This window comes from Coenobita brevimanus, chromosome 94, assembly GCF_032717465.1.
Source record: "Coenobita brevimanus isolate Jiangsu-jjx chromosome 94, ASM3271746v2, whole genome shotgun sequence".
Lineage (NCBI taxonomy): Eukaryota > Metazoa > Arthropoda > Malacostraca > Decapoda > Coenobitidae > Coenobita > Coenobita brevimanus.
Genome location: NC_137047.1, coordinates 24,003,294 through 24,291,651, shown reverse-complemented (window position 1 = coordinate 24,291,651; position 288,358 = coordinate 24,003,294). Strand labels below are relative to the sequence as shown.

Below are 288,358 nucleotides of genomic sequence, written 5' to 3'. Positions count from 1 at the left end.
TAAGGTAAGAACACAGAGAGAGAGAGAGAGAGAGAGAGAGAGAAAGAGAGAGTGGGGGGAAGGGGGAAGGACAGACACACTGTATCAAGGTGAGAGTGACTATATCTATTATCGAAAAAGTTTCCTGTGGGTAGGATGATATGAAAGGGTAGTTTGTATCATTAAGGTCATTTTCTAATGACGGCCAGCCAATACCCGCATATCTATCCATACTGCCAAGTGGCTAATCTCATAGGTCATCTAGAGGGACTACAGCAGTAACACATTCAAACCTCTTTATCACAAAACATCACCACTCCAGTACTGATTAGCCCCTTCAGTCCAGTGATGTATTTTACACTCGCACTTGTGAAACGAGAGCAAGGTTTTGTTCGATTTGTGTGTGTGTGTGTGTGTGTGTGTGTGTGTGTGTGTGGAGACTGCGCGTAGAAATAATCCGTATCTATATGACAGGCACCTACTGTCAAAGACAAGGAAAACCAAGAGGAAATCTAACATCTGATTTATCATCCCCCCCTCCTTTTAACCCGCCCCGTCCTGTCGACTTATGGGTATGTTGCAACATTTTGCATTTGCCAGTCCCGACGACGCACTGGTACGTCGTGCAATTGCAAGGTCCCTAATTTGCACAATTTTCAATTTTTGCACGTGATTTTTTGTACGTATACACGGGACACCTTCCTCTATTCCTCTACAAGATGCCAAGCAGGTACAATGCCTTACACCGTATAACTTCCCCCCCCCATTGTCTTGGCAGTTCACCTGTTACCAGTGACCTGGCCAATAAAGATATTCAGGGCCAGAGTGATTCCCCAATCAAAGACAATGTGGAGGACAAAGTTTACATAGCATTATAGGAAGAAACAGTCAGAAATGATGATCAGGTAATGTGGCAAAAGAAAGTCAGGAATGGTGATGAGTTAGTGAGTGGAACAATGCTTATAGTGCCAATATTACTGTTTGAAAACCAATATACTCTCGTACTACATATAAATTCGTACCAAATAAATAAATAAATACCGTTTATGAATGGTGTAGAATAGTTATCCTCCCATAGAACTCGTTTTCTTTGCAGCCAGCCTGATAGAAAACCCTGTAAGGTAAGGAGGTACTCCTGCCTGTATCGAGTATTTTAAACCTCAGGTGAGCGATTTCTCTATGAATTTTCAATGTTTCTCACCAAAAGTGGAGGTTTTAACCAAAAAAAATTTTTTCCAAAAATGCTCAGGACTGGGGGGTGTCGGAGGTGCGAAAGTGCTCGGGACGTGACGGGTTAATGGGACTACACCGCTAGTGTGTGTGTGTGTGTGTGTGTGTGTGTGTGTGTGTGTATGATAGAGAGAGAGAGAGAGAGAGAGAGAGAGTTTATCCAATTTTAACAGTTTGGTGACGAGGTTAAGGTACAGCCAAGGAGTTGACCTATTATTTAAAAAAAGTATCTTAGAGGTTGGGTCTGGTTAGTACTTGGATGGGTGACCGCCTGGGAACACCAGATGCTGTTGGCATCCCTACGTGTCAAGTGAGGTTGGTGGAGGATTAGTGCCCCTCCCTGTAAAACAATTAACTCTAAGCCTTGGCCACCCCATTTGGGATATATGGCGTCTGGCAATGAATGAAAAATGAATCTTAGAGGTCAAGGTCACAGGGCTAAGTCAAATGTTGACCTGTCTATGCCACCTTAACCAGTTTTTATCTGACTTAAATCAAACTTGGTGGAAGAGTTGAGGGTAACGCAATAACAAAGGGATTTGATTTTGAGGATAATAGTCAAAGATCAAGGCCACAGGGCAAGGTCAAAGCTCTTTACGTGTGTTTTCGTGTGAACAAAATAATTAAAAGAGTCTTCATCTGATTTGGACCAAGCTTGGTGGAAAGGCTGAGAATCAGTCAAGCAGCTGACCTACTTTTTTTTTTTTTTTTTTTTTCTTAAGAACAACAGTTCAGAGGTCAGAATCACATGGTGAGGTCAGCTTAAACTATTTTGATCCGATTGGCACCACATTTTGTTGAGTTCAGGGTAAGGTATAGAAATGGGGATTCAGTTTTGACAACAGTCATTCCGAAGTCACGGTCACAGGGCAAGATCAACACAAACAGTTTTGAGCTGATCTGGACCAGGCTTGGTGGAAGGGTTAGCGGTTGGGCAAGACTGAAACAGGTGTTTTGAAAGCATACAGTTGAAGGTCAGGGGTCAGGGTCACAGGGCAAGATTAAATGTTCGATCTTTCGACCAGGTGGGGGTGGTGGTGATTCATTCTCTGAATGCTCCTTGATGTCTTATATATATATATATATATATATATATATATATATATATATACTCTATTCATGATATTTCCATGCGATTTTATTCAACTTGAGCTAGACATTTCTGAGTGGAGGAGTTCGATATAGTCCAAATAAACCTTGTCGTTACCAGTAGCTCTCAAGCTGAAAAAAATCAACTGGTAGGTTCATGAATAAACTGCAAAAATAAGCTGTCATAATGAATGTGTTATACTGACGAAATAAGAGAAACAGTATTTGAGTTTCACCTGAACACACTTGCTCCTGTATGCACCCACCTGTAGCAGAGGTCCTCCTGGGTGAGGTTCCGACCGTGCCTGTGCGTCACCTGGATGGCTCGCAGCTTCTTCTTCAAGCGGTACATCTAGAGGAATAGACTGATATTATTACTGTAGCTACAGTACATGATCAGCTGTCAAAGCTCTGTTACCTTTAATCATATGCTACATCTGCTGTGTGGCAGTGTAAATCGGTGGCATTGTCGCTGTTCACATTTTCTGAAAAATTTCTGATCTTTTTTTTCCTCACTGATATACTTAAACCTTCAGTAAACAGCAAATTGTGGCAAGGGATAATATCCATCTGAAACAGAGTGGTCGGTCTAATTAAAATGCAGTATAGTGCCACAGAGGGCGATCTGGCACCCCCAGAAGGAGCCCACCAAGGAGCACCGACAGTGCGCCAGGCCTCAGGGCGAGAACAACATAAGTCCGCCTGGGCCGTGCACCCTTATGACCTGGAGCTCGCCCACCGCCACCATAGCAGGAATACAAGACTACCATCCAGGCGAGCTGTCCCCAACCAACCTCGGGGTGGAGCTGTAACTCCAGCTCCAGTCAGCACCCCTGAGACAGCCGGTCGCCACTCAGCCCTCCTACAGGAGACGGCCTGTAGCCACTCTCGCCTTTGTCAGGAGACGGCCTGTAGCCGCTCTGAATGTGCCCCTAACGAAACGCCCTGTAGCCGCTCGACCCTCTTGTAGGAGACGGCCTGTAGCCACTCCAGAGGGAATCAGGAGACGGCCTGTAGCCGCTCCCGCCTTCATCAGGAGATGGCTTGTAGCCGCTCCCACCTTCGTCAGGAGATGGCCTGTAGCCACTCTGAAGGTGCCCCTAACGAGACGGCCTGTAGCTGCTCGAACCTCCTACAGGAGACGGCCAGCAGCCACTCCGGAGGCAAACAGGCGATGGCCGGTAGCTGCTCCCGCCTTCGTCAGGAGACGGTCTGTAGCCGCTCTGAAGGTGCCCCTGAGTCGGCCTGTAGCCGCTCCTTCCCCAGGCCATGGCCAGTAGCCGGGCCTTAGCAACGGCCTGCAGCCATGTCCCCAGACGGCCACGGCCAGTAGCCGGGCCCTACAACAGGAAACAGCCGGTAGCCACTCCTCTGTCAGGTTCTGACTCCTATTCACCAACCTATGACCCAGAGGGAGCCCCCAGCCTGAAGGCGTACTGGAGAGGCCCCGTGACTTCCATCGGGCTCTTCTTCTTGCAGCCAGATCTGGAGAAGACTCGTCTGACGGACCCCGACGAAGGCCGATGCCGCAGCCCCCTCCTGATGGTGTCTCCGAACACTGGGGACCGCAGCCCTCGGGACCTCCAGACCACCCCCAGGACCCCCGGGTGGGACCTCCCTACACCCAGACGCCGGAGATCGTTGGCCTCCGTCAGGCACCTGAGTGAGAAGCTCAGGCAGCTATTCGGCCCCAGCCCCAAGGGCTGGACTCCCGCCCCAAGCCCCGAAAGTACGGGACCCTTCGCCACCAGGAGCCCCGGACGAGAGAGGACACCCCTACGCATGATCCCGTGGCCCCTGAACACAGAGGCCCCCGGTGGAACTCAGCCCCGTCAGTAGGGAGGCTGGGTCACCTCGGCCACCCTTGTACCTGACCGCCATGATGCCCAGACCCGAAAGGAGTGACAGTGAAAGCACAGTGTCCATGACTTAGTGACGTGAAGGCAGAGCAGTGAATTAACCATATAAAGGAAGTCAGTGAGAGAAACACCAGTGCCAATAGAAAAGTGGTGGAGTGAATAAAAGTAACAGTGAAACCGTGAATACGGCCAAGCAGTGAAATGCGGGTCTATTACAGTGAATACGCTACCATCTAGTAACTCCGCATCATCCTGAAATCCTACACAGACCCCAGTGTTAAAGTTATAATTACCAGCAGTGAAATAGTACCACCCACTCCCCAAACATATAACTTGGACTTCCTGCAACAATAGTATATAAACCTCTGCCCTAAGTGCTATTCAACTTACCCGACCTTGACCTGAGTAGTATCCTGCGCGATACTAATAACCCATATCTAGGCCTAAGAATTATAATTGCCTAGTGTATCTGTATTCGTGACATCTACCCATTCCTCTGTAGAATTCAGTAATACACATGTAACGTTGTTGCCTTGAGTTTTTGTGTCCTGCCTCTCTTCTATTTGTCTAAGCTCCGGTCTAGAAAGAGAACCCAGCTACACACTAGGCGTTAGAGAGACGGGAAGCCGCTCCTAAAACACCTAGCATTACACTAATAACTGAACATCACAGTCTGACTGATGGAATGCATTTCAAGAGAGAATGGCACTCGATAAGTAAGTAATCAGAAGTAGTATAAAAGGGGGAAGGGAGGAATGCAGCACATATTCGGTTCAACTCACCTCTTGGACATACTCGGCCTTCAGCACGTTGTTAGCCTCATACAGAATCATTTGGATTCGCTGGTCGTTGGGAAAGTTTTCCTTCTGCCAGTCAATAGTCTTCACGTAGTCTGAGTCCTGAAGTGTGAGAGGGAGAGATTAAATAAAAAACAAAACAAAACAAAACAAAAAATCAAGTGATTGGAGGAGGAAGGTCAGATGATGAGAGGGAAGAAGATATAGGTGAGTGTAAGGGGGAAAAAAACGAGGATAATGTGAGGAAGCAAGAGGAAGAATGAAAACAGAGAAGAGAGGAGATTAACGAGGAGGGAAGGTGAAGAGACCACTGAAGAGGGGGGGGGGGAAGAGCTAGTGTTTGAACGTAAAAAGGGAGGGTGATAGATAAAAAAGGATTAGAAAACGGGAGAAGCTGGGTAAGATGAAGACCAAGAAATAGAAAGAGGAGGTCAACCCAGTTATGGCAAAAGGAAGGTTGGCACACGTGGGGAAGGATAATGGATTGTAGGAACAGTAGAAGAAAAGAATAACAGATTAGGAAAATTGAACAATATGAAAACAGTGCAGGAGGGCATATCGATGATTGTGGCACTATGAAGGGAATCCAGATTCGTTAAAAGGATAGCAGCAAGTAAAGATGGGGGGTAGGGAAAAATTTGAATGGAAAGAAAAATGACACTTCTGAAGAAAGAGTAGGGTTAGAACGGGGAAGAGCAAGGAGTGCATATCAGGAAACGGTAAGCAGTGCAGCAGTAAAGGGAATTTATGGAATAAGCTGATAAAATTATCAGTGTGTGCAAGAGGTGGACAAAACTTCTTTTTAAAATATCTATTCTCTTCCACTGCTTCGTCTGTTACCGCCCAGTTCTTCATTATATGAATTGCCGGGTTGTAGAACAAAATCTTTTCGGTCGTACAAAAGATATGGTGCCCTGAACATTTTTCAGTTATATAGGATTGTGAACTCTGTGCGAACCTTGTTCCTTATAGTCTCACCCTCAAAAAAGGTTTCATGAATGAATAATAGTTAATGGAGCCAGTTTCGGTGGACTATAATTTTGCAGAGCATAATTTGTAGCGTAATTATTTCTTATGCTTTCTTCAGTAAGCTGAAAAATTCTTTCTCTGTGTTTCTATAATGAACCTATTTAATCCATCAGATTATTAACCTCGAACTTGGTGCAGAGTACTGCCGCGGTCGCTCTTCATGTGGCCTCAGGATCAGAATATCTTTCCGTGCTTTCACACTTTTGTGCACACGCTGGTGTAGATAGTGGAGTTCTGCACGTTGAACACACTGTCTGAAGCTATGAACATAATCACCTCCTTGCCGCCCTGTCCTCTGCCATTTAGTTGTCCTCCCTCCAATTCACACTTCTCTCTCTCGAATCTCTCCATTCCATTCCTCCACCTCATCTTTGTTCTCCCCATCCCCCTCTCCCCCTCCACCTCACTCACACACAATCTCTTAGTCTCTCATTCTTAATCCTCTCTACATGGCCACACCATCTCAGAGTATTTCTCTTAACGATTTCAGTCACAGCCTCATCAGTACGACAACTCTCCTTTATATCTTCATTTGTTTGTCTCTTTGCCCATGTAATTACACATCCTCCTTTCAGATTATTAATTTCCACTGTGGCCACTCTAGACTTGTGTCCTTTCAACGGAGTCCAAGCTTGGCATCCATACAGCAGAGTGAGGATCACAATACTGTCATGCAACGACCTTTTTTTTTTTTTTTTTTTTTCCAATTCCGATCTTACTGCCGTCTTCCTTTTCACTACTTTTAGTGAACCAGTAACTTTTCTTCCCTGCTATACCCTTTCAAGTACTTTATCCACCAAACTTCCAATCTTACTCATCAAACTACCTAAGTACTTGAATACACTCGCAGTCTCCACTTCCTAACCATCCAGCCTCACTATGCAGTATGTAACTATTAATCTCATATAATAATAATAATAATAATAATTCATCCATCCATCCATCCATCATCCAATCCTAAGCTACCCCATGAGGAACGTAGGAGCCCGGGGCTAGGCAAGTTGGTCCTGACATTTAAGATGAGAGTGACCAGCCTTACTCATCCCTGAGTGGCATTACATGGGCAATGAACCCCAGCCACCCCTTGGGTATATATAAACCTGCACAGGCTCAATCCAGCGGGAGCGTCTTAATTACCCACCAAACCACGAGGCGCCATAATCTGGTTGTATGGTTACCACTCATTGTAGTAACTGGTTTCCTGGTGTACAGGAGCCATTTGCCATGTCGCTCAGTGCAGAGTCACCCGTAAACAGAACGAAGAGGAAGGAATGAAGGAAAAAAAGACAGAAGAGGAAAGAAGGAAGAGAGGAAAAGGCAGTCACTCGAGAGCAGCATTAGCTCGAGTGAGTGGTTGGTGAGCCCCCCCACCTACCACTAATAATAATAATAATAATAATAATAATAATAATAATAATAAAGTAAATGTGCAGTTTATTCTTGTACATTCGGAGAAAACATGGAAACTATATGCCCAGTCGTGCGATATATGTGCCGATTTCTTTGAAACCCATGAGCAGACAATTCCGTATATCTGATTTTTTTTTTTTTTTTTTTGAGAGGGGGGCTGACCCCCTCTAGAATCACTGGGGGGGCGGGGTCATGCTCCCCAAATATCGCATTATGGATGAGTTCATTGTACAACATTTACTAAGATATCAAAGTCATATCTGCCCTCATTTCACTATTTCTGAGAATGTTAAATTTGATGTGGGGGGTTGACATCCCTAAAAGTCATGGTTGGAAAACTGTGTATGGTGGAAGATCTTCGGAGTAACCAGACGAACTAACATGGGGTTTCACTCAAATCTTTCTCATATTTCTGTTTTTTTTTTTTTTTTTTTTTTTTTTTTTTTTTAGGGGGCTGACTCCCCAAGAATCATTGAGGGAGGGATTACACTTCCATGCATCGCATTACGGATGAGTGTCCATTGTACAACTTTTACTAAGAAATCAGAGCCATATCTGCCGTCCACTACTGAGAATTTCAATTTGGTGAGGGAGGCTGAACTCCTTAAAAATAATGGTGAAAAGTTTTATATACTGTAGTAGGAGGCATGATCAAGGAACCAGGCGGACTGACCTGGGATATTTCGTTGAAATCCGTTTTCTAACTTTCCTCCTATTTCTGATCGTTGTTTATTTTTGGGAGGGAGGCTGACCCCCAAGAATCATTAAGAGAGTCACTCTTCCCAAATATCGCATTGTGGATATGAGGATGAGAGTCCATTGTATAACATGTGCTAAGGTAACATTGCCATATCTTTGCTCCTTTCACTGTTTCTGGTGGGGAGCGTGGTAGCTCAGTGGTAAGGTGTAGGGCTCAAGACCGTGAGGTCGAGTTCGCTCCCCGCCCGAGTGGCTGCTGTGCTGGGACGGGTAGCGCTCTCCCGTCACCCTGGTAGGGCTATATGATCTAATAAGGTCTAGCTCGGGGGATTATTCCTCTTTCCTCACTATTTCTGAGAATTTTTAATCTGGTGAAAGGGGCTGATCCCACCTAAAAATCATGGTTGCAAAACTCTATATACTGGAAAATCTTCCCGGTAACCAGCCTAACTCACCGAGGAAGTTTCATTCAGGTGCCTCTAGCAAAAGCGCGCACACACACACACACACACACACACACACACACACACACACACACACACACACACACACACACACACACACACACACACACACACACACACACACACACACACACATTGGATCTAGCGCAACGGTATAGGGCGCGTTGCCGAAAATTATACCGTCCTGCAAAACAGGATGCATCGCTGGATTGATATTAATAATAATGATAATAATAATAATAATAAAAATAATAATAATAATAATTATAATAATAATAATAATAATAATAATAATAATAATAATAATTATAACGCACCATTTTCCTTCAGTACCTGTGGGATCCAGAGCCTCTCCGGGCGACTTTCCATGTAGAAGTTGGCAAATCCAAGGCAGCATGAAGCAGTCACCAAGAGGCACACCAGGATGTATTTCCAGGGGTGGGTGGCCAAACTTACACCATACCTGAGGGAGGAAGAAAATGTTCCCATACGAGTGAACAGCGTATGTAGCAGAGTATTTCATCTTCGTTAGAGTTGTAACGTGAAAATTAGCACCTAGCGGCGAGTTAGACTGTGATACCTTACGGAGCAGTGCTAACAGAAAAAAAAATAGTTTTTAAAAAGAACACTTCTTAATCCCAGGTAGTCATATTCTCTGCCGAGTAGCCTTATGCGGAATTAATATTTGACTAACTGTTTTCATCTCATCCAGATTACGGAGGGTACATCAATAGCAAAATATTGTTTTGGCACAGATAATGGTATGTTTCCCGTACAGATAGTTATATTCCATCTGTGTATATATTCCATTTGTCCTTTCCTATGACATTTCAAAGACAGTTCGTCAATGTTGCGTCGCGGTTCTCACTTTTTCCTTCTGGCTTCTAATAGAGGTGTCTGATAGTGGAGCTGGTGGCCTCTTTGTAGCAAACAGCCTTGAAAGGATCTGTAAGTTTTCTGTCGTGTGCTATACTTGTACCCTTTTGTACAGTCACGCACACTTTGAAGTGTATTTTCACTGTTAATCGAAACAGCGCCAGTTCTTAGTGAAATACCACAATTCCATTAGTGCAAAAAACTTTCACCTGCGCCATTCTATATGACTGTTTCACATGAGATTTCTGACCAGTGTCCAGTAATTTTACATTGACTGTGGAAAAAATTCCACTATGTTGTAGAAATCACTGACCAAAACTATCGTGTCCTGTATTCTTTCAAGCTTACAGAAATTAGACATCAAGAAATACAGTTTCCCCTAGCATTCCTGCATCCCTGTGTTATGTGGTGCGTCTTTGAGCCAGAGCCAAGTGACATGGGATGTCAATGGTTAAAACCCCACTGAGAGACGCCGTATCATAATGGGCAGAGTCACTCACACTTTTTGTCAGTCCGATGTATAGCTAAGAAATCAAGGGACCACGGTTCAGCTCCCCAGGAAGGCATTTTTTTTTTTTTTTCTCTCTCTCTCTCTCATTCTCTCCCAGTGATATGAAGACCACAAAATACAATAAGTCTTTGTCTGTTTAGCGAGATGTAAAGATAGGTAGACAGACAGATAAAGCGGAACAATAGAAGGGAACTGCATTCATGGATGTGTACCTGCATCATCTGAGCATAACTGTCATAAGAACAGCATTCGAAACGGTCAGTGGCCTTCCTTCTTTTTTTTTTTTTCTTTTTGTCAGTTTAGTCCAACCAGGCCAGTTCTGGTCAGTAAAGGTTCATTCAAGCCCAGTTAGATCCAGTCTGAACAAATTTGGCTCGTTAATCTCTACTTCCCAAGAATGTCTCACCCAGCAGCAGAGTAAAGCCATTCGGCACTTATCAAAATAAAACAAACTCGATGTACCCAGAATAAAAGGGTTAAAATCATTTCTGGCCATTTAGGACCAGTTAAGTTTATTCAGGTTCGTGAAACCCTCTCTGTGTCAAGTTAGGACCATCACGTTTATTATACGAGTAGTATTGCTAATTTCTGATCTATACAGGACAGTCAGGTTTATTTAGACCCATTCAAGACCATTCAGGTCTATACAGTTCAGTTTTGGTCCACCAATATCCTTCACATACAGAACAGCTCAGGGAGATCTATTTAGGGATGTTCAGGTCAATCCAGGTTGATCAGTAGCCTTGCACTTCGGATCCATATAGACCCGTCACATCCATTTTGGCCTAGTCGGGTAATTCCAGGTCCATTTAGATCATTAAGATCCAGTCAGCCTCAGTCATGTGAGTTCAGGTCCATTCATGGTTTTTCAGGTCTTTTCAGGTCCAGTCATGGCCTTGGCATCTAATCAGATCCAGCCATGGCCTTGACATCTAATCAGGTCCAGTCATGGTTTTGACTTCTAATCATATCCAATCATGGTCTTGAAATCTAATCAGGTCCAGTCATGACCTTGACATCTAATCAGATCGTCATGACCTTGACATCTAATCAGATCCAGTCGTGAATTGACGGAGCTGAACTGAATCAATGAAAATATGATATGGCGGCGCAACAACAGAGGTCATATGCCGCGATCCAGTCGTGACTTTGACTTCTAATCAGAGTCATTCAAGGCCTTGGCATCTGATCAGATCAGTGACATTAATTCAGGTCCTCTTACATCCATTCAGGTCGGCTTATATCCATTTTCGCCATTCTCATTAATTATAGTTATGCTCAGATCCCTCATGTTCAAAGTATTTCAGTCAATTATGATCTTTTCAGCTCACTTGAGGTCCATTCGGTTGATCTTGGTAAGTTAATATCAGTATAAGTCATGTCTAAGAAATGTGTGGCAAAAACGTTGCCCCATCAGTGCAATAGTTTTTGTGATATGGCTTTCAAGTCCGACTCAAGCGTCGTTCTAGCATTTGAGCTTTAATGTCTTTCAAGGCCTTTTATGTCCCTTGAGGTCCCTTGAGGTCCATTCGGTCGATTGAGGTCGAGTATTGAGACGTGCCATAAATCAACCCATTCATACTTTTTTTTTTTTTTTTTTTTTTTTAATAAGGTGTCAGTGTAGGTCTTTCATGTCCGGGGTTTTCAGAACTATGTGTTTCATGATGATGGGCGTGTTGGATGAAGGAGGGACCTAGAACTTTGAAAAGTTATAGGCTTCACCTTTACAGTAACAGTTGTGTCTGTGCAATCTGCGCATTAAATCCATTAGATCCATATGAAAACTTTACAAGCTAAAGAGATTTTATATTTTAGATCCGAGTACGAGCTGTTTCGATAATTTTCGAAGCCGGTTTGTTCTCCGAACTTAAGTTTTGCTGATGAAAATGGGTTCTACACTACCGAGTTTCTAAATTCAACGTAGTTACTGTATATCACGTGATTATGATGCATGAAGTTCTAAAACGCATGGAGGAAAAAACATAGTCGATGATCGCTTCCTTGGCGTATTTCTTACCTATTAGAAAACAGATTCCTATAACCAAACGAAAGTTTATCGATCACAAGCTTTGGTATGTGGATGTCAGGGTCGGATGAGGAGCTAGGAACGCTGATGCCGAGTATATTTTACTCTGGCATCAGAGCAGGGATTGTGAGTGTGATGAGGAGGGATAGACTGAGGTGGTTTGGGCATGTTGAGAGGCTGGAAGATGACAGTTGGGTGCGGCAGGTGAGAAGTGTGAACGTCGGGGATAGGGTTGCGAGGGGCAAACTAAAAAAAAGACGTGAAACGAGGTCATAGAGTGTGACCTCAAGGATAAGGGACTGAATAGAGAGGCTGCCAGAAATCGTATAGCGTAGAGAGCCGCCACTGAGTGACCAAGGCCGACGCATGCAAGCATGTTGGAGCCTTTATAAACGATACGACGAACTTCACCAAGGCTTGGAATTAAGGAGGTACAGAATCTTGTATGTCTCTTGTTCTGAATAAAAAATAAATAAGAAAAAGGAAAGAAAGGAACGAAAAACAGATAGTCAACTGAACGTTTGTGAATCTGTCCAGATCGGGGGAAGGGCAGTAATGGCAATAATAATATAAAAAAAAAAAATGCCTCCAACTGTCATTGCGGCAATCTCCAAAACTGACGAGTGGTTCAGGACAGAGCCTAAGTAGGAAAGAGGTTTATCTGTGACTGAAATATAGTGGTTCCCCAGTTAGATACATTTGGTGACAAATTAAAAAAGGTTGCTGCTTGCTGTTCCCTGGAGTATATGGTAAGACCACATTCTTCCATGTAACTTTCATGGGACTGCATAACTCACCTTGCCGAGCAACAGCTCATAGCACTGTCATACTGTAATAACATACATACACTGCATGCATACACTTGCTTGCTCCTGGAGTAGGCTACATATTAACACAGCAGAGGTACATAAGTACTGATAAAAGCGGCAGATATTGTCAAAGTAATCTGATGTGTACTGAATTAAACCTTAGAATTATCTATCTATCTATCTATCTATCTATATCTATATCTATCTATCTATCTATCTATCTATCTATCTATCTATCTATCTATATATATATATATATATATATATATATATATATATTTTTTTTAATGGAATCAAGAATGTGAACGTGTGTTTCTCTACAAGTGCCCGTAGTAAGTTGGTTTGAATGAAGTTCTGTTTTGCATAAAGACGTACTGTGATATTCAGTCATTCATATGATCACTGGACTTTGACTGTTGTATTCCGTGACACATTTTTGTCACTCCCGCAAGCCAAGCATCAGGCACATACTCATTATTATTTATTCTGTCAAGTGTGTAGGTTGAAATCTCGTTAAGCTACCATCACGTATACACTCGTCACGCCTTCATTTCTTTATTCAAAGGCGAATCTGTTTAATTCAATCATTCACTATACCCGGATTCACCTGTAATTTGTCCTTTGTATGCCAGACATTCATTTCCAAATTTTATCCACGGTGGCGACAACAAATGAAGCTTTAAGTTTCAGTAACCATCCATATCCCTCATGTACAGTACTCTACTATTCCATTCTTCCATCTAATTTTTATTATCAGAATCTATATATAAGGAAAATTTTGCCCTCATCAAATCTCCTCCATCTCGCTCCCCCACTCCCAACTAACCGAATACTCCCTGACCCCCTCCTGTACTGTACATCCCTAACAGTTTACCCCACCTGGCTGCCTCCCTATTTTCCTCCCCCACCCTCAGCAAACTACTCTTGCCTCTCACTGCCATCTCTACTTCGTCCCCGCCTACACACCTCAGAGTTTGGGAACAGGAACTGCTGTCAATGGGGTGGAGAGAGAGAGAGAGAGAGAGAGAGAGAGAGAGAGAGAGAGAGAGAGAGAGAGAGAGAGATTAGGTAGAATATTGCAGATCCAAGGTCTGTCTATCTTTCTGCCTGTTTACCTCTCTCGCTATCTCTCTATCTATAGCCAGACGCCTTAATTCCTAAAGGGGTGGCCGCAATCAAATCAGCTTCATGTCACCTTGTCCTCCGCCATCAAACCTCCCCTCCTTTGGCTTACACTACTCTCATTCATATACCTCACAACCCCAACTCTCCAACTCATCCTCGTTTTCCTCCCCTCCCCTTCTCCATTCCACCTCACTTGCATACACAATCTTGGTCGATCTCCCATTTACCATTCTCCTCACATGACCAAACCGTTTATAGATACTTCTAACACTTTTCAGGATGTGCACATTAATACCCCAACACTGTAACTTCTTCATTTGTTTATCTCTCTACGTAACTCCACATGTTTCGCACAAATAACATTTCTACTTCTCTCACGCTTGATTTGTGTCCTGACAGAGTTCAAGCTTCGCTTCCATGCGTTACAGTGGGGATTACAGTGCGGTCATGCAATGACTATTTCTATTCTCTTGGCTTGTATAACTTATCTACCTGATGCGATTATTTTAATTTGATTTGCACGATGCCAGGTATATGAGAGCGAAGCGTGGTTTTCATCTTCTTGGAGGAAGCTATGCCCATATTGCCCAGTCTACAAGGCCTAACTTCACAAATAATGCCTTATCCTCGCTGTCTCTCCACCAGTATCCCAGCCAGTCCCACATACCTCCCCTCCTCTCACACCACTCTTTTTCGGTTTTTCTCATTAATTTTATTAGAGAATTCTGTTACTGACCCATCCCACAACTGACACCGTCGAAGATAACCATTCGACTTCTTAGGGCGTAAGAATCTCGTGCCGTTCCATCATTAGGACTTGCAACCACCATTCCATTTCTTCCCGTTTCATTTCTCTTTGCCCACCCCACCCACTTTTCACCACCAGTATAAAAGTGCTAAAAAGTAACACTGGACTTGGTTGTAAATCTTATAAATCCCCCTGCAGTGTTATTTAACAGTAACTCCCTACCACCTATCGCTGTCCAAGCATGTCCTTCCCATTGCTTACTTTTGACCTCCACCTCCACCCCCCCCCCCTTACCACACGCACTGTCGTATCTATAAAATTATCTTTTCGATATGTTTGATTCTTACGCCAGGGCGCGGTAGAACTGGGTAGTATCGTTTCAGTCGTGTGTGTGTGTGTGTGTGTGTGTGTGTGTTTTAATCTATATTGTTCCCAACCCATGAACAACTAGAAAGCACTCAAAGAGCGCATACCTCCGCCAATGCCATTGGCATTATAAAGGATCCGGGCCCGGATCCGTGGATATATTGTGTGGAATACATAGGATCTGAATCCGCCCCCAGATTTAATCTATTGTTCCTTGACTTATGGCCCATTCGTCCCCACAAAATTTTATTGAAATTCATGGAGAAATTTTGGAGATATTTTGCGGGATACATAGGATCCGGATCTGCCCCAAAATGTAATCAATTATTTTTTGGCCCATGGCCCACCGTTCCACAAAATTTCATTGAAATTCATTGAGAACTTTTGGAGATATCGTGTGGACAAACAAACTAACAAACATGAAACTTCCATAGACAGAGCTCTTGCTGGATGGATTGGATTGGAATCTGGATATAGACCAGGAATGGAATTGAAGATGATAGCCTCCCATATTATGTACTGCTTTTGTTCATAATACACATATCTAGTCATTTCAAACCATTTCACCACCACTGAACTTTTGTGTGGGGGGGTTAAAATATGGATATTTCTTAGTGTTATATGTTTTTTCACGCCTCAGTTTGGTTTTCGTAGGCGTGTAGGCCGTCATTTGACGAAATTTTTTAGCCTCATTGCGAAGCATAGGATGGGTTCAGGAAGCTGAAAATTTCATTGCCGTGCGTCAGGCATTTTCCTTCGGTTTAAGAAAAAAAATCATTTATCGAAAAAGAGAAAAATGGTGCCGGGGCCGGTCACTGGGTCCCAGTGATTTCTGGACCCACGTCCATTGAGGGGTTTCAGCCCCCCACCCATCTCAGGTCCTTTGACCGATTTTGATGAAAAACAATAACCCTCCAGGCTTTATGGATATCTACTTTTTTTTTTTTTTTTTTTTTTTTCCCCCAGAACGATTGGCACAGAATTGTGACCTGTAGAGAGCAGACAAACAAACAGACAGACAGACACACATACGTAAGTGGCCAACATGCTTGCCGAATCGAAAGATTCCGGCAAGCAACAAACATAGGTGAATACATAACCTCCACTAGCTTCGCTCATGGCGGAGGTCACAATGTCTGGACTGGACATGACTGAGATGACTGTGATGAAACAGTGACTTGCGGGATGCTTAGCGCAAACCATGTTAATCATTGCATACTATGCTGGATCAGTCATAATTTTTTGAATGTGGATGACGTTTGCTTTAGGTTATTCTTGATGCTGCCAGACGATTTTGTTCAGCTTGGGAAAAGCTTTTCCTATTGAAGGGGTGTAGTTAGACTATGTCTAACCTCTCCAGTTTCAAGAGTCCGTCATAGGCAACTTAAGATCGTTAGGATGTGGCAAGAGCAAAATGAAAAAGATGACCCAAGGCTCGGTGGATTAATGAGAAAAATATAAGCTGAGTGGATTAGAGAAAATCGTAACGGGAGAAAAAAAAAAAAAACAATGAACCCCCTTCGAAGTCTTTCCTCTCTAAATAGAGTCGTCTGGCGGTAACAAAGCCAAAATATTAAAGTCTCATCGTACTGAAAGGGATCAAAGAAGTTGTTATTAATTATTTCTGACACTGAATTTTATCTTCCTTTGCCACGTGAAATCGTTTAGAAGTGGAAGGAAAAGTAGATTTTTGTTGTGATGGAATAAAAGATATACTTCATTGTAGTGAAGTGGTTAAATTGGAATGAGAAGGAGACAAAACTGTTTCACGATTGCTTAATTATGAAACCATTGTGCTATTGTATATGTTCCTTTTTTAAGCTTAGTCTCTTAGTGATTAGTGTACTTAGTGCATAGTTTTCCCTCTTTTGCTTTTCCTATAAAAATTTCCATACTTATTCGTTCCAATAAGCACAGGGTTTTCCTGCCTTTTTCCTGTTTTTTTTTTTTTTTTTTTTTTTTTTTTTTTTTTTTTTTTGCCGGATAGTGAAGTTGGTGATTGAGAAAATTCTTCTTTTCTATCTTTTTTATTTCACACGTTGGTTAGATCCTTGTAGAATTATTTTGTTTTTCCAGGGGATAACTTCGTTAAGGGCCAATAGGTCTCCTGTTATCTGTACTTCCAATGCACTCATATGTTCTGCAGTGTACCTCCACCCGACTGGAATAAATATACAAAAAGCCAGAATAAAATATAAAAAGACAACATCGTTATGAAATGGTTACATTGGAATGAAGATACAAAACTGTTTCACCTTTAACACGACAGGGATAATATATTCATATTATACAAGCCATTTGCATAAGACGGATGTTATTCCTAGGATGAGGTAATCCTTTTATGAAGTACTGTACACTTCTTATCTGCTGCTACTGCATTACAACACCAGAACATGGTACAGAAGGGATCCAGCATTTCGTAAAAGGGCAAGTCTAGTTCTTGTTTACCAACTGATAACAAAGCCTGACAGATAAGGGTACAGTACCTTCGTACATATAATCTGGAATATATGCATTACTTGCTCCTTTCAGTAATGCTTACTTATTACATGTTTAATGTTACATGTCTGCTTAAACAGTAGGTAATCCATTTTCTCTCATGGCGACCTAGAATACACAGAGCATAACTTAAGAATAAAATGAGGGGAGGTAGGAGTTCGGACTCTCAGGACCCACCCCAGTCAAGATATCCTCGTAAGGTGAGAGGGATCAAGAGGTAAATCCAGTATTACGGTATCAGCAGAGGTACGGTCGTCTCTGAGCCACATCTTGCCATATTATTTCAGCTTGTGCAATTTGATATTATGATTTTTCATTTTTGCCTGCAAAATTCAGGTTTTCATCAGTTTAGGGAAGATTTATGGAACTGAAAGGATTAGATACAATCTTCATTAACTTCGACGATGATGGGGATTCTTCGGATTTAAGCAAAATCGTGTGTAGGTAGATGTCAACGTATGGAAGGGCTTCAGTTTCGCCATTCTACCCCCGTCTTTCTTATTTTTCTTTGTTTTCTCTATTACTCCCGTATTCTTTTGATCTCTTTTTCATTCTAGTTTCCTTCCGTATCTGTTCTAGATTGCTTTACCTCTACTCATTAACACACGTTTCTGTCTGTTAACGTGTTTGCTGCTCTTGTCTTTACCTAGGTCTTTGTTAACAATCTCGAACCTATATCTATATATCTGCCATACTGATCTTTGTGTTATAGGATATAGAATACAACCAAAGTATTTCACGCTTATAAAATAAAAAGACCAAAAGAAGGAAACTTATGGACCTGTAAACTTTCTCTGCTTCCTGGCGCAGGGATGTAGTGAACTCACAGCCAGTACTCTGTCCATTTTAACTTGGTCTAAAATTGACGTCTTTCCATCTTAAGTGATAAACTGTAACAAGAGTTTGACGCTAGAATATGGTGGGAGTCACACAGAAATGCCAAGGAGAGGATGTTGAACCGTAATATTGCCTTATTTTGAAAAAAAAAAAAAAAAAAAAAAAAAAAAAAAAAAAACGAGAAATATGCTGCAAAAAGACGAGCTGTAGCAGTTGTGTTTTAAGCATGCTTCTGCAACACAAGAGGGGGAAGATTGTATGTCTGGAGCTTCCTATATCCTCTAAGTCTTGTTTCCAGTGATATCAGTGAGCTGGGCTATGGAACTCCCTGTTTTGTGTTAAGTGAGAAGTCGATTTAGCTAATATGATGAAGTTGACCGCTTTATCCTCAAATTCATTCCAGTTTCCTCAGCAATCAAATTTCCATTAGTGCTGTCCTTAAACAAGAGAGAGAGAGAGAGGGGGGGGGGGGCATTTCCTTCGGCTCTGACTTAACTCTTGTTTTCAGCAGCATCGTTTGTGAGGCAGTCAGCAATCTTGGAACAAACTCGAAAGCAGTGTATGTAAACTATGGTGTCAACAGTTCAATTAATACTGCCGAGATGTAGAGAACGAATTGTCGAAATTTCTCAGTCCTAGTAAAATCGGAGACACACACACACACACACACACACACACACACACACACACACACACACACACACACACACACACACACACACACACACACACACACACACACACACACACACACACACACACAGAGGGAGAGAGAGAGAGAGTCAAGCAAAACATAGCACCCTCTTACACTTTGCGAGCGCAGCTGTAAAAAAAAAAAAATCACAACAGTTCCCCTGATTAGTGCTCCTATCAGTTTACCACTGGACCCTCTTGAGCTCACATACACGTAGGGGTTATCAAAATGCCATCATAATTACTACTCGCAAAATATAAAGCAGAAACGTACACTGAAACATAGATTCAAAAAATAGTCACAAGGGTGATGTAGGTCAGTACCCCTGGCTGTTTACCGCTGAACCCCCACTTGGACTCAAACATGTATGCCTGCTCAGCAACAGGCCAATATGATGACAGTGTCTTATCCGTCTATGGCCCACATACTTATTTGACATGGACAGCTGTAAGGAAGAAATTTAAAATTTTGGACGTATGTGGAAAAGTTTCATGTTTGACTGAACATACCAATGAAAGAATTGCGGAATTAGAACTATATAGATTTGTCAACAAACACATTCCTGCAATACAAGGACGTACTTTGTATTTTATTAATTCTGACTAAAGCCAAGCGCTTTTATTCAAATAAAGATAGGGCCCTTTAAGCAAAGACGTGAGAAACAGTCTCAGTTAATCCTTTCAGTTCGAGGATATGCTTTATAAATTATTCTGACTAACGCCAGCCAATTTTATTCACCTAAGGAGAGACCCCGGGGGGTGATGGGATTGATAATGATTATAGTAATCACAATAGGTGTGGTATTGATACAATACACCAGTTGCATAAATTGACCTTCAGCCAACTTAGACTGGTGATGTTTTGTAACCGGTAATTTCCGCGTTTTTATTATGAAGCATTTTTATCCATTGTTTTGTGCCCTTTCATTGGCTAAAGCTGATAAGAATGAAGTCATATACCTTTAGGCCAAATCAGCAGCCTTAGTGTGCGTTAAACAGTAAAAGTAAATATTTCCTGAAAATAAAGCAGGATATACAGTAATTCGCTTCTATGGTTCTACAGTTTCATACGTTATATATTAAAGAAGCCGACATAATTACAGAAGTTTCTTTATATGGCATATCTGTTTCTGTGCTATCAAAAAATATAGCAATAAACATAAAATCTAAATGTCAGGTCTGTACCTTGATTTTTGTATGATGCATCAAATAGATAGTATTAAAGCATAAGAATAATTATCTCTTTAATTCATCATCATCATCATCATCAGTTCACAACAGCTCTTCCATCACATTTAGTGCCACCACAACCAGCGTAGCCCCACCAAACCAAGCAACACAACAGTGACTACAATCACTCCATCACCACCACAGTCACCACCACAACAGCACCAAGATCAGCTACCAACACAACATTCATCACCACTGCTCTAAATACCCTCGCCTACATACGGTATACAGCTAACGATCATACCTAACACCACCATACCATCAGCAGCACATTCGTCATCATCACACGTAACACAATTCACCACATCAGTCATCATCAAATCCAACACCACCACCACTTTCACCACACATTCACATCCAGCACCACCACCATCATCATCATCACTCAAACAACTGTTACCTCGCTGAACACCATATATTTATTCCCTTTTACCAACACACTCGGTAGCTTCATCATAAAAATTACCACCATCAAATACACTATCATACCCAACACACACGATCACATTTAAAACAGTCTGCCCTCAAAAACTCTATTTACGTTTCCACCACATTCACACTGGCAGTTTCTCTCTCTCTCTCTCTCTCTCTCTCTCTCTCTCTCACACACACACACACACACACACACACACACACACACACACACACACACACACACACACACACACACACACACACACACACACACACACACACACACACACACACACACACACACAATTCGCTTTCAACACACTCACCTTATATCCAACATCCATATTCATCACACCTCCATTCTGATCATATACAACACATTCATCTCAACACAAATAACACTTCCCTTATCCAGCATGCACTTCACCTGCAACACAAGCATCACATCCTTTATCCAACACTCGCTTCACTCACAACACATATCGCTTCCGTTATCCAACACCCTCTTCGAGTAAAAGACATATCACTTCCAACATCCACACTCTTCACATCACCACATCTAGCCCCAACTCTCTAACACATTTTTCACCTTCATTTACATCACCTTCAACACATTATCCACTCTTTATTCAGCACCCACACTCATCCCACCTCCGTCCACATTAACGCATCCACCACCCTTGCCTAACACCAATTTCTTCAGTACATCCACCTCACATATCCAACATCCACGCCTATCACACCACCAACTGCATCTCAGTCAAGACACCCATCACTGTCCTTCCCTAACATCCACTTCACTCTCATCGCCTAGCGTCTACACTCATCACATCTCCCGTAACATTCAACACGTCAGTCACCTCTTTTACACTCATGACACTTTCATCTACATTGCTCTGAGCAGTCCATCACCATCTTTCAAGATGCTATTTACTTTCGCCACCCAACGCCCACTTTCATGACACTTCAATCCACATCACCTTCAATACATCCGCACCTTCAACACACCCACCACCTTACTCCAACATTTACGCTCATCACACCTCAGCCCCTCATCACCTTTAACACACCCATCACCTCTTGCATCCCACACCCACAACACCTAACAAAACACGAGGAAAACCCACCTGTAGAAGAAACGCTCCAGGGAACCAGCTATGAAGTCGCTCACCTTCCCAAGACACCCCGGCTCACCCTTCTCCATTGCCAAGGTGATTTAAGGTGGTGTAGGGTGATAAATATGGTCCTGGGTACTGCAAACGATGGTAGGGACGGTACAATATTAGGTTAGGGGGATGTTCGAATTGGTTGGAATGAAGTTGAAGAAGGTCATTTGTGAGAAGGGTATGGCTGGCGAATAGTGAATGTAAATATATACCATATGTCTCTGAACGGCTTTGTCTGGCGGGAAATAGGTAGCCAAGTGTATACAGTATATTGGATAACCATGTAGGATAGGTTAAGATAGAACAGATAGAGAAATAAGATAAAGTTGGCTTTAAAAAATGCATTAGATAACCTGAGATGAGTGAGATCTAATATACTAGGACCCGATATCCGTTAGGGTCAGATATATTCAACAAATGTGGAGTTAGTAACGATACAACGTTAGAAGTACAACTGGTTCAGTTAAGAGATGGATAAGAAAATATTACATTACAGTCGACAAAACTAGAGGGGCATTCAGTGACGCGTAACTCTCCGACAAGGACATCGTAACTGCCAAACCACTCTTCATAATGGGTTAGGTTTTTTCATTTTTATTAGGGTTTCACAAAGAAATGTTTCCCGGATCCAGAATCTTTTAATACGATCCGGATCGGTCCCAAAAGCTAATCGATTATTCCCTGGGACATAGGCTATTTACCCACTAAATTTGACCCAAATCTCACTTACAGCTTTTGAGTAATCCTGCTAACAAACAAACAAACACAAACAAACAAACAAACTGGGGTGAAAACATACTCTCCTTGTCGGAGAGAATTTGGCAAGAGCTCTAACAGTCTGTTACGAGAAATGCTTGGCCGGTTAATTTAATGTGGTATGAAGCTATTTGGAATAAATTAATAAATATTTTAGACACTAGATGTAGGATGGTTAATTAACAGAGTTGGTATATACCTAAAGCCGCGAAGTAGGCCTTTGTTGTTTTGTCTGGCAGTGGATGAATATGGAACAAACCTATTAGTTTCGCCCAGCGATAAGTTCTGTACTGTCAAAAAGCACTTTACACTTTTTAAAAAGCACCAAGACACTATCCTGTCTCTCTTTCGGGAGCCAAAGGAAAATGTGTTAAGGCTGCTTCTGTTTTTCCGCAATGATTCAGTAAATGATTAACTTGTTTCCTGTGGTAGTGTGTGCGTGCGTGTGTGGTGCCAGCGAGTATCGTCTACGAGGAACACCTTGCTTTCCCACGCTCTAATGCCACAGTGAGTGCACAGTATGTTGTCAGGCCCACACCTTCCCTCTTGCCCCCCCCCTCTCTCGCTCTCTCTACCCCCCCACACCTCCCTTCTCCCTCTCTAGCCCCACACCTCCCGTACATGCTATCCCTCCCTTTGCGCCTCATCACTCCTCCCTTCTCAAGCTTTCCCTTCCTTCTTTATCCCCTCACCTCCTCTTCCTCACTTTAACCCACATCTCCCATTCCACGCCTCCTGTTCTGCCCTTTATTCCACACCTCTCCTTCCTCTGTTTACCACCACACCTCCCATTTCTCTCTGTTTATACCCACACCTCCCTTTCGTCCTTCTTCTCCCTTTTCCCTTCATCACTGCCTCTCATCTCACTCCCTTCTGTATTTTTGCCTTCACACCTCCCTTCACCGTCCTTACCCCCACCCTTCCTCTTTTTGTCTTTACCCTCACACCTCCCTCTTACCCGTCCCTCCGTCCTCCATACCCCTGCATATTCCGTTCTCTTGGTTGAGCCGATGATGTAATAATTAACACATCCTGTTTGCGACTAGAAAAATCTGAGTTCAGTTCCCGGGCCGGTCAGTTTCTTGGACACAGTTTGTTTTGCTGTTCACTAGGTAGTGCAATTAAGGACCTAGATGGAAATCTGATTCTTGCGCATCATATTCTAGGAGCAATATGGTGACTCGGTAAACACGGTTTGTCTGCTTTAAGGGCCCCGTGCAGTCGATAGGCATATATCCTAAACCTTCTTACCTTCCTAGTCCCCTTACATTTTCCCTTATCTTCTCTCTCTTCACCACCACATATTACCCTCCTCTCTTCCCGCCTGCACCCCTTGTTCTCACCTCTCCATGCCCTCTTCTTATCTCCATAATATTCTCATTCCTCCCGTCCCTCTTATTATTCCTACACCTCTCCTCTCCTCACCTTTGCTTCCAACCCTCCCCTTCCTTCCCTCTTTATATCTCACACCTCCCGTTTCCTCTCCTCACTCCCTCTTCCCTCTTTATGCCTCCACACCTATCTCTCCTTCTCTTCTCATCCTTACTCCTGCCATTTATTCCTTCTCTCCTTTTCACTGTACCATTCTTTCCTCTCTATCACTCTGCATCTTCACCTTTCTCTTCGCTTCATTTCCCTCCATACCCACTTCTACCCCTCCCTCATGTCAGTCTTCTTTGTAACAAACAGCTTCGAAAGGATCATTAAGCCTGTTGTTTACTTTCATTTCACTCCCTTGTCTCCTTCCCCCCACCTGCTCTTTCCTCACACTCATACCTCTCCTCCCTTTTTCTTACCCTTACTTCTCACCTCCAACACACACACACACACACACACACATATATATATATATATATATATATATATATATATATATATATATATATATATATATATATATATATATATATATATATATATATGTGTGTGTGTGTGTGTGTGTGTGTGTGTGTGTGTGTGTGTGTGTACAGTAAAATGTATGTATGTATAACGGATTTCTCCACATTTCTTTCTCCCATCTTTTATGCAGTGCTATATTGCGCCACTTTTATTATTTCACATTACTTTTTCATCCCCGTCCCTACCACGGACACTCACACCTTCCCACTTAACCTTCCCATTCCTAAACTCTCATTCTGCTTCCCTCCTTCCCTCCCCACCACCAACCTTGTTTATGTATTGCCGTCCTTCACATTCTCCCTCCACGACTACAGTAGCACTGAGTTTAAAAGGGTCAAAATCCTACTCCGTAACTAAATAATACCTTCCACAGTACTGTTCTCTCCCCGCCAATCTCTCTAATCTTATCGGTCCCCTCATCCAACTCTCCACCTCCGCCGGTCTGGTGTCTCAACAGATTATCTGTTAAACCTGTACCTGACCAATAAATATTTTTAGTAATTGGTTGTATAAGAGGGAAATGAGAACACGTAACCTGTAACGTAACAGTACTGGTGGGTGAGAGAGGGTGCAAGTAATCCACATTTGTTGATTCATTTGTACTGACTCACCTTAATTTCACTAACTTGCTGACTCAGAAACTGTAATGTCGTCGTCTGGCTGGTTTCATTTGGCCTTGGTGACTGAAGATTATTAGTGGTAATGGTAGAAGTTCTCACAAGGTGAAGCTAGTGATAAATGATGATGTGGAAACTTTGAAATATGGTGTATGCAGGTGATGCTTAGTTGACTGGTGGAATATTCACCATGCATTTAACAGTATGGAGAAAACACTAAGTACAGAGAAGGAACCCAAGTTTATTCGATGCTTAGTCTAGCAGGTTTCTTCAAGAATGAGTCTGCTTGGTGAAATGTCGAATAAACTTCAATCTCCCCTCGATGCTCTGTCCGTAGACTTTTCAGAGTTTCGTATATATACTGTATGTTTGCGAGACGAGGTTTGAAAGTTAATGATGAATAAAGTAAATAAATTGTTTGTTACGAGAGAGGATGATTCACAGTGTAATTTGTTGGTGAGTGGAGAGAAACTGGAAGTGGTGAAAGAGTTGAAGTGCATTGATACAATAACAGATAAGAAAGGCAGATGTGTAATGGAAGTGGAGGGTTAAGTGACCCAAAGACTGTGTATATTATTACCCTATATTAACGTGCGAGTGTGAGACCTAGGAAATTTTTATGCCGTAAAGAAAGAACCCAAAGACAGAGCCTGCAAAGCTTGTCACTTCTAAAGGAAATTAAATAAAAAATTAGGGATGAAAGTAAGACAGAGCCTGCAAAGCTTGTCACTTATAGAGGAAATTGAAAAAGTCAGGGATGAGAGTAAGAGAAACAGGACATGGTGTAAGTCCAGGGAGGAGGTTGATTGATATGAGTTACTGTGAATATGCGAGGCATGGAAATATGTCAACAACACGAACTTAGTTGAATCTTGTGAACTATGACTAGTCAGATACATTTTCCTTCAATTTGACAACAGGTTAAAGGATGGCATCTCACTGGCATTTGAAAGAATTTTTTTTCTTTTTTATAAGTGGGCTTCTGATGTTTAGCCGAGAAGTTCGAAAGCTTGATCGATTAATGAAATAATATATAGACCAAGCCACGGGTCAATGTGTGAGGTGTGTTGGTACTGGTGTGATTTCCTCAGCTTCCTATTTCTGAATTTTCAAACTGCCGTCATAATGTTTCTATCCTTCTGTCTGTGCCTTCATCTCGAGCTTTCTTTCTGGTCGTTCTGTAGTTGCTGTTGTAGACGGTCATTGTTCTTCTAGAGCTATTGGTACCGGTGCTCCCTAGAGTGCTGTCCAGTCACCAACTCCCTTCTTTTCATCAACAGTCTTCGAAACTGCACTGCACATCTAACCCTGTCCACTCATACGCTGATGACTCCACTCTTCATCTTTCCATCCCCTAGACACAGCGTCCATCACAGCAGTAACTTCATCATTCGTAAGGCTATGACACATATTTTTTTACTGGACATATTTTTGACTGGGATAAAACAATTCTTGTTATGTTAAATTTGTCAAAAACTCACTTCCTACGTCCTTTGACCCGCCATAATCTCCCGGAGGAGTATCTTTTAAAATTCAGCAATATATAACTCAATCCCTCATCATCTCTCAGAATTCTTGGGATTAGGGTTTTCATTTCCTCGGGATCTGTCGTGGAAAGATCACATTACATCTCTTGCAAAATCTGCTTCCAAGAGATTGGGTGTGCTAAGCCAATTTGGTGAACTTCTTTACCCTTTCACTGCTGTTGACTACATACAGGGGTTTTATTCGTTCCTGTGTGGAATACAACTACAGTATCACGTGTCCAGAGACTCCAACACACATGTCTTCTAAACAGGTGGAATCAGTGACTTTTTGTTTCATTTCCTTCCTTCCTCTTACTGATTCCCTTTAGCCCATCTCTCTCTCTCTCTCTCTCTCTCTCTGACTGTTGCATCTTTACATCTTGATTATCTCTTAAGTTGCTACTGCATTATATTTGTCTAGCAGCAGACTCCCACACCTTTTCGCCTCCAACTTCCTCATGCAAGAGTTAACCGATACTCTCAGGCGTTTATGTATGCAAAGTATCAGCTCTGGGACTGTCCTCCTCAGTCTGTATTTCCCTCTGCCTATGGCCTCCAGTATTTTAAGCGCAATGTGTCCAGAATTAACGGATCTTGAATTTGGCCTGTTGGAGGGAACAATTTTCGGGCTTCTTCTCCTTGATGCCTTCATTCCATAAGATTATATATATCCCACTGGATCCCAGGGGTGCTGGGCGAGGCATCGCACTGGGAGGGTACTAAGCGTACCGCCCTCCGCCTATCGGCTCATGGTCGCGAAGCTCATAGGTCCCTACCCGGGGATTCTCTGCTCTATAAAGACTTGAGAAATCCCAGTTCTGTCCAATACTCGGGACACTTATATATATATATATATATATATATATATATATATATATATATATATAGATATTTGTGTGTGTGTGTGTGTGTGTGTGTGTGTGTGTGTGTACGTACGTACGTATTGTTCAAGTAGCTGTTGGTGTGTGTTTAAGTGGAGTTTAGTTCTCTCGAAATACGTAAGTCTTTCATGCAAAATTTGTGGCTAATTTTACGACGGAGATATACATGATCAGAGTGAAATATTACCTGGTATACAGAAATTATTGTTACATTGAACTTACCGTAGGCTCTTCTTCTCCTCTTTCTTTTTTGTTGATTGTTCTGTAATAACCGTAATTTCCTTGGAAACTCAGGCAGAGGCAATCATTCTCACACCACCGCCACCCAGTGCCATAGTCTTTATCATCATCAACAAAATAAACCTCGCCCGAACAGGGACTCGAACCCTGGACCCTTAGGTTAAAAGCCTAATGCTCTACCGACTGAGCTATCCGGGCTTCTGAATAGGTAGGACAGGTAGTAGGAAAACACCTGTCCGATCGCTGTCACAGGTGTGTTGATTCATTTGTTCCCTTAGGTATGTTTCTCTCTCTCTCATGTATATATATATATATATATATATATATATATATATATATATATATATATATATATATATCCCATTGGAGCCCAGTGTCCGGAATATTGGACAGAACTGGGATTCTTCAAGTCTTTGTAAAGTAGGGAACCCCCGGGTAGGGACCTATGAGCTTCGCGACTATGAGCCGATAGGCGGAGGGCGGTGCGCTTGGTACCCACCCAGTTCCATGCCTCGCCCGGCACCCCTGGGATCCAATGGGATATATATATTTGTGCTCAGTGCATCAAAGTTGATCTGTAAGTTATGCTCCCTCGATATGCGACAATATAACAACGTTACAACTTCACATCTGTGTAGTGTTTATAGATCTTCATGTTGCTCTTCTTCCGCCTCCCCTCACCGTAATTTTTTCCTTTCTTTAACAGTTATTCTCAACCTAGTGGCGCCTCTCGGGGGGGGGGGAGCGTAAGCAATATCCAAAGCGGGCGTAATGACGAAAAGTACTGAAAGTTTTGTAAAGTACAAGTGTGTGTGTGTGTGTGTGTGTGTGTGTGTGTGTGTGTGTGTGTATCTACGTGTGTATGTGTGTGTGTGTGTGTGTGTGTGTGTGTGTGTGTGTGTGTGTGTGTGTGTGTTTATGACAATGAAGTATTGATTTGTATTCAGTGTTCATACTTTGCTTGTTTCAGCCTTCATAACGCATTATTCTTTGTACTCGTCTTTCCATCATGTATTTCGCCTGATCATCGCCATGTTTTTTTTTTTTTAATCTCATCTGGTCGTTTGGAGAGAAAATTAAGTATGCCAGAAAGTCTTAAACTGCAAGGCAGATCAATTCCAATTAAAATGTACACGTCCCTCAACTTCCCCCCATCCCTCTGAAAGGGAGAATGTGAATTGCAGGAGAGGGGTTAATGCAGTCTTTATACAAGTGGGTTAACGTCCACTTGAACCTGCAGCAAAAATATTAATAATTCTGGAATACTATTTCAGATGCTGGCAAGTCTAAGGGGGTCGCGTGAATATGTGAACCAAAGTTAGGGGACCTCAACCACCCTCCCGGAAAAAGAAAAAAAATTGAAAACCGCTGCTTTGACACATTCTCTCCTACGCTACCATTACTTTCAGCAAACAGCAGATTATATAGCATCTCTTTTCTGTTATCGCTCTTAATTTGTCTCATATACAGTACATGTTTCTCGTTGTGTTATATATCCTTTCACTCTTGTCTTCTCTTTCCATGTCATTTCTGTCTTCTTCATTCCCTACCCACATTTCCCTCTGCATCCCACTCCACTACACCCAATTCACGCTCAAAGCAACATTCCCTCCCTTGCTTCCACGTATCTGCGCAGTTCTTCTGTCTGTTCAACTTCTGTATCAAACCACTCATTTTAAGCCTTCGCGCCTCTCCCTCTCATTAACACATTTTTTTTTTTTTTATCCTCATCTCATCTTATCTTTCCGAATGGCCCTTACAGTTTTTTTTTTTTTATATATATAACATTAACTCTTTCAGTCCGAGGACTTTTTCACGTTTCAGTCTCGCATTCTCCTGATGATTTTATTCCGGTTAGGGAACACTTTTGCGAACTGGAGGATTAAATAACCTTAATGAACCCTTCCCTTACTTGGTATAAAGAAGTTCGAATAAAAGCGCTTGATGATAGTTTCATTAACATGTACGTATGTAATAGTAAGATGTTATGAGTTGTTCTAAGCTAATGTTTCAGTGGATGACGTAAAAAAATTATACATGCTCATTTATTTGAACTTATTGTTACGAAAGAAATTTTATTAGTTCCGCCAACAAAGTTGGACGGAGGTTATGTTTTCACCCATTTCTGTCTGTTTGTCTGCTCGTGTACAAGCTGTCTCACAAAGTTGTGATTGGATTTCAACGAAATCTAGTGAACAGGTGCGCAATGGGCTGATTAGATTTTAAAGTGGATCCGGATCAGAATGGAGGAATGAATAATAAATTGTCTTGGTGCTGACGGACTTATGCGCTCCCTGATGCAGTGTAACAGAGCAGACTAAAGCCGTAGAATTAATTGATTTTGTGACACCGTAAAAAATTTCGTCTGGTAGGAAGGAGGGGTTACATCAGTAATTCAAATTTTATTTGTCTTGGCGGAGAAATGCGCTCTCTGTGTGCTTCCTAGTTTTGGCATGTGTTTACTCGGGTTAAGTCTTTAAGCAACCTCATAATACTGAGCCGATATAGACAACTCATGTTTAGGAACAACAATAAGAGCAAAAATAGGGACATCATTTGGGCTTATTTATATCAAGGAGCGTTGACTGGATGGGTGACGTCTCGAATTAACCTTACCTATCCATACTCCGATAACCCAGGTAAAAAAAAAAAAAAAAATTATCTTCTGTTTTATCTTGTTGCCGGAAGATAAGGCAACACAGATATCGTTATCTGGTCGTTGGGGTAGCCTATTGGGTATAAGATAAAGTACTTAGTGGCGCTGTTTTTTACCCACCACATTTTTTCAGACTTTCTTTAAAATAACATCTAGACGATTTCTTTTAACAAAGCACATTTTCAGTCTTTCTTTAGGTTACCATAACATCTGGTGCTGGAGAGGGACGACTTCATGTAGTTGCGTCGATTAACCGGGTGGCTCAGATGCCTGGTTACATAAACGTCCCTCAACTGCTTCCCTGTCTCTCGAAAGAAGGAAGGTGGACTGCATGAGAAGAGCATCTTAAACCTGTAATCCACTGTGTTCACGTTTCAGATGAGCTTGGGGCCACAACAGCAACATAATATCACGACGACCGTTTTTTAATATTGGCTCAATCTCAACTGCATAAAACCGTTTGACGTTAGCTGGAACAGATCGCAAGAACTGCCACGACCACAAGAGAATTGGTTTTGCTTAACCCCAGTCTGTTTGGCCGAACAAACCCACTGACAACAGGTAAGCAACTGCGTCTGTGGTGCCGCCCTACAAACACATGTACAGCACAGTGCATACACGGCATAAGGAACCAGTGCCCCCTTGTGGTAAGGAGCGCCTCACCAGGGTCGAGCCAAGGTCCATCCCAAGGCGAGGTGCAGGGAAATAGGAGGATGTTTGGCTCTGAGATGAACGACACGGGTGCGTCCCTCCACTTAGGATATACAGCGCCACCACGTGTAGGCTCGTCGTCAGTGCCACCACTGGTGTTGATGTTAACGCTCTCAGGACTTACTCAGCCAAATCATAGTTATGCATCATCTAGAACGCGGTATTAGAATTGTCTCGACATTCATCTTGATGACCCATTTAATCGTTTTTTTTTTTATTACCGTCTCCTCATTGCTTTCATCTTTCACTTCTTTTTCCAAGTCTCCTTTAAACTATTCAATTCATTTATTTTTCTGGCTAATGAACAGACAATTGTATTCAACTTAACAATGGTTTCTAGTACTTATGGGTTAGAGTACGCTATACCTAACCTCTTCAGTTCGAGAAAACCCTTATGAGCTGAAGAAAATAGGCTGGAGATCGTAACAATATAATGAAGAAAGACGTCATCATGGTCCAGCGGTTAACCTATATACTGCCTGTATTTTTATCTCCATTAGGGTCCTCCAGTCACAGCCGCTTTTTCGTAGTCTGTTCCACTTAGATTTCATCCCCTCAAACAATGAGGTCTGTGGAATATTAGCACCGTAGATCGAAAGGTGATGCGGATACTGCGGTTTAATTTTACAAGAAATGAAAACACTCACAGCATGCAAAGATTATCATAAGTCATTCTTGTAGGCATGAAAGCATGAGGAGACACACACACACACACACACACACACACACACACACACACACACACACACACACACACACACACACACACACACACACACACACACACACACACACACACACACACACACATTTAGTTTACGTACATTTACTCAGATACTATGCACAACATGGTGGTGAATTTCAAAATGTAGGTAGGGGCGCAAGTCATCCGTTCATTTCATACAGTGCTACCGTCGTATGGCTCCACACTGAGTGACAAAGCAAATGGTTTCTAGTTCACAGTGAAGCTGTTTACCATGTAGGGTAAGAACAACCTTTAATGTACCCTTGGTGTTCTAGTAGGTTTAGTCGTTGTACCTGGATGTGGCCGATAAGGATCAGAGAGCAAGAAATGGAATATTTATGTTCGCATACCTGTAATATCACTTAGGGGAATGACTATTGGCCCTCAGTTTCAATGTAAGGAATAAATAGCCAAGCACCGGTTCCCAACATGCGTGTGATTTCATGGGTAGTCCAGGACCGTATTGTAAGAGGATGAGTGTGACAAACTTTACTCTGAATCCCACGGACTTCACGTTTTGGCCAAAATCATGCAAAATGTATACTTTGCCCTCCAGCGATTTTTTTTTTTTTTTTCCTTCCAAGTATAATGAGCTTTGTAACTCTGACTCTGCGACGTTCTCTATCACTTAGCCAAATGCTCTCAGTGGAACGAGGGAATGCGAGGCAGCAATGAAAGAGAGAGGAAAGTGAGTGTGGCATTAAGGCAGGGGGTGAACATCAGAGGCAGCACCACTGACCATAGGTAACTTATAAACCATGAGGGATAACATGCCGTCTAGGCAGATCTAAAGTTAACATCAAAAGCTCGCCCGAACAGGGACTTGAACCCTGAACCCTTAGGTTAAAAGCCTAATGCTCTACCGACTGAGCTATCCGGGCTCTGGCTTTGCGGTAATCATACGTACTGTAATCTGACCAGGTGTGTACCGTACGCACGTGTCAAGCGGTAATTCTTGCGTTACACACCAGGTTTTGACTTACGATTTCACTTTGTATCTCATTTGCTCCAGAGAAATACCTGTAAATTACTGTACGCTTTTCTGCCTTATTTCTCATTAATTTCATTTCCCACACTGTTAAAGCCAGGGCACTGAATATATATATATATATATATATATATATATATATATATATATATATATATATATATATATATATATATATATGTATATATATATATGTATATATATATATATATATATATGTATGTATATATATATATATGTATATATATATATATATATATATATATATATATATATATATATATATATATATATATATATATACGCCTTCATTCGCCACCCATGTGATTGAGTAGAAACTATCATTCCTAAACAATTTCCCATCGAGTTGCTGCATTTAAAATACACAGAGTTTCCTATGAAATTCAGAACAACAACCAAATATCAAGAACAGAAGAAGGAATGATAGCTTGCTTTTGCTGACCGACATGATTATAGACACAAACGGGCTAAACAGAAGAAAGGAAGCTAACTTTCATTTTCTTCTCTGACACAACAACGTACTCAGTAAAAACTGTTATTTGCATTTTTCAGGAAGGACAAGAAAGAGAGAATGCAGAATCCTCCCATGTCTCTTGTACATCAGGTTTATTCTTTGCAAGAAGAACTAGGGTACGAGAAAGATCGGAACTCATTGGTCATCCTGCAAAACCACATCTGTAAAGTCATGAGTGAGCTGATTTAAGTTTGTTCAGGAATTTCAGTCTCATTAAAGGACTTGTTCCCGTCATATCGTGCTTGGAAAAATTAAAAAATCATTTCTAGTAGGTGAGGTATGGGTGTGAAGTTCTGTTCGACAGCGCATGTTATAAAAAAATGAATGCAAGTCATTTTGCTTGTTTTATGAATAAGTTAACCTAGAAACGTTAACAGAGGAAGTTTTGTAGAAGAGATGGGAATATGGCAGGAGGACAGGAAACAGTATACACTGATCCATAAGTGTTTTCTTCTCTTAAGAATAGATGAAGCAGTATGAGAGAAGAGGAATAATACTACTTAAGGAAGAGGAATAAACGCTTAAGAAACTGGGAGGAAAACTAATATTGAGGGGAAAGAAAAATAGGCAAGGAGTGGAGGAAGAAAAAGGGAGGGAGGGGACAGCATTGGAAGAAGGAGAGAGAAAGGAAAGGGGAGATGCAGCAAGGAAGGAGGAAGGAGGAAGAGAGAGAAAAGGGGAAGGGGTGCAGCAAGGAAAAAGGGATGGAGGGAAGAGAGCGACATTGTGGGAAGGAGGGACAGAAGGAGGGAGGCAGCAATGAAAGAGGGGAGGGGGGTGCAGCACTGAAGGAAGGATCGGGATATAGCACCGAGAGAGAGAGAGAGAGAGAGAGAGAGAGAGAGAGAGAGGGGCACAGCACTGAGGGAACGAGGGAGGGGGTAGAGGGAGACTCTACACTAAGGGATCGAGGAAGGAAGCAAGATGAAAACACGAATTTCTCATCTGGTTCCCCCGAAGCCTCAAAGCACTTAAAGCACTCCACAAATACACGGATATACGGACCAGTCAACAATATTTAGCTTAGCTTTAGCTACATATAACAACACAGGCACCATTTACTGTACACACACACACACACACACACACACACACACACACACACACACACACACACACACACACACACACACACACACACACACACACACACACACACACACACTAGGGATATATAATTAAGTGCCATAGAAATAATCCGATTGCCATCACACACACACACACACACAAAAAAACAGTTAACCCTCCCCCAACGCGTATACTCTAACTTTGAATTTTTGTTTAACCCCACTGGCCCTTCTTACTGCACAACATCCTGTTTCTCTTCCTACTAAATCTATGATTAAGAGGGAGGGAGGGAGAGAGAGAGAGAGAGAGAGAGAGAGAGAGAGAGAGAGAGAGACAGACAGACAGACAGACAGACAGACGGACGGAAGGGCAACACTAATGGAAATGGGGAGGGAGGAGGAGCAGCACTGAGGGAGAAAGGAAGGATGGGAGGGAGGGAGGGAGGGAGGGAGGGAGATAGGGACAGGACTGATGGAGAGAGGAAGGGTGGTAGTGAGGGATGGGCGGGCAGGGCTGAGGGAGGGAGGAAGGAGGGGCCAGCGCTGAGCGAAGGGCAGCGCTGGGGGAGGATGGGAAGGGCTGAGCTGAGGGAGGGAGGGGCAGCACCGAGGAAGGGAGGGAGGGGCAACGCTGATGAAAGAAGGGAGGGATGGAAGGGCTGCTTTGAGGGAGAGAAGGATGGAGGGAGGTGCAGTGCCAAAGCAGGGAGGGATAGCACCAACACTAAGAAGAATGGGGCAGGCCGAGTACAGCAGCAGAGGCAGCACACATGGCTGTACAGTACGTGTACCATGGAGCAATCATACCCATCATACCTCCATGGGGTGCACAACTCTTGAATCTACAGTGCCGTCCATGCTGATCAGAAATTAACATCAAAAGCTCGCCAGAACAGGAACTTGAACCCTGGACCTTTAAGTTAAAAGCCTGATGCCCTACCGAGTGAGCTATCCTGGCACTGAGTTATTATAAACAATACCTACTGTAGTCTGACCTTGTGTGTACGCAGGTGTCCAGTGGTAATTCCGCCTTTAATATCATAGGTTTGAGCTTGCAGTTCTACTCCATATGAAAGTCTAGAGATAGTTAGACCTTCCTCCGTATTATATTGTATCTCATATATTCTTAAGAGTTACATGTATATGTTCGTACGATTTTCTCGAGAAGTTTGTGTTATGCACTAATAAAGCTGCAGTGTGAAGAAATTGAATTATATGTGTGTCCGTGCTTTTCATATTTAACAGTGTGATATGGCAGAAACTGTTTACATTAACATCAGTTTAAAACATTAAAATTGCAGAAAATATCCTGTAAACTTACGTGAATTGGCCAGATATAGTTAAAATTGACGTACGGTATTTAACGACTGCACAACGGCCCCTTAGGAAAATCAGCAGTACGAATTCAAAATTTGAGGAGGGGAGGTTCTGTAGCCTTTACCTCCCATCCCTTTGGCTAGACATCAGAATGAAAAAAAAAGGTTCGTTGCTACTGCCTATTGTTCGAGGCAGAACGCTGACTATACAGCGAGGAAGGCACATTAATCATAATATTACAAATGATAAACAAATTTGGTATCTGGGATCCTGTAACCATATTATGACCGATTGCTCTGATATTGCTTGGGTTATAAGCCTATGGCTAATCCACAGTTGGTCAGATAAGTATCTGATGCATTTTATAAGCATTTATTTATTTATCCCCAGTTCTGTTAGGAGTGACACTTCGTTCAAAATATGAGTACATCTTCATAGGTGTTTCTTTAGTTCTCCACCTACTTCTTTGTTGATTATCCTCAGTTTCATATCACCTCTCCTTCATGCCGCGTTTTAGTTCTTGATTGTATCGACTTAAACCTATAGCATCACTGTCGTCAGCGTCGTATGCATGGCCTACCCGGTACTTCATGACGTTTCAGACTCTTCATTATGTACTGTTGTTTCTCTTCTGAATTAGGACTATTTTGTGGTTACTGTAGTTTCTAAATTAGAATTCTCTTTTCGCTCTTGGTTCTCGGGATTAGTCGTTTGTTGCTCTTGTATGTTCTTCATTCTAATTCCCAAGACGCTGCCCGTTTTGCACTCACTATTATGATAGTTGTGGTCCTGTGTCAGTCCCAACTGCTTTTTATAAACCCCAAAACTTAGAAGAAATATGAGAAATCACCCAAGCTGCTCTGTTGGTCAGGTTCTTGTAATCATTATCCTCATTTTGTCCTTTTTTTGGTTTGATGTTTATTTGTTTCGTGTGTGTGTGTGTGTGTGTGTGTGTGTGTGTGTGTGTGTGTGTGTGTGTGTGTGTGTGTGTGTGTGTGTTTTTCTTCCCCCATTCCTCTTTCACAGCGTAGCCGTCCTGGTTATCTGGCAGACTACCTCTCATTGTCTTTTCTAGTTGTGCTTGTGTACTTCTGTTTTGTAGATTTTTAACTAAAGTACTGCCGTCTCTACTGCTTCTTCCAGCTTATGTTGAATCCTCCTCATAATCTCAAGGCATCCGTGATGCCAGATACTGTGCTTATCGTCGTAGTTGGGAAGTTTTCCAGTGGTTTGTCTTTCATTCTGTATGATGGTGTGTACCTGGTTTTGTGTACCCCTAAGACACAACAGCCTTCCTGAGTGGTAGCCTACAGTTGGCCTAGTGGTATCCAAATGATTTGCATCCTGGTTCTGGGACGGATGTCCTCATTTTCCCTCAAAACTCCCAGGTCGAGCAATGTTAGACGTAGTCTCAGCTGGATAATGACTCCTGTCCTTGCTTGGTGTCCTGATTATCTCGCTGCATTCACAACTCTTGGCAGTTTGAATAGCAGATCCAGTACTTGCTTTAAAGGCTTACGTAAAACTACTCCCATGAACTCATGGGAACGAAAGTTTCCAGGTTCCACATTTTTCTGCCCTTTCACTAGCATTTCTTAACTTTTTTTTACTTGGGTAAGGGAGGGGGCTCTGTAGTTTTTTCGTTCTTCTTCCTCTTGTCAGTGGTCAAGCGTTGGAGATCGAGTACAGAAGCGAAGCCAACTCCCCTATCCTTAGGTATCTTCCTCATTAAACCAAAGAGACCACAGTGCTATCTTATCTAAAGTTAATATCAAAAGCTCGCCCGAATGTGGACTTGAACTGTGGACCTTCAGATTTAAAAGTCTATGCTCTACCGACTGAACTATCTGAGCTCTGACTCAACGGTATTTGTATTGTGCTGTACTACGTATTGCTGTCTGACCGAGAGTGTACGCAGGTGTGAACTGATAATTCCACCTCGCTCACCAGGTTTTTCGTTTGTGGTTCCACTCTTTGTTGTACAACATGTTTTTGTATTTTGTGTACGACTAAAAGAGAGAAAAAGATAGAGTATCAGGAGAAATTGAAAGATGAGTGGAACGCAGTGAAAGATCGGGAAAATGGCAGTGTGGAGGAGGAATGGCAGTTGTTTAAGAGTGCTGTGGTGGGGCATGCAGAAGAGGTGTGTGGTGTGAGATGTGTGGGTGGTGGTGTAAGAAAGGGAAGTGAATGGTGGTGCGAGGAAGTAAGTATGGCTGTGGCTGAGAAGAGACGTGCATATGAAGTGTGGCTGCAGAGGAAGGATGAGATGTCATATGAAAGGTATAAGGAAAGAGGAATAGGGCGAGAAGGGCTGTGCGTGATGCTAAAGTGGCAGCAGATGAGAGGTGGGGTAGGTGGCTGACAGAGAATTTTCAACAGAATAAGAAAATGTTTTGGAAGGAGGTGAAAAGGGTGCGAAAGGGAGAGTCTGGGAAGGAAGAACGAGTAAAAGCAGAGGATGGAAGAATGTTAATTGAGATGGATGCAGTAAGGAAGAGGTGGGCAGAGTATTTTGAAAGATTGTTAAATGTAGAGGAGGAAAGGGTGGCTGAGATTGTGGCGGATGGAAGGGTGCAAGGAATAAATGTGTTGGGAGAGTTGAATGATTCTTTGATCACGAAGGAGGAAGTGGAGAAGGCAGTAAAGGAGATGAAAACAGGGAAAGCTGCAGGTATGGATGGGTGTGCTGTGGAATGCCTGAAGGGTGGCGGAATGACTATTGTTGACTGGTTAGTAAGATTGTTGAATGTGTGCTTTGTGAAAGGTATGGTGCCAATTGACTGGGCAAGTGCTTGTGTGGTCCCGTTGTATAAAGGCAAGGGTGATAAGTATGAATGTACTAGCTTTAGGGGTATAAGTCTGTTGAGTGTTGTAGGTAAGGTGTATAGTAGAGTGTTAATTATGAGAGTTAGAGAGGGTACAGAGGGAGTGATTGGTGATGAGCAGTGTGGCTTTAGGAGAGGGAGGGTATGCGTGGATCAGGTGTTTGCTGTGAGTCAAGTGTGTGAAAAGTATTTAGCGAAAGGCAAGGATGTGTTTTGGGCATTTATGGATTTAGAGAAAGCGTATGATAGAATTGATAGGGAGGCTTTGTGGACTGTTTTAAGATTGTATGGACTTGATGGTAGGTTATTAAAAGGAGTGAAAAGTTTTTATGTAAATAGTAAAGCGTGTGTAAGAGTTGGAAATGCTGTGAGTGATTGGTTTCCCGTGAGAGTGGGGCTGCGACAGGGATGTGTGATGTCGCCTTGGTTGTTTAATATTTACATGGATGGTGTTGTAAGGGAGGTGAATGCAAGAGTTTTAGGTGGAGGTCTGAGTCTGGTGAATGTTGATGGTGGAGAGTGGAATCTGAAGCAGCTGCTGTTTGCAGATGATACTGCACTGGTGGCTGATTCAGAGGAGAGATTGAGACAGTTGGTAGAGGAGTTTGGAAGGGTGTGTGAAAGGAGGAAATTGAAAGTAAATGAGAATAAGAGTAAAGTGATGAAGTGTACGAGGTTGGTAGATGGTAGGGGGATGAATATAGTTTTGAATGGCGAGTTGCTTGAGGAGGTAGAGTGTTTTAAATATCTAGGGTCACATGTTGCTGTGGATGGAAGAATAGATGCAGAAGTGACGTTTAGAATAAATGAAGTAGGAAAGGTGCTGGAAGGAATGAAAAAAGTGTTTAGATGTCGTTCACTTAGAATGGATGTAAAGAGAAGGCTGTATGAGAGTGTTGTGGTACCGACTGCGTTATATGGGGCTGAAACATGGAATATAGGTGTAGCAGAGAGGAAAAGTTTGAATGTAATGGAGATGAGGTGTCTGAGGAGTATGTGTGGAATGACGCGTATGGATCGAGTGCGAAATGATGAAATGAGGAGAACTGGAGTTGTTCGGGAATGGTTGGTAGAGTTGAGCAGAGGGTGTTGCGATGGTTTGGGCATATGGAGAGAATGGATAATGAGCGATTGGTGAAAAATATAACTAGATCTGATGTGAGAGGTGTAAGGCTGAGAGGAAGACCACGAATAGGATGGATGGACAGTGTGAAGAGAGCGCTGGATGCGAGAGGGATGTCTGTTGAGCAAGGAAGAGTGGCTGTGCGTGACAGAAATAAATGGAGAGAAATTGTGAATGAATAAGTGATGACGCAGCCCTGAGGGGATATTCTCCCGCATTTGGTCTGATCAGCTAGTCAGGTCAGGTGCGGGTAAGGGGATGGGTCTGTTATGATGTGGCAGGGGTAAACCAGTTCTGCTGTCTGGCCCTGCTGCGGATGTCACTGATTGCATTGCGCAGTTGACCCTTGTGCAGTGTGGTGCGGTGAGGATCTGTCCGTTCTCCCCTTTGGGGCTAAGGTGTGAATGAATGTGTTTGAATGGATGAGTAAATGAGGAGTGTGTCGTCCTATCTCGGCTACCTCCCTTTCCTTGGGGGAAGCAGCCTAGGTATATTGATAGATAGATAGTGTACGAATCTTGCATTTGACATACGGTAAATGCAATTTTGTATCTCTCCGTTTCCTTTTGTTCTTACCAACGCGTGTTTCAACTGCCTTATGACTTAGTCTCAGAGCCGATTGGCCTGAAAATTACTGTGTACTCTTGCCCATTTTTTCGAGACAACTTGCTCAGATTTTTTCTTTTGGTCTCTAAAAGGGATTCTATGAGCATATTGTGTAAAAAGAAGGGCGTGGAGACACCAGACGTCCGAACATCCCAATAAAGACATGTATTCTATTCGGCGTCGCACGCAGTTATAGTAAGGAACGAGTTCGATTCAAACGTGCCCTTTAGCCTGTTGTTTTGTGATTCTTTACTTATGAGTTACAGATACAAGCAAACCCATATATTGGGCATTTACATTTTAAGAAGTAGACTTTGGGAAATGTTGTGTATTTGCTCGCAGATGTTGCCTATCTAGCTCATCTTCAAATTTATATCCCACTGTACACTGACTTAGCTGTGGCGCGGATCTTGTCTATACTTCTTGTTTCCATTCGTTTCATGTTTATCCGCTTGATATTACTGTAAAACTGACTGATTTTTCGTTAATTCATTCTCTATAATAGCGCCTTTTTCATTTAGTGCCCGCTATCTGCAGATGACTGTATTCTGCTTAGGAGAGACCTTTGAAACACTAGGCGTTAGGTACGGCCATCACTAACCTCTTCATTTTCAGGGTGTTCTAAGCTCAGTATAATAGTCTGATATTAACACTGTAAAAAATATATGTTGAGGTCCTTTTGCTGAAGGCGATAAAATATCATCCCTCCATGAAGCTAAACATGTACAGTACTTTAGAGCAGAAAAATATTGAGCAGATGATATATCTAAATATCAGGGTCTAATAATTAAATGGTCATTATGGATTAACACACATGGGTCAATTTACCCATGAGTCACGTACACCATACGCTTGTCTGTGGAATAGATGTAAACATTTTCTTCACCTTGCCGTAAACAACCTTGTCCGTTTTATGTGCAGTGACCATTTTCTCTCTCCGTGATCTTTCCGGTAGCCTACTGAGACAAAACCTCATTAGTAACTGCACTTCTTCCTCTTTCCCTTCTTCCCCACTCCCCTTCCCACTCAGATGCCTCGGGTGTAAACATATCTTTCCATGACGAAGATCACTTATGTCTGTATCTCCGTCCTAGACATCTGCTGAGCATTTCCTCTGTCTCGTCACATATCTTGTCATTGTTGTCATCTGAGGATTTTAATCAGAGGGTGACGTTATATACAATCTTCTTTAAGCCCCTTCATTACGAGGGGCAGAAAATGGTGTTTTCTGCCCCTAGTGTTAGGTGGTGGCAACCATCATCTACTCACTTGATGTGGTGTTGTCTACTTCTTCACCTTTATCATTCTTTTTGTGTGTGTACCCTCCTTTCTTCCTATTTCTGCCATCATTCTGGTCACCTTTTATTCTTAATGGTTTAATGTAACCTAGGGAGCTTTTACAACGCCGAGTGGTAACCATATAACCAAATAACGGGGTGATGGAAGCCTGCCATGGTGCCCCTGTTAACGAACTGGAGAGATGCAAATGCGGCGTCCATCCAAGAAGCAAGCCTCCATACTCTTCCCCGTACCTCGCTGTGGCGAGGTGCTGTCCACCACAAGGGAACATCGGTTTAGTGCATGGAACAGCTCTGCAGGGGCAATTGCTTGCCTGTGGATGATAGGTTTGCCCAGCCAGACAGATTGGGGTTACTCGGCAACAATAATGAGAGGTCTTTTCTAAGTAGAATAAAGTAGTCTGTCGTCAACTAAAAAAAATCTTTAAAATAATATCCTCGGACTACAAGGGTCAAAAATAGGGCATAAACTTTTATTGGGGTCCCTCTCGATGTACTCAAAAACTGTACTGCAATGCTGACACCATCTCTGAATAAATTCTTTCGTTTTCGTCTGTATTAACTTGGATATCCTTCTTGCTGGAGGTTTTTCTTCTCATTCAACCCCTTGGGAAGAAAAATGACCGTTGCACCCAATAGCTTTTTTCCCATCTATTTCCGGTCTTGTGTGTATATATATATATATATATATATATATATATATATATATATATATATATATATATATATATATATATATTGTGGTATGTGGGGGCGCTCACCATCCACTCACTCGATGTAGTGATGCTCTCGGGTGTCTGCCCTTTCCTCTCCTGTCTCCATTCCTTCCTTCCTCTTCTGTCTTTCTTTACTTCATTCTTTCCTTTCTGCCTACGGTTGATTTTACACTCCCTCTTTTGTCTTTCTTTCCTTCATTCTTTCCTCTTCCTTCTGCCTATGGGTGACTCTACACTGAGTGACAAGCCTAATGGTTTCTTGTACACCAGGAAACCATTTACTACGCTGGGTGGTAACCATATAACCAAATTATGGCGCCTGGTGGTTTAGTAGGTAATTACAGCTCTCCAACCGGATTGAGCCTGTGAAGGTTTATATCCAAGGGGTGGTTGGGGTTATTGCTCATGTAATGCCACTCAGGGATGAGTGAGGCTGGTCACTCATTTTAAATGTCAGGACCAAATTGCCTTGCCCCGGGCTTCTACGCTCCACAAGGGGCAATGTAGAATTGGATGATGGATATATATATATATTTATATATATATATATATATATATATATATATATATATATATATATATATATATATATATATATATATATATATATATATATATATATATATATATATATATGAACAGGAAGGTTTTAAAGTACCTTTCTTCTCATAACCTTCTCTCTGATCATTTTGATTGTTGAGTGTTGCGTGTTGTATTATGGGGGAGATCACTTAAACAAAAATTGTTTATTTGCCCTAATGAGCCTTCGTGCAGTCAGTCAGCATTAATCCTAAGCCTTCTTTCTATTCCATTCAGATCCAATCAGGTCAGTTAAGAGACAGCTTTAAGCTCGGTTAAGCCCATTCACATCTGTTTAAGCGTTCCAGGTCTAGTTAGTTCCACCGTGGTCACTTAGGTATAATCAGGTTTGATTGGATCCCTTCATATCCAATTAGATCTATTCAGTCTCGTCCCATCCAATCCGGCCACATAGATAAAATTAAGTTTACTCAAGCATTTCATATCCATGTAAGTCCGGGCAGGACAATTCAGGACCAGTTTTAAGTAATTCCTATGAGATCCAGTCACGTTCATCATTGGTATTTCAGGTCCATTCAGGTCAATCACATTCAGTTTGATTCAGTCTGACCAATCCCGGTCAGTGGATGGATATTTGCGTCCCCAGCACACAGACTCCTCTCTTCTTCACAGATGCCGCAGCCACTTGCATTTCGTCTTGCACAGAAGCGATTGCAAAGGCACATTGGCGTCAGGCACCACCGGCCCACACACACACACTCACACACACACTGTCCAGGGACAAAACAAGAAGACACGATTTATAAGGATCCTGAACCACTTTACCACGAAAACACGATTCATAAAGATCCTGAACCACTTTACCAAGACTGTCTGTAACATGATGGCATAGTGGTCGAGAAGTGCAAACCCACATACCAGGCGGTCATGGCCATCAGGGACCACACAATGGAGTAAGGTAAGTTGGAGGACATGAAGACAGAAATCACTGTTCACACGTTATTATAGGGACGTAGTTAAGACATCGGTAAGGAGGGAATGAGCATAGTTTTAACACGCGCAACTGTGCCAGTTAAGATACACCTTCGTACTAACACTGATACTTAGTTTAAATATATATATATACACACACACACACACACACACACACACACACACACACACACACACACACAGTATATACAAGGTATGTGCTGTGAAAATATATTCTTGGACTGGATATGTATCTACACACATTCATTGCATGTATGTAAAATAGTGCACGTAATAAGTGTGCATACGTACGCTCATGTCAATATATGTACTCATATACTTCTATGAATTCAATTTGTGTGCTTGCATGCATATTCCTTAATTAATTTATGTATGTAAACGTAAAGTCACGTATCGGTATGCAACGAACATGCCTATGCTTATACGTACGTACCCTATGTATGGATGTAATAGATTCAGATATACTGTACACAGGCATGCCTTGTGGATATGCAGAGTTTCCCATGAAAAACGCCAGACATCAAAACAGGACCCACACATGCCAAAGCAATTACGGCTCCAGTCTTCAGCAACAAGAGCCTCATCGACTCTTGCTAGTTACCCACAAATGTGGTCCACCAGACCACCACCTACTGCAAGATTCACTTTCTCCCGCCCCATCACCGTAGGCAAGCGTCGAGACCCAGTACTTGATGGCATTGCAAATGTCCTCACCCACGGTGCTCCCTCGTCCCGTCCACAACAACATTGTGAGACACCTGTATCCTGACAGACCAAAAGATTGCCATATGGCCTCATCATTTCGGCAAGAAACTGGGATACATACCTGTAGAGAGCCTCGGGATAGTCTTATTAGAAGTAAAGAGGGCATCAGAGATTTTCCACAGCGTGCCTTTATCCAGCACCTGTGTGGGGACCCTTCAGACAGTCATTTTCAGCAGCCGGTCCCAGGAAGAAAATGCATCTGTGCTTTACCAGCCTTGCAAGTACAATATTGTTTTTTTCCCCATTGTTTCTCTTTCCCTTCCTCCTTACCGAACCTCACACCCCAATAATTGTGAAACCCTTCTCAACATTCCATTATTGCTAAGTTCGTCAGGTAGATGATGTATTCGTTAATTGTTTTCCTCCTGTCTCGAGACTAACGTTTATATTAGGGATTAAATATAACTTTCATTGATCCCTTCTTTACAGAAGGTCTCCCCTAAGATAAAGCAGATAATTTAGAGGCAGCAGTAATAAACAGTAGATTGCATTACCTGATTCAAGGGGTTAACATGAGTTGCGTTCTGAAGTCTTGAAATTACTTCTTCACCTCTGATTTCCCGAACTGTTATTTAAAACAGAGTTAGAATTAGTTTTCCCTCCTGCGAAAAACCGTACCCCTCTGAATTCTTTTTATTTTATTTTATTATTTAATAATATATTAATATATTTAGTTATGTGTTTATTGCTCCTCACACAAGTCATTGTAAAATTGTAATCTTATCCTCGGTCAGGAGCCAGCTCATACAGCTACTGATAATCCAATGCACTCTACATGACAAAGACATTCTCTCGGAGATTTGCTCCCAGAGCTCATGGATTTCCTTTGACTGTTGTAATCCTGAATCCCTAGTCTGGAAGCTGAGTTTCCTCTTCCAATTTTGTAACAGTGTCCCCCCCTCCCCACACACACACACCTTAATGTTCTTTTCTGATCTACCACCTCAGCTCTTTGGACTTTCTGCTTGAAGATACCATACTTTTTAACATAGTCCCACGAGACTACTCCTTTCATTAATTGTCTGGCAGCGGAAGGTGGTGATGGGTTAGGTCGTGTGGCGCTAGTAAAATAGATGAGTCGTTTATCAAGTGTTTAATAGCTAACCTGCAGAGTGCGCTGACAAATTTCTTCCATTCTTCCTACTGCCGAACAATTTTACTGAGCTCAGGAAAGACGTCGTATTAAATGGGTTCGTTTTTAGTCGCTCGTCATCATCATCATCATCATCATCATCATCATCGGCACCATCACCGACGCCTTGCTCCTACCTGGGATCCAGCCAACAGGGGATTGCCATGGCATCCTCCTCATGTCCTCATATTCCTCCTGCTCCCAGTCTCTCAAGTCTCAGACTCTGCTCCCCGTCCTCCCCGTCTTCCCCGCCCCAGAGGGGCTCGGGGACTGGTATTGTTTTCACTCGGTTTGTCTGTTTGTTTGTTTGTCAGTCTGTGGACAACTTTACGCAAATACTACTGGTGCAATTTTGACTAAAATTACAGGGATGATGGGCTATGACCTTGTGATCACCTTATTAAATTTTGGGCCTAATTGGGCCTAGGCTATAGGCCCAGAAAATGTAAAAAAAAAAAATCTTTTTTTGTCACAACTCAATTCAGATTCGTTATATTGACATGAAACTAAAGCCTAAAGGTGCATCTTTCAAATCTGCATCCTATAACATGTCTCATTACATCAGGGGGGTCACCCCCCAGTTAGCGGTAGGGGGGTAAGTGTCAGGTTGATCAGACCTAAAATTTCAAACGGGCATAAAATCGTCAATTTTCACCCGATTTACTCCAAATTTGATATGAAACGTTTTTGACTCGATATCCTGTTTTGTTTATACGTCAGCACTAAAATGTCCACCGGGAACGGGTTTGCTGTGCCTTGGCACCGTTTCTTGTTCCACGCTTTTCTTCCATATCATATAAGGAGTGACTTGGCTAACATCACCGGCAGTCTATCTGTCTGTCTATCTGTCTGTCTATAGCCAGACGCCATAAGCCCATAAGGGGTAGCCATTTGACTTTGAGTTAGTTGTTTCGGGGAGGGGCACAACCCACACGTGCCCCCTGTGTGTCACCAAGTGGCCACTGGATGACACACAGGGGACACGTGATGCCACGGTTTGAGATGGCCATGGTGTTGCCCCCTCATACCCTAACCTAACCAGACCACAAGTAGTCTAAATTGTACTATTTTAAGCATTAGTCCTCGTGCATTTGTGTTAAAACAAATCTCTCGTGAAAAAACTTAAACATTGGACTGTTTTGTGCGCACGCGTGAAGGGAGTGAGCAAAATGTTGAGTCCCAGTAGGCTATTTACTCAACATTAAATTTCTGCCCACATAGAGATTGAATGAGTCAAGATACCTACTAGGCGTAATTTACAGTCTGAACAAACTACATATTAAGAACCTAACTCGTACTAATTGTAGCAGAAATTAAATAATATAGGACCACTGAAATGGCGTGTTGCCATCACATGCCATCATTGATATTTTAGTTTCCATTTATGATAAATATAAACAATTCACACTACGTTATATATACGTGTTCTGTTTGTATTATTTATATTACGGTATATGACATTACTATGATTCACAGTTTCACACAACAGTGTAGGTATTTAACAAAGAAAAATATGCATTTTAAACAGCGCGGGGAATGTGTTTGTCCCAACGGTGGTTTCATCTACTGGAATACTAGCTTTGAAAGCATCCCATAGGGTGCCAGTGAGTGTGATAGATGTTGGTGTGGACAGTCAGCGAGGGGGACAGTGGGTGTGAAGGGGGACAGTGAGTGTGAAGGAGGACAGTACGTGAGTGTGAGGGGAGACAGTGAATGTGAAGGGGGACAGTGGGTGTGAAGGGGGACAGGTAGCGTGAAGGACAGTGAGTGTGAACGGGGACAGTGAGCGTGAACGGAGACAGTGAGTGTGAAGGGGGAAAGTGAGTGTAGAGAGGGACAGTGAGTGTGAAAGGGGAAAGTGTGTTTAAAGGGGACAGTGAGTGTGAGGGGGGACAGTGAGCGTGAAGGGGGACAGTGAGTGTGAGGGGTGACAGTAAGTGTGAAGGGGACAGTGAGTGTAAGAGGTGAGAGTGAGTGTGAAGGGTGTGAGGGGTGACAGTGAGTGTGAGGGGTGAGAGAGGAGGCAGTGAGTGTGAGGAGTGTGAGGGGAGACAGTGAGGGTGAGGGATATGAGGGGAGACAGTGAGGGTGAGGGATGTGAGGAGAGACAGTGAGGGTGAGGGGGTGTGAGGTGTGACAGTGAGGGTGAGAGATGTGAAGGGTGACAGTGAAGGTGAGGGATGACAGTGAGGGGTGACAGTGAGGGTGAGGGGTGACAGTGAGGGTGAGGGGAGACAGTGAAGGTGAGGGATGACAGTGAGGGTGAGGGGTGACAGTGAGGGTGAGGGGTGACAGTGAGGGTGAGGGGTGTGAGGGGTGACCGTGAAGGTGAGGGGAGACAGTGAAGGTGAGGGATGACAGTGAGGGTGAGGGGTGACAGTGAGGGTGAGGGGTGTGAGGAGGGAGAGTGAGTGTGAGGGTCGATAATGAGTGTGAAGGGTGACAGTTAGTGTGATAGGTATGAGGGGGGGGGGTTATTGAGTGTGAAAGGTGTTAGAGGGGACAGTGAGTGTGAGGGGTGTTAGTGGGGACAGTGAATGTGAGCAGTGTTAGTGGCGACAGTGAATGTAATGGGTTTGGGGGGACTGAAAATTAAGGGCGTTAGAAGGGACAGTGAATGTGAAGGGGGACAGTGTGAAAGGTGGGGTGATGGCAGGGCCCCAGGGTACGCGTGGAGGGGATGGGATGGTTGGCAAGGTCCGGGGATGGGAGAGGAGATGGGGGAGGGCAAGGATGGAGAAGGGTAGTGGTGGAGTTGGCTGGTGTCCACGTGGTTGGTGGCGTCAATATCAGTGACGTCATGGAAGCCACACACTTACGTTAGATGCCAGTGAGGCCACAGGTCACTCACACTTCCACACTTGTACTCATCCATAGAATTTCAATATATTTTATATAAATTAATTGTATAGTTGCAGTGTCACGCCATTGTTAAAATATCTCCGCTAGTAAGGTATAAAAGAAATGTTCACTAAAGTAATAAACCTCTTTTAAGCATAGTTACATTTGAAATTTCGGATTCAATGAAAATAAATTTTATATCACATTAGTAGACTACTAATACATTCATTAAACTGAAGTTCATTTTCTAATTCTCCTTTGCTGTGATATATTGCAGTACATAACTGCAATAACCACCCTCAGATATTACGCTCGGATTCAACTCTACTGTAGATGCTAGATCTGGCATCGCGACAGGGCTTTTCTTATACATCCATTCCCTGTGCTCACCTAGCAAAAGCTCCGCCCGAACAGGGACTCGAACCCTGGACCCTTAGGTTAAAAGCCTAATGCTCTACCGACTGAGCTATCCGGGCTCTATCGTAAGTAGGGGTTAAGGACAATATATACAAGGTGATTCATAAGTCCGTGAAACATTTTAGAAATTCACCGCATAGATATCTGCCGCATCAGCAAAGGTGGACACATTGAGCATTTGTAAGGTATGTAAAAAAAAACTTGGAGAGTTTACCTATACTTCCGTGTAATAAAATGTCTATCTGTTGCGTCTTTTATTGTTAACGGTGAATTGTTAAAATGTTTCACGGACTTATGAATCACCCTGTATATTTCATTTAAATCTCTTTTCCTTCGTGTCTTGTATTTCCCATTTGAAGCTATTATACCTTAATTTTCAGTTTCCTCTATTATGCTTAGTTGATATTACCCACTATACTATATCATGTATCACCATCTCATTCGTCTTATGTCCAGGTTCACTGTGTGTGTGTGTGTGTGTGTGTGTCTATCACCATTTCATTCATCTGTTATGTCTAGATTCAGAGAGAGAGAAAGTGTGTGTGTGTGTGTGTGTGTGTGTGTGTGTGTGTGTGTGTGTGTGTGTGTGTGTGTGTGTGTGTGTGCCTAGTTGCATTTACCTAATTAAAGTATGCAGAAATTGACCTTGACTCATGTTGTCGTGTCTCATATACTTTTACCCAGTCTGTTTTATCTATCTATCTATCTGTCTATCTGTATATCTATCTATCTATATATACATATAGATAGATAGATAGACAGACTGTGTATGTTTAGGAGATGGGGGATAGCGGTGTGGGTGTGGATGTGTAACACTACGTGTGGAAGAATGTTTTCAGAGTGGCAGCGTGACTGGTTCACAGAGGAGCAAAAACGACAGGTGACATTGCTACAGTCTCCCATAGTTTTATCTACGTACATCGCAACAGTTCACATTCAGTCACAGTTACAGCTGATCAATATCTTTACAACCTAGCCCTACAGCACACCCAGCCTCTACTCCGTGTGTACTGTACTTTTATATTTACTTTTTGGAGGCTGTGGCAGCACATGGCATTTTTTTTTTTTTTACTACGATGGCAATTTACGTGTTTTTCATCTCATTTGAATATTGTCTTTTCACAGACATCCACACTTATATACAATCGATCTGTTTATCTACCTATGGCCAGACGCCGTAATCCCAAACAAGGCATAGCCACAAACGAACTGCCTTCGTGTCATCCTGTCCTCCGCCTTCATGCTGCCCTGTCTCCAGTTCATACCTTCTCATTCATATTGCTCTCCACCCCACCCCTCTGTCTTATCTCTGATCTTCTTCTCCACCTTACCTACACTTTCCTAATCAGTTTCTCATTTATTATTCACTCCACATTGCCATATCATGTGAAAATTTTCTTTTGATGTTTTCCAGAACATTTACAGTCACCCATACATATACCCCAGTTTACTGCCATATGTATGCTTGCCTCTACGACTCCACACTTGAAAAAAAAAAAAAAAAAAAAAAAAATCCATACTTTGTGCCAGCCCAATCGGATCCACACCTGGGTCACAATGATTTGCACCTGTTCGCATACTCTTAATCATATTTATTCCAGCCAGTCCATACACAGTCACCCACGCCAGTCCACTCTCGTCCAGATCTGTTAAATATACACACATCCACACCAGTAACAATCACCCAGTCTTATTCACGCTCTTTCACATCCATCCACAACCACTCACCATAACTACACTCATCTTAATATTTACACTTATTCTGATAATCATTTACACCCATCCAGTAATTACAAGAAGTAAATGGACGACAGCCAACAAAAATCATCCCTTCCAAAGAAAATTGGATAAGAGTAATCAAACTCCTTTAAGTTTAATAATACCTGAACACATTGTATTTGGCAGAAGAAAATACAGACTGGAGAAAACTGTTGCAGACTTACCAAATTGTGAACCGTATATGAACGACCCAGGATACCGGTTAACTCGTGTATTAGACCTTCAGTTTGTAATCGACTTGCTCCCAAATTCCTTGCATACTCTGGCTCCACTTTCTCACTCTTGCTACACATTTAGTCACTTCCCCCCCCCCCCCAAGTAGCCTACGCGACCCTTACTCTTCGTTTACCACCTGATCAGTTGTTCCTCTTAATAATTTTTGTGTAAGATCTATTCTCTGGAGTTATTACTTCTTGCACTTCATTTCACCATGTTCTAGCTTTTGTTCCAATCATCCTCATTCCAATTCGACACACCTCTTACTCTGGTCACGAACTCGAATTTTCTGATATCTTGTTTGTATAATTTTCATGCAGCTTTCCTCTCAGCTGCACTTATTTGACGTATTTTTTTTTCTTTTACTTTATGGTCGAAGTCACTTCGTAATGACCGAAAGATCTATTTCATCTTTATTTTTTTTTTTTTTTAAACAAGGAACGGGTTAAGGACCTTGTACAAGGTCTAATGATAGAAAAACTAAGATCTGCTCCAGGGTCCAATGCTAGACCTTGAATTCACGTAGTTCAGCGGCAGAGTAAGACAGTACTATGGCTCCTTGTCCTTTCCATTGCAACCTACATTGCGATTAGCATCATATTCTGATTTTAACTTCTCGTTACATCTCGGCATTCAAGATGGAGGGATGTCAAGTTTAGCTGTAGTTAAAATGCCCAGAGTATAGCCACAATAGAGCAGGATCCACTCAGACTCAGTATCATATTTTTTGCCAAGGAGTGAGTAGACAGATTCGCAAGGTGCTAAAGATCAACTCCCTGTTGGAACTTGGTTTTCCCAGGAATTACAAAGAGGAGACAGTGCAATGTGTTCCTACATCTCTTGTTTCTCCACCAAAAACAAATTTTGATTATCAGGGGAAAATTATCTCAGGTTTGTACTTTAGTTTTAACAGGACGAACAAGGAACATAGACTGTAGAATTTGCAGTGCCTCTAGTTATCCTCGAAAAGCAAATCTAAGTTGGGACAGGGAATCCATCGTAAATATGTTTATGTTCGAGAGTCCCGTCGCAGAGGGACTCCGGCATGGATCTATTTAACCCTTTTAATCCAACTGCGTATTATTAACTTTATCCTAACTACTCCAGACGATTATATTCAGCTGAGGAGCCCACCTGGCTACTGAAGGTGTTAATGAAGGTTGTATCTGACCCCTCCAGTTCAGAAAATATCTCCTTGACTAAGTAAAGCAGACTGAAAGTAGCAAGAATAAAATGAGGTATATCATCGTATTGAAGTGGTTAATTTAAAAATATTGTGCCCTAAGCTCTTATCCGTGACGTCATTTCGACTTTATTATTAGTTCCGGATTAAAGGGAGGCCCACTGGAGATTATTATGACACTTATCCCCTCCCCCCGCACATAAAAGGGGCTTCCATAAGGGAAAGTGAGCTGATAATAGAAATTTTACGTTCCCCCCAAAGAAGGAACAGCAGACACTGCTATGTTTACGGTGTAGGCTAGATATAGCTTTAAAATGCAGTGGTTGTCTGTGGAGAAAGAGGTGTACAAATTAAGGATAGTTCTATACTGAACCTGTCCAAACAGACTCCAAATTCATCACTGAAATACCATATTCATCTGTGGACGAACAGAGCCGTGGACCCAAACGCGAGGAGTTTCCGCATGCCCCTGGGCCCCTAGTCTTTTGCCTCACATCTTCGGTGCCTGGCTTATCAGGGAGCCTTCACAAGATTCTGTGCACCAGGGCACCCACGTACTTTAATCCGGCTCAGTTTATTATTGCCATCTCCAGATAATTTCATTCACAGTAGGAGTGACGTATGGAAACCTAATGATTTGGGTAGGAACAAACTCTGCCTTTGCTTCGAGGGGTCTCTCCGAAGCTAAATTAAATCATCTGAAGATACCAAGAATCCAAGAATAAAATGAAAAAGACGTTCTTGGGCTGAAGGAAATGTTTTTTAACCCTAATCTGTCTGGGCGAGCATATCCGTCGACCACAGTTAAGCAACTGCTTCTTTTGGGACGTCTTAACGGTCTTAGGTTGCGGCCACACTTTCTCCAAATATGTCATCGACATGAGGAAACGAGGCCCAGGGGTGCGTCCAACGTTCAGACTCTGATGTTGCGCGGCTCTAAGGGCACGTCCACATGTGTGATGGAACAAGTGCTTGCAACATGTAAACAATACAATAACGAACAAGCTGCAAACATGCTGGGAATCGCAGCGTCCAGATCATGTTGGTAACACTATGGTGAAGTCTCAGCTGCCTCGTATGGATACACTTATCCTATCACCTCTGCTGCCAGGAAGTTCGGAGCTGCATTGAAACATGTTTACATACATCTGTCCATATACTGGTGCCTACAAGTATCCGAACATGTTGCCAGCTGTGTTGTCAACACATGTTCGAGGAGGCTTGACATCCAGGTGGACTCAGTAGCTCCTTCGCTCCATCCCAGGGCTCACTATACTCTCTACATCACGTGCAGGCTCTTCATCAGCGCCGGGCTGGAGGAGTGAGTTGTGGAAGGGGAATGAAATGTGAAAATTTAGTGATATGTGGAAACTAAATACGCAGACCATTATATCCTTCACGCCCAACACAAGATCCAGAGAGAGAGGGGGGGGGGAGAGATCCTTGCTTGAGATAATGGAATTTACTGTCTTTGTAGACTAGTTGAGGTGTTGCACTCATTTCCCCCAAAATAGGAGCGTGGGAAAAAAAAAAAAAAGGGACCTTTACCAGAGTCTACGGTTTCTTTGGCTGATGTAAAGGAAGTTTAAAATAAGCCTGTTCAGATTAGGTAAATAAGACTAATTTTGCTTAATTTTACTTAAGCAACAGAAATACACTACCAACAGACATTTTTTCCTAATTGTTCTACTTGTTTTTCTTTTTTCTTTTTGTTTTTTTTTGTTTTTAGGTGGATTTCGGAAGTCCCGAGAGAGAGAGAGAGAGAGAGAGAGAGAGAGAGAGAGAGAGAGAGAGAGAGAGATCCTTGCTTAAGACAATGGAATTTACTGGTTTTGTAGACTACCTGAGATGTTACACGGCATTTCCCCAAAGACAGGCGCGTGGGAAAAAAAAAAAAAAAATACTTTACCAGAGTCAACGGTGTCGTAGACTGATGTAAAGACAGTTTACAATAAGCCTATTCAGAATAGGGAAAAAAGAATTTTACTTACGTAGCAGAAATACACTACCAACAGACAATGTGTTCTGCTTGTTTTTCTTTCTTCTTTGTGTCCCGCCACCCCTTGTGGCGGGGGGGAGGGACAATCTGGCCACACTATAGGGTGGTATTACCACTCTGCGGCAGTTGTTAGGAAGAATCCTGCCACCATATTCCCCTCGTGCCATAAAAGGCGACTAAAAGGGGCGGGGTGAGGGGACTAGGGGCCCCCTCCTCTGTTTCGTTAGTTCTTACAAGAAGACAGGGAACAGAAAGGGATGGGAGATTGAGTTTTCCTCGTACCCAGAAGATGAGTCAATGAATGAGCGCGGATGTAGTACGATTGAGGCTAAAAGGGAGGAGACTGGGGGAATGTTTGTGAGAAGAAAGTTGGATGTGTCAGCTTTGAGTGAAACAAAGATGAAATGGAAAGGTGAGTCTAAGTTTGGAAGTGTGAATGGATATCAGGTGTTGACAGAGGAAGGGCGAGAGAAGGTGTTAGTGAGCCCGGAAGTGCAGCAGTGTGTGATTGAATGAAAGGAGGTGTCATCGAGACTGATGTGGGTGAATGCGAGATTTGAACGTGAGTTGTGGGTATTTGTGAGTGTATATGGGTCTGGTAGCGAAAGGGATGCGGAAGAGACGCAGTCTTTCTCGAATTTTGTTGATGAGTGTCTGCAGAGTTTTGGAGCGAATGTGAATGTGGTAATGATGGGAGATCTGAATGCTACGGTGAGAAATGTAGCAGTTGAAGGTGTAGTTGGTATGCATGGTGTGCCTGGAAGAAATGAAGATTGGGAACGAATGATAGGGATGTGTCTTGAGCGAGATATGGTGATTGGAAATACCTTGTTTGAGAAGAAAGATATTTATAAGCATACATGGATGAGACAGGAGGGTGGAAGGGTTGTTGATAGAGCATTGGTGGACTATGTGGTTGTGTCCTGGAATGTAATAGGAAGATTGTTGGATGTGAGAGTTTTGAGAGGGGAAGTGGAGATATGTCTGACCACTACCTGGTGGAGGGAAGTTGAGAGTAGGTGAGAGATGGGTGAGAGGTATGAGAGTTAGGTGTGGCAGGGAAATTTTGAAAGTGAGTGAGTTGGATATAAGAGAGAAAATGGCAGAGTATCAGAAGTTGAAAGATGAGTGGTACACAGTGAAATATCAGGAAAATAGCAGTGTGGAGGAGGAATGGCAGTTGTTTAGGAGTGCTGTGGTGGGGCTTGCGGAAGAGGTGTGTGGAGTGAGACGAGTGCATGGGTGGTGGTGTAAGAAAAGGAAGCGAATGGTATGCAAGAAAGTAAGTATGGCTGTGGCTGAGAAGAGTCATGCATATGAAGTGTGACTGCAGAGGAAGGATGAGGTAACATATGAGAGGTATAAGGAAAAGAGGAATAGGGCGCGAAGGACTGTGCGTGATGCTAAAGTTGCAGCAGATGAGAGGTGGGGTAGGCAGTTGACTGAGAATTTTCAACAGAATAAGAAAATGTTTTGGAAGGAGGTGAAAAGGGTGTGAAAGGGAGAGTCTGAGAAGAATAAGAGCGAGTAAGTGTTAACTGAGATGGATGCAGTAAGGATGAGGTGGGCGAAGGACTGTGCGTGATGCTAAAGTGGCAGCAGATGAGAGGTGGGATAGGCAGTTGACTGAGAATTTTCAAAAGAATAAGAAAATGTTTTGGAAGGTGAAAAAGGCGCGAAAGGGAGAGTCTGAGAAGAATAAGAGCAAGTAAATGTTAACTGAGATGGATGCAGTAAGGATGAGGTGGAAGAAGTATTTTGAAAGATCGTTAAATGTAGAGGAGGAAAGGGAGGCTGAGATTGTGGCAGATGGAAGGGTGCAAGAAATAAATTTGTTGGGAGAGTTGAATGATTCTTTGATCACGATGGAGGAAGTGCAGGAGGCAGGAATGGAGATGAAAGCAGGTAAAGTTGTAGGCACGGATGGGTGTGCTGTGGAATGCCTGAAAGGTGATGGAGCGACTATTGTTGAGTGGTTAGTAAGATTGGTGAATGTGTGTTTTGTGAGAGGTATGGTGCCAGTTGACAGGGCAAGTCCTTGTGTGGCTCCGTTGTTTAAAGGTAAGAGTGATAAGTATGAATGTACTAGCTTTAAGGGTATAAGTCTGTTGAGTGTTGTAGGTAAGATGTATATATGGTAAAGTGTTGATTAAGATAGTTGGAGAGGGTACAGAGGGAGTGATTGCTGATGAGCAGTGTGGCTTTAGGAGAGGAAGGGGATGCGTGGTTCAGATGTTTGCTATGAGACAGGTGTGTGAAAAGTATTTAGCGAAAGGTAAGGATGTGTTTTGGACGTTCATGGATTTAGAGAAAGCGTATGATAGAACTGATAGGAAGCTTTTGTGGACTGTTTTGAGATTGTATGGACTTGATGATAGGCTGCTAAAAAGAGTGAAAAGTTTTTATGTAAATAGTAGAGCATGTGTATGAGTGGGAAATACTGCGAGTGATTGCTTTCCCGTGAGAGTGGGGCTGCGGCATGGATGTGTAATGTCGCCTTGGTTGTTCAATATTTATATGGATGGTGTCGTAAGGGAGGTAAATGCGAGAGTGTCAGGTGGAGGTTTGAGTCAGGTGAATACTGATGGTAGAGAGTGGAATCTGAATCAGCTGCTGTTTGCGGATGATACCACAATGGTGGCTGATTTGGATGATTGAGACAGTGGGTAGAGGAGTTTGGATGGGTGTGTGAAAGGAGGAAATTGAGTAAATGAGAATAAGAGTAGAGTGATGAAGAGTACGAGCTTGGTAGATGGTAGAGTGATGAATATAGTGTTGAATGGTGAGTCGCTTGAAGAGGTAGTGTTTTAAGTATTTAGGGTCACATGTTGCTGTGAATGGAAGAATAAATGTAGAAGTGAAGTTTGGAATGAATGAAGTAGGAAAGGTTCTGGTAGGAATGAAAAAAGTATTTAAATATTGTTCACTTAGAATGGATGCAAAGAGAAGGCTGTATGAGGGTGTAGTGGTACTGTACCAACTGCATTATGTGGGGCTGAAACATGAAATATGGGTGTAGCAGAGAGGAAAAGTTTGAATGGAATGGAGATAGGTGTTGAAGAGTGTGTGTGGAGTGATGAGTACGGATCGAGTGAGAAATGATAAATTGAGGAGGAGAACTGGAGTTATGTGGAAGATGCCTGATCGAGTTGAGCAGAGAGTGTTGCGATGGTCTGGGCATATGGAGAGAATGGATGATGAGTCGTTGGTGGAAAAGATAACTGGATCAGACGTGAGAGGTGTAAGGCTGAGAGGAAGACCACGAATAGGATGGATGGACAGTGTGAAGAGAGCATTAGATGCAAGAGCGATGCCTGTTGAGCAAGGAAGAGTGGATGCGCATGATAGGAATGACTGGAGAGAAATTGTGAATGAATAAATGGTGACGGGGCCCCGAGGGGATATTCTTCCGCATTTGGTCTGATCAGCTGATCACGTCAGATGCAGGTAAGGGGATGGGTCCATTATACTGTGGCAGGGGTAAACCAGCTCTGCTGTCGGACCCTGCTGCGGATGTTGCTGATTGCACTGCGCAGTTGACCCTCGTGCGGTGTGGTGCTGTGAAGATCTGTCCCTTCTCCCCATACGAATGAATGTGCGTGAGTAAATTGGGAGTGTGTCATCCTGTCTCGGCTACCTCCTTTTCTTTGGAGGAAACAGCCTAGGTATATATGATAGATAGATAGATACATAGACAGGATTTCGGAATTCCCAAGAGAGAGAGAGAGAGAGAGAGAGAGAGAGAGAGAGGAAGGGAGGGAGAGAGAGAGATCCTTGCTTGAGATAATGGTTTTGTGGACTGGTTGAGATGTTGCACTCATTTCCCCCAAAATAGGCACGTGGGAGGGAAAAAAAAAGTACTTTTACCAGAGTCAGCGGTTTCGTTGATTAATGTAAAGGCATAATTTATATCTCTACTATAAGCCTGTTCAGAATAGGTAAATAAGAATTTTATTTAAGCGACAGAAATACATTACCAACAGACTTTTTTTTTCTTAATTGTTCTGCTTGTTTTTCTTTTTTCTTGGGGGAGAGGGTATTTTTTACATATCCATTAACATAGCAAGGCCAATAAGTCTTATTGGCCTTGCGTGATAGGACACGCAAAGTTTGTAAATTATTTCTGCTTGATCAAGTAAAAATCATAATATACCTCAGAATGTATATGGTAGCTAAAATATGTCAAATAATATGTAACAAGACTTTACATTTGTGGCATCTTGAGAACATGTGTTTGTTTATTTTGTAATACTCTTTAGCCTCCGAGTCTGAACGGACCAATCAGAGGTCGGGATCAGTGGGCGGCCGAGCCAATGAACGAGAGCGAGTATGAAGGAATGGCGGTTCGTAGGATGGTAGGGAGGGGTTGATTTGAAACTTTAAAATTGTCTGCATCAAGATTTTCGGCGCATTTCAGCAACCATGGCTCAGTCGCCTACCGGTAAGACTACATAGAACTTTCTGTCACAAGTTTACTTGGGATTATTTGCTCTCAATCTTGTTCCGGCACAATGAAATTACTTTCCCTACCGTAGGATCATCAGCTGATCGCAAGGGATACATTCCGAATTTCCATGTTTCTAAAGTTTCTCTTATAATTTCATTTTTAGACATCGTAAAAAATGGATGAGGGTGTAATTTCCGAATGTTTAAAACTACATACGGTAGTACTTCAGACCTGCAAGGTAAATCGAATCGAACCAAACTCTAAGAGTATTGCGATAGACTAAGTAGTTGTGGAGCATAAAAGTAACGTTGTATTTTAGGATTAAAAAAAAAAAAAGAAATTTTTGGCCTAGCAATGCCTAGATGCTCGCAAGGTTATATGGTTTTAGTTCAGTTATAAAACCCAAATGTTTTTTTTATTGTTGAGATCTCATGATCATCTTAAAAATTAGCCTGGTGGCTTATTGGCAGAAGTTTCCATTCTGCAGGCCACCATCCTCCTCTTTAGTTAGGAGATAAGGGAAAGTTGAGGGACATTTATATATATAACCCAGGAGCTTATCTGAAATTCAGGGTATAGATATTTGTCATGCTAATATTTGTGTTATCAGAAGTACTGTACATGCAGCTATACCTTGGAAAGTTTGATATTACAGTATTTTGGTCTTACACCCAGCCACTGGAGGATGAAAATATTACACTCACTGTTTAGTATATGCAATTTCTCTTATATATACATATCTTTCTATCTATTTATATACCTAGGCTGCTTCCCCCAAGGAAAGGGACGTAGCCGAGACAGGACGACATACTCCCAATTTGCTCATTCACTCAAACACATTCATTCATCTCTTAGCCCCAAGGGGAGAAGGGACAGATCCTCAACGCACCACACTGCACAAGGGTCAACTGCTCAGTGCAGTCAGTGACATCTGCAGCAGGGCCCAACAGCAGAGCTAGTTTGCCCCTTCCACATTATAATGGACCCATCCCCTTACCTGCACCTGACGTGATCAGCTGATCAGACCAAATGCGGGAGAATATCCTCTCATGGCTGTGCCATCATTTATTCATTCACAATTTCTCTCCAGTCATATCTGTCACACACAGCCACTCTTCCTTGCTCAGCAGACATCCCTCTCGCATCTAATGCTCTCTTCACACTGTCCATCCATCCTGTTTGTGGTCTTCCTCTCAGCCTTACATCTCTCACATCAGATCTAATTATCTTTTTCACCAGTCGCTTGTTATCCATTCTCTCCATATGCCTAAACCATCACAACACCCACTGCTCAACTCGATCAGCCATCTCCCACACAACTCCAGTTCTCCTTCGCACTTCATCATTTCTCACTTGGTCCATACTCATCACTCCATGCACACTCCTCATACACCTCATCTCCATTCCATTCAAACTTTTCCTTTCTGCTACACCCATATTCCATGTTTCAGCCCCATATAATGCAGTCGGTACAACAGCATCCTCATACAGCCTTCTCTTTGCATCCATTCTAAGCGAACGACCTCTAAACACATTTTTCATTCCTCCCAGCAGCTTTCCTACTTCATTCATTCTAAACTTCACTTCTGCATGTATTCTTCCATCCACTGCAACATGTGACCCTAAATACTTGAAACACTTTACCTCCTTATGCAACTCACCATTCAAAACTATGTTCATCCTCATACCATCTACCAACCTCATACGTTTCATCACTTTACTCTTATTCTCATTACTTTCAATTTCCTCTCTCTCTCTCTCTCTCTCTCTCTCTCTCTCTCTCTATGTATATGTATATACTGTTTATACATACATACATACATCACAAATTCACTTTTTATACTTATTAACAGAGAGTTGGTGGCCTAGCTCATTGCTCTATCCATTATCACATTATATTTAGATTAGATAAGGTTAAGTTAGGGTAGATTGGGTTGAATTAGGTTAAGTTAGTTCATTTTACTATAATGTACATACAATTATAGGAGCTGGAGAATACCCCTTCCCCCACCTTCTTATTTAAGTTCTAGTATGTAAAAAAGCATTTATGATGGATGCTTATAGAAAAGAAAGTGCTTAGACGTACCGTACTTAAGTTCAGTAAGGAGCATATTAATTTCATTGTATTAGTCAGGTGTAGCTATTTGTGAAAATTTACCAAAAGTTTTACACTCTTACAAAAGGCTATTAGTCCATGTACCCAATGCATGCTTTACATATGCTGCTGATGTTAACAACAGACTCTTAAGAAGATGTTCAAAATTATCTGTAACTCCTCTCTTTATGGTACCATATGTGCTTCATTTGAGCTTGAGTTAGCTTTGCAATATGCATCATCGCACCAAGCAAGGCAGTACATGCAAGATTGGAAGCACTAACTTGCCTACCAGTACTTAATTTGTTAGGGTGGGGTTCTTGGTGCATCCTGATTAGGAAATGCATCATATAATGCTCAGTTTAAATGGGTTTATAAGAGCCAGTGGAAGGGTGCCATGTCATGTGATAAACTGGCAGGAAGAAGCAGTGTAGGCTACCCTCGATTCAGCTTTCAACCACTGAGTTGATTCATCCTGTCAGCATTTATAATGCCAAGATGGAGTTATACGATGGTGATTTTTTTTTTTTTAAACTTAAAAACAAAGTACAGTAGGCTCGCCCAGTGCGCATCACCACAGTGCTCGAATCGCACTGTGCGTGAGTGACCAAAAAGCATAACGAAAAACCTTGAATGCGCGAGTTTACCCCACAAAACATGAGGTAGAGGCAAGAAGTGACTTAAAAACGCCATTTTCCATCCGTATGCAACCCTCCCCTCACACACCATATGCCAATAGTGACCTAGAGGCTCATGGGGAAGGTGCTCAAGAGGAGTCTACAGTAAGATATCACCAATTACAGCTTCAATAATAACGTTTTCGGCAATAACAGTAAGTTAGAATAGATACCCAGTTTCTATAATAATGATGTTTATTTCGTGAATACCAAGTTGTTATACTGCCAATATGTCCATAACAAGATGAGGAATGAAACAAACAAGCAAGAAGAGATGAAGGAAATTCCCGAAAATGTGAGCAGTAGCGAGGAGGAGAGGGAGGATCCTCCTCTCACCACCTCCCCTGACTCGCCCACCGCCGTCCTCCACTGCCCCACCTGACTCACCAGCCGCTTCCTCTCCACCTTCACAGCCCCACCTGACTCACCTGCTTCACCTGGCATACCTGCAACCCCTACCATAATGACTGTTGCTGCATTCTGGAAGAAGTGTAACATTCAACAGGCCGTAAATTTCTTCGTCAAAGCCTGGAATAATACAACATTGGCAACCGTTAAACAAGCGTGGTGTGGCCGGGGTGGTGGTGGGGGCACTGTAAGTGCATTGCCGCGCCTCAGAACTCTTGTTGTTTAAATCCATCAGGCCTGTTGTCTACTGTTGTTAAGGTGACTGCCCATATTTTTGTTATTGCAGCTATATCTGTAGTACAACGTCTGAAAAATTTGACCTTTTTTATGTCTCTAAGGGCCAAAAAATGTCCAGGTATTAGGGGGTACCACCCATATGTAATTTTTCCCATAAGATTATGTATTCTCAGTGCATGAATTCCCAGTGTGTGAGGTCGTGGACCGCCCAATCTCTCGCGCACTGTGCGAGCCTACTGTACATCCATCCACCATCCAATCCCACACTGCCCCATGAGGAGTGCAGGAGCCCGGGGCCAGGTAGTTGGTCCCGACATTTAAGATGAGAGTGACCAGCCTCGCTCAGTCCGATTGGAGCGCAATAATTACCCACTAAACCACCAGGGGCCAAAATTTGGTTATATGATTACCACCCAGCGTAGTAAATGGTTTCCTGGTGCACAGGAAACCATCTGGCTTGTCACTTAGTGTAGAGTCACCCACAGGCTGAAGGAAGTGGAAAGAATGAAGGAAAGAAAGACAGAAGAGGGAGTGTAAAGTCACCCATAGGCAGAAGGACAAGGAAAGACAGAAGAGAATGGAAGGAAAGAAGGATGGAGAGGAAAGGGTAAACACCTGAGAGCAGCACTACATCCAGTGAGTGGATGGTGAGCACCCCCACCTACCACAAAAAAACAAAGTACCGGTAAGAATTCTTTGTTTTGATTTTCACGTTTTTTCTGCTGGTTTTCATGTTTCAAATGCTTTTGACGCAATCATGTGAGAAATGTCCGATTTTGCCATTTATCCCTCTCCTCCACCTACCATCGTGGCAATATGAAGCTTTTTTTTTTTTTTTTTTTATATATATATATATATATATATATACAAAAAATGATTGTAAAAAATGAATCTGAATGAAAAAATAAATTACAAAGGCCAAATTTGTTAGAGGTAGACCGTGAAATAATGCTGATTTTGCGTGTGCGGTGTGTTGGGGAGATCACGTAGAGAGACTCTTGAGTGTGTGGAGGAGTTCCGTTATATGCTTGAGAGAGAGCTAGCTAGCCATTTTAAAATAATTTTCTTCCACGTTTGTTTCTAAGATTTTGTTTAGTTGAATGTATCTTAGCAATATGGCAAGGCTTTGTTTATGTTTTTGCAACTGTTATGGTTCTTAACGGTGTTGTCTCATGATGAAACCTTTCAGAATTCTTTGGGGGAAATGTTATGTGCTGCAAGTGGGGCTGGTGGTAGCTCTGTGGCTAGGGTAAGGAGTGCTTGGTGGAAGTTCAGGGAGCTGTTGCCTCTCCTAATGCTGAGAGGGCTTTCCCTTGTGCTAAGGTATCCTTGTATGTGGCATGTATTAAGAGTGCAATGCTATATGGTAGTTAAACCTGAGCAGTAAAGGAAGGGGATATTCATAGACTCAAACATACAGAAATGACAGTGATTAGATGAATGTGTAGTGCATTCATGAATGAGAGTTTGGGGGAGGGGGATTAGGATTGTGAAGGAAGAGTTAAGAGGAAGGATAGGACTTGAATATATTAGTGTTGTGATGAGGAGGGCTAGACTGAGATGGTTAGGGCATGTGGAGAGAAATGAAAGATGACAACTGGGTGCAGAGGGTGAGAGGTGTGAATGTTGAGGGTTAGGAAATTGAGAGACACACTAAAGAAGACCCTAAACGAAATCATAGAATGTGACCTCTGGAATAAGGTACTGAAGAGGGAGGCAGCTAGAATTCGAGCAATGTGGACAGCTACCATTTGGTGACGAAGGCCAATGCATGGAAGCATGCTGGAGCCTTTATAAACGAAATTTAGTATATAATGCTCTGTTAGATTTTGCATTTTATTTATTTGTCACATATGATTGGCATAGAAGTATGTCTGAAAAACATTAGAAGTTTGTTAAATTTTCTTTTATGAAGTTTTAATAAGTTTGTAATTTTCACACAATGCTGGACGTTTTACCTCAGGGTCGTCACAAGATGGGAGCCTCAGCATTCAGGAGATGGATGAGCAGCGACGTAAGAACATTTCCTACCAGTACCTCTGTCATCTTGAGGAGGCAAAGAAGTAAGACAGCATGTTATCTTATGTATTAAGACCTCTTTGTTTGGAGGGATGCTAACTAGAATTGTGACTTGCATATGGTAATTTGTGGGGTATTCTTTTCATTCCATACTTGTAAACCACGAGAAGTTGAGTCAGTTCTGAGCCCGTTGTCGTTCATGGTACTTGAAGCCGTCTCGTATGACTTCAGAAATGGACTCCTTTGGGAGATGTTGTATAATGATGATTTGGTGATGATTGCAGATAATAAAAAGGAGGTGGAGGAAAGATTTAGGAAGTGGAGAGATGGTACAGGGCACTAGGGCTTAAGGGTAAATGCAGATAAAACAAAAGTACAGTAAACTCCCCTGGAACACGTTCTCATCGAACGCGCTCGCAATTATACGCGGTTAGCTCCTGTCTTCCTATATCTCCCATCTCTCCTGTCACTTCTTATTGCTCTTCTTTCCTTTACAGGTGGCTTTACATTGAGTGACAAGCCAAATGGTTTCCTGTAAGCCAGGAAACCATTTACAACGCTGGGTGGTAACCATATAACCAACCCATACCTGCTCCCTTGGTGTCAGCAAGTGGGTTGGTGGAGAGTTAGTGCCCCTCCCCGTTACACCAATAACTCAAAGTCAAATGACCACCCCTTACGGGATTATGGAGTCTGGCAATAGATAGATAGATAGATAATGCTGGGATACGTACAAGACAACGTAAGATTAAAGAATCATAACGAAAACTATAAATTTACGCAAGAGAGGCCTTTGAAAGGCCAAATCCTCAAACATCAACTCAGCACGCGCGGTTTGTTTTGATCACGTGATGTGATTTGCTGTACTGCTTTTCCACAGTACTGTATTTGTAAGTTAAATATTTACTGTACTGTTCTGGTAAGTTTATGTGCAAGTTGAAGTACAAGTACTATTAAATAACGTTCAAGCAAGAAATAGTCTTATAACCAGTTTATCTGATAGGCGTCGGAATATTACCTTTTTTATTTGTTTGTTAAATATTTGCTGTTCTTCTTTTCTACAGGACAGTATTTGTAAGTTAAATGCACTTGTAAGTTCAAGCTCTTAAAGAAAGTTAAAGTATTAAATAAAGCCTTGTAACCAGTTAACCTGATTTATATGACTACCCACGATCAGTGGGTTCCGAGACAATTTGCCGTCATGTAAATTCCCCGTCAAAACATGGACTTTTCCCCGTCAGGACAATTCGCACCCTGGATTATTCCCCGTCATTCTATAAATATATTAATTAATCAATCTATCTATCTATCTATTGCCAGACGCCTCAGTCCCGTTTGGGGTGGCCACAAACAAATCGCCTCCAAGTCGCCCTGTCCCCCGCCATTTCACTCCCCTGCTCCCAACTCACACCCCCCTCTCTCATATACCTCTCAATCAATACTTTTATAAATATACTTATTATTAATTAATCAATACTTTAATAACTATAATTCAGGGGGATCCATCAAAGTCTATGTTATTATTGTTGTGACGGCGAACTGGCTTGACAGCGAATAGTCCTGAAACCAATTTGCTCCCTAGATCCCCTAAACGTGGTATTTTGCTGTTATCTGCCATTGGTAATCAATATGAAGCACTTTAAGTGGTTAGAAGGTTTATTTAATGTTATGACTTACAATACTGCACAGCAAAACTTCAACATACAAATACGTAAACACAAGGCAACATTCCGACGCCGATTGGTTTTGGCATCGGAATGTTGCCTTGTGTTTACGTATTTGTATGTTGAAGTTTTGCTATGAAGTACTGTACTGTATTTGTAAGTCATAACACTAAATAAGCCTTCTAACCACTTAAAGTGCTTCATGTTGATTACCAATGGCAGATAACAGCAAAAGACCACGTTTAGGGGATCTAGGGAGCAAAATATGGAGTAGTTAAAACTTACGTGGTTTCGCGCCGAACGCGCCATGTTAGGAGCTAAACCCACGCATTGGGGGCAAGCTTGCTGTATTCTGATATACTATAGCACTAGCTGTGTGTGTGTGTTTGTGTGTGTGTGTGTGTGTGTGTGTGTGTGTGTATTTTGGGCAGCCGAAACTACACTTTCAAATCGCACCAAAATTGGCACAAAAATCACAAAAAATTCGCTGATGTGAAAAAACTTCGTCCCATCACAATTGAAAAACTTTTACTATACCGGTATTTAATGAGTGATCACATTTTGACCCAAAAATGCTGCTCTCAGTGCCTGGCATAGGATCTCCGTAGAATTTTTCGCCCGCAGCTGTAACTAAAATAAATTATAGCAGTGCGAGAGCCCTCCGCAGGAGCAAGTGCGAGGGGCCCGAAAGGCCCACGAGCACATGTGGTATCTAGGGCTGGTGGCAGTACTGTCAAAGAAGAGGGAGAGTGGTCATGTGTGATGTGCCCCAAGGGTGTGGAAAGTAATTCTGTCTTGTGCAGTATCTGTGATAAGTGGGTGCATAAGAGATAACGCAGATTTCATGCGTGTGGTGTGTGTGGGAGAGCAGGTGGAGATTGTCAGGCGTGCAAGGATTGAACTTGCTGGTGAGTCTCTTGAATGTGTGGAAGAGTTTTGATATTTTGGAGACATGTTATGGCTTGGGGTGGGGCTGGAGTTAGCTCTGCGGCTAGAGTGAGGAGTGGTTGGAAGAAGTTTGGGGAGCTGTTGCCTCTCCTAACATTGAGAGGGCTCTCCCTCCCTGCTAGGGGATCTTTGTAGCCTATGCAGCATCTGTTAGGAGTGTAATGTTATTTGGTAGTGAGCCTTGCGCAGTAAAGGAAGAGGATATTCGTAGGTTCAAAAGTACAGAAATGATAATGATTAGGTGGATGTACAGTACGTCCCTGAGTGTGAGGCCTTGGGGGGGGGCTAGGTTTATGATGGAAGAATAGAGAAGTAGGAAGGGACTGGATTGTATTGGTGTTGTGATGAGGAGAGGCAGATTGAGATCGTGTGGGCATATGGAGGATAATAATTGGATGCAGAAAATGAAAAGCGTTAATGTTAGGGGTAGGGTTGTGAGAGGTAGATTGAAAAAGGTCTGGGACAAGGTCATTGAGTGTGACCTTAGGGATAAGGGACTGGATAGGGAAGCTGCCAGAGATCGAGCAGCATGGAGAGCCACCATTAGGTGACCAAGGCTGACCCATGCAAGCATGTTGGAGCTTTAAAATGTGAATGAACAAACAATGACATGTTGTTAGTGTTTATCACCTCCTGAACCTAAGCTCGTCATTTACAGTACGAGTAAGCCTTGTTCACCTGATGGCAGCTGTCCATACCACATGATCACTGGCAGCATCACTTTTCAGTCTCCTAAGACTGAGGTAATTTTGTATGTCATCCCAAGTCTTTTTGCAGGTGCCTCTTGATGCTCTACCTTCCACATTCACCTACAGATCTTTTCACCTAAAGTCTTTCTCTTTTCATTACATTACAGTTCCTGGCTGCTCAGTCATAATTCTACCATTTGCAATTATATCATTCAGGGAGGCACTACAATAACCTTATCTCTATACACTCCAGCCTACACATGTCCTTCCCTGGACAGATGCACATCCTTACAGCATTAAACTTCTCACACAAAGTGTAAAGGGAAAGTCCCTCATTGCTGAGAGATGTAACAATTATCTTTCTTGACATTTAGGGAACTTACGCTTTACATTAAAAGAAAATTATATGCTGCATGTATGAAAAATGTGATGCATTAGGGTAAAATGTATGCAGTAAAGGGGGAGGATGTATGTAGTTTTGAGTCATTGTTTAACCTGTCATCAGTCTGTTATTCTAATTACCACCCTCTCTTCCTTCCCTTCTTATCCTGCAGCTAGAAGCTACACTTCACACTTTTGATGTGCTACTGCCAGATGTTCTAAAATAGGCTGACCCCCATGCTGCTTATAAAAAGAAGTAAATTAAAAAAATAGTAAAACATAGTGTACCTTTTATATTTCTGTAATAAAAGTGCAGCACACTACTGTACAGTATTCTTATACCATTCCAGGTGGATGGAGGCATGCATTTGTGAGGAACTACCTGAAGTGGGACAGCTGGAGGAGGAACTGCGTCACGGAGTCTACCTAGCTAAGCTGGCCCACTTCTTTGCTCCAGATACTGTGCCTTTACGACGAATTTATGATCCAGACCTCATACGTTATAGAGCCACTGGCTTAACGTTTAGGCATACAGACAACATCAATTATTTCCTCAAGGCTCTTGAGAAAATAAAATTGCCTAGTGTGAGTGTTGCTGTAACAGCTGCTACTTTGTGTAGATGTAGATATGATATGATGTATATATCTTACAACCTACCAAATCCTATTCAGCCCTATCAGAGAAGAGTAGAGCCTAAGCTTTTGGAAGCTGGCATCTGATTGGTTGTCTAAGGCCATTCATTAACAACGATGTATTTTAGATTTTTATTCTTAGTGTTACAATAACCATTTCTGACAGTAAGATTGCTTCTATATAAATATATATATATACATATATTTACCCCTGGGGGTAGGGGGGGTTTTCAAGAATACTCCCCCAGTATCCCTGCTTGTCGTAAAAGGCGACTAAAAGGGTTGGCGGAGGGTTAGTCCCCCTCCCCGGAAAACAACTAACTAAAAAAACAAACAAGAAGCCTCGGACAAGGACTGACCAAACGATGATGACCCTGGACCGGACAAAGGACTTGGTAATGGCTACGTGGAATGTAAGAGGAGCGAATGATGAGGTGAAAGAGAGAGAGATTGTTCACGTGCAGGAGGGTGCAAAAGTGGATGTATGTGGAATGACTGAAACAAAATGAAGAGGAGAAAGTGTGAGAGAATGGGAGTATGGATGGGGTATATGTGCAGGAGTAGGTGAGAATGAGAGGGCAAAGGAAGGAGTATGTATAGTTGTGAGTAAAAGATGGAAGAAGAGCATAAGACAGTATGGATCAGTTGGGTCAAGGATTGTATGGGTAAAGTTGAAAGTTGGAATACAAATGTGGGCGATTGTGTGTGTGTATGCGCCAACGCAAGATCGTGCTAGCAGAGTGAGAGAAGAGTTCTGGACAAATGTGGAAGTGTGCATGGAAAAGTTTGGAAGGAATGAGGGAGTGTTTTTGATCGGTGATATGAATGGTAAAGTAGGGAATGTGAAGGTGGATTGAATAGTTGGTGAGTGGGGTGTGCCTGCTGTGATAGATGAGAATGGCAGTGCGTTAGTGAACATTTGTGCTGGGAGGGGGTTGGTGATAGCCAATACCCTCTTCAGGCATAAAATGATCCACAGGTATACATGGCAAGTGATGAGAAGGGTGGGTGGTGAACTGAATGAAAGGAAGGCAATGATTGATTATGTGTGTGTGGATGAAAGGATGCGAAGAAGTGTAATGGATGCAAGAGCTTATAGAGGTTGAGGGAGTGGACTTTCTGACCACTACTTGGTGGTGGCCAGAATTAGGATACAAGTAAGATGGAGGAATAGAAGAAGGGAAAGACGAGAGGAAGGAGTAGTTGCAAGGAGAGTGGAAAGGTTACAAGAGGATGAGAAAAAGGCAGAGTATAAGAGAGAAGTGGAGGAACAATTGGGCAAATATGAATTGGAGCAGATGGGGGACGTGGAAGGTGTGTGCAGGATATTTACAGAAGAAATATGTGCAGCATGTGATGTGGTGTGTGGGAGGAAGAGAAGACGGAGGGGGGTGCAAGGAACAGCATGGTGGACTGAAGAGGTGAGACAAGCTGTGGCACAAAAGAAGAAAGCATACAATGAATGAATGAGAAATAGGGGCGTGGAAGGAGTTGAGAGGCGGAAGAGAGAGTTATAAGTAGAAAGAAAGAGAGAGGTGAAAAGATTAGTAAGAGAGAGTAAGAAGAGAGTGGATGAGGAATTTGGAAGGAATTTGAGTGTAAAGTGGAGGGACTGTAAGAAAATGTTCTGGAAAGAGGTGAAGAGAGTAAGACAGGGTGGAAGTGAGGTTAGCAGGGGAGTGAAAGATAAAAATGGTAGATTACTAGTGGAGAAGGGAGAAAAAGTGAGCAGATGGAGAGAACACTTTAAGGAATTGTTGAACATAGAGGATGGAAGTAATGCGAGTGTAAGTGGCTGGGGAATGGCTGGGAGAAGGAGGGAGGTGAGAAGACTGGAAGAAATCAGTAGGATAGAAGTTGTGGAAGCAATGAAGAAAGTTAAATTGGGGAAAGCCCCAGGAATTGATGGAGTGTGTGGTGAAATGCTGAAGCATGGGGGAGAGATAGTAGTAGAATGGATGTGGAAGATGTGCAGATTGGCCTGGGAGGTAGGTAGAGTCCCGGAGGATTGGAAGTCAGGTATAATTATTCCCATGTACAAAGGAAAGGGGGAAAAAGAATTGTGTGGTAATCATAGGGGTTTTTGTCTTCTTAGTATAATAGGAAAAGTGTATGGTAGGATACTTATTGACAGAGAGAAAAAACAGAGGAATTAGTTGGAGAAGAACAGAGAGGCATTAGGAAGGGAAGAGGTTGTGTAGATCAGATATTCATTCTTAGATCTTTAGTGGAAAAGTTTCTAGAGAAGGGAAAGAAGTTGTACGCGGCTTTCATGGATTTGGAGAAAGCATATGACATGGTGGATAGACAAGGATTGTGGAAAGTATTAAGAATACATGAAGTAGATGGAAAGTTTTTGAATGCTGTGAAGAGTATGTATGATGGTGCTAAGGCTGCAGTGCGTGTGGATGGTGAACTAAGTGAATTTTTCTCTTTTGGAAGTTGGGTTGAAACAGGGATGTGTCATGTCTCCATGGTTGTTCAATCTGTTCATGGATGGGGTAATAAAAGAGGTACAAGGTAGGGTAGTGGATGTTGGAGTGGCCCTGGTGAGAGAGGATAGTGTTTGGAAACTCCCTGTACTGTTGTTTGCAGATGATACTGTGTTGTTGAGTGAAGATGAAAGGGAGCTGCAAAGCTTAGTGGATGAGTCTGGGAGAGTGTGTAAGAAACAGAATCTAAAGGTGAATGTAGGGAAGAGTAAAGTGATGGTCTTTGAGAGAGGTGAAGTCAGTGAATGTACAGCGAGGTTGGATGGTGAGGAATTGGAAAATGTGAGTACGTTTAAGTACTTGGGTAGTGTGATGAGTAAGGATGGAGGTTTGGAGGGTGAAGTGCTTGAAAGGGTACAGCAGGGAAGAAAGGTTGCTGGTTCTTTGAAAGCAGTGATAAGAAACAGGGAAGTGAGCATGGAAGTGAAAAAGTTACTACATGACAGTATTGTGATACCAACTCTAACGTATGGAAGTGAAGCTTGGACGTTGTTGGAAGGACACAAGTCAAGCGTGAGAGCAGTGGAAATGAGTTATTTAAGAGGAGCCTGTGGAGTCACATGGAGAGACAGGCTGATGAATGAGGATATAAAGGAGCGTTGTGTTGTGGATGTGGATGTGATAGGAAGTGTTATGAGGAACACACTGAGGTGGTTTGGCCATGTGGAGAGGATGGAGGGTGCAAGACTGATGAAGAGAGTGTATGTGAGTGAGGTGGAGGGGGGAAGAGGGAGGGGGAGGCTGAGGATGAGATGGAGGGATGGGGTGGAGAGGTATATGAGAGAGGGGAGTGTGAGTTGGGAGCAGGGCAGTGAAATGGCGGGGGACAGGACGACGTGGAGGCGATTTGTTTGTGGCCACCCCAAACGGGATTGAGGCGTCTGGCAATAGATAGATAGATAGACATATATTTACTGTACATATATACAGTAATCCCTCCAATATCCGACGTAATAGGGCCATAGGCAGGTCCGGATAGTGGTCCTGTCCGGATATTGGGCCCCAGCTTATGGACTTGTACTTATGGACCCTAACTCAGAGAAACACCTATACAACTCCCTCTGGACATGCATAGCACCTATTTAAGACCCAAATTACACCAATAAGGGACATAAAAGACTGAAATAAATGCAAAAGAACCATAAAATGAGGTTTTAGAGGTGAGTTTATACTATATTAAACATTCTGGGTACTTACAAGTCCCTGGCTTCTGGACTGGTTTGAACTGCCAGTTTGCAGTCCACAGTTAATCCTCTGCACTCTAAATTCTAATTTCTTAACACTGCACAACACTGTAAATTCCTGTGTGTTCTAGTGGCGAGGTATTGCAGTTTATTCACTGTTTATTCACAAAAAACAAGCACTTGTGGCTTGCACTTCTGTGAGCATCTGCTCTCGATCGGAGTTAAGCTGTGACTGTTGATGATGGCGGGGTAACAGAGTTGCCATATCGCAATGGCCACATTACCAATCTCTTCAACTTTCATTACCAAATTTAACTTTTCATTACCAAATTCATAAAGCTAGCATTTATTCCTCATTAATTATATATTCAAGGGGAAATACATGTAATCACTCTCCTTATAATTAACACCATGTTGATTATTTTCACGCTATGTAGGGTTTCAGATTAATCAGAGAGAGCAAACAATCCACCATCTTCATCCTGTGTATCCTCATGCATGTGAAAAATCCATTTGGTAATGCATTATTCTGATTCATTACCAAACGAATTTTTCATTACCAAATTGGCCCACACTTGGTAATGAAAAATACCAAATGGCAACCTTGACAGGGAAGGGGGGAGGAAGGAAGGGGTGAAGGGACCATGGTGTAACAGCTGTTCGGCGCCAGGCGGCAGTTTCAAATTACAGGTGGGAAAAAAGTCAGATTTTTTTCGATTTTTTTGTGGTTTTTGGCCCATTTTGGGAATATTGGATCCCAGGATGATTATGTCCGGTTAGTGGGGATGTTCGGATATTGGGCGTTTGGATATTAGAGGGATTACTATATTATACGACATATATACTCGAACACACACGCACTCACGCACAGTAGTCCCTCATTTATCCAGACGCTCAGTATCTGGATGTGTTCATTATCTGGATGCTGGACCTTGGCTCTATTAAACCATTATCCGAATTTACTTGCTATTATCCATACTTAGAAGTCCCTGAGAACTTCAACCAGCCAGCTGACATGTTTAAATTTTTGGTATCGTGGCCGCTGGGCTTGAGCCATGAGTGGGAATTAGTCTGTAAATGCTAAAATGTCCGTCCGCCCCTGTACTGAATGGTCAAAGTTGCGCACTCATCCTATCACTCCCAACAAACCTCCAGCACCTGAGTAATACAGCTGTAACCTGCAAGCAGTGTCAAAACTCCCGTACGCAGCCCTACAGAATGCCCAATATTGCGTGGCGTACAGGCGAAGTCTTTCCTAGCCATCACCACCATCAAACAGAGACCACAAGCCACAAGTACATGTTTGCTGACGGCGGTCGTCCACCTCTCTACCGAACGTTGAAAGTCACTCAGTCACAATGAGTTGTGTTTCTGCATGCCACTCGGCGTCTAACAGACTGCAAGTCAACTGCCACCACCATCGAACACAGACCACAAACCACAAGTACGTGTTTGCCGATAACGGTTGTCCACCTCTCTACTGAACGTTGAAAGTCTCTCGGTCATGGTGAGCTGTGTTTCTGTATGGCCACTCAGCGTCTAACACACTGCAAGTCACGAGTAAATGTGCGATAATAGCACCCGTCCACCTGTTGACAGAATGGGAAGAATCCTGCCCACAGCCTGGCTTCTTCCCCCCTTTTGTCCCTCCTCCATGCCTTCCTGACTCCCCCCTCACTCCCTCAGTCCCTACCCACCTCTCTGGTAATAACACTGACTCATGAGTTTTCAAAGTTTTTTGCGATTTATTCGACTACTATTGATCGTATCGATATTCCATAGCGATCACAAGAAAGCTCATGAAATTCTGCATCTAGACATACTCAACTCTTGGAAGATGCCAGAAAATTTTACAGTAGGATAGTGGGACGTTATATGAAGGTAAGTTTTACTCGTGAATACTTTATTCTTATTACATTTCTGTACATTTACTTAAAAGTTTTGTGTGTTGTTGTTAGCTTATATTGTATGAACACTGACGAAGATGTTGATATACCATTTATACCAATATAACCAATTTCCAATGGCATATTTGGCCATTGAATTATTTTTGAGCCCCAGAAGCAATCACTTATCACAGACAACAGATTTTCAAACCGTCGTCAAGCTTTTTGTGAATTTTTTATGTTTATGCATTGTTTTCTTGATGTTTAGCATAAATATGGATAATCCTGTATGTGTTTTGATGTCTGAGTATGGCAAAATGACTGGAAAACATTGCCAAAGATAGTAGGGGTACTGTACTTACAGTAGTGTATAGGTCGGGATTTTTTTTTACTTTCAATAGTTTTTTTTTTTTTATGGCTTTCTTGGTGTTTAGCATTAATATGGATAATTCTGTGTGTGTTTTGATGTCTCAGTATGGCAGAATGACCAGAAAACAGTGCCAAAATTGGGAGGGGGAAAGCCCCAGGAATTGATGGAGTGTGTGGTGAAATGCTGAAGCATGAGGAAGAGATAGTGGTAGAATGGATGTGGAAGATGTGCAGATTGGCCTGGGAGGAAGGTAGAGTCCCGGAGGATTGGAAGTCAGGTATAGTTATTCCCTTGTACAAAGGAAAAGGGGAAAAAGAAGTGCGTGGTAATCATAGGGGCATTTGTCTTCTTAGTATAATAGGAAAAGTGTATGGTAGGATACTTATTGACAGAGTTAGAGAAAGAACAGAGGAATACGTTGGAGAAGAACAGGGAGACTTTAGGAAGGGAAAAGGTTGTGTAGATAAGATATTCATTCTTAGATCTTTAGTGGAAAAGTTTCTAGAGAAGGGAAAGAAGTTGTATGCGGCTTTCATGGATTTGGAGAAAGCGTATGACAGGGTGGATAGACAAGGATTGTGGAAAGTATTAAGAATATATGGAGTAGATGGGAAGTTGTTGAATGCTGTGAAGAGTATGTATGATGGTGCTAAGGCTGCAGTGCGTGTGGATGGTGAACTAAGTGAATTTTTCTCTTTGGAGGTTGGGTTGAAACAGGGATGTGTCATGTCTCCATGGTTGTTCAATCTGTACATGGATGGGGTAATTAAAGAGGTGCAAGGTAGGGTAGTGGATGTTGGAGTGGCCCTGGTGAAAGAGGATAGTGTTTGGAAACTCCCTGTACTGTTGTTTGCGGATGATACTGTGTTGTTGAGTGAAGACGAAGGGGAGTTGCAAGGCTTGGTGGATGAGTTTGGGAGAGTGTGTAAGAAACGGAATCTAAAGGTGAATGTAGGGAAGAGTAAAGTGATGGTCTTTAAGAGAGGTGAAGTCAGTGAATGTACAGCGAGGTTGGATGGTGAGGAATTGGAAAATGTGAGTACGTTTAAGTACTTGGGTAGTGTGATGAGTAAGGATGGAGGTTTGGAGGGTGAAGTGCTTGAAAGGGTACAGCAGGGAAGAAAGGTTGCTGGTTCTTTGAAAGCAGTGATAAGAAACAGGGAAGTGAGCATGGAAGTGAAAAAGTTACTACATGACAGTATTGTGATACCAACTGTAATGTATGGAAGTGAAGCTTGGACGTTGTTGGAAGGACACAAGTCAAGAGTGAGAGCAATGGAAATGAGTTATTTAAGAGGAGCCTGTGGAGTTACACGGAGAGACAGGCTGACGAATGAGGATATAAAGGAGCGTTGTGTTGTGGATGTGGATGTGATAGGAAGTGTTATGAGGGACACACTGAGGTGGTTTGGCCATGTGGAGAGGATGGAGGGTGAAAGACTGACAAAGAGAGTGTATGTGAGTGAGGTGGAGGGGGGGAGAGTGAGGGGGAGGCCGAGGATGAGATGGATGGATGGAGTGGAGAGGTATATGAGAGAGGGGAGTGTGAGTTGGGAGCAGGGCAGTGAAATGGTGGGAGACAGGGCGACGTGGAGGCAATTTGATTGTGGCCACCCCAAACGGGATTAAGACGTCTGGCAATAGATAAACAGATAGACTATTGAGAAGTAAGAGAGATACCAGAAGTTCTAGTGAGTAATGAACAGGGTGGCATTAGGAGTGGCAGAGGATGTGTGGATCAAGTATTTGCCGTAAGACAGATAGTGGAATAGGCTTGTGAGGACTGTAAGGTGTGTATGGCATTCATGGATCTAGAAAAAGCATACAACAGAGTAGACAGAGAAGGATTTTGGAAGGTTTTGCGCCTGTACAGTGTAGATGGTATGCTGCTAGGTGTCATCAAGAGTTTTTATGATGGTATTGAAGCATGTTTAAGGGTAAATGGGCATCCAAGTTAATGCTTCACGATCGGTGCGGGTGTGCGACAAGGTTGTGTGATGTCCCCATGGTTATTTAATATATATATGGATGGAGTGATGAGAAAAGTAAAAACACGAGTAATGTAGAGAGAGATGGTGTTGGTAATGAATGGTGACGGATGGAATATCTCAAGTTCGTTGTATGCTGATGATGTCGTAAAACTTCCAAATACCGGACAAGAACTTGGAAGACTAATGCAGAGTTTTGCTAATGTGTGTGAGCATCGTTCCTTGAGAGTAAATGTAGAAAGAGTAAAGTGATGATTATTGAGAGAGAAGGTGAATCCCACTGTGATGTTAAACTGAATGGAAAGAGACTGGAATTGGTGAGAGAGTTCAAATACCTGGGTACAGTGATAGAAAAGAGAGGAATATGTGCAAAAGAAGTGGAAAACAGAGTGAAAGGAGGGAAAGTAGCTGGGACTATGAAGACCTTGATAAGATACAGAGGTTTGAGTGTTGCAGCTGTGTGAGGCTTAAATGAAGGACTGGTAGTGGCAACTTTGACATACAGATATGAGACTATGGTGTGGCATGAAAATGAAAAGTCAAGAGTGAGAGCAGTGGAAATGAAATTGCTGAGGAGTGTATTTGGAGTACAGAGAGTGGATAAGATATGAAGTACAGTGAGCCCTTAAGTTTTGCGTGTAATTGGTATCATGAGGTTGGCGCTAAATCAGAATTTTGCGAACCAAAAAGCATTAATTCAGTGGTAAAAAAATGTAATTGGTTCTAGAGCCCCTCCCAAAGCCACTCTTTTTCTCACTTTTGAGACATAATTCTCATAAAACAGGATACCAGAATAAATGACAACCATATGAATATCATAAAAATGTTATGGAACATGAAATGAATTAATCACCAGCCAGAAAAATCTTCATCTTATCCTCTACTGAATATTTTTTCATCTTCACGCCGCCTCGATACTCACGACGCTCGTTTCTCTTCTTGCCTCCATCCTTTGAACTTCCCAGTATTTCACCATCACCACAATTACCTAGTCCTTCAGTGAATGAAAAGGAAGCCATAATACTGTACAGTACAGGTAGAGCACACGAGAACAGTAGCTGAATGATGGGAAAGGCAAAAAAAGTGACCACGGCTGCGATCACAAACAGAGCACCATACACACAGTCTCACAGCTGGTGGGAACAGTGAAGACAACATGGCAGACAACAGCTGACAATCACCGTGCCCACCAGAACCCCATATATTGATGCGAAAGGTGAATTCTCGATCATGAGACATAAATTCTTGGAAATTTTGGGCTTTCCTGCAATAGGTAGATTTGTGAATCCAAATGGCACAAAACATAAGGGCTCACTGTAATGTGATTTGTGAAAGATGCTGAGTGAGGAACTCTTTGGACACCAGAATTGAAGAGAGTGTACTGAGTTGGTATGGTCATATGGAGAGAGTGGATAACAACAGAGTGGTGAAAAAGGTATATCTGAGTAAGTTTGAAGGAGAAGGAGGCTAGGTAGGCCAAGGAGAAGGTGGAAGGATATGGTGGATGAGTTTGTGAGGAAGAGAGGTATGGAAGTCAGTGAGGCTAGGGGACCAACAAGATATTGAGCTGGCTAGTTGAATGTTGTGGGAAGTGCACGTTCAGGGATTTGGCACCTTTTTGTAACATGACAGTGTCCTGATTGACTCTGTCGGATACGTTTATGTGAAGCTGCAGAATGTGGTGAATGTTTTTGATGTATCAGGTAGAGCTAGGATTCCAGGGGCTTGAATGATGAGTGAATGGAAGTGTGGCCCATTGGACTGGGCAAACTTAGGTTGTCTGGACATACTACTCCTCACCCTGGCCTAGGATGGGAAAGTTGGTCCAGATGATGATGATGATGATGATGAACTAAAGTACCAGTACTGATGACTGGATGACTGAAACTGTAGTTTTATTTTATATATGTTTTATTTTCAGATATTTTATCCAGAGACCACAGATGTCTATGATCGCAAAAACATGCCTCGTGTTGTGTTTTGCCTCCATGCTCTGAGTCTTTACTTGTTCAGACTTGGCATTGCACCTCAGATACAGAATCTTTATGGAAAAGTTAATTTTTCAGGTATGGAATTATTTTAATTTTCATTTTTCTTTCTTGGTTAACTTTGATTCTTTCTGTGATTGAAGCACAATTTTTAATTTTGTACTGGCTGATGAAAAGCGTTTATGCTCAGGATAAATTTCTCAGTATGAAATGTTTGTATTAATGCACCATATTTAACTATCCATCTCTATCTCTTCTTCTTCCCCTAATAGCAGTAAATGAGCTTATATGAGCTTTAAGAAAGCTGTTTGTATTTACCTATTTGTATTTACCTATTTGTAGTATACAGGAATTGAGCAATGCTCGTGTTGTCCTGTCTCCATATCCACATTTATCAAGTCTACCTTTACATACATGAATGTTTTTCTCATGCACCACCTCTTTGTCTAAGTTGTTCCAAATATTTAAGTATTTACCTAACATACCTAATTGTGATATACACGGAATGTACTATGCTCGTTGGTTTCCGTCGCTGTTTCTCAATAAGTCGAATTTAGCTTTAAACTCGTTTAAGTTTTTAGACTGGACGATCCCTTTGTCCAGGCTATTCCATAAGTCTATACTTCTGTAAGGAAAGCTATATTTCATGATATCCTTCAAGCAGCTTGACTTTTTCAATTTCATTCCGTGTCCTCTTGTTGCTCTCTTATCCCATACAAACAGATCTTCTTTGTCAATTTTATCTACTCCCACCATGGTCCTGAACACTGCAGTCATGTCTCCCCTCTTTCTCCTTTCCTCTAACGAAGGCAAATCCAGTTTTTCCAGCCTCTCTCTATATGACAGGTCTGTCAGACTGGGGACCATCTTGGTTGCTGTTCTTTGTATTCTCTCAATCTTGTTTATATCTTTCTTTTTGTGTGGGGACCACACTACCGCTGCATATTCTAACCTGGGGCGGATCATGGCCACTATCAATTTTTTCATCATTTCCTCATCCATATAATGAAATGCTACTCTTATGTTTGTCAAGAGTTTATAAGTCTCTCCGACTATCTTGTTAATGTGCTTTTCTGGTGACAAACTATCTTGGACCAGCACTCCCAAATCTTTCTCTTCTCTCTTTTTTGTGATTAATTCATTACCCCAAAAATAATTCAGTGATGGTCTCCTGGTACTTTTACCCATTTCCAATATTTTACATTTCTTTACATTAAATTTCATATCCCACGTCCGGCTCCAATTGTGTATCCTATCCAAATCCTCCTGCAGTATTTTACAATCCTCTTCAAGATCTTTACATCATCAGCAAACAGACTTGCATAACTGTTCACTCCATCTACCATATCATTTACGTAAATCAGGAACATTACTGGCGCCAACACTGAGCCTTGAGGGACTCCACTTGTTACTTCCCTCCATCCAGACATCCTATCCTTTATTACTGTCCTCATTTGTCTGTCTCTCAAAAAGTCTCTCATCCATTCCAGAAGTTTCCCCTTTAGTCCTCCTATATATTCTAGTTTCCACATTAGTCTCTTATGAGGTACCTTGTCAAAGGCCTTCTCTAAGTCTAAGTACACACAATCCACCCAACCATCTCTCTCCTGTACCACATCAATCGCTCTTGAGTAAAAGCTCAACAAGTTAGAAACACATGACCTTCCACTTCTGAATCCAAACTGACATTCAGCCAAAATATTCATCTCTTCCAGATATTTTATCCATCTGTCTTTCAGGATTCTCTCACACAATTTTGCGACCATGCTGGTTAGAGACACTGGTCTATAATTCAGGGGTTCTTCCCTGTTTCCTCCCTTGTAAATTGGTACCACATTTGCCCTCTTCCATTCTTTTGGCACTTTCCCCTCTTCCAGTGAGCATACGATTAAGCTGTGAATTTTATCCGCCAGTTGTTCTCTGCATTCCTTCAGTACGCAATTAGAAATTCCATCAGGTCCTGGGGCTTTCCTTACATCATGAGTTTCCAGTAATTTATACGCTTCCTGTACCTCCACTTTTATATCTTTCATCACCGGAACATTTCTATTCACTCCCTCCTCTTCCACAAACTCCTTTTCTTTAGTGAAAACTGACTGGAAACGTTTGTTCATTATTTCTGCTTGCATTGCCGCATCCTTAAAGACCTCACCTTCTACTTTCAGTTTGGTGATTCCTTCCTTTTGTTTCAGTTTGCCGTTAACAAATCTATAAAACAGTTTGGGTTCATCCCTGCATTTGTCAATTATACCTTTTTCAAAATTCCTTTCTTCTTCTCTACGTATTCTTGTGTATTCATTTCTTGTTCTTTTATATTCTTCCTTTGTTCTGTTGTTACCTCTCTTTCTCCAATTGTTCCACGCCTTATCTCTCTCTTTTTTTGCTATCATACACCTTCTATTAAACCACTCCTTTTTCCTGTTTTCTTTCCCTCTTACTCTTGGTACAAATTTTTCCACTCCCAAATTATAGAGGTCTAGAAAGATATCCCACTTCCTTTGTATCTCTCTTGTTTCTCTGAATTTTCTCCAATCCGCATTTTCAAAAAAGTTTCTCAATCCTGTAAAATTTGCTTTCCCAAAGTTGTATCTTCCCTGTCTATGAAGCTTGTCTCTTGGCTCAACGTGTCCTATTAACATCTGGAACTCAGTGACCACGTGATCACTTTTTCCCAAAGGACAGAGATATTCCAATGTGTGTGTGTGTGTGTGTGTGTGTGCGTGTGCGTGTGTGTGTGTGCATGCGTGTGCACACTACCCCAAGCAGTGCAAAATTCATATAGTTTGGCCCACTGTAGCAGCTGGAAGCATATACCACACTGTGAATGTGACAGTAGTACAGTAGCTACTGAGATACTGGGAATATGAGTGTGGTTATTGTGAATGAGGAAATAGACACAAGTAAGGAAATTTCTTGCATCAGTTCCAAAACTTTGAACTTGAATGACTGGTGTAGCAGATAATAACAAGAATATTCAGTATGGCTCCTCCTGTTTGTTATGTTACAATCATGTATTGCTTTCTGAACATTTTTCATAAAGAGATTTACTCTCGGTAATGTGAACAGCTGGGGCATTTGTTCTTCAGCTTTCTAGTATAACTTCCGATATCTAGCTAGTATTTGTTTGTCGCTTTGCTGCTTTATTGTTCCCTCCTCTTCATATATATTCAGTATTGTGTAATACTAATTCCTTGTGAATCCTTAATACACAACCCTTTTACCATCAGAGGAAGTGATGCATGCGATGATGGCTGAGCTGAGCAAGTATGGATGCCAGCTACCCCAGTTTGGCAAGATAGGTGGAATCCTGGCTAGTGAGTTGCCTGTGGATGAGGCAGCTTTACATGCTGCTGTGATTGCAGTGAATGAAGCAATCGATAAAGGTGTAAGTTGTCATGTTACTCTCTCTTAATTATTTCCATTGATCACCTTGGAGAGACTGCATGAGCTGCATTGTTAGAATCATCTCCATTAATCCTTTAGATTTTTTTTTTTTTCAACTGCAAGAGTTTTCAAGTTAAAAGACATCAAAGTCTTTAAAGGAATTAAAGGAGGCACTCATTTGTGGTAATAGGTAATAGTATAACTCAGGACTGTGTTATGATGGTTTTGTGTGTGTATGTAGATAATATATGTATGTATGTATATATATATATATATATATATATATATATACATATATATATATATATATATATATATATATATATATATATTATACATGACTTAAATGGTCATGTAGGCAAAGCAGCACAAAGTTATGAAGGAGTGCATGGGGGATGTGCGTATGGTCTAAGGAATGCAGAAGGGGAAAGGATACTCGAGTTTGGGGAGGCAACGGACATGATTGTGTGCAACACATATTTTAGGAAAAGAGACAGTAGGTTAATTACGTATGAGTCTGGGGGAAATAGCAGTCAGATAGATTATTTTCTGGTTAGGAGGGCCGATAGGAGGTTAGTGAGGGATGTTAAAGTTATAGGAAGCGAGGAGTGTGTGCAGCAGCACAAACTATTGATTTGTGATATGGTGCTTAAAGAACAAGTGATGAAAAAGAGGACTTATGTACCTAGGAGGAAAATATGGAAGCTGAAAAACCAAGTAGTAAGGGATGCCTTCTATAGTGAGTTGAGGAGAGGGGTGGCTGAACAGGGAGCTGTAGACAGAGGCGTTAATGAACAGTACAGAGCCCTCAAGAACAATTTCTTGAGAGTTACTGATGTAACATGTGGCTGGATAAGAGGACCACCAAGACAAAGTAACTTGGTGGTGGGATGAGGGTGTAGAAGCTGCAATTAAGGAGAAAAGAAGGCTTTTCTGGGAATGGAAGAAGGGTGGTAGCAAAGAGGAATATTTGGCTGCCAAGCGTAGGGCTAGAAGAGAGGCATACAGGGCAAAGTCTGAGTCACAGAGACAATTACTTGATAACCTAAATCATGGGGAAAGAAAAAATTTATTTAGGGTGGCAGGTCAGGTGAAGAGGGATAATCGAGATATCAAAGGTGAGCAGTATGTGAAGAATGATGAAGGAAGGGTAGTGGTGAACAGTGAGGATATTAAAGATGCATGGAGAGAGCATTATAATCGGTTGTTGAATGAGGAGTTTGACTGGGACAGGGAAGGTTTGGAGCCAGCAGATCCAGTGTCTGGCTCTTGGCCTTTGATTGATACTGCTACTGTGAGTGAGGCAATAGGCAGGATGAGGGTGGGGAAGGCAGCAGGTGTGTCTGGGTTGACTGCCGAAATGTTGAAGGCCTCAGGCGATATAGGGGTGAGTTTAGTCACTGACCTGATAAATAGGATTATTTATGAGTGTGTTGTCCCAGATGATTGGCTTAAGAGTGTAATTGTAAATGTGTATAAAGGGAAGGGTGATGCCCTGGAAAGAGGAAATTATGGAGGTATAAAGCTTTTAGATCAGATAATGAAGGTAATGGAGAGAGTTTTAGAAGGTATGATTAGAGAAAGAGTGAATATTGATGAGATGCAGTTTGGGTTTATGCCAGGTAGGGGGACCACTGATGCCATATTCATTGTTCGACAGCTTCAGGAAAAATATATTGGTAGGAGAAGGGATCTTTATTTTGTTTTTGTTGATTTGGAAAAGGCCTTTGACAGAGTCCCTAGAGAGGTGGTGAAGTGGGCAATGAGAAAGCTTGGCTTGGAGGAGTGGCTGGTTAGGGTGGTTATGGCCATGTATGTGGGTGCTCACACCCAGGTGAGAGTGAATGGAGATTTGAGTGATGAGTTTTCCGTGAATGTTGGTGTGCATCAGGGGTCAGTCTTGAGTCCCATGTTGTTTATCATGGTACTTGAAGCCCTTTCACGTGACTTTAGAAACGGACTCCCGTGGGAGTTGTTGTATGCTGATGATTTGGTGTTGATTGCAGAGAATGAAAGGGAGGCGGAGGAAAGGTTTAGGAAGTGGAGAGATGGTATGGGGCAAAAGGGTTTAAGGGTAAATGCAGATAAAACAAAAGTGATGATATCTAGGGTTGGTGGCAGTACTGTCAAAGACGAGGGAGAGTGGCCATGTGCAGTTTGCCACAAGGGCGTGGGAAGTAATTCCATCTTGTGCGGTGTGTGTGATAAATGGGTGCATAAGAGATGTAGTGATATCAGAGGTAGACTGCGAGATAATGCTGATTTTATGTGTATGGCGTGCCGGGGTGAGCAGGTGGAGATTGTCAGACGTGAAAGGATTGAACTTGCAGGTGAATCTCTTGAGTGTGTGGAAGAGTTTTGTTATTTGGGAGACGTTGTGTGCTGGAGGTGGGGCTGGAGGTAGCTCTGTGGCTAGGGTGAGAAGTGGTTGGAAGAAGTTCAGGGAGCTCTTGCCTCTCCTGACATTGAGAGGGCTCTCCCTACGTGCTAAGGGGTCTTTGTATGCAGCATGTGTTAGGAGTGTAATGCTGTATGGCAGTGAGACCTGGGCAGTGAGGGAGGAAGATATTCGCCGGCTCAGACATACAGAAATGACAATGATTAGGTGGATGTGCAGTGCGTCCGTGCGTCCAAGGCCTGGAGGGGCTGGGTTTACAATGGAAGAGTTGAGAGGTAGGATGGGACTGGAGTGTATTGGTGTTGTGATGAGGAGAGGTAGATTGAGGTGGTTTGGACATGTGGAGAGGATGGGGGATGATAATTGGGTCAGGAAGGTGAGAAGTGTTAATATTGGGGGTGGGGTTATGAGGGGTAGACCGAGAAAGATATGGGATGAGGTCATTAAGTGTGACCTTAGGGTTAAGGGACTGAACAGGGGGGCTGCAATGGATCGTGCAGCGTGGAGAGCCGCCATTAGGTGACCAAGGCCGACACATGCAAGCATGTTGGAGTCTTTAAAAAGGAAACGAAACGATATATATATATATATATTTGTGTGTGTGTGTGTGTGTGTGTGTATGTACAGTATGTATTTTATATATATATATATATATATATATATATAATATATATATTCATCTCATTCATTCATTGCCAGACGCCATGTATCTCACACGGGGTGGCCAAGGGCTTAGAGTTAATTGTTTTACAGGGAGGGGCACTAATCCTCCACCAACCCCACTTGACACGTAGGGATGCCAACAGCATCTAGTGTTCCCAGGCGGTCACCCATCCATGTACTAACCAGACCCAATATATATGTATATATATACAAGTATATGTAATATAGATATATATATATATATATATATATATATATATATATATATATATATATATATACAGTACCCTTGCGTCCAGCACGGTAATATTGTCATGCATGGGTCACGTGTTGGACCAAAAACGTGTTGGACTAACAATAGAGCTTATGGGGAAAAATGAATTATGTCAGCAACCCTAGGAAAAGTCACCCTCAATACCTGCCATATACCTCTACATATATTGGTACTGTTGTAATTATAATAAATGGTACTGTGCTATGAATGATAACTAACCTTTTAGGATAGTGTTGGTGGGCTTGCTGGGAATGGAAGGTGGTATCCAAGGCTGTAGGCAGTCCTACCGGGTCCCCGGAGGATGGCTGCTGGCGTCACTAGCGGGTAATGGCTGTTGCTCCTCCTCAACCTCCCTCATAAATCCTTCGAAATCACACTCAGAATCACTATCTTCGTCCACAGCCATGGAAGGTCCTGCTTCTGCCTGTCCTAGCACTGTAATCCTCAGCAAAGTGCATGCTTCTCACACTGTTGCCAGAACCCCATCTCATGACTGTGGAAAGTGATCGCTGTCGCTGACTCAGTAGAGAATAAGGAGAAGCAACTTTGTTTATAAACTGGTACGCACACCGATGAGAAGGGTTTCAAGACGATTGATATTTATTCTAAAATATTAATATGTATTCAGTGTCGGGCTAAATGTTCAGTGCTGTAGTACGATACATTCTCTGTCGAGTCGCCTGGGTTTTGGTCACACTGTTTTGCCCGTATCCTCGGCAGGAATCTACCCAGATGAATTCCAAATTACCGTGGTATCGTCGGCAATTTTACCACGTTACCCTTCCGATTTACCATTGTATCCTCGGCAAACCTGGTATGAAGTGCCGTGTGATAGCCTTCGGCTGCCAGGATCTTGTCTTAGTTTTTTATTATGATCACGTTGGCTTCATTCATGTCGTAGGCCTTGGCAATGTCAACTTTCCTCTCCCCTTTCTTCTCCCTCTCGATGCTTTCTAGCTTGGTGGCCTGAGGGAGGTGCCGACGCTTCTTGGGGATCTCAGAAGCCATCCTAGGCATCGTGAGCAGGGTAAAATGCAGTAACAAGGGCAGAAAATGCAGCAAGAAAAAAGCACCTTCCAATGCAATTATGCGACTGAGTGGCGCTGTGGCGGGAGAAATTTAAACAAAACATCACATGACACCAGAAGCGTTTTTAGTCGGGCGGCATCACGATCACGTCACGATAGCGGGCGGAGAAGGCTACTTGATCAGAAGTTTTCATTGGCTGTCATCATCATGGGAATGTCCAGTATGACCGTGTTGGACCGGGGGTGATCATGCTAGAGTGAACTCTACGGATTTCGCCCACTTCTTGGAGCTCTGTGCGTGTTATGCTAACACACTCGTGTTGCAGTAATTAAATTGTATTGAATAATACTAATTAATTGCTCTCCGTGCTGGACCTGAATCATGCTGGACTAACGCGTGTTGGATGCGAGGTTATTGTATATATATATATATATATATATATACTGTATACAGGGCTCTTGCTAACTGCCGATGGTTGCAAGCCATTTGGCTCCTAATGTTTCAGATTTACTTGCTAAATAAATTTTTAGTAGCCAAACTGACTACGAGCTGAAATATTTTACGAACAATAAATATATTTATATATATGAATAGAATCATTTAGTGAGGTTTTAAACATTCACAGTGGCAACAAGGAAAGACTTAATAATCGATCACAACGTGCTTTGAGATTTACTTATTTTGTAGTTTACTGGTTTTGAAGTGGATGTATTTTCTCCTCGCCAAAAGGCGACTTGCATGTAAAATTTGTTCGCCGAAGGGAAAAAATACTCGCATTTGTGAGCTGTGGCTCACCAAACAAGAGCCCTGACGAAAGGAAGGGGTAGTTGCAAGGAGAGTGGAAAGGTTACAAGAGGATGAGAAAAAGGCAGAGTATAAGAGAGAAGTGGAGGAACAATTGGGCAAATATGAATTGGAGCAGATGGGAGATGTGGAAGGTGTGTGTAGGATATTTACAGAAGAAATATGTGCAGCATGTGATGTGGTGTGTGGAAGGAAGAGAAGACGGATGGGGGTGCAAGGAACAGCGTGGTGGACTGAAGAGGTGAAATAGGCTGTGGCACAAAAGAAGAAAGCATACAATGAATGGATGAGAAATAGGGGCGTGGAAGAAGTTGAGAGGCGGAAGAGAGAGTTATATGTAGAAAGAAAGAGAGAGGTGAAAAGATTAGTAAGAGAGAGTAAGAAGAGAGTGGATGAGGAATTTGGAAGGAATTTGAGTGTAAAGTGGAGGGACTGTAAGAAAATGTTCTGGAGAGAGGTGAAAAGAGTAAGACAGGGTGGAAGTGAAGTTAGCAGGGGAATGAAAGATAAAAATGGTAGATTATTAGTGGAGAAGGGAGAAAAAGTGAGCAGATGGAGAGAACACTTTAAGGAATTGTTGAAAGTAGAGGATGGAAGTAATGTGAGTATAAGTGGCTGGGGAATGGCTGGGAGAAGAAGGGAGGTGAGAAGACAGGAAGAAATCAGTAGGATAGAAGTTGTGGAAGCAATGAAGAAAGTTAAATCGGGGAAAGCCCCAGGAATTGATGGAGTGTGTGGTGAAATGCTGAAGCATGGGGGAGAGATAGTAGTAGAATGGATGTGGAAGATGTGCAGATTGGCCTGGGAGGAAGGTAGAGTCCCGGAGGATTGGAAGTCAGGTATAATTATTCCCTTGTACAAAGGGAAGGGGGAAAAAGAAGTGTGTGGTAATCATAGGGGCATTTGTCTTCTTAGTATAATAGGAAAAGTGTATAGTAGGATACATATTGACAGAGTTAGAGAAAGAACAGAGGAATTAGTTGGAGAAGAACAGAGAGGCTTTAGGAAGGGAAGAGGTTGTGTAGATCAGATATTCATTCTTAGATCTTTAGTGGAAAAGTTTCTAGAGAAGGGAAAGAAGTTGTATGCGGCTTTCATGGATTTGGAGAAAGCATATGACATGGTGGATAGACAAGGATTGTGGAAAGTGTTAAGAATATATGGAGTAGATGGGAAGTTGTTGAATGCTGTGAAGAGTATGTACGATGGTGCGAAGGCTGCAGTGCATGTGGATGGTGAACTAAGTGAATTTTTCTCTTTGAAAGTTGGTTTGAAACAGGGATGTGTCATGTCTCCATGGTTGTTCAATCTGTACATGGATAGGGTAATAAAAGAGGTACAAGGTAGGGTAGTGGATGTTGGAGTGGCCCTGGTGAGAGGGGATAGTGTTTGGAAACTCCCTGTACTGTTGTTTGCAGATGATACTGTGTTGTTGAGTGAAGACGAAGGGGAGCTACAAGGCTTGGTGGATGAGTTTGAGAGAGTGTGTAAGAAACGGAATCTAAAGGTGAATGTAGGGAAGAGTAAAGTGATGGTCTTTAAGAGAGGTGAAGTCAGTGAATGTACAGCGAGGTTGGATGGTGAGGAATTGGAAAATGTGAGTACGTTTAAGTACTTGGGTAGCGTGATGAGTAAGGATGGAAGTTTGGAGGGTGAAGTGCTTGAAAGGGTACAGCAGGGAAGAAAGGTTGCTGGCTCTTTGAAAGCAGTGATAAGAAACAGGGAAGTGAGCATGGAAGTGAAAAAGTTACTACATGACAGTATTGTGATACCAACTGTAATGTATGGAAGTGAAGCTTGGACGTTGTTGGAAGGACACAAGTCAAGAGTGAGAGCAGTGGAAATGAGTTATTTAAGAGGAGCCCGTGGAGTCACATGGAGAGACAGGCTGACGAATGAGGATATGAAGGAGCGTTGTGGTGTTGATGTGGATGTGATAGGAAGTGTTATGAGGAACACACTGAGGTGATTTGGCCATGTGGATAGGATGGAGGGTGCAAGACTGATGAAGAGAGTGTATGTGAGTGAGGTGGAGGGGGGAAGAGGGAGGGGGAGGCCGAGGATGAGATGGAGGGATGGGGTGGAGAGGTATATGAGAGAGGGAGATGTGAGTTGGGAGCAGGGCAGTGAAATGGCGGGGGACAGGGCGACTTGGAGACGATTTGTTTGTGGCCACCCCAAACGGCATTGAGGCGTCTGGCAATGGATAGATAGATACATATGACAGGGTGGATAGACAAAGATTGTGGAAAGTATTAAGAATATATGGAGTAAATGGGAAGTTCTTGCATGGTGTGAAGAGTATGTATGAGGGTGCAAAGACTGCATTGTGTGTGAATAGTGAACTTAGTAAATTTTTCTCTTTGAAGGTTGGATTGAGACAGGGATGTGTCATGTCTCCATGGTTGTTCAATCTGTAAATGGATGAGGTTGCAAAAGAGATATATACAAGGTATAGTAGTGAATGTTGTGAGTGGCCCCAGTGAGAGAGGGCAGTGTGTTGAAACTCCCTGTGCAGTGAGTCTTCAATATATGAAGGGGATAGGGACCAAAAAAAACTTTCCTAATCTGAAATTTCGTGTATCGGAACGATTTTGCCCATTGAAATATACAGGTAACTCGCACGGAACACGATCTCACGGAACGCGCTCGCAATTATACACAGTAAGGGCTGGGATACATATAAGACAACGTAAGATTAAAAAAAACATTATGAAAACTACAAATTAACGCAGGAGAGGCCTTTGAAAGATCAACTCCTCGAACGTCACCGCAGCGCGCGGTTTGTTTTGATTACGTGACGATCTAGGCGGGAAATTATTCAGTGAGAGACATTCCCGAGTACAGCAGCACAGTATTTGTAAGTTAAATATTTACAGTACTGTACTGTTCTGGTAAGTTTATGTGCAACTTAAAGTACTATTAAATAACGTTAAAGCAAGAAATAAAGTCTTATAAGCAGTTTACCTGATAGGCGTCAGAATATTGCCTATTTTATTTGTTCGTTTTTTCCACAGTGCTGTTCAGTATTTGTAAGTTAAATATTTACTGTTCTCGTATGTACTGTACTTGTAAGCACTTAAATAAAGTTAAATCATTAAATAAAGCCTTGTAACCAGTTAACCCGAATTATATGATTACCCATGATCGGCTTCGGAATATTGCCTTTTTGTTTGTTCGTTAAACTCTTACTGTACTGCTTTTCTACAGTACTGTATTTGCAAGTTAAATATTTACTGTTCTGGTATGTAGTTGTAAGCAATTAAAGCATTAAATAAAGCCTTGTAACCAGTTAACATGATTTATATGATTACCCATGATCGGCGTCGGAATATTGCCTTTTTTTTTTTTGTTCGTTAAAGACTTATAATAAGAGAAAAATACATTTTTGTCTTGGTATCTTTACCTATTTGCTCAGGTTTGCTGTAATGGTTTGCAACTTGTAGAAAACTGTGAAAACTTTCGGGAAGTGAACGAAAATCTGGGACATGACCTTGACTTCACCGTCTCAAGTATCATCTGTCAGTTCACCACCGGCTATCGTGATGAGTGGATGTACGATTTTTTCGCTCGTGGCCATGCCTAACCACACATAGTTACACCCATTATCTCGACCCAGACAGAAAATACAACCTTTTTCCTCCCTTGCAAAACACAAACAACCACCCTGTTTACGAGACAGCAATATATATTGCGAAAATAACAAGGTAAAATGATAAAGATGAACGTAAAATGATTGAGAAAGATGAACATGTTATGACGGAAGAAATACGTTTTCCCTGTCTGTAAACGTATTTATTTCTGCTTTGTATCTGTATTCGTAATAATTAGACTTATTGTTAGTTCTGAAACTGCATTACGATTCTATTTTTAGGCATTCTCGTGGTGTGGGAGCTGGAAGTTGTGACACAACTTCCTTATTGCTAATCGGACTGACCCTCCACTTTATTCTCCCGTGGCAGAGTCTAGCCTTGGAGGACGTGCAGTTTTCTCATTTAGGACTGAAAATTCAACTCTTTCGCTCCCTTTTCCAAGCATGGGCACAACGATAACGTAAAAAATAACTCGAAACTACCATAAACATATATCAAAAAGGTGAAAATGTATTCATAACATTTTTTTTTTCCAGCCATTCCTAACAGATTATGTACTGAAATCATTCGATATCACAGTACTGCATTTCTAAGTTAAATATGTACTGTTCTGGTATGTACTTGTAAGTTAAAGCACTGGTACCAGTTAACCTAATTTATTACCTATGATCGGCGTCGGAATGTTTCCTTGTGTTTACGTACAGTATTTGTGTGTTGAAGTTTTGCTCAGGAGTACTGTATTTGTGGGTTATAACATTAAATAAACCTTCTGACCACTTAAAGTGCTTTCTAGTGACAGATAACAGCAAAACAACACATTTGGGGGGTCTAGGGAGCAAAATACGGAGTAGTTTAAATATATGCTATTTCGCACCTAACATGGCACGGTAGGAACGAAACCCTCGTGTTCCGTGCGAGTTACCTGTACATATAAATGGGGGGATGCGTCCCAGGACCCCCTTGAACCTGCCACCTAAACTTTACCCCTCCTGTTTTGAAGTAAGAAATACCTATAGAAGTAAGTAATACTGTAGATGTAGAGAACGAGGTGGCCATTTTCTTGTACATCTCCATTTTCTTGGTCACAGTCCCAACGATGGAAGCTGCAAGGCCTAAAGCACGCCAGATCTCCAAGACTCCCTGCCTCTCCTCGTGGCGTCTTATAATTTCCAATTTTCTTTCCAGAGTTAGAGAATTGTGCTGCTTCTTTGCAGCGGGCTCCTCTGATGCTGGAGATGATGCTGGGCACTTGGGAGGCATGTCTAAACAGTACGAAAAGGTGTAGAGCTGTGAAAATATCTTCATGCACAGGAAAGCTGGGAGGAGGGACTCGGACTTGGTTCTGGGACATTTCGCCATGAAGTCAATTCACCATCAAAACATGGACGGTTCCCTATCAGGACAATTCACACCCGATTCCCCGTCAGTTTATAAATAAACTTAATATTAATTGATTAATACTATAATAACTAATTTCTTGGAGAACTATCAAGGTCTGTGTTCATTCAACTGTGTACGCTTTGGATATTATTTATAATATGCACTTGTCAGTAATTAACTTGCTTCTGCCTTGCTGTAGTCAACTTTGAATTATAATCTGCTGTCTCCCATAGCTGACTTCAGTAATTTTTATTGTAATTTTTGGATACAGTCAGTTGAGATTGATTGATTAGCTGAAAGTGTAGATGTAATATGAAGATTATTCGTATAATTTTAGAGTATGTCGATTGTTCACTTGAGGTTTTTAGGCATTTATATAAATGCCAATGTCTCATATGTAGCCTTATGTTAAATGATGAAGTGACACATCATACGTCACGTGATTCACGTTTCAATATATTTATATTTTTTCCTTTAATACCAACTATTTGATGCCATATTTTACATTTATTATACAAAGAATAAACCACCATCATCAAAAAAACTCATATAACTCGAAAACTAATATACTTGATAAATAAACTTATATGTAAATAAATGACGGGGTATCAACCTGATGGCGAATTGTCCCGAAACCGTGGACTCAGCTGAGAAGCGCGCGAAAAACTGTTTACAAGATAGGGGTTAGTTCGTTTCTTCACCGCAGTTGAGCACCCAATTTGAATTTTTTGCATTTCCTTTCGTATCTCTTCGTATTATTGAGAAAGATATTTTCGTATTGTGGAATTTGTCCTATATTCATTACTTTTGTAACATCAGAAATTTGTAATTCGGGTTTTCGTTTATCAAGGACTCACTGTACTGTTGTTTGCAGATGATACTGTTTAGTTAAATGAAGACCAAAGGGAGCTGCAAGCTTGGTGAGTGATTTAGGAGAGTGTGTAAGAAATGAAATCTAAAGGTGAATGTAGGGAAGAGTAAAGTTATGGTCTTTGAGAGAAGTGAAGTGAGTGAATGTACATTGAGGTTGGATGAGGAGGAAATAGAAAATTTGAGTGTGTTTAGGTGCTTGAGTAAGGATGGAAGTTTAGTGGGTGAAATGCTTGATTGGGTACAACAAGAAAGAAAGGTTGCTGTTTCTTTGAAAGCAGTGATAAGAAACAGGGAAGTGAGCATGGAAGTGAAAAAGTTACCATGTTGGAGGGACACAAGAGTGAGAGCAGTAGAAATGAGTTTATTGAGAGGAGCACGTGGAGTCATATGGTGAGACAGACTGACAAATGAGGAAGTGAAGGAGTGTTGTGGTGTGGATGTGGTTGTGATAGGAAGCGTTATGAAAAACATATTAAGGTGGTTTAGCTATGTGGAGAGGATGGAGAGCGAGAGACAGACAAGGAGAGTGTGTGTGAGTGAGTTGAAGGGGGGGAGAGGGAGGGGGAGGCCAAGAAGGAGATGGAGGGATGGAGTGGAGAGGTATATGAGAGAGAGGGGTGTGAGCTGGGAGCTGGGCAGTGAGATAACGGGGGTCAGGGTGACATGGAGACAGTTTGTTCATGGCCACCCCTTTTGGGATTAAGGCATCTTTGCAGCAGATATATATATATATATATATATACACATCCATCCATCCATCATTCAATTCTAAGTTGCCCCTTGAGGAGCGTAGAAGCCCGGGGCTAGGCAATTTGGTCCTGACATTTAAGATGAGAGTGACCAACCTCACTCATCCCTGAGTGGCATTACATGAGCAATAACCCCAACCATCCCTTGGATATAAACCTTCACTGGCTCAATCCGATTGGAGAGCTGTAATTACCCACTAAACCACCAGGTGCCATAATTTGGTTATATGGTTGCCACCCAGCATAGTATATGGTTTCCTGGTGTACAGGAAACCATTAGGCTTGTCACTCAGTGTAGAGACACCCATAGGCAGAAGGAGGAGGAAAGAATGAAGGAAAGAAAGACAAATATATATATATATATATATATATATATATAATGTATGTATGTATACAGTGTATACTTATAAACACATACTCACACTCACACATATTTACAGAGTTATTTGAGACATAATACATGAGAAGTAAACTGAGTTTTAATTTTAGGAAATTTTTGTCAATGCTGATATTGATGTGTTGTTCACAGAGCAAGAATGAACTTTTCAGGAAAGAGTGGTATGAGAACTGAATACAGTTCTGAAAGAGGGATTGGTTGACAGCAAACTGAAGGTGTTCTTTAAGGGACATTGCTCATTAACCAGCTGTTATACTGTAAATGGTTGTAAAGCATGGACCATGAATCATATGTCATTCATTTAAGCAGTTTGATTTGCTTCAGAGACTTGTACTGGGTAAAGATTTTTCACTGTAAATAAATTTGGAATTATTAGGTTGTAATTCTGTGATTTATGTGATGAAGGAAGGAGCAGAAGTTATTCAGTGGAATGGATGATAATTTGTACTTTTGCAGTCTTTGTCAGAAAGGAAAGAGCAGAAGAACTGAATGAAATGTGTGAAGGTTTAACTCAGAGTGTTAATCGACATATGAACACAATGCAGGAGGATTTTGAGGGAGAGAGAGCTTGTATTGGGGTTGCAAAGTTAAGCATTCAGGAAAAAAGTATAGCATTGGAGACTTATCTTGGCCATGCCTTGTATAGTCAAGTCACCTAAGGCACGGTTAATTGGTTCTGGACTGCGCCCTTGCCATAGAGAACCGCATCATACAAGTAACTAAACCTATTGGAAAAATGCAATTTGGTTCTGGACATTTGCCCAAAGTCCCCCTTTTCACCCCACTTTTCCCCATTTTCCCCCGCTTTACACATGCACACAATTAAGCAATCAGTCAATGCATGTATTACATCATCATCATCATCCGGACCTCCTTTCCCACCCAAGGGCAGGGTGAGGAGTAGCAGTGTCCAGACAACCCAAAATTGCCCAATCCAATGGGCCATGCTTCCATTCACTCATCATTCAAGCCCCTGGAATCCTGGCTGTATTGGATATGCCAAAAACATTCACCACGTTCTGGAGCTTCACATATCATATCCGACAGTGTCAATCCAGACGCTGCCACGTTAAAAAGGGGTGCGAAAAATCCCTGATCATGCATATCTCCTCACAAAATTCATCCAGCCAGCACAAATAATAAAGGGCACAATATATAACAAAAGGCACAGAAAACAGGAGGGTGATCAGATAACAAGTGGTTCAGCTACACACTGAGTGGGGCTTGAATAGTGGGCAAGGGCTGAAGTTCACTTTCCGGCCACCAGGGGAATTTTGCCCGTGCTTTTCAAAGCTTGCTGCGCCCGCACCATAGGTATAGTTTATGTGCGTGGTTCGTTTTTTTCGGTCTAGCATCTTGCCGTGTCATAGAAAATTTGGAAACGATAGGTGACATGACAGTAGGGGTATTCTTTGGAGGGAAGGAAGGCCTCTGAAATAAGTACTGTACAGTGCACCCGTGTTGGTTGGCATTTTTATTGTTTATTATTATTATCATATATTTTGATGTTGATCTCTCAGTTAATTGCAGCAGTATTGCCTCATAAAGCTTCCTTGATACCCGTATAGCTTACCTGCTAGTTTCCTAGTTTGCAGCACCATGCATATGGAAAATATTATATTTTAGAATGCTCTTCAAATATATAACAAAGACAGCATATCAGTGTTTATGACTAATCATGGTTGGTGTACTGTATATTGGCAGGACTACCTAGAGCTACTGGAGACCCTGGGCAACCCATCATGCCATCTTCAGAATGTAGTGGAAGAAAATGCTGATAGTTATCTTCAGTGCCTCTCAGATGCCAAGATACATAAAAAGGAAATGGCTGTTAACAAGGTTTGCTACCTGCCTGGCAGTGCATTTACCTTATGTTTTGAATCATAAGTGTAAATCGTGTAAGGCTTAATGCAACATTTATTATTTTTTTTTATTTACAGTATTTATTTATTTTTAAGCATTGATGGCTGTGTTTGTGTGTGTGTGTGTGTGTGTAAATTTTTGTATGCATGTGCACACACCACCCCTAGCATTGCAAGGTTTCATACAGTTTCACTCACTTGAAGAGAGGTTTACAGGGTGAAGTCTGAGTCACACAGACTTTTACTTGATAACCTAAATTGTGTGGAAAGGAAGAATATGATATTTAAGGGGGCAGATCAGTATCCCTGATCTGCTTGTCGTATGAGGCGACTAAAAGGGTTGGTGGTGGGTAAGTTCCCCACCCCGTAAAAAAAACTAACTAAACAAGCGAATAAAGCACCTTGGACCAGGACGGACCTTACGTTGACGACTAAGGAACAGACAAAGGACATTCTGAGGGTGGGGACATGGAATGTGAGAGTAGTGAATGATGAAGTGAAAGAGAGAGAGATTGTTCAGGTGCTTGAGGATACAAGAGTGGATATATGTGGATTGACTGAAACTAAATGGAAAGGTGAAAGGGTGAGAGAATGGGAATATGGTTTAGGAATATGTGCCGGAGTTAATGAGAATGAGAGGGCAAGAGACGGAGTATGTCTGATGATAAGCAAGAAGTGGAAGGAGAATATAAGAGAGTATGGAACAGTGGGTGCAAGGATTGTATGGGTGAGGGTGAAAGTAGGTATACAAGCGTGGGCAATTGTATGTGTGTATGCGTCGACAGAGTACCGAGTGGCAAGAATGAAAGATGAGTTTTAGGCAAGTGTAGAAGCATGTATGGACAAATTTGAGAGGAGTGAGAGTGTTTTTGATTGGAGACATGAATGGCAAAGTTGGGAATGTATGAGTGGATGGAGTGGTTGGTCACTGGGGTGTGCCAGCTGAAGTAGATGGGAATGGCAGTGCTTTGGTGGACATCCGTGCTGGTAAGGGGTTGGCAGTAGCCAACACCTACTTTTGGCATAAGATGATCCACAGGTATACATGGAGAGTCATGAGGAGGATGGATGGTGAATTTGTTGAACGACAGGCAGTGACAGACTATGTTTGTGTGGATGAGCGAATGAGAAGACAAGTGTTGGATGCAAGAGTGTGGAGCGGGTGGGGGAATGGAATCTCGGACCATCACTTAGTGATGGCCAAGATAAGGCTGCAAAGAAAATGGTTGAAGAGACGAAGGGAAAGAAAGGAGGAAACAGCTCCTGTGAGAAGACTGGAGAAGTTGCGAGATAGTGAGAAAATGGCAGAGTATTAGAACATAGTGTAAGAAAGATTGAGAAGCTATGAATTAGAGCAGATAGATGGAGTGGAAGACATAAGTAAGATACAGGTATTCAAGGAAGAGATAGGCACAGCTTGTGAGGTGGTTTGTGGAGTGAGGAGGAGATGCAGGGGTGTGCAAGGGACAGCATGGTGGAATGATGAGGTGAAACGAGCTGTGGAACAAAAGAAGGCATATAGCGAATTGCTAGCAAGTAGAGGTAGGGGAGAAGATGAGAGAGAGGAGAGAGAGGTATATGTGAGCAGGAGAAGGGAGGTGAAGAGATTGGTGAAGGAGAGTAAGAAGAAAGTGGATGAAGAGTTTGGGAGGAATCTGAGCGTGAAATGGAGGGAGAGTAAGAAATTGTATTGGAAGGAGGCAAAGAAAGTAAGGCAGTGTTTTCGTTTTTAAAGGCTCCAACATGCTTGCATGTGTCGGCCTTGGTCACCTAATGGCGGCTCTCCATGCTGCACGATCCATTGCAGCCTCCCTGTACAGTCCCTTAACCCTACGGTCACACTTAATGACCTCGTCCCATGTCTTTCTCGGTCTACCCCTCATAACCCCACCCCCAATATTAACACTTCTCACCTTCCTCACCCAGCTATCATCCCCCATCCTCTCCACATGTCCAAACCACCTCAATCTACCTCTCCTCATCACAACACCAATACACTCCAGTCCCATCCTACCTCTCAACTCTTCCATTGTAAACCCAGCCCCTCCAGGCCTTGGACGCACGGACGCACTGCACATCCACCTAATCATTGTCATTTCTGTACGTCAGAGCCGGCGAATGTCTTCCTCCTTCACTGCCCAGGTCTCACTGCCATACAGCATTACACTCCTAACACACGCTGCATACAAAGACCCCTTAGCACGTAGGGAGAGCCCCCTCAATGTCAGGAGAGGCAAGAGCTCCCTGAACTTCTTCCAACCACTTCTCACCCTAGCCACAGAGCTAGCTCCAGCCCCACCTCCAGCACACAACATGTCTCCTAAATAACAAAACTCTTCCACACACTCAAGAGATTCACCAGCAAGTTCAATTCTTTCACGTCTGACGATCTCCACCTGCTCACCCCGGCACGCCGTACACATAAAATCAGCATTATCTCGCAGTCTACCTCTGATACCACTACATCTCTTATGCACCCATTTATCACACACACCGCACAAGATGGAATTACTTCCCACGCCCTTGTGGCAAACTGCACATGGCCACTCCCCCTCGTCTTTGACAGTACCGCCACCAACCCTAGATATCATCACTTTTGTTTTATCTGCATTTACCCTTAAACCCTTTTGCCCAATACCATCTCTCCACTTCCTAAACCTTCCCTCCGCCTCCCTTTCATTCTCTGCAATCAACACCAAATCATCAGCATACAACAACTCCCACGGGAGTCCGTTTCTAAAGTCACGTGAAAGGGCTTCAAGTACCATGATAAACAACGTGGGACTCAAGACTGACCCCTGATGCACACCAACATTCACGGAAAACTCATCACTCAAATCTCCATTCACTCTCACCTGGGTGTGAGCACCCACATACATGGCCATAACCACCCTAACCAGCCACTCCTCCAAGCCAAGCTTTCTCATTGCCCACTTCACCACCTCTCTAGGGACTCTGTCAAAGGCCTTTTCCAAATCAACAAAAACAAAATAAAGATCCCTTCTCCTACCAATATATTTTTCCTGAAGCTGTTGAACAATGAATATGGCATCAGTGGTCCCCCTACCTGGCATAAACCCAAACTGCATCTCATCAATATTCACTCTTTCTCTAATCATACCTTCTAAAACTTTCTCCATTACCTTCATTATCTGATCTAAAAGCTTTATACCTCTATAATTCCCTCTTTCCAGGGCATCACCCTTCCCTTTATACACATTTACAATTACACTCTTCAGCCAATCATCTGGGACAACACACTCATAAATAATCCTATTTATCAGGTCAGTGACTAAACTCACCCCTATATCGCCTGAGGCCTTCAACATTTCGGCAGTCAACCCAGACACACCTGCTGCCTTCCCCACCCTCATCCTGCCTATTGCCTCACTCACAGTAGCAGTATCAATCAAAGGCCAAGGGCCAGACACTGGATCTGCTGGCTCCAAACCTTCCCTGTCCCAGTCAAACTCCTCATTCAACAACCGGTTATAATGCTCTCTCCATGCATCTTTAATATCCTCACTGTTCACCACTACCCTTCCTTCATCATTCTTCACACACTGCTCACCTATGATATCCCGATTATCCCTCTTCACCTGACCTGCCACCCTAAATATATTTTTCCTTTCCCCATGATTTAGGTTATCAAGTAATTGTCTCTGTGACTCAGACTTTGCCCTGTATACCTCTCTCCTAGCCCTACGCTTGGCAGCCAAATACAGTATTCCTCTTTGCTACCACCCTTCTTCCATTCCCGGAAAAGCCTTCTTTTCTCCTTAATTGCAGCTTCTACACCCTCATCCCACCACCAAGTTACTTTATGTCTTGGTGGTCCTCTTGTCCAGCCGCATGTTACATCAGTAACTCTCAAGAAATTGTTCTTGAGGGCTCTGTACTGTTCATTAACGCCTCTGTCTACAGCTCCCTGTTCAGCCACCACTCTCCTCAACTCGCTATAGAAGGCATCCCTTACTACTTGGTTTTTCAGCTTCCATATTTTCCTCCTAGGTACATAAGTCCTCTTTTTCATCATTTGTTCTTTAAGCACCATATCACAAATCAATAGTTTGTGCTGCTGCACACACTCCTCACTTCCTATAACTTTAACATCCCTCACTAACCTCCTATCGGCCCTCCTAACCAGAAAACAATCTATCTGACTGCTATTTCCCCCAGACTCATACGTAATTAACCTACTGTCTCTTTTCCTAAAATATGTGTTGCACACAATCATGTCCGTTGCCTCCCCAAACTCGAGTATCCTTTCCCCTTCTGCATTCCTTAGACCATATGCACATCCCCATGCACTCCTTCATAACCTTGGGCTGCTTCACCTACATGACCATTTAAGTCCCCTCCCAAAATCACTATCTCATCATCCCGCATACCACCCACTACACGTATTAAATCATCCCAAAATCTATCTTTCTCTGATTCATCCAATCCTGCCTGTGGAGCATATGCCGATATAATCACAGCTATCTTTCTTCCCAACAGAATTTTCACAACCAATATCCTATCGCTGACTCTCAAAACATTCATAATATATTCCACCCATTTCTCCGCAACCATCACACCAACACCTCCATATCCGTCTGTCCTCCCCTGCCAAAACAACTTATAGCAACAGTCCTTCCCAACAATCTTTCTGGCTGATCCACCCCTGTACCGGACTTCCTGCAAACACGCCACGTCCACCCACCTCCTACTGAATGCCTCAACGACTTCCCCTGCTCTTCCCCTCAAACTTCCCACATTCCATGAACCCACCCTCATCCCCATGGGTGATTTACTGTCCTCAGGCTTGCTTTGAAACCTTTTTTGTTTTGTCATCTTCAGTATTAATAAATGGGGACAGACACAGCACAGGTCCCACTCACCGCACAATCCCAGGTCCAGGCAGTGGATCTGGGACCCCTAGCCCACCAGCTTACCAGTGGCTGTGGTAGTGGCCTCGGGGCACCCTGCCAGGACAGCTGCAGGGACACCCTCCAAGCGCGTCTTGGCACTGCAACTATCCCGCCATTATACACCCACTGATAGGGCAGCCTCCTGGGACGCTACTACCAGGTTCGGGCCCCTCTCTATTGGGCGGAAGCGGCAGCCTGGGAACCGCAATGCCCTGTACCCTCTAGCACAGGCCCGAGCCCCATCTCGCCCTGGACCCATGATCTATGCCGGCGGAACCCCCGCCATGCCTCCCCCCAGAAGTCCGCCATTAGGTAGCGGGGGCAAAGTTTTCTGGCCGCATGCCCTTGCTGGCGCCAACCCCTGTAACGTAGTGGGATACGTTGTGTGAAATGTAAAGTGCATGTGGTGTAGTGCATAGATAGTTAGAGGAAATGTTTGGGAAAGTATGTTGGTCTACTCTCCATGTTACTGTCACACTGAAAAGGTCAGCAAAGGGGGATGGTTAGATAGCTAGTGAAACAGGAGCTCCAGCTCTCCCTATCACCACCATTCCCATTCCCCTCGGGAGTACTACCCTGTTCGGCCCGTGCTACGGGGTAATAGTAGGGGAGTGAAAGATAGGAATAATAGATTGTGGGTGGAGAAGAGAGAGAAATTGAGGAGATGGAAGGAGCACTGTGAGGATTTATTGAATGTAAAGAGTGAGAGCAGTGCAAATATAAGTGGTTGGAAAATGGCTGGGAGAATAAGAGATGAGAGGAGGGAGGAAGAGATCAGTAGGGCGGAAGTAGTGGAAGCAATGAAGAAGATCAAGATGGGAAAGGCCCCAGGAATTGATGGAGTGTGTGGTGAAATGCTGAGGTATGGGGGTGAGATTGTAGTGGAGTGGATATGGTATAGATTGGCTTGGGAAGAGGGAAGGGTTCCAGGGGACTGGAAATCAGGTATAATAATTCCTTTATACAAAGGAAAAAAGGAGAGAGAAGTATGTGGTAACCATAGGGGTATTTGCCTTCTTAGTGTGACTGTAAGAATATATGGTAGAATACTCATTGATAGGGTTAGGCATATAACAGAGGAGTTAGTTGGAAAATTACAAGGGGGATTTAGGACAGGAAAAGGGTGTGTAGATCAGATATTTGCTCTAAGATGTTTATTGGAGAAGTATCTAGAGAAGGGAAAGAAAGTGTATGCTGCCTTCATGGACTTGGAGAAAGCTTATGACAGAGTAGATAGATAAGGTATGTGGAAGGTATTAAGAATATATGGAGTGGAGGGGAAATTGTTGAGTGCTGTGAAGAGTATGTACGAAGGAGCTAGGGCTACGGTGCGAGTGGATGGTGAGCTGAGTAAGTTCTTTGATCTCAGTGTGGGACTGAAAAAGGGTTGTGTGATGTCTCCATGGCTGTTTAATATATACTGTACATGGATGGGGTTGTAAAGGAGGTGCAAGGTAGGGCAGTGGATGTGGGGGTGGCTCTAATGAATGAGGGTGAGATTTGGAAGATTCCGGTGTTGCTGTTTGCTGATGATACAGTATTGCTGAGTGAAGATGAATGGGAGTTGCAAGGTTTGGTGAATGAATTTGGGACAGTGTGTAGGAAGAGGAATCTGAAAGTTAATGTAAACAAGAGTAAAGTTATGGTGTATGAGAGGAATGAAGTCACAGAATGTGCAGTGAGGTTGGATGGTGAGGATATGGAGAATGTGAGTGCATTCAAGTACTTGGGTAGCGTGATGAGTAAGGATGGAACTTTGGGAGATGAAGTTCGTGAAAGGGTACAGCAGGGAAGGAAGGTTGTTGGTTCACTGAAAGCAGTGATGAGAAATAGGGAGATGAGTATGGAAGTTAAGAGGTCACTGCATGATAGCATTGTGATCCCTACCCTGACGTATGGAAGCAACACATGGACCTTACAAGAGGGGAACAAGTCAAGAGTGAGAGCAGTGGAAATGAGTTACTTGAGAGGAGCATGTGGAGTGACATGGAGGGACAGGTTGACGAACGAAGAAGTGAAGGAACATTGTGGGGTGGATGTGGATGTGGTTGAGAAGATTAGGAGAAATACACTGAGGTGGTTTGGACATGTGGAGAGAATGGAGAATGAAAGACTGACTAAGAGGGTGTATGTAGGTGAGGTGAAGGGAGGGAGAGGGAGGGGAACACCGAGGATGAGGTGGAGGGATGGAGTTGAGAGGTATATGAGGGAGGGGGGAGTGAGTTGGGGGGAAGATAGTCAAATGGTGGGTGACAGAGTGACTTGGAGGTGTTTTGTCTGCGGCCACTCTTTGCAGGATTAGGGCGTCGGACTATAGATAGATAGATAGATCTGTTGAAGAGGGAGAACATGGATATCATAGGCGAACAGTGTCTGAAGAATGATGAAGGAAGGGTAGTGGTGAACAGTGGGGATATTAAAGGCATGTGGAGAGAGCATTACAGCCATTTGTCGAGTGAGGAGTTTGGCTGGGACAGGGAAGGTTTGAGCCTGCAGATCTAGTGTTTGGCCCCTGGCCTTTGGTTGACACTGCTACTGTGAGTGGGGCAATAGGCAGGATGCAGGTGGGGAAGGCAGCAGGTGCATCTGAATTGACTGCTGAAGTGCTGAAAGCTTCAGGAGATATAGGACTGAGATTAGTCACTGACCTGATAAATACGATTATTAATAAGGGTGTTGTCCCAGATGATTGGCTAAAGAGTGTAATTGTAAATGTGTACTGAGGGAAAGGTGATGCCTTGGAAAGAGGAAATTGTAGAGGCTTAAAACCCACCAGATAATGAAGGTAATGGAGAGAATTCTAGAAGGTATGATTAGAGAAACAGTGAATATTGATGAGATGCAATTAGGGTTTATGCCAGGCAAAGGGACCACTGATGCCATATTCATTGTGCAACTGATTCAGGAAAAATGGAAAGAAAAGGGAATTGTAGTTTGTTTTTGTTGATTTGGAGAAGGCCTTTTGACAAAGCCCCCAGATGGGCAGTGAGAAAGCCTGGGATTGAGGAGTGGCTGTTGAGGATGGTTATGGCCGTGCATGTGGGTGCTCACACCCAGGTAAGGGTGAATGGAGATTTGAGTAATGAGTTTTCTGTGAATGTTGGTGTGCACCAGTGGTCAGTTTTGAGCCCCTTGTTGTTAATGATGGCACTTGTAGCTCTCTCTCGTGACCTCAGAATTGGATTCCCATGGTAGATGTTGTATGCTGATGATTGGGTGATGATTGCAGAGAATGAAAGGGAGGCGGAGTTTAGGAAGTGGAGAGGTGGTATGGGGCACAAAGGCTTAAAAGTAAATGCAGATAAAACAAAAGTGATGATATCTATGGCTGGTGGCAGTACTGTCAAGGAAGAGGGAGAGTGGTCATGTGTGATTTTGCCACAAGGGTGTGGGAAGTAGTTCCATTTAGTGCAGTGTCTTTGATAAGTGGGTGCATAATAGATGTAGTGGTATTAGAGGTAGACTGCAAAATAATGCTGATTTCATGTGTGCGGTGTGTCGGGGAGATTAGGTGGAGATGTCTGGTGTGAAAGGATTGAAGTTGATGGTGAGTCTCTTCAGTTTGTGAAAGAGTTTTGTTATTTGGGAGACATGCTGTGTGCTGAAGATGGGACTGGAGCTAGCTCAGCGGCTAGAGTGAGGAGTGGTTGGAAGAAGTTCAGGGAGCTGTTGTCTCGCGACATTAAGAGGAATGTCCCACCATTCTAAGGGATCTTTTTTTGTGGTATGTGTTAGGAGTGTAATGTTGTATGGTGGTGAGACCCGGGCAGTAAAGGAAGAGGATATTCGCAGGCTCAAACGTACAGAAATGACAATGATTAGGTGGATGTCATTGCATCTCTGAGTGTGAGGCGTGGGGAAGTTAGATTTATGATGGAAGAGTTGAGAGGTAGGATGGGGCTGGAGTGTATTGATGTTGTGATGAGGAGAGGTAGATTGAGATGGTTTGGGCATGTGGAAAGGATGGAGGATGGTAATTGAATGTAGAAAGTGAGAAGTGATAATGCTTGGGGTAGAGGCGTGGGAGATAGACAGAAATAGACCTGGGATGAGGCCATTGAGTGGACCTCAGGGATAAGAGACTGAATAGGGAAGCTGCCAGAGATTGAGCAGCACGGAGAGCTGTCGTTAGGTGACCAAGGCTGATGCATGCAAACATGTTGGAGCCTTCAGAAAAGAAACAAAACTGTAGCAGCTGGGAGCACATACTACACTACACAATTGACATTACAGTATTACGGTGCTGAGATAATAAGAATAGAAATTGCCTATATTTATTGTGAATACGGAAATAGGGAGAAGTAAGGAAATCTCCTGCATCAATTTCCAAAACTTTGAACTTGATTGATTGGTGTAGTAGATCCATCCATCCATCCATCCATCGTAATAAAAATATTCAGCATGGCTTCTCACTTCTTCTTCTTCTTCTTTATCCATTCCTTTTTTTTTTTTTTCCATAATGGAGTTAAAGCATTTCTTTCCTAGACCATGTGGTAAGTGGGTGCATGAGAGATGTAGTGGTTTTAAAGGTAAACTGCGAGATAATGTTGATTTCGTTTGTGCAATGTGTCACAGAAAGCATGTGGAGATCGTCAGGGACACCCTTCATCCACTTACTCAGTGTAGTGTTGTTTTATGGCCTCTACACTGAGTTACGAGCCAAATGGTTTCCTGTACCCAGGAAACCATTTACATACTATGCTGGGTAGTAACCATATAACCATATAACCTGGGTGTTTGGGCACTCACCATCCACTCACTCCATGTAGTCCTGCTTTGGGTGTCTGCCCTTTCCTCTGTTCATTCCTTCCTCGGTTCATTCCTTCCTCTTCTGTCTTTCTTTCCTTCATTGTTTCCTCTTCCTTCTGCCTATAGATGACTTTACATTCCCTTTTCCATCTTTCTTTCATTCATTTTTTCCTCTTCCTTCTGCCAGTGGGTGACTCTATACTGAGTGACAAGCCAAATGGTTTCCTGTACACCAGGAAACCATTTACCACACTGGATGGTAACCATACAACCAAATTATGGCACTTGTTGGTTTAGTGAATTATTACAGCGCTCCAGTTGGATTGAGACAGTACAAGTTTATATCCAAGGGATGGTTGGGGTTTATTGCTCACGTAATGCCACTCAAGCATGAGTGAGGCTGGTCACTGTCATCTTAAATGTCAGGACTAACTTGCCTAGCCCTGGCCTCTTACACCCGTCATGGGGCAGCATAGGATTGGATGATGGATGGATGAAGTGTCCCCCAGATACCCCTATCCAAAATTGCTAAAATTATGGTAAAGGTTTAGTAGAGCCTCGGAGGCCCCAATGCATGCCCAGGGCCCCAACCAAATGAGCAGATTCGCATGGTCATGTGGAATGTGAGAGGTGTGAAAGAGGAGAGTAAGAGGGTGAAAGTGGTGGATGTGTTCAAGAGTGCGAGATATGCTGTGATGACATGGTGTGAAACTAAGATGAAAGGGTAATAATCGGAGGAGTGGGAGGATGTAAAGTGTATATGGTCTGGCATGAATGGGTGAGGAAGATGCAAGGAAGGAGTTGCTTTGTTGATGAATGTAGTTTGGCAGAGTGGAACGAGAGATTACAAATGTGTCATCTCAAGATGTGTGTGTGTCTAGTTCAAGTTTAAAGTGAAAGTGGCAGTGAATGTAGAGAATGCACTGTGTGAGGACTCAAGTGAGACAGAGAAAGACAGGTTTTGGGATGAGCTGGATGAAATAGTTGGAGAAATGCCCAGGAGCTTTAATGTGATTGTAATGCTGATATGAGTAATAGAGTAGGCTCTGGTCCTGTGAATGATATAGTGGTTAATGATGGAGTACCACAAGATAATGATAATGAGAAATGACTGAAGGACATATGTCAGGAAAGGAGGCTGTACATCTGTAATTCTTATTTTAAACACAAAGTTGCCCGTAAAAATACGTGGTATAGAGGGAACGGGGATCGTATTGAATGGAGCCTGATAGATTACGTGCTCGTAGAGAAATCGATGCTGGGTAGTGTTGCTGATACGAGAGCAGTGAGAGGACAATGTGAAGGTTTGTCAGATGATATGATTGTAGTATGCTAGATCAAGTAGAAGTGTGAAGGATGTAAGTGGTAGATTATTAACCAATGGGAGTGAAGAAAGACCAGTTGGAAAGAATATTTTGAAAGCCTGATGAATGGGAATAGAGAGAGTAGGGCTGCTGTAAACAAGATTGGTTTTGGGGGTGTGCAGAGAAGGAACACAGTGATAGGAAATGCGACACTCGCACAGGTGAAGAAAATGGCTGAAAAATTGGAAAGCAGCTGGGTTTGATGAGGGGTATGCAGAGATGATTAAGTGTAATGGAGAGAGTGGAATGAAGTGCTTGTTGGGAGATATGTAAGAAGACATGGATGAGTGAAACTGCCAGCAGTGTGGAAAAAGGCTGTGATTCTGCCCCTGTACAAAAATAAAGGTGAGCGAAGTGAGTGCAAGAATTGTCGTGGCATAAGTTTATTGAGTGTGGAAGGTATATGGAAGAAATAGTATAGGGAAGGTAAGAGAGATATCAGAAGTCCTGGTAAGTGGTGAACAAGGTAGCTTTAGGAATGGCAGAGGATGTGTGGATCAAATATTTGCAGTGAGACAGATAGTGATGAAGGCTTATGAGAAGGACTATATGGTGTTTATGGCATTCATGAATCTGGAAAAAAGTATACAACAAAGTTGACAGAGAAGGATTTTAGAAGGTTTTACTCATGTATGATGTAGATGGCAAGCTGCTAAGTGCTGTCAAGAGTTTTTATGATGGTAGTGATTGGATTATGAATGGTTGGATGGTGAAGCATGTATAAGGGTTAATGGGCATCTAAGTGACTGGTTCACGATCGGTGTGGGCGTGTGACAAGGTTGTGTGATGTCTCCATGGTTGTTCAGTAAATATATGGATGGGGTGATGAGAAAAGTAAAAACACAAGTATTGGACAGGGGGATGGCATTGGTAATGAGTGGTGATTGATGGGATATCTCAAATTCGTTGTATCCTGATGATGCAGTGCTACTTGCAAATACAGGCAAACCCCAAGATACCATACCTCGACGTAGCTATGGGGGTAGAAATACCACTCTGCCCTCCCGAACGATGGTCTAACCCTGGTTTGATGTGGGTTTTGTTTTTGTAAAACCTAGTTTGATGATGTATTAGACTTAAAGTTTGTGTTTAGATTGATTTGTAAACTGTTTTTAGACTTAGATTAATGTGTTTTAGTCACAGATGGGATGAACGTCATTTTGGTGTACAGTTTACTGTTTGATTTTTTCCAGACTTATTTTTGATGACTTTCAGATTTTATTTTTGGGTTTAGGTGAATTATAAATGCTTTTGGGCTAAGTTTTGCTTGTTTTAAAGATATTTTGGGGTTTAGGTTAGCTTGAAACTTGTTTTGGACTCATTTGGGTGGTTGTAGGTCTTGGTGGGGGGGGGGGAACCCAAGGTAGATTTAACTTTACTTGTTAAATCTACCCCGAGATACGTTACCCCGCCTAGCAGTGGGTTTTTACATAACCAATTGCATTGTTAAACTGTGATATGCCTGTACCAGACAAGAGCTTGGTAGACTAGTGCAGAGTTTTGTAAATGTCTGTGAGCATTGTGCTTTGAGAGTACAGGTAAGCCCTTAATTCACGCGAGGGTTACGTTCCCAGACCCTTCGCGTATGTGGTAAATTCGCGTATACATTCTGCCCTTGTGTGCACATAATTACGCATGTCTACTAAGTATATTACATCTGAATAATACTGTTTATGCATTACATACACCTTATAAACTAGCATAAAGTATGAAAAACAACAAAAATATAAGAAATTTAACACTGAAACCTGACAAGCACAGGCATAGGTGGAGACACTTCAGCAGTCTGGTGCACAAACCCTCACTGCCTCCCATCTGCTACATTCTGCCTTCTTTATTGTCCAAACAGTTGACTCATTCACCCCAAACATACGTTTCCGAGCCAGTTCACAGGCGTAAGTGGAGACACTTTAGCACAGTCTGATGCACTAACCCTCACTGCCTCCCATATGCTACGTTCTGCCTTCTTTATTGTAAGAACAGTTGACTCACCCCAAACACACGGTTCAGAGACAATTCACCATGAAGTCAATTCACCAGCAAAACATGGACGATTCCCTGTCATTCTATAAATACAGTAATCCCGCATATTTCGCGGTAGTTACGTTCTTGTAACCCCCGCGAAAAGTCAATTCCGCGAATACTCTATTAACAATTGAAAACTTGCACTTGTGTCCACCATGCTGCCCATCACACAGTCCATGTCCATACTGATTGCGAGACAATTCGCGGTCAGACAATTCCCCGTCAAAACATGGACGATTCCCCTTCAGAACAATTCGCACCCTGGACGATTCCCCGCCATTCTATAAATATACTAATCAATACTTTCATCAATATACTTATTATTAATTAATCAATACTTTAATAACTATATTTCAGGGGGATCCAGCAGTCTATGTTCAGTAGCGTAGGTTCTGGATATTATTTATTAGTTGCACCTTTAGTCAATAATTAACTTGTTTCTTCCTCGCTGTAGTCGCCTTTGAATTATATTCTAGCGTCACCCATAGCTATCTTCATTAATGAAGGCGAATTGTTTCGTGTTTGTTGTGACTGCGAATTGTCCCGAAACCTCCATACTCATCCCAAAATACCTTCTTACAAGATTGAAAGCACATACTCCATTATGAAGGAAAACGTAAACACCGTACTGTAATACACAATTATCTACACATTTATTAACAAAACAGTACAAAATAAAAAGATGCATTAACTGGTGATAGCAAACACTCGCACGGTCGTTTCTTAGCTTGTCCAGTAACACAATTTTCTCTGCTAAGGTCATAACTTGATCGTTTTGTCACTTTGGAGTTCTTACTAATTGTATTATTAGCCTTTGGTGAGGCTGGCTTACGTCCTGGGGCCATGTGGAAAGCAAGTGGGAGGCAAGAGGCTCATATCATAGTGTGGTTACAACCACAACAGCCACTTAAGGCAGTCAGGCGTGGACTGAAGAATGCGGGACAGAGAGCAGTGTTGCCATATCCAAACAACGAAATTATGCCAGGGCAATGAAAAAATTATGCTAGATTGAGCATATTTGTTCCAAGTAAAAAATGAATTATGCTAACTTGAAGCTAAATGATAAAATTCTATACATATTCGTGCAACATATTAATTATGTATTGTTTACTATGAAAATATTAAAATGAACCTACATTCAGTAAGAGGATAAATATCGGTATCTACCCATACTGCTTTTTCCCACGAAACTTACGTTTTTCTGATGGATTTTGATGTGATTCGTTCGATTTTGAGCATCATTTCCGTCGGAAATAACCAGATTTTGAGATATGACCGCCCCCCATCCCCCTGAAATAATGAGGGATCTTTGGGGAATCGGGGGTTATAAGGAGGGGGGAAAACACAGAAAATGGTCATTTCCGACTGAAATGAAGCTGAAAATTGAATGAATCATACCAAAATCCATTGGAAAAACCTAGGTTTCATGGGTAAAGTACAAAGCTCAAACTTATCCTAACCTAACCGAACCAAACCGAACCTAACCTAAAACCTAACCTAACCTAATCCAACCTAACCTAACCTAACCTAATCCAACCCAACCAAGCCCAAACTGAAAGTAACCAACTATTCAAACATCTTCTTACCTTATTCGTCTCTCTCTCTCTCTCTCTGATTTGTAGCTTTTATTAAATTATTCTAAAAATATTCCATTCCATTCTAAATTATGCTAGAATGATTCTAAAACTTCTAATATGCTAAAAAATATTCCAGACTCGAAAATTTGATCAAAATTATGCTAAAAGAATAAAATTATGCTAGATATGGTAACACTGGCAGAGGGGCCACGGGAAAGGGACAGAGGGTGGCGTGAGTTTACCGCGCTACAATTGGAAGCTGCGGGAATTTCATTTTTTTTTTTTTTTTTTTCTGTATATTCAAGGATATTTTTGTTGAACTTATTAATGCTAAGAAAATCCGCGAGAGGGCAAAACCGTAGACAAAAAATCCGCAAAAAATGCGGGATTACTGTATACTTATTATTGATTAATTAATACTTTAATAACTAATTTTCACGAGGATTTTATAACTCATATAAGTAAAAAACTAGTGTACTGTACTTGCTAAATAAACTGGTATGTAAATAAATGACGGGGAATTGTCCTAACGGAGAATTGTCGCTGACATTCCTCCCTTAAGTTTGTCCAACACTTTAACTTTCTCTGTCAACAACATCACTTTATGAGTCTGTTTTGGTGTGTTACCACATGCATCACTAGCACTACGCTTAGGCCCCATGTTGGCAGACAAGGCAAGCAATCACTGGAAGGCAGAAAAATAAGCCACAAATAATGATTCATGCATGGTTCGACCGTTGGATTCAAACTGACTGTGTGGTGCATGGTAGACCGACCTCCCACACACACACACACACACACACACACATACATATATGTATGCACACGGGCAGCAGGTAGGCATTTTTATATTTTATTTCTCTTGTATATTAAAATTATTTATTTGAATACTATAATTTTATGTTTTAATTATTGTACGAAAAATTCGTGGATAACCGAAATCACGTGAAAAAAGTTCGCGTGAATTAAGGCTTACCTGTAAATGTAAAGAGGAAAATGATGGTTATTGAGAGAGAAGGTGACCTCCAGTGTGTAGTGATTGGCGATATTCGTTTTTTTCTGTAATTGATTATTTCGATTACTTCTGTGGTCATTAATTGAGTACTTTTGGTTACTTTTACCTTAAAGTAGATATTAATAGATTATGGGTATATTGCAGTATAAGGTAAAATTTTATGGCTTCATTGTAGTTTTTCTCTCTCTCTCTGTCTCTCTCTCTCTCTGTCTGTCTGTCTCTCTCTCTCTCTCTCTCTCTCTCTCCAAGTATTAAGTTAAAGAAAAAGATCCAGGAAAAGTGAAAACATAATTAACCCCTTCGGTACCATGACGTAAATACAATGTCATGATCCATCCAGTCGGCAGGGCCATGACATTTCCCCGACGTTATATTATTGTGATGAGTCTGGAAAGTACAGAGTAGCTGGCCCAGGCTTCCAGGCGTTGATACAGAATGCGGGACACACCTATTAGTCCAGTTTTAGCTCCTCCCCTTTTCGGTCTCGTCCAATCACAGGGAACTCGTGGTTAGGGACTTTGTGACGTCTATGCTCTGTCAGCAAGCCAGCTCAACCAATCAGTTGCCTACTGTGGTCAGTCAGGGGGGTGTTGAGCTGTTTTTTTGGCTGTTTTTTCTGCCGTTTTTTTCTCAACATGGTGGAGGAGCTCAGTGATAATTCTGGTGAAGAATTTATACCAGATGATAGTGGATCTGATAGTGATGACGACCTCTCAAGCAGTGAAATAAGTGACGAAACGAGTGATATTGAGGAACGTGTCGTGGAGGGAGGCTGGTGCTTGGTGTCAGACATATTCAGTGGTAAGCGGCCGGAAGAAAAACCACGCTTCACTGCACAGTTCTCAGGCATAAATCCTGCGCTATGTCCCTCACCCCTTACAATGCCTGGAGATGCTTTCAAATACTTTTTTGACTGAGAGGTAATTTCCTCTCTCTGTGAGTTTTGTAATATGTTCTTTTAGTATTGTAGATGATGATAATTATTATTATTATATTATAAGCAACGTTGGGTCTGGTTAGTACTTGGATGGGTGACCGCCTGGGAACACCAGATGCTGTTGGCATCCCTACGTCAAGTGGGGTTGGTGGAGGATTAGTGCCCCTCCCTGTAAAACAATTAACTCTAAGCCCTTGGCCACCCCGTCTGGGATACATGGCGTCTGGCAATGGATGGATGGATGGATTATTATTATTATTATTATTATTATTATTATTATTGTTATATTATTATTATTATTATTATTATTATTATATTATTATTATTGATATATATAATTTACTCCATTCAGATCTACTACAAAGCGGTTTAGAATAGTTCCTTGTTACATAAGATACATGACACTTTTATTTGGTATAATATTGCGCCAGTACGCCATGGGAAAAAGCTGGGATACACCACGTCACGTGCAGTAGGAGGTCCGGTACCAAAGGGGTTAATACTGTACCTGAAAATTTAATTAACCAGTAATCAGTTCTGCTGAGCCACCCGCTGCACAGTCACACAACTCACACACTGCCACACAGCTGGCAGCTGTGTAGTGCACACCCGCCACAGCCTACACAGCACACAGTAGTACACAGAAACTGCATGAACGAGTTTGTTGTTGTATTAGATGTGCCTTCTTCAATGTCTGAGGCTCCGGCTTTATAATTTGCTCATATGTACACAGTTAATTCTCAGCTACCTCTTTTTTTACTTATATCTTCATGAATTAATGCGTTTATTATAAAACAGATTGATATGTATTGGGTAAAATCCAGTGAGATGCACATGTCTGTAATATATATTTCATGTGTAATTTATGCTGGGAGTAATCGTTTGGTAATCGATTACTTGGAACTATAATCGATTAGTGAAAAATTTTACCTTGTAATCGATGTAATCGATTACAAGCAATCGATTATGCCCACCACTACCAGTGTGATGTAACAGTGAATGGAGAGAGAATGGATTTGGTGAGAGAGTTCAAATACCTGGGTACATTGATAGAAAAAAGAGGAAAATATGCGAAAGAAATGGAAAGTAGAGTGACACAAGGAGGGAAAGTAGCTGGTGCCATGAAGGCCTTGATAAGAAACAGAGGCTTGAGTGTTGTAGGTGTGCGAGGCTTACATGAAGGAGTGTTAGCAGCAACTTTGACACACAGATGTGAGACTATGGTGTGGCATGAAAATAAAAAGTCAAGAGTAAGAGCATTTGAGATGGCACTGCTGATGAATGTATGTGGAGTACAGAGAGTGGTTAGGATACGGAATAATGTGATTTTTGAAAGATGCCGAGTGAGGAAGTCTGTGGACACCAGAATCAAAGAGAGTGCACTGAGGTGTTTGGTCATGTTGAGAGAATGGATGACAATAGTGGTGAAAAAGGTATATCTGAGTGAATATGAAGGAGGGAGGAGATGAGGTAGGCTAAGAAGAAGGTGGAGGGATATGGTATATGAGTGTGTGAGGAAGAGAAGTATGGATGTTGGTGAGGCTAAGGGACTGAGAAGAGACTGAGCTTGCTGAATTAATATTGTGTAGAGAAGTGCATAACCAGGGATTTGGCATCTCTTTTTATCGTGACAGCCTTCTGATTGACTCTGTGAGATAGGTACAGTAAAAGCCCTCTCATTCTGCATCTGGTATTATGGTATTTCTGGTATTTCTGCGATTTTCATAAACAGTGCTATTATGGATGTTCTCTGCTCTTCCAGCATTAATCCAAGGTTGTGTGTATTATATCATCAAATATATTAAGTGTAAGTATATTAAACATTTAGTGTTTAGGGTTGACCAATAATACTTGCTAGACACTGATTGCTTTGGGGTGACCGACCACGATTGCTAGAAACTTTTTGGCAGGTTTTCTTGGTCATCCGGCAGTTTCTGCCCTGTCGGCACCTGCTTGGTCCCGAAGATGCCAATGAGAGTACTTTTACTGTATATGTGAAGCTGCAGAACGTGATGAAATTTTTTTGGCCTATCTGATGGAGCTAGGATTCTGTGAGCTTGAAAAATGAATGAATGGAATCGTGGCCTATTGAATTGGGCAAACTTTAGCTTGTCTGGACCTTGCTACTCCTCGCCCTGCCCCAGAGTGAGAAAGGAGGTCCAGATGATAATGATGTTGGTGAAAAGATTGATCTTGCTGGTGAGTCTCCTGAGTTTGTGGAAGAGTTTTGTTGTTTGGGAGACATGTCATGTGCTGAAGGTGGGGCTGTGGCTAGAGTGAGGAGAGGGTGGAAGTAGTTCAGGGAGCTGTTGCCTCTCCTGACACTGAGAGGGCTCTCCCTCCTTGCTAAAGGATGTTTGTATGCGGCATGTGTTAGCAGCATAATGCGGTATGGTAATGAGACCCGGGCAATTAAGGAAAAGAATGTTCACATGCTCAGTCATACAGAAATGACAATGATTAGGTGGATGTGCAGTGTCCTTGAATGCAAGGCCTTGGGGGGCTATGTTTACAATGACAGAGTAGAGAGGTAGGATGGGACTGTAATGTATTGGTGTTGTGATGAGGGGAGATAGATTGAGGTGGCATAGGCATGTGGAGAGGGTGGGAGAGTGAGAAGTGTTAACATTAGGGGTGGGATTGTGTGAGGTAGATCGAAAAAGTCCTGAGACGAGGTCATTGAGTGTGACCTCGGATATGGGACTGAATAAGGAAGATGCTGGAGATTGAGCAGCATGGATAGTCACCTTTAGGTGACCAAGGCCGATACATGCAAGCATTTTGGAGCTTTTAAAAAACAAATGAAATGAACATCCTCAGTAATTATGTTATGAACAGATATGGTTTGGTGCTGAGTGTATGCATTTTACTGCTTAAAAACTATAAGTTCTCTGTAATTAAATTGTTTTAGGCCTAGTATGTTGTCAGTCATACTAGCTGCAATATGAATTACAAAGGAATACAGTACAGCTAAGGTGTGAGCTTATGTAAATTGCAAAGCTATACTTACCTGCTAATTTTAGGCCACACTGTTTTCTGATACATGGTTCTGTAATTTCAGAGCCGTGACCAAGACTACATACCTGATGTGTATGATGAACTTCTCACCCAGGCAGAAATCCAGGGGCACATCACCTATATTAATGGTGAGGGTTACTTATGTGTAGTTTTTGTTTGTGGATTTTAATGGACACAGTTAGGTATAGTAAGATCTCTTATACTCACTTGATGTAGCGCTGGCTACTTCTTCCTTCACCTTGATCATTCTTTTTCTCCGTCTGTCCTCCTTTCTTCCTATTTCTCCCATCTTTCTTGTCACTTTTAATTACTCTTCTTTCCCTTCCAGTTGGCTTTACATAGAGTGAAATAATACTGTAGTTTCCTGTAAGCCAGTAAACCATTTACAACGCTGGGTGTTAACTATATTGCCAGCTCACATGTGTTCCGTATTTGTCAGCAAGTGGGTTGACGAATGGTTAGTGTCCCTCCCTGTAAAACAGCTAACTCAATGACAAATGGCCAGCTTATATGGAATTATGGCATCTGTTTGTAGATAGATAGATAGATTGATATAGCAGCAATTGTTAATGCATTTTTTTTTTTTTCTTTTTCAGCTTTCTGTGCCATGGAGAGAATAGAAGATGCAGTGAAGGATCAAAATACAGTTGCATTAATTCAGGCTCTCAGCTCTCCATTTTTAGTTCTTAAAGTAAGTATATAATTGACAGTAATTATATGTTTATATATTCCTGCAAACTTTCTCTTATGACTACTGGTATCCAGGGTTGTCATTTGATATAATTTTTAATAAAGCATTTTATGACATACTATCTTCACTGTGAGTTGTCAGGTAAATGAGTGACATGTGCCTCCTCCTTTTCCAAAATTTGTGTCTTTAACCTCCCTCCCCCAGTGCTACCCTCCAGATAATGCTTATAAACATACGATGTACAGTGGGTCCTTGTTTTATACAGGTAATTTGGGGAGTAGGTACAGTCCTCATTGAATGAGTTCCACATAAACGGTTCCAGAAGATACATTGTTATACTACTAGTTTGGGGGAAGATCTCCAAAGAATTTTTAAGAAGCCCCTCTTATATCCCTTTTGAAAGCTCTGTCCCTGTCAGACGCATGCATAACACACACTGATCATTATCAGGCATATGAAATATTGATTGTACAAGAATAATGGAAGTAACATTGGAATTTAAATTCACCATAATTCAGTAGTAGAGATGATAAATGCTGCATTTTAGTGAGACTCTGGGTTTAACCCCTAAAGCCCTATCATCATCTGTCGATGTGTTGAGGCCTCAGTACATAGAGTCCTATGATCACTGATCGTACGGTACGCAAACTACCAAAAACTGGCGCGAGGTATCCCTACCTCTCTGATGACGTATATGGAGCTTAGCCAATGGAAAGTACAATAGCTGTTGGTGTCTAGGCTGATTGGTCTCTCTAGATTTGGTGGGGAGGGACCCCCCATGCCATCTCTCCACCTCCCTCTGCCCAAGTGGATCCTGCCCTCTGTGTCCCCTCTCATCCAAACTACCCCCCATCCCCCCTCTAAGCCATATTGGCTGTGTGTGGCAGGATATTCCCTCCCTTTCCCCCTTCTGATGCCCCCCAACTCCCTCCACCTTCATATTCCCCCGTATTTCTCAAGGACGTCCCATTTTTGCTCATAGCAAGGAGTGACTCTCTCTCTCTCTCTCTCTCTCTGATGGTCAGTTTTGCAGTAACTAACTATTAGACATATGAGAGTGAAATATACATTTTCTGGTGTGTAAAATCAAACCCTTCAAATCTATGAGACCAAACTTACTTTGGTGCAATTTATGTTCTCTCTCTACTCAATGGGTAACATTAATATTTTTGACATTATATGATGGTCAAATATGTGGTAACCATTAGTCATATGAGAGTGAAATGTACATATTCTGGTGTGTAAAATCAAGCTTATGAAATCTATAAGAAATGAACATTGTAAGCAAATAGTGTCAGCTGATCAGAGGCTAGTAATTTTGCAAGGCCACTGAGCTCTAAAACAAAGAGCAAAGTCCATCTTAACTCCTAAAGACCTCAATTCTTCCACCCTTTCTGGCCCCAGAACTGCATTCAGTGTTTGGTTTTACAACTTTCACCAAGGTAAACTTTGGTCTAATACATTTCATCATCATCATCCGGATCTCCTTTCCCACCCTAGGGCAGAATGAGGAGTAACAGTGTCCAGACAGGCAAAGTTGCCGAGTCCATTGGGCCACGCTTCCATTCACTCATCATTCAAACCCACAGAATCCTGGCTGTATCTGATAAGCCAAAAGACTCGCCACATTGTGTAGCATCATATAAACGTATCGGATTGAGTCAATCCGGATGCTGTCGCGTTAAAATGGGGTGCCAAATCCCTGATCATGCACTTCTTCTCACAACTTTCATCTAGCCAGCTCGACCTCTTGTCAGTTCCTCATCCTCACCAACTTCCATATCTCTCTTCCTCACCCTCATCCACCATATCATTCCGCCTTCTCCTTGGCCTACCTCACCTCCTCCCTCCTTCAGATTTGCTCAGATATACCTTTATCACCACTCTGTTATTATCCATTCTCTCCACATGACCATACCATCTCAGTACACTCTCTTTGATTATGGTGTCCACAGACATCCTCACTCCACATCTTTCACGAATCACATCATTTCTTATCCTATCCACTCTCTCTTCTCCTCATACATACTTCAGCAGTCCCATCTCCACTGCTATCACTTTTGACTTTTCATTTTCATGTCACACCATAGTCTCACATCCATATGTTAAAGTTGGCACTGACACTCCTTCCTGTAATGCTCATGCAGCTGCAGCACTCAAGCCTCTGTTTCTTATCAAGATCTTCATAGCACCAGCTACTTTCCTTCCTTGTATCACTGTACTTTCCACTTCATTTGCATATTTTCTTCTCTTTTCTATCACTGTACCTAGGTATTTGAACTCTCACCAATTCCAGTGTTTCTTCATACTCTCTAACATCACACTGGGAATCACCTTGTCTCTCAGTTACCATCACTTTACTCTTTTCTACATTTACTCTCAAGGCATAATGCTCGCAGATGTCAACAAAACTCTGCACTAGTCTACCAAGTTCTTCTCTGGTATTTGCAAGTATTACTGCATCATCAGCATACAAGAAATTTGATATATTCCATCCATCACCATTCAGTACCAATGCCATCCCCATCTTCATTGCTCGTGTTTTTACTTGTCTCATCACCCTGTCTATATATATATATTGAACAGCCATGGGGACATCACACAACCTTGTCGCATGCCCATATTGATCGTGAGCCATTCACTTAGATCCCCATTCACCCCTACACATGCCTCACTACCGTCATAAAATCTCTTGACGGCACCTAGCAGCTCACCATCTACACCAGCTCTTCTCAAACTTTTTAGTGTGTGACCCTGTTCGGAATATTTCAAGGCTTTTGCGACCCACAGGGTAAATAAATCACACACACACACACACACACACACACACACACACACACACACACACACACAGAAAGTAGCCAGTATATAGCCTGTCGTAGTTATTATGAATATGCTAATAGCGTAGTTAGAATATTTACAGTTTCGATTAAGTAAATAAAATACATTGAAAGCATTAGGCCTATTCTGTGTCCCTGCGACCCATCAAAATTCCTCTCACGACCCACCTTTGGGTCGCGACCCATAGTTTGATAGTCATTGATCTATGCAGTACATGGCCAAAACCTTCTGCAGTCCTTCCCTGTCTTCTTTGTCGGATGCTTTTTCCAGATCTATAAATGCCATAAACACCATATAGTCCGTCTCATAAGCCTTCTTCACTCTCTGTCTGACTGCAGATATTTGATCCTCACATTCTCTGCCATTCGTGAAGCCACCCTGTTCATCACTCACTAAGACTTCTGATATCTCTCTTACCTACTCTATAGTAATTCTTCCTTATACCGTCCCTACAACACTCTATAAACTTATACCACAATAATTCTTGCACTCACTTGGCTCACTGTTATGTACAGGGGTACAATCACAGCCTTTTTCCACTCTGCAGGCACAGTTTCACTCATCCATTCCTTCTTACATATCTCCAGCAAGCACTTATTCCACTCTCTCCACAACACTTAATCATCTCTGCATATACCTCATCAGCCCTAGCTGCTTTCCCATTTTTCATCTGCATCACAGTGTTCTTCACCTGTGTGAGTGTCATGTTTCCTGGCATTGCATTCCTTCTCTGCATACCCCCAACACCAGTCATGTTTACAGCGGCTCTGCTGTCTTTATTCCCATTCATCAGGCTTTCAAAATATTCATTCCATCTGGTCCTTACTTCACCCCCGTGAGTTTATAATCTACCACTTGCAGCCTTCACGCACACATTTCTTTCTGTTGTCACTTCTACATTTCCACACCTCCTTCCAGAATAACTTCCTATTTTCAGAGTAATTTGCATTCATTTTTCTTTTTTCATCATTTACCTCCTCTTTTTTCCTCTTCACTAATCTTTATGTGCTTCTTGCTCTCAATACAGTATACTGTATGATGTTCATTTTTCAATTGAACTTCTGTTCTGTAACCACTCTAGCCACTTTTTCCTTATTTCCTCCACTGCTCTCAACCTCTTCATCCCACCATGCCGTACCTTTCTTCTTTGCTGTTGCTCTTGCCACACCGGACACTGCTTTAGCATTCATAACCCATTAACTGCTCTATACATTGTTCCAAGTGAAACTGCTCAATACAGCCCTGGCTGCACAAGTCAGTTTCGAATATAGTGCCATGGTGACCAAGGCCGACCCATGCAAGCATGTTTGAGCCTTCAAAACTAAAACAGAAAAAGAAAAAGAAAATGAAAACAATACATTCCAATAGGGAATTAGACACTTCGATGTTCATCCATGGCTTTACCAAGGTAAATACTGAGCTAATATTTTGTTACTATATACTTTGGCTTGTCTATCTATCTATCTATCTATTGCCAGACGCCTCAATCCCGTTTGGGGTGGCCACAAACAAATCGCCTCCAAGTCGCCCTGTCCCCCGCCATTTCACTCCCCTGCTCCCAGCTCACACCCCCCTCTCTCATATACCTCTCCACCCCATCCCTCCATCTCATCCTCGGCCTCCCCCTCCCTCTTTCCCCCTCCACCTCACTCACATACACTCTCTTCGTCAGTCTTTCACCCTCCATCCTCTCCAAATGGCCAAACCACCTCAGTGTGTTCCTCATAACGCTTCCTATCACATCCACCTCAACACCACAACGCTCCTTTATATCCTCATTCGTCAGCCTGTCTCTCCATGTGACTCCACAGGCTCCTCTTAAATAACTCATTTCCACTGCTGTCACTCTTGACTTGTGTCCTTCCAACAACGTCCAAGCTTCACTTCCGTACGTTAGAGTTGGTATCACAATACTGTCATGTAGTAACTTTTTCACTTCCATGCTCACTTCCCTGTTTCTTATCACTGCTTTCAAGGAACCAGCAACCTTTCTTCCCTGCTGTACCCTTTCAAGCACTTCACCCTCCAAACCTCCATCCTTACTCATCACACTACCCAAGTACTTAAACGTACTCACATTTTCCAATTCCTCACCATCCAACCTCGCTGTACATTCACTGACTTCACCTCTCTCAGAGACCATCACTTTACTCTTCCCTACATTCACCTTTAGATTCCGTTTCTTACACACTCTCTCAAACTCATCCACCAAGCCTTGCAGCTCCCCTTCGTCTTCACTCAACAACACAGTATCATCTGCAAACAACAGTACAGGGAGTTTCCAAACACTATCCTCTCTCACCATGGCCACTCCAACATCCACTACCCTACCTTGTACCTCTTTTATTACCCCATCCATGTACAGATTGAACAACCATGGAGACATGACACATCCCTGTTTCAACCCATCCTTCAAAGAGAAAAATTCACTTAGTTCACCATCCACACACACTGCAGCCTTCGCACCATCATACATACTCTTCACAACATTCAACAACTTTCCATCTGCTCCATATATTCTTAACACTTTCCACAGTCCTTGTCTATCCACCCTGTCATATGCTTTCTCCAAGTCCATGAAAGCCGCATACAACTTCTTTCCCTTCTCTAGAAACTTTTCCACTAAAGATATAAGAATGAATATCTGATCTACACAACCTCTTCCCTTCCTAAAGCCTCCCTGTTCTTCTCCAACTAATTTCTCTGTTCTTTCTCTAACTCTGGCTTGTGTTATCTCAATTCCTAAGACTAAATCTGGCCTTTGGGAAATTCCATTTTTACCCCTATGTCTGCACACCACGGACACCTCCCAAAAACCGCCATGTGCAGTTAATGGGTTAACTGACCAATCCCTATATGCATTCCACAGGCTGTCCAGATCCCTGACATTCTATGTTCATTTATTCCAACTCGTCCCCTACTTTGGTCCTGTATTCATCAGCCATTTCTTTGATCCGCAGCTTCTTGACTTTCAGTCTTTCTCCTTGACTCCTTCTCTCTCTCTGTTATGAGTCACATATTCATAATATGAAATATTGTGAAAATGGCACTTTCAGTAGAAGAGGAGAGAGAGAGGGAGAGTGCTTGCTGGGTGGTCATAGGGTGTGGGTTTGCGTGTGTGCTTGCTCCATGCCCTTGCTCCATGCCCTTGCCTGTCCATAACCATAACCCAGTGCTTTTACAACAATAAACATTTCAGTCAGTTGAGCAGCCAGCCACGCCTGATGGTCTGCTCCACTGTAGCCAGGTGTAAGCTAGCGCAATCCTTAAAGTTGATTCATTAATCTTGTAAAGCTTTGCAGTGTCCATCACTCATTCTCCAGCATCTGAGTGCTTGGGAGTGTCCTACTTTTTTCAGTAGTACAGTGAGTGGCACCTGTTTACCCTTGCTACCACAATGAGAGCCATTTTTTGGCATTATGATTCAAGTAGTACAGGTTAAATGCTAAACTGGCAGCAAATTATGTGTGATTCTGACATGCTTGTGGATCAAGGTTGGAGATCATATGTGGCCAACATGGATGAAAGGGTCAGGGAAAGGATAGCTAGAGTGGTGTGTGTGCACATGCATCAAGGCCATGATGTCAGCATCCCATGACCTCCTTGTCACTGTGTGGATGTTTTGAATGTTAAAGTTGGTGATCTGGGTTCATAGCTGCGATCTTCCAGCATAAACCACAGAATGGTCAGTGTAAAGAGAAGGGTATAAATTGGGGTTGCTGTGTAAAGGGTGGTTAGCATAAACAATACCCACGCAAAGCATGGGCCCACTGTCCTTGTTCCAATTTGCCTCACCATGCATGCCACCCTTTCCTTTCTGAACACTATGCATATTTTTTGTTCCTCCATCTTTAACCCGCCGCGTGCCAGTGTCATATTAAAACGGTCTGACATAATTCTGCGGCCAGTGCCAGTGCCGTTTTAAAACGGTTTAAAATAAAAAACTTCACTGTGACCGCATTTTTCAAGATTCGCGGGTAAAAATCGGCAGGCATGTAAGGTAACTGTTCCTCTACCATCTCCCAGGCTGTCAAGGCCATACAGTCACTCACTCCCCCCCTCACACTCGCTCTGCCTCACTGTGCCTGTGTGCCACAGCCAGTGCTGTACATACTGAAGGCATTTTGTAAATATTTTCATGTAAGTGTAAGTTGTATATATTTTCTTGTAAGTGTAAGGACTATATAGTGAAGTCAAGTTGTAAATACCTTCTTGTAAGTGCCAGGGCTGTACGTAATGAAGTCAGGTTGTACCTATCTTCAAGTAAGTGTAAGATAATGCATTCACAGTGAGAAAGACATGCAGATTATGGTATATGCTGAAGTAATAAGTACAGTAATCAGAAAAGTGTACTGAACATTGCTATACCTTCCCAGCATAAATACCTGAGTATACCTTACATAGAAAACGGCTTTCTATCGCGTATGTGGTCAGCGTGAGAGAGCGGCTATACCTGTACACGAGTATGCAGAACTCAATAAATCCAGTTTCCGAGCCTCGGTGAGCATTTTAATGGCAAAATTCGTTGTTTCCACATCAGAATCTATCATTTTTGCAAAAAAAAAAAAAAAAAAAAAAAAAAAAAAAAAAAAGGCTGGCACTTGGGTGACCCATAGGGTTAAAAATAGCTGGCACGCGGCGGGTTAACTTGCACTGTATTAGCCCACCTAACTTATAATACCTGTATTTGCAGGATATTAAATGATATTTCCCCTGACATATCCTACCACTTACTGGGATCGCTGCTAAGCTTGTCCACATCTCTTCACCCACCTCACCCATTTCTGCTGTGACATGGTGAATATGGTACCAGTAATTGCCATGACAACCTGTCAGCCTATGGTGACTGTATACACGTGGCATACTGTCCTGTTTGAGGCTTGTCATCTACCACCATCCCATCCTATTCTTCTGACTTGACTCTTAACATCCCACCTGATCATAAACATATCTCAGATCCCATTGCACCAGAAGGGCTGATTCTTTACAGATCCTTTACAGGCATGATTTTACTTGCTCTACCGATAGATGGAATGGCTTTGGAGGGTTTTTCATTTTTTGTTTGAAGTGCTTTAGTTACAGGTTGAAGGCTAAATAGAGATAATAAGTATATGAAGGTGTAGCCCAGGGATTTTCAAGGTTCTGGCTTCTGTATACCCAGCTCATAGCAGTTTTTGAACTCCTTATTTCAGTAACCACTCAGCCCATGGTTGTCTAAATTTATGGGGTCCAACACAAAGAATACATTTGGGTTCATTGCTCTTTCTAGTACACCTCTTGGATCTATGACTAAGGTCACACATCCATGTGGTCACACAAAAATGTGGATGCCTCTAGTCGCATCTGTTGCTAGCTGATATGCTTAAGCAAAATGAGGAATCCACATTCGTGGGGTGCCACATTTGTGCTGTCTTTGAATTCCAAAATTACTGGGAAAAATGTGAAGCTTAAGAGTTTGTCTTCACAGTTGTTCTCAGATTCATATACAGAAATATAATGAGATACAATTATGCCTTGCTATATGATGAGGTTACATCGTGTGAAAAACCATCGCAAAGCAATTCAGCACATAACAAGGTTGATATAACATGGGTTTAGTGGGGGCAGAGAGGAGGCCTTTGACCACATAACCTTGAAAAAGAAAAAAAAAGTTTGCCCTCGGTGCCCTCAATAACACCACTTATTTCCACTAGACATGATTTCCAAGTTACAAGTTTCAGTATTTCACACAAAAATTAATCACTTCATTTTATATTGCACACTGCATTATTTGTTTCATACTTGCACTGTTTTTTTGGTGATAAAAGTGACTTTTCTATGGCCTTGTGCAAGTGAAATGGAACAAGAGTATCGCAGTGAATGTAAACACTGGGCAGACATCTTGGTTCAAACAGCTGATTGTCAACTTAATTTGGAAGCACCATGTATGCTCAGGAGACAAAATCCAAGTCACAATTTTTGGTACAGTATTTCACACACAAAAAGTTATCACTTCACTTTAATATTGCACACTGCAGCACTTGTCATAAACTTGCATGGTCAGCTGACAGTAGCACTGGTGTTTCAATGGCCTTGCACGCATGAAATGGAACGAAAGTGAGACGATCATCGAATGTTAACACTGGGCAACCATCTTGGCTCAAACAGCTGACTGTCAATGCTTAGGGGGAACTGTGTACGCGTTGAATTGTCGTATGCTTCCACCAGAATTGTCGTTCTAGCGAATTTGCTGTAATTTCACCATTGTTATAGTATAATTGTTCCTTTATACAAAGGAAAAGGGGAGAGAGAAGTATGTGGTAACCATAGGGGTATTTGCCTTCTTAGTGTGACTGGTAAAATATATGGTAGAATACTCATTGATAGGGTTAGGCATATGACAGAGGAGCTAGTTGGAGAAGAACATGGGGGATTTAGGAAGGGAAAAGGGTGTGTAGATAAGATATTTGTTCTAAGATGTTTAGTGGAGAAGTATCTAAAGAAGGGAAAGAAAGTGTATGCTGCCTTCCTGGACTTGGAGAAAGCTTATGACAGAATAGATAGGCAAGGTATGTGGAAGGTATTAAGAATATATGGGGTGGAGGGGAAATTGTTGAATGCTGTGAAGAGTATGTATGAAGGATCTAGGGCTACGGTGCGAGTGGATGGTGAGCTGAGTGAGTTCTTTGATCTCAGTGTGGGACTGAAACAGGGTTGTGTGATGTCTCCATGGCTGTTTAATATATACATGGATGGGATTGTGAAGGAGGTGCAAGGTAGGGCAGTGGATGTGGGGGTGGCTCTAATGAATGAGGGTGAGATTTGGAAGATTCCGGTGTTGCTGTTTGCTGATGATACAGTATTGCTGAGTGAAGATGAATGGGAGTTGCAAGGTTTGGTGAATGAATTTGGGACTGTGTAGGAGGAGGAAGCTGAAGGTTAACGTAAACAAAAGTAAAGTTATGGTGTTTGAGAGGAATGAAGTCACAGAATGTACAGTGAGGTTGGATGGTGAGGATGTGGAGAATGTGAGTGCATTCAAGTACTTGGGTAGTGTGATGAGTAAGGATGGCACTTTGGGGGATGAAGTTCGTGAAAGGGTACAGTAGGGAAGGAAGGTTGTTGGTTCACTGAAAGCAGTGATGAGAAATAGGGAGGTGAGTATGGAAGTTAAGAAGTCACTGCATGATAGTATTGTGATCCCTACCCTGACGTATGAAAGCGAGGCGTGGACCTTGCAAGAGGGGAACAAGTCAAGAGTGAGAGCAGTGGAAATGAGTTACTTGAGGGGAGCATGTGCAGTGACATGGAGGGACAGGTTAACGAATGAAGAAGTGAAGGAACGTTGTGGGATGGATGTGGATGTGGTTGAGAAGATTAGAAATGCACTGAGGTGGTTTGGACATGTGGAGAGAATGGAGAATGAAAGACTGACTAAGAGGGTGTATGTAGGTGAGGTGAAGGGAGGGAGAGGGAGGGGTAGACTGAGGATGAGGTGGAGGGATTGAGTTGAGAGGTATATGAGGGAGAGGGGAGTGAGTTGGGGGGAGGGTAGTCAAATGGTGGGTGATAGAGTGCCTTGGAGTGTTTTGTCTGCGGCCACCCTTTGTGGGATTAGGGCGTCGGACTATAGATAGATATGTAAAGTAAAACTGGGTACAACTTGTAGTTCACTGTTCTAATGGTATTTCACACACAAAAAGTTATCACTTCACTTTAATATTGCACACTGCAGCACTTGTCATAAACTTGCATGGTCAGCTGACAGTAGCACTGGTGTTTCAATGGCCTTGCACACATGAAATGGAATGAAAGTGAGATGATCATTGAATGTTAACACTGGGCAACCATCTTGGCTCAAACAGCTGACTGTCAGTGCTTAGGAGGCACCGTGTATGCACTGGATTGTCGTATGCATCCACCAGAATTGTCGTTCTAGCGAATTTGCTGTAATTTCACCATTGTTATAGTAAAACTGGGTACAACTTGTAGTTCACTGTTCTAGTGATTTTTCATATAGCAAAGAAATGTATAGCAAGACTTGAGTAATATAAAACCACTGTTCTTGTGTCATCGTATTTATCAGTATCACCCCATTCCATGAATAAAACTAAGCATATAGATAAATTTGTGGTAGGTGGAAGTGCTCACTATCCACTCATTCGATGTAGTGCTGCCCTCGGGTGTCTGCCCTTTCCTCTCCTCCATCCTTCTTTCTTTCCATCCTATCCTGTCTTTCTTTCCTTCATTCTTTCTTCGTCCTTCTGCCTACGGGTGACTTTACACTTCCTCTGATGTCATTCCTTCCTTCATTCTTTCCTCATGCTTCTGCCTGTGGGTGACTCTGCAATGAGTGACAGGCCAAATGATTTCCTGTACACCAGGAAACCATTTGCTATGCTGGGTGGTAACCATATAACCAGATATTGACACCTGGTGGTTTAGTGGGTAATTATGGCACTCCAGTCGAATTGAGCCGGTGAAGGTTTATATCCAAGGGATGGTTGGGGTTATTGCTCATGTAATGCCATTCAGGGATGTGTGAGGCTGGTCACTCTCAACTTAAATGTCAGGACCAACTTACCTAGCCCCGGGCTTCTACGCTCCTCATGGGGCAACGTAGGATTGGATGATGATGATGATATGGATAAATTGTGGAATCCACTCGTGGAACGTGCTGATTGCACAATTGTAATATGCCACAGTTTTTGTTTAAACATAGAAGACCTTGACAGTGGTGACACTGCATAGCTACCAAAATCTGTCAGAGGCACGTCATCTTGTAAGACCTACATTAGATATAGCTACTATGTTCTATAGTGTAGGATCATACCACAGGAGACATCTTCATGTTGGCAGTTTTAGTATCATTCTTAGTTCTTGCTAAGAGAAGGTTGAGAGTACAGCCACTGTCCATGAATGTCTTAATTTTGCTGTTCTTATTTAAAATGCTTGAAGTTATGTCAGAGTCATCCAGGGTAAGGAAAAGGCCGATCAGTTATCTTTGGCAGCAGTTTCTTGGGCTCAGATACTTGGTAGTTAGTATCAGAACCAAAACTTGATTTCGTTGCTGTGTTAGCATATGCTTTAACTCTTTCTGTAGTCATTGGACAACTTAACAGTAAGGGCCTCTGATCTTTTTTCCCCTCAGCTATAATCTAGAATAGACTTCAGTGTTCTCTCCACATCTCCAGTAGGTGCAGACAACCTAGCCATCCTTTGGTTTCAGCGTCAGTACTTGTTGGCTATTTTATAATGAAGAGATCAGGCTCATAGGTTTCATTTTTCCTTTGCGTGGATATTGTAAAGATAGTTATAGTTTACACAGCAGTCTTGGAGTTTGTAAGATATATAGCTAGTATCTATCTATCTATTGTCAGACGCCTCAATCCCGTTTGGGGTGGCCACAAACAAATTGCCTCCACGTTGCCCTGTCCCCCGCCATTTCACTGCCCTGCTCCCAACTCACACCCCCCTCTCTCATATACCTCTCCACCCAATCCCTCCATCTCATCCTTGGCCTCCGCCTCACTCACATACACTCTCTTCGTCAGTCTTTCACCCTCCATCCTCTCCAAATGGCCAAACTACCTCAATGTGTTCCTCATAATGCTTCCTATCACATCCACATCCACACCACAACGCTCCTTTATATCCTCATTCGTCAGCCTGTCTCTCCATGTGACTCCACAGGCTCCTCTTAAATAACTCATTTCCACTGCTCTCACCTTTGACTTGTGTCCTTCCAACAACGTCCAAGCTTCACTTCCATACGTTAGAGTTGGTATTACAATACTGTCATGTAGTAACTTTTTCACTTCCATGCTCACTTCCCTGTTTCTCATCACTGCTTTCAAGGAAACAGCAACCTTTCTTCCCTGTTGTACCCTTTCAAGCACTTCGCCCTCCAAACCTCCATCCTTACTCATCACACTACCCAAGTACTTAAACGTACTCACATTTTCCAATTCCTCACCATCCAACCTCGCTGCACATTCACTGACTTCACCTCTCTCAAAGACCATCACTTTACTCTTCCCTACATTCACCTTTAGATTACATTTTTTACACACTCTCCTAAACCCATCCACCAAGCCTTGCAGCTCCCCTTCGTCTTCACTCAACAACACAGTATCATCTGCAAACAACAGTACAGGGAGTTTCCAAACACTATCCTCTCTCACCATGGCCACTCCAACATCCACTACCCTACCTTGTACCTCTTTTATTACCCCATCCATGTACAGATTGAACAACCATGGAGACATGACACATCCCTGTTTCAACCCAACCTTCAAAGAGAAAAATTCACTTAGTTCACCATCCACACGCACTGCAGCCTTAGCATCATCGTACATACTCTTCACAGCATTCAACAACTTCCCATCTACTCCATATATTCTTAATACTTTCCACAATCCTTGTTTATCCACCTTGTCATATGCTTTCTCCAAATCCATGAAAGCCGCATATAACTTCTTTCCCTTCTCTAGAAACTTTTCCAGTAAAGATCTAAGAATGAATATCTGATCTACACAACCTCTTCCCTTCCTAATGCCTCCCTGTTCTTCTCCAACTAATTCCTCTGTTCTTTCTCTAACTCTGTCAATAAGTATCCTACCATACACCTTTCCTATTATACTAAGAAGACAAATGCCCCTATGATTACCACACTGTACTGTACTGTATTTCTGTGTATGGTCAGTATTGATATTTTATTGCAAGAATGTTTATAGTGTGAAACATTTACATTAGCTAATTTCAACAGGGTATCGAGAAAGAACTCTCTGATGACTACCTAAAAGCATTGGCCAAAGAAATTGCTAAACCCCAAGAGCAAGGTGGCAACTGTAGCTTTAACTGCAGCTTCAACACATCCCTACTGACAGCGACGATCAGCAAGGCAACAGTGCAGGCCGTTATCGATGCAGTCAACATGAAAGCAGAGACACAACAACAGTGTAAGAACACCTTGAAATTTTCACATATATAATGCAAATCCACTTGACTCATTTTATGAATAGTGATAGTTGTACACATATGTCTGAAGAAGCAAGATATGTCTGGTACCATTTCATATTTGTAGTTTACATTGTGTTGATTTGAGGGTATTTAGGCAACAGGAATGTAACTGAAACAAGAAGAGGTGTATTTGTTTTTTTTGTGGTTTTGGTCTTAAGCTCATGTTGATATACACCAAATGAACTGCAGAAATCGAGCCACTTCAAGTGGATATTTCTAGATATTTTGTTTAGGTTATGTTTAACCCCTTAACCGCGGGGCGTCACTTTCGTGACGCTTGGGAGCAAGGGATCATACCGCAGTGCATCGCTTTTGTGATTCTGTGTTATTTTGAATTCACCCGGGCTTCCAAGTGGGGGCTTGTATCATCTATCAGTACTGCCAATGTCCAGCACTAGTCAGCACTCCTGATCTCATTTGTACTCCCATCCATTGTTGACAATTTAGCCATTTCTCCCCATTCTTGACTCCCCTCCCTACCCCCCTTCCATTACCCTATCCTCTCACCTGCCCAGCCATGCTACGCTAAGTAAATCTTCCCTGGAATTTTTCACTGATTTCATCCATTGAAATAAGCCCTATGCCCTATTCTTATACCAAATAATATATACAAGAAAGAAATAAGGTAAGTGAGAGTGCCATACACCTGGAATTGGCTAATTATCACCTGACAACACCTCACGTGCACTCGTTCGCTAATTTTCGCTGTTTATTTCCCCTTGAAATATGCCCTATAATCTATTTTCGTAATAAATATACATATAAGGAGGGAAGGGAGAAGCCTAAGTGATACTTACATTCACCTGGAACTACCTAATTTATAATGTATTGTCTAGATTTCCTGCCAATCATTTCACTGCTATATATAGCTGTTTCAAGAGGCTAACATTGGTAGTAATGAATTTCCCTAGTTAGGCCACCACCCTGGCCCACCCTTATCAGTTCACTCTCATCTTCTAACGTGGAGGTACGTCAGTTCACTCTTGCTAGCTTCAGGGACTTTTCACCCCCATGCAAAGGGCCCTGTGACCTTTACCCCCTACTAAACCTCGTGTGGAAAGAGGTAAAGGGCTGACAATTGATAAAAGAGTGACTACGATCTTTCTATTGAGTAAAACAGTGCAAGTGGAATTGTAAATAATGTGTAAACAGCAAGTGAAAGTAATGAATGTAAATATACGTGAACAGTGGAAAATAGTTTTATAAGTTATTTCAAGTGACAGTGCATAACACAGTGTAAATAAAATAGAAATGTAAATAACGTAAATAAAATAGAGAACGTAAATAGAAATGTAAATGAGTAGTAGTATAAGAATACAAGTATGTACCCTAGGAGTAATGAAAGTGAAAGTTTCACTCTAGCTTGTCTGAATACTATGAGTTATGAGAGTGAAGGTGAAAGTGACATTCACTCTCAATGCTAGTATACAGGTCGAGAAAGTGAATGCTACATATTTTACTGAAAGAAATTGAATCCCAACAGTGACAATAAACTAATACTACTGAAGGAAACTTATGGATAAAGACTGTAGATATATATAAGTGTTATATAGTAATAGAAATATTAAGTGTGAGGGGGTTTTATGAATAATAAATGACAGAGTACCAAGAGCGAAGTAGCGCAAGTGCGACGGTCAGACGCGCTCGTCATTTTCATTGCTTTCACAGTGTTTTTTTTTTTTTTGAAGTATGGATCCCAAACTACTTGAAAATCATAGAGTAGTGTTTATAGTGTTAATATCTTGCTGTAGTAATCATATTACGGGTTGTCGGGAAGTGTAAAGTGGAGACTTCGTTACCCAACTTCAGAGGTCTCCACAAGTCCTACGGTAACCGACGAAGGCTCAACAAACATTCCAGGAGAAAGCTGAAGGTATGTGCCATAAGCATATGTAATTTTATTATTCTAGGACTAATAACTGATTTTTGGCAAATATTTTTTGAGAGTCTGTCGGAGCCCGAATAACCCCGCGGCACACGCAAAACATTGGTAAACATGCCCGCGGTGTAGGGGTTAAGGATAGATTGTGTTGTGTTAGAAAAATGTGTGCAGTGAGTAATTGTATTGTGATGGAAAGGGTGTCATTAAAGTCATAGCATAGGTAATTGATTGTAGTTGTATTTTGTGGTTGGGTGTGTTAGTGAAACATGTGAGAAAGAAGTGTTTGGAGGGGTGTCTTTTGTAAGGCTGTAATATACAGGGTGTTCAGTAAATATGTAGCAAAAATGAGGGGGTGTACTCCGGAGAGGATGCTGAATGCAAATTACTAAATGAGCATAATGCGAAATCTCAGTAGTTTGGGAGTTACAGCACTTTACAGATCTGCCATGGATGTGTTGGAGTCAGGGGATTGTAAATGAGACGTTCATCATTTACAGTGAGATTTATTAACAGTATTATACAATATGCTAAACACTGGTATGTCATTCATATTTACAGCAAATGTTCACAACTCTGGCCTCCTTGCTCAATGCATGCTGCAGCCCGTTGCAGAAGGGGCTGTAGCACATGTTCCAAAGCCCCAGGGCCCAGATTCTACAAACCGTCATAGCTAAGTCCGTCGTACATATCTAAACAAAATGGCGCATTTTAGACATAACTCCGTCAGAAACTCGTATGGTCGACCATAAACTCCTATGGACGACCATAATAAGACGCGCGATGGTATGTTCGGGTTCACCTTGTCTTAACGCCGCCTATGACCGTCAGAAGTGTGTCAACATGGCCGCACCACAGCAAGCAGATCCCCAGCCGAGGAATATTTTCCGATGAAGGGACGTGCTTAACGAGCTCAGTGATGCTGAGCTTATCAAGAGATACCGGCTAGACAGGGACGGTATTTTGTATGTCACCAATCTTGTGAGAGACGCCTTATCGAATGACACCAAGAGGAGAAACCCACTCACCCCGGAGCTTAAGGTCATCATAACACTACGTTATCTTGCTACCGGAAAAATGCAAATGTGCAGAGTTTGGGCTTTACAGTACTTGTAGGGCTAGCCCCAGCAGGTTAGGTTAATTATGGACGTCTAAAAAATATTAAATAATAAATAATTAAATATAATAAAATAATAATAATGGGATAGGTAAAGTTTAGACTGGTCGAAAAAATAATACTTTAGGTTAAGGTTAGTGTAAAAAAATATGAAAATATTAAATAAACCCGAAACAAATTATAGAAATATATAACTCAACCTAACCCAGACGAACTGGTTATTGTCCCATTGCTGTCCATAGCAATGAACATTTTCTTTAACTTTCTTTGGACTTAAGAAAATATTTGTAATGTAGGTTAAGTATATTATAATAAATAATGATATGAATAAAAAAATAAAGAAATATATATATATATATATATATAATAAAATTTAACCTAACCAAGTTTAGCCTAGCCAAAAAAAAAATACTAATATGAAATTAGACGAAATTAATAAGGTAGGTTAAGTTTACACTAGTCAGACAGTGTTTTTGGTTACACACTTTTCAACGGGAATACGTTTCAGCGCATTTTCTCACAAACGAATTCCTATTTTACTATGTCTAACTTCCCCAAAAGTCGTAATATGAAGTTAAAACAATTTAAATCCAAGAAAATAATGCCAAGAACCTATTTTATTCTATAAATTTAAAGTTGACAAATTGTGAGCGGTGCGTTCTAGCAGCTGACTGTGTTGTTGGATTAGTGAGGTATGGCCGACGACTTCCGACGGCCATAAGACTGACTGTCATAAATTTGCTTAGCTATGACGGTTAGCTAGGGTCGACCATAAGCACAATGCAGAATACAGGCCCAGGACTGTTGCTGATATGTGTCATACTATCCTGCACACGATGCCACAATTCCTCACGGTTTGGAACCTCTGTAGTATACATTTCACTTTTAATGTGCCACTATAGATAGAAGTCAAGGGGAGTGATGTCAGGTGACCAAGGTGGCCACGGCACTGGGGCACCTCGCCCAATCCATTGTCCAGGAAACACAGCATTTAGGTAATCCCTTGTTATTCTAGCATAATGGAATAAAGCACCTATGGAGACACATTAAAAGCAAAGTGTATGCCACAGAGGTTCCAAACCCTGAGGAAATATGGTGTCGTGCACAGGACAGTGAGGTACGTATCAACAACAATCCGAGGGCTTTGGAACGTGTGCTAAAGTCACTTTTGCGACGGGTTGCAGCATGCATTAAGCAAGGAGTCCTGAGTTGTGAACATTTGCTGTATAGCATGTTTTATAATACTGTTAATAAATCTCACTGTAAATGATGGACATCTCATTTACAATCCCCTGACTCCAACACATCCATAACAGATCTGTGAAATGCTGTAACACCCAAACTATTGAGATTTTGCAATGTGCCCATTTAGTAATTTGCATTCAGTATCATCTCCGGCATACACCCCTTGATTTTTGCTACATATTTACTGAACACCCTGTATATGGCGAATGTAGGGGAGTACAGAAAATTAAAGTTGAGTAGAGTACTCTGAATGTTTTATCTATTTTATTGCTTTTTTTCAAGTGAATTGCTATATTGTTGTTTCAGTAATTTGCACACAGTAGTGTTACAGAACTACTGTAAAACTGTTAAAGATTCAGACTTGCCCTTCTTTCCTCAGGGATGTCCTGGAAGAGGTGAAGATCTTGGGCAGTTTATAGCCATTTATTGTGAGCATCAGAATTCCACCCTAGGATGTCCATATTCACCCTAAGTTAGAGTGATTTTGGACACCCATATTGTCATTACAGTGCACTTAGCATTTTACATGTATCGATCTATCTATCTATCTATCAATTGATCGATCGATAGATAGATAGATATATATGTATGTGTATATATATATATATATATATATATATATATACATATATATACACACACCCACTGCAAATTGACTTAGTACCTACACACAGAATTGCAATGGGAGAATTGTCTGTCATTGCTTTGTGTTTCCACCTCTACCAAATGAATTTTTTGGCCAAGAAGTAACTGGCAACTCCTCTGGTGTTGGCGGGAGATGATGAAACTCAGCACGTCACTGCTTGCCCAGAAGTGAGAGTAGGAGTATATGTTCTCATCACTCCAAGCTTGCACCTCCCTCTTTTTTCATATGCATTACTGTTTGTCCTGTTATTTTCCTAGAGTCGAGTTGTCGTGCCTGGAAAGTACTGCTCAAGGGATGAGAGGGTCCGTATCATTGCATGGAGGCAGGATAATGTCCCTATTATCACGACTGTAAACATACTGGATGCGCAAATTCGACCGTCATGAAGATTCTTGCTGCAGCGCGCGGCTTGCCACCTGATACGCAAGCATGGCAGTGGAAAGAAGAGGACGACTTCCAGAGGTACAGATACACTTCTGAACAGGGAAGTAATCAAGAATCCTCGACTGACAGCAGCAGAATTGAAGAGAATGCATCCCCAGCTGTTACAAGACGTCTCAATTCGAACTATCCAACATCGCTTGCAGAAGGAGCTGGGTTTGCCAAGCTGCACTGCAGCCAAGAAACCGCTTCTCACTGACCACATGACGAAGCAGCATATTCAGTTTGCCAAGAAGTATTCACACTGGACATCAGATGGACGGAGAAAAGTTATGTTTTTCGATGAAAGCACATTTCAAGTGTTCCAGGTGCATTCTGCCAAGGTTCGTCGCCTTGCCTCCCGTAGTCGATATGACTCTGCTTACACAGTGCTGACTGGTAAGCACCCACAGTCAGTAATGGTATGTGGGTGTTTCTCAGGTGACATGGGAAAGGGAGTCCTCTGTTTTCTTCCTAATAACTTGATGATGAATGGTGGCCGGTACGTTCAAGTTCTGAAAGATCATTTATTTTACTTTTTTGCTATTCATGGGTGCAACTTTTTCGTTGACGATTCAGCTCCATGTCACTAGTCAAGAATGTGACAAAATGGCTTCAGGATAATCGGATTGAGGTCCTCAGCTGGCCTGGGAACGATCCGGATCTAAATCCGATAGAAAACTGCTAGGGAAAGATGGAGAAAATCATGGCAGAGAAGAAGACATCCAATCTGGACAACCTCAAGACTGAACTGACAAATGTTTGGTGCAAAGAAATGTCCATAGATTACTTTAGAGATCTAAGTCATTCCATGCCAAAATGTATCCAACTGGTCCTGAAAGACAAGGGAAACATGATTTCATATTAATGAATGGGATTTCATGAACAAACATTGTGATATACTATGATTTCTGTGTTTTTTAATACTGTACCTTGTGGGGGAAGGTCGTAAGCCAGTTTGTCACAGCTGTTTATATACACTCAAACCTCGATTTAAGGGACCTCCATTTAAGGGATTTCGGATTTATGGGACTCCATATTCTAACTGACAAGTGGACAGGACGATTCAAAAAGTCCGTCGCTTGAAACATTATTATGTTTCATTATACAGTACCTGTAAAATAATATACTGTAATCATATAAATAAATAAGTGAAAGAATCATTTCATTTCATAAGATTGTCTTTATATGTGGTAAAACAACGGACATTTTCAAGTAAGGGACAAGTTGAATCCCCATTTAGTCCCTTACATCGAGGTTAAAGTGTATGTATATATATATATATATATTTATATATATATATATATATATATATGTATGTATCTATCTATCTATCTACAGTATATGTCTATCTATCTATCTATCTATTGTCAGACGCCATAATCTCGTAAGGGGTGGCCATTTGACTTTGAGTTATTTGTTTTACGGGGAGGGGCACTAACCCTCCACCAACCCACTTGTTGACATGTAGTGAGCACGTATGGTTTGGTTGTATGGTTACCACCCAACGTTGTAAATGGTTTCTTGGCTTACAGGAAACCATTTGGCTTGTCACTCAGTCTAAAGCCACCTGTAAAGGAAAGAAAAGCAATAAGAAGTGACAGAAAAGATGGGAGAAATAGTAAGAGAGGAGGGCAGGCACAGAAAAAGAATGATAAAGGCTAAGGAAGGAGAAGGCAGCACTACATCAAGTGAGTGGATGTGGTCGCTACCACCTACCACTAATATATATATATATATATATATATATATATATATATATATGTGTGTGTGGGTGTGTGTGTGTGGTAGGTGGGGGCACTCACCATCCACTCACTTGATGTAGTGCTACTCTCAGGTGTCTGCCCTCTCCTCTCCTCTCTCCTTTCCTTCCTTCCTCTTCTGTCTTTCTTAACTTCATTCTTTCCTCTTTCATCTGCCTAGGGGTGACTTTACACTCCCTCTTTTGTCTTTCTTACCTTCATTCTTTCCTGTTCCTTCTGCCTGTGGGTGACTCTACACTGAGTGACAAGCCAAATGGTTTCCTGTAAACCAGGAAACCATTTACTATGCAGGGTGGTAACCTTAACACCAACGTATGGCGCCTGGTGGTTTAGTGGGTAATTATGGCACTCCAGTCAGATTGAGCTGGTGAAGGTTTATATTCAATGGGTGTTTGGGGTTTATTGCTCACTTAAGGCTACTCAGGGGTGAGTGAGGCTGGTCACTTTCATCTTAAATGTCAGGACCACTGCCTAGCTCTGGGCTCCTACGCTCCTCATGGGGCAATGTAGGATTGGATGATGAATGAATGAATGATAGATATATAGGTAGATAGATAGATAAAGAACTCACTGGACCAGTACCCTATATGGTACAGCCTATAGCTTCATAATATCTCATTAGAGAAAAAGAAAAATGTCCAGATTCACCAATGTGTATTGCACTGACTGGTTGTATTGATGAAGCAGTCCTTTACTTCCACATTGGTGACTCCTGTTGTGAATGCTCTTGTAATGTTTGAACTTGTTATAGTGTGGACTGTTTCGATTGTTTCTGATTTGTTATACCTTTACTGTTTCCAGGTCCTCCTTACCCCTTTTATCAGTGAATTATTGGGTTTTGATGGTGGTAATAGTTGTTTAATGCTTGCAAAAGGAATGTCACCATTATACCTTTCTGTATTGCTAACAGGACAAAGTGTCATTAGTAGTTGAGTTTAATCCTGTTTCAGTGAAAAATGGTCTTGCTGCTGTTAATAAGAGCTTGGAGAATGGTTCACCTTCGGACACTCTGTGGGCCTTGAAGTCTTTGGGATCTAACATTCCCACTGTGTTAGACTTTGCTGCACCACTCTATCATGAAGAGATGGCAGCCATTCGTGAAGATGCACAGGTAAAAAAACAATCCTTACTTCATTGTTTACATTATTATTGCTGTTATTATTGTTATTATTATACCATGTAACCAAATTATGGCACCTGGTGGTTTAGTGGGTAATGAAGGTGCTCCAGTTAGATTAACCCTGTGCAGGTTTATATCCAGGGGGTGGTTGGGGTTTATTGCTCAATTAATGCCACTCAGGGATGAATTAAGCTGGTCACTCACATCTTAAATGTCTGGACCAACTTGTCTAGCCCGAGGCTCATATGCACCTCATGGGGCAACACAGGATTGGATGATGATCATAATGATGATGATCATCATCATCCGGACCTCCTTTCCTACTGTAGGACGGGATGAGGAGTAGCAGCGTCCAGACAGCCTAAGTTTGCCCAGTTCACTGGGCCACGCTTCCATTCACTCATCATTCAATCCCCTCGAATCCTGGCTTCATCAGATAGGCTAAAAAAAATTTCCCCACGTTCTGTAGCATCACATATACCTATCTGATAGAGTCAAACCAAGCGCTGTCAAATTAAAAAAGGGTGCCAAATCCCTGGTTATGTGCTTCTCCATACAAAATTCATCCAGCCAGTTCGGTCGCTCGTGAGTCCCTTGGCGTCACCAACTTCATACCTCTCTTCCTCACACACTCATCTGCCATAGCCCTCCACCTTCTTCTTGGCCTACCTTGCCTCCTCCCTCCTTGAGATTCACTTAGCTCTACCTTTTTCACCACTCAGTTGTCATCCATTCTCTCCACATGACCAAACCATCTCAGTACATTCTCATCGATTCTGGTGTCCACAGACTTCCTCACTCCACATCTTTCACGAATCGCATTATTCCATATCCTATCCACTCTCTGTGCTCCACACACATTTCTCAGCAGTCCCATCTCCTCTGCTGTTATTCTTGACTTTTCATTTTCATGCCACACCATAGTCTCACATCCGTATGTTAAATTTGGCACTAACACTCCATCATGTAAGCCTCGTGCAGTTGGAACAGTCAAGCCTCAGTTTTTTATCAAGGCCTTCAAAGCACCAGCTACTTTCCATCCTTATGTCTCTCTACTTTCCACTTCTTTTTCACATTATCCTTCCTTTTCTATCACTATACCCAGGTATTTGAACTCTCTCACCAATTCCAGTCTCTCTCCATTCACTGTAACATCAGGCTGGGAGTCACCTTCTTTCTCAGTAACCATTACTTTACTCTTTTCTACTTCACTCTCAAGGCACGACGCTCACAGACATCTACAAAACTCTGCGCTAGTCTACCAAGCTCTTGTCTGGTATTTGCAAGTAGCACTGCATCATCAGCATACAACAAATTTGAGATATTCCATCCATCACTATTCATTACCAACACCATCCCTCTCTCCATTACTTGTGTTTACTTCTCTTATAACCCATCGAAATATGTACTGAGCAACCATGGGGACATAACCTTGTCGCACACCCACAGGGATCATGAATCATTCACTTTGATGTTCATTTACCCTTATGCATGCCCCACTACCCCCATAAAAAAAACTCTTGATGATGATTATTCATCATCATCATCATCATCATCATCATCATCATCATCCAGACCTCCTTTCCCACCCTAGGGTAAGGTGAGGAGTAGCAATGTCCAGACAGCCTGCTTTTGCTCAGTCCAATGGGCCACGCTTCCATTCACTGATCATTCAAGCCCCCGGAATCCTGACTCTGTCTGATATGACAAAAACATTCACAACTTCACATAAACATATCCATTATTGTTATTATTAATATTTTTTTTCCTGAATTTCCACACCATCACATTTATTTATTTATTTATTTATTAGGCTGTTTTGCTGTGGAAACTTGAGGTTTTATTCCCGTTGGTTCATTACCATATGTAGGTAAGGAATACCATCACATAGTAACAGATTCCTTGTTGAGATGAAGAATTAGCAGTACAGTATATGTTTTTCCTTTGTCAGGTAAATTAGTTAGCGGTATTATGTGAACAGTAAACCCCAACCATCTCTCAAATGTAAATGCATATGGGCCATATACAGGTGGAATGCCTTAAACCACTATATCAGCAAACCTGGTGTTGAAGAGGGATGCTCTCACATAGTAGCACTGATATGACTGTGTAGTGGAGGTACTTGGCTATGCAAATGACATTCAGTTCCTTCCCTGTCTACAAGCAGAATGATGGAGTCTTGGAGGGGAGCAACTTCAGCCTGCAGTTCACTGGTTCATATGTCAGAGGAGCCTAGGGCTGCAAAATATACTACTAGCTGCCAGCAGACATTCATTTGGTTATATAGTTACCATCGAACATAGTAAATTGTTAACTTTTCTATAGGAAACTATTTGGCTTTTTACTCAGTATAGAGTGACCTTGAAGTAGCATATAAATGGGAGCTTTTAGTTCTGGCTCCTCACTGTAGTTTTGCCTTTTTACTTGGTGTCTGCTATGGTGCCTTTGTTAACTGGGTAGAGAGATGCAAATGCAGCATCCATCTGGGAACCAAGCCTCTACACACTTTCCCGTGCCTTGCTGTGGCGAGGCACTGTCTACTGCAAGAGAACAGTGGTTCACCGCACTGGATAACTCCGCTGGAGCAGTTGATTGATCTTGGCCTGGCAGACTGGGAGTACTCAACAAGAAGAAGGAAAATAGCAACAACAACCTCACACCTCATTTATGCCCCACATTTATATCACCTTTATAGTGGTACCACATATGATGTACGCTTTTCATGTGCTTTCCAGATATTCTACAAGAACAGTGTGCTCTAGAAATGACCCTGAGCACAGTTATACAATTAGACACTCTTTGATCCTCCCAGACAGTCTACAAACACAGTATGCTCTAGAAATAACTTTTTTTTTTTTTTTTTTTTTTAGTGCTCTAGATTTTTTTCTTTTTTTTACATACATTGCTCATCTCAAATGCAGTTTTCAAGCATTCTGTGCTCTAGAAATTACTCAGCTACTTTAGTGTGCAACTAATTATAATTACACTGCCACTCAAACACACACTGTAAGCACTCTGGGCTCTAGAAATTTTTCTTTGCACCTTACATCATATAACTACACACTGCCCCTCAGAAGTACAGTACTCTGTAATCTAGATAATCATTAAGCACACTCAGAACTCATGTACTCTGTGTTGGCAGGGTTTATGTGCTGGAATTTGGCGGATGGAAAAGTACAATATATATTGCTTGACAGGTAATTTTTCCATGATTGTTGTGTGTCTGCAGTTGTGTTGAATGCGAAACTTCCAGTTTTGTCATGGATATTGTAATTCACAGCTGCAGTTCAGACTGTACGGTACTGGTAAATGAAAAGTGTTCATATTTTCAGTGTGACCTAAGCCTGGAGGAGGTTGAAGGGGGAGTTCGATTGCTATCAGCAGTGGCAAGAGTCAATGCTTGCCTTAATACCAACAACCCTGCACAACTGTGGCTCTACCTTACTGACCCTCACACACACCTTCAGGTACTCGTCTTTATTCTTTGTACTTTTAATCAGAAAAAAGTTTGTGCAAAAGATATAATATTCTCGATACAAGGATCCCTTAGTTATCATGCACTTGGGTATAGTGGGTTTTGTTATTATTGCAAGATGAAAGTCTGCACTCCTACCGTTATATGCGTTTTTTTTTTTTTTCCCCCTGAAAAACATCATTATTGCACACCTGAGATGGTTTCTGCCGACAGTGATCATGCAGAATCTGTGATGTCTGATAGCACTGAGAGATTCAAAGATGAGGTCTTACATGAGGAGTTAATCCCAGGTGGTGGAGAACACTAGTCTCCACCCCCTTGCCTCAGAACCCCCGTACCTCAGTTGTATCTCAGGTCTCTGAATAGTATCTGTTTTTTCTGTATTGTGCCTTTTCATCATTTTCTATCAACCCACCCATGCCCGTGGGTGTTTCTGATACTTGCCTTAACAGTATGTCTTTAGTGGGTCTGAATTGTTATTAAAGAGAAAATTTGGGTTTACGAGTGGCGTGCCCAGTACGAATTAGGATTAATTCCTTGGGTTCTTTTCTTTCGTTATCGTGCAATTTCACTATCGCACATTAGACACAGTACCAGTAATGAGCAGTAACTATGGAATCATTATTTTCAAGGATTACTTGGAGAAGTATATATCATCATCATCATCATAGTCTGTCCAAAAGATACTCATAATCTCTATTTTGATGGGTTATTGGGAGAAATATTTATTGTTATCATTGCCATCATGTTATGCATATGTCCTACCAGTAAATAGAGTAGATAGGATGGAGACTTTTTTAAGTTTAGAAGCATGAAGGCCTGAGAGCTAGTTATGTTATGAAGCATAAAGCATAAAGGCCTGAGAGCTAGTTATGTTCAGATACATAAGAAGATGCCAACCAAAACCTTCAAAGTGCCACACCCACCTTTTTTCTATTTTCCATCCAAGAATGGGAAAAAAGTGATGATGATGATGATGATTTAACTTCTTCTGTCCAATTCATTCTTACTATCATTATCTCCAAATTGTTTCATTCAGGATAGGCTAGGACTTCTGAAACTGAATGGGTTAGGTACCACCTTCCTTAACTCGTTCAGTATGAGAGATCGTAGTTTAGAGTCACAAGATCATCTGCTAGTAGCAAGAATAAAAGGCTAAAATTTGTAGGTGAAAGGGTTAATGATCTTAATGTGTTCATGATTTCTTAATCTATCTATCTATATGTCTATTGCCAGACACCTTAATCCCTCATACGGGGTGGCCACAAACAAATTGCCTCCACGTCACCCTGTCCCCCACCATTTCACTGCCCTGCTCCCAATTCACACCCCCCTCTCTCATATACCTCTCCGTTCCACCCCTCCATCTCATCCTTAGCCTTCCCCTCCCTTTCTCCCCCTGCACCTCACTCACATACACTCTCCTCATTAGTCTCTCACTCTCCATCCTCTCCACATGGCCAAACCACCTCAGTGTGTTTCTCCTAACGCTTCCTATCACATCCACACCACAAGGCTCCTTTGCATCCTTATTTGTCAGTCTCTCTCTCCATGTGACTCCACAGGCTCTTCTCAAATAACTCATTTCCATTGCTCTCACTCTTGACTTGTGTCCCTCCAACAATGTCCAAGCTTCACTTCCATATGTTAGAGTTGGTATCACAATATTGTCATGTAATAACTTTTTCACTTCCATGCTCACTTCCCTGTTTCTTATCACTGCTTTCAAGGAACCAGCAATCTTTCTTCCTTGTTGTACCCTTTCATGCACTTCACCCTCCAAACTTCCATCCTTAATCATAACACTCCCCAAGTACTTAAATGTACTCACATTTTCCATTTCCTCATCATTCAGCCTCACAGTGCATTCACTGACTTCACCTCTCTCGAAGACCATGACTTTACTCTTCCCTACATTCACCTTTAGATTCTGTTTCTTACTTACTCTCCCGAACTCATCCACCAAGCCTTGCAACTCCCCTCCGTCTTCACTTAACAACACAGTATCATCTGCAAACAACAGTACAGGGAGTTTCCAAACACTGCCCTCTCTCATTAGGGCCACTCCAACATCCACTGTCCTACCTTGTACCTGTTTTATAACCCCATCCATATACAGATTGAACAATCATGGAGACATGACACATCCCTGTTTCAACCCAAGCTTCAAATAGAAAAACTCAGTTCACTATCCACACGCACTGCAACCTTACCACCCTCATACATACTCTTCACAGCATTCAACAACTTCCCATCTACTCCATATACAGTATTCTTAATACTTTCCACAATCCTTGTCTTTCCACTTTGTCATATGCTTTCTCCAAATCCATAAAGGCTGCATACAACTTCTTTCCCTTCTCTAGAAACTTTTCCACTGAAGATCTAAGAATGAATATCTGATCTACACGACCTCTTCCCTTCCTAAAACCTCCCTGTTCTTCTTGAACTAATTCCTCTATTATTTCCCTAACTCTGTCAATAAGTATCCTACCGTATACATTTCTTATTACACTAAGAAGGCAAATGCCCCTATGATTACCACACACTTCTTTTTCCCCTTTCCCTTTGTACAAGGGAATAATCATACCTGACTTCCATTCCTGCAGGGCTCTACCTTCCTCTCAGGCCAGTCTTCACATCTTCCACATCCATTCTACTACTATCTCTCCCCTATGCTTCAGCATTTCACCACACACTCCATCAATTCCTAGGGCTTTCCCCATTTTGACTTTCTTCATTGCTTCCACAACTTCCATCCTACTGATTTCTTCCTGTCTTCTCACCTCCCTCCTTCTCCCAGCCATTCCCCAGCCACTTGTACTCGCATTACTTTCATTCTCTGTGTTCAGCAATTCCTTAAACTGTTCTCTCCATCTGCTCACCTTTTCTCCGTTCTCAACTAGTAATCTACCATTTTTATCTTTCACTCCCCTGCTAACTTCATTGCCACCCTGTCTGACTCTCTCTACCTCTTTCCAGAACATTTTCTTACATTCCCTCCACTTGACACTCAAATTCCTTCCAAATTCCTCATCCACTCTCTTCTTACTCTCTCTTACTAATCTTTTTGTCTCTCTCTTCCTTTCTACATATAACTTTCTCTTCCATCTCTCGACTTCTTCCACGCCCCTGTTTCTCAGCCATTCATTATATGGTTTTTCTTTTGTACCACAGCCTGTCACACCTCTTCATTCCACCATGCTGTTCCTTGCACCCCCTTTCATCTTCTCCTCACCCCACACACCACCTCGCCTGCTGCACAAATTTCTACTGTGAATATCTTGCACACACCTTCCACATCCCCCATCTTCTCCAATTCATATTTACCCAGTCGTCTCTCCACTTCTCTCTTATACTCTGCCTTTTTCTCATCCTCTTGTAACCTTTCCACTCCTTGCATCTGCTCCTTCCTCCCGTCCTTCCCTTCTTCTGTTTCTCTTGATTCTTACCACCACCAAGTGGTGGTCAGAAAGTCCACTCCCCTAACCTCTATATGCCCTTGCATCCATTACACATCTTCTCATCCTCTCATCCACATACACATAATCAGTCATTGCCTTTCTTTCATTCAGTTCACCATCCACCCTTCTCATCACTCGTGAAGTATACATGTGGATCATTGTGTGCCTGAAGAGGGTATTGGCTATCACCAACTCCCTCCCGGCACAAATGTCTACTAAAGCACTGCCATTCTCATCCACTTGGTAGCTATACACACTGAAACTAGGAGGAGCTTGGAGAATAGTGGATGAGGAGATTATCCAGAGTGAAACCTTGAAAGTGAAAGCAGAGAAACAAAGCAGTGGCAGATGAAGCTAAATGCAAGATAGGGGAGAGTTTAGGTCCAAATCCCAGAACGAGTCTTGGGCCAAACTTGCAAGTCAGTCGTAAGACAGTCCCAACCCCAGGGCCACAACATTTTCAAACTCAGCCAGCTTGATTTGGCCACATGCTGAATGGAGGCTCAAGTCTGACATTACAAAGTCAAACTCAAGTCGAGGACTTGCGGCAGACCTTTGACTGTTTTCAGTTCAGCCAATCACAGCTCCAGAAAACCTATGACTATTTTCAGATCAGCCAGTTACAGCTCCAACAAACCTTTGACTCTTTTCACATCAGCCATTTACAGTACCAGCTTCTGAATATTAAATTTAGCAAATAGATTAAGATAAAAAGAGATTTTTATAAAACGTTAAATAGCTGATATTTGTAGTCAGTTGTCATTATCTGCATGGATACTTTCATTACTGAGGCTTGTTTAGATTACATCTTACTTTTCAAATATTGTATGAGCATAACTCTCATCTGTGTCATAATGCTCACTTTATTTTTGTCCAGTAAGTTACAAGATTTATTCAGAAATAAGTAAATTTGTTAATATAGCCAGAGGATATGGTATGCAGAAATGAATAAATTTGCTAATATAGCTAGAGAGTATACCTCAAGAGAAAGGCTATACAGGCATTTTGATTTTTCTGTGACATTAATGAAGATCAGTAGGCTACAAAACTTTCAAAATAATTTACAAGAATTGCATAATAGACTACTGCATTCGTTTTCGTTTCTTTTTTAAAGGCTCCAACATGCTTGCATGTGTCGGCCTTGGTCACCTAATGGCGGCTCTCCACGCTGCACGATCCATTGCAGCCTCCCTGTTCAGTCCCTTAACCCTAAGGTCACACTTAATGACCTCGTCCCATGTCTTTCTCGGTCTACCCCTCATAACCCCACCCCCAATATTAACACTTCTCACCTTCACCCAATTATCATCCCCCATCCTCTCCACATGTCAAAACCACCTCAATCTACCTCTCCTCATCACAACACCAATACACTCCAGTCCCATCCTACCTCTCAACTCTTCCATTGTAAACCCAGCCCCTCCAGGCCTTGGACGCAGGGACGCACTGCACATCCACCTAATCATTGTTGTTTCTGTACGTCTGAGCCGGCGAATATCTTCCTCCTTCACTGCCCAGGTCTCACTGCCATACAGCATTACACTCCTAACACATGCTGCATACAAAGACCCCTTAGCACGTAGGGAGAGCCCTCTCAATGTCAGGAGAGGCAAGAGTTCCCTGAACTTCTTCCAACCACTTCTCACCCTAGCCACAGAGCTAGCTCCAGCCCCACCTCCAGCACACATGTCTCCCAAATAACAAAACTCTTCCACACACTCAAGAGATTCACCAGCAAGGTCAATCCTTTCATGTCTGACAATCTCCATCTGCTCACCCCGGCACGCCGTACACATAAAATCAGCATTATCTTGCAGTTTACCTCTGATACCACTACATCTCTTATACACCCATTTATCACACACACCGCACAAGATGGAATTACTTCCCACGCCCTTGTGGCAAACTGCACATGGCCACTCTCCCTCGTCTTTGACAGTACCGCCACCAACCCTAGATATCATCACTTTTGTTTTATCTGCATTTACCCTTAAACCCTTTTGCCCCATACCATCTCTCCACTTCCTAAACTTTTCCTCCGCCTCCCTTTCATTCTCTGCAATCAATACCAAATCATCAGCATACAACAACTCCCACGGGAGTCCGTTTCTAAAGTCACGTGGAAGGGCTTCATGTACCATGATAAACAACATGGGACTCAAGACTGACCCCCGATGCACACCAGCATTCACGGAAAACTCATCACTCAAATCTCCATTCACTCTCACCTGGGTGTGAGCACCCACATACATGGCCATAACCACCCTAACCAGCCACTCCTCCAAGCCAAGCTTTCTCATTGCCCACTTCACCACCTCTCTAGGGACTCTGTCAAAGGCCTTTTCCAAATCAACAAAAACAAAATAAAGATCCCTTCTCCTACCAATATATTTTTCCTGAAGCTGTCGAACAATGAATATGGCATCAGTGGTCCCCCTACCTGGCATGAACCCGAACTGCATCTCATCAATATTCACTCTTTCTCTAATCATACCTTCTAAAACTCTCTCCATTACCTTCATTATCTGATCTAAGAGCTTTATACCTCTATAATTTCCTCTTTCCAGGGCATCACCCTTTCCTTTATACACATTTACAATTACACTCTTCAGCCAATCATCTGGGACAACACACTCATAGATAATCCTATTTATCAGGTCAGTGACTAAACTCACCCCTATATCGCCTGAGGCCTTCAACATTTCAGTAGTCAACCCAGACACACCTGCTGCCTTCCCCACCCTCATCCTGCCTATTGCCTCACTCACAGTAGCAGTATCAATCAAAGGCCAAGGGCCAGACACTGGATCTGCTGGCTTCAAACCTTCCCTGTCCCAGTCAAACTCCTCATTCAACAACCGATTATAATGCTCTCTCCATGCATCTTTAATATCCTCACTGTTCACCACTACCCTTCCTTCATCATTCTTCACACACTGCTCACCTATGATATCCCGATTATCCCTCCTCACCTGACCTGCCACCCTAAATATATTTTTCCTTTCCCCATGATTTAGGTTATCAAGTAATTGTCTCTGTGACTCAGACTTTGCCCTGTATACCTTTCTTCTAGCCCTATGCTTGGCAGCCAAATATTCCTCTTTGCTACCACCCTTCTTCCATTCCCGGAAAAGCCTTCTTTTCTCCTTAATTGCAGCTTCTACACCCTCATCCCACCACCAAGTTACTTTATGTCTTGGTGGTCCTCTTGTCCAGCCGCATGTTACATCAGTAACTCTCAAGAAATTGTTCTTGAGGGCTCTGTACTGTTCATTAACGCCTCTGTCTACAGCTCCCTGTTCAGCCACCACTCTCCTCAACTCGCTATAGAAGGCATCCCTTACTACTTGGTTTTTCAGCTTCCATATTTTCCTCCTAGGTACATAAGTCCTCTTTTTCATCACTTGTTCTTTAAGCACCATATCACAAATCAATAGTTTGTGCTGCTGCACACACTCCTCACTTCCTATAACTGTAACATCCCTCACTAACCTCCTATCGGCCTTCCTAACCAGAAAATAATCTATCTGACTGCTATTTCCCCCAGACTCATACGTAATTAACCTACTGTCTCTTTTCCTAAAATATGTGTTGCACACAATCATGTCCGTTGCCTCCCCAAACTCGAGTATCCTTTCCCCTTCTGCATTCCTTTGACCATATGCACATCCCCCATGCACTCCTTCATAACCTTGTGCTGCTTCACCTACATGACCATTTAAGTCCCCTCCCAAAATCACTATCTCATCATCCCGCATACCACCCACTACACGTATTAAATCATTCCAAAATCTATCTTTCTCTGATTCATCCAATCCTGCCTGTGGAGCATTATTATTATTATTATTCCAGTAATAATGGACAGTCATCATGAGGATAGCCTACGTCGTCCTTTCCATTAATGAAAGAATAAAGAATTGTATGAAATAGCCTACATTATCATAACACTAGAATAATAGTGTTGGAGAGAGTAAATATACTTGACATATCTATGCTGTGATTTCATATGCGTCTTACAAATCTGAATAGTCATTGACAGCATATTTAAGTGTACGAGGTCTGTCCAAGAAGCAACTGAACTTTTTAAATAGTATACCAACTAGCCTGCATAATGTGGTTGCGTTGGGAGCGCTGTGTAGCAGCAACTTTGAGCTTTAGTCTAACACTAGCTGCAGCGCACCATGTCACTTCAGTCATCGAGGCACACACGCTTGAGTAAACATTTGTTTAGCGCACTTGGCGATTTGTTGCAGTTTGAACAATGAAGTATCATGAAAAGCAACATGTTTATGTAAAATTCTTCTTCAGATTGGGAAAAACTTTTTCAGAGATTTTTATAATGTTGCAACAGGCTTATGGGGAGGATTGTTTGAGCTGTACGCAGTGTCACAAGTGGTTCCAGCAGTTAAAATCAGAACATCCTTAAAAGACAGTCCCAAATCTGAATTCTTCCACATCAAGAGAAGACAGTCACATTCAGAAAGTGCATGCTCTGATCTGTGAAAACTGTAGCCTGACTGTCCGTGAAGTTTCTGAAGAAGTAGGTATCTGTAAAAGTTCATACCACCTGATTTTAACCAAGAATCTGAAGATGCATCATGTGGCATAAAATTTGTGCTACGTTTCCTGACAGATGAGCAAAAATAGAGCCGTGTCACAGTCAGTCAGGAGTTGTTTGATTGTCTGAATCGTGATGAAAATTTTCTGAAAAATTATAACAGGTGATGAAACTTGAATGTACAATGTCAAAACAAAAAGTCAGTTGTTGCAGTGGGTTGGAACTTCATCACCACAACCAAAAAAAAAAGCACGTCAGAGTCACTCAGCTGTAAAGGTAATATTGATTCTCTGCCTCTGTGTGTGTGTGTGTGTGTGTGTGTGTGTGTGTGTGTGTGTGTGTGTATGTGTTTTCTTTTAAGGGTGTCATTCATCATAACTTTGTTCTGCATTGTGAGGCAGTCAATAAAGTTTTACTACTTATGCATCCTTGAAGTGTTTGAGGGAGATATTGAATGGGAAGAGGCCTGAGGTGTTGACAAACAAAACCTGGATGCTGCTTGGACATCCTGCAGTGTTTTAGGGAGATATTGGAAAGGAAGAGACCTGAGGTGTGGACAAACAATGCCTGGATGTTGCATCATGACAGTGCACCTGCATACTGTACACGTTACTCCTTATCCATGTCAGACAATCAGTAAAGTTTTGCTTGGACATCCTGATGTGTTTGAGAGAGGCAGTGTGAAGGAAGAAGCCTGAGGCATGGACAAACAAAACCAGGATGCTACACCATTACAATGCACCTGCTTATATGTCACTCCTTATCCGTGACTTTTGGCAAAACATAAGATGACTATCGTCCCTCAGCCACTCTACTATCCAGATTTGGTTCTGTGGACCCCCTCCCCACCTCTCCAAGTTGAAATCCACCCAGAAAGGTTGCTGATTTCAGTCGATGGAAGAGATAGTAGAAAATTCAACAAATGCACTGAGCACACATTCATTCAAGAATGTGTATCTTGATGACTAAGTGACGTAGTGTGTGTTTGTGATGTGGCTAGTACCAGACTAAATCTCAGAGTCACTGCTAAACAGCGCCTGGTGCGATTGCACTGTGCCGTCTAGTTAGTGTAGTGTTTAAAATGTTCAGTTTCTCTTTGGACAGACCTCATAATATAATAGGCCTGTATTTTTAGTATAGTATGTTACAAGTTATAATGCATGGAATAAGAACTGCAGAACAGGACCTACATTATGATAAGTTGAATAGACCATGAAAAGTATTCATCTGTGTGCTGTACAACTGTGGCAGCCTACATATAAGTTTGTAAATGGTGATGAAGCACAGATAATTGTTAACCATCACAATATAAACTATATTGGACTTTAAGAAAATTGTATAAGAACCTAAATGTTAATTGCAGTTGTTTATGAAAGTGTTCAAGAAAGTTTTGACATAGCCTATTAGCCTACTCTGCACTGTATATCAATACAGTAGGGTCTTGATATAAGACAAAGGGGAACAACGATCATACAATAACATGAGCATTTAGTTTCACCCATTATTATTCAGTGACACGATAATATCCCTCAGTTGCATAGGAAAGTGGGAAGTGTGTGCATTTAGGTATTGGGCTTCCAGATGGCTGTGTTTGTTTACAACTCACATGCATTGTCAGTGGCTGCTAAGGTTCCTTGACCCAGGCTGACCCACATGACCCTCGTGTGATACCTGCCACTTCATGTGTCAGTTTCCTTGTAGTGTTGACTGTTGTCGTATCTAGAAGCATTTATTTATTTTTTATTATTAATTTATTTTTTTTCCTTGCACCTCATTTCATCTCAGAATTCTGAGCACACGGTTCCAAACTGACTTTAGTTACAATGCCTAAGCCCCCTGAAAGTGCTAAGATCACAAGAAGAGGATTTAATCCCAAAGAAAAGGTAAAATTGTTGGAAAAAGTGGCATGTGGTGTGGGAGCTTAATGGGAACGAGAGTAACATCCAGATTGTCAGATAAAGTGAGTCAGGTGTGTTTATGATGTAGATGGTCTCCTTGTTGGAGAATGATAAAAAAATAAAGATGTTAATGATGAGGGAGCAGTAAAACTCATGTTTTCATGTTTAGTGCAGTGAGTGTGAAAAATCCATTTTGACTTTTTTTTTTTTTTTTTTTTTTTTTTTTTTTTTTACTGATGGACTCAGGGCTAGAAAATTCAGCTCTTATAGTATGTGAAGACTCTACCTATTGACGTAAGAAGTTAGATCAGATAAGCATGTGATTTCAGTTTGTGTGAATCATACTATCATACAAGTTACTGTATACCGCTTGGCTGACTTAACATGACTGTCAACATGATTGGTTTTGGGGGTGTTCAGAGAAGGAATGCAGTGCCAGGACATGTGACACTCGCAAAAGTGAAGAATACTGTGAAGCAGCTGAAAAATGGGAAAGCAGCTGGAGTTGATGAGGTTCATGTGGAGATGATGAAGTGTAGTGGAGAGAGTGGAATGAAGTGCATGTTGGAGATATGTATGAAGGCATGGATGAATGAAACTACCAGTAGAGTAAAAAAGGACAGTGATTATGCCCATGTACAAAAATAAAGGTGAGCAAAGTGTGTACAAGAATTATTGTGACTTAAATCTGTTGAGTGTTGTAGGGAAGGTATATGGAAGAATTATTATAGAGAAGGTAAGAGAGATATCAGATGTCCTAGTGAATGACAAACAGAGTGGCTTCAGGAGTGGCAGAGGATGTTTGGATCAAATATTTGCAGTGAGACAGGTAGTGGAGAAGGTGTGTGAGAAGGGGTATAAGGTGTTTATGGCATTTATGGATCTGCAAAAAGCATACGACAAAGGAGACAGAGAAGGACTGTGGAAGGTTTTGCGCATGTATGGTGTTGATGGTAAGCTGCAAGGTGCCATCAAGAGTTTTTCTGGTGGTGGTGAGGCATGTGTAAATATAAATGGGCATCTAAGTACAGTACATGGTTCACGATCAGTGTGGGCTTGCGACAAGATTCTGTGATGTCCCCATGGTTGCTCGATATATATATATATATATGAGGCCACTGGAGGGAAAACCAGGTAAGCGCCAAAAAAAGAAAAGAGAAAAAAACGCTGTTACAGTTTGTGTACTTTATATATGACATAACTATTCAACCAGTGAAGATATTCTGCTCTTGTTTTTTTTTTCCATGTAGCCTAATTCATCTACTTTTCCGTAATGATACTCAGACGCTGATAATTAGTGGTATTTTAAATGAAAAAACTCAATAACATCTTCTTTCTCCTCTTGTTAGACAACAATCGACGACAAAGTAGCAGTACTTTTACCCATAATATGTGTTATTGTAGGTCAGCTATAAGACATTGAGACTGAAAATATGTCAGTAGGTAAGTAAGGACATGTGCCTTTATGGTGGTGTCATAAAAAAAAGCTTGGTGGTATGCGTCGAGCCATGCGATTGGCGCGTCTTGCAGCCACCTCCTGCTGTGTGGCACTCGCCTGGTTTTCCCTCTCACTCTTAGCCTTACATACGTGCGGCTTACAATAAGTGCGTGTTTTGACATGAATACTATGGTAAAATCGCCTTAACTCAAGTAGGAAAACCGGACATGATGTTGGTTTCCAAGGATGCAGTACTTGGGAGAAGAAAATACTAAGCCAAAATGGACCTAATGGTAATGTCATGGAGTGGTTGGCTATCAATAGCAGTACGGTCGTTCACAGCCCTTTAAAAATCGTAATTTTCAACCATCTTAGAGACATCTTTTTCACTTAAACTCTTGTTGTAGTGGTAGAAGAGGATTTGGGGAATAAAGTGGTATATGTAACTCCGTTTCTGGCCGGGGTGGCGCTTACCTGGTTTTCCCTCCAAGCGCCTCATATATATATATATATATATATATATATATATATATAAGGAAGAGAGAGGTGAAAAGATTAGTAAGAGAGAGTAAGAAGAGAGTGGATGAGGAATTTGGAAGGAATTTGAGTGTAAAGTGGAGGGACTGTAAGAAAATGTTCTGGAGAGAAGTGAAAAGAGTAAGACAGGGTGGAAGTGAAGTTAGCAGGGGAGTGAAAGATAAAAATGGTAGATTACTAGTGGAGAAGGGAGAAAAAGTGAGCAGATGGAGAGAACACTTTAAGGAATTGTTGAACGTGGAGGATGGAAGTAATGCGAGTATAAGTGGCTGGGGAATGGCTGGGAGAAGGAGGGAGGTGAGAAGACAGGAAGAAATCAGTAGGATGGAAGTTGTGGAAGCAATGAAGAAAGTTAAATCGGGGAAAGCCCCAGGAATTGATGGAGTGTGTGGTGAAATGCTGAAGCATGGGGGAGAGATAGTAGTAGAATGGATGTGGAAGATGTGCAGATTGGCCTGGGAGGAAGGTAGAGTCCCGGAGGATTGGAAGTCAGGTATAATTATTCCCTTGTACAAAGGAAAAGGGGAAAAAGAAGTGTGTGGTAATCATAGGGGCATTTGTCTTCTTAGTATAATAGGAAAAGTGTATGGTAGGTTACTTATAGACAGAGTTAGAGAAAGAACAGAGAAATTAGTTGGAGAAGAACAGGGAGGCTTTAGGAAGGGAAGAGGTTGTGTAGATCAGATATTCATTCTTAGATCTTTAGTGGAAAAGTTTCTAGAGAAGGGAAAGAAGTTGTATGCGGCTTTCATGGATTTGGAGAAAGCATATGACAGGGTGGATAGACAAGGATTGTGGAAAGTGTTAAGAATATATGGAGTAGTGGGGAAGTTGTTGAATGCTGTGAAGAGTATGTACGATGGTGCGAAGGCTGCAGTGCGTGTGGATGGTGAACTAAGTGAATTTTTCTCTGTGAAAGTTGGTTTGAAACAGGGATGTGTCATGTCTCCATGGTTGTTCAATCTGTACATGGATGGGGTAATAAAAGAGGTACAAGGTAGGGTAGTGGATGTTGGAGTGGCCCTGGTGAGAGAGGATAGTGTTTGGAAACTCCCTGTACTGTTGTTTGCAGATGATACTGTGTTGTTGAGTGAAGACGAAGGGGAGCTGCAAGGCTTGGTGGATGAGTTTGAGAGAGTGTGTAAGAAACGGAACCTAAAGGTGAATGTAGGGAAGAGTAAAGTGATGGTCTTTGAGAGAGGTGAAGTCAGTGAATGTACAGCGAGGTTGGATGGTGAGGAATTGGAAAATGTGAGTACGTTTAAGTATTTGGGTAGTGTGATGAGTAAGGATGGAGGTTTGGAGGGTGAAGTGCTTGAAAGGGTACAGCAGGGAAGAAAGGTTGCTGGTTCCTTAAAAGCAGTGATAAGAAACAGGGAAGTGAGCATGGAAGTAAAAAAGTTACTACATGACAGTATTGTGATACCAACTCTAACGTACGGAAGTGAAGCTTGGACATTGTTGGAAGGACACAAGTCAAGAGTGAGAGCAGTGGAAATGAGTTATTTAAGAGGAGCCTGTGGAGTCACGTGGAGAGACAGGCTGACGAATGAGGATATAAAGGAGCGTTGTGGTGTGGATGTGGATGTGATAGGAAGCGTTGTGAGGAACACACTGAGGTGGTTTGGCCATGTGGAGAGGATGGAGGGTGAAAGATTGACAAAGAGAGTGTATGTGAGTGAGGTGGAGGGTGGAAGAGGGAGGGGGAGACCGAGGATGAGATGGAGGGATGGGGTGGAGAGGTATATGAGAGAGGGGGGTGTGAGTTGGGAGCAGGGCAGTGAAATGGCGGGGGACAGGGCGACTTGGAGGCGATTTGTTTGTGGCCACCCCAAACGGGATTGAGGCGTCTGGCAATAGATAGATAGATAGATATATATATATATATATATATATATATATATGTGTGTGTATATTTATATTCTGTATATATATATTATATATGTATATATATATATATATATATATGTATATACTGTATATATATACACAGTGTATCCCCCTAATATGTGAGAACATGGGCTACAAAATGCGTCACATATTGAGAACTCGCATATTGTGGAGTAAAGAATAAATGGGAAAATATATATATAGTCAGACAACCCCCTGGCACAGCCATTATAATCCCATTTTTGCCAACTGCACGCACATAATTTCAAGAAAAATATATTAAAATAATAAGATTACATTAGAATGATGAATATAACAACAAAAAATAATCCCATTTACCTTATTTAGAGATCTGCCTGGCTTGCTGGGGAAGAGGGACGGTATCCGAGGCGACTAAAGAATTTGGTGATTAATGTTTGCTGTCGCGTATTCAGTTCCTCTTGGTGTTTATCTGTGTAATAACGAAGCAGTCTCTCTAATCCCTGGCACATCTTTTCAGCACGGAATTTATCATCTTCACTGGTCTTGATGACTTCTTTGAGGTTATCCATTGCCATCAAAATCTTGGAGAAGTTTCTCATGTTCACTGCTTCATCCGGTAGTTGCATCTGTGGTGCAACCACTGCACTCTCTTGCTTTTGCCTGGCCAACTCATCCTCTTCATCTGCACGAATCATTGCACTTTCAGGGGTTTCTTCTTCCCCTACTGTCCATATTTTTTGAAGTTCTTCATCGGTTACACTTTCAAATCCTGCCACTGACTGTGCTGCCTCCAACACTGTTTGGTCTGATTCAGACACCTTTTGGACCTGGCTACCTGGCTCTTTGGGGCACAGGTGGGGGACTAGAGCGCACCATGCGTGATTAATTGTTGCAGAGTTTACGTTGTCCCATGCTTCCAGCAAAAAGTCCACGGCATTGCGTATGGGGGATGATTTCCAAAAGCGTGTCACAGTCATTTCAGGTGTTGATTGCTCAGTGTTGGCTGTCGGTCTGGTAGCTCTTCAGGGTCAGGGTCATCCACATCCAGGTCATTAAAGAGGTCTTCTGCAGCTATTTGTTGCAATTCTTCATTTGTTTCTGTTTTGGATCTGAGGTAGTCGTGGACACGGGTGTTGTAAAAATTCTTGACATTGCAGATCACCTCCTGGTCGAGGGGCTGCACCAATGAGGTTGTGTTGGGGGGCAAAAAGAGAACTTTAACATTGGGATGGATATTGTCCAGGTAGGCAGGGTGACAGGGAGCATTATCCATCAAAAGGAGAATCTTGAAGGGAATGTCAAGTTGGCGGCAAAGCAGGCGGGCATCAGGAACAAAGTGGTTGTTCATCCACGACTGCATGATCAACAAGGTCATCCATCCATTAAAGGAGCTGTACCAGTAGAAACCTTCCATTGCATCCATACTCCGTACATGCCTATAGCACCTAGGATGCTTAGCAGTGTGCATGATGACTGGCTTCATCATGCATGATCCTGAAAGATTGCAGGTGAACATGACTGTGATGCGGGACTTATCAGTCTTCCTTCCTCTGGCTTGTTTTTGAGCTTTACTAATGTATGGTGACCTTGGCATCATTTTCCAATTTAATCCACTCTCATCCAGATTAAAGATTTGATCTCTGGTGTAGCCACCTTCTTCTAAATGGCTTTCAAAACAGATGGAAATGAATCGCCTGCGTTATGATCAGCACTTGCACGTTCACCATACAACTTCACGTTTTTAAATTGTTTTCACATTAGAAACCTTGCCAGCCAGCCCCTGGAAGCTTTGAAAGATCTTGTTTCTGGACATTGTGATTTCTTCAGGCACGTCTTGTAAAACATCTTGGCTTGCTTCCTGATGTGCCTGTTATCCAAGGGTATCACTTTCTTTTTCCTTGCGGTGTATGTAAAGTGCTAGGTATCTCTTCATTTGGATAAGAGCAGGATTAACAACTTTACTGCGCCCATCAAGTTGCTGGCCGCCGTACGTCTCGACGGTGCTTAAAATTTGGTCTTTACTCTTCCAAATGTTTCTCACTGTAGACTCACCCAGGCCTAGTTCTCGCCCAATACAAGAGTTGCCCTTTCCTGCGTTTTTCAACTCACTGACCTTTAACTTCACTTCCAGACTAATTTTCTTATTTTTGAAATTCTTTTGCGGGGCCATGATGACACAGGGTGTTTTCGACAATGGTAAATTGAAACAAAAAAAATGAGAGGTACACCGTGGGCAGACAAAAAAAAAAAACATGGTGTGCAGCTGGTAGAGGGTCTCTGACTCACTGGTGGTGGGGTGCGCTAGTGCACCTGACTAGCGCGCGGCTGGTAGACTTGTTTGTCTTACTGGCGCGCAGCAGGTAGACTCGTTTTTCTTACTCGTGCGCAGCTGTAGACTCATTTTGCACTCGAAGCTTCAAGATAATATCTCGTTTTTGCCTTAGAATCAAATGCCAATTCGCATACGCGGAATCTCACCTTGCAGATTGGGGAAAAAAAAATATATATATATTTTCTGAGTCACCTCGCATTGTAGTGGACTCGCATACTTCGGAGACGCATATTAGGGAATGCACTGTGTATATATATATATATATATATATATATATAAATGGGGTGATGAGAGAAGTAAATATACGAGTAATGGAGAGAGGGATGGCATTGGTAACCAATGGTGATGGATGGAATATCTCAAATTTGTTGTATGCTGATAATGTATTGTTTGTTACAAATACTGGACAAGAGCTTGGTAGATTAGTACAGAGTTTTGTAGATGTCTGTGAGCATTGTGCCTTGAAAGTAAATGTAGAAAAAAGTAAAGTGATGATTATGAGAGAAGTGATTCTCAGTGTGATGTTACAATGAATGGAGAGAGACTGGAATTGGTGAGAGAGTTCAAATACCTGGGTACAGTGATAGAAGAGAGAGGAAAATGTGTAAAAGAAGTGGCAAATTGAGTGACACAAGGAAGGAATACAGCAATCTTGATAAGAAACAGAAGCTTGAGTGTTGCAAATGCGTGAGGCTTACAGGAAGGTGTGTTAATACCAACTGTAACATATGGATGTGAGACTATTGTATGGCATGAAAATGAAAGGGCAAGAGTGAGAGCAGTGGAGATGGGACTGCAGAGGAATGTATGTGGAGTACAGAGAGTGGATAGGGTACAGAATAATGTGATTCATGAAAGATGTGGAATGAGAAAGTCTGTGGACACCAGAATCGACGAGAGTGTACTGAGATGGCTTGGTCGTGTGGAGAGAATAGGTGACAACAGAGTGGTGAAAAAGGTATATCTGAGCAAATTTAAAAGAGGGAGGAGGCGAGGTAGGCCAAGAAGAAGGTGGAGAGATGTGGTGGATGAGCATATGAGGAAGAGAGGTATGGAAGTTGGTGAGGCCAAGGGGCTGGCAAGAGACTGAGCTGGTTGAATGAATTTTGTGCAAAGGACATAACCAGGGATTTGGCACCCCTTTTTTACATTGCAGCATTTAGATTGGCTCTGTCAGTTAGGTATATGTGAAGCTACAGAGCGTGGTAAAGTTTATTTGGCGTATCTGATAGTGCCGTGATTTCGAGGGCTTGAATGGTGAGTGAATGGAAGTGTGACCCAGTGAACTGGACAATCTTTGACTGTCTGGACGTTGCTACCTCTCACCCTGCCCTAAGGTGGGAAAAGAGGTCCGGATGATGATGATGATGATGACAATGACAACTGCATTCATGTTCACCATAGAAGCAGTATGCAGTCACTCCCTGCTGACAGTTTCATTGTACTTTTTCACTTATTGTTGATAACTAATGGTACTTTCAAAAATGCTTTCACAGTGCTTTATATATATATATATATATATATATATATATATATATATTTAATCCATCCATCCATCCATCATCCAATCCTACATTGCCCCATGAGGAGCGTAGGAGCCCGGTGCTAGGCAGTTGGTCCTGACATTTAAGATGAGAGTGACCAGCCTCACTCATCCCTGAGTGGCATTACATGAGCAATCAACCCCAACCATCCCATGGATATAAACCTTCACCGGCTCAGTCCGATTGGAGTGCTTAGTCAGGAATGTTAAAGCTAGGTGTGGAATTGCAATGATATTGATTAGTAAGGAAGTTACAGCTTAGTGGAATGTCGCGGTTGATAGAACACTGGAAGAAAAAAGAAAGACATCCTTGGGGTGGACTTGAGAAATGACCTTTAGTGAAAGTAGGAGGGAATATAATGAGAATAAAAAACGTTGTGTGAAGAGGTTAGTAAAGAGTAACAATAATAGTAGCTGCCACTCCCAGAAAAAAAAAAAAAAAAAAATGATTTTGGAAGGGGTACATGACTCATTGGTTAAAATGGGAGTGGCAGGTGTGAGTCATTGATATAAGCATGATTTTTGAAGGTCAGAAGCTAGAAGTAGAAATGGGATTGCTAAGCAGTATTTGTAAGTGGATAAATTAGAAGGGTAAGAGGTAGAGTTTTGTGAAAGTTGGTGAGCAAAGAAGTCTGGCAATGAAAGCATAGTTAAAAGTGTTATGGTGGTATAGTTACAGAGAATGGATATAACAAGGGGTTGGCGAAAAATGTATGCATCAGTGAAACTTAGGGAGACCAGTAAGTGATGGTGGGATAAGGTGTAAATTTAAATGTATGGTGGTAGGTAGGGGCGCTCACAATCCACTCACTTGATGGAGTGCTGCTTTGGGTGTTTGCCCTCTCCTGACTTCCATCCTCTTCTGTCCTTCTTTCCTTCATTCTTTCCTCTTCCTTCTGCCTGTGGGTGACTTTACACTCCCTCGTCTGTCTTTCTTTCCCTCATTCTTTCCTCTTCCCTTTGCCTATGGGTGACTCTACACTGAGTGACAAGCCAAATAGTTTCCTGTGCACCAGGAAACCATTTACTATCCTGGGTGGTAATCATATAACCAAATTATGGTACCTGGTGGTTTAGTAAGTTATTAAGGTACTCCATTTGGATTGAGCCAGTGCAGGTTTATATCCAAGGGGTGGTTGGGGTGTATTGCTCACGTAATGCCACTCAGGCGTGAGTGAGGCTGGTCACTGTCATCTTACATGTCAGGACCAACTTGCCTAGCCCGGGGTTCCTATGCTCCTCATGGGGCAACATAGGACTGGTTGATGGATGGATGGATGAGAGCTTTGTGAAATTGCAGTACTAAAAGATATGATGAAGGATAGAAATTAGTGCATGTAGAGTGCATGACAAAGAAATGCACCCTTATCCATTTGATGGAATGGTCCCTACTCAACATGAAGGACCATAGTTAGGCCAGCATATAATTAACATTGAGTGGAAGATATACCAGTTTGCTTTGGGGATGGTGCTGAGAATTTTGAGGGCTTAATGAGGACCAATAGTGTGCATAAGTAGAGAAGGACTTGTGCTTCCCTATTTCTACTCTGAATCCTGTTTCTTAGTGGGAAGTGAAATGATAAGGATTAATGACGAACACAGTTGGCTATTTGGTGTGGATCAGGAGTCACTGTTGAGCCCCTTATTGTTTATCATGGTGCATGAAGTCCTCTCACATAACTTCAGAGATGGACTCCTGTGGGAGATGTATGCCGATGATTTGGTGTTGAATGCAGAAAACAAAAGGGGAGTAGAGGAAAGGTTTAGGAAGTGGGAAGATGGTATGGGATGCAAGGGCTTGAGAGTAAATGTAGATAAAACAAAGGTGATGGTGTCAAGGGTTGGTGGATGTTCTGTCAAGGAAGAGGGAGAGTGACCATGTGTTCTTTGCCACGAGGGTGTGGGAAGTAATTCCATCTTGTGCAGTGTTTATGGTAAGTGGGAGCATAAGAGATGTAGTAGTATTAGAGGTAGACTGTGAGGTAATGCTGATTTCATGTGTGTGGTGTGTTTGGGAGACCATGTGGAGATTGTCAGGTGTGAAAGGATTGATCTTGATGGTGAGCAAGAAGTGTAGATGAGTTTTATTACTTGGGAGACATATTATGTGCTGGAGGTGGGACTGTAGCTAGCTCTGTGGCTAGAGTGAGGAGTGGTTGAAAGAAGTTCAGGGAGCTGTTGCCTCCCCTGACATCGAAAGAGCTCTCCCTCAGTGCTCAGGGAGTGATTAGGTGGATCTGCAGTGCGACCTTGAATGCGAGGCCTTGTGGGGCTAGGTTTATGGTGGAAGAGTTTTGAGGAAGGATAGGACTGGAGTGTATTGGTATTGTGATGAGGGGAAGAATGAGATGGCATGGGCATGTGGAGAGGATGGAGGATGACAATTGGGTGCAGAAAGTGAGAAACGTGAATGTTGGGGGTGGGGTTGTGAGAGGCATAGCGAAAAAGACCTGGGACAAGGTCTTAGAGTGTGAACTCAAGGTTAAAGGGAGGCTGCCAGAGATCGAGCAGCATGGAGAGTTGCCAGTAGGAGACCAAAGTAAGTGCATTAACAAGCATGTTGAAGCATTTGTAAACAAAATGAACTGTTACCGCAGTAGCCTGTTGAGGTCTTGACCAGGTATCCAGAGGTGAAAAGTAACAGTTGTGTGTGTTTGCCTTCATTTTACAGAATCTTGAAGAAAGCCATTCAAGGGAGTATTACTCAGCATTGTTTAAGCAGCGTCAGGCCAAATCTTCCTCGGGTGATGAGCTCTGTCCCCTCCTCACCTACTTTGACATCCAGCAGATAATTGATGAAGTTAACAACCAGCTGCAGGAGGATAATAACAGTAAGTGTGTTGAGTCAAGTTTTCCTTATATCATACAGCATCATAATTTTGGAAGGTTGATGGAAAAGTTAGTAAATTATTATTAAGAACAGTATTTGTAATGTGTAATCTACTGTTAGTGGAAGAGATGCTGTGGGACATTATCGCCCGCCTTTTTGCGACCTTTTAACAAGGCAGAGCAATAACGTTTTTAACTGCCTCTGTGTGTGTGTGTGTACAGTATGTGTGTGTGTGTTCGTGTTCCTATTGTATCTCATGAACAGTCTGAGCTGTCATCATGAAACCTTAAGGGTATCAAGATATGACCAAAATTTTGGACAAGTTAAAAAAAAAAAAAAAACGGGCACTTGAGGTCAAGGTCAAGGTCACCAAATTGGCTGCCAAAGGTCAACTAGTTTTTAGTGCCAGCCTTTGGCACAATTATAACTCATGAATGGCTTGAGCTGTCAACATGAAACCTTCAGGGTATCAAAATATGACAAAATCTTGGACGAGTTCGAAAATGGGCACTCTGGGTCAAGGTCAAGGTCACCAGAATGGCTGCCAAAGGTCAACTTTTTTTTTTTTTTTTTTTTTTTTTTTTTTTTTTTTTTTTTTTTAAATATTGAGGCAAAGATGCACTTGACATCACTCAAATCTCCATTCACTCTCTTCTGTGTGCGACCACCCATATCCATCCTTCCATCATCCAATCCTATGTTGGCCCATGACGAGCGTAGAAGCTCTGGGCTAGGCAAGTTGGTCGTGACATTTAAGATGAGAGTGACCAGCCTCACTCATCACTGAGTGGCATTACATGAGCACTAAACCCCAACCACCCTTGGATATAAACCTGTGCCAGCTCAATCCGATTGGAGTACCTTAATTACCCACTAAACCACCAAGTGCCATAATTTGGTTATATGGTTACCACCCAGTGCAGTAAATGGTTTCTTGGTGTACATGATATCATTTGGATTGCCACTCAGTGTAGAGTCATCCATAAGATGAAGGAATAGGAAAGAATGAAGGAAAGAAAAACAAAAGAGGGAGTGTAGAGCCACCTATAGGCAGAAAAGAGAGGAAAGAATGAAAGAAAGCGACCACCCACATACATAGCCATAGCCACTCAGACCAACCACTTCTCGATCTCAAGCTTTCTAATTGCTTACTTCACCACCTCCCTAGGGACACTGTCAAGACCTCCAAATCAGCAAAAACAAAGTTCTGGCCCCCTTTCTTTCTTATATATTTTTACTAAGGCTAGTGGATAATGAATAAAGCATCAGTGGTCCTTTTGCCTGGCATTACCCCAAACTGCATCCCGTCAGTATGTAGGTAGACTTCATATTAATGGTAGGCCTATACAGTGCTTCTCTGACCATCAGCAACCTTTGCAGAAGTGGGAGCGCTGGCTGCGGTGAACAGAGCATTGAGCAACTGCAGTGTGGAAGAGACTTTGATTGCACTTCAGCATCCAGCTCTTCATTTGTCTTCTTTGTTGTTTCTGCAGGACTCCCTTCATTACTACCAGCTGCTGAAGGTCAGGAAAAAGATAATTTGCTGCGGTAATATGTGAACGTAATTCAAGCAGTTCCTTGAAAGTAGGGAGAAAGTAGCCTGTCAGCATGACATTTGTTACATGTTACAGAAGATGGCTGAATTGGAGGAGGTTGTGATGTGGGAAATCCCTCTACCAGTAATTGATCTATCCCAAATGGGTACAGAAGTCTCATTGATGATATCCTTGTCTGCATCTCTGACCTAGTAAACCTAGACAGGTGCATACTACCGTTTGAAATGTGACGGTTTTCACTGAAAATCTAAAGAATATAGAAGAGTAAAGGCTCTCAGAGAAGCCTGCATGGTGTGCTGTTTTGTATGAAACAAGCTGTGTGAAAGATTGAAGTGGATGACAAGATATGATGTGTGTTGTCCCTAAGGTCAGATTTTTATATAATTGGATGGGGTAAAATGGGAGTTTTATTAGTATTGTGAATGATGAAAGAAGGAGAGAAGTGATTGATTTTGTGTGCATTAGATTAGGTTGCATACACAGTAGACTCCAACTGTAATGGAATATTTTGGGGAAAGCTTGATCCAATAAAGCTGATTGTCCATTATATCCAATGTTCCCCCGTGAGGTGGGATTTCAAGCACATGTTTAAAAATATATGAGTACAGTAGCTTATTCTAGTACTAAAAATGAAAACTGTACCCATTTTTCACTAACTTGGCCCATAATTTCTCCATTTTGCTCATTATTTTGGATCCCTTTTCCTCATAATTAGTCAGTATTACTGTAGTTTGTTATTACAGCTGAACAGTCATAATGGAGAGAGGACAATATCTGGCCAGGTTGGAGTAAAAAGGGTAGAAAACACATATATTGCGACTGTTTGTGCCCCATTTGATGGACATTGTTATTGTGGTGATCCTGACCAACTTGTATTCCCACCATACACTCGCATGCTACCAATGGTCACGTGTGTGTATTTGTTCAGGTATTTTGTTACTTGGCAGGAAAAACTTGTGTATCAAGTCACTGAGCAATAAGGTTATGTGGGTATGAGAATCTATGAGACTTCGAATCTTGTTTATAAAAGGACGACAAGTGATGCAGCGAGGCCAGCAAGCAGTCCCAACTCTCAGCCTGCATTTCTCCAGGCTTAATCATACCTTTGTCAAGGAAAGATGTGTTGTGTTGAGTCATCTTAACATTGTGTTGTGTACTTGTTACACTATGTCCTTTTTATAGACCTCGAATACTGCGACTTGTTGAAGGGGTATTCATGGGTCTAAGTGGTTTGTGTTTTTATTTAATAAACTTTACATATTTGTGGTGTTTGCTGTCTGAGTTGGAAGTACAGTTTTCGCCCTGGGGTCACCAATGTAGTTCCAACCTGGATAGCAAACACCACAAATATATAAAAGTTTATTAATTAGAAATACAAACCATGTAGACCCATGAATACCCTCTCAACAAGTCGCAGTATTCACCATCATCATCCGGATTCCCTTTCGCACCCTAGGGCAAGGTGAGGAGTAGCAATGACCAGACAGCCCAAATTTGCCCAATCCAATAGGTCACACTTCCATTCATTCATCGTTCAAGCGCCCGGAATCCTGGCTTTATTGGATATGCCAAAAACATTCACCATGTTCTGTAGCTTCACACAGACATATCCGATAGAGTCAATCCGGATGCTGCCACGTTAAAATGGGATGCCAAATCCCTGATCAGGCATTTCTTCTCACAACATTCATCCAGCCAGCTCAATCACTTGTCAATTCCCTAGTCTCACCGATTTCCAAATCTCTCTTCTTCACACACTCATCCACCATATCTCTCCACCTTCTCCTTGGCATACCTCGCCTCCTCCCTCCTTCAGATTTGCTCAGGTATATCTTTTTCACCACTCTATTGGAAAAGGTGTATCTGAGCGAATTTGAAGCAGTATTTGAGGTCTATAAAAAGAACATATTGTAACAAGTACAGAACACAATGTTAAGATGACGCAACACAACACAATCTTTTTTTGGCAAAGGCTGGAACGAGCCTGGAGAAGTGTAGGCTGAGAGTTGGCCTTGCTGGCTGGCCTCGCTGCGTCGCTTGTCGCCCTTTTAGACACACGATTCAAAGCCTCAAAGATTCTCATACCCACATAACCTCATTGCTCAGTGACTCGTTACACAAGTTTTTCCTGCCAAGTAACAAACTATCTGAACAAGCACACACACGCAACCATTGGTAGCATGTGAGTGTATGGTGGAAATACTGGTTGGTTAGGATCACCGCATGATAACCAACAGAAGCTCGGTGACCTTATTGTGTCCAATAAATCCATTATTCTGTCTGTCAGGGTTCATAAAAGTAAGAGTTTGCTGTATGTTAAGTTTTAATCTGATTTAGTGAAAATGGCTTGTGTCTTTGATGTTTGCATATTGGTATATGGTTTGTCACACCATCCACTCGATGTAGTGCTGCTCTCGCGTGTCTGCCCTTTCCTCTCCTCCATCCTTTTCTTCTTCCATCCTCTTCTGTCCTTCTTTCCTTCTTTCTTTCCTCATCCTTTTGCTTACGGATGACTTTACACTCCCTCTTCTGTCTTTCTTTCCTTCATTCTTTCCTCTTCCTTCTGCCTGTGGGTGACTGTACTGTATACTGAGTGACAAGCCAAATGATTTCCTGTACTGCAGAACCATTTACTACATTGGGTGGTACCCATATAACCAAATTTTGGCGCCTGGTGGTTTAGTGAATAATTACGGTGCTCCAGTCAGATTGACCTGGTGAAGGTTTATATGCAAGGGGTGGTTGGGTTTGTTGCTCATGTAATGCCACCTAGGGATGAGTGAGGCTGGTCACACTCATCTTAAATGTCAGGAACAACTTGCCTAGCCCCGGGCTCTTACGCTCCTCATGGGACAATGTAGGATTGGATGATGAATGAATGAATGAATCTTTGAAAGCAATAAAAATAAGTACCATAATATAAATAATGTAATAACTGATATAATAATTGATATGATAATTAATAGTTGGTATAGTACACAGGGTCTTAGTGGAAGAATTTTAATGGAGATCTGTTTCTTGCGTGGTACATTATGAGGAGTGTTGTCATTCACCCCATATAATAGGTGGTGTGTGAGGCCAAGTGTAAGATGTTGGGAGACAGTGGTGCCGAGTTGTGGTTAGAGGATATACAAGAAGTGGTTCAAGCAGTTGTACGCCATGCGAGACATGCTGCTGCTGCTGCCCACACCCTAACCACCCTCAACAAGGCTCTAGCAGCAAGGGACTCAAGAACACTTGCCAAATTGCTCAGGTATAGAAATTTTTGTATTTCATGTAACTAATTGAGCTTTTTTTTAGTCCAATGATGTGCCTGTAGAGAGAATGATGCTGTAGTGTTTTAGTGGCAAGTTGAGAAAGGTTGGTGCATAGGTTTTCTGATTACAGTATGTGATTGTAATAAGCGAGGTTAAATTGAGAGGAGCATGTAAGAAGTAGAGTTAGAAGATTAGTCTGCTCAGAGTATATTAAAAGAAAAAAAAAAAAGTGGAAAAGCTGAGAAACAAAGCAGTGACAGATGATTGTGAATGAAGGATAATGGAGGAATTAGTGTCTGTTCCTCGGGAATCGTTTTTGTTTTCGTTTTTGAAGCTCCAACATGCTTGCATGTGTCGGCCTTGGTCACCTAATGGTGGCTCTCCATGTTGCACTGTCTGTTGCAGCCTCCCTGTTCAATCCCTTAACCCTGAGGTCACACTTACTGACCTCATCCCATGTCTTTCTCGGTGTTCCCCTCATAACCCCATCCCCAGTATTAACACTTCTCACCCAGTTATCATCCCCCATCCTCTCCACATGCCCAAACCCTCTCAATCTACCTCTCCTCATCACAACACCAATACACTCCAGTCCCATCCTACCTCTCAACTCTTCCATCATAAACCCAGTCCCCCCAGACCTTGCACGCAGGGACACACTGCACATCCACCTAATCATGGTCATTTCTGTACATCTAAGCCTGCAAATATTCTCCTCCTTTACTGCCCAGGTCTCACTACCATACAGCATTACACTCCTAACACATGCTGCATACAAAGACCCCTTAGCCTGTAGGGAGAGTTCTCTCAATGTCAGAAGAGGCAACAGCTCCCTGAACTTCTTCCAACCACTTCTAACCCTAGCCACAGAGCTAGCTCCAGCCCCACCTCCAGCACACAACATGTCTTCCAAATAACAAAACTCTTTCGCACACTCAAGAGACTCACTAGCAAGTTCAGTCCTTTTACGCCTGACAATCTCCAGCTGCTCTCCCCGACACACTGTACACATAAAATCAGCATTATCTCGCAGTCTGCCTCTGATACCACTATATCTCTTATGCACCCATTTATCACAAACACTGCACAAGATGGAATTACTTCCCATGCCCTTGTGGCAGACTGCACATGGCCAGTCTCCCTCGTCTTTGACAGTACCGCCACCAACCCTAGATATCGTCACTTTTGTTTTATCTGCATTTACCCTTAAGCCCTTTTGCCCCATACCATCTCTCCACGTCCTAAATCTTTCCTCCGCCTCCCTTTCGTTCTCTGCAATCAACACCAAATCATCAGCATACAACATCTCCCACGGGAGTCCGTTTCTGATGTCATGGGAATATACCGGTATGAATAAATTGTGAAGTTCATGAGAGGAATGTTCAGATTTGGAAGTTAAACTATTTTGTGATATTGCAGTTGGAGGAGGAGTGAAGGAGAGGAATTATGTACTTGCATAGGCCATCAGTCTACCCTTTCTCATCACAACAGGAATACACTCAGGCTCCATTCTACTCAACTCATCATATGTAGTCATAACTCTTCCAGGCCTGTTTTTCAAGGATGCACTTTACATTTATCTAATCATTCTCATCTCTGTACATTTAAGAATACAAATATCCACTTTATTCACTGCTCATCCCACTACTGTAGTGTTACACTCCTAACACATGCTGCATACAAAGACCCCTTAGTGTGCTGGGAAACCCCTCTCAGTGTCATGAAGATAATGGTAAGCACTGAGAACTGTTGAACCAGTGACTGTATTAGCTTCAGTGCCACAAACAAAGAATGACAGTGCGCCCGTACTTCAGGTTAAGGCTGCCCACCTCGTGAATTATGGGAACTGTGTTTTTTTCCTGGATTTCATGCACCTTATGCCTGACCTTGTTCAGCTTGGATCATGGTTGTACAATGCAATTCCCAAAATCTGAATACCAAATTTCTAAAATATCAGTTTTTGTAAATTATTTTCAGGTACCATATATTTATAAAAGAGAGAGAGAGCTATTTTGGTGCCCCCCAGAAATCATGTTTTTAATTTCCGTGATTACCACCTTGTTTACAAAACACCATGATAGTCACATCGGCTCATGTTTACCCAAGCTTGTGAGCAATCATGGAACAATCACTTACTTAAGCTACCACAAGATCTTGGCTGAAGAATGAGTTGTCCATGTCCTAAGCTAGCTCATGAGGTTGGTTAGCCTGGCCTTACTTGAACCATGTCATCCACGTGGTTGATTTCATCATTCTTTATTCTTCCAGCATGGACAAAGCGCTATTTTTCGATCCTAAATTTCACACTTAAACTCAGAAAAATGTCTTGAGAGAAATGTACGAGTGATGATAGTGACTGCATTAATAAGAAAAGAATTTGTAAAGTTCTGAATATCACAGACAAAATGGAAATTCTTAAGAAGCTGGACAAAGGTGTTGCAGCAAGCAAGCTGCGAGACGAGTACTACGTGTGATTAAAACTACAACTTTGTATGACCTGAGGAAATAACATGAAAAAATTCAATGCTGCACTTGAAAATACTGAACTGATGATAAACTGGAAAATTTAAGTGAACCTAAATATGCCACTGTTGACCAAGTGCTATATGAATGGTTTAAACAACGTAGGAATGAAGGAACTGCTATTTCTACACCTTTATTGATTGAGAAGGCATAGAAATTTCACAAGTATCATCTCTCCTGACATTGAGAGGGCTCTCCCTACATGCTAAGGGATCTTTGTATGCAGCTTATGTTTGGAGTGTAATGGTATATGGCAGTGAGACCTAGGCAGTAAAGGAAGAGGATATTTGCATGCTCAGTCATACAGAAGTGACAGTGATTAGGTGGATGTGCAGTGCGTCCTTGAGTGCAAGGTCTAGGGGGGCTTGGTTTCTGATGGAAGAGTTGAGAGAGAGGATGTGACTGGAGTGTGTTGGTGTTGTGATGAGGAGAGGTAGATGGAGGTGGTTTGGGCATGTGGAGAGGATGGAGGGTGATAATTGGATGCAGGAAGTGAGAAGCGTTAATATTAGGGGTGGGGTTACGAGGGACAGACCAAAAAAGTCCTGGGATGAGGTTATTAAGTGTGACCTCAGGGTTAAGGGACTGAACAGGGAGGCTGCCAGAGAGCGAGCAGCATGGAGAACCGATGTTAGGTGACCGTGGCTGACGCATGCAAGCATGTTGGAGCCTTCAAAAACAAAAACGAACAAAACCATCATCATCATCATCATCATCATCATCATCATCATCATCCGGACCTCCTTTCCCATCCTAGGACAGAGTGAGGAGCAGCAATGTCCAGACAGCCCAAGTTTACCCCGTCCAGTGGGCCACGTTTCCATCTGCTTACCATTCAAGTCCCTGGAATCCTGGCTTTATCTGATATGCCGTAAAACTTTCACCACATTCTGTAGCTTCACATGAATTTATCCGATAAAGTCAGTCACAAATATCTTATCATATAATCACTCAGTCCTGTGATTATTCCATCAGCTGGCTGAACAGATTTAAACAGTGTCATTGAGTACAATGTGTAAAGGCATGTGGGAGGAAAATGAATGTTGACAAGGATTCTGCCCAAAATTTTAAGCACGAATTTGTGAAATTAGAGGCTAGTGAAAATTTCAGTCTTGAAATGCTGAATGAAAAACATCACTTCAGTCTCTAACATATCATCATATCAGAGTTAAGAATATCTTGAGATCTATCTATCTGTCTATCCATAGTCAGAATCCATAATCCCATAAGGCGTGGCCATTTGACATTGAGTTAGTTGTCTTTCAGGGAGGGGCACAAACTCTTTGCCAACCCACTTGTTGACACAAGGAACATGTATGGGTTGGTTATATGGTCACCACCCAGCATTGTAAATGGTTTCCTGGCCTACAGGAGGCTATTAGACTTGTCACTAAGTGTAAAGCTACCTGAAAAGGATAGAAGAGTAATAAAGAGTGACAGGAAACTTTGGATAAATAGGAAGATAGGAGGGCAGACACAAGAAAAGAATGATAAAGGTGAAGGAAGAAGTAGGCAGCACTACATGAAGTGAGTGGATGAATAACTTAAAATCACTTAACACAGTCTCTGCACATCTGGTAGTGCTCAGATTGGGTTAGCTGATCGTGGCTACAGCAGTTAGCTATACCAACACAACGGTGACCAGCGCATTACCGGTGGCTCCTGGTACGCGAGTGGGATATGTTAATGGAGAATTGTTCAGATAGTTTATACTCATATATCGGATAGAAAGACTAGCATGATGAATATGAATGAATGAATGAATAGAATTGCAAAGCTAGTTTATAACTTACGGGAAAAATAGGATTGGATGGTATGATGAAAAACAGGGATAGGTTAACTGGTCCTGCATGCATCACCAAGTATGGGTCCAAATTGCCCATTCTCTTATCATCATTTTCCAATATAGCAGATGCTCATATAGTGGGACCTGCCTGTACTGATATACTATTTCATAATCTGAAGGTGGTGTACAGCATAATATAGTTGAGAGAACTGCTTTTATTATTACTGTTCAAAAATAGGATAATTTATATACCAGTATGTCCACTTGGGCAGAGGGTTGCTTTGGCAGTGGTGAAAATGCTCTTGAAGCACATACAGTAATCCAATGTTGTGCTGCACTTACAGTAATTCTTTGCACTGTGAGTTATAATTGTTTAACACTACACATTGTTAATTGCAACACGCCAGTTTCAATCGTCAGTTTGCACTCCGTAGTTAATCCTTTGCACTCTAAATTCTAATTTCTTAACACTGCACAACACTGTAAATTCCCGTGTGGTCTACTGGCGAAGTATTGCAGTTTATTCACTGTTTATTCACACAAAAAACGAGCACGTGTGACATCCACTGTGATAAGCATCCACTCGCAATCGAAGTTAAGCAGTAACTGTTCGAGTGTTGGTGACTGGGAAACAGAGTTGCCAGATCACAATGGCCACATTACCAAACTCCTCAATTTTCATTACCAAATTCGTAAAGCTAGCATTTATTCTTCACTAATTATATATACAAGTGGAAATACATGTAATCACTCTTCATTTAATTAACAGCATGTTGATTATTTTCACGCTATGTTGGCTAGCAGATTAATCAGAGAGAGCAAACAATCCACCATCTCCATCCTGTGTATCCTCATACATGTGAAAAATCCGTTTGGTGATGCATTATTCTGATTCATTACCAAACGGATTTTTCATTACCAAATTGGCCCACATTTGGTAATGAAAAATACCAAATGGCAACCCAGACAGGGGAGGGGGGAGGAAGGAAGGGGTGAAGGGTCCGTGGTGTAACAGCTGGTCAGTGCCGCGCGGCAATTTCAAATTACGGGTGGGATTTGGGGGGGGGGGGGGGGGGGCGAAGGTCCAGGCCCACAATGTCCGGTAAGTGGGGTGTCCGGAAAGTGGGCGTCCAGAAAGTGGGCGTCCAGAAAGTGGGCATCCAGAAAGTATGGGGATTACTGTGTGTATGTATGTATGTATATCTATATCTATCTATCTATCTGTCTATCTCTATATATATATATATACTGTATATATATATATACTGCATATATATGTACATACAGTATATTTTTTTTTTAGGTGCCTTATACATCTTTGCTGTCTCACAATCAAAGGATTGTTCAAGCATTTTCATACTGTATTAAAAAAAAAAAAAAGGGGGGGGGGGTCCTACTTACCTGTCATCTGAAGCCTTGCCACCTCCTAGGAAACCATCACCTTGGGATAGCCATTATAAAACCGTCTCCAGGCTACTTGGTCCTTGCATGTTCTTCTCACTCTTGCAGTTATTCACATTTTCCTTTCATTGTAGAGATGTATTTTTCCACTCATCTGCCATGTTTTGTTTTTTTTATGATGTCATTTTTGCACAAAATGCTTGCTCATAATACAAAGCATGAGAGTTTTTTTTTTTTTTTTTTTTTTTTTTTTTTTTTCTAACACCAAGTTTGTTCAGGGTTCAGATAGATTTTCTTAGTGAATCTGACACATTATTTTGGTACTGTATTGGCTCAAGCCTCTTCCATTTTATGTGTAAGAAATTAATGGATACGTGAATTATAAGTGTTTTTTACGGAACAGATCTCAAGACTTTTCTTACCTGCATGTGAAGGAGAGCCACATCCCAGACATCATTGCCATGCTAGACAAGGAGTACGAGAAAAGGAAGACTTTAGGAGATTTTTGTCCGTGGATTCTGGATACTCTTGCAGATGGATCCAAAGTAAGTTTATTGTATAAATGAAGTTGCAGACATAATGGTACTTCAGTGAAGCACGCAGGAGTTGCTGCCATTAAGTTGTCCTCTATTCTTCTCAGCCCATTTTAGTTGTATTCTTATAGTGTGGTCAAACAGATGTTTAAATGGGGGTATGGGAGTTAAGTGTAGCTTTGATAACATGAGAAAGGGGAGAATAAATTTTGTCCTCTTATTCCCATTTATATCATAAAAAGTGGAACAAAAAGCGGTGGGAATAAGAGCACTCCCCCCCCCCCCCATTACTGACCTAGACACAGTAATTCTTCCTAAGCCATGGAATTTGTGTATTGCAGACCAACTGTTTCTCCAGTCATGTTTTATTCATCCTTCCATCATCCAATCCTATGTCGCCGCATGAGGAGCGTAGGAGCCTGGGGCTAGGCAAGTTGGTCCTGGCATTCAAGATGAGAGAGACCTCCCTTACTCATCCCTGAGTGGTATTATGCGAGCAATAAACCCCAACCACCCCATGGTTATAAACCTACACAGGTTCAATCTGATTGGAGTGCCTTAATTACCCGTTAAACCACCAGATGCCATAATTTGGTTATATGGTTACCACCCAGTGTAGTAAATGGTTTCCTGGTGTACAGGTAACCATTTGTCTTGTCACTCAGTGTAGTCACCCATAGGCTGAAGGAAGAGGAAAGAATGAAGGAAAGAAAGGCAGAAGAGGGAGTGTAAAGTCATCCGTAGGCAGAAGGAAGAGGAATGATTGACTTGAATATTCACATACCATATTGTGACTCAGCATTGCTTTACCAAAATTTACATGATGGATGAATTTTTAAAATCCACATATTATCGTACTGTAACTCAGCATTGCATCACCAAAATTTACATCATGGATGATGCTGTATGCTGATGACCTGGTGTTGACTACAGAGAATGAAGGGAGACAGAGGAAAGATTGAGGAAATAGGGAGACAGAATGGGGCACAAGGATTTGAGAATGAATGTGGATAAAACAGAAGTGGTGATTTCTAGGGCTGGTGGTGGTACTGTCAAAGCAAAGTGAATGTAGCCATGTGCAGTGTGCCACAAGGGTGTGGGAAGTAACTGCATCACATGCAGGGTTTGTAATATGTGGATTCATAAGAGATGTACTGGTACTGTATTAGATGTAGGCTGCAAAATAATGTAGTAGTAGTAGTTGTTCCCTAGGCAGTCTGGCCCAACAGCTCCGAGCCCCTTAGGAAGGCCATGGCCGAGACCGGGCTTTCCCACAGAGCTCTCAAAGAGTGTATGATGTGTTGTTGGCGTAGGTGATTGTGTGCAATGCAGTCTTCCATAATGTGCTTAATAGTATGGGGTGCTGTGTTGCATCCTGGACAGGCATCAGCGACAGAGTCATCCAGCCTCTTCTGGTAGCTTAAGAGGGCTGGATGGTGCCCACACTCAGCCTGGCCAGGTGGACCCTGTCTTCACGAGGAAGATAGGATTCAGAAGGGTGGATGTCAGGAGGCTGTGCATGTTGATTTAGAAGGTGTGGTGTGTCAGTGAGAGCACATGGAGATTGAGAGATGTGAAAGGATTGATCGTGCAGAGAGTCTCGAGTGTGCAGAGGAGGAGTTTTGTTATTTGGGGGATGTGTTATATGCTGGAGATGGGGCTGGAGCAACCTTTCTGTCTCGGGTAAGGAGTTTTTGGAGGATGTTCAGGGAGCTGTTGCCACTCCTTCCATTGCAAGGGCTCTCCCTTCGTGCCAAGAGATCCTTGCATTTTGGCATTTGTTAGCAGTTAAGTGCTGTTTACTAGTGAGACCCGGGCAAAAAAAGAAGACAATATTCATAGGCTCAGACGTGCATAAATGGCAATGGTTAGATGGATGTGTAGTGTGCCCTTGAATGCAAGGCCTGGGGAGGCTAGGATTGTGATTGAAGAGTTGAGAGGAAGGATGGGACTTGAATATATTGTTGTGAGGATGAGGAGGGGTAGATGGAGATGGTTTGAGCATGTTGAGAGGATGGAAGGTGACATTTGAGTGCAGAAGATGAGAGGTATGAATGTTGAAGGTAGTTTGGAAGAGGCAGATCAGAAAAGACCTGGGATGAGGACTCAAAGTGTGCCCTTGGGAATGAGAGACTGAATATTGGGGCTGCCAGATATCGAGCAGTGTGGAGAGCCGCCATTAGGTGACCAAGGCCAATGTATGCAAGCATGTTGGAGCCTTTATAAACGATATGAGTGGCCGTGTGACGGTTCAAGTGAATGATCTACTGGACAGCTTTGGCATTCCCATTGTTTAAATGCCAAGTCAGATGATTCTAGAATGTGTCTTCTTATACAGAATAAAATTCTCAGGGAAAAAAAAAAAATGGAGCATATCATCAACATAGTGATATAGCTCCTCTGATCACAACCTTCTTACCTTAACCTGTCCTATTACTCCAGTATGGCCTGTGGACCCTCCAAAGAAACATCAATGTGGGACTTTGGAGCTGCTAACTGGGGGCCCTCAGGCAGTACTTCTTTGATTTTCCATCCATCCATCCATCATCCAATCCTACGTCCATGAGGAGCGTAGGAGCCTGGGGCTAGGCAATTTGGTCCTGACATTTAGCCTCACTCATCCCAGAGTGGCATTACATGGGCAAAAAACCCCAACCACCCCTTGGATATAAACCTTCACAGGCTCAATCCAATTGGAGCGCCGTAACTACCCACTAAACCACTAGGCACCAGAATTTGGTTATATTGTTACCAACCAGCATAGTAAATGGTTTCCTGGTGTACAGGAAACCATTTGGCTTGTCACTCAGTGTAGAGTCATCCACAGGCAGAAGGAAGAGGAAAGAATGAAGGAAAGAAAGACAGAAGAGGGAGTGTAAAGTCACCCATAGGCAGAAGGACAAGGAAAGGATGAAGGAAAGAAAGACAGAAGAGGATGGAAGGAAAGAAGGATGGGGGAGAGGAAAGGGCAGACACCTGAGAGAAGTACTACATTGAGTGAGTGGATGGTGAGTGTCCCCACCTACCACATTTCCCTGGAATAATTTTTGCTTCCAAGGCCAGGAGCCATCTGAGTGTGCCTTGCGCATTACGGAGGTTATTCTCTCAGTCATGAAAGCATACCTTCCTTTCTCATGTTCTTTGACTAATGCAAAAAAGCCTTGGTTTAATCACACATGCTTTAATGCTGTCCACAACAAGGAGAGGGCCCATAAAAGGTACCGGAGCCAACCCACCTGTGAATCACATCTTTTTTATGTTTCTGCCTGGAATCATGCTAAGTCTGTTCTTCTCTCTGCTAAAAATAATTTCATCCATACTAAATGCTCTCAACACTCCCAACATGAATTCTTCTCACTCATTCTGGCAGCTTGCCGGAAACCTTTCTGACAACTTTACCTCATAATCCTTCTCTCCTCTTTTCTCCTCTGATGGCTCTGTAGCCATTTCTTCTAATGATAAAGCAGATCTCTTCACTCAGACGTTCTCCTCCAATTCCACCTTAGACGATTCCGGTGCTGTTCCTCCACAGCTTCCTCCCTCTGACTTCCTCATGGCTGACATTAAAATTTCTTCAGCTGATGTATTTTCTACCATCGCTGACCTCAGTACTAACAAGGCATATGGGTCTGATGGGGGTCCCTCCTGTTGTCCTCAAGAACTTGGCATCTATGCTTACACCCTGCCTAGATAAACTCTTAAGCCTCTGTCTGTCAACTTGTACCTTTCCTTCTTGCTGAAAGTTTGCTCTCATTCAGCCAGTCCCAAAGAAGGTTGACCATTCCCAACCCTCAAACTAGCACCCAATTGCTTTAACATCCTGTATCTTAAAAGTTTTCGAAGCTGCTCTAACAGAAAAATTTTAAAGTATCTTTCCTATCACAACCTTCTTTCGGATCATCAGTATGGGTTCCGTCAGGGACATTCCACTGGCGATCTTCTCACCTACCTTTCAGACTCCTGGTCATCCTTCTTTTGGGACTTAGGGAAAAGCCATGCCATTGCACTTGACATTTCAAAGGCTGCATAAATCTTTAGTTTCCAAATAGCCCTCTTACAGTTTCTATCCTTCTCTCTGTGCCTTCATCTGTGGCTTCCTTTCTGGTCGTTCTATATCTGCTGTTGTAGGCGGCCACCCTTCTTCTAGTACTATCAGCAGTGGTGTTTCTCAGGGTTCTGTCCTATCACCAACTCTCTTCATTTTATTCATCAGTGACTTTCTAAGCTGTACATCTAACCCTATCCACTGATACGCTGATGATTCCACCCTTCACCTTTCCATTCAGTTCTCACAGTGTCCATCACAGCAGTTACTTCAACAAACAGGGGATGAGGCATTGGCACACCTAATATCTGACTTGGCTCATATCACTGACAGGGGTAAAAGTAATCTTTTTGTTTTTAATAAATCAAAGACTCAGTTCTTACACTTATCTACCCGACAAAATCTTCCACAGGAGTACCCACTAATGTTTAATAATATGCAGCTCAACCCTGTATCATCCCTAAACATACTTGGGTGCATCATTCTCTCAGGATTTACCTTGGAATGATCATATTACATTCATCCATCCATCCATCATCCAATCCTGCATTATCCTGTGAGGAACGCAGGAGCCTGGGGCTTGGTAAGTTGGTTGTGACATTTAAGATGACAGTGACCAGCCTCACTCATCCCTTGAGTGGCATTTTGTGAGCAATAATCCCCAGCCATCCCATGGATATAAATCTACACAGGCTCAATCCAATTGGAACACCTTAATTACCCGCCAAACCACCAGGCACCATAATTTGGTTATATGGTTACTACCCAGCATAGTAAATGGTTTCCTGGTGTAAAGGAAGCCATTTGGCTTGTCACTCAGTGTAGAGTCACCCACTGGCAGAAGGAAGAGGAACGAATGAAGGAGAGGAAGACAGAAGAGGGAGTGTAAAGTCACCCATAGGCAGCAGGAAGAGGAAAGAATTAAGGAAAGACAGACGAGGAAGGAAGAGAGGACGGGGCAGACACCCAAAGGAGCTCTACATCTCATGTAAAACCTACATCCAAGAGATTAGGTGTGCTAACCTGACTCCATACCTTCTTTCCCCCTGCACAATTGTTGACTTTATACATGGGTTTTATTCACCCCTGTGTAGAGTACAACTCATATGTGTGGGGGGGCTTGGCTCCCCACATTCAGCTCTTCTCAACAAGGTGGAGTCAAAGGCTTTTCGTCTAATTAACTCTCCTCCTCTTACTGGCTTTCTTCAACCTTTGTTTCTTCGCCGCACTGTTACATCATTATCTCTTTTCTATCGGTACTTCAGTGGTCACTGCTCGTCTGAACTGTCTGCTTGCATCCCTCCACTTCTACGACAGGTGCATAGCACCCGTCTGGCAACAAACTCTCATCCCTTTTCTGTCCAGCTCTCTGATGCAAGAGTTATCCGTTATTCCCAGTCCTTCATTTATGCGACTGGTCAACTCTAGAACTGTCTCCCTCTGTCTGTATTTCCTATTTCCTATAATCTCCAGTCTTTCAGATGCAGTGTGTCCAAGCATCTCGAAATGAATGGATCTTGAAAATGACTTTCTTCTTCTTCTCTCTCTCTCTCTCTCTCTCTCTCTCTTTTTTTTAAGAGAATTGTTTTCAGGCTCTGGCCTTTTGTTCCTTCTTCCTAGCATTTAAAAAAAAAAAAAAAAAAAAAAAAAAAAAAAAAAAATTGCTACTTTCTTACTGCTAACCTTCATATTTGGGTGCTGGATGGATGTAATTACAGTACAGTAGACCCTCACCAAATGTTCCCCTGTAATGTATAGTGGATATTGGATTTAACGAAAGCCAGGAAGACCTTTGAAATTTCATAGGCTACAACAAACAATGTTCATTAAATGAGGTGCAGTGGGTCACAGTACTTATGTTTTCTACTCATTTTACTGCAGCCTGGCCTGAAATTTCCCTCTCCCCATCATTATTGCTGAGTTGTAATAACAGACTATAGTAATACTGTACTAGTCGTGAAGAATTATCAATAACCCTGCTGTTATAAATAAACTACCTCCCCCACAAGTAAGAAGGAATGTTGCCTCCCTTGCATTATTTTTCAGATATTTTTATGGCAAATGCTCAGACGAAGTTGTGTCCATTGTGCCACCTCTCGATACCTTCCCTTGTGCTGCATGGGCATCTGGTAGCACTCATGACTGAAATGTCACACAGCCATATTGCAGAACTTCTGCCTATTAGATTTCTTTTATTCCTCGAACTGCATCTCCCTGGAACTCTCTTTCCTGAGTTTTTCCCTAAAAACTTCAACCTACAGTTGTTCAAGTCCAACTGTTACAGGTATTTTATGAATGGAGGATGTCGGTAATCTGTCTGTCTATCAATGTATTGCCAGACGCCTTAATCCCGCACGGGGTGGGCACAAACAAATTGCCTCCATGTCGCCCTGTCCCCCGCCATTTCATTGCCCCGTTTCCAGCTCACATCCCCCTCCCTCATATACCTCTCCACTCCATCCCTCCATCTCATCCTCGGCCTCCCCCTCCCCCTCCCTTTCCCCCTCTCCACCTCACATACACTCTCCTCATCAGTCTCTCACCCTCCATCCTCTCCTCATGGCCAAACCGCCTCAGTGTGTTCCTCCTAACGCTTCCTATCATATCCACATCCACACCACAACGCACCTTTATATCCTAATTTGTCAGCCTGTCTCTCCATGTGACTCCACAGGCTCGTCTTAAATAACTCATTTCCACTGCTGTCACTCTTGACTTGTGTCCTTCAAACAACATCCAAGCTTCACTTCCATATGTCAGAGTTGGTATCACAATACTGTCATGCAGCAACTTTTTCACTTCCATGCTCACTTCCCTATTTCTTATCACTGCTTTCAAGGAACCAGCAACCTTTCTTCCTTGTTGCACCCTTTCAAGCACTTCACCCTCCAAACTTCCATCTTTACTCATCACACTCCCCAAGTACTTAAACGTACTCACATTTTCCATTTCCTCACCATCCAATCTCACTGTACATTCACTGACTTCACCTCTCTCAAAGACCGTCACTTTACTCTTCCCTACATTCACATTTAGATTCCGTTTCGTACACTCCCTCCCAAACTCATCCACCAAGCCTTGCAGCTCCCCGTGTTCACTTAACAACACAGTATCATCTGCAAACAACAGTACAGGGAGTTCCCAAACACTACCCTCTCTCACTAGGGCCACTCCAACATTTACTGCCCTACCTTGTATCTCTTTTATTACCCCATCCATGTCCAGATTGAACAACAATGTAGACATGACACATCCCTGTTTCAACCCAACCTTCAAAGGGAAAAATTCACTCAGTTCACCAGCCACACTCACTGCAGCCTAAGCACCCTCATAGCCTACATACTCTTCACAGCATTCAACAACTTCCCATCCACTCCATATATTCTTAATACTTTCCACAATGCTTGTCTATCCACCCTGTCATATGCTTTCTCCAAATCCATGAGGGCTGCATACAACTTCTTTCCCTTCTCTAGAAACTTTTCCACTAAAGATCTAAGAATGAATATCTGATCTACACAACCTTCCTAAAGCCTCCCTGTTCCTCTCCAACTAATTCCTCTGTTATTTCCCTAACTCTGTCAATAAATATCCTACCATACACTTTTCCTATTACACTAAGAAACAAATGCCCGTATGATTACCACACACGTCTTTTTCCCCTTTTCCTTTGTACACGGGAATAATTATACCTGACTAATCTGGTATATGGATTATTTATTTATTTATTTTTTTCCTTCCTCTGTTCTGTTATTTAAAAAAAAAAAAAAAAAAAAAAAAAAGTCTGAAATAAGCTGGAAAAGGGCAAAATTGTGGGATAAGTTAGTGCAAAATGGGTATACAGTAAACTCAGGTATCTGACATACTGTACTTCATTCAAGCCCTACACCAAATAACGTGAAATGGCGGATATTTCATTGTACCCCCTATTGGCTCAGTATACAGCATTAAACCGAGTACTGTATTACGTCACAATCCATCTTGACCCTCTATCCTAAAAACTTTTCCAAGAGTGACTGATTCAGAGGAGAGATTGAGACAGTTGGTAGAGGAGTTTGGAAGGGTGTGTGAAAGGAGGAAATTGAAAGTAAATGAGAATAAGAGTAAAGTGATGAAGTGTACGAGGTTGATAGATGGTAGGGGGATGAATATAGTTTTGAATGGTGAGTTGCTTGAGGAGGTAGATTGTTTTAAATATCTAGGGTCACATGTTGCTGTGGATGGAAGAATAGATGCAGAAGTGAAGTTTAGAATAAATGAAGTAGGAAAGGTGCTGGGAGGACTGAAAAAAGTGTTTAAATGTCGTTCGCTTAGAATGGATGTAAAGAGAAGGCTGTATGAGGGTGTTGTGGTACCGACTACATTATATGGGGCTGAAACATGGAATATGGGTGTAGCAGAGAGGAAAAGTTTGAATGTAATGGAGATGAGATGTCTGAGGAGTATGTGTGGAGTGACGCGTATGGATCGAGTGCGAAATGATGAAGTGCGAAGGAGAACTGGAGTTGTTCGGGAAATGGCTGGTAGAGTTGAGCAGAGGGTGTTGCAATGGTTTGGGCATATGGAGAGAATGGATAATGAGCGATTGGTGAAAAATATAACTAGATCTGATGTGAGAGGTGTAAGGCTGAGAGGAAGATCACGAATAGGATGGATGGACAGTGTGAAGAGAGCGCTGGATGCGAGAGGGATGTCTGTTGAGCAAGGAAGAGTGGCTGTGCGTGACAGAAATAAATGGAGAGAAATTGTGAATGAATAAGTGATGACGCAGCCCTGAGGGGATATTCTCCCGCATTTGGTCTGATCAGCTAGTCAGGTCAGATGCGGGTAAGGGGATGGGTCTGTTATGATGTGGCAGGGGTAAACCAGTTCTGCTGTCGGGCCCTGCTGTGGATGTCACTGATTGCATTGCGCAGTTGACCCTTGCGCGGTGTGATGCAGTGAGGATCTGTCCGTTCTCCCCTTTGGGGCTAAGATGCGAATGAATGTGTTTGAATGGATGAGTAAATGGAGAGTGAGTCGTCCTGTCTCGGCTACCTCCCTTTCCTTGGGGGAAGCAGCCTAGGTATATAGATATAGATAGATAGATAGAAAAAATGAAAATTAAGCGTAAAGTACAATGAAGTAATGGTACAATACAGTATTACAACGCTGGTTAGCTACTGTTTACAAGCTGGTTGACACCTTGATGCTAGATATTGCATAGAACTGCCAGTTACATCCAATTTCGGCACCGGATATTGCTTTATTACAGCCAAGCCAGCAGCGCCGGATATTGCTTTGGGCCAGATATTGTGATAACGGATAATTGAGAGTTTGTTGTTGTCCACATTTTTTGTACTAGAGTATGCTGTTTTACTCATTTATATTGAAACATGTTCTTGAAATCCCACCTCACATGGGGACCCTCGGATATAACAGACTGGCGGCTTTACCAGACCTGGCTTTGGCTTTCCCCCCAGTTTGTCTGTTATAGCAAGGGCCTACTGTACCTTTAAATTTGATGCAGTGTTGACTGAGTTAGCACCCTGTCATATTTCATCCACATTCTTCTGTTTTCTGCTGTTATTACACTGCATAGAGTGCCCGTTTACATCTCATTGTATTACAGTGTCAATAACCATATAAGCCAGTTACGACGCCTGGTGGTTTAGTGAGTAATTAAAGTGTTCCAATCGGATTGAGCCAGTGCAGGTTTATATCCAAGGGGTAGTTCGAGTGCATTACTTATGTAATGCCACTCAGGGATGAGTGAGGTTGGTCACTTTCATCTTAAATGTCAGGACCAACTTGCCTAACCCTGGGCTCCTACACTCCTCATGGGGCAACATAGGATTGGATGATGGATGGATAGATATACTTGCCACTTCATCATTATGGCCATTATGCATCAGCAAATCTCTAATGATGTTGATTAGGTACAGTAGTAGAAAGGTACAGAAATCTGATGTTGGTAGATGAAAATACTGGGGATAGTGAATATTCTTCTCTTGTTAGAAGATCTTGATGACCCAGAAGTGACAAAGCTCATGGGCTTTGATGTTTGCTTCCTTGTCATTTTCTTAGCTCATGATAACTTTTTTTTTTTTTCCCACTCACTTTGGTCATGTTGTTTTGAACAAGGATTTTTTTTTAGTCATAGTCCTTTTTTCCACTCTGCTGTTGTAATTCCATTTGTCCATGCTTTCAAGCCTATTTTCCTTGAACAAGTTATTGCTCTCAATCTTTCCCACCTACATTTTATCACATTCACCTGCCTCAACAGTGTTGTTATCTTTGCCATGTTTTCATTTTCTATTTTGTGGATAATGTCTTGTATGCTGGGTAGTGCTACTGTCAGGTGCCTCTAGACTGAGTGACAAGCAAAATTATTTCCTATAACTCAGAAAACCATTTAGTGTGCTGGATGATAACCATATACTGTATCTAGATGGATGCCTGGTGGTCATGGAGATGATGACATTGAAACTGGATGTCACATGTAATGGTTTATAGAGTATATGCGAAGCGTGATTGGGGAATATTGGTCATATAATACTGTACTACCCAGGCAAACAACTGGTCACTGTCATTGTAAATGGTGGGACTAAGTAGCTTAACCCTGTATACCCATGCTCATGGTGGGACAATAAAGGAATGGATGATATATGTTTTAACCCTCTCCATTAAGATATAGAAAACTGGAACAGTATATGTCGTGTAATGAACAGGATATGTTGTGTAATGATGATGACTGGAAGATTCAGTCATCCAAATATTAATTTGGTGTTTTGTTCACTTGTGTGTTAAGGTATACCTGAATGTGACAGAAGGGTTTCATCAGTGGGAGAGTCCAGGAGAGGAATTAGAATGCAGAATCTGTTATCTCACACACCAGGATGTGAGCCAGGCTGTGTCTTCACTTAGGCAACAAGAGGATTACAACATTCAGGTGGGTCATTCATGGTCACATTAACTCCTAGAAACAGTGATGTCTTTTTCATTTTAATCAGATTTACCTCCCGATGAGTTTATTCAGCTAAGGAAGGACCTGCTGTAATAATGGAGTTAATACAAGGTTATGCCTAGCCCCTCAAGTGTGAAAAGTCTCCCTTAAGTTGAATAAGATAGTCTGGTGATAGCACAGGTAAAATAAAATGACATACTTTTGGTAAGGAGGTTAAAATAATTGAGGGACACAGAGTTTTGGATGGAAAGAAAGTGATTGAATCTAATATGTTCTCTGAGAACAACACCTGAGAGTTATTCTTAAAAGCTATATGCAGTATTAAGTGATCTGGAATTTGCTGGAACAGGGTGGATTTAGAAGTGACAAAAATGTGTGGATCAGATATGGTATTTGCAGTATGACATAGTGAAGAAATCATGGTAGTACTATCAGATATTAATGATGTGTTTGGATCTGGGAAAGGCATACTCTGTAATAAGATGATTGGGGAAGGTTTTACATATGCAGTAAACGTGTGGGTGAGAAACCGTTGAATGCTGTAATAAATGTTTATGATAGTAGTGAAGTAGATGAAATGTCTGATTAATTGGTTCATTTTCAGTGTTGGAGTGAGACAAGGCTGTGTGATGTCCCCATGGTTGTTCAGTGTATATATAGAACTGAATATTGATGAGGTTATAAGGTACTTCAGAACTAGAGTTATGGAATGGGGTTGGGGTTGGTGCATGGTAAGGATGAGAGTTTTTCAGATCTGATGACTGCAGATGATGCTCTGCTGTTTACTAATTGTGAACCTATTCAGAGTGTTGTGAAAATATATGAGTGGCAAGGATTGAAAGTAAATGTAAATAGAATTAAAAAGGCGATTGTTGAGAGGTGGCTTTCACTGTGTTGTGCCTGGAAATGGAGTAAAACAAGTTGGTGAAGAAGTCTAACCCTCTCAGTTTAGTGATATCCTTTTAATTTTGTTCTAGTCATCTTCAGACAGATTTATTCAAGTTAGGAGAGACTTTTCCAAACTGAAGGGGCTAGATATAGCCCTCAGTAACCTTTTATGGATAGGGGCAGTCACTTAAGGTGAAAAAAATTGTGCTGTGGTGATGCATTAAATATGAAATACATCAGTGGACTGAATGGGTCAAGTACCGTGGTGTAATAACAGAAAAGAAAGATAGACATCCCTACATTTATTATTCATTTATTTTATTTTTTAATGCAAGAAAGAAGGAACCAAAAGTCAGGAACCCGCAAACCATTCCATCCAAGAAAAAACAAAAACAATACAAAAGAGAGCCAAATTCAAGATCCATTCATTTCGAGATGCCTGGACACACAGCGTTTGAAAGACTGGAGATCATAGGAAGTAGGAAATACAGACAGAGGGAGACAGTTCCATAGTTGACCTGTTGCATAAATGAAGGACTGGGAGTAACAGTTAACTCTTGCAATAGAGAGTTGGACAGAAAAGGGATGAGGGTTTGTTGCTAGACGGGTGTTATGCACCCATCGTAAAGGTGGAGGGATGCAAGCAGACAGTTCGGAGGAACAGTGACCATTGAAGTAGCGATAGAAAAGAGATAAAGATGCAACAGTGCAGCGAAGAGACAGAGGTTGAGGAGAGCCAGTAAGTTGATAAGACAAAAAGCCTCTGACCACCCCATTGAGAAGAGCTGTATGTGGGGAACCTCCCCACACATGAGAGCTGTACTTTAAACAGGAGCGAATAAAACCTGTGTATAAAGTCAACAACTGTACCGGGGTAAAGAAGGTACGGAGTCAGCTTAGCACACCTAATCTCTTGGAAGCAGATTTTACAAGAGATGCAATATGATCTTTCCAAGATAAATTCCGAGTGAATGAAACCCCAAGCTTGTTCAAGGATGATGCAGGGTTAAGCTGAATATTATTAAACATTAGTGGGTACTCCTGAGGAAGATTGTGTCAGGTTGATAGGTGTAAAAACTGAGTTTTTGATGCTTTAAAAACAACAAGATTATTTTTACCCTAGTCAGAGATATGAGCCAAGTCAGACATTAGGTGTCCCATAGCTCTCATCCCTTGTTTGTTGAAGTAACTGTTGAGATGGATGTCGTGGGAACCGAATGGAAAGGTGAAGGGTGGAATCATCAGCGTAGGAGTGGATAGGGTTAGATGTACAGCTTAGAAGGTCATTGATGGATAAAAGGAAGAGAGTTAGCGAAAGGACAGAACCCTGAGAAACACCACTGTTGATAGATCTAGGAGAAGAACAATGGCCGTCTGCAACAGCGGCTATAGTGTGTTGGCGTTATTTGTTGGTAGTAAACTGCCTAGCCCCGGGCTCCTACACTCCTCATGGGGCAATGTAGGATTGGATGATGGATGGATGGATGGATGAAAAGAAGACAGAGTTAAGGGGGAGTTGCATGAGGAGCATATGGCATTACAAGCTGAGAGGTGAAAAAATGAAAGTTTGCAGACAAGTAGAGTGGATGTAGTTCAAACAGATGAAATACACGGAGAGTGAAAGATTTCCAAAGAGTGTCTAGAAGCAAAACTGAAGGGAGAATGAGTGATCATTCCCTCTTAAAGGCTCCAGCATGCTTGCATGTATTGGCATTGATCACCTAATGGCGGCTGTCCACGCTAATTGATCTTTGGCAGCCTCCCTATTCAGTCCCGTATCCTTGAGGTCACGCTCTGTGACCTCGTCCTAGGTATTTTTCGGTCTGCCTCTTGTATCCCTACCCCCCAACAGTAACATTTCTCACTTCTGAACCCAGATGTCATCCCATCCTCTCCACATGCCCAAACCATCACAATCAATCTCTCCTCATCACACCACCAATGCACTCCAGTCCCATCGTTCCTCTAAATCTTCCATCAGAAACATAGCCCACCCCCCAGGCCTGGCATTGAAGACGCACTGAACATCCACTTCATCACTGTCATTTTTGTAACATTTGTCAGCCTTCAAATATTCTATTCCTTTACTGCCCAGGTCTCACTACCATACAACATTACAGTTCTAACACATGCTGCATACAAAGATCTCATAGCATGGAGGGAGAGCCCTCTCATTGTCAGGAGAGGCAGTATCTCCCTGAACTTCTTCCAACCACTCCTCACTCTAGCCATAGGCCCAGCCCCACCTCCAGCACATAACATGTCTCCCAAATAACAGAACTCTTCCACACTCTCCAGAGACTCACCAGCAAGATCGGTCTTTTCATGCCTGACAATCTCTACGTTCTCTCCCCAGCACACCGCACACATGAAGTCAGCATTATTTTGTAGTTTTCCTGTAGTACCATTACATCTCTTAGTCACCCACTTATCACAAACACTGCACAATATGGAATTGCTTCCCACGCCCTTGTGGCAAACCGCACATGGCCACTCTCCGTCTGCTTTGACAGTACCGCCACCATCCGTGGATGTCATCACTCTTTTATCTGCATTTACTCTCAAGTGCTTGTGCCCCATACCATCTCTCCACTTCCTGAGTCTTTCCTCTGCTTCCTTTTACTCTCTGCAATCAACATCAAATCATCAGCATGCAGCTTCTCCCACAGGAGTCCATTTCTAAGGTCATGTGAGAGGGCTTCAAGCACCATGATAAACAACAAAGAGCTCAAGATTGACCCTTGATGCACACCAACATTCATGAAAAACTCATCACTCAAATCTTCATTCACTTTCACCTGAGTGCTAGCACTCACATACCTATAACCACTCTACCCAGCCACTCCTTGATCCCAAGCTTTCTCTTTGTCCATTTCACCTCCTACCTAGAAACTTTGTCAAAGACCTCCTCCAAATCAACAAAAGCAAAGTACAGGTCCCTTTTCTTTCCCAGATATTTTTCCTGAAGCTTTTGGACAAAGAATATGGCATCAATAATCTATTTGCCTGCCATAAACCCAAACTCCATCTCATCAGTACCCACTCCTCTAAACATACCTGTTTGAACTCTCTCCATTATGCTCATTATCTTGTCCAAAAGTTATCATCATCATCATCATCATCATCATCATCCGGACCTCCTTTCCCACCCTAGGGCAGGGTGAGGAGTAGCAACATCCAGACTACCCAAGTTTGCCGAGTCCAATAGGCCACACCTCCATTTACTCATCATTCAAGCCCCCGGAATCCTGGCTGTATATGATACCCCAAAAGCTTTAACCACATTCTGTAGCTTCACATCAACATATTTGATACAGCCAATCCGAACACTGTCACATTAAAAAGGGGTGCCAAATCCCTGATCATGCCTTTCTACTTACAACTGTCATCCAGCCAGCTCTATCTCTTGTCAGTCCCCTAGCCTCACTGATTTCCATACTTCTCCTCCTCACACACCCATCCACCATATTCCTTCACCTTCTCCTTGGCCTACCTCACCTCCTCCCTCCTTCAGATTCACCCAGATATTCCTTTTTCATCACTTTATTTTTATCCATTCTCTCCACATGACCATACCATCTCAGTACACTCTCTTCGATTCTGGTGTCCACAGGCTTCCCCACTCCGCATCTTTCACGAATCACATTATTTCATATCCTATCCACTCTCTGTACTCCACATATATTCCTCAGCAGTCCCATCTCTCCTGCTGTCACTCTTGACTTTTCATATTTGTGCCGTACCATAGTCTCACATCCATATGTTAAAGTTGGCACTAACACTCCTTCATGTAAGCCTTGCGCAGCTTCAACACTCAAGCCTCTTATCAAGGTCTTCATAGCACCAGCTGCATTCCTTCCATGTGCCACAATTTTCCACTTCTTTTGCACTTTTCCTCTCCTTTTCTCTCACTGTACCCTGGTGTTTGAACTCTCTCACCAATTCCAGTGTCTCTCTATTCACAGTAACATCACACTGGGAGCCACCTTCTCTCTTGATCACCATCACTTTACTCTTCTACATTTGCTCTTAAGGTGCGACATGCACAAACATCAGTAGAACTCTTCACTAGTCTACCAAGTTCTTGTCTGGTATCTGCAAGTAGCACTTCATCATTAGCATACAACAAATTTGAGATAATCCATCCATCACCATTCCTTACCAGTACCATCCCTCTCTCCATTACTCATGGTTTTAATTCTCTCATCACCCCATCCATATATATATGGAACAACTATGGGGACATCATGTGTCCATAATTTCCCATTTCCAAGGCATCACCCTTCCACATGTACACATTTACAGTCACACTCTCAGCCAGTCATCTTGGATAACACAGTCATATATAATTCTATTTGTCACGTCAGTAACAAACCTTTTTCCTATATATCCAAAGGCCTTCAGCATTTCAGCAGTCAACCCAGATACACCTGCCACCTTCCTCAGCTGCATTCTGCCTATTGCCCTGCTCATAGTAGCAGTCAAAGGCCAAGGGCCAAACATTGGATCTGCAGACTTCAAACCATCCCAGTTCCAGTCAAACCTCTCATTCAGCTGCTGGTTATAATTCTCTTTTCAGCCATCTTTAATATCCACACTCTCGGTGTCTTGAGTACACCCTGATGCCAGGGAGGGATTTCTTGGTGACTGGGGTACACCTTGGCATCAGGACGATGCGAGGAAGAGAAGAGCCCCAGGATTACACCTGGGCAGCAGCTTTCCTTCATCATTCTTCACACACTGCTCACCTATGATGTCCCTGTTTTCTCTCATCTGATTTGCCACCTTAATGCCTGCTGCACGGATCGCCTGATATAAGGCAATATGCAGGCCGCCCCTGGCCTCGCTGATCGCCACATATGAGGCAATGGGTCACAGTGCCATAATTTCAAGAACGAGGAAGCGGCATTGGTATCCATGGGAACGTTGACTCTCCCTCTACACCATCAGAGCAGTTGCCAAGCCCTGCCACACTGCAGTTGCCAAATACCACATATTTAGTAATTGAGAGGACTCTCCCTATGTGCTAAGGGGTCTTTGTATGCAGCATGTGTTACGAGTGTGATGCTGTATGGTAGTGAGACCTGGGCAGTAAAGGAAGAGGATATTCGCAGGCTCAAACATACAGAAATGACAATGATTAGATGGATGTGCAGTGCATCCCTGCGTGCAAGGTCTGGGGGGGCTGGGTTTACGATGGAAGAGTTGAGAAGTAGGATTGGACTGGAGTGTATTGGTGTTGTGATGAGGAGAGGTAGATTGAGATGGTTTGGGCATGTGGAGAGGATGGGAGATGATACAGTAATTGGAAGCAGAAGGTGAGAAGTGTTAATATTGGGGGTGGGATTGTGAGGTGTAGACTGAGAAAGACGTGGAGCGAGGTCATTAAGTGTGACTTCATGGTTAAGGGACTGAAAAGAGAGGCTGCAATAGATCGTGCAGCGAGGAGAGCCGCCATTAGGTGACCAAGGCCGATGCATGCAAGCATGTTGGAGCCTTCAAAAATGAGAAACGAAAAAACAAGTATGCAGGCCACCCCTGGCCGCACTGATCGCCTCATATGAGGTGATCGGTCTCCGCGCCATAATGTCACGCATGAGGACGCATCATTGGTATCCATGGGAATGTTGACTCTCCCTCAACACCATCAGAGCTGTTGCCGAACCCTGCCACACTGCAGGTGCCAAATACTGCATATTTAGTAATTCAGTTCTTGTTTATAGCCCAGTAATGGCAGATTCACACCCGTCTACCTCCCATGGTGCTGGTGACTTATCGCTGCACTCACACCCACACATAAGGCATAAATTACAAAAAGATGATGGTGATGAAGTGTTCGAGCTCAGAAACACTTGATCTGATGACAAAAAATCAACTTGGTATGGGGGGGGGGGGGAGTCCCCAAACAATGGCTCAGGGAAGGTAATCAGGTTGATAAGAATTAGCACAGCGGGCATTAAATATCATATTCTTCTTTTCCACACTATGTAGGTTATCCAGTAAGTCTCTTGAGACTCAGATTTTGCCCTGTACAATATACCTCTTTTCTAGCCCTATGCTTGGCAGCCAAAGTACAATATTCCTCATTGCTACCGCAAGTGACTTTGAGTTTTACGCTGTGTCCCCTATTTTCAACATTGGCTAAGGTGTTGCCCCTGGGTAGAGGACTTAGGTTTTGAGGTGTAGCACTTTATGACCAGATGCCCTTCCTGATATCTACCAATGACCCTCAGGTGGACTGGAACCCTCCGACCCTTCGAGGGGTTGCTTGCATGTGGAAACCAGTTGACACAAGGCATGCCAGTACCATAGTAACTGATATGTTGGTACCCAGTGACTTTCTGCACAAGCTGCCTGTATCGTCCCGTATGTTTTCATTGGTACCCAGTGACTTTTCACACAAGCTGCCTGTATCTTCACGTATGTTTTCATTCACCTATCTGTTCAGAGTGGTGCAGTAACATCTGGTTGAAGGGATTTAATGCAGTAAGACATTTTTATTATGCTAAAAACAAAAACATTATAGCAGGATATGGTTGAACTGTTGGAAATACTGAACCATGTTGTTCTCATGCAGAAGTTCTTTGACTTCGTCTGTTTATGATGTAGAAGAAGCAGTGGGAAAAATTGAAATTCCATGTTGACAGTGATTTGAAGAAGCAGATGAGCATTAGAATAAGTGAAATACGGTAAGATTACTGAGCATAATCGAGTGATGATGGAATGGTTTCAGCAGTGTCACTGTTAGAGCAATGGAGAGGACTTGTCAGGTAGCCTGATAATGAACCAGGCTCAGTAGTTCCATAAGGAATGTGAATTAAAACATGAGTGTTATTACGCTGAAGGATAGTGGGTCAGAGGTGAATTGGTGAATTATTATGTGATATCCGTTGGTCCCTGTTGAATTATTTTGTGTGAAATAAGTGACCTTCATTAGTCCAGCAGATCTGTTCATCTCTCAAGGCTCTGGAACCAATAGTGCCAGAAAACTGGTGATGTACCTGTATTGATGTAGTATAGTAGAGTATTTTGGAAATTATGATATTTATGGATTATAATATTTTGGTAAGTATATGAGAGAGGGGGGTGTGAGTTGGGAGCAGGGCAGTGAAATGGCGGGGGACAGGACGACGTGGAGGGGATTTGTTTGTGGCCACCCCAAATGGGATTGAGGCATCTGGCAATAGATAGATAGATAGTAAGTGTTCACTGTGTACCCAGAACTGTTATGTTGTAAACTGCTTAATTTCAGTTGGATCATATGATTACAAGATTGCAAGCCAGAGCAAGGGGATATCTCACCAGAAAAAGGCTTCACCAGCAACAGAAGGCTGCTGTTATAATTCAGGTTAGTAGAAGCAGCTTACCTTCAGGATTTAACTGGACAGGTGTCCGTCATGTCATTGTGTGTTTACATTATATTAAGGCCCGGAGGATATTGCATTGTTTTATTTTATTCATTATCCCACATTAGGGGGAGGTGGTGGCTCAATCGGTAGAGAGGTAGTCTGCAGTCCTACCGGACCCAGGTTCAAATCCCCGCTGGGGCAGGGAACAGCTTATGGATTTGAATTTCATAAAAGCAGACTTTACCGCTCTACCAGAAGACCCACCGACATGTCGTAAAAATACCGCCGCTAATACCAGTACACCAGTCCTGTATGAGACAGCCTTAGCATGTATTCAATATGGACTGTGGGTGTTTGCGCCGAAGTGGTGACATGTAGAGGTGTATAATATGTAGGAGGACTACTGGGCCTTGGAAACAGGCTGTTAAGCCTATGCCCAGAGTAAAAAAAAAAAAAAAAAAAAAAAAAAAAAAAAAAAAAAAATGATTAAGGTCTAGTTAATGCCAGTATTATAAGCTTGACATGAACGGAAATTACGTGACTCAGATTTCTTAACGTGATAAAGAAAAGACGACTAACATTCTGCACACACAATTGGGTATTGTAAAGACATATTTAACAAATTACAGTTTATTACAAGATCACATGAACATTAAAAAAGGGAGAATGTAAGAGAGAAGTGGAGGAGCAATTGGGTAAATATGATTTGGAGGAGGTGGAAGGGGTGTGCAAGATATTCACAGAAGAAATCTGCGCAGCATGTGAGGTGGTGTGTGGGATGAAGAGAAGATGAAAGTGGGTGCAAGGAACAGCATGGTGGAAAGAAGAGGTGGGGCAAACTGTGGCGCCAAAGAAGAAAGCATATAACAAGTGGATGGGAAGCAGGGGTATGGAGGAAGTTGAGAGACGGAAGAGAGAGTTATATGTAGAAAGGAAGAGAGAGAGGTGAAAAGATTAATAAGAGAGAGTAAGGAGAGAATGGATAAGGAATTTGGAAGGGATTTGAGAGTAAAGTTGAGGGAATTTAAGAAAATGTTCTGGAGAGAGGTAAAGAGAGTAAGACAGTATGATGAAGTTAGTTGGGGAGTGAACGATAAAAATGGTAGATTGCTAGTGGAGAAGGAAAAAAAAGAGGGCAGTTGGAGAGAACACCTTCAGGAATTGTTGAATAAAGAGAATGAAAGTGATGTGAGGATAAGTGGCTGGGTAATGGCTGGGAGAAGAAGGGAGGTGAGATGAAAGGAAGAAGTCAGTAGGATGGAAGTAGTGGAAGCAGTGAAAAAAATCAAAATGGGGAAAGTCCCTGGAATTGATGGACTGTATGGTGAAATACTGAAACATGGGGGAGAGATAGTAGTAGAATGAATATGGAGGATGTGCAGATTGGCCTGGGAAGAAGGTAGAGTCCCAGAGGATTGGAAGTCAGGCATAATTTTTCCTTAGTACAACGGAGAAGGGGAAGAAGAAGTGTGAGGTTATCATAAGGTCATTTGTTTTCTTAGGGTAATAGACAATGTGTATGGTAGGATACTTATTGACAGAGTAAGGGAAGTAACAGAGGAATTAGTTGGTGAGGAACAGGGAGGATTTAGGAAGGGAAGAGGTTGTGTAGATCAGATATTCATTCTTAGGTCTTTATTGGAAGAGTTTCAAGAGAAGAGAAAGATGTTGTATGTGACCTTCATGGATTTGGAGAAAGCATATGACAGGGTGGATAGATGAGGAATGTGGAATATTAAGAATATATGGAGTAAATGCGAAGTTGCTAAATGCCATTAAGAGTATGTATGAGGGGGCATAGGCTTTAGTGCATGTAAATAGTGAATTGTGTGAGCTTCTCTATCTGAATGTTGGATTAAAACAGGGATGTGTCATGTCTCCATGGTTGTTAAATCTGTATATAGATGGGGTTACAAAAGAGATACAAGGTAGGACAGTGGATGTTGGAGCATCCCTAATGAACAAGGGCAGCATTTGGAAACTCCCTGTACTGTTGTTTGCAGATGATACTGTATTGTTAAGTGAAGACAGAGGTTAACTGCAAGGCTTGGTGAATGAGTTTAGAAGTGTGTGAAAAAATGGAATCTAAAGGTGAATGTAGGGAAGAGTAATGTTATGGTCTTCAAGAGAAATGAAGTCACTGAATGGAATGTGAGGCTAGATGATGATGAAATGGAAAATGTGAGTGCATTTAAATACTTGGGTAGTGTGATCAGTAAGCATGGAAATTTAGAGGGTGAAATATGTGAAAAGGTACAGATGTCGAAATAAGTTCGTTTCCTTTTCCGTGGACTAAGGTGTTTGTAACACTGCTCGACGGAGAGGTATCCTCTCCTTGTCCCTTCCTCATAGTCCCACACTCCCACCCAACCCCCCCACTTTTCTCTCCGACCCCATAACCCCACCCGGTACCCTTCATATTCTTGCTCACAGCCAGCTAGGGGTTTCAGTACTTCAAGCACCTCTCTAATTACGTGTAGCCCGAACAACTAATGAAGGAATAGCACAGTATATATATCATAAACCAAGTTAGGAAAAGGTTTACTATACTGAGAGAGAGAGAGAGAGAGAAATCTGCTATGATTAAATGTTGCGGTAGTAGACACGTTTTTTACACACACACACACACACACACACACACACACACTCACTCACTCACATACACACACACACAGAGGAGTTACAAGGAAAAGTTAGTATGTTAATGACTCTGCAGCCCATACTATACTTCTTGTTTGCCTGGGAATGCATATCCAGTTCACATTTATTCCAGTGTTTGATGCTGCCGATGAATCCCTTAAACTTCTCTACTGTAGTGTTAACAACGTCCATGTTGTGTCAGTTCCATGTGGAGCAGGTCTTGCATGTGAAAAAGTGTTCACGTAATTCTAATGATAATTTTTTTTATTTACAGCTTCCAACCATAGTTGTGTGCCGGGTCCATGTTAAGAGTAAGCAACTTTGTATGTAATGATTGTGAAACCCATTCAGATTTTAAACACTTTAATGAGCTGACCTCGTTGTCTACGAGTTTCTACTAAAATAGGTCCCACAGCCCTCAGGCGAACCTGATACCTTAGTCTCCTGAACTCTTCTTAAGTCTATGTATGTCTTTTTCAAGTGACCAAAATTCCACAGCAACTCAGGAAGTGGCCGTATTTAGGAGATATAGACTGTGAGAACAATGTCTTTATTACAAGAGAGAGAGAGAGAGAATGTAAAATTGTCAGATGGAGAAGAGAAAGAGAGGTGGAAATAAAAGTGAGATGGAAAGGATGGGAAGAAGAGAATACTGCAAGAGAGAGAGAGAGAGAGAGAGAGACTTGGAATGGTAAGAACAATCAGGAGAAATAATGATAAAAAAAGTGAGTGAGAGAAGAAACTGAAGCAGAGAGGAAGAAAACACGCAGGTGAAAAAAATGGAACAATGTTATAGGAGTGACACAGAGACAGAAGCGCGCACGCACACACACACACACACACACACACACACACACACACACACACACACACACACACACATTCTGAAAATTTGTTGACCTATCTCTCTGTGCCTGTCTGTGTACTCCCCCCCCCCTCTCTCTCTGGATCCTTTGTCTCATTCCCAGCTTCCTTTTCCCTCCTTCCCCTTTCTTTACAGCTGTCTGCTCAGTCCCTACCTTCCTTCCCCTCTCTTTCCTTTCCTTCGTCTCTCTCCCCCCTCTGTCACTCCCTCCTTACCTCACTTATCTTTTCTTTCTCCCTCCCTGTGTCACAACTTTGTCTTACTTATTTCATCTGTCAGATGTCTCACCTTTTTTCTCCATTACTCTCTCTGTATTTCTTTACTTGTACTAAATCCCTTTCCTTCACTGCATTATTCCTCCAGTAATAACTGCATGCTCTTTTTCTCTCTCCTCTCTCCGTCTCTCCCTGTCACCCGAAATCCCTTCTTTCATACCACTCTTCCCACTGTCTTTCCCTCCCTCCCTCCCTCTCCTTCCCCTTGTCTTCCTACTTAACATCCCCCCCCCCCTCTTTCTTGCCCTAAAAATGAACCTATTTTCTTCCCACCCTTAATCTCTACTTTCTCTCAGTGAACTTTTCTAATTTCTCAGTTTCTGTACCTCCCATTTTACTTGAATGTTACATTCGTTCTACTCAGCCTCAATGCTTTCGTTTTATCCTGCTTAGTTCTTTCCCTGCGTCCTTGAAAGAATAACACACTTTCTTCCTCCTCCGTGTTACCTTGCCTCCTTATCTAATTTTTCTCGTTATCTTTCTAAGTATTCAGTTCCGTAGCTCTCTTTCTCACTTTCTCCTTTTGTTATCCCTATTTCTATGTTTGCTCCATTCCCATTTTCTCTCAGCTGTCTCCCCTTTTGTCTCTACTTCCCTGTCTCCCGGCCTTTTTATTCACATCTCCCTTTTCTCTTTCTTTTCACACTGCTTGTATCTCATTTCACCTCTCACTGTCTCTTTTTCTCACTCTCTGTCTCTTTTCTTAGCTCTCGTTGTTCTCTCCTTGCCTCTTCCTTTCTTATTTTCTCCTTAACTGTCCTCTTATTTCTCATTTTTTCCACTCGCTCTCCCTCTCCGCCTGTCACTCCCTGTCTTTTAACTGTGTGTGTGTGTGTGTGTGTGTGTGTGTGTGTGTAAAAGAGGTGTCTACTACCGCAACATTTAATCACAGCGGATTTCTCTCTCTCTCTCTCTCTCTCTCTCAGTATAGTAAACCTTTTCCTAACTTGGTTTATGATATATTCCGTACTATTCCTTCATTAGTTGTTCGGACTACACGTAATTAGTGAGGTGCTTGAAGTACAGAAACCCCTAGCTGGCTGTGAGCGAGAGTATGGAGGGTACCGGGTGGGGTTATGGGGTCGGAGAGAAAAGTGTGGGGGTTGAGTGGGAGTGTGGGACTAAGAGGAAGGGAGGAGGAGGGGATACCTCTCCGTCGAGCAGTGTTACAAACACCTTAGTCCACGGAAAAGGAAACAAATTTATTCCGACGTCTGTACATCAAGGGAGAAAGGTTGCTGGTTCTTTGAATGCAGTGATAAGGAATAGGGAAGTGAGCAAGGAAGTAATTAGGTCACTGCATGACAGTATTGTGATACCAACTGTAATGTATGGAAGTGAAGCTTGGACCATGTTGGAAGGACACAAGTAAAGAGTGAGAGCAGTAGAAATGAGCTGAGAGGAGCATGTGGAGTTACATAGAGACAGACTGACAAAGGAGGAAGTGAAGGAGCATTGTGATGTGGATAGGGTAGAAAGTGTTAGGAGAAATACATTGAGGTGGTTTGGCCATGTGGAGAGGATGGAGAGCTAACAAATAATGAGGAGACTGTATGTGAGTGAGGTGGAGGGGGAGGAGAGGGAGGGGAAGGCCAAGGATGGGATGGAGGAATGGAATGGAGAGGTATAAGATAGAGAGAGGTGTGAGCTCGGGGGGTGGGGGGGGGCAGTGAAATGACAAGGAAACAAGGTGACATGGAAGTGATTTGTTTGTGGCAACCCCTTACAGGATTAAGGTGTCTGGCAGTGAGTAGGAAGTAGTAAATAGATAGATGAACATTAAACAGTAAATGATCACTGTAACCTGTAACACTAAATTAACCTACATCACATGAGACTGTAACACTTAAGTATAAACCACTGAACTAATACCAGTTAAACCTACACATTAATGCTAAAAAGTAGTAGCACAACAATGGATCCACATGTGACTTAGGATTCACAACATCTTTGGACTTTAGGAATGTATGTCTGCAGGTGTTTCAATATACCTGCATTATGCTGGGTGAGAGGAGTTAGTGAGTGGACACAAGTACTCGGGTTGCTGAACACTTGTAACAAGCATAGGTAAATGTGAATGGTAAGGCAGCAGAGACACAACAGGTAAATGCTGACTTCACATATACACATAGGGTTGAAGGTAGGTAATGTCTTTGCTGCTGTACAGGACTCCTTACTTGAGAGGAAACAGCTGTTTGCTGCTCACTGCCAGTCACAGTGCTCCTCTCCAGCTTCCCATCCTCACTGCTTCAGTCCAGTCTTTGTCTCCCCAAGCTCTATCTTGTCCAGTCTTGAGACACTGAAATTTACATTATAGGAGATTTTCGTCAAAGCATCGGTGCAAACTGAAAATATTGCTTCAGCAGTAACGATATATCCAACAGATAAATTAATGGTGGTAAGATAGATAAAGGCATGGGCCAGATGTGGCCCCAACATATCTGTGTCCTAGAAGTAGTTAGGATTTATTGTATATTTTTGGCAGAGGACAAATATTAGTGGAGAGAGTTCATCGAGGCCCTATGCATCCCATGCGGTGCCACAGGAAATGATTGATTGATTGATTGATTTTGGCAGGGGCTCAAAACTGGTCATCTTTGCCTTAAATTTCTGGACTGTGTAGCCTGATCCCAGGCCTCTACGGTTCTGATGGAGCACTAAAAGATTGGATGATAGATAGGATGATAGAAGGTATTATTGAATTGCAACTAATTTGGTATATAAACTACAATATGTTTCTTTAGAAGTGTCTAGTTTGTAATTACTCTTGAGAGAAAAGAGCATCAAATGGTCAGGAGTTAAGACTACTTTACTTTTTTGTACTGACATCTTGCATTCTTCAGTGAATACCCTGGTAAGGGGCAGTCAGTGAGAGCAGTTTTCAAGCTGTTCTCTCCCTACATGCATTTTATTTTTCTCTTCTGTTTCTTTCTCTCACTGATTATTTGATTCCTTCTCCTCTTCACCACCTAGGGTAATTCCGATTCAACATAACTCTCAGCCATGCTTTCAGAAACTAGCACCCTATCCTCAGGCATTCTTGGAATATACTCATTTTGTGTTTTAAATATTTCTCCCCCTATCCACCACATAAATTTCACAAGAACAGCTCTTTCTCATGCCAGAATATTTGTACAGAGGTACTTACACCTGAGGTTGTTATGAAAAAGGTTATTTTGTGCTTGACTTGACCTTGAAATTTATCTATCTATCTATCTATTGCCAGATGCCACAATCCCATAAGGGGTGGCCATTTGACTTTGAGTTATTTGTTTTACAGGGAGGGGCACTAACCCTCCACCAACCCTCTTGTTGACATGTAGGGAGCACGTATAGTTTTGTTATATGGTTACCACCCAGCATTGTAAATGGTTTCTTGGCTTACAGGAAACCATTTGGCTTGTCACTCAATGTAAAGCTACCTGTAAAGGAAAGAAAAGCAATAAGAAGTGACAGGAAAGATGGAAGAAATAGGAAGAGAGGAGGGGAGGCACAGAAAAAGAGTGATAAAGGCTAAGGAAGAAGTAGGCAGCACTACATCAGGTGAGTGGATGATGGTCACCACCACCTACCACCAACCATGAAATTTAGCTTTTATTAATTGCCCATGTTCAGCAGCACATATACTGTACCTGTATGGTCCTTTTCACTTTAATACTGACTATCCTACCCTTTAAAATATTGCATCTCACTGATTACAGTACTCATTTCCCTTGAGATTGCTCTCTTTAAACCTTAAGGGACAAATAGGACATGCAAGATTTTGTGTTGGCTATTGCCATCACTTATATTTTGATAGTGGATGGTTGGCAGCAATTGTGGGAACAGGTTTGCCAAGTAGCCTACGAGGTCTGTTCAGAATGTATCCGACCTTAGGTTCTTTCAAAAAAATAAATTGCTGACCTGTTGAGCTAGGACACTAATCCCCCTCAAAGTAGGCCCTGTCTGACTTGACACACATAGCCCAGCATTCACTCCACTGCCTGAAACATTTTTCAGAGTCAGTTTTCAGTATCTCCTGCATTTGACATGATCTCCTCTCTTGGGCGAACATTGCTCAAGACATGGTGGAGTGTGCAAATCGCGATCCAGACTTTCTGAAGACCGTTATCACTGGTGAGGAGACTTGGCTGTATGGGTACAACCCAGAAACCAAAGCACAGCCATCCCAGTTGGAAGCAAGCTGGTTCTCTTGGCCAAAAAAAGCACGACAGGTCTGCAGCAAGGTGAAATCCACTCACATGTTGACTGTTTTTTTCAACTGTCATGGTGTTGAGCATCATGAATATCCAACAGAAAGTCAGTCTATCAACAAACATTACTACCTCAACAATATCCATCGTCTTCTCGACACAGTTCAGCGGAAGAGACTCGACCTTTGGAAAGCAGGAGGTTGGAAGCTTCACTGTGACAATGCCCCTACCCATTCTTCTCAACTGATTCAGAAATTTATTGCCAAGCACAGCATCCTGCAGGTCCGGCGGGCTCCCTACTCACTAGATGTGATTTGATGTGACTTTTGGTTATTCCCCAAGCTCAAAATTCCACTGAAGGGTTCCCAATTTGATATGAAAGAAGAGATCATTACGAATGCGACACAGCACCCGCTGGAGGTACCGAAGACCGACTTTGAAATTGTTTCAGGCAGTGGAAAGAATGCTGGGATTTGTGTGTCAAGTCAGAAGGGTCCTACTTTATGGAGGACTAGTGTCCTAGCTCAACAGGTTAGCTATTTATTTTTTTAGAGCCTAAGGTTGCATACTTTCTGAACAGACCTCATATTATAGACCAACTGGCCCACTGCAGTTATCCTGTTGTGTTCTTTTGATTTGTAGTCTGACCTCGTTATATGACTTCTCATTATGTAATAAATCGCCACAATGATGATTCAAAAGTACAGTACACCCTGTCTTGGTTTAACATTAAAAAATTAGTCACACTTTCGCAAGAACAATATTTTCAACAGTCACTTTTGAAAATTTTGTGTTAGTGTGGTGACGCATGCAAGCCACGATGGCCACCTAGCGTTTGCGCTGGGTGTAATTGTTGCCATTCATTGTTTTTTGCATGAAAGGCCACCGAAGCACCACTGTTATCACCAAATAACAGTTCAAGTGCTTAATAAATAATATAATGTGCACTTTTAAGTGAAGTGATACTTTTTTGTGCATGAAGTACTGAAACTTGTGACCTGGAAATTGTTTCAGCTGTATGAAATCATCATCCCCATAATAGGTCTCTACTCAGCTGACAGCCAAGATGGCTTCCCACCGTTTACATTGGCTCTGATTGTTGCCTTTCATTCTATTTTGTGCATGAACGACCACTGAAACACCATTGATATTGCCAAATAACAGTGCAAGTGCTTAACAAGTAGTGCATTGTGCAATATTAAGTGAAGTGATACCTTTCTGTGTATGAAATACTGAAACTTTTGACTTGGAAATCATCAACCTTATGTACAGAGCCTCCCCTATAATTGGCCTCCAATCATCTGACTGATACCAGATAGTCACCCAGTATTTACATTCGCTGTGGTCCTCTTCCTTTTGTTGTATTACCACTGAAACACCATTGCTGTTGCCAAATAAGAGCACAAATGCATAAAAAATAGTTCAGTGTGGGATATTAAGTGACTTCATACCATATTTTTTTGTGTGGAGTGATCATCCAGACCTTCCAAGTGTCCCCTAGTCTTGGGTGGGAGGGGTAAACCATTGGTGACGACATGTACCAGCATAAGACAAACTTCAGTGAGATGGCTGCCCCCCCCCCCTTTTTTTTTTTTTTTTTTTTTTTTTTTTTTTTTTTTTTTTTCTCTCCATGGTTGAGGTCACCCTCCCTAACCCCATTGAACCCATGTTATATCAACATTGTTATAATTCACTATAGCAGTAGGTTTGCACTTGATGCAACCATATCACAACCATAACAAGGCCGGACTGTACTTAATTGCTTTAAGACCGAGCATTTTGTGTCTAATGCTCTTCTTCATGAAAAATTCACTTTTAAAGGAAACTTGAAAAATCTCAAGGGAGATATATATTGGTGCCACACCAGATGGAGAAATAAAAGATTGGTTGATGGTTAGTTAGATGGTTGGAGATAAAGTTATTTTTCTATACGTGTGTAAGTCACTATTCCTTTGCATTCTTATTTGCCTTCAGGTCTACGTTAACTTGAAAAATAATTGTACACTAAAGCTCCTTTAGTACAGTATTTGTAAACCTGATTTGCCAGTTCCCCAAGTTATCAGAGCCACTTGTATATGCTATAAGCACTGTTTGTTTAAGAATCTTGTTAATAATGGAGGGTTCTTCAAAATTGTTGTGTTAGTGAAGAAACTTTAAAGTATTTACTTTAATTGACAGTCTTGGTGGCATATGGTTCGGGCCCGCAAGATCTACACCATGTACTGTGCTGGGCTCAGATTATCCGAACCATATGTCATTACACTGCAGAGAGCTGTCAGAGCCTGGCTACATCGCAGGAGACTCAACATGCTTACACAGCACTTCACCAAGCATGTAACTATACACTACAAATTTTGTTGTCATATGCTTGAGTTTGATGTTTAGATATTGTATTTGTTTACGATAGTGGATGCTGTGATGACCCTGATACTAAGCAGAGTTCTAAGTGTGATTGTATGAGGATGAGTGTGTGCTCACATTAAGGTAATGGTTGTGAGACTTAGCTGTTGTATTAGATGAAAAAGTCAAGAGTGGTGTATGTATATATTCCAGAGTGGATAGGATATGAAATTGTATGATTCATGAAAAGGTGTTAAGTAAGGAAGCATCTTGATATCAAGGTACAAGTGAGAGTGCTAAGATGGTAGTCATATGGAAAACATAAATGTAGAAGGGATAGTAAATATGAGAGGAGCTGTGGTAGTCCAGAAATTAGGTGGATAGTTATGATAAATGGAAATTAATGAGGCAGGAGAATTGACAGATGTTCAAGTTGGTTGGATGAAGTATGTAAGGTGGAGCATGTGACCACCATAGGATGGGGGGCTACCATTGACCCTAGGAGGTATTACTATGAGAGAGAACTGTAGCTGTGATTTGATAACTAGCCTCATAATCGTCATTCTTAGGCTGGGAATATTTAGTCACATGTACAGTCACTCAGTGATCTTCTGAGTGACTGTACATAGAGCCATAGTGCAAGCTGAGACTCTCACTTTGTTACAAATCATATTGTACATCTCCCCGCCCACCCACTGCCCCAACAGCTTCCAGCAATTGGGAAGTAATTACCTGGTTTGGGCACTTGGATTGGCTTCCAATCCATAGAAAACTTCAGCTGTAACATAGTCAACTGCAGTATGAGGATTCCTTCAGTGGAAACATAGAGTCATTTTAAGATAAGCACATGCACCCCCCTCCCCCCCCTTTTTTTTAATGTCCTGCCGTGTACAGTACAGCATATGGCCGGGGCATAAATATAGTGTTGGTCATGTCTGCCCTTCTGTCCTGTTTTGCCTGTAGCTCATTTCTGAAGAAGCTGTTAAAAATACCGTCATGAAACTTCATACACAGATGCATATTGGTTAGAGAATTTCAACCATGCCAAACTTTGATGACCTTGACCTCACAAAGCTTAGCTCTTTTTCTTGAACACCATAAAGGATGCCTTCGTATAACTGTGTTCACAAATGCATCTTGGCAAGAGCACTTTAACTATGCTAGATTTGATGATCTCGACCTTCTGTTTGACCCATGGTGGGGCATTCATATCCTTCCCCTGCCCACCCCCTAGCACACCAACTATCTGGCACATGCATGTGAGGGTGCATTTTAAGAAATACCTTCCCCCATCCTCCCAAAATGAGAGAATTGTATGGATGGTCTATGAGGTGGAACATGTCACAAACATGTTGTTGATAGTTTTTCTACTTTCATACTCATTCCTTGCTTTCTTTGCCTCATTTCACCACATCCTTGGGTGGGAAAATAGGACATGATGGTGATGATGATGATAATTATGATTATGCTATCTTAATTGTCTGCCTCTTTTAGGATGAAGGTGTGTGGCCATAGATAGATAGACAGACAGAATTTTGTAACTAAACATTAACTTCATTTCAACAGGTGGGGCAGGTTGTTGCAGTTCAGCGTGCATGGCGTGCCCATAAGGCTCGGCAGGATCTCCATGCCCTTACTCACCAGGCCAATCCTCCTCTTCCTGTCATTCGTAGATTCATTCACCTCCTCCATCTCTCACCCAGTGACTTGGATGAGGAATTCCGATTACAGGTTTGTTGAACTTATTTGTTGTGTTGTTATCTGTATTGCCTGACCTCTTTGACTAAATGGGAGTTTAATAAATAGATTCTTTCAGGTTAATGGTGTGCCAAATTGCTTTTGTGGCAGTCTATACTCAGTCATATAAGGTAGACCAGGCTAGGCCATTTTTTTACTTAAGTTTTCAAAGTTCTGATTTGGCACTGAAGACAGGTGGGGAAGACATGACTTGATGGTAGTACTAGAGGGTGTTGGCTGCTATGTCATATCATTCATTCATCATCTAATCCAGTGTTGCCCCATGAGCAGTGTAGGAGCCCAGGGCTAGGGAAGTTGGTCCTGACATTTAAGATGAGAGTGACCAGCCTCGCTCATCCCTGAATGGCATTACGTGAGCAATAAACCCCAGCCACCCGTTGGATTAAACCTGCACTGGCTCAGTCTGATTGCAGCAACTTAATTACCCACTAATCCATTAGGTGCCATAATTTGGTTACGGTATATGGCTACCACCCAGCAAAGTAAATGGTTTCCTGGTGTACAGGCAGGGGTGCACCCAGGGGGGGGCCCACTGGGCCCCCCCCCCTTAGCTCTCTGGATCCTTTAAAAATTTATATACAGTATATTTATTTCGATAACAACAATACATGAAAAATTGGTAAGTACAAATAAAGAGTAACACATGAGCCAGCAGCTCCCTGACTCTATACCTGCATGTGACCTCCCCATAATTATCGGATTACCTGACCGCACCCCACTACGGGCACCCCCCCTTAGAAAATTCCTGGGTGCACCCTTGTGTACTGGAAACCATTTGGCATGTCACTCAGCATAGAGTCACCCGTAGACAGAAGTAAGAGGAAAGAATGAAGGAAAGAAAGACAGAAGTGGAAGGAAGGAAGGAAGAGAAGAAAAGGCAGTCACCTGAGAGCAGCACTACATTGAGTGAGTGGATGATGAGCACCCCCACCTACCACAGTTATGAGCTGACGGAATACCCAATGTATAGTCAGTTTTACCACTTTGTTTGGGAAGAAGCATGATAAGCCATATATATTACCTGTTCCTTATTCCAGCCTAAAGATAAGATGATGTTAGGGTCTAGAAACAAAAAAAAGTATGAAAATGGGAGAAATATGAACATCATTCTGGTAAAATGGGCTTCAGAACCATTCACACATCATTTAGACTGTAGGGTCCTGCCTTTACCTTATAGGTCTAGCCATCTGCAAATGAACAACAAAATATAAAACAACAGTATCCCATTCATCCTTAGCAAGAGTTATTTCTTAGATGTATGTGTGTAGAGTATATATTACGGTATCCACTGCAGTGATATCAGTACTGATATTTTCTGTAAGATCTCCCATTGTCAGTCAGTCACCTAACCCCTTAAGGCCCTATCACACGTTACCTCGTACCAGGAACGGCCGAGGAAGATTTAAGTGGAACAAAACTTGGACGCTATCACACATGTTCCTCGTATCCTCGGCAAAGGACATGCTTCTCACACTGTTGCCAGAGCCCCGTCTCGCGACTGTGGACAGTGATCGCTGTCGCTGACTCGGTAAAGAATAAGGAGAAGCAACTTTTGTTTGCAAACTGGTACACACGCAGAACTGCCTCAATTTCTCTATAAGGGCGAATTCAGCTGCCCTTGTCCAGGAAATCGATGATAAAGCCATCAGTACGTTGTTGTTGTGGTGGTGTTTTCAGGTGGCGACTGGTTCGTCTACTCTACCTGCAGTGGAGTCCTCAGTTGTAAACACATGATATTTTATCGACATCACAGTTTCCTCGGTATAGGAAATATTAACTCTATAAGGCCTTCAAAACGATTGATATTTATAATAAAATATTGATAAGTATTCAGTGTTAGGCTAAATGTTTAATAATGTAGTACAGTATGATATATTCTCTGTCGAGTAGCCTGGGTTTTGGTCACACTGTTTTGCCCATCGTATCCTAGGCAGGAATCCATCCAGATGGGTTCCAAATGTCCATGGTATCGTCGGCAATTTTACCACTTTACCGTTCCGAATTACCATCATATCCTCGGCAAACCTCGTATGAGGTGCCATGTGATAGCCCCTTTAGGCTTTGAAATTATACCAGGAAGAGTTTCATAAACTTTTGCCATTAGACATCAAGGGCATATGGTTTTCCTCATCTGTTTTGAACAAGATAGAGTGCCAGGTTTTCTTTGCTCTTGATGTTTATATCCCATTGTTGTATGTGTTCACAAACTTTCCTTGGGATTCAGATATGTTGATTTTGCTAGCCAGAGAGTGTGGATGATATAGGGACATTTAAAGTATTCCTTTACAGTGACTCCATTTCGTAGCAAAGTTTTGATGTTTTTCACTGCATGTATTTAATTGACAGTCTTGGTGGCATCTGCGTATATTTAGTTGGCATGAGATCCGTCTTGCTGGAAGATGGGTTGAGTATATAAAAATTAATGTAAAAGCACTGAGCTACAGAAATCTCCATCTCCTGTTGAAATGGAAATATTTGTCATGCCTGTTTCATTAATTGCTTTGTAAACATGCCCTTTGTGAATGTTGCTTCTCTTATGATATTTTATATCCATTTCAACATGTATGTGTTTTCTTCAGTCCATTGGGTTCCCATCCAGATGAACCTAGGGATGTACAACAAAAACCACTACAAAAAGAAGAGTTATTGTGTGAGAAGTTATAATTCATCCATCCATCATCCAATCTTACGTTGCCCATGAGGAGCGTAGGAGTTATTAACAGTTTGCATTATTCATGAATGCTACAAGGGTTAATCTGTGTGTGCGATATTCTTTCATATAACCATGAGTTTAAGTCCTAACTATAGAACATGATTTACTTTTACCAATGTGAAGTGCTGTTCTGCTTTAGCACTGTTTATTGCTTTTTGTAGCGGTTTCATAAAATGCAATCCTCTGTTTTTCAAGTGTTTTGTTAGATTTTGTATATTACCAGATACCACTTTCTGACTGAATGTTAAAAGTACTGAAATCTGAGACATATACTATTTCATCAGTTGTACATCAAAATTATTGTTTATGGCAAACTTAGTCTCATAATTTTTCAGCGTGTGAAGAGCGACATAGTGAAGACAATTCGTCACACCCATCAGCTGGAGTTGGAAGTGGACCAGCTAGACATAAAGATTGGTCTTTTAGTGCACAATAGAATCACACTACAGGTAGGAACCACACAGCTTGTGTTTATACCGGGTAGTTATGTATGTCTCAAAATATCCGATTGTTAGTAAGTATCTCAGTGCAGGCAGTTTCTTAGAACAGTATATATTTATGTAGTATACTACATCTTTCTGACTTCTTTTCCCACCTGAAGATGGGGTGAGATGCTTTCCAGAAAGCAATAAAAGATGAAAAATGATGGAGGGAGAACTAATCAGTATGCCAGGTAAAATGGGTCACACACTCCATGATGTATCATTCATCGTTTCATTCGTTTCACCGTTTCATTTTTTAAAGGCTCCAACATGCTTGCATGCGTTGGCCTTGGTCACCTAATGGCGGCTCTCCATGCTGCACGATCCATTTAAGCCCCCACAATCCTTACTCCACCCCACAGGCATAAGTATCCATACATTTGCACTTCATAATATAGTACTACTATCAGGTAGCACTGACGACATTCACTTAGGAGCCAAACCTCCTCATATTTCCTTGCAGCTCCCCATGGGAAAAGACCCTGATCCTGCCCTGGGGAGGCACTGTCTTCTACAAGGAGGTTCCTGTTCCCTGCATAGTGTATGTACTGTATTGTACATGTAATACAGCGTCACATGTATAGGTGCTTATTTGAGGTTGATGGTTCAACCCAGCTAGACAGACTGGGGTTAAACATCAACCTGTCAGGTCAAGTTTGGTCAGTCCAGTGCCTGTCTTGTGAGCTAAACCCTTGTAATGCACATCTCCATTGAAAATTCATCGAACCACTTCAATCCCTTATCAGTTCTCATCGTCATCCTTAACTGAACAGCACTGTACCATGCTTTCTCACACACTCATTTACCATATCTATCCATTTTGGCTTACACTCTCCTCCCACCTTCAGACTCACTTTTATGTATCCTTTTCACCACATCTCCCACCTTTGAACTCACTTTTATGTTCCTTTTTCACCACCATGTTTTGTAGCAGTTCATTCTATCACTGTACCAGGTACCACCTTAGTTTATAATCCGGTGAGAGGCTTGAGTGTGTGTGCTTGCATACATGTGTGCTTGCTTGTATGTGTGCACAGATGGATGAGCCCATAAGACACAGAATTCTAGGGGCTTGACTGACATGTGAATTAGTGTCTGGCCTATTTCAGTAGGTATGCGGTTGATGGTTTTCCCTTACAATGTTTTCTGGATTATGCCAAACCATATTTTTAGGTGGGAAAAGAGGCCAGGATTAGGATGATGCAAATATGACTGATATTTATTAGAAGCCTTTGGAGTTACTGATATTTGTTATGTTAGTTGCTAAACTAATTCTTGTGTTATTAGGGGTGGGAATCTCTGTTGTATGGAAGAAAATTTGGAATGGAAGTGCCAGATTATTAGAAGTTAAATTGGTTACCTCTTCCCAGCGCTATTCATATTCATCCATCCATCCATCCATCATCCAATCCTACGTTGCCCCATGAGGAGTGTAGGAGCCCAGGGCTAGGCAGTTGGTCCCGACATTTAAGATGAGAGTGACCAGCCTCACTCATCCCTGAGTGGCATTACATGAGCAATCAACCCCAACTACCCCTTGGATATAAACCTTCACCGGCTCAATCCGATTGGAGTGCAATAATTACCCACTAAACCACTAGGCGCCAAATTTGGTTATATGGTTACCACCCAGCGTAGTAAATGGTTTCTTTGTGTACAGGAAACCATTTGGCTTGTCACTCAGAATAGAGTCACCCACAGGCAGAAGGAAGAGGAAAGAATGAAGGAAAGATAGAAGAGGGAGTGTAAAGTTACCCATAGGCAAAAGGACATGGAAAGAATGAAGGAAAGTAAGACAGAAGAGGATGAAAGGAAAGAAGGATGGAGGAGAGGAGAGGGCAGACATCATAGAGCAGCACTACATCGAGTGAGTGGATGGTGAGCGCCCCCACCTACCACAATAACAGATATTCTCTCTTTTCTGTCAAGCTGTGCAAACCCTACAGCAACAGTCTCTCTCAGGCCATCATATCACTCATCATTTGTTGGTGTATGTGAACATACAAATACAGCACTCATACATTAATGAAACAGATCACCGTTTCATTTTAATGGATAATTTGTAGCCTGGAAAATTACTGCTTATGTGGCAGAATGAGAGTGAATTTAATATTGCCCACAGTACAAGAGTTTCTTATGTCACTTCACAAAATACAAAAATTGTGTGTCTTATATAATGTATTTTGTGCTCCAGGATGTTTTGCCAGCGGACAAAGAGAATATGAACCCAAATATTCCAGATACAAGGACAAAGAAAAACAAGAAGAGCTCCAGGGACACACTGAAATTTGGGTCAATGAGATCACAAAAAGGACTGAAGGTATACTGAACACTAATATTTAATGTTTATATATACTGTATATAGGTATATAGATATAAATTGATAGCTTTAAGGAAGCACAGTTTTGTACTACACTCTCAACAGAATGTTAATTGTCTTATTTTTAAGTGAATAAGAAGTCATTAGAATTATTAATTTCTTTTGCTACTGTAATACGGATTTTGTATTTGTCTTTGCATTTACATATGATGCAGGATTAAAATTCTTTTCTAAAATCCATTTACTTTTGCATCTTGATTGTACCCTGTCTGTTCTGCGCCCCCCCCCCCCCCCCAATGCAGCATACCTTTAGACCTCAAAGGTGGCTGTATTTGGTAACATTTATTCATTCATTAATGTATGGAATGAATGAATGAATGTCAGGGTATATATTATTTGGTAACATTCATTCATTCATGTATTGAATGAATGAATGAATGACTGTTTGGCCGTATATTATTTGGGAATATTCATTCATAGAATGAATGAAGGAATGTTGCCAATTAATTACAGCCACCCATGAGATCTAAAGGTAACACCATCTGATAATGATAACCCTAAGCCAACACCTTTTACATTACAGTTCCTGTAGATTGAAATATTCTGTTGTAGAAAGTTCAGACTGATATGTTGATTGTCCTTTGTGAGGCTATGACTTTTTCATTTTTTCCATGTAATTTTATACTGTTTTTTCAATTTCGTGTTTAAATTATTATTTGTTTGTAGTTCCTCATTACCATCTTTGGATTGAGAGGATAATAAATACTACCCATGTATTCTTTTTAGTGTTGTACAGTCGCCCCAAGAAGTGATGGCAGAGTTTCAGATTGCTTCGGTCACTCTGCTCTGCTGTACGTTCAGTGAAAACAGTGAATATACAGTAAACATTCAATGCCTTCATCACATCATATCAAATAAAATATATATTATTCGCGCTAAGAATGATGTAAAATGAATAACAGGAGGCAGTGATATATTAGAAGTTAACAGTTACCTTTTCCAATTTGAATGAATGTGAAATGTATTACTCCGCGCGCAGTTTGCAGTAGGCCTATAACTCCGTGTTCCTGATTTATTTGTTTCCCAGGATTTCAAATACAGATGCTTTACTTTTGAAGACCAGTTAGGCTAAGGAAAATTCTTGTGACTGCAATACACTACCGTATTTTCAGATGCTGTGGTGATGATACAGCAACAATAAGGATGCCATAACAATGAAATTATTCTTCGTAATGATGCCCTACCTGCAGTAGCAGCAAGACCATACCGCCTTTTATTCCATCTTCCTCTCCCCAGTAACAATTATAATTAGCGACTTTATTCCCAATTGATGCAAAATTATTTTTAGTTGTATGGAGGTATGACTGAGTCTGCCTTTTTCTCTTAAACTAGGCAATAAACAGGACCAAAGTCTGCCTTTTTCTCTTACATTAGGTAATAAACAGGACCAAAACATGAGTTTATATACTCTAGCAATGCAGAAGCACGCACTTTTTACTCCATCTTTTAATCTTAATGTCTGTCTTTATAAATAAACTGTAATGTCCTGTTGAACAGAAAATGCTGATTTGGAAGTTTTGAACCCAATGATTTATTTATGAATTTCGGCATTTTATAACTCTTGCTAATCGATTATGCACTGAGGATATCAGACTATGACAGAAGTTAGCATTCTCCAAGGAGCTCCGACTCGGTGCAAATTTCGAGGTTCTTTTTTTTATACTTCTTTCACCGATAGCCCTCTGGCTTATATTAAATAATCCAGAGATTTTTCTTAATGGAAAACTGGCCAAAGCAGTGTAAAGGTTACATGTCTTTGAGTAAATGTTATCTCCTTTCGTGCGTGTTGATTGAAACATTTTTAGCTTCCTGGCTTATGCCGCCTTCCCGCTTTCTGGCGTCGTCCATGGAGACATTGGAAACGGAAGTAAATGACTAAATTATTCCCTAGTATTGTAACGGGAATTATTTTATAAATGATAATTACTAAGTTTGTTTATTGAAGTGCCCTTTTGTTCAGTCATACGCTACTAAAAGATTATTGTGTGTTGCCATGCCAGATTTGAACTCCACAAATTATTCCTGACTGTCCCTGAGCGTTAGTTGTGAATTTTCAATTAGTTCCATTTAAGATTTCCTATTATCGTAACTAACTAACTGCGTCCTACAATTTTGAAATATGCAGGTACTTTGGCATTGCTTTATTGTTTTTTGTAACAATTTTACGTATTAGGTTTCACCTCGTAGAGATATAAGGAAGAGTATGTGCACTATGGCCTGTGAAATGGCTGAAAAATGGGAAAGCAGCTGGGGTTGATGAGGTGTATGTAGGGATGCTTAAGTATAGTGGAGAGAGTGGAATGAAGTGCTTGTTGGAGATATGTAAAAAGGCATGGATGAGTGTAACTGTGCCTGCAGAGTGGAAAAAGGCTGTGATTGTACCCCTGTACAATAATAAAGGTGAGCGAAGTGAGTGCAAGAATTATCGTGGCATAAATTTATTGAGTGTGGTAGGGAAGGTATATGGAAGAATTATTATAGAGAAAGTAAGAGAGAGAGAAGTCCTAGTGAGTGATGAACAGGGTGGCTTTAGGAGTGGCAGAGGATTTGTGTATCAAGTATTTGCAGTGAGACAGATAGCAGAGAAGGCTTGTGAGAAGGACCATAAGGTGTTTATGGCATTCATGGATCTGGAAAAAGCATACGACAAAGTAGACAGAGAGGGATTGTGGAAAGTTTGCACATGTATGGTGTACATGGTAAGCTGCTATGTACTGTCAAGAGTTTTAATGATGGTAGCGAAGCATGTGTTAGGATTAATGGGCATCTAAGTGAATGGTTCACAATCGGTGTGGGCTTGCGACAAGGTTGTGTGATGTCTCCATGGTTGTTCAATATATATATGGATGGGTTGATGAGAGAAGTGAAAACACGAGTAATGGAGAGAGGGATGGCGTTGGTTATGAATGGTGATGGATGGAATATCTCAAAGTTGTTGTATGCTGATGATGCAATACTGCTTGCAAGTACCAGACAGGAACTTGGTAGGTTAGTGCAGAGTTTTGCTGATGTCTGTGAGCGTCGTGCCTTGACAGTAAATGTAGAGAAGAGTAAAGTGATGGTTATTGAGAGAGAAGGTGACTCCCAGTGTGATGTCACAGTGAATGGAGAGAGACTGGAATTGGTGAGAGAGTTCAAGTACTTGGGTACAGTGGTAGAAAAGAGAGGAAAATGTGCAAAAGAAGATGAAAGTAGAGTGACACAAGGAGGAAAAGTAGCTGATGCAATGAAGGTCTTGATAAGAAACAGAGGCTTGAGTGTTGCAGCTGCACGAGGCTTACATAAGGGAGTGTTAGTGCCAACTCTAACTTATAGGTGTGAGACTATGGTGTGGCATGAAAATGAAAAGTCAAGAATAAGAACAGTGGAGATGTAACTGTTAAGGAATGTATGTGGAGTGCAGAGGGTGTATAGGATACGAAATAATGTGATTCATGAAAGATGTGGAGTGAGGAAGTCGGTGGACACCAGAATTGAAGAGAGTGTCCTGAGATGGTATGGTCATGTGGATAGAATGGATAACAATAGAGTGGTGAAAAAGGTTTACCTGAGCGAATTTGAAGGAGGGATGAGGCGAGGTAGGCCAAGGAGAAGGTGGAGAGATATGGTGGATGAGTGTTTGAGGTAGAGAGGTTTGGAAGTTGGTGAGGCTAGGGAACTGACAAGAGATCGAGCTGGCTGGATGAATGTTGTGAGGAGAAATGCATGATCAGGGATTTTGGCACCCCTTGTGAGCATGGCAGCATCCGGATTGACTCAACCAGATATGTTTGTGTGAAGCTGAAGAATATTGGTGAATGTTTTTTTTGGCATATCCAGTGGAGCCAGGATTCCGGGGGCTAGAATGATGAGTGAATGGAAGTGTGGCCTATTTGGATTGGGCTAGTTTGTGCTGTCTGGACATTGCTACTTCTCACCCTGCCCTTGGGTGGGAAAGGAGGTCTGGATGATGATGATGATGTGCACTATCACTGACCAAAAACTTCTGGATACTCCGCCGTCACTTCTTAGGCCAACTGTACAAGGCAGTTAAAAGGAGTGGGATGGAGAGCTCTAAACCGTCCTTCTCTATGAAGAATGAAATGAATTGCCCCAAGCATGTTTTATAGTCTGTGGTACTGCAGTTTATGTATTCCTTATACAGTAAAACCTCGATTTAATGGCATTCATTCTAACGGCAACCCCAAACTAACGGCACAAATCTCCCGAGGAATATTTATGTAAAAAAATTTTTAAAAATCCCCCAAAGTGGCGGTCGCTTCATGCGTCTCTATCGTCTGTTTGCAGTTTCCCGCCAACTGGGTATGTTTATGCTCACCCAGTCTTCCTCCTGCCTAGCCTGACCCCAAAGTGAAAATTAGCATGTAAGGTTACATTTAAGAACTTAATGAACTTATTTATGTAGTGCCATCTATTCTACTCCAACTTGCCAACTAACTTACCTGGTTTACTGTACTGTACTTACCTGGATTACTGTACAGTACTTTACTACAGTACAACCCCACACCTACCTGCTTTCTTTTGTTCTAAATATAAATTTTTTTTATTGATTTTGTATGTCTGCACATGTTTATATTCGTAAAAATGTGTTAAAATGTGTTAGCATGAGTTCCGGGGGTATTGATAGGTGTAAGCCCCAATCTAACGGAATTTCATTTTTTTGGCATGCTCAGGGCCCCCTATGGTGCCGTTAAATCAAGGTTTTACTGTATTTTTCTAAGTATGTTTAATTAATTTTTTCTTAAACTTGCATCAGTATCACATTTTCCAAATTCAGTACAGTATAGTAGTTGACTAATTTTATATCGCTCCTCTTGAAGGCTCTGAAGAAGGAATCTCGTGAGAAGCTTCTTGGCTACCAGCATCTGTTCTACCTGCTACAGACCCAGCCTCGCTACCTAGCCACTCTCATCTTTGCCCTCCCACCAGGCAAAACCACAAAGTTCATTGAGAATGTTATCTTCACTTTGCATAACTACGGTGCCAATGATCGGGATAACTACCTTTTGCTAAAGCTCTTCAAGACCGCTCTGGAGGAAGAAATCAGGTGAGTTAGTGTAAGAAGAAGGGAGCTATATCTTTGCCAGTATATGGGACAGCTAGATGGATGAAAAGGCTCGTTTGTTCCTGAGGATAATCCAAAAAATTTGAAAGCAGACATGTGTTGTATAGGATTGCCTCTTGTGTTTGATGACATCACCATGATCATGATCATCGTCATCGTCATCATAATCCAACCCTTATCCCTTACAAATAAATGTAGCACATTATATTTGTTGCTGAAACCTGTTATTGTACATACACTTACAAGCACACATACATACATGTATGTACTGTATATATATACTGTACTATATATATTTACATACTTTTGATAAAATCTTGGAGGCAGTTCCATTTTCCATGCTTTATGGTGGAATACATGGACACCCTGTGCCTCAGACCAGTCGCTGGATGAGAAGTATCCTCCCTCTCCACAGAGCATGGTATATCAGCCAATGTCACATCCTTTGGGATGCCACCTTCACATGGAAGAAAAATAAGCTTTGATGTAATAGAGGCCTATTTTCTGCCATTACACCATGCATAGTTCTCTTTCTGTCAGGTTTGTTCTTGCTCTCTGGGTGAACCTCACCCCATCCTTAAGTGGGAAAAGCTGGGATGATGGCACACCATTCATTTGTTGATGCATTTTGTAATTTGTTTTTATTACAGATCTGAATTCTACCTCTTGACTTACCTTTATTGTCTATACCCCAACAGTGATTTCAACCTTCTTGTTGACTGTGAGCAATATGTTGCCACATTACTAGAAATGTTCCGACGTATCGGTATCGGTGGTATCGGCCCATTTTTAGAGTATCGGAATCGGTATTGGCTGATTTTCTGCCAATACTACCGATATTTAAAAGGAATTTAGTGCATAGCATATCACTCACTGGAAGTTATTTTGTTAAATAGGATTTGGATGTTTTATAGGGATGAAAAATATATTATTGGTAATATCCAGTTATTAAGTATCATATTATTTTGAGTACATGGTGCGTAGTAGTTTAATGACAAGCTTGAAAAAAAGAAAGTTGCATGAGTATGGGGAACAGCCTAATAGATTGGTCTCCAGTGCACTGGTATCGGTATTGGTAGTAGTATTGGTATCGGTCCAATTTTGTGGTATTGGTATTGGTCAGAATTTTGGTATCAGTACATCTCTACACATTACTCTCCACTTTTGAGATGTCTCTGCATCCCTGTCTATAATTACCATACATACATATCTGCTTTCTCCTTACATCATTCCAAGTCTGTCTTCGATCCTCTTTACAGTAATTGTTTTATGATACTTTTTCCTGTCACTGGTATTTATGTATTTTGGAAATTGCACATGACAGGTTGCACTACCACTATATTTTTTTCCCAAATAATTGAGAGAACGAGGTAGGTAAATCTGAAGCACATAAAAAGCAAACAGTATATGTGTTGATGTTTTAGCATGTGATGAGGAGCCCTGATTTTAGTCCTTTGGCTGTGAAGTACCTACTTTGCATTTTATTGTAGCTGATAGCAGATAATTTTCTTATGCTCTTGAGCTGTAAATCACAACAGTAAATGTTTTGACCAAGATTGAAGACCTTTGTACAGTACTTCAACTTAATACGGAGAGTTTTATGCAGCTCAGAGAAATTTGCCACAGGCAGAGGGTTCAAGAATGATACAGTAATGATTTTGTGGCTTATTTCACAGACACTGTTGATTGTTCTCCCTATTTTGTAATTACTTTTTTCTGGGTCGTACCCATCATCATGGGATGGATAGTAATGATAATAATAATAGTGTTTATTGTTGCCTCTCCTGACATTGAGAGGGCTCTCCCTTTTGTGCTAAGTGGATCTTGTATGTGGCATGCATTAGGAATGCAATGCTGTATGGTAATGAGGATATTCATAGGCTCAAACATACAGAGATGAGAATGATCAGATGGCTTTGTAGTGTGTCCATGAATGACAGGCATAGGGGGTTAGGATTGCAAATGAAGAGTTGAGAGGAAGGATGGCACATGCCTGTATTCAGGTGAGACATATGAACATTGAGGGTGGAGTTGCTGGAGGCAGACTGAAAAAGACTTAGAATGAGATCATAAACTGTGTCATCAGGAATAAGGAACTGTTTGAGATCGAGCACTTCAGAGAGCTGCCATTAGGTGACCAAGGCCAGTGCATGCAAGGATGATGAAGTCATTATAAAAAAAAATGAAACAAATCATCATCATCATCATCATCATCTGGACCTCCTTTCCCACCCTAACGCAGAGTGAGGAGTAGCAACATCCAGACAGCCAAAGTTTGCCCAGTTCATTGGGCCACGCTTCCATTCACTCACCATTCAAGCCCTCGAAATCCTGGCTCCATCTGATAGGTTAAAAAATTTCACCACATTCTGTAGCTTCATTTATACCTATCTGATAGAGCCAGTCTGAACGTTGCCACGTTAAAAGGTGTGCCAAATCCCTGGTAATGCACTTCTTCACATAAACTTCATCCAGCCAGCTTGGTCTCTCGTCAGTCCCTTAGCCTCACCAACTATACCTCTCTTCCTCACACACACTCATCCACCATATTCCTCCTGCTTCTTCTTTGCCTACCTCGCCTCCTCCCTCCTTCAGATATACTTTTTCACCACTCTGTTGTCATCCATTCTCTCAGCATGACCAAACCATTTCAGTACACTCTCTTCGATTCTGGTGTCCACAGACCTCCTCACTCTGCATCTTTCACAAATCACATTATTCCGTATCCTATCCACTTTCAGTACTCCACATGCATTCGTCAGCATTCCCATCTCCACTGCTCTTACTCTTGACTTTTCATTTTCATGCCACACTGTGGTCTCGCATTCGTATGTTAAAACTGGCACTAACACTCCTTCATGTAAGCCTCACACAGCTGCAACATTCAAGCCTTTGTTTCTTATCAAGGCCTTCATAGCACCATCCACTTTCCTCCCCTGTGTGACCTTACTCTCCACTTCCTTTGCACATTATCCTCCCCTTTTTATCACTGTACTCAGGTATTTGAACTCTCTCACCAATTCCAGTCTCTCTCCATTCACTGTAACATCACACAGGGAACCACCTTCTCTCTCTATTACCATCACTTTACTCTTTTCTACATTTACTCTCAAGGCATGACGCTCACAGACATCTACACTAGTCCATCAAGCTCTCGTCCAGTATTTGCAGATATTACTGCATCATCCGCATACAACAAATTTAAGATATTCCATTCATTACCAGTGCCATCCCTCTCTCCATTACTTGTGTTTTTACTTCTCTCATCACTTCATCCATATATATATACAGTAGAACCTCTTTGGTCCGGACCCCTTTAATCAGGATTTCTGTTAATTCGGACAAAATTTAAAAATAATAAGCTCCAAAAATATGTTGAAAGTAATTCTAAAGTCATTTTCAGTAACGGCGCGGAAAGCGATCGTCATTCGTTTAGTCTCGGATCACGCTAGGTCGCAACATGGGCGCCTGTTTAAACACACACTAGCATTCGTTCCATCAACTAGTTCACCAACAATTTATATTTTTTCGCTGTATTTCAAAAGTTAATCCTCCTTACCATGCCCCTTAATGCAAGTGTAGCTTCTCCAGTGAATAAAGGTGTTAAAAGGAGGAGTTTGCTTACACAAAAATGGGTCAGAATATTCTGCAGTGTTTAATGATTACTGTTGGTTATTTTTTATACTTAGATGTGCTGTACTTGTACATCAAACATTAGCTTCTTGCCCATATGGGCGTTATCAATATGCCAAAGATGATAATGTATTTTTTGCCTACATAAGTTTTATTTTTATTCCAAATATTACAGTTAATTAATTTATTTATTTTTATGCCTACATGGGCCTTAGTCACTTACTACAATTTAAAATGTAGACTAGTTTCTTGTCATGGCCTTACCTGTAAATTATGCAGTAAAAAACTATCGTACATGATTAGTTTGGTTATTTTAGTATCCTTTCATCTTTTGCAGTTGTGTAGAGTTGACATATGCCACATATGTTAATAATTAACAAACATACCATATGTAGATAGTTTTTGGTATGAACTGGAGATTACCCTGGTGGTCCGGACAATCTGCTAATTCGGACAACCCTTCCCCCCATACAATCTGAATGAGAGAGGTTCTACTGTATATATATATATATATATATATATATATATATATATATATATATAAGGGAATATATATATATATATATATATTGAACAACCATGGGGACATCACACAACCTCGTTGCTCGCCCACACCATTCGTGAAACATTCACTTAGATGCCCATTTACCCATACTCATACCTTCCTACCATCATGAAAACTCCTGACATCACCTAGCAGCTGACCGTCTACACTGTACATGCGCAAAACCTTCCACAATCCTTCTCTGTCAACTTTGTTTTATGCATTTTCCAGATCCATAAATGCCATAAACACCTTCTAGTTCATCTCACATACCTTCTCCTCTGTCTCTGCAAATATTTGATCCACACATCCTCTGCCACTCCTTAAGCCACCCTGTTCATCACTCACTAGGACTTCTGACATCTGTCTTACTTCCTCTATAATAGTTCTTCCCTACAACACTCATTAGACTTATGCCATGATAATTCTTCCACTCATTTCGCTCATATTTATTTTTGTTTAAGGGTACAGTCAATGCCTTTTCCACTCTGCTGGCACAGTTTCACTCATCAATGCCTTCTTACATCTCCAAAAATCACTTCATTCCACTCTCTCCACTACACTTAATCATCCCTGCTTACACCTCATCAGCTCCAGGTGCTTTCCCATTTTTCAGCCGCATCACAGCATTCTTCACCTTTGCGAGTGTCATGTATCGTGGCACTGCATTCTTTCTCAGTACACCTCCAAAACCAGTGATATTAACAGTCGCTTTGCTCTCTCCATTCCCATTCATCAGACTTTCAAAATATTCTTTACATCTGATCCTTACTTCATCGCCATGGGTTAATAATCTACCACTTACATCCTTCATGCTTTCACATTTCTTTCCACCGTCACTTGTATATTTCTGCATCACTTTCCAGAATAATTTCCTGTTTTCAGAGTAATTTGTATTCATTTTTCTTCCTGGATCATCATTTACCTATTTTCCTCTTCACTAGTCTCTTTACATGTTTCTTGCTCTCAGTATATTCAGATCTTATTTCAGCTGAACCACCGATCCTTATCCACACTAGCCACTTCTTCCTCTTTTCCTCTACTACTCTGATAACATCTTCATCCCACCATGCCATACCTTTCTTCTTTGTTGTTGCTCTTGCCACACCACATACTGCTTTAGCATTCCTAACAGAGCAGTCCCTATATACATTTCACAAGCTGTCCAGATCCATTTCATTCCAATTCACTGCTTTTAACCCCATCCATACTTTGGCCCCGTATTCATCTGCCATTTGTTTGATCCTCAGCTTCTCGACTTTCAGTCTCTCTCCCTGACAGCTCCTCACTCTCTTGTTCCACTTCACTCCTCTCAGCTTGATTTTGCATACCACAATTATATGATCTGACAAACCTCCACATCGTCCTCTCACTGCCCAGGTATCAGCAGCACTACCCAGCATTGATTTCTCTACAAGCACGTAATCAGTCCGGCTCCTTTGAACATGATCTCCATGCCCTCTATGTCATGTAGTTTTATGTGCATCTTTGTGTTTGAAATAAGAAATACAAATGCACAGCCCTCTTTCTTGACACACGTTCTTCAGTCACTTGCCATTATCATTCTCTCTTGGTAGTCCATTATTACCCATTCGGCACTCACCATCCACTCACTCGATGTAGTGCTGCTTTGGGTGTCTGCTCTTTCCTCTCATCCATCCTTCCTCTTCTGTGTTTCTTTCCTTCATTCTTTCCTCTTTCTTCTGCCCATGGATGACTTTACACTCCCACTTCTTTCTTTCTTTTCTTCATCTTTCCTCTTCCATCTGCCTATGGGTGACTTTACACTGAGTGACAAGCCAAATGGTTTCCTGTATACCAGGAAACCATTTACTACACTGAGAGGTAACCCTATAACCAAATTATGGCACCCAGTGGTTTGGTGGGTAATTAAAGTACAGTACTCCAGTCGGATTGAGCCTGTGTAAGTTTATATCCAAGGGGTGGTTGGGGTTTACTGCTCTCATAGTGCCACCCAGGAGTGAGGCTGGTCGCTCTCATCCTAAATGTCAGGACCAACTTGCCCATCCCCGGGTTTGTATGCTCGTCATCGGACAACATAGGATTGGATGATGGATGGATGTCATTCACCGGCCCAGTGCCTACTCTCCCATTCATGTCGCCCATTACAATCACTTTATAACTCCTGGGAATTTCTCCCACTGCTTCATCCAGCTTATCCCAAAACCTGTCTTGCTGTGTCTTGTTCCTGTCATCACACGGAGCATACGCTACAATCACTGCCACTTTTTCCTTCTCGTACTTGAAATTGACTTACATACATCTCAAGCTGACACATTTGTAATCTCTCATTCGACTCTGCCACGCTTCATTCAACAACAAAGCAACTCCTTCCTTGCATCTTCCTCGCCCATTCATGCCCGACCTTACACACTATACACCCTCCCCAGGGCTCATGTTTGGCGAGCCACAGCTCGCAAATGTGAGTATTTTTTCCCTTTGGCGAACATATTTTACATGCAAGTCGCTTCTTGGCGAGGAGAAAATACATCCACTTTGGCGAGGAGTAAACTAAAAATAAATCTTACTTAAATGAACTAAACACGTTGTGATTGATTACTCTTTCCTTATCACCACTGTGAATGTTTGAAACCTTATTTTATGATTCTAAGCATCACAATGTGTAAATAAATATATTTATTGCTCGTAAAATATTTCGGCTCATAGTCAGTTTGGCTACTAAAAATTTATTTGGCTCATAAATCTGAAGCCTTAGGAGCCAAATGGCTCGCAAGCATCGGCAGTTAGCATGAGCTCTGCTCCCACTACTCCACTTCACACCCATTCATCTTTGTTTCACACAAAGTCATCACGGGATATCTTGCACTCTTTAACACATGCACCATTTCCACTCTCTTGCTCTCCTCATTCACACCTCTCACAGTCCACATGGCCTTGTGAATCTGCCCATTTGGCTGGGGCCCTGGGCAGGTATTGGGCTCTCCAAGACTCTCCGAAATGTTTTGCCATAATTTGGTGATTTTGGTAGGGGTATATGGGGGACACTTATCACAGCCAGAAACCCCGGTTACATGGTTACCACCCAGCATAGTAAATGGCTTCCTGGGTACAGGAAACCATTTGGCTTGACACTCATTGTAGAGACCATAAGGCACACTACAGTAAGTTGAGTGAGTCAGTGATGGGTGTTGCCACCTAATAGTAATAATAGAAGGATTCTGTTGCCCATTTCCTTGGGCACACTGTTGATAGTTTCCTCTCTTTTGTAAGTACCCACTTGTTTCTGGGCCTGCCACCACCATGTTTTCAATAATAATAATACTTGTCTCCCCCATATTCGTGGGGGTTAGGGGATACAGACCCCCGTGAATGGGGGGGGGGATCAGCGAATTTTGGACACCCCCAGAAAATGCCCATACAGTATCAGATTACCCCTGTAAGTCCCAAAAACTCAGTTTAGGGCCCTGAAACCATCTTAAAACATCACAAACATATACTGTTCTACTGTATACAGTACTTTAATAATAAAGAAGTTGTTAAAGGGTATGGTTATAAGAATTTATGGAAATTTTGTTGCTGATGACTGCCACAGACTCCCATGGCAGTGTGCACAAAGAGCTTCAAAGCCATTTCTGGGACCTGAAAACAGCATAAAATATCATAAATGCATACTGAACTACTGTATAAAAAAGTGTAATAATGAATAAGTTTTTAACTGGTGTGATTATAAGAAGGTAGGATAAATTATGTAACTTATGACTTCTCAGAAAAATCTGCGAATATGTGAACAAGTAGTTGACTGTTGGTATAGTATGTTAATGCACACCAGCAGGATATGGCCCATAAGAATTTACATCCATGGGATAGTTGGGGTTTATTGCCCATATAATGCTGCCTTTGGAAAAGACTGATCACCTTCACCCTAAATGTTAGGATTCAGCTCAGATGATTATGATTATAATACAGTAGTAATCAATTAGCTTCTGCAAGCTCTTCATTTTTTGTTAGCATTTATCTTACCCAACTTTATTGTTTTCTGTGTTTCATAAGATTCTGTTTTCCTGTATTCTCAAATATTTAAGGTTTTATTCATTTGCTGCATTTTCTACCGGCCATTTTCTCAATCAGAATTGCATTCCTATAGTCTCATGTGAATCAAGCACAACCTTTATTTATTCTGGCCATAAATTTACTCCGACCTGAAATGTCTTCTACACTGTACTAACCATAGTTTAACTTTTGATTGGATATCTTAATTTCATTACCTGTACTTGCATTTTAGGATGCCAAATAGCTTTCGTATATGAGAGTAATGCATGCTTATTTTATTGTTCTTATTTGCTCCTATGTAAACAGTCAGCCCCTGCTACTTGCAGCGACTACGTACCGAACCTCCCTGCAAATGGGTGAAATCCATGAATAATCCGTACCTTCTGCAAAAATCACTGGTTTCAATGTTTTAACTATTGTATTCCCATTACCTACAGACCCACTATGAGACATGTAAATGCATTTTATGGCACACTAATACTTCCTAAAAGACAGTACAGGATGATACACAAGCCTTTCTGCGTACAGTACACTGTACTCATCCGTGTGATGATGACAATGAGAGTTTGCTGTGCAGTACATGATGTATGATGAATGATGAACATTCTGTACTGCACAGCAGGATGAGCCCTGAGCAGCCTGCTTAGGACCCAATTTTCACAGGGATAAAGAATGGATTTGATTAATAAAGCCGTAATAACATGCAAAACACAATTGGGATACACAACCCATGAGATGAAATAAGAATGAGCCCAGTAGCATATGATTGGGTCCCCTCTTTGAACAGCCAAGTAGATAGGGAGAAAGAAGACACCTAGGCAGTTAATAAGGGATGCTACTCTAGGAGCCAATCACAAGCAAGCTCTCATTGTGAGAAAAGAGTGGGAGATTTGTGGTGTGAAATACTGAGTGCTGATGCCCTGTGCTGTACAGCACAGTTAACTGTATAGGACAGCATTTCTCATGGAAAACATGCAAAAAAATCACTTACGAGTCTCTAAGAACAGCTGATGTTGTGAGAAAAGCAAGCAGTATCATCCTGTGAATTTTTTAAATAATTTCCCGGAAAAATCCGTTAATATGGGAACCTACGAATAACTGGGGTTGTCTGTACATGATTTTGAAGACTTGAGTAATTGGCACATTGAGCTATTTTTCATTTATTCAAGTCTTTATTTATAGCTCCTCTTTTGTAATACAGTACATCCCCCTAGTACGCGCCTATATGGGCGGCAGAGGACGTCGCGTACTAGAAATTTGCGTACTGTGGATACATGAACTTATGGGAAAAATTACATATGGGCGGCACCCCCCTTCATGGGCAACCCTTGAGACGCCTTTCAGACCTAAGTGTTGTACTATACAGTACAGGGAAACTGTCTAAGACATATTACCTTACCTAAGATAAAGTAAACCAACAAGATTATGGCTTTAATAGGTAAATCAACAAGGATATGGCTTAACTAAACCAACAAGAATATGGCTGCTCACCTTTACTTGTAATCGCTTCTTGGGGGGGCAGTGTCGTGTACTCGGGATAACCCCGGATTTGGGCCACTCATCGCTGCCTATCTCGCTTACAAGGAGTTCAATTCGCGTACTAATAAAAAATACACTTTTATAAAAAAAATTTTGGTCCTCGCGTACAAGGGGGATCGCTTACTCGGAACTCGCATACTGTGGGATTTTTTTTTTTTTTCCCCCCCCTCAAGGAAAGAGGAACCAAAGGCCACGAGCCCACAATAACCATTCATTCCATGAGAAAAACAAAACACTTTTAACCCATTTCAGGATTTTGCCCACCCTTTAGGAATTTTTCTTGAGAGTGTAGGTACAGTGATAACTGATTTGCTCCTAAAACAAGTTCTTAACTATTCTGGCAGATGCAAGGTGCTTCGACTGAGTGACATTGTATCAGGAAATCCTATGGTGGTGAAGATGATCGTATCATTCAACAGACGTGGTGCTGGCCAGGCTTCACTCAGGGACATGCTGGGCCCACTGATACACAAGGTAATACCCAGTTACGTTTTATTTAGTTGAAGGCCTAAACTGTCAGCTTATTGGAGGTATTTACACTGTCCTCCTCATCGTCATCATCATTAGGCTTCCTTTTGGAAACTTCCTCACAGCTGGTGACCATGACAGTTGTCTAGGTAGCTTTCTCATTGCACATCTTTGATGCATTATTAACCACATTTTTTCCTTTTTTGATCTTTGCACTCATAGATTATTCAGTTCTGATAAACCCTGTAAACAGGATCTTCCTGTTCCAGTATTATTAAGCACTTACGGCCATATGCTTAAAACTAATGTATAGCCTTTCCTGGGGGCTCTATATCAAATCGGTATGCTAAAAGTTTAAGTAGGGAAAGATTTCCCTCAATTTGTAGGGGTTGTTCCGACATTTTTTTAAGGGGAACCATGCTATGGCTTCCGCAAACCGTATTTTTTATTATTCGTAACAAAGTAACTCTGTACCTCCAGAAAGCATAGAATAATGTAAATCTATCTTTCTCTCTATTGCCAGACGCAATAATCCCGTAAGGGATGGCCATTGACTTTGAGTTATTTGTTTTACAGGGAGTGACACTAACCCATCTAACCTCGCTGTACATTGACTAACTTCACCTCTCTCAAAGACCATCACTTTACTCTTCCCTACATTCACCTTTAGGTTTGGAGGGTGAAGTGCTTGAAAGGGTACAGCAGGGAAGAAAGGTTGCTGGTTCCTTGAAAGCAGTGATAAGAAACAGGGATGTGAGCATGGAAGTGAAAAAGTTACTACATGACAGTATTGTGATACCAACTCTAACGTACGGAAGTGAAGCTTGGACATTGTTGGAAGGACACAAGTCAAGAGTGAGAGCAGTGGAAATGAGTTATTTAAGAGGAGCCTGTGGAGTCACGTGGAGAGACAGGCTGACGAATGAGGATATAAAGGAGCGTTGTGGTGTGGATGTGGATGTGATAGGAAGCGTTATGAGGAACACACTGAGGTGGTTTGGCCATGTGGAGAGGATGGAGGGTGAAAGACTGACGAAGAGAGTGTATGTGAGTGAGGTGGAGGAAGGGAAGAGGGAGGGGGAGGCCGAGGATGAGATGGAGGGATGGGGTGGAGAGGTATATGAGAGAGGGGGGTGTGAGTTGGGAGCAGGGCAGTGAAATGGCGGGGGACAGGGCGACTTGGAGGCGATTTGTTTGTGGCCACCCCAAACGGGATTGAGGCGTCTGGCAATAGATAGATAGATAGACACTAACCCTCCACCAACCCACTTGTTGACACGTAGGATTTAGTTATATGGTTACCACCCAGTGTTGTAAATGGTTTCTTGGCTTACAGGAAATCATTTGACTTGTCACTCAATGTAAAGCCACCTTTAAATGAAAGAAAAGCAATAAGAAGTGACTGGAAAGATGGGAGAAATAAGAAGAGAGGAGGGCAGGGACAGAAAAAAAAAATGATAAAGGCTAAGGAAGAAGTAGGCAGCACTACATCAGGTGAGTGGATGATGGTCTCCACCACCTACCACTAATAATGTAAATAATTTATGTAAAAGATATTTTGCTAAAAATGCAATGCAAACATACAATGGAACTGTACTGTTGATTATTAAAACACATGGGCTATACCTTATCGAGTTGTAGATCAAGCTCAGGCCCGTCTCTGTCCTAGTGGTGACACACACTGTCATTTTTATTTTTTTTTTAAGAGTGTTTAACAGTAGGCGAGATCCTAAAATTGATGTGTAAACCACTTTTATACGTTACCCATGTGATTTAACTGAAAATAGAATGTTCAGTCAATGCTAAGTGTAATATACATTAATATATATAACGAGAAAGGTACTGTTCTCCGCTCATAGGCCAAACTATGAAGCGTCGTGCCAGCATCGGATCATCTTTGCGTTTTAATCTCAGGCACTGCAAACTGTTTTTCATATTCTTATAATACAATTTTTAGTTATTTATCAGCAGCAGTCTATTCATAATTCTTGGTAATCGTTAAGGAGACATAGAACCACCATGTTTTGCATTTTTTCCTTGTTTTAGCTCTTCATGGAATTCTTCAGGTACAGTAATCCCCTTAATAACTGTTTGCCCAATTCCCGGACATTTTGGGCCTGAGCCTTGGAAACCCCAAAATGGCCAAAAAAAACAGGGGGGGGGGGAACGAATTTTTTTCCCACCTGTAATTTGAAATTGGTGCACAGTGCCGAACAGCTGTGTTTACCATGGCCCCTTCACCTTTTCCTTCCTACCCCCTCGTCAGTTACCGCCTGCCTACCATCGTGAGTAGATGCTCACCACAGTGGATGCCGCACGTGCTCATTTTTATGGATAAACATTGAATAAACTGCAATACCTTGCCACTAGACCACATGCGAAAAATACAGTGTTGTGCAGTGTTAAGAAATTAGAATTTAGAGTGCAAAGGATTAAGTGTGGAGTGCAAACTGGCGGTTGAAACTGACGTGGCGCAGTTAAGAACAGAATGTGCAGTGTTAAACAGTTATAACTCACAGTGCAAAGAATTAAGTGCAGCACAACACTGGATTACTGTACGTGCATCAAGAGCATTTTCACCACTGCCAGAGCCTTAGAGGAGGTGGCCACAGATGTGCTGAAAGTACCCTGTACGCTACAAAATATTTTCCATACTCACTTCTAATTCCTCATTGTCTGGTTTCTTTTCATGTATTTCATGCTTTATGTCCATTATTGGTGTGAATAGGGTCTTAAATGGGTGCTGTGCATATCCGGTAGGGAGTTAGTTAGGTGGCTTTCAAAGTTAGGCTGGGTTTGGGTCCATAAGTACCAGTCTAGGAGACAGGGGCCCAACATCTGGACAAAACCAGTTCCCGGACATGCCTTTGGCTGTATTACGTCAGATATTAAAGGGATTACTGTACTCTCGAATTGTGTTTTCATGTTTCAGTGTTTTTTGTTTCTTTTAAATATGGTAAAAAGTGCTTTAAAAAGCGGTGTTTGTTCATGGACAGCCACTATCTTGCGGTGCACGACGACAGATGGATGCCATCTTAAAGCGTCATATATAAGCGAAATTACCCCTGCAGTGCCTGCTTATCCAAACCTAACCTAAATTTTCATAACAACCCAACCTTATTTATCCTAACCTTACCTAACCTAGCCAATTTAATGCTAACGTAACCAGACTTATCCTAACCTGTGCACGAAGACTGACAAACTCCATCTTTGAACGCCATTTTTTGGCGAAATTGCCCATTATCAGTGCGTATTTACCCAGACCTAACATAAATTTTCGTAGTTCAACCCAACCTTGTTTATCCTAACTTATTTTAGGCTACCCTAACAAATTTTAGGGTAACAACCAAATTTATCCTAACGTAACCCATCTCCAGCACTAACTATCATATTTACAATATAAGTATTGATTGAAAAGTTTATTACTTTAGAAGTCAGTAATCCCTCTAATATCCGAACGCCCAATATCCGAACAACCCCACTAACCGGACATAATCCTCCTGGGATCCAATATTCCCAAAATGGGCCAAAAACTGCAAAAAATTCGAAAAAAATATGACTTTTTTCCCTCCCATAATTTGAAATTCCCGCCTGGCGCCAAACAGCTGTTACACCATGGTCCCTTCACCCCTTCCTTCCTCCCCCTCCCCCCTCCCCTGTCAGGTTGCCATTTGGTATTTTTCATTACCAAGTGTGGGCCAATTTGGTAATGAAAAATTCGTTTGGTAATGCATTAGAATAATGCATTACCAAATGGATTTTTCACATGTATGAGGATACACAGGATGGAGATGGTGGATTGTTTGCTCTCTCTGATTAATCTGCTACCCTACATAGTGTGAAAATAATCAACATGGTGTTAGTTATAAGGAGAGTGATTACATGTATTTCCACTTGTATATATAATTAGTGAAGAATATATGCTAGCTTTACGAATTTGGTAATGAAAAGTTATATTTGACAATGAAAGTTGAGGAGATTGGTAATGTGGCTGTTGCGATCTGGCAACTCTGTTACCCCACCAACATCAACAGTCACAGCTTAACTCCGATGGAGAGCAGATACTCATAACAGTGCAAGCCACAGGTGCTTGTTTTTTGTGAATAAACAGTGAATAAACTGCAATACCTTGCCACTAGAACACACAGGAATTTACAGTGTTGTGCAGTGTTAAGAAATTAGAATTTAGAGTGCAGAGGATTAACTGTGGACTGCAAACTGGCGGTTCAAACCAGTCCAAGACCAAGGGACTTGTAAGTACCCAGAATGTTTAATATTGTATAAACTCACCTCTAAAACCTCATTTTATGGTTCTTTTGCATTTATTTCAGTCTTTTATGTCCCTTATTGGTGTGATTTGGGTCTTAAATAGGTGCTATGCATGTCCAGAGGGAGTTGTATAGGTGTTTTTCAGAGTTAGGGTCCGTAAGTACTAGTCCATAAGCTGGGGCCCAATATCCGGACAGGACCACTATCCGGACCTGCCTATGGCTCTATTGATCCGGATATTGGAGGGGTTACTGTATATAAAGTATACGAACTAACAAGTGCTATCATGTAAAAAAAAATTGCAGGAAATTATTTTGTTTCATTGTTGATTGACATCGTCTGGACAAAGAATAGTCACGGCAACTCCCACGGGAGTACTTCTGACATACCAACTGGTCACGCAGGGCTACCAACCTCCCCCCTTCCCTTAATGCTTTCTTAGCATACCATGTAAAAATTGAGGGCTTGCTTGTGCTTTCCTTAGTGTGTAAAGTAGGGACCAATGTAGGGCCTCTCCATATGTGTTTAAGCATACAGCTGCTATTTTAAAATTTAAATCAGTTTATCTTCTTTCATTTCTTCCTGGAACTGTCATTACAATGAGTGAGAAGTGTTAATATTGGGGGTGAGGTTATGAAGGGTAGACTGAGAAAGACATGGGACAAGGTCATTAAGTGTGACCGCAGGGTTAAGGGACTAAACAGAGAGGCTGCAATAGATTGTGCAGCATGGAGAGCCGCCATTAGGTGACCAAGGCCGACGCATTCTAGCATGTTGGAGCCTTCAAAAATGAAAATGAATATTTGGGATTAAAAGTGCCAGCTCAGTAATTACTATGCTGATTTGGTAGAGTGCCAATTCAGTACTGTAATTTGTTGCACCGATACTACTGTACTACAGTAATATTTTATTTAACAAATGTTTTAGGGCAATGCAAAGAGTTATTAATCAACTATATAGTATATTGCTACTGCAAGGCCCCAGTAGGGGGCATGACCAGTATTCACTGAAATTCTAAATTCATAGGAATCTCACATACTCACTCCTCATCAGTCTCTCACTCTCCATCCTCTCCATGTGGCTAAACCACCTTAATATGTTTCTCCTAACACTTCCTATCACATCCAAATCCACACCACAATGCTCCTTCACTTCCTCATTTGTCAGTCTGTCTCTCCATGTGACTCCACATGCTCCTCTCAAATAACTTATTTCCACTGCTCTCACTTTTGAATTGTGTCCCTCCAACAAGGTCCAAGCTTCATATCCATACATTAGAGTTGGTATCACAATACTGCCATGTAATAACTTTTTCACTTCCATGCTCACTTCCCTGTTTCTTATCACTGCTTTCAAGGAAGCAGCAACCTTTCTTTCTTGTTGTACCCTTTCAAGCACTTCACCCTCTAAACTTCCATCCTTACTCATCACACTACCCAGGTACTTAAATGCACTCACATTTTCCATTTCCTCCTCATCCAACCTCACTGTACATTCACTGACTTCACTTCTCACGAAGACCATCACTTTACTCTTCCCTACATTCACATTTAGATTCCGTTTCTTACACACTCTATCAAACTCATCCACCAAGTCTTGCACCTCCCCTTCGTCTTCACTTAACAACACAGTATCATCTGCAAACAACAGTACTGGTAGATTCCAAACACTGCCCACTCTCACTAGGACCACTCCAACATCCACTCCCCAACCTTGTATCTCTTTTATAACCCCATCCATATACAGATTGAACAACCATGGAGACATGACACATTCTTGTTTCAATCCAACCTTCAAATAGAAAAATTCACTCATTCACTATCCACACGCACTGGAGCCTTAGCATCCGCATACATACTCTTCACAGCCTTCAGCAACTTCCCATCTACTCCATATATTCTTAATACTTTCCACAGTCCTTGTCTATCCACCCTGTCATGTGCTTTCTCCAAATCCATGAAGACTGCATACAACTTCTTTCCCTTCTCTAGAAACTTTTCCACTAAAGATCAAAAAATGAATATCTGATCAACACAACCTCTTCCCTTCTTCTCCAGTTAAATCCTCTGTTATTTCCCTAACTCTGTCAGTAAGTATTCTACCATATACTTTTCCTTTTACACTAAGAAAGCAAATGTCCCTATGATTACCACACACTTCTTTTTCATGTTTTCCTTTGTACAGGGGAATAATTATACGTGACTTCCAATCCACTGGGACTCTACCTTCCTCCCAGGCCAATCTGCACATCTTCCACATCCATTCTGTTTCTTTCCCCCCATGCTTCAGCATTTCACTACACACTCCATCAAATCCTGGGGCTTTCCCCATTTTGACTTTCTTCATTGCTTCCACAACTTCCATCCTACTGATTTCATCCTCTCATCTCACATCCCTCCTTCTCCCAGCCATTCCCCGGCCACTTACTCCTGCATTACTTTCATTCTCTATGTTCAACAATTCCTTAAAGTGTTGTCTTCATCTGCTCACTTTTTCTCCCTTCTCCACTAGTAATCTACCATTTTTATCTTTCACTCCCCAGCTAACTTCTTTGGCACCCTGTCTAACTCTCTTTACCTCTTTCCAGAACAATTTCTTACATTCCCTCTGCTTGACACTCAAATTCCTTCCAAATTCCTCATCCACTGTCTTCTTACTCTGTCTTACTAATCTTTTCACCTCTCTCTTCCTCTCAACATATAACTCTCTCTTCTGTCTCCCAGCTTCTTCGATGCCCCTCTTTCTCATCCACTCACTATATGCTTTCTTTTTTAGTGCCACAGCCTCTCTCACTTCTTCAGTCCACCATGCTGTTCCATGCATCCCATTTCATCTTCTCTTCACCCCACACGCCACCTCGCTTGGTGCACATATTTCTTCTGTGACTATCTTGCACGTATCTTCCACGTCTTCCATCTGCTCCAATCTACAATATACAGTAATCCCTCTAATATCCGGACACCCAATATCCGAACATCCCCACTAACCGGACATAATCCTCCTGGGATCCAATATTCCCAAAATGGGCCAAAAACCGCAAAAAATTCGAAAAAAAATCTGACTTTTTTCCCTCCCATAATTTGAAATTCCCGCCTGGCGCCGAACAGCTGTTACACCATGGTCCCTTCACCCCTTCCTTCCTCCCCCTCCCCCCTCCCCTGTCAGGTTGCCATTTGGTATTTTTCATTACCAAGTGTGGGCCAATTTGGTAATGAAAAATTCGTTTGGTAATGAATTAGAATAATGCATTACCAAATGGATTTTTCACATGTATGAGGATACACAGGATGGAGATGGTGGATTGTTTGCTCTCTCTGATTAATCTGCCACCCTACATAGTGTGAAAATAATCAACATGGTGTTAGTTATAAGGAGAGTGATTACATGTATTTCCACTTGTATATATAATTAGTGAAGAATATATGCTAGCTTTACGAATTTGGTAATGAAAAGTTATATTTGACAATGAAAGTTGAGGAGATTGGTAATGTGGCTGTTGCGATCTGGCAACTCTGTTACCCCACCAACATCAACAGTCACAGCTTAACTCCGATGGAGAGCAGATACTCATAACAGTGCAAGCCACAGGTGCTTGTTTTTTGTGAATAAACAGTGAATAAACTGCAATACCTTGCCACTAGAACACACAGGAATTTACAGTGTTGTGCAGTGTTAAGAAATTAGAATTTAGAGTGCAGAGGATTAACTGTGGACTGCAAACTGGCGGTTCAAACCAGTCCAGGAGCAAGGAACTTGTAAGTACCCAGAATGTTTAATATTGTATAAACTCACCTCTAAAAATTCATTTTATGGTTCTTTTGCATTTATTTCAGTCTTTTATGTCCCTTATTGGTGTGATTTGGGTCTTAAATAGGTGCAATGCATGTCCAGAGGGAGTTGTTTAGGTGTTTTTCAGAGTTAGGGTCCATAAGTACAAGTCCATAAGCTGGGACCCAATATCCGGACAGGACCACTATCCGGACCTGCCTATGGCTCTATTACGTCGGATATTGGAGGGATTACTGTATTTACCCAATCGCTCCACTTCCCTCTTATATTCTTCCATTTTTCCATCCTCTTGTAACTTTTCCATCCTCCTTGTAAGAACTACTTCCTCCTGTCCTTACTTCTTCTATTTTTCCATTTTGTTAGGACTTTGATTCTGACCACCACTTGGTGGTGGTCAGAAAGTCCACTCCCCCATCCTCTGTATACTCTTGAATCCATTGCACACCTTCTCATCCTTTCATCCACACACACATAATCAGTCATTGCCTTCTGTTCATTCAGTTCACCACCCACCCTTCTCATCACTCGCCACGTATACCTCTACGTATATCATTTTGTGCCTGAAGTGGATATTATCTACCACCAACCCCCTCCTGGCACAAAAGTCCACTAAAGCACTGCCATTCTCATCCATCTCTGCCGGCACACCCCACTCACCAACTACTCCATCCACCTTCACATTCCCTACTTTTCCATTCATATCTTCGGTCAGAAACACTCTCTCATTCATTTCAAACTTTTCCATACACACTTCCATATTTGTCCAGAACTCATCTCTCAATATGCTTTTACAATCTTGCGTTGGTGCATACACGAAGTTGTTTTCCGGGGAGGGGCACTAACCCTCTGCTAACCCACTTGTTGTCACATAGGGAACATGTGCTGGTTGGTTATAAGGTTACCACCCAGCGTTGTAAGTGCTTCCCTGGTTTACAGGAAAGTATTTGGCTTGCCAATCAGTGTAGAGCTACCCCAAAAAATAGGGTATCACTGCTGATTTATGTCTAAATTGTGATTGGATCAGTGATCAACACATACAGTAAGTGCAGACACAAGTGGATTACAGCACTATAGCTGCTGTGCCACACCTAACCAAACCATTGCAACTCACACTCATCAAAACACACTTGCTTCTCAATACATTTCATAGCACTGTCAGTTTAATTGATAGTGGTGACTGTCAGATTTTAGTCATTACATTTAGTAGGTAATTTTATCTAACTTAAATATTTTTGTATTTATGCTTAATGTACAAGGACAGACAGTGTGCCCAATCTTTTCAGTCAAAAATATGGCTCCAGACTAACTTCTTAAGTAGAAAGACTATATAGCTTATTTAAAGATGCCTTAGAACAAAGCCCCAATTTTCCTTTAAGGTTATAGTGTCAAAAGACAGTTTTTAGCAATGTGCTACAACCTTGGATGTAACCCTTAGATAGTGTGAGGGATTGCTATGTTGTAGTTCTGTGTTAATATGAATAAGTGTGGTAACAGCTGATTTTGCATTCAGGTGCTAAGCGATAGTAACATGCAGATCAACACCAATCCAGTAGAAATATACAAATCCTGGATCAATCAGCTCGAGATGAATTCTGGTCAAACCAGGTAAGAACAGTCACTGTTGTTTGTATTAGAAAGTGAGGCTCATGCTGAGTTAATTTATATCATAACTTTCACATCAGCAGTGAAAATAATATAATGATTTTGGAATTTCAATTGGATAGTTGTCAGTGTTCTTTGCAGAAAAAGTAAGTCATCCAAACTGCTCATTAAAGATAGTATTTCATTCTGAAAGTATTAGAAGTGCTTTAAAGACAGTATTTTATTATGATGGTATTAGAAGGTAGAATTATTTTCTCCTTACTTCTGTCATAGTTGTCCTTTGGTAAAATAATTTTCACATTTTTTTATAGCCTTGTTTTATGTTATAGTTTATAAATAACTGATGTTGCCTTGAAAGAACTGTCAGCAAATGGTTTATGAAACTGTAGGCATTTGCATGGCAGGTTTAACAGCAGAATTTCAGTTACACACCATGCCATTAAAAATTGATTATATAATTATGTTGTCAAAATGTCTTTTTAACAAACTTAGGAGCCCACATTTGAAATAATATGAGGGACAGATGGTGTTCCCAGCATGTGATACTCCATTGATTATACTGGTAGACTGATGGAGGAGTAGGATTACACCATGTTGTTCACAGAGTGGTGGCCGTCTTATTGCCATATAAATGTCATTTACTGTTGTTATTAATGTATGATTATTGTCACGGGGTTTTTAAGATTATACAATATTGAAGGATGATTTCCAATTACACTGAAGAGCAGGGACAATGAATTGTCTTGCTAAAATCAAGCAATGATTACTTTATGCTGGCTTGCTTCGCTCGATTCTCTAAGAACGAGAATTTATAAACTTTCTCAACAGTACACAGCAGAGACTAATTCCTCACAATTGCTGTTTATTGGTACTGTTAGCCTATGGAGAAAGTGACTTCACCCCTGACAATAAATAACTAATACTATTAACCCTTTAACCGCGGGTGTCATCCCAGAATGACATTGCAAAAACTGGACCAAACCGCGGGTGTCATTCTCGAATGGCTGTGAATATTTTGAATACCGCACGTTTTTTCTGCGCGCCAATTGTTTCAAGGGAGAGTAGCTATTAAGTTCTTTCACTCCAGCCGACCCCCACCTCCCTCCTCTCACCCCCCGGGCCCCCACCTCCCACCCCCCGGGCCCCCACCTCCCACCCCCCGGGCCCCCTACCCCACCCCTGACCAAACACGCATCAGTATCTGTCCAGCTGTGTGAGTGACAACACCGCTGATGTGGCAGTGAAGTGCGGGCAGTTACAGTGCCTTTTACCTGCCTCAGTGAACACAGAGTGGGTGTTTATCATATGTGCAGTGTTCATATGTGTTTATAGTATTATTATCAGAATGAGGTTGGCATTTGGTAATGGTGTGTGAGCGAAAAATAGTGATTTTAGATCGCTCACTTCTAATGGCACTGCCCATCCAGTGATAGTCAACGAAATCATGAAACCTACATCATTGCAAAGCCGAAGGTTAGTACTTTCTAATGGTACCTTATTTTTCGCTCGAGATTTATTCTGTGCAGAGTTATAAAGGTTTAAAGTTTGTTTACATTTTGGCTGGAACCCCTGCGGGGGAGGCCAGTCGGGTCAAGACAGTGCCCGCGGTTAAAGGGTTAATAATATCAGGTTCTTGCTGATGCGTTAACTCCTAGAAGGCACAACGGATTTTAAGCTTAATACAGTAAGACTGGCCCAAGTACCAGTTATGAATAGCAATGCATTTATGCAAGCTAGGAGCTATAACTAGAATAAGCTTAATTATGGAGAAATGAAACACGAGTTTACATTACATTAAGCTCAAAGAAAAAGAACTGTTAAATTTATTGATTACAAAGGAATAAATTTAACGTTACATTTCAAAGTGAATTCAAATAAAGAGATCGCACTCACTCACTCACTATCTATCTATCTATCTATCTATTGCCAGACGCCATAATCCCGTACAGGGTGGCCATTTGACTCTGAGTTATTTGTTTTACAGGGAGCGGCACTAACCCTCCACCAACCCACTTGACACGTAGGGAGCACATATGGTTTGGTTATATGGTTACCACCCAGCGTTGTAAGTGGTTTCTTGGCTTACAGGAAACCATTTGGCTTGTCACTCAACGTAAAGCCACCTGTAATGGAAAGAAAAGCAATATGTAGTGACAGGAAAGATGTGAGAAATAGGAAGAGAGGAGGGCAGGCACAGAAAAAGAATAATAAAGGCTAAGGAAGAAGTAGGCAGCACTACATCAAGTGAGTGGATGATGGTCAAAAGCTAAATTCTTAAACCTAGGAAAACATCATGCGGCGCAGCCGGCTGGCATGTGAGGGAACAGCACCTTAACTAAACTCTTAAATCTAGGAAAACAAAAAGAAAATACTGGTCAAAGAGTGGACTAAGCGTTGACTGGGTTGCACTCGCTGTCTCTCGCCAATCACAGCTGTGTGGGAATACGGCGATGGTGGGAACTAGGTGTCGTTGAGGAAGGACACTGCCACACACAACCTACTTCCGTGGCTCTCAAATCTTGACTGTCTAACTCGTGGGAAAGAAAGGAGCGCTGTGGCCTCATTTCTAATGGCTAGAATGAGTGAAACACACCCAAAACAAATCGCTCAGCAGAAGTGCTAATGTCTCACACAGAGACGATCACATATGACTGAAAAATTGATTTGAAAAGACTCCCGACCGAATGAGCGGTTAACTGAATGATAAACTGGGATTCCAGTAGAGTTCGCGGTTTCCCACAAAAGCCAATGTCACTAGCCGACTTGTGACAATTATCACCTAGCCTTTCAGTGTGTCAGTATGGTATTTATGATTGGAGAGAATAAGAGGTCAGACTTGGGTGTGTTTAGTAATGATAGATAGTCATTCATTCATCATCCAATCCTACGTTGCCCCATGAGGAGCGTAGAAGCCTGGGGCTAGGCAGTTGGTCCTGACCTTTAAGATGAGAGTGACCAACTTCATTCATCCCTGAGTGGCATTACATGAGCAATAAGCCCCAATCACCCCTTGGATATAAACCTTCACCGGCTCAATCCGATTGGAGCACAATAATTACCCACTAAACCACCAGGTGCCAAAATTTGGTTATATGGTTACCACCCAGCATAGTAAATTGTTTCCTGGTGTACAGGAAACCATTTGGCTTGTCACTCAGTGTAGAGTCACCCATGGGCAGAAGGAAGAGGAAGGAATGAAAGACAGACGAGGGAGTGTAAAGTCACCCGCAGGCAGAAAGACGAGGAAAGAATGAAGGAAAGAAAGACAGAAGAAGATGGAAGGAAAGAAGGATGAAGGAGAGGACAGGGCTGACAACCGAGAGCAGCACTACATTGAGTGAGTGGATGGTTAGTACCCCCACCTACCACAAGTAATTTATTAAATTCTCTCTTAAGGATCTGGCATTAAAAATTAGGGTAGAAATAAGAGTTATAAAAAGGGAGTGAAGTTAATCATGATGGATGGAATGGAATATTTCAAATGATATCAGGATTATTCAAATGGTCTTGTGCTTCTCTATTGTAGTGAAAAGTTGATACAGTCTTTGAATACTGTAGTGTATTTCTTGACATTATTTCTTCTCATCCAGTGAGACACATGTGTAGTAGTGGTAGTACTGTACAGACTTTGAATGAGTAATTTCCCACTACAGTATGCATGCATAGATAACTTTGTATTAAAAGCCAACATTGCAGATGAACATAGCACTAAGCAGGTAATTATTATTATATATACAGTATATTTTTCCTTTTAGTGGGCTCCCCTACTCAGTAAACCAGGACCAGGCACTGCAGTACCCTGAGGTGCAGAAGAGACTGACTCAAGCCATTACCAAGCTGAAGGAAGTCACACTCTCATTTTGTGACCAAATTACAAACAACAGAGACCTCATTCCATATGCAATGCTGTATATGGCACGGGTTATGAGAGCAGCCTTACAGCGCAGGTTTCCTCACATAGCTGAGAAGGAAATTTTAAAGGTAAGTTGCTCTTTGCTGTAAATATTCAGCCAGTATTTTGTAATAAATCTGAATGGTAACCATACAACCAAACCCTTGGGTAGGGGAGAAGGAATATTACCCCCAGAATCCCTGTATGCCTAATTGGTGAAAAGTGAGGGGGTGGTGCAGATTAGCAGTCTCCCACTGTCTCTTATAATGCATCTAGAAAACTTCTAATCTGGGTCCTGTGCCTGCTAAGGGCCCAGAAAAGATTGGGAGGCTCTTATGTAGGTGATGAACATGTCAGGTGTGAATGATTCATATAAACAAGTGAAAGTAGGGAATGAGTTCAAGGATGCAAAGTTTGATATAGTTGGTGCTGTGAGAGACCAAGATGAAAGAGGGTGATGTGGATGAGTGGGAGGATATGAAGCTGTTGTTATTGTTACTCAGTTATGCTCTGCCTGACCAAGTAGACTCATTGGCTGCAGGTAGCTAGCTTCTCCCATGGGAGTGTCCCACAAGTACCCTATGCTGTTGATGTATCTTCATCTTGGTGTATCATGTGATGTGCAGTGCTCCATCATGTCTGTTGTGTCATGTAGGCCCAATTTACAAGCGAGGCATGTGTTGTCTAACTCAGTCCACCCTAAATATAAAGTGGTTGCTCATTGGTGTCGTGGATGGTGTCCTGACATAAACCCTGCTAGCTGAGCTCAATCAACTCTTATTTAACCCCTTTTAGCCGCTGACGTTGAATGACACATTGCTGTTCCAATGCTGATGACATCAAGTTTGCACGAGCTATAAAAAACTGTGAACAGTTACGGGAAAGCAGTTACTCAGGCAGTTACTTCTCGGATGTTTTCGCCAACATGTTTACATGTTAATGGCACATGCACTGTAATTTTATGAATCTTCCCTTCATTCTTTCCCCTTCCTTCTGCCTGTGGTTGACTCTACACTGAGTGACAAGCCAAATGGTTTCCTGTACACCAGGAAACCATTTACTAGGCAACCATATAACCAACTTTTGGCACCTGGTGGTTTAGTTGGTAATTATTAGGCTCCAATCGGATTGAGCTGGTGAAGGTTTATATCCAAGGGGTGGTTGGGGTTTATTGCTCATGTAATGCCACTCAGGGATGAGTGAGGCTGGTCACTCATCTTAAATGTTGGGACCAACTGCCTAGCCCTGGGCCCCTACACTCCTCATGAGGCAATGTAGGATTGGATGTTGGATGGATGGACTTACGTGAATCGTAGTGAATCACAGGATGGGTTTAGGAAGCTAAAAAAAAAAACGTTCCCAGGTGCACTAGACAATTCTCATCACATCTGTATTTAAAAAAAAAAAAAAAATGGTCTCGGGGTCTCGGGGCCAGCCAGGGGAGCATACAAATTTCTGAAGGCACAGCCATTGAAGGGTTAATGATACCTCCAGAGAGGGATGTCTGGAGTGGAGGCTTGTAGTATAATTTTCTGGTTGAGCTGTTCTACTGCCCTGGGCATGAAGTGGGTGTGTAGGTGTTCGTTCATTGTTAGTGTAGGAGCGTCTTTAGATGGGATGTTGCCGAAGAGGTAATGATAATGTTTGTGATGATGATTTTGTGCCTAGTTGTATTGTGTGATTTTGTCATATAATGACAGGAGTGTTTTGTGTTGGCACAAGCTGCCACGTAGAACTGAATGCCTCTGATAGTGAGATAATCCCTAACAGTGATGACGGTAGCTTCAGAATGTAAATCTATCTATAGCCCGACGCCCTAATCCTGCAAAGGGTGGCCGCAGACAAAACGCCTCCAAGTCGTTCTGTCACCCACCATTTGACTACGCTACCCCCAACTCACTCCCCCCTCCCTCATATACCTCTCAACTCCATCCCTCCACCTCATCCTTGGTCTACCCCTCCCTCTCCCTCCCTCCGCCTCACCTACATGCACCCTCTTAGTCAGTCTTTCATGCTCCATTCTCTCCACATGTCCAAACCACCTCAGTGTATTTCTCTTTATCTTCTCAACCACATCCACATCCACCCCACAACGTTCCTTCATTTCTTCATTCGTCAACCCGTCCCTCCATGTCACTCCACATGCTCCTCTCAAGTAACTCATTTCCACTGCTCTCACTCTTGACTTGTTCCCCTCTTTGCAAGGTCCATGTCTCGCTTCCATACGTCAGGGTAGGGATCACAATACTATCATGCAGTGACTTCTTAACATCCATACTCACCTCCCTATTTCTCATCGCTGCTTTCAGTGAATCAACAACCTTCCTTCCCTGTTGCACCCTTTCACGCACTTCATCCCTCAACGTTCCATCCTTACTCATCACACTACCCAAGTACTTGAATGCACTCACATTCTCCATATCCTCACCATCCAACCTCACTGTACATTCTGTGACTTCATTCCTCTCAAACACCATAACTTTACTCTTGTTTACATTAACTTTCAGATTCCTCATCCTACACACTGTCCCAAATTCATTCACCAAACCTTGCAACTCCCATTCATCTTCACTCAACAATACTGTATCATCAGCAAACAGCAACACCGGAATCTTCCAAATCTCACCCTGATTCATTAGAGCCACCCCCACATCCACTGCCCTACCTTGCACCTCATTTACAACCCCATCCATGTATATATTAAACAGCCATGGAGACATCACACAACCCTTTTTCAGTCCCACATTGAGATCAAAGAACTCACTCAGCTCACCATCCACTCGCACTGTAGCCCTAGCTCCTTCGTACGTACTCTTCACAGCACTCAACAATTTCCCCTCCACTCCATATATTCTTAATACCGTCCACATACCTTGCCTATCTATTCTGTCATAAGCTTTCTCCAAGTCCATGAAGGCAGCATACACTACATACAGCTACATAAAAAGTATTGGTGCATCCAATAATGATATATAGGATGTTGTTTGTGTAATCTGCACGGTTGTATAGTGGTTTTTTTTAGATAGGTGGCCCTGCTGTGGAGGCATAGGACATCACTGATCTGATAAATTTCTTTTAGAGAGAATACTTCTTTTTGAAGGCCAAAGTCCATCCCTGCAAGAGGTCTTAAGTGCATTTAATCTGGGGATGTATTATCTCTGTGTCATTTATGTGGTCCATGAAGATGAGTCCTGTCATATATCACTCCAGGGATCTTGGTGAAAGGGGTATGAGGCACACGTTGTCTGCAAACCATTTCTGATGAGTATTAAGTTATACTTCCTGTAGTGTACGTTCTGTGTCTGTGATGTAGTTTATAGTTATTATTGTAATATCTGCATATGAAGCAATGGTTGTGGATGGTTCTGTTGTGAGAGTATTATACATGTATAGGTATAGCATTAGTGAAAGAATGGAGCCCTGAGGTACCCTGTTAGAGAAGTTTCATCTTCATGATGGCTTGCACTGGAATGTCAGATGCGCTTGTCTGCCTGCAAGACAATTGGATGAGATAGGTGATGGTTGTTGAGAGAGATGACTTTTGGTGTGATGTGGTTGTGACTGGAGAGAAAAATTGATGAGGCAGTTTTAATACTTCAGTAAAGTAACAGAAAAGAGAGGTAAGTGTGCGTGTTTAGTAGCCCAGGGAAGGAAGATTGCTGGTGTTTTAAAGGCGTTAATACTAATCAAAGGTCTGAGCGTGGAGGCTGCAAGAGGTTAGCATGAAAATTTGTAGTTTTATTTCATTTAAAAAGACCCCAGCATGCATGCATGCAGCAGTCTTGGTCACCTAATGCTGGCTCTCGACACTGCTCGATCTCTAGCATCCTCCCTATTCAGTCACTTATCCCTTAGGTCACACTCTGTAACCTTATCCCAGGTCTTTTCAGTCTGCCTTTTGCAGCCCTTCCCTCAATGTTCACACCTCTGCAGCCAGTTGTCATCCTCCATTCCCTCCATATCCCCAAACCATCTCAACCTACCTCATCTCTCTCTTCTTCAGTGTTCACACCTCTGCAGCCACTTGTCATCCTCCGTTCCCTCCAGATCCCCAAACCATCTCAACCTCTCTCTGTCTGTCTGTCTGTCTGTCTCTCTCTCTCTCTCTCTCTCTCTCTCTCTCTCTCTCCCCCCCCCCCCCACAATCCAGTGTTGCCCCACGAGGAGCGTAGGAGCCCGGGGTTCATTGCTTACGAAACCCCAACCATTCCTTGGATATAAACCCGCACCGGCCCAATCTCATTACAACACATACATTCCAGTCCCATCCTTCCTTTCACTACTCCAACCCCAGGTCTGTACAGTTGTATGGATGTGTACCATGGTATTGCTTGAGGGTGAAAAATCATTAGTAAGATTGGTAGAAGAGGGGCTGTTTAAGAATGTGTGTGGGGTGCATAGAGTTAAGAGGAGAGGAAAATAATGTAATCCAAGAAAGATGTAGAGTAAGGAAATCTATTAATGAAAGATATTGTGTATGCTTATATGGTAGATATGAGTAGTGAAAGGGTATGTGTGAGTGAATTTGATGGCAGGAGGAGTGAGATAGGCCCCAAAGAAGATGAATGGATAGGGTAAACAAGTGTGCAAGAGAGCAAGAAATGGACACCTATGGGACTAGGGGACTGACTGGGGTCAGAGTTGGTTGGAAAGATTATGCACAAAAGAACACTTATTAAGAGTTTGTTAATGGATAGAGCTGCCTAGCATTTGTATGTAAAAGAAATGAGATGCCTTGTTGCAGTGCTCAGCTCTGTAATTTAGGCCTTTGAGCCTGTGGTGGGTTATTCACCCAGTAACTTGGGGAACAAGGCCACTCCATTATCCAGGTTACCACAGATACCTCCCATAGGTGTTATCCCAGGTACTTATTTTACCTACCAACCCATAAAGGATGGATGGACACCTGAATCGAGTGATACCCGCTTCCTGCACTAGGGTTTGAACCCTGGTGCTCCTTCTTCCCAGGCCAGCAGCTTCACAGTCAGCAATGCCTATAAGATGGAGCTATGATTCTGGAGGCATGATTGGTTTTGTTGCCCCATTTCCCTGGGTATGTTGTTGATAGTACCCCATTTTCATACTTCTCTTTCCTTGTGTCTGGCTTCCATCTCATCCCATTCTTGGATTGGGAAAAAAGGTCAGGATGATGATAATGATGACAGTTTTCTTTCAGGATAAATCTTTATATATATATATATATATATATATATATATATATATATATATATATATATATATATATAGCATCATCATCATAATCATCATCAGCCGTTTGAGTATACACTGCAAGACCGGCCTGTCCTGACTGAAATCGGGACGATACAGCCAATGTATCTCTACCAAGTGGCTTAGGCTGTCTGGTAGGGATTGTATATATATATATATATATATATATATATATATCTATCTATCTATCTATCTATCTATATATATATATATATACATACATGCACACATACACACACTTGATTTGTTAACTGCTAAATCAACACTGATGTCGTGGTATGACTGTATGTCCCATAAACTTCGCTTGTATGTTGGGAATTAGATAACAAAATAAATTTGTTCATTATCTGAAATCAGTATTTCTTAGAGTGCTAACTAATGTTTGCATCCTCAGGTGGTTGGCAACCTTGTGTACTATCGGTACATAAACTCAGCCATTGTGGCTCCTGATGCATATGACATAGTCACAGTTGCGCCTGATGAAAAGTTGAATAACAACCAGCGTCGAAACCTGGCCAGCATAGCCAAAATTCTTCAGTTTGCTGCATCCAAGAAAGGTAATGTTGCAAGTGTGTATGTTATGTTGTATTGTTTCTTACTGCTGGATGGGGACAACAGATAAAAGTGATGTAAACACGATTGAAATTGGTAGTGGTCGTGAAGTAATGTTGCAGTGTCCGAGGTGTAGAGTGCACTGAAGAGATTGATGAATGGGTAGGTTGCTGGTGTTCGTGATGTATATGTGGAAATTAAATTTAGTGGGGAGAGAGAGAGGGAGAGGAATGAACTCTGTGTGAAATAACAATATGCCTGAAAACTTGGATAAGTGGGGTTATACTAAAGATGGAGCAATTACAGCTTTAATATCAGTTACAGACACAAACTGTTTTCCTTGAGCTTTCTAATGACAGTTGAAATTACAAATATGATTACAATGCTCAGTAACATTACAGATACAGTTTGAAAATCAAATGTTTGAGTATTATTACAGGTACAATTACAAGGTGCTGCCTGTCATCACATACAGTACACATTGAGGAATTATATACACGAGGTTAATGACCAGTAGTTACCATGTAATTCGAGAAGAAATGCAGAAGTGCCTGACTGTTGGTGTCTCCACTATCAACACTCTAAAACAATTTCAGCCACATCATGTGTAGGTGGCATTCAGTGAAATGACCATGGTTATAATGGAAATTGATCTGATTTAATATTGGATTTGGAGTTCACATGTACCATTAAATTTCAGTTACTTGGTCATAATTTAAATTATAACTACTGTATGTGATTGTTTTTTCAGTTATAATTACAGTTACAGATTTTGTATTCCTGAAGTTGATTACATTTTCAGTTAAATTACAAATGCAGTTACTCCAACCCTGAATTGTACTAGTGAAGCTGAAAATGGCTGTGATTGTACCTTGTATAAAAGTAAGTGTGATGAAAATTAATGTAAAAGCAACATGGCTAAACACGGTATATGTATGAAGGTGTACCTGACAAGGGTTTGGGACCTCCTTTTTAGCTTGATAGTCACTGGATTCACTTTGTCTGGTACGTGTGTGTGAGATCCATGTATAAAGAAAAAATAAAGTACCGGTACTGGTATGTGGAGATGGTTAAACTTGTAAGGTGGAACCAGGATTTTGGTTGATTGGATGATGTGTGAGAGATTATTTTGTTGTCCATTTCACTGGATGACATGGCAATGATATGTTTGAATTCATCCTTTATGGAATTAAGACATCAGGCTGTAGGTAGATAGATGTTGTTAGTAGTTCTCTAACTTTCATACACTGTTTCCCATCCTTCATTGAAAAAGCAATTTTTTTTGTGGTCACCCCTTATTTGATTAAGACATCTGGCTGTAGATATTATAGATGGTGTCAGTAGTTCTCTAACTTTCATACTCAGTTTCTCATCCTTAGTTAGAAAACAGTTAGGATGAATATGATGTTGGTGATAGCCTGATGCTTGTAACAGAGTGTAATGGTTTTATGTTCAAAAGCATAACTACATTTGTTGACTGGTATTCCATTCAGTGCAGGTTGTTGTACTTTAGTGAAAAAATTTGCAGTTGAGTAAACATGTTATATTACATTATGTTTAATGAACATGGACCATGCTAGCATGTGTACAGTTTCACATGATAGCAACTCTCCATGCAACATGATCTTGAACCATTTCCATTATCAAACCCCTATCGTGAATGTCCTCACACAAGACCTCCTCCCAAGTTTTCCTCAGTCCCTCTCTTGGCACTCTTCCCTCCACATCAGTGACTAAAACCGTCCTCATGTAGTTGTCCTTCTCTCCTCCTCTCACCATGTCAAAACCCTGTTAACCTAATGGTTTGCATTACTTTTCTAATATTTCTCATGCCAATTCTCTCTCATAGCACACTCTATTTGGTTTTGTCATTCAGTGAGTCCCTCCTCATCCATCTCTAAATTCTCATTTTAATGTTCCAGTCTACTTGTATCCTCTTTCACTGGTCAAGAATCATTGTCATACAGCATACCTGTAATAATTCTTCTGCATGTTTGGTAAAGTGAACTTGAAAGTTTTCTTTCAGAATTAAATATGTTCCTCAAATCCTAATGCACAAGAAAGTCTTGAAAGTCTTGTTTTGTATCTTATTCTGACTTCTCCCTTAAAATCTCTCTCTCTCTCTCTCTCTCTCTCTCTCTCTCTCTCTCTCACACACACACACACACACACACACACACACACACACGAACAGCCGGAGAGAGAGGTCGTCCCAGGCATCGCTCCTAACCTTGAGTAGTTTCAGGAATTTTGTCTGTCCTGTCTCCTAGGGTCTTTCTTTAAATTTAAAATAATGAAAGTTGGTAGACTACCAAAAATGTAAAGATTTGTTGGCAATAGTATACATGAATGTTTGTGGCTTATTCGGTAACAGCTGTTTAGGTACTTTACCGGTACGTTAAAGATGGCCGAAAATGTAAACAATGAGGGAATGGAATTTCAAGGATTTGATGCTAATACTAATGTTATGGACCTGGTGAAAACATTAATTATGAGGATTAGTGAACTCGAAAAAAAAGTAGAGAATCTAGTGATAAAGGATGTGTCAGGAAATACGGAAACCACCATACAGAGTCTAATCCAGTCCAACGAAACAGCCAATGAAGAGATTAAGAATTTGAAGAGGGAAAATGTTGAACTGAGGAGGAAACTTGAAGAGAGTACTAATAAAACGGAGAAGGTGAGTAATGTACTAGAAGAACACAAGGCAAAGTGGGCACACGTAGAAGAAGAACAGAAAGAAGTAGTCAGCTTAAGAGAGATCATCAAGGAAGAAAGGGAAATGAACAAGAAAGAAATGGAAGAAAATGTAGTGAAAATACTGAAGAAAGAAAAGAAAATAGTGAGAGAAACTGTAGAAAGGAACAGATGTGTGGTAGTATTTGGAAACAGGGAAGAGGAAGAAAAGGTTAGGTTCGCAAGACTCGAGAGAGACACGAACATGGTGAGAGGAATATTAGGCAAGATTGACCCCGAAGGAGACAAGTGGGTAAAAGAAATTGAGGAAGTATGGAGGATAGGGCCTTATAAGAAAGGGGAAACAAGACCAATGAGAGTCAAGTTTACATCAGAAAGTGTAATAAATGAGATACTTAAAGTGACCTGGAAATTAAGCAAAGAGGCGGGGATGGAAAATATTATAATAAGAAAAGATCTGAATGAAGAAGAAAGAGAAGTTTTAAAATCATTAAAGGAAGAAGTAAAGGAAAAAAATGATAAGAGGACAGAGGAAGAACGTAATACTTTTTTTTTGGAGAGTATTGGATATGAAAGTAAGGAAATGGTATTTAAGGAAATAGAAGTGAAGGAAACTAGGGGGGATGGTTGTGAAAGATCAGAAGTTGAGGAAGTGGTACGGACAGAGAGTAGGAGAGAAGAGGGTATTAATAATGTCAAAAATAATTTGAAGGTGATATATACTAATGTTGATGGTTTCATATCGACAAGGATCAAAATTAATGATTTCTTGAGAGAACATGAACCTGATGTCATGTGCTTTGTAGAGACCAAATTAAGAGAAGATATTGATGTTCATTTGGGAGATGGTAAATACAAACTGTGGAGAAAAGACAGAAAAGAAAAAAAGGGAGGAGGAGTGATGATAGCAGTGAAGAACAACATAAATGTAGATACAGTACTGTGGAAATGGGAGAAGGCAGGGCTGAAGTGATATATATGAAATTAGAAACTGGAGAGAATGTTAAGAGAGATATGGCGGTAGTGTATGTTCCCCCAAAGACGAGAGCATGGAAGGATGACGAATACCATGAGATGTTGTCAGATATGGCTAGCTACTTGCAAAAAATAATTGAGAAAAGCAATAATATAATTTTGGTGGGTGACTTTAATTGTAAAGAGGTGAACTGGGAGGAATGGTACTCGGGAGGCAGCGAGGATTCGTGGGGTACTATGTTATTAAATATAATAATGAATAATGTGATGACGCAGTGGGTCAAAGAAGAGACACGGTTTCGAGGTGAGGACACACCAGCAAGGTTAGATTTACTGTTCACCAAAGAACCCGATGTAATAGAATCATTGGAATATCTCTGTCCTTTGGGAAAAAGTGATCACGTGGTCATTGAGTTCCAGATGTTAATAGGAAACGTCGAGCCAAGAGACGAGCTTCATAGACAGGGAAGATACAACTTTGGCAAAGCAAATTTTACAGGATTGAGAAACTTTTTTGAAAATGCGGATTGGAGAAAATTCAGAGAAACAAGAGAGATACAGAGGAAGTGGGATATCTTTCTAGACCTCTATAATTTGGGAGTGGAAAAATTTGTACCAAGAGTAAGAGGGAAAGAAAACATGAAAAAGGAGTGGTTTAATAGAAGGTGTATGATAGCCAAAAAAAAGAGAGATAAGGCGTGGAACAATTGGAGAAAGAGAGGTAACGACAGAACAAAGGAAGAATATAAAAGAACAAGAAACGAATACACAAGAATACGTAGGGAAGAAGAAAGGAATTTTGAAAAAGGTATAATTGACAAAGGCAAGGATGAACCCAAACTGTTTTATAGATTTGTTAATGGCAAACTGAAACAAAAGGAAGGAATCACCAAGCTGAAAGTAGATGGAGAGGTCTTTAAGGATGCGGCAATGCAGGCAGAAATAATGAACAAACGTTTCCAGTCAGTTTTCACTAAAGAAAAGGAGCTTGTGGAAGGGGAGGGAGTGATTAGAAATGTTCCGGTGATGAAAGATATAAAAGTGGAGGTGCAGGAAGTGTATAAATTACTGGAAACTCAAGATGTAAGGAAAGCCCCAGGACCTGATGGAATTTCTAATTGGGTACTGAAGGAATGCAGAGAACAACTGGCAGATAAAATTCACAGCTTAATTGTATGCTCACTGGAAGAGGGGAAAGTGCCAAAAGAATGGAAGAGGGCAAATGTGGTACCAATTTACAAGGGAGGAAACAGGGAAGAACCCCTGAATTATAGACCAGTGTCTCTAACCAGCATGGTCGCAAAATTGTGTGAGAGAATCCTGAAAGACAGATGGATAAAATATCTGGAAGAGATGAATATTTTGGCTGAATGTCAGTTTGGATTCAGAAGTGGAAGGTCATGTGTTTCAAACTTGTTGAGCTTTTACTCAAGAGCGATTGATGTGGTACAGGAGAGAGATGGTTGGGTGGATTGTGTGTACTTAGACTTAGAGAAGGCCTTTGACAAGGTACCTCATAAGAGACTAATGTGGAAACTAGAATATATAGGAGGACTAAAGGGGAAACTTCTGGAATGGATGAGAGACTTTTTGAGAGACAGACAAATGAGGACAGTAATAAAGGAAAAGATGTCTGGATGGAGGGAAGTAACAAGTGGAGTCCCTCAAGGCTCAGTGTTGGCGCCAGTAATGTTCCTGATTTACGTAAATGATATGGTAGATGGAGTGAACAGTTATACGAGTCTGTTTGCTGATGATGTAAAGATCTTGAGGAAGATAGAGGTTGAGGAGGATTGTAAAATACTGCAGGAGGATTTGGATAGGATACACAATTGGAGCCGGACGTGGGAAATGAAATTTAATGTAAAGAAATGTAAAATATTGGAAATGGGTAAAAGTACCAGGAGACCATCACTGAATTATTTTTTGGGTAATGAATTAATCACAAAAAGGAGAGAAGAGAAAGATTTGGGAGTGCTGGTCCAAGATAGTTTGTCACCAGAAAAGCACATTAACAAGATAGTTGGAGAGACTTATAAGCTTTTGACTAACATAGGAGTAGCATTTCATTATATGGATGAGGAAATGATGAAAAAATTGATGGTGGCCATGATCCGCCCCAGGTTAGAATATGCAGCGGTAGTGTGGTCCCCACACAAAAAGAAAGATATAAACAAGATTGAGAGAATACAAAGAACAGCAACCAAGATGGTCCCCAGTCTGACAGACCTGTCATACAGAGAGAGGCTGGAAAAACTGGATTTGCCTTCGTTAGAGGAAAGGAGAAAGAGGGGAGACATGATTGCGGTGTTCAGGACCATGGTGGGAGTAGATAAAATTGACAAAGAAGATCTGTTTGTATGGGATAAGAGAGCAACAAGAGGACATGGAATGAAATTGAAAAAGTCAAGCTGCTTGAAGGATATCAAGAAATATAGCTTTCCTTACAGAAGTATAGACTTATGGAATAGCCTGGACAAAGAGATCGTCCAGTCTAAAAACTTAAACGAGTTTAAAGTTAAATTCGACTTATTGAGAAACAGCGACGGAAACCCACGAGCATAGTACATTCCGTGTATATCACAATTAGGTATATTCTTAAATATTTGGAACGACTTAGACAAAGAGGTGGTGCATGAGAAAAACATTCATGTGTGTAAAGGTAGACTTGATAAATGTGGATATGGAGACAGGACAACACGAGCATTGCTCAATTCCTGTATACTACAAATAGGTAAATACAAATAGGTAAATACACACACACACACACACACACACACACACACACACACACACACACACACACACACACACACACACACACACACACACACACACACACACAGAAATTACTCTATTTTTTATCACATTGAAGGTTAAGAATCCATCTCCATTAAACCATTGAGGACAAAAGCTTCATTCAGTAAAATTCAAGACAGGGTGGGGGCATTCACCGTCCAGTCACTCGATGTAGTACAGCACTCGGGTGATTGCCCTTTCCTCTCTTCCTTCCTTCTTTCCATCCGTCCTCTTTTGTCTTTCTTTCCTCCATTCTTTCCTCTTCCTTGTGCCTACAGGTGACTATACTCCCTCTTCTGTCTTGTTTTCTTTCATTCTTTCCTCTTCCCTGTGCCTACGGGTGACTCTGCATTAAGTGACAAGCCAAATGGTTTCCTGTACCCCAGGAAACCATTTACAACACTGGGTGGTAACCATATAACCAGATTATGACACCTGGTGGTTTAGTGGGTAAAGGTGCTTCAATTGAATTGAGCCTGTGCAGGTTTATATCTAAAGGGTGGTTGAGGTTTATTGCTTATGTACAGTAGTGCCATTCATTAATGAGTGAGGCTGGTCACTCTCATCTCAAATGGCAGAACCAACCATCGTAGCCCCAGGCTCCTGTGCTTGTCATGGGGCAACACTGGATTAGATGTTAATGATGGTGATGATATTCTTCCAGGCTTTGGTGATGAAGCTTCCCACTTGAAGTGCCTTAACCCATTTATTGTTGAGTGCCATGAGCGGTTTAAAGTATTCTTCCGGGAATGCTGTGAGGTGGAGGAGCCAGAGGTGGTCTACAATGTTACACGTTACTCTGAGGCCACTCTCATTGTCAGACCCACCATCTACATATCAGTACAGGTAGGTGTCTGGATCATATAAATGTGTGTTGTGATTTTAGCAGAACAGTGCCCTATATATAAAAATGGATACTAAAATTCCAACTAATGAGACTTTAGCCAAGGTAATTGTAGCAAAACAAGTTTTACAAAACTTTATCTTATTTCATCTGGATGTGTTTGAAACAGTGAATACCTTTCATTACAAAATATTACATAGAAGATTAAATGGAACTGACTTAATGAAATCACAGAACAGTACAATGTATTCAGTCATACTCATAATCTTATTCATGTTTCTCATGTAGAACTTGGCTTTTTTATCTCTTTAAGAGATATAAATGTGAGAGGAAAAGCAAGTTGCAATTTCCACTGTCCTGTTTTATAGGAGCTGTGGGGCTGCTAGCCATGTAATCTATGGCCTTTAGAGTTGCCATAACTACACTTCTCAACACTCGCAGTGACTGGGAGTTTCAGTGCCCTACTTCTGTCTCTGTTTAATATTTGGGTAGCATTCTGTCTCCTTATTCTTAATCCATAGAGAACATACTGGTAGTTACCTCGTGGTAGCTGGTGGTGACCTTCATCCACATCCTTGATGCAGTGCTGCCTACTTCTTCCTTCACGATCATTATTCATTTTCTGTGACTGCCCTCCTTTCTTCCTATTTCTCTTGTCTTTCCTGTCACTTTTTATTATTGCAGTTTTTCCTGTTCAGGTGGTTTTGCATTGAATGAGAAGCCTAATGGTTTCCTGTAACCCAGGAAACCATTTACAACACTGGGTGGTAACCATATAATCAAGATATATGTGTTCCTTACGAGTCAGCATTTGAGCTGGTGGAGGGTTAGTGTCCCTCCTCAAAAAACAACTAACTCAAAGACAAATGGCCACCCCTTACAGGATTTTGGTGTCTGGCTGTAGATAGGTAGACAGACATAGTTACCAGTCCTAGAATGAACTCTCCAAGGATTGAAGGTGATCTTAGTGAAGGTAGTGTCCTGAGATCTTAGTTTTCCCATGGCATGTCACTGTCACATTCTACTGAATCCTGTAAAGAAGGTTAAAACCATAAAACACAGTGACATAGGGACAGAAGCTGTTGAATTTTGCAACTGGAATGTTTCTTCATCTATAGAATTTGGCTTTCTATTGTGTTGTTTTTGTTTTTCCTTGGAAGGAATGGTTTGCAGGCTCCTTCTCTTAGTTCCTTCTTACTTGCATTAAAAAAAAAAAAGAATGAACCAAAGTAAGGTGTGCAGAAAGTAGTCATCCTCGAAGGAAAATACAAAAATTGTCTAATGCTGTCATCTGTAGACTACAATGAATGACAGGCCAAATTATTTTCTGCACTCCAAGAAATCAGCAGATCAGCAAGCGGATAACGCATGGTTTAGTGGACTAAGGTGCTCCAGCCGGATGTGGGACATCAAGTCCTGGGGTTGGATGAAGTTTATTGCTTGCATATTGTCACTTAGGAATGAGGGATTGTGTTCCATTTATATGTCTAGACTGAATAGCTTAGTCCCAGGCCCTTGTTTTCTCCTCATAGAGCAGCAGAGGATTGGTTGATAGATGAATGGATGGTCAAATTTAAGATCATTTTGCACATTTGAGTAATGAGGATCATTTAGCCATTAGTTTTGGGCATTTTTTCCACCCTTATGAATATAGTTATGCATTGTTATGGTAGATGTTCATTGCAGGAAATCTGTGAAACACACCAGCTACTTCTAGACAATGAGGAGATCTTGGCTCCTGATAGTGAAGATCCACTGCACACATTGCTGACTGAACTTGGGGAACGACCTTCGGTACATGCCCTAGTGGGGGAAACAGTTGGTAAGGCATATCATAGTTAAGACTCTTCATGTTTACCATATTTTCCATGTTGTGGGCAGCACCTGTTTTTCCCCATCTGAAGATGGTAATGTGGCTTACCATGGTATTCTGCAACTATTAAGAGTTAATCCTGTGTTTGAAACTGGACAAGTCAAGATGTATGCAGCAAGGTAAGTTGGTGGTCAGTCAGCAAAGTAAGTAGGTGGTCAGATTCACCAACCATCATGCATTTTCACCAAACCTGAAGTTTTGTAACCTTTTCTAAACTTTGTTTTTATATTGCATTTTTGGAGACACCCATAGGAAGTGAAATCATAGGCCACATACTGTACAACCCCATCCAAGCTTCTAAAGTGGTGGTAGGAGGAATCATCTGAGACTCCATAGAGCTGAAGAGAGAACGGTACTTTTGGTCTCCAGTTAAAACTCCACAAGGCTTGCTATCTTTCCACTGGGCCATTGAAATTACGTTTCCTTACTTAAAATGAACTTCACCCCCAACACAAGCCCATGTGGCATGCTCTAGCTCTTTTGTCTGAGATGATTCCTTTGGTCACCATTCAGAACACTTGGATTGTGTTAAAAAGTTATTCCAAATCTGCATCCCAAGGGTACTTCCAGGTTCTCATTATTAGTGAAATTTATATATGTAATCTCTCTCTCTCTATATATATGTACAGTATATAGTGGTAGGTGAGGGCACTCACCATCCATTCACTCAATGTACTGCTGCTTTGAGTGTCTGCCCTTTCCTCTCTTCTTTCCTTCCTCTTCTGTCTTTCTTTCCTTCGTTCCTTCCTCCTCTGCCTACGGGTAACTTTACACTCCCTCTTCTATCTTTCTTTGCCTCTTTCTTTCCTCTTCCTTCTGTCTGTGGTTGACTCGACACTGAGTGACAAGCCAAATGGTTTCCTGTACACCAGGAAGCCATTAACCATGCTGGAGGTTAACCATGTAACCAGATTATGGTGCCTGGTGGTTTAGTGGGTAAATGCTCTAATTGGATTGAACCTATGTAGTTTTATATCCAAGGGATGGTTGGGGTTTATTGTTCATGTAATGCAACTCAGGGATGAGTGAGGCTGGTCATTCTCATCTTAAATGTCAGGGTCAACTTGCCTAGCCCCAGATTCCCACACTCCTCATGGGGCAACACAGAATTGGATGATGGATGTAAAATCACCCGTAGGCAGAAGGAAGTGGAATGAATGAAGGAAAGGACAGAAGAGGAAGGAAGGACGAGAGGAAAGGGCAGACACCCAAAGCAGCACTACATTGAGTGAGTGGGTTTTATTGCTCCTATAATGCCACTCAAGGATGAATGAGGCTGGTCACTCTCATATTAAATGTCAGGACCCACTTGCCTAGCCTCGGACTCCTATGCTCCTCGAGGGGCAACGTAGGATTGGATGATGATCATATATATATCTGGAGCCTCTGTGGTGTGGTAGATTGTGCTTTCGTACACGGGTGAGCCAGGGTTTGCGCCCAGCCAGGGTAATTAACTTTGGGAGTGTTCACCCGGCCACGTACTGCATAGTTGGACACAAGGGGTGCTGTGGTTGAACCAGTGTCGCATACTGTACGATAAAAGCATGCTTGCATCCAGTCAACTTGTGCGGGCCGAATACACTTGGTTCACAGACTACACACACATCCAAAGCCACTCCAACACAACTATTTTGCTTACAAGCACTTCTCACCTTACATACAATCTCTACCAGACAGCCTAAGCCACTTGGTAGAGATACATTGGCTGTATCGTCCCGACTTCGGTCGGGATAGGCCGGTCCTGCAGTGGATACTCAAACGGCTGATGATGATTATGATGATATATATATATATATATATATATATATATATATATATATATATATATATATTTATATATATATATACAGTAATTACTCCTATATCCGGAGTAATAGAGCCATCGGTAGGTTCGGTTAATGGTTTCGTCCGGATATTGGGCCCCAGCTTATGGACTTGTACTTATGGACCCTAACTCAGAGAAACACCTATACAACTCCCTCTGGACATGCATAGCACTTATTTAACACCCAAATCATATCAATAAGGCACATAAATGACTGAAATAAATGCAAAAGAAACATAAAATGAGGGTTTAGAAGTATGTTCATACATTAATAAACATTCTGGTACTTATGGACCCTAACCTAGCCTAACTCTGAAAAACACATTCCTACTGCACATGCATGAGGTAAGTATAGTATGGAAAAAAGTACAGTATGAAACATTCTGGTAAGTATAGTATGGAAAAAAGTACAGTATGAAACATTCTGGCTACTTACAGCAAGTCCCTAGCCACCTCGATGAATAACCGCCTCCTCTCGGACTCTGACAGTAAGAACGATTTCCTGAAGCACTTGCAGTACACTCTTCCTGAAGTCTTGCACTGAACTTAGTCAATAACACACAGAAGTCCGTTCTCTTCACAGTGTTCACTTTAGTCCAAATAATGTTCCAGTTTAATTTAGTGTTGCACATTAACTTTTCCCAAGTTTTTTTTTATTTTCCAAAGCCAAAACAAAGAAGGTTAGTTACGTTAAATTTTGTTTCCACTGAGTCTTTTCTCTCATTTCGAAAACCTTAACACAACACACCGTTTTTTTCACTGCACAACACTAAAAATTCCCGTGTGGTCTAGTGGAGAAGTTCTTGCTGTTTATTCACTGTCAGAGTCCAAGAGTATCACTGGCAGGCGACCAAGGGGTGCATCGCTGGGTCGTGGTGATGGCGTACCGACTGCAGAAGACTCTGACGAAAGCTGCAAACTCACGTCGAGCGGTGACTCCACTGTAGCTGATGTCCTGGGCTGTGGCTCGGAGCATCAGGGCCTGTCTTGGGGAGGCAACGGAGTGGAGCCAGGGCTTGGCACAGCGGGGGTCACGGGCCTGAAAAAACTGTCAATCGTTGACTGACGCAAGGACCGATGATTCTGGCGATTGATGATGTGCTGCCTGAAAGCACGCACTTCCTCCACGAGTCCCAAGGGCCCCATCTCCCTGTCGCAGTCCGGGTGTTCCAGGTAGTCTAGGACGAACTCTAGATGTTCCCGGAGTGTGCTCAGCTTGGGGATGGCTGGAGTAGTGTCCTGCTGAGAGGAGTCCGCATCATCGTCGCCTTTGTCGTCGGAATCTTCAAGTTCGGGACTGACACCAGCAACCGAAGACGCGATCTCGATATCAGACAACGTCTGATACCCAGGATCGCCCTCGTTGTCGTCCAACCACTCACGTACATCGTCCACATCAACAACGTCGCTGTGCGTACGTAGCCGTGCATGGAAGTCATCCATGTCAAAGCCCAGAAAATCGTACTCCACATCTGTTCCGAGAAGCAGACGAGACCAACCATTTTCAAGAGTTTTCACAGGGACTTCCTTCCATGCACTAGCCCAGTTGTACAGCGCAGACTTGATGTTGTAGCGGCGAAGGTTTTCCAAAGTCTGCTTGCCTCGAGTGGCACGTCCTTCCCTGCGCTCGTCCTGGTCCTCGAGAACAACCATCACCTCGTCCAGGAACTTCCGACGGTACAGGCGCTTTGTTGCCACGATCACTCCTTGGTCCATGGGTTGAATGAGAGCAGTCGTATTAGGTGGCAGAAACATGCACCTAATACGGCCATTCTCAGCAACCAAGTCCTTGTCGCACGAGTGGGCAGGTGCATTGTCGAGCAGAAGGAGAGCCTTTACCTGGTCGCGAGGGATTCCCAGTGTCTTCGTCTGGTACTGGATGACCTTCTTGACGAAGTGACAGTGAAACCAGTCTTTGAAAATCACAGCTGTGAACCATGCTTTCAAAGAATGGTACCATACGACAGGAAGGACATCCATCACCCCACGAAGGCACCGAGTCTGCTTTGCACGGCCAACAACAACAGGCTTAAGCCGGTGCATGCCGTTAGCACTGGCACAACACAAAGCAGATATCCGTTCCTTAGAAAGTTTGCGGCCAGGTACACTCTTCTCCGTCTCCTCGGCTAGAGTGTTCGTTGGCAGCGAGCGATAGAATAGGCCAGTTTCATCTGCGTTATAGACTTGACCGAGAGTGAGGCCCTCCCTGTCGATCAAGCCTTTCACCTTGTGCCGAAACTCATCAACTCCATCCTCGTTAGCGTCCAATGCTTCGCCATATGCTTTACGGTTAGTAAGGCCATGTCGCAACTTGAATGCGAAGAGCCAACCCTCGGATGCCTTGAAGTCTAGGGCGTCGTGAAGCCTTGCAAACTTCTCAGCAGCAGCCTTCAGCTCCGTTCCACGTACCATCACACCAGCTGCACGTTGCTGTCGGTACCAAATCAACGTGGATAGGTCGATTTCTGCAAACTTGGGGGTAAACATAACCTTCCTTTCCACGTTGCGTTTGCTTCTCGACGAGTAGTCAGCCGTGTACTGCATGAGTTTGTCTCGGGAACGTTTGATATCGAACAAAGTCGACCGGGCCAGGTTATACTCGCGGAGAATGCGGGAAGAAGACCAACCCGCATCAACTTTCTCCAATATCTCCCTCTTCTTTTCCAGAGTCAACACCACTCTCTTCCTTTTCTCAGGTGGCGGGGCCATCATCACACACACTAAGAGGAGGGCCGAGAGCAGCAGGAGGCCTTGCAGCAAGTACGGCACCACCACAAAAGCGAGCACGTGGGCAGCCATTGCGAAGAGCGTAGGTCCAGTCGCGGTGAGAGACAGGTGGGAAGTGGGGAGGATGCAGCGGCGCTCTATCGGACGTTGGAGGAATGACGAACCAAAACAATGCTCTCCCGCGGCGCGCGCGGCGAGTTCAAATTACTGACCCCAAAAAAAAAAAAAAAAAAAAAAAAAAATCTATTTTTTTTTTTTTTTTTTTTTTTTTTTTAATATATAAATCCCAGGACAATAAGGTCGGGGTAGTGGGGATGTTCGGTTATTGGGTGTCCGGATATTAGAGTGATTACTGTATATATATATATATACAGTAATCACTCTAATATCCGGACACCCAGTATCCGAACATTCTCACTATCCGGACATAAGAATGTTTCATACTGTACTTTTTTCCATACTATACTTACCTCATTTCACTCTTTAATGTCCTTTATTGGTGTGAATAGGGTGTTAGGAGCTATGCATGTGCAGTAGGAAGGTGTTTTTCTGAGTTAGGCTAGGTTAGGGTCCATAAGTACCAGTCCAGGAGCCAGTCACCAGAATGTTTATTATTGTATGAACCTACTTCTAAACCCTCATTTTATGTTTCTTTTGCATTTATTTCAGTCATTTATGTGCCTTATTGGTGTGATTTGGGTCTTAAATAGGTGCTATGCATGTCCAGAGGGAGTTGTATAGGCGTTTCTCTGAGTTAGGGTCCATAAGTACAAATCCATAAGCTGGGGCCCAATATCCGGACAGAACCAATATCCGGACCTACCTATGGCTCTATTACGTTGGATATTGGAGTGATTACTGTATATATATATATATATATATATGTATGTATTTTACAGGACCAAAGTAGAGGACGAGTTAGATTCAGTGAACTGGAATGAATTGGATCTGGACAGCCTGTGGAATGCATATAGGGACTGCTTAGATAGGAAGCTAACGAGATGTGTGGTGTGGCAAGAGCATCGACAAAAAAGAAGGTTACGGCATGGTGGGATGAGGAGGTTGAGCGAGCGATGGAGGAAAAGAGGAAGAAGTGGCTAAAGTGGTTATAGGATAGGGGTTCAGTTGAAATAAGAACTGAGTATATCGAGAGCAAGAACCACTTAAAGAGACTAGTGAAGAGGAAAAAGAAGGAGGTAAATGATGATCTGGGAAGAAAAATGAATGCGAACTACTGTACTCAGAAAATAGGAAGTTATTCTGGAAAGAGGTGCGGAATTGTAAAAGTGATTGGTTTTGGGGGTGTGCAGAAAAGGAATGCAGTGCCAGGAGACATGACACTCGCGCAGGTGAAGAGCGCTGTGAAACGGCTGAAAAATGGGAAAGCTACTGGGGTTGATGAGGTGTATGCAGAGATGCTTAAGTGCAGTGGAGAGAGTGGAATGAAGTGCTTGTTGGAGATATGTAAGAAGGCATGGATGAGTGAAACTGTGCCCACAGAGTGGAAAAAGGCTGTGATTGTACCCCTGTACAAAAATAAAGGTGAGCGAAGTGAGTGCAAGAATTATTGTGGCATAAGTTTATTGAGTGTGGTAGGGAAGGTATAGTTGGGTCTGGTTAGTACTTGGATGGGTGACCGCCTGGGAACACCAGATGCTGTTGGCATCCCTACATGTCAAGTGGGGTTGGTGGAGGATTAGTGCCCCTCCCTGTAAAACAATTAACTCTAAGCCATTGGCCACCCCGTCTGGGATACATGGCATCTGGCAATGAATGAATGAATGAAATTATATAGAAAGTATGAGAGATGTCAGAAGTCCTATTGAGTAGGAGGAGGCCGTAGCACGGGCCGAACAGGGTAGTACTCCCGAGGGGAATGGGAATGCCGGTGATAGGGAGAGCTGGAGCTCCTGTTTCACTAGCTATCTAACCATCCCCCTTTGCTGACCTTTTCAGTGTGACAGTAACATGGAGAGTAGACCAGTATACTCTCCCAAACATTTCCTCTAACTATCTATGCACTACACCACATGCACTTTACATTTCACACAACGTATTCCACTACATTACAGGGGTTGGCGCCAGCAAGGGCATGCAGCCAGAAAACTTTGCCCCCGCTACCTAGTGGCAGACTTCTGGGGGGAGGCGTGGCGGGGGTTCCGCCGGCATAGATCGTGGGTCCAGGGTGAGATGGGGCTCGGGCCTGTGCTAGAGGGTACAGGGCATTGCGGTTCCCTGGCTGCCGCTTCCGCCCAATAGAGAGGGGCCCGAACCTGGGAGTAGCGCCCCAGGAGGCTGCCCTATCAGTGGGTGTATAATGGCGGGATAGTTGCAGTGCCAAGGCGCACTTGGAGGGTGTCCCTGCAGCTGTCCTGGCAGGGTGCCCCAAGGCCACTACCACAGCCACTGGTAAGCTGGTGGGCTAGGGGTCCCAGATCTATTGCCTGGACCTGGAACTGTGCAGTGAGTGGGACCTGTGTTATGTCTGTCCCCCTTTATTAATACTGAAGATGACAAAACAAAATAAGTTTCAAAGCAAGCCTGAGGACAGTAAATCACCCATGGGGATGAGGGTGGGTTCATGGAATGTGGGAAGTTTGAGGGGAAGTTGTTGAGGCATTCAGTAGGAGGTGGGTGGATGTGGCGTGTTTGAAGGAAGTCTGGTACAGGGGTGGATCAGCCAAAAAGATTGTTGGGAAGTACTGTTGCTATAAGTTGTTTTGGCAGGGGGGGACAGACGGATATGGAGGTGTTGGTGTGATGGTTGTGGAGAAATGGGTGGAATATGTTATGAATGTTTTGAGAGTAAGCGATAGGATATTGGTAGTGAGAAAATTCTGTTGGGTAGAAAAATAGTTGCGATTATATCGGCATATGCTCCACAGGCAGGATTGGATGAAGCAGAGAAAGATAGATTTCGAGATGATTTAATACGTGTAGTGGGTGGTATGCGGGATGATGAGATAGTGATTTTGGGAGGGGACTTAAATGGTCATGTAGGTGAAGCAGCACAAGGTTTTGAAGGAGTGCATGGGGGATGTGCGTATGGTCTAAGGAATGCAGAAGGGGAAAGGATACTCGAGTTTGGGGAGGCAACGGACATGATTGTGTGCAACACATATTTTAGGAAAAGAGACAGTAGGTTAATTACGTATGAGTCTGGGGGAAATAGCAGTCAGATAGATTATTTTCTGGTTAGGAGGGCCGATAGGAGGTTAGTGAGGGATGTTACAGTTATAGGAAGTGAGGAGTGTGTGTAGCAGCACAAACTATTGATTTGTGATATGGTGCTCAAAGAACATGTGATGAAAAAGAGGACTTATGTACAGTCACGCGTACTAATTTCTGCTCAGGGGTTACCCCTTCCTTCCCCCCTCTACCCTGGACAGAGGGAAGGGGGGAATCGCGAACAAGTCTACCCCGCCTTCTGCCCCCAACTCCCCCACCCTCCACCTCCAGCTGCCAGTTACTGATTAGACGCAAATTTTCTCATGTCCTGTAAACATGACTAAACTGTCGTCGCACACGCTTTCAACGGCCAAGATTTGGACTATATTTTTAGAATAAATTATTACCGTATTGAATGAGGAGTTGCAGGGAAGGTTTGGAGCCAGCAGATCCAGTTGTTAGAATGACTATATTTGTAGTCGCCACGCTGTCAGTGCAAAATTTAAGTCGTGTGTGTGTGTGTGTGTGTGTGTGTGCAGTTTATAAGCCCAGCTACCCAGCTATGTGAAGTGGAACGGTCACTCTAATAAAAATTACGAATATTGGTTTGGTGTTCTCTATTTGAACTTGGCACATAATGAGAAATACAATTATATATATATATATATATATATATATATAAATAGCTTTCCATACATCTGACCTAAGTGTGTGTGATAAATGTTGCCTGCACACGATATACGAAGGAGCGGTGACGGTATAACTGACTGCTGATCAGGCCTAAGGTGGGGGGAGGGGAGGGGTGAGAGGCGGGGAACACTTAAGACAAAGAACGAGAGAGAAGGGGGAGAGGGCGAGAGAAGCAAAGAGAAAGTTATATAAATTTAAAAAGAAAGAGTGAGTGGGAAAAGTAAATTCAGAGAGAGAGAGAGAGAAAGACAGACAGAGAGAGAGAGAGAGAGAGAGAGAGAGACAGCTGGGGGAAGTGAAAAGGTAAGCACTGGAACCCAGAATTGTGCAGCGGACGACACTGGATTACAATGATGGTGAATATTTTCAATTTGAGAATGCAGTTCAAGACGGTAATAATTTATTCTAAAAATATAGTCCAAATCTTGGCCGTTGAAAGCGTGTGCGACGACAGTTTAGTCATGTTTACAGGACATGAGAAAATCTGCGTCTAATCAGTAACTGGCAGCTGGAGGTGGAGGGTGGGGGAGTTGGGGGCAGAAGGCGGGGTAGACTTGTTCGCGATTCCCCCCTTCCCTCTTTCCAGGGTAGAGGGGGGAAGGAAGAGGTAACCCCTGAGCAGAAATTAGTACGCGTGACTGTACCTAGGAGGAAAATATGGAAGCTGAAAAACCAAGTAGTAAGGGATGCCTTCTATAGCGAGTTGAGGAGAGTGGTGGCTGAACAGGGAGCTGTAGACAGAGGTGTTAATGAACAGTACAGAGCCCTCAAGAACAATTTCTTGAGAGTTACTGATTTAACATGCAGTTGGACAAAAGGACCACCAAGACATAAAGTAACTTGGTGGTGGGATGAGGGTGTAGAAGCTGCAGTTAAGGAGAAAAGAAGGCTTTTCCGGGAATGGAAGAAGGGTGGTAGCAAAGAGGAATATTTGGCTGCCAAGCGTAGGGCTAGAAGAGAGGTATACAGGGTAAAGTCTGAGTCACAGAGACTATTACTTGATAACCTAAATCATGGGGAAAGGAAAAATATGATATTTAGGGTGGCAGGGCAAGCGAAGAGGGATAATCGGGATATTATACGTGAGCAGTGTGTGAAGAATGATGAAGGAAGGGTAGTGGTGAACAGTGAGGATATTAAAGATGCATGGAGAGAGCATTATAACCGGTTGTTGAATGAGGAGTTTGACTGGGACAGGGAAGGTTTGGAGCCAGCAGATCCAGTGTCTGGCCCTTGGCCTTTGATTGATACTGCTACTGTGAGGGAGGCAATAGGCAGGATGAGGGTGGGGAAGGCAGCAGGTGTGTCTGGGTTGACTGCCGAAATGTTGAAGGCCTCAGGCGATATAGGGGTGAGTTTAGTCACTGACCTGATAAATAGGATTATCTATGAGTGTGTTGTCCCAGATGATTGGCTGAAGAGTGTAATTGTAAATGTGTATAAAGGGAAGGGTGATGCCCTGGAAGGAGGAAATTATATAGGTATAAAGCTTTTAGATCAGATAATGAAGGTAATGGAGAGAGTTTTAGAAGGTATGATTAGAGAAAGAGTGAATATTGATGAGATGCAGTTTGGGTTTATGCCAGGTAGGGGGACCACTGATGCTATATTCATCGTTCATCAGCTTCAGGAAAAATATATTGGTAGGAGAAGGGATCTTTATTTTGTTTTTGTTGATTTGGAAAAGGCCTTTGACAGAGTCCCTAGAGAGGTGGTGAAGTGGGCAATGAGAAAGCTTGGCTTGGAGGAGTGGCTGGTTAGGGTGGTTTTGGCTATGTATGTGGGTGCTCGCACCCAGGTAAGAGTGAATGGAGATTTGAGTGATGAGTTTTCCGTGAATGTTGGTGTGCATCAGGGGTCAGTCTTGAGTCCCATGTTGTTTATCATGGTACTTGAAGCCCTTTCACGTGACTTTAGAAACGGACTCCTGTGGGAGTTGTTGTATGCTGATGATTTGGTGTTGATTGCAGAGAACGAAAAGGAGGCGGAGGAAAGGGTTAGGAAGTGGAGAGATGGTATGGGGCACAAGGTTTTAAGGGTAAATGCAGATAAAACAAAAGTGATGATATCTAGGACTGGTGGCGGTACTGTCAAAGACGAGGGAGAGTGGCCATGTGCAGTTTGCCACAAGGGCGTGGGAAGTAATTCCATATTGTGCGGTGTGTGTGATAAATGGGTGCATAAGAGATGTAGTGGTATCAAAGGTAGACTGCGAGATAATGCTGATTATATGTGTACGGTGTGTCGGGGTGAGCAGGTGGAGATTGTCAGACGTGAAAGGATTGAACTTGCTGGTGAATCTCTTGAGTGTGTGGAAGAGTTTTGTTATTGGGAGACATGTTGTGTGCTGGAGGTGGGGCTTGAGCTAGCTCTGTGGCTAGGGTGAGAAGTGGTTAGAAGTAGTTCAGGGAGCTCTTGCCTTTCCTGACATTGAGAGGACTCTCTCTACGTGCTAAGGGGGTCTTTGTATGCAGCATGTGTTAGGAGTGTAATGCTGTAAGGTAGTGAGACCTGGGCAGTGAAGGAGGAAGATATTCGCCGGCTCAGACGTACAGAAATGACAATGATTAGGTGGATGTGCAGTGCGTCCGTGCGTCCAAGGCCTGGAGGGGTTGGGTTTATGATGGAAGAGTTGAGAGGTAGGATGGGACTGGAGTGTATTGATGTTGTGATGAGAAGAGGTAGATTGAGATGGTTTGGACATGTGGAGAGGATGGGAGAGGATAATTGGGTGAAGAAGGTGAGAAGTGTTAATATTGAGGGTGGGGTTATGAGGGGTAGACCGAGAAAGACATGGGACGAGGTCATTAAGTGTGTCCTCAGGGTTAAGGGACTGAACAGGGAGGCTGCAATGTATTGTGCAGCGTGGAGAGCCGCCATTAGGTGACCAAGGCCGACACATGCAAGCATGTTGGAGCCTTTAAAAATGAAAACGAAAACGAACAGGGTGGTTTTAGGAGTGGCAGAGGATGTGTGGATCCAGTATTTGCAGTGAGACAGATAGCAGAGAAGGCTTGTGAGAAGGACCATAAGGTGTTTATGGCATTCATGGATCTGGAAAAAGCATACAATAAACTAGACAGAGAAGGATTGTGGAAAGTTTTGCACATGTATGGTGTACATGGTAAGCTGCTATGTACTGTCAAGAGTTTTTATGATGGTAGCGAAGCATGCGTTAGGGTTAATGGGCATGTAAGTAAATGGTTCACAATCGGTATGGGTGTGCAACAAGGTTGTGTGATGTCCCCATGGTTGTTCAATATATATATGGATGGGGTGATGAGAGAAGTAAAAACACAAGTAATGGAGAGAGGGATGATGTTGGTAGTGAATGATGATGGGTGGAATATCTCAAATTTGTTGTATGCTGATGATGCAATACTGCTTTCAAGTACCAGACAGGAACTTGGTAGGCTAGTGAAGAGTTTTGTTGATATCTGTGAGCATTGTGCCTTGAGAGTAAATGTAGAGAAGAGTAAAGTGATGGTTATTGAGAGAGAAGGTGACTCCCATTGTGATGTCACAGTGAATGGAGTGAGACTGGAAATGGTGAGAGAGTTCAAATACTTGGGTACAGTGATAGTATAGAGAGGAAAATGTGCAAAAGAAGTTGAAAGTAGAGTGACACAAGGAAGAAAAGTAGCTGGTGCAATGAAGGCCTTGATAAGAAAAGGAGGCTTGAGTGTTGCAGCTGCACGAGGCTTACATGACGGAGTGTTAGTGCCAACTCTAACTTATGGTGTGAGACTGTGGTGTGGCATGAAAATGAAAAGTCAAGAGTAAGAGCAGTGGAAACGAGACTGTTGAGGAATGTATGTGGAGTACAGAGGGTGGATAGGATACGAAATAGTGTGATTCGTGAAAGGTGTGGAGTGAGGCAGTCGGTGGACACCAGAATCGAAGAGAGTGTCCTGAGATGGTATGGTCATGTGGATAGAATGGATAACAGTAGAGTGGTGAAAAAGGTTTACCTGAGCGAATTTGAAGGAGGGAGGAGGCGAGGTAGGCCAAGGAGGTGGAGAGATATGGTGGATGAGTGTTTGAGGAAGAGAGGTTTGGAAGTCGGTGAGGCTAGGGAACTGACAAGAGATCGAGCTGGCTGGATGATTATTGTGAGGAGAAGCGCATGATCGGGGATTTGGCACCCCATTTGAACGTGACAGCATCTGGATTGACTCTGTCAGACACGTTTATGTGAAGTTACAGAACGTGGTGCATGTTTTTGGCGTATCAGATAGAGCCAGAATTCTGGGGGCTTGAATGATGAGGGAATGGAAATGTGGCTTATTGGCTTGAGCAAGTTTGGGCTGTCTGAACATTGCTACTCCTCACCCTGCCCTTAGGTGGGAAAGGAGGTCCGGATGATGATGATGATGATATTATTTAGACTGTCCCCAACTTATGAAAATAATTGATTCTTGAAGGTCTTTCATAAGTCATTTTTTTTGTAAGTCCATTTCATTCATATTACTCTCTCTCTCTCTCTCTCTCTCTCTCTCTCTCTCTCTCTCTCTCTCTCTCTCTCTCTCTCTCTCTCTCTCTTCCAGATTATAGCCCATTGTTGTCTCCACTCCTCCACTTATCCCCTACCCTTCCCTGAACAGCAAATATCATCTCACCTCATTGTCTTCACCTGACACCATCCTTCCTTGCCATTACTGAACCCCTCCCCCCTCCCCCCCACACACACACACGCGCACACACACTTTTTTTTCATATCTGGATTTTTCCTAAGTTGATCCTCCGTAAGTAGGGGTCTGACTGTATATACAGTAAACTTTCAGTTGAGGCCTTGCACAGAGTATGATACACAAGCACCATCCCCCTAGAAATCAAGATAATGCTATCCCACAGTTACGCAAATTATGTGCTTTCATGTGGAGGTGACGGATTTTATGAAGCACCACTGACTGCAAGGTTGAAAAGCCATGAAAACAAACATCATTTTCAGCCAAAGGATGATCAACCTGCATTTGAGAAAAATATTGGAAGAATATGATAAACGCCAAAATACTGTATTCATGCGATGGGCGCTTGACTGAAACGTGTGAGGTTTGACCCGGGACACACGTGTGATGTATCCACAGCCAGTGTATGTGCTGATTATAATGACTCCCGGTCTTGTCCCCAGTCTGAGTACATCCCCAAGAGCATTGTCTATGGCTTTTTATTCATTATTATTTACTAACACAGGCTGCACAGCTACTACACCCACAGACCACCTACATCAAGAAACCAAAGTCCTCAAAGTCAAGGATCACCTAGACATGAGAGGCACCCAGTTTCTTGCTGCAGCCTCCACAAACCCACAACATCCACTACAGTACATGGCAGCACATCCACCCACACCAAGGAACATCAAAACAACACCCAGCACACAATACCATACACAAATACTGTCATCTCTCCCCCCTCGCCCACCTCAGACCAGCTTCCAGAAGCATATCCACACTCAGATCACTCGCCGCTCCATTCAGTCACTTAAAGACAATACACAGCTGCATGCACGGCTTCCTGACATCCACCCTTCTGAATCCTATCTTCCTCATGAGGACAGAGTCCACCTGGCCAGGCTGAGATGTGGCCACCATCCAGCCCTCTTAAGCTACCAGAAGAGGCTGGATGACTCCCTTGCTGATGCCTGTCCAGGATGCAACACAGCACCCCACACTATTAAGCACATTATGGAAGACTGCATTGCACACAATCACCTACGCCAACAACACAACATACACTCTTTGAGAGCTCTGTGGGAAAGCCCGGTCTCGGCCATGGCCTTCCTAAGGGGCTCAGGCTGTTCAGCCAAACTGCCTAGGGAACTACTACTACTACTACAACTAACTGTGTCAGTAAGGTTATTCTTTTTATTGCAATATTTTTTCATATTGCAAGATGATGAGGTGAGATTTACAATTTTTTTCTAGTTGTATATACATTATTCTTCTTATTATTATGTTCTTTTGTTTTTATTGCATTAATACTGCATTGTCTCTGTCCGGGGAAATCCCTTGGTGTAGAAACCTTTCTTATTGGCAGTTTATCATCATCATATGGGGATAATAGACATCCTGTTATTATCACCGTACTGTACCTTGATAATAGACATCCCATGATTATCACCATACCATGATAACAGACATCTCATGGAGTGTCTAGAGAGAGTCCTCATTGCCCTTCAACCATTTAAATGCCTGTTAGAGAGGTTTGCAACCATACGTTGATAATGCAGATAACAGTATGGGCACCATTTGGGGATTAGAAAGAAACTAAGTGCTCATCACGTTTCAGTGATAATGACACCTGTGTTATCACTGCACGGCAGTGCTATAGGCCTATGGTACTAGTTCATGCATGATTGCTGTGCAAAGATCACACACCTAAGATGTGGTGAAACAGGTCCTAGGAGTAGGTTGTAGCTGCAGCCAGTCAGGGTGGTACTCCGGAGGAGGATGGGAAAGCTGGTGATAGGGAGAGCTGGAGCTCCTATTTCAGTAGCCCTCAGAATTACTCCTCACCCTTCCTCTTTACTGACCTCTTACAGTGTCACTAACACAGAGAGTAGGCCAGTGCGCTCTCCCAGTTGTATTTCTCTAACTGTCCATTGTACACATCGCTACATGATAAAACTGCATATGCTTTGTATGACTACAGATGGCCGTCAGTAAACCACATTTTTATGTGGATAATAGTGAATTACCCATTTGGGTAGTATGAGTGCCTATAATGGTGTATAGTGTGATATACATCTGTACACATAATCCTTTAACCCCTGCAGTTCAGACCTTAGGGGCAGGAGTGGCTGGTGCCTTGACAAAGAGCAACTTCAGCGAGATCCTGATCATACCTTACAAGTATACAGGGGTTGGTGCTAGCAAGGGCTTGCAGCCAGAAAACTTGACCCTTTCATTTATTCTACCTGTGGGATAGAGAGGCTGCTGGAGATCGAGTAGCATTGGGAGCCACCATTAGGTGACCAAGGCAGATGCATGCATGCATGCAGAAGCCTTTATAAATGAAATAATGAATCGACTCTGACAAGGAAAAGTTTATTACATACAGTTTAAGCAGTTATTGCTCTTGGTGGACAACTGCTGTAGAGCTACAGGAGAAAATGAACATTCATTGTTTTGCACTGAGAAGGACAATTTTTTTTATAAACCATGTGGAAGAAGTTTTTTGTCTGCCATTGCAGGTTTTCTTTTCATACAGTCAGTTAATTATTTTAAAAGGGTTTCTGTATTCATGTAGACTGCACTGAATTGAGGTGATTTTTACCATAGTTGAGACTTATGAGGAGGAGTCTCCTGTTTGTGTTACTGATACAAATTCCCCTAATCCACTGAAAGAATCTTCATTTGACCTGATTAAAAGGGATGTAGGTAGGGAGCTAGGAACTTTCTCCACGTAATATTGACATGGCATAGGGATATGGTGACCCTTCTGTTCAGCCCTTTTTGTTGCAAGCAGCCTCATAACTTTTATGGCACAAAACAGGGAAATCTTGTGCTTGGAGCATCTTTCATGAGGTTAGTTTCCCAAAAGAGATTAGAGAGCCTTGTTCTGAATCTTATCACCAGATGAGAATTAACATTAGGGTGAAGAGGATATGTAATGATCTCATGAATTGTTAAGAAATACCTGTCTCCTGCATGACTTTTTAGTACAGTATTGTCATATAATGTTTTCATCTGTCAGAGACTGAAACAGGCGCTCTAGGAAGGATGGAGGTATGTTTGGCCCTCACCAACCGCTTTGAAGTAAATGAAGCCACTGATGACAAAGAGCCTAAGGACCCCAATAGAATTTTCACCAGGTAATATAAGCAAGTGCTTTCAGGTGGTTTTAAAGGAATTGGTTGTTTTATATTTACAGCATTTGTAATACAGTTTTATAGACATTGTACTAGTTAGGAACTACAATGCAGCTTCATCTTACAGATGGATCTGGAGATTTCTCCATTGGTGTGGAAGTGTATTAAATACTTGTTTGTTTCAGTGGATGCCAGATTTTTTTTTTTTTTTTTTAACCATTCTTGCTGCATGCTATTATTTAAGCAAGGGCAAAAAATTAACAGCCGCTTAGTTTTTACCACTCATAGCAACACATCATTTTCCCACAGGACGAAGCAGATGCTGGTTGATATAATTCAGTGCGTGGAGGGAGAAGTGGTGGGTGAACTGGTGTCTGGTCCTACGCTTCCAGAACAGGAGGAAAAATATCGATCTATCATCGTCACCAGGGGGCAGCAGGAGCACCGTGCCAAGCTTAATCATACTACCCTCAACCTCTCTTCATCCTTCCTTGGTGACAGCAGGTAGAGAGGCAGGGCGAGTTGATTGCATTGGAAATTTGGTGATATTGTTGGTGGTGAATTCAGCTCAATCATATTGAGCATAGTGTATTTTTTCTTTACATTTTCCACATGTCACTGAGTTATCATTGTGGTGAATGTTTATTTATGTAGTACAGGATTGCCTCATTTAACACTGTAGATGTGTCCCTAAAATCTACCATGTGAAGTGCAAATCACTTTAAGTTGTTGCTGTTGGAAAATCCGAGTTATAGTCTTACTTCCTCTGGTGGCACTGACAGTGAGCCTACATGTGGTAGCACTGTGCACCCTCGGAGAAACAAGTGAGGCATCCACTTGGGAGCCAAACCTCCTCTTTTTCCCCAGAACCTAGTGGGAAGGATGCAGGTGAAAAGTTGCATGCCACAAGTGGCCACTGGTTCTGTACACATGTAGGTACAGTACTGTACTGCATCTGTAGGATGGCCCCATAGCAGTTCCTTACCTGTGGTCAGTGATTCTGTTCAGTTTGCTTGACCATGCTTAAGGAACAGCAGCAAACCTCCCCAGACCTTACACACACACACACACACACACACACACACACACACACACAGTGCATGAGTACTTCTCCCTCATTATCTTTTTTTAAGTCCTGGGACGAAGTCATAGAATGTGACTCGTCCCAGGTCTTTTTCGGTCCTGGGGCAAAGTCATAGCATGTGGCCTCAGACTTATCCCCAAGGTCACATTCCAGGTCGCCTTGTCCCAGGACTGAAAAACTGAAAAGACCTGGGATGAGGTCATAGAATGTGACCTCAGGGATTAGGGACTGAATAGGGAGGCTGCCTAAGATTGAGCAGCAAGGAGAGCCACCATTAGGTGACCAAGGCCTCTGTGGTACAATGGTAGAGTGTGCGTTTCGCACACTGGTCAGCGCAGGTTCGCCTCCCGCCAGAGTTGTAAAACCTTTGGGAAGCGTTCACCAAGCCACTTGCTACTTTGGCGGACACAAGGGGTGCTGTGGTTGAACCAGTGTCACATACTAGTATGCTTGCACCCAATCAGCTTAAGGCGGGCCGATTACACTTGGTTCACAGACTACACACACATCCAAAGCTGCTACAGTCACACTCACAAGGACTTCTCATGCATGTCGGGGCCTTTATAAACAAACGTTCTCCCTACGTGTCGAGTGGGGTTGGTGGAGGAGTAGTGCCCTTTCCTGTAAAACAATTAACTCTAAGCCTTGGCCACCCCGTTTGGCATACATGGCGTCTGGCAATGATGATGATGATGATGATGAAATATTTTTAAAATTATTTCCAAGTCATTCAGAGAGATGTGTTCTGCTCTTTCCACAAGGCATCACTGGCAGCTTCTTCCAGCCAACCCACTAGTTGCTTGCTTTCAGCTCAGCTTGTTTCCATTTGTGCATCACATTTTCTTTTTTGATAAATAACAAAATGTTCTCAGTGCCTGTAGCTCCTGTGGAAAACACTGTTATAAAATGTTTACGTAAATATGCATGCAGGCGATGCCAACCCATCTCCTTTGTTATGTATGTAGCTAGTCACCTTCTTCTGCTGCTGTACTCATTGTCATCTATGATTCTCACTCTCACTTGTAGTCATCATCATAATCTAAACCTCTGTTGCCTCATGAGGAGTGTAGGAGCCTGGGGCTAGGCAAGTTGGTCCTAACATTTAAAATGAGAGTGACCAGCCTCACTCATCCCTGAGTGGCATTATGTGAGCAGTGAACCCCAATCACCCCTTGGATATGAACTGACACAGGCTCAATCTGGTTGGAGTGCCTTAATTACCCACTAAACCATCAGGTGCCTCTTACTGCCTACAGCTGAATAAAAATATGCTGCAGATGAGACAGGCCTGTGTTGGAATGATACGTATTTAACATTCAAGTTGTTGCATAAGAATTATGTAATGAATGTATAAAGGCATCTGCCAGAAAATTAGTATTAATGGGCTTTTCAAGTCAGCTACATCTTAGGAACATAATCCCCAGAAAATAATGAGGAAAATCTGTATATAATAAATAGTGTGATGGTTTTAGGCACATTGCAAAGGGTAATGTGGCTTGAGCAAGGTTCATTGGCAGGCTTTATATTCGGCATTCCTGTTGCATACACATTCATGTCTAGATTTAATGAAAATTTTGTGGTTGTTTCCTTTGTGCTGTACAAAACAGGAAGATTCTATCATGTCTCTGTTAATGATCATTGATGAAGTGGCTGTTGAGATAATCCCTCAATACCAGTATGCTTATGGTTCATGACTGTGGACAGCTGAAGTCTCTCCTTTTTGGATACAGAACAACAAATTGTGAAAATAAAAAAGATTTATCTGGTGAATCATGAAGCAGTAAATGGCACTGACAGTTTCTTTTCAGTTTACATTTTAAGACATGAAATATGCCATCTTACGTATGTATCATAATTTTGTAGTAAGAAGTGAAGCACATTTGATGACAATGTTTTACAGGGTAAGCTTGCATGAGGTGAAGACACGACTTAGTCACAACTTACGGCGGCTGGAAAATCAAGGTGTCACAACCCGTACAGACAACCACCAGGCGCTCCTCAATGCTATAGCTGCTGATATTGTGAACCAGAGACACCACCGTATAAGAAGAAAAACGGTATATAAATATTTTGTGTTGATAAGAATGATTTTGCAGGTTTATTTGTATACAGTTATAGCCACTAACTTATGAAGTCTGTAAGGAAATGGGAAAAAGTGGCCTCTCATCGATTGTTCCGAGGTGGGCTGTCTGCACATCACAGTAAATCAATGTATGTTCTGGTTTTTATGATGAAACAGTTGAGGGTGGTTAAATGTCATAATAATTTCTTATGATTAAAGTATGTGGGAAATGTATAGGCACTGATATGTTTGTATGGGCACTGATATGTTTATATGTCTGTTAACTCTCCATCATACATATGATGTGAATGCCTGCCATACTCTTCCCTGATTTAATTTGAGCTGTGACATGAAACAGTATCATATTTGGAAAATATACAAAACAGAATTTTGTCGTCATTGTAGAGTAACCCCAGTCTGTCCGATGAATGAGCTGACCCATGTACCTTAGGCATGCAGTCGTCTCTGCAGGGCTTTGCCATCCAGTGAACCAATATTCTCCTGAGACAGAGCCTCATCACTGTGAGGCTTGGGGAAGAGTGTGGTCATTTGGTTCCTGGATGGATGCTGTATTTGTCCACCCACTTAACAGAGGCTCCATATCACCTCATGATTTGGTTATGAGGTTACCACCCAGCATTGTAAATGGTTTTCAGGGTAATAGGAAACCATCAGGCTTGTCACTTAGTGCAGAGTCACCTGAAGGGGAAGAAGAGTTATAAAAGGTGACAGGAAGGTGGGAGAAAATAAGAGGAAGGTTTTGTGTGTGTGTGTGTGTGTGTGTGTGTGTGTGTGTGTGTGTCTCTCTCTCTCTCTCTCTCTCTCTCTCTCATGTTTGTGTGTGTGTGTGTGTGTGTGTCTCTCTCTCTCTCTCTCTCTCTCTCTCTCTCATGTGTGTGTGTGTGTGTGTGAGAGAGAGATTACTGCAGCCCTGGTACAATTCCCCCCCCCCCCTCCTCCTCACTTGACTGACTAGTGTCTGCATATAATTTGAGTATTGCATGTTGGGCATTGTGTGTATGTAGGCTGGGATTGGTTTCAGTGTCTCCAGACTAGAATGAATGAGATGGGCCAGTAGGTTGAAGTGTCTGCAGACCCTCTGAGAAAGAATTAAGAAATGTGTCTTTGGGAGCATAGCTTTGTACCAACACTGCAGCTTACCATTCTCTTTTCAGGGAAGGGGATGGGAGTTTAAGGGCATTATGTATCTGGATAGTTGCCGTAACAAAGAGAATGTATAGAAATGAATTTTCTGTGAGAATAAGAAGTTTTAAAAGGTGCAAAGATGAAGGGAGGGTAGCTTGGACTGAGAGCAGGAAAGGAAGAATGCAAGGTAGCTCAGATTGAAAGAGAAAGGTAAGAGGGCAAGGTAGCTTGAATTGAAAGCAGGAAGGGAAGAGTGCAGGGTAGTTTGAACTGAAAGCAGGAAGAAAGAATGCAGGGTAGCTTGGACTGAGAGCAGTAAGGGAAGAGTGCTGACTGAGAGGCATGTAGACATTTTTGTTGCTCCAACCATTCACTCAGAGAAAAGGTGTCTGACAGTCAGTTGTTGATGACAACATATGGTCAGAGTGTTACTCAAAACTTCTTGAATTTCAGGAACTGCAGAAGATGGTCACCACAGCCAACCAACTAGAGAATAAGAAAGTATTCTATGAGGAGAAACTTAAGTCTTATCACACTTACCTCAAGACCTGCCTTACCAACATTGCTGCAAGGAACAAGTAAGTTGGCAGCAACTGGACATTGCTGTATAATGATGTTTGTGACCAAATACAGTGTGTTGTTACAGATCTCAGTATATGATGCAAAGATGACATAGGCAGTATCAGATGAGTTACACCTGCATAAGAAAAATTTATTTTTGTGGGAGGTGTATCATTTTTGGTCCATTTCAGATTCTGCAAATCCTGAAGGACTTCTAAGTATTACTAGAAATGCTGTGTCTTTCTGATAAACATGTTTTTGAAGGATGAGTGTAATTCTTGATAGCAATACACACCTTAGGCAGTATTGTTTCTCCTCAGTATCCAGAGAAATTCATGATGATTTTACATAATTAATGTCTTGCCTTTGTTCAGAAATGTTCACCAGCCATGGAACAAGCAAGGAGGAAGTGAGCGGGGACGTTGTAAGCAGACCATCAAGTACACAGCTGCCAAGTTGATTGAGAAGGGTGTTCTGTTAGCAGTGGAGGACCTTCCAGACTCACAACAAAAGAATCTTCTTTTTGAAATCACTCCTCTCCCTACTGCTGGGTTCTTCCATGTTCAGGCCAGATTCATGGGAGTTCCCATGGAAAATGTGGAAATTGACATCCAGGTGAGAAATGTAAAATGTTTATAATGTCATGGTTTCTTCATTTTCATTTTTGTTTTCGTTTTGTAAAGGCTCCAACATGCTTTCATGCACTGGCCTTGGTCACCTAATGGCAGCGCTCCATGTTACTCGATCTCTGGCAGCTTCCCTATTCAGTCCCTTATCCCTGAGGTCATTCTCAGTGAACTCGTCCTAGGTCTTTTACTGTCTGCTTCTCCGAGCCTAACCCCTAACATTAACGCTTATCACTTTCTGCACCCAGTTGTCATCCCCCATCCTCTCCACATGCCCAGACCATCTCAATCTACCTCTCGACAGCACAGTGCCAATACATTCCAGTCCCATCCTACCTCTCAACTCTTCCATTCCAAACCTGGTCCCCCCTGGCCTAGCACTGAGTGATGCACCTAAACAATGTCATTTCTGCACATTTGAGCCTGTGAATATCCTCTTCCTTTACTACCCAGGTCTCACTACCATACAGTATCACACTCCTAACACATGCTGCATACAAAGATCCCTTGCATCTCTCTCTCTCTCTCTCATATAAATATTATGTATATATATATATATATATATATATATACAGTATATATGCAAATGGTAGAAGTCCTGTCTTTCAGCACCTTCCGGGACCGAACAGGTGCCAAAACATCGACTTCACTGAAACACTGGATGCTTTTCTAGTGTTCGGTTTTTGTAATATATAAGCAATGAATAATCAATACACAATGTATTTTTTGTGTATTTATTTATAGAAAACACAAACTAACTCTAACCAAGGCATATTTATGCATATGAAGTGTATGTATTTGTGCATATGAAGTGTATGTATGGATGAACTGGGTGCAGGCTGTATCAGGGACTACAAGTGTGAGCTTGAGTCTGGGCCTGCAAACAAAGAATGAATGCATTCTAGCATTTTTTTTTTTTTTTCCAGTCATATGCAATACCGTAAATATTCTATAGGCAACATACACCTTGATCCCAATTAATATGCCTGTATGATGGGTGTGCAAGCGCGCACTACTTGATATCGCACTGATTGATACACACAACTTATGGGGAAAAATTCATTTGGTGGATGAATGACTCCAACTTTAGGGGTTAAACTTTTAAACACTGATAATTACTATCTATCTACTGCCAGACGCCTCAATCCTGTTCGGGGCGGCCACAAACAAATCGCCTCCACGTCGCCCTGTCCCCCGCCATTTCACTGCCCTGCTCCCAACTCACACTCCCCTCTCTCATATACCTCTCCACCCCATCCCTCCATCTCATCCTCGGCCTCCCCCTCCCTCTCCCCCCCTCCACCTCACTCACGTACACTCTCTTCGTCAGTCTTTCACCCTCCATCCTCCCTACATGGCCAAACCACCTCATTGTATTCCTCCTAACGCTTCCTATCATATCCACATCTACACCACAACGCTCCTTTGTATCCTCATTCGTCAGCCTGTCTCTCCATGTGACTCCACAGGCTCCTCTTAAATAACTCATTTCCACTGCTCTCACTCTTGACTTGTGTCCTTCCAACAAGGTCCAAGCTTCACTTCCATACATTAGAGTTGGTATCACAATACTGTCATGTAGTAACTTTTTCACTTCCATGCTCACTTCCCTGTTTCTTATCACTGCCTTCAGGAAAGCAGCAACCTTTCTTCCCTGCTGTACCCTTTCAAGCACTTCACCCTCCAAACCTCCATCCTTACTCATCACACTACCCAAGTACTTAAACATACTCACATTTTCCAGTTCCTCACCATCCAAACTCGCTGTACATTCACTGACTTCACCTCTCTCAAAGACTATCACTTTACTCTTCCCTACATTCACCTTTAGATTCCATTTCTTGCACACTCTCCCAAACTCATCCATCAAGCCTTGCAGCTCCCCTTCGTCTTCACTCAACAACACAGTATCATCTGCAAACAACAGTACAGGGAATTTCCAAACACTACCCTTTCTCACCAGGGCCACTCCAACATCCACTACCCTACCTTGTACCTCTTTTATTACCCCATCCATGTACAGATTGAACAACCATGGAGACATGACACATTCCTGTTTCAACCCAACCTTCAAAGAGAAAAATTCACTCAGTTCACCATCCAACCACACTGCAGCCTTAGCACCATCATACATACTCTTCACAGCATTCAACAACTTCCCATCTACTCCATGTATTCTTAATACTTTCCACAATCCTTGTCTATCCACCCTAGTACTAAATAATAGCATACGTACATACACACACACGTGTACACATACCCTCGATGAGCAGGTCTAGACCGGTTTGCTGCCCCCCACCTCTCTCTCTCTCTCTCTCTCTCTCTCTCGTAAATAAAATCCATCCATCATCCAATTCTACATTGCCCCATGAGAAGCGTAGAAGCCCGGGGCTAGGCAATTTGGTCCTGACATTTAAGGTGAGAGTGACAGCCTCACTCATCCCTGAGTGGCATTACATGAGCAATAACCCCAACCACCCCTTGGATGTAAACCTTCATCGGCTCAATCTGATTGGAGTGCTGTAATTACCCACTAAACACACACCAAAATCGCACTAAAATCATACGAGAGTGGTTGAATGAAAGTGTTATTTTATATTATATTGTGAATTACTGTGATAAAATACAAGTGATTTAGTGATACTTTTGCAATAATCAGAGAAGTCATATGCTAAGCACATTACCAATATCTAGCGAACATTTTTGCAGTTGCAAACTGTGCAGCTATGCTATGAAATGACTCATGACATTATATCAGTAAGTTTTATAAAAGTATGTGGTAATAAAAATCATTCATGAAGTTTTATAAAGTTTGTAATAATTATTCTCTTATTCCACCTGTTTTGCTAGTTTTTTTTTTTTTTTTTTTTTACATGTCCAACTCTGGGCAAAGGCTTCAGCGCCCATTTCTCGGGGGCAGTTACCTATCCCAAGGCCCAGTAGTCCTCCTACACCTCCACATGTCACCACTTGGGCACTAATGCCCACCATCCATATTGAATACAATGCTAGGGCTGTCTCACATGGGATTGGTGTATTGGTATTAGTGGGGGTATTTTTACGACATGTCGGCGGATAATCTGGTAGATCAGGAAAGTCTGCTTTTAGGAAAATCAAATCCTTTAAACTGTTCCCTGCCCCAGCCGGGATTTGATCTTGGGTCCATTAGGACCGCAGGCTGCCTCTCTACCGATTCAGCCACCGCCTCCCGGAATATCATAATAAAACCACATGAGACTGGCTAGAAGTGTTTTTTATTATTATTATTATTATTATTATTATCATAGTAATTAATGTCATGAGGTAAAATGGCAGTAACCTTATTTTGTATGGAAAAAATCTTGTGGTTTGGTGGACATTTCCGCCTCACAGGGCTGTTTCCTGTGTCAGACGGTCAAAATACACCTTGAATTCTTTAAAATCGTTCTCTGGGCTTGGGAGTGCCTGTGGATATGCAGTTTGTTGCAGACAATAATAGAAAGATTGAAGTTTGTGTGACAGAAATATTAGCTCTTAAGATTAAGTATAAATGGGATGAAACACGAGTTGAAAACACACCATTTTTTTCGTATTTCTCCGCACTGAGCACATTTAGTAAGTTGTCGTCATGGCCACTGCAGCCAAAGGGTTGAGGCATCTACATCTGCCAAGATTCAGCTGATCTGCATCATGGAGAGCTCTCCTGGTGTTTCTGACAAGGGTGTAACCTCCTCTTGTCTCTCCTCCTATAATGCATGCTCGATAGATGCTGCAGTAATCATGTCTTCTGCTGTGGTGGCTTCACCAGCATTGTTAATTTGAGACATTGTGGATATTAAGGGACAGCTTGCACTGTTTGGGAATTATGCTATTTGATCATGCGTTAATTGGGACCTAGGTGTATGGTATTTTTTTATGATAGAAAAAAACAAACTTACCTAACCAGGGTGTATTTATACTGTACATAAGAAGTGTATGTATGGTGGATCTGAGTGTAGGCTATGGCTGGCAGGCGCTGATGGCTGGGACTGTGCGTAGGATACGAGGCCTGCAATGAATGATTGGATGCAATTCTAGCGTGTGCTTTTTGTCAGACATGAGCAGTAAATACAGTATTCAATAAGCAACATATTTTTAGTACATTTGGTGATAGATAAAACAGAGACTTACCTCAATCTAGGTGTATTTACACATGTACATGGGGTGATTTGTGGTTTACTGCTGGTAGGGACCCCGAGCAGTGGAAGGCCCTGCAAAAGGCTCGGGATCATTAACCTCCTCTTTTGAGTTTCTTTTCTCTGCTGGTTCTTGTGAAGGTATTGAAGATACAGGGCTTGTTGTTGGTGATCAAGAGGGAGTGGCAGATGATGAGGTTCTTTTGGCAGCTTTCTCAAACAGGTCATACAGTGTCACCTGCTTAAATGATGCTGCTCTCTTTGTTTGAAATTCTTGGTAGAGCAGGTGAAAATTCATCTCTTCAGCGGCACTGTAATGAGAAGAGCCCTCAGCAAACTTGAGAAATGTACTGAGTCCTTTTTCAGGTTCCTTCTACACAAGACTTTCTTTTGCTCTTCTTCCTCCTCATCATCATTGTCGTCCTCTTTAACCTCCAGAGCATCAGGTTTTGTTACATGTAAGATTATCATCTTGTCAGTCTGCTCCTCAACCACTGGTGGGCTTTCGTCCACCCACTCAGCAAGTTCACCCTCAGTAAGCTGGCTCAAGATGTTGGATTTAGGAGCACCCTGAACAATCTTAGGCACGCTTTTGATTTTGCTGGTCATTTTGTCACAAAAGCCATCAAACATCTCTTCGTCCTCCTCGTCAGCCTGGAAAATTGTCCCTGGCCACAGTTTCTGCCAGCATCGTTGCAAAGTTGACTTTCTGATGTCACCCCATGCCATAGCTGCCATCCTTGATGTTGAATCCCTGCTGAAATGCATGAACAGCCAGGGATGAATTCAACAGATTCCTTGCAAATGATGCCCAGTAGGAACGCTTGAATTTCTGGATCACTCCTTGGTCCATAGGTTGTATCAAGAGGTAAAATTAGGTGGCAAGTATACCGCGAAAATATTTCCGTTGACAAGTTCATGTGCAGGAGGATGAGCTTTGCAATTGTCGAGGAGGAGGACAACCTTAGAGTCGACAAGTAGACCCTCTTTCTCAAGGTTAGCCTTCACTGCTGGTACAAAATAATGATGGAACCAGGTGTTAAAGGCTTCTGCAGTCATCCAGGCATTTGATTGAGCATTGTACCATACAGGCAAGTGCTGCACATTTTTCAGTGCCCTTGGGTTTTTGTGTTTTCCTATAACAAACAGTTTTAATTTGTGTGTACCTGAAGCATTTGTACACATCAACACTGTTAGGCGTTTTTTGTTACATTTGAAGCCCTTAGCAGCATTTTCACCATCCACAGCCAAAGTTCTCTCAGGCATACTCTTGAAAAACAGGCCGGTCTCGTCTGCATTATAAATTTGGCATGGCAGTAAACCATGCTCACCGAGTAGCTCAGAAAATGTTTGGCTGTAGCGTTCAGCAGCATCAGCATCAGCAGACTGGTTTTTGCCACTAACATCCAGCTGCCTGATGCCATACCATTGCATAAAATTCTTAAGCCAACCATCTGAGAAGGCACATGGTTCGGTTATGTTCATTTTCTCATAAAACGTCTTGGTCCTCTCTGTTATCACTGGGCCTGACACAGGTTTCCCTTCTGAGCGCTACACCACAAACCACTTGTGTAGCACTTCATCAAGCTCGGTCAACTTAGGCATTTTCATGACTTTTCGTTCGATTAATGAGCCACTCAAACCTTTAGACACAAACTTGTAGAGGTCACACTTTTGTTTCTTTATATCATAAATCATGGAAGAGCTTACGTTGAACTTTTCCATTAATTTCTTTCTTGCAACACCAGCCTCCAGTTTCTTCAGTAATTCAAATTTTCGTGAAATAGGAAACACCTTATGCATGCACTTCTTCCTCACAGAAGAAAGCTGTCCACTTGTTGAAGCCATTTTCCAGCGCTAAGTACCCAAAAAACAGTAAAGCCAAGACAGAGTTCACCACAAGTTCACTGCACTTTCGAAAGTGACTGCTCACAAGGACAGAGGCGGTGGCCAAATACACGATAGACTCGTGCACACCAGTCATACCATCTCACTCAAGAGCGCTGGTAGCTAGTCAGTCAGCCTTAAGAGAGGAGTAAAGTCTGTGACATCACTACACAAGATGGCTGACAAACACGGGTCCCTTTTCAAAACTGCCACGTACCAATACCTGTTGGAAAATGTGCTGAAAAGCCAGAAAACTCTCGGAATGGGACTATTTTGTAAAACTGATGTAAAATTGGATTTGCCGAGACGTTGATATGCCGAAAGACAAGACTTTTACTGTGTATGTATGTGTATATATATATATATATATATATATAATTACCCTACCTTTGGGTGGGAAAGGAGGTCTGGATGATGATGATTGTTTCTAGCAAGCATGCAAAGTTAATAATATGCTGAATCCATTATAACTTGTGCGAAAGAGTTGAAGGGAACTGGGTTTGGAGGAGGTTTGAGGGGTCATGTTTTGGAGCGATAAACCATAGGAGCATAGAGGCCTTGGACTAAGCCACTCATTCTTGACATTTAAGGCCAGGGTGAATAACCTCACTTGCCCATGAGTGGCATACTGTAAATGTAAACCCCCAACCACCTCTCAGATGAAGACCCATAGATTTTCCATTTGGTTGGAGCACCTTAACTCACTAGACTGCCACGTGTCATTTGGTTATGTGCTTACATAAACCCAGCATAATAAATGGTTTCATAATGATGGAAAACTTTTTGGCTCATTATACAGCATAGAGACACCTGAAGGCAGTACTACATCAAAAGCAGGTGGTGAGCACCCCCATTGACCAAATAGAATTTTGTTACACCTACATACAAATAACAGTTGTTGTGTAAACTTAAGTGGGTATCTAGAGTAGTTTAGTATCTGTGTTAGAGTAAGATGAGGGTGTGTGATGTCTCCATTGTTATTATCATATGAGGATGAGGTTGTGAGAGTGGTTTAGAAACAGAGTTATGGAGAAAGGAGGGGGATGGGTGATTAATGGTGAAGGATGGAGGATCTCGGGTCAGATGTATTCAGTTGGTGCTGTGTTTCATGTTAATAGTGAACATAAAGAGGATCTTTGCAAAAATATTAAGAGTAAAGAGGTGGTATACTGTTATAATGATAGAAAGATAAGGGTGGGGGTGGTAGACACCATGTGGTGCTTTGCTGCCTTGCTGCGCATCTCCGTAACATAGGTGTTTTAGCGTATGGTGGATTGCACAACCAATATTCTGCAATACAAGGCCACTGCATCATTCAAATTACCACAGTTACCCCCCCCCTTAGGTTTTAACGTAGGTACTTGTTTTACCTACCAACCCACAAAAGGTGGATGGAAGCCTTAGTTGAGTGATGCCAGCTGTCCACACCAGGATTTGAACCTTGGTGTTAATGAACTAGCAGCTTTGCAATTGGTGTTACTAACCACAACCAGTGTGATGGACACAAGCTCATTTCCTGCCTGGAACAGGGAGCACTTTTCAGAGAATTAATTTTGTTTGAATGGACTTTGTTGATCTACCATAAGGTCCACTGACATGTCATAAAAACACCCCTGCAGATACCAGTACACCACTCCTGTATGAAGCATTACTAGCTTGTATTCATTATGGATGATGGGTGTTGGCATTAAATTGGTTGCACGTGGAGGTTTGTGGTATGTGGGAGGACTGCTGGGCTTTAAATGGGCTGTTAAGCCTACACCTAGAGTCAGATGCATAAGGATAGACAGATGTAGATAATATTTTGCTTAGCTTTTATTCCGTGCTTTAATTTCTTACACTTTGGTTTTGCTCTTAAGGAATTACTCCAGCTGCAGTATGAGGGCGTGAGTGTCAAGAAGATGTTCTCAAAAGTGAAGATCAATGTCAACCTCCTGCTTCATCTCGTGAATTCAAAATTTTATTCCAAGAAGAAGTAACTTTACACAAGATAGTAAGGAGATATATAAACATTTTTCTTATATTCTCTACTATATTTTACTCATTTTATGAGTTTATGCATACCTTTCATTACTGCAAGAATGTGATGTGCCTACGTTGTTTTTTACTATTTTGTGTGTGTGTGTGTGTGTGTGTGTGTGTGTGTATGTATGTGTGTGTGTGTGTGCACATGTGTGTGCGTGCATGCGTGTGTGTGTGTGTGTGTGTGTAAGTTGATATTTTTATGTAATCTCTAATTTGGTGTGACAGGTAAGCATAACATTTTGCATACTTTATTATGGCTAATATTGTAGCCTTTGCTGGACAGTACAATACATGATAGAATTTAAGATATAAAAACAGTATCACAGATTATGTTTGCTGAGTGTGACATCATAGAGTAGGCAGTGTTGCTTATATATTTAGTAACCTGTTTGTGTTTAGTCTTAATATTTCAGCCAAAAATTCTGAAGTTGCATGTATTTCTCTTTGTTGCGGTTTGAAATTCGTGAATGAAGAGCTATGTATTGAATAATTGAATGTATTTTCTGCGCGAATTATGTTCATGAGTTCTTCTATGTCTATCTTTTAATGTTTAACACTGACCACTATACACAATGTAAGTTTATTCAGTCTGTGGCCAGTTTTAGTGCAAAGTTCTCAGTTTTTATATACAGTACAGTATTTATATTTTTCGCTAACAAAATAATGTTTTTGTATTGCAGGTATTCCATTGGTAAAGTATCCCTAATGTCAGGAAGGAAGTATGATTTGAGAATTTTGCACGCTTAACAGTAATTGCATAAAGTTATACACTGTATCTCATATACTGTTACATATATAATTAATAATGATTCATAATGGTGCTATTAACTGGTAGTTGCTTCGGAATATTGATTATAGAAGTTAGTGAGCACTAGAATGTTGAAAGAATTTGCATGAAAGTCTCATATATACATACAATCAAAAAAGTTTTGTTTAGGAGGGCTCCAATGATAACCAAAACAGATCTTGATGTCAGAGGATGATTGATGTATTGTTACTGTAGTTATCTGAATATGCAGATGATAGCAGTACTGACAAGGAAATATAAAGCAGTCAGTTCAGGGTATCCTCATGAAAGCAGCTTTACCTGTATGAGATAGAATTGTTGGGCATTTTGCAAGAACCATCATCTCTAGTATCGGATTGTTTTTTCTAATGAAATGTGCACCAGTATTTTTTTCAGTTGTGTGCACTTGCCATTATGGGTATGAGCTTATAACACCATTGCTCAGTAGTTGATTATGGAAGAGCATTATAATTTTTTTACACAAGAAGTTCTGTCACTTTAAAATATGCTTATTTTCAGATAATTATCTTAGTGGTTGATTTACATTACAGGTATTATGAATTTTATTAACTGTCGATTCATTTCGTTTATTTTAAAATAGAACCATGTGAATGATCAGAACCTTTTTAGTGATTGTTTACCATATGACATGTTTTTTAAAGCATGAGCTAGAGAGGAACATCAGTGAATATTTTTTTCTTTTTAGTTACAGCTAAACTGAATTTGTTTTTATGGTGCTGTAATATTTACTTAAAAAGCCAGTAGAATTCTTGTTTAACCCCTTCACAATGAGAGATTCTCCCTTAGCAGAGGACAATAATCAGATGATAGTAAGCACTAAAGAATTCTATTTATCAGTCTATAGCCAGACACCATTATCCTGTAAGGGGTATCCATGTGACTTTGAGTTAGTTGTTTTACAGGGAGGGGCACTTACCCTCCGCCAACCCACTTGTTGACATGTAGGGAACATGTATGGATTGGTTATATGGTTACCACCCAGCTTTGTAAATGGTTTCCTGGCTTACAGGAAGCCATTAGGCCTGAAAAGGAAAGAACATTACTAAAAAGGGACAGGACTGATAGGAGACATAGGAAGAGAGGAGGGCAGACACGGAAAAAGAATGATAATGGTGTAGGAAAAAGTAGATAGCACTACATCAAGTGAGTGGATGATGGCTGCCACTACCTACCACCTAAATGTATAAATCACACTGGTGTTTATCCATTCATCCATCCATCATCCAATCCTGCATTGCCCCATGAGGGGCGTAGGAGCCCGGGGCTAGGCAGTTGGTCCCAGCATTTAAGATGAGAGTATATATATATATATATATTATATATATATATATATATATATACTGTAAGTATATATATATATATATATACTGTAAGTATATCTATCTATCTATCTATATACCTAGGCTGCTTCCCCCAAGGAAAGGGAGGTACCCGAGACAGGACGACACACTCCCCATTTACTCATCCATTCAAACACCTTCATTCGCATCTTAGCCCCATAGGGGAGAACGGACAGATCCTCACCGCACCACACCGCAGAAGGGTCAACTGCGCAATGCAATCAGTGACATCCGCAGTAGGGCCCGACAGCAGAATTGGTTTACCCCTGCCACATCATAATCGACCCATCCCCTTACCCGCACCTGACCTGACTACCTGATCAGACCAAATGCGAGAGATTATCCCCTCAGGGCTGCGTCATCACTTATTCATTCACAATTTCTTTCCATTTATTTTTGTCACGCACAGCCACTCTTCCTTGCTCAACAGACATCCCTCTCGCATCCAGCGCTCTCTTCACACTGTCCATCCATCCTATTCGTGGTCTTCCTCTCAGCCTTACACCTCTCACATCAGATCTAGTTATCTTTTTCACCAATCGCTCATTATCCATTCTCTCCATATATATATATATATATATGGAACCTCTGTGGTACAGTGGTAAAGTGTGCGTTTTCGCACACTGGAGAGCGAGGGTTCGCGCCCCGCCAGGGTAATAAACTTTGGAAGTGTTCTCCCGGCCATGTACTACTTTGGCGGACACCAGGGGTGCTGTGGTTGAACCTGTGTCGCATACCGTAAAGTATGTTTGCACCCAGTCGGCTTGCGCAGGCTGATTACACTTAGTTCACAGACTACACACACATCCAAAGCCACTACAACACTACAATTACACTTACAAGTGCTTCTCATCCTACATACAATCTCTACCAGACAGCCTAAGCCACTTGATAGAGATACTTTGGCTGTATTGTCCCGACTTCAGTTGAGATAGGCTAGTCCTGCAGTGGATACTTAAACGGCTCATGATGATGATGATATATATATACATATACCAACTTGCCTATGCCCCGGGCTCCTACGCTCCTCATAGGGCAATGTAGGATTGGATGATGAATGAATGACATATTATATATATATATAGTATATATATATATATACACACATAATTAGTACTCTTTTTACTAGGACGAGTTCCCTCCTAAATGGGTGAAATCATCTGACACTAGCATGACTAATGTGAAAGAACTCCATTGTACTGAAAGGGTTAATTGTTATAAGACTGCTGTTGCATGACGGATACCTGTATTGTAAAATGTCAGTCCTTGTATTTGCATCATATATATTTTTTTAATCATTGTGTGAAGTTACAGTATACTTTTATTAGATTAAGCATGAATTATATTTGATCCAACACTTTCCTCCAAAATACACATATATAGTTTACTGTATTTAGTTTTGTTTGAGCCTTACAATATATATATATAGAGAGAGAGTCATCTCGCCTAATGTACAACGGGGATCTGACAATATTTAATTATTTAGAAAGTGCGTTTGCTACTTGCAATGTGCGATGGACATGAAAAATTGAAGCAAATACAGTATTCTCTCGCAACTCGCAAGCATAATTTGTAGCACGCGATGGGTTTGGGTGGGGCTGGTGAGTATGTATGGTGGGGTGCTGCTGGTGTGTGAGTAAGTGGTGGCCACAGCAGTAGGATGATGACGTAATATCTGTAGCGTCTGACCTGGATTTTGAGGGTTCCCTGGAGCAGCAACAAGCAGCACCTAACCTAGTGCAAACTAAGATGTGCATTCCATAAAACTGACCACACAATATTGTGCTTTAAGAGCATTCGTTAATCACAGGTGCAATTGTCACCAGGGTTGCCATTTGGAATTTTTCATTACCAAATGTGGGGCAATTTAGTAATGAAAAATTCGATCGGTAATGATTCAGAATGATTCATGAGCAAAAGGATTTTCCACATTTATGAGTGCACCGAGGATGGAGACGGTGGATTATCTTTTTTTTTTTTTTTTTTTTTTTTTTTTTTTGCAAGAAAGAATAAACCAAAGGCTAGGAGCCCACAAACCATTCCTTAAAAAAAAAAAAAAAAAAAAAAGAGAGAGAGAGAGAGAGACAAAACCCCTCCAGTAGTGAAGAGAGTGATAGTGAGGCATGGGATGAGGCCTGTGCAGAACAGGCTGTGAGTGTTTTGATTCAGTTTCCATGATATGGCCTCCGGTACCACCACAACAATTCGCATTATCTACCCTCTGTACAATGCTGGCAAGGTCTTGAATACGCATAATAAATATACATTATTACTCTTGTATGTTTCTATTGTAAGTTTTCCTTTTGCATTTTAGTTGGGGATAGGTATTGGTGAATCAGTATATGAAAACTCAGGATGTGTCACTCAGATTCACACACTTTACGCGAGATGACTGTATATATATGTATATGCTAGCTATGATCTCCAGTCTTTCAAGCGCAGTGTGTCCAGGCATCTCGAAATGATCGGATATTGAATTTGGCTTTCTCTAGTATTTTGTCTTTCTCTTGGATGGAACAGTTTTTGTGGGCTCATGGCCTTTGGTCCCTTCTTCCTAGCATAAAATATACATACATACATATATATATATATATATATATATATATATATATATATATATATGTGTGTGTGTGTGTGTGTGTGTGTGTGTGTGTGTGTGTGTGTACAGGTATATCCATCATCCAATCCTACGTTGCCCTATGA

The 288,358-nt window shown here is 42.0% G+C and overlaps 2 protein-coding genes and 4 non-coding genes across 6 annotated transcripts in view; 1 reads left to right on the top strand and 5 right to left on the bottom strand.

Annotated features, from left to right (window-relative positions):
• LOC145412865 (patched domain-containing protein 3-like) overlaps positions 1-21,894 on the bottom strand; it is a 136,332-nt gene extending 114,438 nt beyond the window's left edge. The window contains exons 1-4 of the mRNA XM_080282665.1: positions 21,818-21,894; positions 8,890-9,019; positions 4,940-5,056; positions 2,565-2,650 (exon numbers count right to left, since the gene is read on the bottom strand). Of these exons, the coding sequence (XP_080138791.1) occupies positions 2,565-2,650; positions 4,940-5,056; positions 8,890-9,019; positions 21,818-21,894 (410 nt within the window). The remainder of the gene's footprint in view (positions 1-2,564; positions 2,651-4,939; positions 5,057-8,889; positions 9,020-21,817) is intronic.
• A 6,006-nt stretch (positions 21,895-27,900) lies between these two features.
• On the bottom strand, positions 27,901-27,973 carry TRNAK-UUU (transfer RNA lysine (anticodon UUU)). Its single transcript has one exon. It is a non-coding gene; the product is annotated as a tRNA-Lys (tRNA).
• A 4,722-nt stretch (positions 27,974-32,695) lies between these two features.
• TRNAK-UUU (transfer RNA lysine (anticodon UUU)) lies at positions 32,696-32,768 on the bottom strand. The gene has a single exon. It is a non-coding gene; the product is annotated as a tRNA-Lys (tRNA).
• Positions 32,769-35,362: 2,594 nt separating this feature from the next.
• On the bottom strand, positions 35,363-35,435 carry TRNAK-UUU (transfer RNA lysine (anticodon UUU)). Its single transcript has one exon. It is a non-coding gene; the product is annotated as a tRNA-Lys (tRNA).
• A 13,604-nt stretch (positions 35,436-49,039) lies between these two features.
• TRNAK-UUU (transfer RNA lysine (anticodon UUU)) lies at positions 49,040-49,112 on the bottom strand. The gene has a single exon. It is a non-coding gene; the product is annotated as a tRNA-Lys (tRNA).
• A 14,186-nt stretch (positions 49,113-63,298) lies between these two features.
• Positions 63,299-283,461, top strand: LOC145412864 (ras GTPase-activating-like protein IQGAP1). The gene is made up of 34 exons (XM_080282664.1): positions 63,299-63,314; positions 64,058-64,157; positions 68,146-68,380; positions 78,270-78,414; positions 81,564-81,721; positions 95,585-95,719; positions 115,384-115,468; positions 115,937-116,031; positions 129,620-129,812; positions 137,894-138,054; positions 141,396-141,530; positions 161,852-162,011; positions 163,391-163,533; positions 166,632-166,819; positions 172,937-173,078; positions 183,902-184,042; positions 192,198-192,293; positions 202,446-202,601; positions 204,174-204,338; positions 207,414-207,527; positions 209,755-209,880; positions 214,761-214,987; positions 225,098-225,227; positions 234,790-234,884; positions 238,637-238,862; positions 244,397-244,559; positions 251,690-251,871; positions 253,556-253,691; positions 269,848-269,965; positions 270,272-270,466; positions 272,947-273,103; positions 274,708-274,832; positions 275,190-275,430; positions 283,342-283,461. Exons 1-34 carry the CDS (start codon positions 63,299-63,301, stop codon positions 283,459-283,461), a joined length of 5,004 nt encoding a protein of 1,667 aa, XP_080138790.1.
• The last annotated feature ends 4,897 nt before the right edge of the window (positions 283,462-288,358 follow it).

What these genes read in the sequence shown, in the direction of transcription:
- LOC145412864 (XM_080282664.1), top strand. An exon ending in CCATTCGTGAAGATGCACAG is followed by an intron (nt 138,055 to 141,395) that starts GTAAAAAAACAA and finishes TCATATTTTCAG; the next exon opens with TGTGACCTAAGCCTGGAGGA. An exon ending in CCATCTACATATCAGTACAG is followed by an intron (nt 251,872 to 253,555) that starts GTAGGTGTCTGG and finishes TGTTCATTGCAG; the next exon opens with GAAATCTGTGAAACACACCA.